Source organism: Myotis nattereri (genome assembly GCF_964212035.1).
Source record: "Myotis nattereri genome assembly, chromosome: 5".
NCBI classification, from domain to species: domain Eukaryota; kingdom Metazoa; phylum Chordata; class Mammalia; order Chiroptera; family Vespertilionidae; genus Myotis; species Myotis nattereri.
In genome coordinates, this window is record NC_138080.1 from 23,199,654 (window position 1) to 23,481,129 (window position 281,476).

The 281,476-nt window shown below is 48.3% G+C and overlaps 13 protein-coding genes across 25 annotated transcripts; 5 read left to right on the forward strand and 8 right to left on the reverse strand.

Moving 5' to 3' along the window:
• Positions 1 to 2,177: 2,177 nt before the first annotated feature.
• On the forward strand, positions 2,178 to 18,203 carry ADGRE5 (adhesion G protein-coupled receptor E5). 2 transcript variants are annotated; one of them, XM_081091462.1, is made up of 18 exons: positions 2,180 to 2,264; positions 5,447 to 5,497; positions 5,671 to 5,796; positions 6,236 to 6,394; positions 11,211 to 11,360; positions 11,924 to 11,967; positions 12,090 to 12,167; positions 13,607 to 13,781; positions 13,863 to 13,970; positions 14,171 to 14,394; positions 14,995 to 15,171; positions 15,922 to 16,113; positions 16,321 to 16,547; positions 16,674 to 16,740; positions 16,867 to 16,958; positions 17,032 to 17,200; positions 17,289 to 17,387; positions 17,485 to 18,203. In XM_081091462.1, exons 1-18 carry the CDS (start codon positions 2,225 to 2,227, stop codon positions 17,512 to 17,514), a joined length of 2,208 nt encoding a protein of 735 aa, XP_080947588.1. In that variant the 5' UTR covers positions 2,180 to 2,224; the 3' UTR covers positions 17,515 to 18,203. The 2 variants fall into 2 exon arrangements, with proteins under 2 accessions (XP_080947589.1, XP_080947588.1); XM_081091463.1 differs by lacking the exon at positions 11,211 to 11,360 and having other exon boundaries at positions 2,178 to 2,264.
• Positions 18,177 to 39,082, reverse strand: DDX39A (DExD-box helicase 39A). Of its 4 annotated transcripts, none has more exons than XM_081091467.1 (11): positions 38,901 to 39,082; positions 21,888 to 22,099; positions 21,648 to 21,775; positions 20,939 to 21,031; positions 20,391 to 20,574; positions 19,596 to 19,714; positions 19,120 to 19,251; positions 18,917 to 19,026; positions 18,687 to 18,831; positions 18,413 to 18,560; positions 18,177 to 18,327 (listed from the first exon to the last, which is right to left on the reverse strand). In XM_081091467.1, the coding sequence occupies exons 2-11, from the start codon at positions 22,093 to 22,095 to the stop codon at positions 18,311 to 18,313; spliced, it is 1,284 nt and encodes a 427-aa protein (XP_080947593.1). In that variant the 5' UTR covers positions 22,096 to 22,099; positions 38,901 to 39,082; the 3' UTR covers positions 18,177 to 18,310. The 4 variants fall into 4 exon arrangements, with proteins under 4 accessions (XP_080947593.1, XP_080947592.1, XP_080947594.1 ...); XM_081091466.1 differs by lacking the exon at positions 38,901 to 39,082 and adding an exon at positions 25,960 to 26,064; XM_081091468.1 differs by lacking the exon at positions 38,901 to 39,082 and having other exon boundaries at positions 21,888 to 23,122.
• Positions 39,083 to 39,254: 172 nt separating this feature from the next.
• Positions 39,255 to 67,009, forward strand: PKN1 (protein kinase N1). 4 transcript variants are annotated; one of them, XM_081092080.1, is made up of 22 exons: positions 39,267 to 39,489; positions 43,813 to 44,116; positions 45,635 to 45,786; positions 47,356 to 47,491; positions 50,458 to 50,603; positions 51,045 to 51,258; positions 52,043 to 52,237; positions 54,435 to 54,544; positions 54,636 to 54,779; positions 56,526 to 56,601; positions 56,681 to 56,822; positions 56,910 to 57,003; positions 62,732 to 62,811; positions 62,888 to 62,963; positions 63,058 to 63,149; positions 64,910 to 65,086; positions 65,285 to 65,347; positions 65,468 to 65,544; positions 65,709 to 65,851; positions 66,127 to 66,234; positions 66,316 to 66,396; positions 66,729 to 67,009. In XM_081092080.1, the coding sequence occupies exons 1-22, from the start codon at positions 39,469 to 39,471 to the stop codon at positions 66,930 to 66,932; spliced, it is 2,835 nt and encodes a 944-aa protein (XP_080948206.1). In that variant the 5' UTR covers positions 39,267 to 39,468; the 3' UTR covers positions 66,933 to 67,009. The 4 variants fall into 4 exon arrangements, 3 of the variants coding, with proteins under 3 accessions (XP_080948206.1, XP_080948207.1, XP_080948208.1); XM_081092082.1 differs by lacking the exon at positions 39,267 to 39,489 and adding an exon at positions 42,931 to 42,984; XR_013996045.1 differs by lacking the exon at positions 65,709 to 65,851 and having other exon boundaries at positions 39,255 to 39,489.
• Positions 67,010 to 67,617: 608 nt separating this feature from the next.
• Positions 67,618 to 69,485, reverse strand: PTGER1 (prostaglandin E receptor 1; the record flags this gene model as incomplete). Its single annotated transcript, XM_081090686.1, has 2 exons — positions 68,486 to 69,485; positions 67,618 to 67,881 (listed from the first exon to the last, which is right to left on the reverse strand). The coding sequence occupies exons 1-2, from the start codon at positions 69,434 to 69,436 to the stop codon at positions 67,618 to 67,620; spliced, it is 1,215 nt and encodes a 404-aa protein (XP_080946812.1). The 5' UTR covers positions 69,437 to 69,485.
• A 3,008-nt stretch (positions 69,486 to 72,493) lies between these two features.
• GIPC1 (GIPC PDZ domain containing family member 1) lies at positions 72,494 to 84,797 on the reverse strand. Of its 3 annotated transcripts, XM_081091367.1 has the most exons (9): positions 84,561 to 84,797; positions 82,290 to 82,341; positions 79,226 to 79,313; positions 75,812 to 76,132; positions 74,959 to 75,144; positions 74,680 to 74,860; positions 73,803 to 73,915; positions 73,389 to 73,470; positions 72,494 to 73,275 (listed from the first exon to the last, which is right to left on the reverse strand). In XM_081091367.1, the coding sequence occupies exons 4-9, from the start codon at positions 76,097 to 76,099 to the stop codon at positions 73,124 to 73,126; spliced, it is 1,002 nt and encodes a 333-aa protein (XP_080947493.1). In that variant the 5' UTR covers positions 76,100 to 76,132; positions 79,226 to 79,313; positions 82,290 to 82,341; positions 84,561 to 84,797; the 3' UTR covers positions 72,494 to 73,123. The 3 variants fall into 3 exon arrangements, with proteins under 3 accessions (XP_080947493.1, XP_080947494.1, XP_080947495.1); XM_081091368.1 differs by lacking the exon at positions 82,290 to 82,341 and having other exon boundaries at positions 84,561 to 84,610; XM_081091369.1 differs by lacking the exons at positions 79,226 to 79,313; positions 82,290 to 82,341 and having other exon boundaries at positions 84,561 to 84,592.
• A 13,251-nt stretch (positions 84,798 to 98,048) lies between these two features.
• DNAJB1 (DnaJ heat shock protein family (Hsp40) member B1) lies at positions 98,049 to 129,552 on the reverse strand. 3 transcript variants are annotated; one of them, XM_081091373.1, is made up of 4 exons: positions 129,203 to 129,552; positions 122,548 to 122,692; positions 99,723 to 100,303; positions 98,049 to 99,407 (listed from the first exon to the last, which is right to left on the reverse strand). In XM_081091373.1, exons 3-4 carry the CDS (start codon positions 100,212 to 100,214, stop codon positions 99,177 to 99,179), a joined length of 723 nt encoding a protein of 240 aa, XP_080947499.1. In that variant the 5' UTR covers positions 100,215 to 100,303; positions 122,548 to 122,692; positions 129,203 to 129,552; the 3' UTR covers positions 98,049 to 99,176. The 3 variants fall into 3 exon arrangements, with proteins under 3 accessions (XP_080947499.1, XP_080947498.1, XP_080947500.1); XM_081091372.1 differs by lacking the exons at positions 122,548 to 122,692; positions 129,203 to 129,552 and adding an exon at positions 101,887 to 103,247; XM_081091374.1 differs by lacking the exons at positions 122,548 to 122,692; positions 129,203 to 129,552 and adding an exon at positions 101,089 to 101,252.
• TECR (trans-2,3-enoyl-CoA reductase) lies at positions 109,217 to 134,618 on the forward strand (the record flags this gene model as incomplete). Of its 2 annotated transcripts, XM_081091371.1 has the most annotated exons (13): positions 109,217 to 109,374; positions 131,519 to 131,569; positions 132,223 to 132,274; positions 132,614 to 132,658; positions 132,750 to 132,853; positions 132,931 to 133,046; positions 133,129 to 133,234; positions 133,389 to 133,461; positions 133,551 to 133,594; positions 133,672 to 133,729; positions 133,808 to 133,896; positions 134,216 to 134,261; positions 134,351 to 134,618. In XM_081091371.1, 13 exons carry the CDS (start codon positions 109,360 to 109,362, stop codon positions 134,476 to 134,478), a joined length of 927 nt encoding a protein of 308 aa, XP_080947497.1. In that variant the 3' UTR covers positions 134,479 to 134,618. The 2 variants fall into 2 exon arrangements, with proteins under 2 accessions (XP_080947497.1, XP_080947496.1); XM_081091370.1 differs by lacking the exon at positions 109,217 to 109,374 and having other exon boundaries at positions 131,378 to 131,569.
• Positions 134,619 to 134,682: 64 nt separating this feature from the next.
• NDUFB7 (NADH:ubiquinone oxidoreductase subunit B7) lies at positions 134,683 to 139,706 on the reverse strand. The gene is made up of 3 exons (XM_081093198.1): positions 139,517 to 139,706; positions 135,279 to 135,447; positions 134,683 to 134,864 (listed from the first exon to the last, which is right to left on the reverse strand). The coding sequence occupies exons 1-3, from the start codon at positions 139,626 to 139,628 to the stop codon at positions 134,744 to 134,746; spliced, it is 402 nt and encodes a 133-aa protein (XP_080949324.1). The 5' UTR covers positions 139,629 to 139,706; the 3' UTR covers positions 134,683 to 134,743.
• A 13,317-nt stretch (positions 139,707 to 153,023) lies between these two features.
• Positions 153,024 to 165,964, forward strand: CLEC17A (C-type lectin domain containing 17A). The gene is made up of 12 exons (XM_081090687.1): positions 153,024 to 153,127; positions 153,270 to 153,350; positions 156,256 to 156,288; positions 156,371 to 156,421; positions 156,504 to 156,542; positions 156,712 to 156,753; positions 157,390 to 157,530; positions 157,616 to 157,678; positions 159,647 to 159,742; positions 159,847 to 159,998; positions 162,179 to 162,288; positions 164,657 to 165,964. Exons 1-12 carry the CDS (start codon positions 153,085 to 153,087, stop codon positions 164,787 to 164,789), a joined length of 984 nt encoding a protein of 327 aa, XP_080946813.1. The 5' UTR covers positions 153,024 to 153,084; the 3' UTR covers positions 164,790 to 165,964.
• A 4,443-nt stretch (positions 165,965 to 170,407) lies between these two features.
• Positions 170,408 to 216,963, reverse strand: ADGRE3 (adhesion G protein-coupled receptor E3). The gene is made up of 16 exons (XM_081091464.1): positions 216,870 to 216,963; positions 213,835 to 213,885; positions 208,745 to 208,867; positions 202,480 to 202,635; positions 199,419 to 199,456; positions 193,408 to 193,591; positions 190,598 to 190,717; positions 185,487 to 185,671; positions 182,512 to 182,679; positions 180,075 to 180,272; positions 179,578 to 179,813; positions 179,032 to 179,098; positions 178,723 to 178,814; positions 176,688 to 176,856; positions 173,347 to 173,442; positions 170,408 to 172,708 (listed from the first exon to the last, which is right to left on the reverse strand). Exons 1-16 carry the CDS (start codon positions 216,892 to 216,894, stop codon positions 172,700 to 172,702), a joined length of 1,917 nt encoding a protein of 638 aa, XP_080947590.1. The 5' UTR covers positions 216,895 to 216,963; the 3' UTR covers positions 170,408 to 172,699.
• Positions 216,964 to 231,352: 14,389 nt separating this feature from the next.
• On the forward strand, positions 231,353 to 236,842 carry ZNF333 (zinc finger protein 333; the record flags this gene model as incomplete). The annotated part of the gene is made up of 7 exons (XM_081091352.1): positions 231,353 to 231,409; positions 232,373 to 232,376; positions 232,711 to 232,799; positions 233,431 to 233,557; positions 235,448 to 235,543; positions 236,086 to 236,162; positions 236,585 to 236,842. The coding sequence occupies 7 exons, from the start codon at positions 231,353 to 231,355 to the stop codon at positions 236,813 to 236,815; spliced, it is 681 nt and encodes a 226-aa protein (XP_080947478.1). The 3' UTR covers positions 236,816 to 236,842.
• An 8,251-nt stretch (positions 236,843 to 245,093) lies between these two features.
• On the reverse strand, positions 245,094 to 260,122 carry LOC308519393 (adhesion G protein-coupled receptor E2-like; the record flags this gene model as incomplete). The annotated part of the gene is made up of 10 exons (XM_081091353.1): positions 245,094 to 246,332; positions 250,764 to 250,874; positions 250,958 to 251,126; positions 252,890 to 252,981; positions 253,375 to 253,441; positions 255,802 to 256,037; positions 256,323 to 256,520; positions 259,309 to 259,488; positions 259,672 to 259,859; positions 260,080 to 260,122. 10 exons carry the CDS (start codon positions 260,120 to 260,122, stop codon positions 246,312 to 246,314), a joined length of 1,305 nt encoding a protein of 434 aa, XP_080947479.1. The 3' UTR covers positions 245,094 to 246,311.
• A 7,359-nt stretch (positions 260,123 to 267,481) lies between these two features.
• Positions 267,482 to 278,516, reverse strand: LOC308520436 (adhesion G protein-coupled receptor E2-like). Its single transcript, XM_081092991.1, has 10 exons — positions 278,441 to 278,516; positions 274,981 to 275,034; positions 274,548 to 274,670; positions 272,209 to 272,358; positions 270,160 to 270,219; positions 269,665 to 269,799; positions 268,801 to 268,917; positions 268,432 to 268,547; positions 268,228 to 268,302; positions 267,482 to 267,835 (listed from the first exon to the last, which is right to left on the reverse strand). The coding sequence occupies exons 1-10, from the start codon at positions 278,469 to 278,471 to the stop codon at positions 267,563 to 267,565; spliced, it is 1,134 nt and encodes a 377-aa protein (XP_080949117.1). The 5' UTR covers positions 278,472 to 278,516; the 3' UTR covers positions 267,482 to 267,562.
• Between the last annotated feature and the right edge of the window lie 2,960 nt (positions 278,517 to 281,476).

Below are 281,476 nucleotides of genomic sequence, written 5' to 3' on the forward strand. Positions count from 1 at the left end.
GGGAACAAGTGTGGGGACAGGAGCCAGGGCACCAACGTGGGCGACGATGGGACTAGACCAGGGAGGGGGCCAGTGAGGAGAAGTGAGAGATTTGGGGTGTGGTGAAGTCAGAGCCATCGGGCTTGCTGACCGGCCAGGTTATAGTGGCGGTGGCGGGATGTTCCTCTTTGGGCCTCCCCCAAGCTTGCAGCAAACATCTCAATGCCTTTGTTTGTATGTTACCCAGTTCTTCCTCACCCTGCTGCGTGAGGCCAGCGGGCAGGCATTTTTTAAAAAATATATTTTATTGATTTTTTACAGAGAGGCAGGGAGAGGGATAGAGTTAGAAACATTGATGAGAGAGAAACATCGATCAGCTGCCTCCTGCACACCCCCTACTGGGGAGGTGCCCGCAACCCAGGTACATGCCCTTGACCGGAATCGAACCTGGGACCCTTCAGTCTGCAGGCCGACGCTCTATCCACTGAGCCAAACCGGTCAGGGCCGGGCAGGCATTTTAATCCCATTCCTCAGATAGGAAGACTGAGCTGCAGACAGGTTAGACCTGCTCCAAGGGCCCAAGGCACATCCCAGGGGAGGAGCAGGCAAAGCAATGGATCATCATGTGGACGGTGTGGGAACAACGCCCTGGGGCCCAGCCTCCCCGCCCCAGGCTGGGACCCCCCCCCCGTCCCACCCCCCCCTCCCCGCCCGCCCCCAGCTTCTCCAGGAATCACACCTTGGCCTATAAGGCAGGATGCCCAGACCTGGGGTTTACAGAATTGGGGGGGCGGGGGGGAGCCAAAAAAGACTGGCCTGGCCCTCTCCCCTCCCAGCCTCCTCCAGTGTCCACTCCCTCCCCCAGGCCCCTCAGGCGCCCTGGTGGTACCCCCCGCCCCCAACCCCCTGTTCAGGTCAAGGGAATGGCAGTGGGTAGGAAGGGGTTAATTCTAGGGATGGGGGTGCTTCTCTGCCCTCAGCCTGGGTGACCTTACTTTTCCAGGACCACAGTCTTCCCCTTTCGAACTATGATGGACTTCATATGTTCTTTAATTTTTCTACACTTTTGCATCCTTGACTCATTCGTTCGTTTCAGAAGGAAACAGCATATTGATGTTATCACTGGCAAACGCTTTGTGTTGCCCTGGGACTCCCTAAACTTAAAATAACAGCACAAGGAACATAGCACCATGGTGGCTAGCGGGGTAAACCTCAGGGCCACTGAGGTGGTAAAGACACATTAGCACCCTAGAGACCTTCTCCTGCCCTGGATCTCTGCTGAGCTACAGGTCAGCTGTGCCTCAGCCTCCCCCCTGTAAATGGGGAGCAGAGACGAACCTGCCTCATTGGGGTTTGGCAGAGTCAACGGGTTGAAATAGGCACAGCACCTACAGTCAGGCCCGGCCCGGATTACGCGCTTTATAAGTAACAGCAAATTTTAAAAATTGCTAGATGGCCCCAGAGACAAGCCAGTCATGTGACTTGTTCAAAAAGGAAACAGCTTTCCTATCATGTGATTCTCTGTGGGTTAACGTGGTGCCCACACTCCCCTGAAATGTAAGTTTCCCACCAGGGGAAACCTCGCCCAGAAAGGCTGTCTCCAGCGTGGTGGCGCCTGGGTGTCTGACATGTCTTTTCTTGGTGCCTGCCTGGCATCCCTGACACCTTCACGCTCCTGCAGCTCCTACTGGACTCTGAACTCTCTGTGCCTCAGTTTCCTCCTCTGAAAAATGGGGGGGGGGGTACTGTTAGCTCAGGGGCTGGCTTTGGAGACTAGGACATGCCAAGGCCGTGAGCACAGGGGAGTCCCCAAAGTGAAAGCCCCGAGGGGTTTCTGACGTGGCGATGGCCCCTCCGGAAGCTAAACAGTCCTGGGGCAAGACTCCCCCAGCCAGCCCTCACGGCCCCCACTTGCCTGGGATACTGGGATGTGTGCCTAGAGCCCCAGGGCTCAGAGTGTTTGTCAGAAATTCAAACGGTGGAGCTGCTGGCCAAGGATCTGAGAGCAGGTGACACCTCTGCGGTGTGTGTTGAGGGAGGGAGGGGGCGGGGAGGGGGGCCAGTGCTTTGCCCCCGGGGCTGTGTTTTTACTGCACTTTCCTGTTGGCTTCCAGCTGCCCCACCAGTTGCGGGCGGGGCCTGGGGCAGTGGGTCCCGCCCACACACTTTATAAAGGCGCGGCTGCCCCGCCGGGGGACTCGGGACTGCCCCACCGCCTCTTCCCCTGCTGGCAGCTCCGGTCACCATGGAAGGTCCCCGCCTCAGCGCCTTTCACATCCTACAGGGTAAGAGTTTGGGGACCCCTCTGGGAGGGGTCAGGGAGCCCCTGGCAGCACCCCTTTGGTGCCTCCATTTTCCAGTCTCCCCACACCACCCGCACTGAGGAGAAACAGGAGGCACCGCTGGCAGCTCTGGGCCTGACATGGAGGAAGCCGCATGGTTAGGCGGGAGCCTCGGCACATGGGAGAGCCGCTGGCAGTGCCCGGGAACCCTCTCTCCCGGGCAGGAACCCCCCGGGTGCTCTAAGGGTCTGTTCCCCACCCCAGAGGGATCTCCACGCTCCTTCCAGATCCACTTTGGAAGCTGCTCCCTAAGAGGGGAAACTGAAGCAGGTGGAAGAGAGGGGGCGAATGAGTGCTGTGGCCCCCTCACGAAGTCACTCCTAACAGATGGCAGAGAGGGGGCTAGGGAGCTAAGGGGGACCCTTCCACAGCAGGGTGACCCCCACACTTCTCCCACTGTGTGGCAGGGGAAGCCCGGAGACCCAGCGGGGACTCAGCTGTGCGTTGAAGGGCTTTGCTGCTGTGGGTTGAACCTGGGCTCTGCTGTGACTTCCCCCTTGCCTCCCTTCCCGCCCCACCCAGGGTGGCTCTAACGGTTATCAGGTTATCAGGGCAGCCCGTTGCCTGGGCAACCAGGCAACAAAGAGAGTTAAGAAATGACATTTGGGTGCCACTCAGAACTTCCCCAGGCCACAGGGATGGGGCTCCCTGTGCTGGCCCAGGGTGCCAGGCGCGAGCTGTTTGTTTTGTTGTTTTTTTATGAAGGTGAGGTGTAATTGACATAGCCTGTTGCATGGTTACAATTAGATGATTTTTAGTGAATTTGCCGAGTCCGTGTGGAGCACAGCTGAAGGCGGCGATGTGTCAGGGGCCAAGTCACAGCGCCCCTGATCCTCACTTTCCACGTCTGAGAAATGGGGCAGAGAAAGGCTGGTCTCCACTTTACAGGCTTGTGTTAAGGGTTGAGTCCTGGTTCACAGTGAGAATTAAGTAACATTATTATTGTTGTTAATGTTACTATTATTATTATTTCACTGGTGGGTCTGGGTGTTGGGGCGGAGGCGGGTGGGGATCCTTAGCAGGAGGAGCAAGGAGAGAATGACTGCCCCACCCCTGCCACAGGGGCCCCAGGCAGGAATCTGACTACTCAGGGCTCAGCTAGGGGAATGCAAACCAGATGGGACTGGGAGTAGGGCCAGGCACCCCTCTCCAGGCTCCTGTTTGGGTGGCTTCCTGGGTCCCAGGTGGAGGTCTGGCCCAGCAGCCTCTGTGGTGGGGCAGGAAAGCCCAGCTCAGCACAGAGAACCCCCTCCCTGCAGGGTCTGGGGAACTTGACCCCTCACTTCTATCTTCCCCAGCCCCCTCTTCGCCAGTTTCTCCATAAGCCTTTTCTGGGCTCTGAGCCTCAGTTTGTCCATCTGCAGAGTGGGCATAAATAGAGCCCTGTCTTCTAGGGTAATTGTGAGCATGGACGGTGCTACAAATCGGCCCAGGGCCCACCCTGCCAGGGAAGGTCATTTGTGGTCTGCCCTACAAAGAGGAAGTGGGTTCCACCAAAGGGAGAACTAACCAAACCCTGTGGCCAGAGAGGAGGAAGACAGGAGTTCTAGCCTGTTCACCGCATCTTCGAGGCCTTGGGGAGGGTGTGGGGGTCTTTGCCCTCTGCTGGCCTGAGGGTATCAAGTTTGGACATTGGGACTGAGTGCTCAGGGGGCCCTCCAGTCTGCACCCTCCACAGCTCCTCAAGTTGTGCTCACAAGGATCCATCCCAAAACTCCCCTGGAAGCCCCTCCATGGGGGACTGGGAGCCCCTCCATGGGGGAATGGGAGCCATGAGTTATCCCTTCATTTGGCCCAGGAAGTGACTCGCTCCTGCCCTGCCTCCCTGGCCCCCATCCCTCCACCCGCTGCCCCCATCTGGCCTCCCTGGATTATCTGGGTCTGGACTGCCTACCCAGCATCTCTAGATCTGCAGGGACTGGATGGATCCCTCAAGCCCTCCCTGCACCCCGCTTGCTGCCCAGGCACCGCACTCACTCCCGCCCTCCTTCTCACCCTTCCCCTCTGTTTCTCTATCTGGCTCTCAATCTCTCTATCTCTCATGTCTCTCCATCTAATCTCTGGCATCTGTGTCTCTCCCTTTCTAGGAGTTTCCTATTTCTCTGTCCATCTCTAGATCACTGTCTTCTTAACTCTGCCTGTTTCTCTCTCCATTTCTCTGTCTTTTGTCTCGCTTTCATCTTTTCATTTTCCTTCCATCTCTATCTCCCTCTTTCTCCTCTAAGTCTCTAATGCTCTCTCTCTCTCTCTCTCTCTCTCTCTCTCTCTCTCTCCCTCCCTCCCTCCCTCCCTCCCTCCTCTTTATTTTCTCTCCATCTGTCCCCTTGTCTGTCTCTCTGGTGAACAGCAAGGAAGTCCTCTTCTCTAGCCCCTGCTGACTTAAGGAGAACCCCCAGGACATGCCCTGGGATGAGGTGCCCCTGAGCAGCAGGAAGAGCAGGATTGGGGAGCCCGTGCAGCACCACCCCTAACATGAGCCCCCAGCATCTTCCTGTGTGCAGGGAGCCAGGGCGTGAAATGTCACCACTGGGTCCCAAGCTGGTCGTTGTGGTGGACAGGTGTGGGTGCAGTGTGCTTGCACCTGTGTCCCTGAGGAAGGGTGTGGGCTGGAGCACCTTAGATTTGGGAGATCTGAGAGGACACCTGGCCCAACCCCTTCATTTTTACATAAAGAAATGACGGCAGTAAGCACTCTGACACACCAGGCAGTACTTGTCTGCTTAACCCTCACACTCTAGGAAATGGGTCTCCTCTTCATCCCCATTCTACAGAAGGGGAAACTGAGGAATGAGGCACCTGACCAAGGTCTGGGAGTCGAACCAAGGCCATCTGGCTCCAGTATGTTTCCCTGAACTGCTGCCCACAGATCAGCAGAAGCCAAGACCCCTGCCAGGCTCGGGCCCCTCCCCATTCTTCAGTTCCTGAAAGCCACCTCAGGCGATGGGTGCAGACCCTCTGGCCATGGGCATTGGAGGCCAGGGAGGTGCCACCTGCCCACTCTCTCCTTGGGTAATGGACAGAGCCTGAGCCTGGGAGGGGTGAGCAGCCGCTTCCCTCAGATGTGTCACCCTCAGGCCTCCCTCCCCCGTTCTGTGTCCTCCTGACCCCCCATCTCTCTGTTCCAGGGCTGTGTGTCCTGCTGATTCTGTTGGAAGATGGACCCCAGAACACCAGGGGTGAGTCTGCTGGGAGTAACTCAGTCCCCAGCCAGAGTCCCAACCCCACCTCACCTCTCAGCCCAGGCAGAGAAAGGCCTGTTGCAGGAGGAAGCTCAGGGTTGCCCCTCCCAACACCCCTACCCAGCCTCTGGCTCAGCCCTCATCTTCTGACCATGGTCTCCGTCCCACAGCCGCTGCCTGTCCCCGGTGGTGCCCTGCAAACTCCTCATGTGTCAATGGCACTGCCTGTCGCTGTGATCAGGGATTCAAATCTTCATCTGGGGAGATCATCCTTCAGCACGGGGAAACTTGTGAAGGTACAGAGGCTTGGGGTGGTGGAGGGCTACATGGAGACGGGATGGTGGTTGGTGGCCTCAGCCTTTGTTCTCAGACCATCATGAAGGACAGAGGAAAGAGAAAGAGAAAGACATGAAGGTGGAAAATGAGAAGTGAATAAACATGGCTTCGTACAGAGGGAAGACTGGGGCGGGGGAGGCAGAGCTTCCACTCACCCACCACTTCACACTTGGTCCTGTATCTAAATCCAGGAGACAGACAGAAAGCTGAGCAGAGCAGAGCTGATTTAGTGGGTTTCAGGAATGGCTTGCTCCAGCCACAGCAATGTTGCCTGAGTTTAATTATTTCCCAAAAGACACTGGTTGAGCATCAGGCTCCATGCTAGGGATGGGACCAGACTCTCTGCCCTGAGAGCACTCATGGCTTTGGGAGGTGACCCTTTATCCTGTTTTGTTGTAGACATTGATGAATGTGAACAAGGCAAGCCAGGGACTCTCTGTGGAAGAGTCGCAGACTGCCATAACACGGTGGGGAGCTACTACTGCACATGCAGCCCAGGATACAGGCTTGTTTCTGGGGCAGCAAAGTTCAGTAATGCGAGAGAGAACACGTGTCAAGGTAAGAATGACCCGCATCTTCCATCTCCCTGTCCATGAGGCAGGAGTCACCAGAGCCACTCCTGCGGCATACAGGGTGCCGGGCCCTGGTGATAGGTGCAGCCCCAGGTCTGAGTGGGACAAGTGTGCCTGTGCCTGTCCCACTAGCACAGGGAGGAGGGTGGCATGAGAGCCAAGGACCCAAGTCCTGGTTTTGCTACCTGACAGCTGTGTATGCAGCGCCAGCCAGGACACTTATTCAGAAATCACTGGTAATGTGCGAGATGTGATAATATTATTGTGATTCTGTGTAAAGAGAGAGAGAGAGAGAGAGAGAGAGAGAGAGAGAGAGAGACTACCTTTTACAGATAAAAACAAAAGAAGCTTTTCCTTTTGTTAAATGTATGACCTTGGACACGTTCTTCACCTCTCTGTGCCTCGGTTTACCCATCTGTAAAAGGGAGTGACAATGGTGCTTACCTCACAGAATCGCTGGGAAAGTATATGAGATCTTAGAGCACAACACAGTGGTGGCTGTTGGGTTTTTAGACTACACTCATTCTGATCTACAACCCTCTCCGGGTTGGACATCCCAGGGGACGTACCCCGGGTGGCTACTCAGAACAGCTGGCCTGGCCCAGCCCCTCACCAGGGACTCAAGAGGAGCCAGGCCTCCATGATCACCAGGATTTGCCCCTTTCCAGGGAGAGCAGGTGGGCAGGGAAGGGGCTTCAGCATCCGCAGGCAGATGGAGCCAGCAGTGGTCAGGCAGAAGCCATGACTCACCCAGAGAGGGGGTTAGTGAAGAACACAGAGAGGGGAGGAGGAGGCCGAGCTGGGGATCCTGGAGGCTCTGAGCCGGATCCGCAGGCCTGCCCTGTGTGCAGAGGGAGGTGGCAGAGCCTCCTGGTGGGAAGGAAGGGGGCACCTGCACCTGCCTGGAGCCCAGCGGGAGGGCTCCATCCACGGCACTGCTGGTCCTCAGGGGCCTCTGTGGGGAGACGTTATGCCCCCGATGTGTAGCCTGCGCACAGGGCACAGCCTTCATGTGAATTGGAAACATGTCCCTTGTCTCCAGGTGAACACGGTGTGTTTGGGGAATGGAGAGCGAGCTGGTGTTTAGCCCCCTGTTGCCTCCTTGGCTGGACCCCCTTGTGCAGTGAGCCACCTGCACAACCGCAGCGGTGGTCATGGGTCCCACTCAGCGTGCCTGCAAGCCCTGCACGCAGGCGGTGCTGTGGGTACTGACGTGTGTGGCTGTGTCAGGAACAGGCCAGGCTGAGAGACAGGGCCAGAGCTGCTGGGCAGAGACATGGCCGAACAAGAGTGAGGTGGCACCTCAGGGAGAGAGCTGCTGCGGGTTTGGATCAGGACCTGCCACCTGAAGACCTAGCTTTGTGACGGGTTCAGCTGGGCCGTCTGCGCACCTGCCCACCTCGGCATTCCAGCCTTTGCCGACCTGAGGACCTGTCTGCTCGCGTCATGGCCCACGAGGTCTGCTTTGAGCAGGAGACCTGGGCCCCTTCCTTGGCCGCTCACCCCTCTTTCTCCAGGCATCAAAGGGCCATCCCAGGTACCTACCTGGTCTCCCACCCTCTCTGAACCGCATGACTCAGAACCCTCTGCAGAGGCCATTCCAGAAGTTCGGAGCCTGCTCACCTGGCGTCTTATTGCATAAAACACACGAGGGCAGCAGTCAAGATACTTCAAGAGCTCATGGCGCAGTGCATTACAGAGCAATACCGTCCTCTTCCCCATCGCCACTGCCTGTTGAGATGAGACCTGATGCCACCGGAGCCCACACAGGGGCAGCCATGCCAGGCCCTCCCAGACCCCCCGGGCTATGATGCCCCAGCGACCCCCTCAAGAAAATTGCCTCTGGTCCACAGCCCCAGCTTGAGAAGCTGCCTCCTGATACCCTGACCCCAATTCTCAGCCACTCAGCCTCCATCTATTCCCCCAAGCAGGCGTCCACCCTGACCCTCCCTGTAACTTCAGTTCTCAGGACGGTGGGCAGCCTGATGACCGGATCCAAATGGGTTACAAATTGGGGGAGGACTGACGTCGACCTCCCCACCCAGCCCCAAGCTCTGAGAGTTGGGTGAAGGAAGAGGCTCCCACCTGGACCAGATGACAAGAGGGGGCGTCATCAGGGACCATTGCCCCAGGCTCAATCCTCTCCCAAGGAGGTCAGCCCAGGTGCCATGGGGGCCCAGACCATGGGGCTACAGAAGACAGAGCTCAGCCCCTCTAGGGAAGGCCCACAGGTCTGTGTCCCTGGTGGGAGAACCAGGAGCCAGATGACAGACACACCTGCCACTCTTCACCCATCAGCCACTGCTCCCCGCTCCAGGCACCCAGCCCTTGGCCACCTCTGGCCAAGCTCACATGTGGATTCTCATCACTCCCTGCCAGTCCAGGGGATGCCATCAGGGGGATCAGAAGGGGCACCTTCACCACAAGACAGCATGGCTGGATGTCAGCCCCATTGCCCTCATGGCCTGGCACCCACTGTCCAGGTGGCCCTGGCCTATCTCGCCTATAAGCCTTGTCCGCAAGGGATCAGGCTCAGGGGAGGTTCTCGATCCATCTCCATGGGCTGGAGTCTCAGAAGTCGTGTGGATGGGAGAGCGCTGTCTCACCAGAGTCCCCAGGATTCCAAGGAGAGCTCAGCCCCACAGCACCACCCGGGGGAGTCAGGACCAAGGCCACCGAAAGGAGCCTGCTCAGGGCCTGCAGCACTTCTCCCGCACTTGGTTCCAGGAAGGCCCAGCCTGGCCTTTGCCCACATCCTCAGGCTGGGACACAGGTGGCAGTGATGTCCCTGCCCTACCTGGGAGCTGCCGGGTGGGAGAGGTGGAGGGAGTAAGACAGAGGAATTGGACCGCTTCTGGCCACATCTGGACAACAGAGCATCTAGGCCACCATGCTTACCCACAGGAAACCTCCATGTGAATTAGAAAAGGCACCACTCACATGGCAGGAGGCAGAGGGGCCTTCAGACGCTTCTATGGCAGGAAACGTGGCTGACTCCCAGCCTTGAAGGCTGCCCACGGCTGCAGGCATCCATCACCCTCTCCTTCCCCTTGCAGACATGGACGAATGTCTGGACCCCAGAATCTGTAAAAGCCACAAGTGTGTCAACACCCATGGCAGCTACACCTGCACGTGCCCGCCAGGATTTGAGCTGAACCCAGAGGACCCAAAGCTGTGCAAAGGTAGAGGCCCCGGGAGGACGCTGTGAGACTGAACTGGATGGAGCTGGGGAAGGAGCCGACGCAGGCCCCGCAGCCCCAGGAGGCAGGAGAAGATTCTCAGGTTCCCTGCCAAGGCCCTGCCTAAGGATTCGCTTCCCCGAAAAGTCCTGCCACAGAGCAGGGCGATGGCAGGGTCTTCTGGGCCTGGGGTTTCCTGTGGAGCCCCTGTGAGCACCCCCGACCCTTCCCTTTCCTCATCTGTCACATGCAGCAGGGGGAGGTGTGACTTCTGGTTCCCAGAAGGGAACCAGGGCCAGGGCCCAGGAGGGTGTAGGCAGGAGGAGTCCTTGGTCAAGAAACCTAGCCCCTGTGACTCAGTTTCCCTCCTGGATTTGCCACCTATAAACTGGAGACCATGGTCCCTGCCATGTCCATCTTGTAGGGAGGCCACTGTAATGTGCTTTGAGGGTGAAGCTGAAGGTCACCAGGTGGTGCCATGTGTACTGATGGTGGGATCCTCAGGCAATGAGAACTGGGGTCAGGGAGGGCCTGACACTCTGGCTTTGTCCCCAGATGTGAATGAATGTACCTCGGGACAAAAACCCTGCCACAAAACCACCCACTGCCTCAACAATGTGGGCAGCTATAAGTGCCGCTGCCGCCCTGGCTGGAAGCCGATTCCTGGGTCCCCCAATGGCCCGAACAACACCATCTGTGAAGGTTTGGAGTTCAGATCTCATAAATGACCCACTTCTTCTTTACTTTGCTGAGCCATCTGAAAGGCAGCTGCCATAAGGCGCTTTGGCAGAGCAGGGGCAGCACATTCAGAAACGGTGTGTGCCCAGTGCAGGCAGTGAGGAGAGGGGGACCTGGGCCAGGCAGGGCTGAGCTTCAGATTCTGTTCTTTTTTTAAAAAATATATTTTTATTGATTTCAGAGAGGAAGGGAGAGGGAGAGAGAGAGAAACATCAATGATGAGAGAGAATCATGGATTGGCTGCCTCCTGCACACCCCCTACTGGGGATCGAGCCCGCAACCCGAGCATGTGCCCTTGACCGGAATCGAACCTGGGACCCTTCAGTCCGCAGAACGACGTTCTATCCACTGAACCAAACCGGCCAGGGCTCGGATTCTGTTCTAATAAGGGCAAGATTGCAGCTCTGGGCGCGTCGGTGCTACAGCCCACAGCCTCAGCGCATGGTAGCTATCAGTGCGGCAGCTTCCCTGGTTAGAAGTCCCCCAGTCCATCCTGCCCTACGGGTGGGGGCACAGGTTTGGGATGACACTTGCACACGCACAGTCCTGCCCTGTCAGCCTTGCAGGGCGCTCTGAGCTTATGGTGCTTTTACAGTGGAAAACGTCACCACAAGTTTGTATCCTGTCAGTCTAGGTGGCTGGTAAGCGGGGCATAGTTGATTATAGTATATCTCATTTTCAAAATTGAGCTACCAGCTGTTAAAGTATGTATACATTTTTGAGGACACCCTGTATATCCCCATCGCACAAACGGATGTACATACACAAACGGATGTACATAGTGGGGTGTCCTCGGGGTGAACTGCTAAGGGATTTGAGAGAAGGGGCAGGAAGGATGCGAGCAAGGAGTAGAGGGAGAGCCTGACGCTCTGGCCTTGTCCTCAGATGTGGATGAATGTACCTCGGGAGAACATTCCTGCCACAATTCAACCCGATGCAACAACACCAAGGGCAGCTATGAGTGCCACTGCCGCCCTGGCTGGAAGCCGGTTTCTGGGTCCCCCAATGGCCCAAACAACACCGTCTGTGAAGAAGGTTCGGAGTTCCGATCCCACAATCCCAAAGACCCACAGCTCAAGCCACCTGATCACATATTCACGGGCACCCACACGAACCCAGCAGAATGAATGCTGGGGGTTCCCTGCTGGGCCAGGCTTCCATTCTTTGAGACTAAAAGGGAAAAGATCTGGGGGTCCTGCGGAAGGAGCTGGGGTACCAAGGGGAAGGCTCCTGGGGGACCCCAGGCAGCAGCTAATTACTAACTGGGACAAAGGTATCTAATATCTCACAACCTGGACCTCTGTGGGGGCTGACCTGCTGTGGGTCAGGCCTCTGCACACTTCCCATAACCCCTGCCTCCACCACTCAGGGATGTGCAGTCAGCAGGTGTCATCACCTCCAGCCAAGGCGTTGGGGGGGGGGGGGGGGCTGGACACGGGAAGTGAGTGGGGCATGGAGAGGGGAGGGGCCCAGATTCCTGAATAAACAAAGGACTACTCAGTGTGAAAGGAGGGCCTGACCCTAGATCCTGCCTCCAACACACACACACACACACACACACACACACCCCTAATGGACAGCTGTTCTGTCCCCTGCAGAGATCTTCCCCACCTGGACCCCGCCCCCTGGAATCAAGAGCCAGGTGAGTGACTCCAGCCGGGACCAGGAGGCAAGGTCCCTCCACTCAGCCCACCGTCCACCCATTTCCCACGCTCCCCCACCCACCTGTGAGGGTTTCTGACCCCTCGTCTCCTCTTTCCCCAGAGTCTCTCCAACTTCTTTGAAAAAGTCCAGGAACTGAGCAGAGACTTCAAGCCTGCCTCGCCCCAGGACACCATCCACGTAAGGACATGACCTGGGGGGAAGCCCAGGACAGTGTGGGGGTGGCTGGGGGATGCTTCAGTGTGCGTGGAGACAGCCCAAGCAGGGGCCTCTAATCAGAGAAACAGCTGTGGCTGTACGCACACTACACACACACCAGATATAGGCTGTCCCCCAAAAGTGTATGGACTCAGCCTGAACAATTATAAAGGCAGTGTTGATTAAAGCATATTTCATTTTCAAAATTGAGCTACCAGCTGTTAAAGTATGTATACATTTTTGAGGACACCCTGTATATCCCCATCGCACAAACGGATGTACATACACAACCACCATTCCTGGGTGGCCCTCGCACACACACTCACACTCGCAAGGGATATAATGGCTACAGAATGGAGCAATTCAGAATTTTGCCTCTGGAGCAGAGTCACAGAGGTTCAAATCCCCCACACACTTACTGCCATGACCTCAGGGTCCCCCTCTCTGGGTCCCAGTCTTCCGCTTTATACAGCGGTTGTGAAGGTTTAAATGAACTAAGAGAATCCTTCTCAAAGAACAGTGCTCGGCCCACAGTAAGCACTGGATGTAAGTTTTAGCATATGCACGTAACCCAGTAGAAATATATGAGCCCCTTATGTCATTTAAATTTTTCCAGTAGCTTTATTTAAGAAAAAAAAAAAAAAAGGTAAAAATAACCCTAGCTGGTTTGGTTCAAAGGATAGAGTGACAGCCTATGGACTGAAGGGCCCCAGGTTTGATTCAGGTCAAGGGCAAGTGCCCAGGTTGCGGGCTCAATCCCCAGTGGAGGGCATGCAGGAGTCAGCCGACCAGTGATTCTCTCTCATCATTGATGTTTCTATCTCTCCCTTCCTCTCTGAAATCGATAAAAATATATTTTTAAAAAATGAAAACTAGCCCTGGCCAGGTGCCTTAATTGGTTGGAGCATTGTTCTCTACACCAAAAGGCTGCGGGTTCAATTCCAGGTTGGGGTGTGTACAGGAGGCAACCAATTGATGTTTCTCTCTCACATAGGTGTTTCTCTCCCTCTCCCCCTTCCTTTCTCTTGCAAATCAATAAAAACATATTCTTGGGTGAGGATTTTTTAAAAAGTAAAAGTAAACAAGTGAAATTAATGTGAAGATTCCATTTAACCCAATAGATTCAAAATATTACCATTTCAATATGGTGCCACGTGTGACTCGTGGTGAGTGTTCTGGACAGTGCAGACTTAGGAGAGAACCTGGCAGAGAGTCAGTGGCTAATCAACGCTATGTGCCATATAGGCATATACTCACATTTGTCTTCTGGCTACTGCAGCATCTAGATGATTCCCCTGTGTCTGTCCCCCAGGCAACCTGGGGGGTTCTCCAGTGTGTTCCCTAGTGAGGGAGTGAGATCAGGGTCCTTTGGGCGGTCCCTGTGGTGCAGGGACCCAGCAGCTGTCACCCATCACCCCCAGAAATTCATCACGTCATTGGATGAGCTGGAAGTCCCTGGGGACCTGGAGGCCCTGGCCCTGTCTGACCGGTACCGCATGGCCACCCACCTGCTCTCATACCTCGAAGAAGTCCTGAGGAACCTGGCCAAGACCTTGCCTGGACCCTCCTTCACCTACCGTTCCCCTTTGAACACAGGTGAGGCCTCTTCCTGCCCTGCCCCAACCCTGGGCCCCATCCTGCATCTGGATCCCACAGTCACTGCCCTTCTCCCCTCAGAGCTGTCCCTGATGATCCAGGAGCAACGGAATGGAACCGCCACCCTGGGCCAGAGCCATGCACGCATGAAGCTGAACTGGACTCAGGCAGCTGGAGTCGGGGACTCAGGTAACAGCAGGTGGCCGGAGGGGGCACCGGTGGGAGAGGGAAGAAAGAGCTGGGATATGGCTAGGCGTGAGGTTCCAAATATGTAACAGTTGGAAACTGAGCCATCGTGAGGGACTCCAGGCATCATGGTGGACTGGCCAAGCCTAATTTGGACATCTTGGGAGGGAGGGAGGAAGGTAGCCAGCATGTCTGTTCCCCAGGCCCCACTGTGGCAGGCATATTCTCCAGCCGAAAAATGGAGACACTGCTGGTCAATGCCTCCGTGGAGCTGGACCCTGAGAAGAAAATTGAGCTGGAAGAGACACATGAAAGTTACGTCAACGATGCTCAGGCCAAGATCCTCTCCACCGTCAACACGGTCTTTCTGAGCAATAAGAACACGGAGAAACTAGACCCTCCTGTCACCTTCTCCTTCTCCTACCATGTGAGTCCTTGGGTGGGGAGGTGGGATCAGCCCCACTGTTCACCCCATAGCCAAGGTCATAATGGCCCCTCTGCAGTCTTCATTTCCCCACCTCCGCCCCTTCTGCTACTTCCTTAAATGTACCTCAGGGCCTTTGCACTTGCTGTGCTCTCTGGCTCAGATACCTTTCCCTCACATGACTCAGTCCTTTACCTGTTTCTAGTCTTTGTTCAAATGCCACCTTCTCTATTGGGCTCTCTCTGACCTCCTTATTTAAAATTACAATCTGTAATCAGTCATGCCCTATCTTTCTCCTATCCTGTTTCTTTTCTTTTCTTTTTTTTTTAAATAGCACCTACCACCTTCTAAAACACTATCGGGTTTACTTATTAGGTTCTATTAGGTTTGTTATTTACTGCCTGTCTCCCCAATGAGCATATCAGCCCCACAAGGGCAGGGATTTGTGTCTGCCCTGTTCACTGCTGTGCCCCGGCCTAGCACACACAGTAGGTGCTCAGTAAATACTTGTCAATGCAAAGCAGCTTCCTCAGACCCAGCCCAAGCTCAGACCCCAAGGGTGGACTCTAGGCTAACATCTCTGAACACCCCACCTGCCCACAGCCGGAGACGCCCAAGTCACGTCAGGAGCTAATCTGTGCCTTCTGGAAGGGTAACGACAGTGGTGGGTCCTGGTCCACCACAGGCTGCAAGAAGCTGGGCAGCAGCAATAACAGCATCACCTGCCAATGCAGCCACCTGAGCAGTTTTGCCATCCTCATGGCCCACTACGACGTGGAGGTGAGCAGCCCCAGGGCTACCCTCAACAGCCCACAGATGGCAAGGTTGGCTTAGGTGAGATGAGCAGCTGGTTCTTGATGGTGTGGCCCAACGCGTTTTTTTGGTTGCACAGCTCAGGTGGTCCCACAGACAAGCCCCCTTGACCCAGCAACTAAATGTGGCCTGACTGGAGGCCCTGCTCCAGCCAGCTTCCCTCTGTCCACCCCGATCCAGTTGACCCAGTTGTTAAATACCGCCAAAAGCTGGAGCACAACTCTGTATGTGGCCTCAGGTGATCCATAGATGAACTGGCCATGTGGATAACTGGAATGGGCTAGGCAGAGTAGGGGAGGGCGGTGGTCCAGGCCAAAGGCCCAGGAAGTGCTAAAATGTAGGATTTGTGAGCTGATAGGTGTGTCCAGGTGTGGGAGGGGCAAGAGATGAGGTCAGAGAAGGGGACCCATCAGTGTTGGAAAAGGATGTGACAGTCAAAGCCTCACTGGGACCTTTTCCAGAGAGCAGTCTGGGATCCTTGCTGCACCCACGGATGTGTATGTGTGTGTGTGTGTGTGGGGGGGGGGCGCATTTAGAATGACAGACACAGCAGGCTTGCTCAGACGTTGAAGGCAGAAGAGGTGGGGGGAGGTGATCGGCCTGATCTGAGTCCTGAGGTCAGGCAAGTACCAGGTGGGTCTGGGCTGTGGGACCCACAAGGAGGGCAGAAGGCCTCAAGGTGCTGATCAAGCCCCTCCCATTCCATCCTGCATCTAGGACCTGAAGCTGGCCCTGATCACCAAAGTGGGCCTGGCACTGTCGCTGGTCTGCCTGCTGCTGTGTATCCTCACCTTCCTGCTAGTGCGGCCCATCCAGGGCTCGCGCACCACCGTGCACCTGCACCTCTGCATATGCCTCTTCCTGGGCTCTGCCATATTTCTGGCCGGCATAGAGAACGAAGGAGGCCAGGTGAGGTCCCTCCCCACAGTGCCCATCTCTCACCTGGGAGCTAGCCTAGCTAGGTCCCAGGTCGGAGAAGCCCCGCCCCTGCACCAGCTTGAGCATCACCTGGCCACGCCCCCTACCCCGCCCACAACCCCGCCCCCGCCGTGACCCCACCCACCACAAGTGCTCCGGCCGGGAATGCGCTGAAGTTGCCCCGCCCCCACCCCGCAGGTGGGGCTGCGCTGCCGCCTGGTGGCCGGGCTGCTGCACTACTGCTTCCTGGCTGCCTTCTGCTGGATGAGCCTAGAAGGCCTGGAGCTCTACTTCCTCGTGGTGCGTGTATTCCAGGGTCAGGGCCTGAGCAAGCGCTGGCTCTACCTGATCGGCTACGGCGTTCCCTTCCTCATTGTGGCCATCTCAGCGGCCGCCAAGCCCGAGGGCTACGGCCGCGATATCTAGTGAGTGGGGAGTCGTGAGGCCATAGGAGGGCTGGGGTCTGGCCAGGGGTGTGGGGCCACAACCTCGGTGCCCCAGTCCCCTCAATCCCCTCAGGCTCCTGACCAGACCCCTCTCTTCTCATCCAGCTGCTGGCTGGACCGCAGGCACGGCTTCCTCTGGAGTTTCCTGGGACCTGTGACATTCATCATTTTGGTAACTAATCCCCCACGCTCCACCCTTAAGGCCTGTGTCATCTGGCTCCTCACTGAGCCCAACAGGCCAGCTCTCCCCGAGTTCCAAGGACAAAACCCTAATCCAAACTCTCTGCTCCCTGCCCAGTGTAACGCTGTCATCTTCGTGATAACTGTCTGGAAGCTCACTCAGAAGTTCTCTGAGATCAACCCAGACATGAAGAAATTAAAGAAGGCCAGGTGAGGGCAGGGGCCGACAGGGAGAGGGGGGATGCGTGAGGTGTCCCCTGCTACAGCTGCCCTTCTCCCCCAGGGTGCTGACCATCACGGCCATCGCACAGCTCCTGGTGTTGGGCTGCACATGGGTCTTCGGCCTGTTCCTCTTCAACCCGAGGAGCCAGGTGCTGGCCTATGCCTTCACCATCCTCAACTGCTTGCAGGGCTTCTTCCTCTTCCTGCTGCACTGCCTGCTCAACAAAAAGGTGGGCCGTGGGGCAGCTGTGGGGGTCCCCTCCCCTTCCCCTGCTTCCTGGGGCTGCCTCCCCTGACCTGGCACCTTGGGCCTTGCAGGTGAGGGAGGAGTACCGGAAGTGGGCCTGCACGGTCACTGGGAATAAGTACTCGGACTTTGGCACGTCGACATCCAGCACCAGCCAAAACCAGACTAGGGTAAGGGCCAACCCTGGTGTGGGGGTGCAGGGCCAGAAGGCAGCCTTGGGCCGGAATCAGTCCAGAATCAGTCCTTACCGGGTTCCTCTCTCTCCAGGCCCTCAGGCCGTCGGAGTCTGGCATGTGACTGCGAGGTTCTGGCCAGGCCAGCAGCTCCTGTGGCCTCAGCAGCTTTTGCACATACTGAAGACTGTCCCCTCCTCTCTCACCACCTTGATCCCTCCACTCTCCTGTCCCCAGAGAAGGGGCATCAACAGTTGTTCTCTGGCGCCAAACCCAGGAACAGAGGGTGGAGTCGGACCTGATGGACCTGCTTCTGGCTGCCTCTGCTGCACCCCAGCTGGCACCCAGGGTGGGCAGGAGCCGGACAGGGCTGCAGCCCCTTGCCCTGGTACCCAACACCCGGACAGACAAGGCTCCTGGCCTCCCACTCATCTGTCTTTGCTACATAACAAGAGGCCAGCGTGCTGGGGTTCTACTTTCCTGTTAAGCTAAGACTAAGCTCAAGGATGGGAGAAGGGCAGGGCCCCTTCAGGCCCTGAGATTCACGGTACAGAGGCCAGTCTGCCTCCCGACAGAGGGTTCTCAATGTTTTGAAGGTCATGGATGTTGTGTAATGTGTTGTTGTTTTTAAAATCTGTATAAAGTTTTCAATGTTGACATTTAAAATTTAATCTCACAGATACTAGTACAGGAGGTGGCTTTGGTGGCTGGGGGCTCACTGACCAGGCCCACTATGTCTGTGAAATGTGAAGAGACCAGTAAGAAACAAATGGGCGGGAGCCAGGCTTCCATAATAAAAATTTATTCTTACACAAATCTACAGTGTTTGAACAGTAAAAAGAAAGCCCCACTGTCGCCTAGAAAGAGGACTTGAAGCAGCACGTGGGAAGCAGGGTGGCTCGGGGATGTCAGGTGTGTGGTTACCGGCTCTGCTCAACTGTAAGACAGAATGTGCGGAGGCCAGTGAGAGAGGAGGAGAGGCCCCCGGGGCCCAGCACAACCCTCTTGCCCGAGCCACTTACTGTATGTGGAGATGTCAATTTCTTCAGGAAGCTCTGCCACGTTTACTTCAAACCTATCCTGAACATCATTGAGGATTTTGGCATCATTCTCATCAGACACAAAAGTGATAGCCAGGCCTTTGGTGCCAAAGCGACCCGCACGGGCCACCTGCAGGGAGATACAGGAACTCAGGTCAGGCAGAGGCACAACCTGGGGATCTGAGGACATGCCAGGCCTGGTCCCCACCCCAGGAAGGGGCCCTCAGGGAGGTGCCACCTCTGCGGGGCCACTCACCCGGTGGAGGTAGGTGTCCGAGTCCTCAGGCATGTCATAATTGAAGACGATGTTGACTCGCTCAATGTCCATCCCTCGGCCAAACAGATTGGTGGCCACCAGGATCCGCCGCTGAAAGTCCTTGAACTGCTGATAGCGTGACAGGCTGGGTGCAGGAGAAGCAAAAGGTTCCTGAGCGGCACTCCCTCTGAGGGCCCCACCCTCAGGCCTTCGTGGTGGTACATACTCACCGCTCCTCCTGGGCCATGCCCCTGTGGATGGCGATGGCCGGGAAGTTCTGTTCCACGAGCAGCTGGGCCAGGGCCATGCAGCGCTGCACCGACTTCACGAAGATCACCACCTGCCGGAGGAAGGCAGCAGAGTCAGGGCCACGGTCCCCGTGCACTGTCCTTCCAAAGGCCCAGAACCCCTCAAAGGGCAACAGCAGTGTCACCTGGTTGAACTCTAGCACGTCCAGGAGGTCGAAGAGTTTACGGTTCTTTTCGCTGTCTTTGAGCTTGACATAGTACTGCTGCAGCCCATGCAGCGTGAGCTTGGTCTCGTCGTCCACAAACACCTCCATAGGCTGAGGGGAGGGGGGCAGGAAGGGGCGGGCAGGGCTTACTTCTGGGCACCCTGCCTGCCCAGAACCTTCCAGGAACGACTCCACGCTGCGATGCTTCCCAGAGAGGCTGCTGTACCCAGTGACCATTTCTCTCCCAACAGCTGGATCTAAGCTCTGGTCTGATTCAGGTGTGGACCCAGCTCAGCTCCCAATCCGACAAGACAGCGAGGAGGGAAGAAGGGCTCCACAAGCCTCCCAGCATTGCTGTGCTGTGAGGGCAGCATGGGCGACGTGCCGCAGCAGCAGCTTGGGCCTCAGGACCCAGGAGGGCCAAAGCTGCTGCACTGAGGTCTTGGCTTACTCACATCTTGCATGAACTTCCTGCAGACGGGCCGGATCTCCTTGCTCAGGGTGGCACTGAACATCATGCACTGCTTCTCGTGTGGCGTCAGGCGAAAGATCTCCTGTACATCCCGCCGCATGTCTGGGTGGGGAGGGCAAGAAACAGGTGGGCATGAGTGCCTGCCAGACCTTGACCCCCAACCGAGACCAGTCCCAGCCCCTCCCAACCTGGCACCAAGATGAGGGTGGTGTGAGCAAGGAGTGGAGGGAGGGGTGAGACCCCAATGCCTGCGGGGCTGGTCTTGGGGTGAGAGCAGGCCCAGGAGGAGCTGCAATCCACTTACACGCTGCCAGAGCGGAGCAGCCGTGCCAGAGCACCTCCAGCCATGCTTCAGGGAAGGGAGCCTGAGGCAGAGACAGCTGCTGGGGTGAGAGCTGCAGCTACCTCCCAGGACACAAGCCCCACCTCTGACTGGCCCTGTCAGGGCTCACTTAGGGCAGGCAGGGGGTCTAGAGCTAACCCGGCAGGAGAGGAGGCTATGGCAAGCGTCAGGCTAACATGTGTCAGACAGTGGCTCATTTAGGCCCTGTGGTCCCACTCAGCTTGGGGTCAGAAGTAGCAGGTCACATTAGGTCAAAGCAAGAACTCGCCCTAAATTGCTACAGGAGACCTGCCGGCCACCCACGTGACCCCACTTTGGGAAATCCCTCACCCTGGCCTGTCAGGGTCCACCTGGCTCTGAAGTCGGAAGGCTGTGAGGGCACAGGTGCGGCTGGCTGGGTCTCTGGCAGCCCCACAGACCCACAAGGACGCTCACCCAGCTGCTCCAGCATCTTGTCACACTCGTCCAGCACGAAGTGCTTCACGTTTCTCAGGTTGAGGCTCCTGTTCCGCACGAGTGCCAAGATGCGGCCTGGCGTCCCCACCACGACGTGGGGACAGTTCTTCTTCAGCACCTCTTCGTCCTTCTTGATGGAGAGACCCCCGAAGAACACGGACACCTATGCGGGGGGGGACAAAGTCACTTTTGCCCATCCAAGGGCTGAAGCCTCGCACCCTACTCCATGCTGACAGCCACCCAGCCCATGGCCCTGCCAACTCAGGCTGCAGCAGACCTCAATTCCCCAAGCCTAGAGAGGCCTGAGAGCCTGGGCACAGCTCCACCGAAAAGCAGCCCAGGGCTGGGACCTGCGCCGGCCTCTGGGGGCCATGCATAATTCATCAGGCTTTTAAGGAGCATAAACCACCGCAAACCTCAAAGGCAGCTGCTGCAGCCAAGCTTGGTAAATGCTGGCTGGGCCAGAGCTGAGGCCAGCCAGGCTGTAGAGGACCATATGGCGCCAGGCCCGGCTCAAGGGGGCTCACCTTGACACTGGGCATGTACTTGGAGAAGCGCTCATACTCCTTGCTGATCTGAAAGGCCAGCTCCCGAGTGTGGCACATGACCAAGACGGTCACCTGTTGGGTACAAGAGAGACTCACGCAAGGCAGCACCCTAAATCCTCCCCAGCCACAGCCCACACTGGCTCTCTAGCCAGTGACGGGCCCCGTGCTGAGTCTACCCTCTAGCTACACTGGGGTCTTCTGCAACCACATCATGACCTCCCACTAAAACTCCCTCCTTCACCATGTACCCCAAGGAAACAAAGGCTCGTGTACCCACATGCAGCAGCACATGGATGTTGCCCCAACATGACAAAAACAGAACACTGGTATTCACCTCAATTATCCCCCAAGAGAGTGGAACACGATTGTCATGGCATAAGACAGCTAAGGCCTGTCGGCAACTACAGCAGTAACAAAGCTGTGTGCAGTGGAACCCCCTTCAGAAATACTGTAGGGACAATTTAGAAAGTACACGCAAAATAACTACCATGTCTCTGGATGGTAAAACTGTGGGCACTTTCCAGCTTTTTTCTTGGCTTATTATTTTTGGGGGGATTTTGTAAAACTAAATACTGTACTTCCTTTTAAAAGCCCACAAAAAGAATGTGGAAACAGGAATTTTTAACACAAGGAATCGTGGTCTATGCTACTTTACATAACTTAAGCCTGGGAGGGAGGACGCACCCACCTGTCCATTGACGGGCTCGATCTGCTGTAGGGTGGCCAGCACGAAGACTGCAGTCTTGCCCATTCCAGACTTGGCCTGGCACAGGACATCCATGCCCAGGATGGCTTGGGGAATACACTCGTGCTGAACTGAAGGAAAAAGGCCCATGAGTGATTGGAAGTTGGATTCTCCCTCTGTGTGGGCGGAGGGGTCAGCGGAGGGGTGTGGTGTGGTGGGGAGCGAAGGAACCGGGAGGCGTACCCTCAGATGGATGCTCAAAGCCACAGTCCACTATGGCCCGCAGGAGCTCAGGCTTCAGCAGAAAGTCCCGGAAGCCAGAGCTGTGGATGGAAACGTAGGACCCCTTGACATCTTTCTTGGGGGGTACTGGGGTGCTCTCTGTAGGAGCCTGGGGCTCTTCATCTTCCTCATAATCCAGAAGCTCGTTTTCCACATCCTGTTCCGCCATAATACTGGAAACAGAAGAGGGAGGAAGGGCCCAGGGAAGCAACTGAGATGCATGGAAAGCCCACCAGCCAGGGAGAAGGCTACACAGCAGCTGCAGGCTGTTAACACAGGTTCGAGAGGGACAATGCACTGGGGTCCTATCACAGTGGCTGGCCTGGAAGGCCACCAGCTGATGAAGCTCAGACAGGACTTCATTTCCCCACATTGACCCCAGCAGCACATCCCATCAGCTCCGTCTGTGCAGCATCGCCCAGCTTCAGCCTGTTGCTGTGGCCACATCTCTAACCACTCTCCTAACCACCTCAGCTCTCCCTGCCGGCGAAACCTCCACAACGGCTTCACCTGCTCAGAGAGGTATTCCAACTCCTCCCCACGACCCTCACAACCCTCCTCCTCGGCCCGTCAACCTCATTCCGTGCCACTCCTTTCAAATCACCCAGCCTTGCTTGGCTGCTCAGACTCGAGTCCCTACCCCAAGCTTTTATAGCCCATCGATGCCCCCAGAATGAGCTCCCAGATCTTTGCACAAATGCCTCCTTCTCAGCACCCTGGTCTCAGGTCTAATGAACTGCCTGAGACTACCTAGCCTAAAGGAACCCTGTCCCTATCAATCGCAATCAAGTCAAAGGGAATCTACCCAGCCTGCAGAGACCTGCGTTTGTGAGAGCAGCATCTGCCCAGCCCCAGCTCCTCCTGCTCTCTGTGGTCTGCACTGGGGAATAATTAAGTGCTCTCATGAAAAGGCCTCCCATTGGGCCTGGGCCAATAAAAATGAAGCTGAGACGGTAAATGGAATTAATACAAAGCTAGCTCACATCCTGGCTTTATTTAATCCAAAACATACAGAGCACCCACTGGGTGCTGAGATGTGCTACAGGGACCCAAACCTGACAACACTGTCTCTTGTCACTCCTGCCCCACCCCAGCCTCCAGTCTACGGAGCAGAAGTACTGAAGGAGCCCCTCTTCCTGAGCTGGGTGCGGAGGGTCCAGGCCCAGTTTATGGCCACCGTGTCACTCATCCTCTCCATGACTCCGGGGCCCGGGGTTTTCACCACCTCTGTGCTGAGGCCTCTCAAACTGTGTCTCTAACAGCAACGACTCTCCTCAGCTCCCTCAGTTACCGCCACCTCTTCATTTCCCTTTGTAAGTTGAACTCAAAATGCCCAGAGTAAAAACCCTCCATTTCTCCCCACAGGTTGCATCCCCATTCTCTCTCACATTCTTGTCCCATCAGCAACAAATCCCACCCTAAGGAACAATCAGGCCAGTTCTCACCCCCGCTACCTTGCAGGTCCCAAGCTGCCGTTACCTTTCTTTTTAAAATTAGAACAGCTTTGAGATATTCACATGCTACAGCCTTTAAAGTGTACAATTCAATGGTTTTTATGTAATCATAGATACATACAATCGTCACCACGGTCAGTTTTAGAACATTGCACCACCTAGATCAGGGGTGGGCAAACTTTTTGACTCGAGGGCCACAATGGGTTCTTAAACTGGACCGGAGGGCCGGAACAAAAGCATGGATGGAGTGTTTGTGTGAACTAATATAAATTCAAAGTAAACATCATTACATAAAAGGGTACGGTCTTTTTTTTCAATAGTTTTATTCATTTCAAACGGGCCGGATCTGGCCCGCGGGCCGTAGTTTGCCCACAGCTGACCTAGAACAAACCCTGTGCCCTTGAGCTATCATCCTATGCCCACAACCCCTTTGGCAACCACTAGTCTTTCTTTTCTATGATTATGCCTTCTTTGGGCATTTCATATAATGGAACCATAGAATGTGATCCTTTTATCTGGCTTCTTTCAACAGCAGGTTTTCAAGACTTATCCATGTTTAACATGTATCAGTATTGCATTCTTTTTCATGTCTGACTATTCCATCGTACAGGTACAGTACCAATTTATCCACTGTCAGTTGATGGGAATCTGGGTATCTAAATTCTGTCAACAGCCCCCTTACTAGTCTCCCTGTTTTCCAACCCCCATGATCCTCCATCCACTCTTCCACAGCAGCCAAAAGGAGCCTATAGAGGCTCAGTCAGAGAATGCCACTCCTGCTCAAAACCCTCCACAGGCTCCCACTGTGCTCACCACCCTCCCAGGCCCTACACCTGATCCCCTCTGTGGTCAGACCTCATCTCGCCCCTTGCCCACCCTCACTGGCCTTAGCTGCTGGGCCTCACACCTTTGCACTTGTTGCTCCTGCTGCCTGGAAAGGCCACGAGTTCCACTTCCTTCAGGCATGTTGCTCCGAAAGACATTTCCTGCTGGCTCCAATCTAAAAAGCACCCTTCAACTCATGCCAGCCCCTCTGCCAAGAGCCTAGGTCAGAACTTGGCATACATCAAGTAAGCACTCAACAGTAATGACTACGTAGATGGAACTAAAACCAAGGCCTCATTTTAGAGGCTAAAATGAACATGTATTTTTATCCGACTCTTGAAAAAAGGTCGTCGTCTGATTGCGACTGGCAGACTTAGGAAGGGGTCATTTCCCAGGTAGCAGGGAGAACAGGAGGAAGGTTCAGTCCCCAAAGCACCAGCCCCTTTAGGGGACTGAAGAGTAGGACTGGCTGGTTGACAAAGAGGCAGAAGACAAAGGTGGACGAGCTGGTCAGGTCCAGGGCGCTTGTACTAGGGAATCTCTGATTAAGTTTTAGATTTGAGTGACCCCGTCAGTCTTTGCCCTTCATTTGCCCAAGAGCGAGTTACTAGGAGTAGGAGTTGGGGATGAGACCAACCTCACCAAGGGAGAGAGGATTAACCAAGGTAGGGAAGAGGCTTAACTAAGGAGGGAAAAGGGTGGACCACGCCTCTACAAGATGGGATCATGCCAGCGTATGCTCTTAGCTGACCAGGAGGTGGTGTATTTAAAAGAAATAGTGTCCCCACCGGCGTGGCTCAGTGGTTGAGCTTCGAACCAGGTCACCCTTCGATTCCCGGTCAGGGCACATGCCTGGGTTGCAGGCTCCATCCACACTGTAGGGCGTGCAGGAGGCAGCCCATCAATGATTTTCTCTCCCGTCACTGATGTTTCTCTCTCTCCCTTCCTCTCTAAAATCAATAAAAATGCATTTTTAAAAAGTAAAGGAATAAAGAGGTTTGGAAGGGTAGACCGATTTGGGAACATACTGAGTTTTAGGTACACGCTTTTCTAGGAAGTGGCTAGCCAGGATCAAAAGCTCAAAACAAATGAGACCCGGAGAGGATCTGGCGAGATCTGTCCCGCCCAGAGGGACTGCCTGCGGCCCCAGGAGCGGAGGAACCTAAAGTCGACCCCACAAGTGACAACTCAGACATGGACGCACACCCTTCCACCCTCAAATCCCAGGAAGGATGTCGACTTCAGTTTGCTCCCTATTTGGACATGGTTTCTGCCCTAAATATCTGAAACCACAGATCCCCCCTAAACGGGGAGCAAGAACAGAGCCGAGTAGGGGAGGGGAAGTTCCTCGAGCTCGGAGAACCCCATCACGTCGACAAACTCCGGTTTCTCCCATCGCGGTTCCAGATCTCGGCGTCGCCCTCCGAACCCTTCCCCAAACAGTCCCGGGACGCCTCGCGGTCTCCTCGAACAAGGAGGCTCGCTCCCCTAATAGGGCTCGTCCCCCGGGGCGCCATGACAGCACCTCCCGGAAACGGGTCCCGCGTCCCGCCAACTGCCGACCCGCCCCTGGCGCATGCGTCCCGGTCTCCAACGGCCGCAACGCGCGCGCGCGGGCGCACCAACCGCCCGCCCCACCTTGTCTCGCGCCCCCTCCTCCTCCTCCGCTCAATCCCCTGCGTCTCCCCTCGCCCACTCGCCCGCAGGCCCGACGTCCCCGAACCGGGGCCCCGCGCCCCGGACCTGACTCTCACCTAGTTCCCCGTTCGCCTCCGCGCGCTCCGAGAGTCGACACACCGCGGATGCCCGTCCCGCGCCCCGACACGAGCTAGAGCGCTTCCTGCCTCCTGCGTTGGACTGAGAATCTGCTCACTGGGCCGTTGGCTTTTCAGTCAAGAGAGGCAGGAGCGGTGATTGGATTCTGCGGAAGATGTCTGAACGCTATTGGTGAAGAGAGGAAGGAGGGCGTGCCTCTTGCCTCGGGTTCATTGGTCGATCTTAAAATAGGTGCCCGAGTGGGTTGGGCCGGTGTCTGCCTGCCTCCTGTCATGTGACGGGGTTTGGCCTGAGGTGGCTTCCGCCACAGTTGGTGCTGGCAATGGAAGCCAGAATGATTGACTTGTACGAGGAATGTTACTCTTTCTTTCTTTTTTTTTATTGACTTCAGAGAGGAAAGGAGAGGGAGAAATAGACATCAATGATGAGAGAGAATCATGGTGGGTTGTTTCCTGTACACCCCCTGCTGGGGATCGAGCAGAGCCTTAGACTGAAGCTCTATCCACTGAGCCAAACCAGCCAGGGCGTGAGTGTGTTACTTTTAAGAAATGTGGCCTCCCAGGGCTCAGTGGTTGATGGCTAACCTAGGAAGTCATGGTTCGATTCAGATCAGGGCACATGCCTGGGCAGCCAATCAGTGATTCTCTCTCATCACTGATGTTTCTCTCTCTCTCTCTCTCTCTCTCTCTCTCTCTCTTCCTCTCTTAAATCAATAAATATACATGAAAGAAAGAAACAAAGAAACAAAGAAAGAAGGAAAGAAAAAAGAAAATGAAATGTGGCCTTGCCCAGCCAGCGTGGCTCAGTGGTGGAGCATCAATGTATGAATCAGGGCACATTCCCCCGGTTGCTGGCTCATCCCCAGTGTGGAGTGTGCAGGAGGCAGCCCATAGATGATTTGCTCTCATCATGGATGTTTCTATATCTGTCCCTCTCTCTTACTCTCTGAAATCAATCAATATATATAATAAAATATATATATATACATACACACATACATACATACACTCTATGCTGGGCACAGAATTTAGGGATTTTGTGGTGGCATTCACCGGAGCTTGGGGTGACCAGTGTGGAGAGGATGGAGGAAGCCAAGGTTCCCCGCCTGCCGCTGCCAGCTTCTGAGCTGCACTCTAAGAAACAATGTTGCAATTACAGAAGCTAAACAAACCCAGAAACCTTGGGGGAAAGGGTCTTTAATGGCGCTGGAGTGAGAGAAATGGTCATGGCAAAACCCCTGTTTGCTGAGAGGCATGTCCTGAGTCAGACACTGTGCTAGTGCAGTTTCAGGTCACAAAACCAAAATTAAGATGTTTTCTCCTAGTACTTTGCTGAAAGGTAATGTTTACGGTAAAGGGAACAGGTTGTCACCCAAGTAACTATTGCCCAGTGAAGATGTGGACTATTTCCAGCAAGTTCCCTTGTGTCTCTCAAGTCAGCCACACGCCTTACCACCCTACCAGCCTCCTCGCCCCCCAGGCACCCACTATGTGGATTTCTATCGCTAGAGCTTTCTCTGTTCTTGAATTTCATAGCAATGGAACAAGATGGACATTTGGTTGTTTCCAGTCTTTGGTCATTGTGAATAAAGTGTAGACAGGTATTTTTCTGAACATGAGTTCACTTATCCATGGTAAGTACCTGGAAATGGATTGGTGGGCCCTAGGTCATGTGTGCAGCTATAGTTGATGCCGAGGTGTTTTGTGTGTTCGCTTGTTTTACAGTTTACATTGAATGTTATTTTGTATCAGTTTCAGGTGGATCCTGAGTTTCCCTAAGCGGTAGTTCCACTTCACACTTCACTAGCACCCTGTGAGAGTTCCAGTGACTCTCAGTCCTTGCCCACACCTGGTGTAGTCAGTCTTTTCTCAGTTATGTTTTGATTTAGGGATTTGAGGGGGGAGGCAGGTCAAAAAGATACGCCTGCTCTAGCATTCCCCCTCCCTAAGCCCCTGACACAGTTAACCCTTCCACCACTGTTTCCAAGGAGATCCTAGCATTTCCATTTCATTTAGTATTGGCTATCTTGGAGTCTATGTTCTAGACAAGGAATATAAAGCTGAAGTCCCTAGAGGTACAATTTCAGCCAAAAAGCCCAATGAAGGGAAATCAGTCAATCCAGAGGGAGGCATTTCATACTATAAGTAGGTATTGTGTGTAATAATCACACCAATTACAGAGCTATGGGCACCTGTGATGTGCCCAGCAGGGCCAAAATGAGGGTGAGGCATGCAAAATTTAAGGGCCACCCAAAACAAAACAAAAAACACTTCAGTCATCAAGGTAAGTACTATTTTGGCGAGGAAGCAGTGGGGAATGGTCAGTGTGTGCAATCCATTGTCCACGGAGCCTTCATCCCAAGACAGTGGGGAATCATCTGTCTGCTCTTCTGTATCCGTTGTGGGGCTGTAAGCAGGGGAGTGACATGATCAGATTTGTGTTTATATAAGGCACTCTGGCAGGAGAGTGGCAAATGGGTTGAAGGAGGCAAGAACAGAAGTGGGGGAATTAATTCTAAGCTGTCCAAGCTTTTATAATAATGAAAAAAGTCAGACAGGACCTCATTCTGTGTTGTGTGTCAATGTAAGAAATTTCCAAACCTGAAGATAATTAAAATATATTTTATCCTATCTAATAATAGACAAACATGGTAATTAACTGTAATTTCGCTACCCTTCCCATTGGCTAATCAGCAAGATATGTAAATTAACTGCCAACCAAGATGGCGGCCAGCAGCCAGGCAGCTGAAGCGAACAGGAGGCTTGCTTGCTCCAGTGATGGAGGAAGCCAAAGTTCCCCACCTGCCCCTGCCGGCCTCAGAGCTGCACTCTAAGAAACAATGTTGCAATTATAGAAGCTAAACAAACCCAGAAACCTGCTTTCAGCCAGCCGGGCCTCAGAGCTAGAGTTGTAACAGGTTTCAATTATAGAAGCCAAACAAACCCAGATACCTGCTTTTAGCAGCCGAGGTCTCAGAGCTGGAGCCGAGCCTCAGAGCTAAAGCCCGCTCTCAGTTCCAGTGATAGCCATAGAAGGTAAATAAATCCCAGAATAAAAAAAAGAAAAGAGGCCTAACTGGTTTGGCTCAGTGGATAGAGCGTTGGCCTGCGGACTCAAGGGTCCCAGGTTCGATTCCGGTCAAGGGCATGTACTTTGGTTGCGGGCACATCTCCAGTAGGGGGTGTGCAGGAGGCAGCTGACCAATGTTTCTAACTCTCTATCCCTCTGCCTTCCTCTCTGTAAAAAATCAATAAAATATATCTTTTAAAAAAAAGAAAAAAAGGCCGAAACCGATTTGGCTCAGTGGATAGAGCGTCGGCCTGCGGACTGAAAGGTCCCGGGTTCGATTCCGGTCAAGGGCATGTACCTGGGTTGTGGGCACTTCCTCAGTGGGGGATGTGCAGGAGGCAGCTGATCGATGTTTCTAACTCTCTCTCTCTCTCTCTTCCTCTCTGTAAAAAATCAATAAAATATATTAAAAAAAAAAATAAAAAAAGGACAGGTTGGGAGCTTCAGTCACCCGCCAGCCTGAAAACGGCCCTCAGCCCCTCACCCAGACTGGCCAGGCACCCCAGTGGGGACCCCCACCCTGAAGGGGGTGTGACCAGTTGCAAACAGCCATCATCCCCTCATCCAGGCTGGCCAGGCACCCAAACGGGACCTCCACCCTGATCTGGGACACCCTTCAGGGCAAACCAGCTGGCCCCCACCCGTGCACCAGGCCTCTATCCTATATAGTAAAAGGGTAACATGCAAACTGACCCTAACAGCAGAAGGACTGGGAATGACTGGTCACTATGACACACACTGACCACCAGGGGGCAGATGCTAAATGCAGGAGCTGCCCTTTGGTGGTCAGGGTGCTCTCACATGGGAGGAGCTCTGCTCAGCCACAAGCCAGGCTGATGGCTGCCAGTACAGCAGCGGTGGTGGGAGCCTCTCCCGCCTCCTCAGCAGTGCTAAGGATGTCCGACTGCAGTTTAGGCCTGTTCCCTGCTGGCAAGTGGACATCCCCCAAGGGCTGCCAGGCTGCCAGAGGGATGTCTGATTGCCATCTTAGGCCCAATCCCCCGGGGAGCTGGCCTAAGCCAGCAGGTGGTCATGCCCTGACGGGTCCCAGACTGCGAGAGGGCACAGGCCAGGCTGAGGGACTCCCCCTTCCCCCCAGAGTGCACAAATTTTAATGCACCGGGCCTCTAGTATATTAATAATAATAATAAGATATATGTAATATATATATATATATATAAATTTGATTTCAGAGAGGAAGGGAGAGGGAAAGAGAGGTAGAAACATCAATGGTGAGAAAGAATCATCTATTGGCTGCCTCCTGTACGCCCTCCACTGGGGATAGAGCTGGCAATCTGGGCATGTGCCCTGACTGGGAATCGAACCGTGACCTCCTGGTTCATAAATCGATGCTCAACTACTGAGCATCTGTAGAGAATTTTTATAAGAGTTTGAGTCAAACTGATGACATATGCTGGAGAGCAGTTGCTGCAGGGAAGAAACATCTGCACAGCATATGTTTCAAGGGACCTGGCGTATATGGCATACTGTTCTTAATATGTTTGCTCCCCTTCTTGGCGCTATGTGTTTTAACCAAGGTCACCTCTCCAAGAAAGGTTGTTTCCCCAGGTAGGGATTTTTCCCTGAAGTTAGGGAGGGAATAAAACCCCTTAACTAAATGCCAGGTGGGTAGTTAATCACTTTAACTACGAACAATCACACTTAAGCTACATAATCTTTACTCCCTGGAATGGAGATAAGAAACACCCTAACCTTTGGAATAGAAATTGATAGGATTAAAATCAACTGGTATAAATACAGATGTAACAAGACAATAAAACACAGAACTTGGCTGGAGAACCTGGCTAGAGAACCTGGCTATGATGATCACCTGAACGCTACCTCCGTGTCATTCCTTCTTTGCCAACTTCATCCACATGTTTGGGAACCCCTGGACCTGCTGGGGCTAGACCCCAACAAGCAAGATCTCAAATGTTCCAGAGATAACAGTTTTTCAGCTTATTTTATGCATTTGGAATTAAGAGGAAATTAAGGAAGATTACCTGGAGGTGGGAGAAATCAAGGAGGGGATTGGATTACAAGATAATTTAGATTATGTGCTCTCACACTTTTTTAAAAAAACAATTTCACTTTACTATTTTTTTTTATTGATTTCAGAAAGAAAGGGAGAGGGAGGGAGAGCTAGAAACATCAACAATGAGAATCATGGATTGGCTGTCTCCTGCATGCCCCCTACTGGGGATTAAGACTGAAAGCCAGCATGTGCCCTTGACTGGAATTGAACCCAGGACCCAGTCCACAGGCCAGCGCTCTATCCACTGAGCCAAACCAGCTAAGGCTGCTCTCATGCTTTAGAAGGTCGGGTCTGAAAGGGTGGTTAGGCATTAGAAGAAGAGATCTGAAAGAGGGCATTTTCAAAGGTGTGTTAACCTAGATGCACAGAAACAGTGGACAGGCTTGCGTCAGGCAAAGAAAAAGCTTTTACTAAAGAAGTTATGGGCCTGGGGCATGTCTACACACCATGACCTGCCCAGTTAGGATTTTATGATCAGATCACCCTATGAGGCTACTTTCCACAGAATCTCCTCTTTTTTTGGTCTGCATATAAATATTTTAAGGCTGTAATATGTGGCAGGATAATGCTTTAGGTGCAGGGGACAACCCTCCAACTAATAGAGTCACACCAGCCAGGGCTTAAAATTTTGATATTTTTTTATCATAGATTTAAAACCATTTTTATTTTGCCCTGGGGAGGTTTCTCTCTCCCGCTCTCTTCCTCTCTAAAATCAATAAAAACAGCCCTAGCCGGTTTGGCTCAGTGGATAGAACATTGGCCTGAGGACAGAAGGGCACATGTAGGAGGCAACCAATTGATGTGTTTCTCTCACATCGATATTTCTCTGTCTTTCCCTCTCTCTTCCACTCTCTCTAAAAATCAGTGGAGAAATATCCTCAGGTGAGGATTTAAGATAAATAAGCAAAATCAATAAAAACATATGTTTTTTAAAAATTGAAATAGACATGCCTGGCCGGTGTGGCTCAGTGGTTGAGCGTTGAACCATGGACCAGGAGGTCATGGTTTGATTCCTGGTCAGGGCACATGCCCGGTTGTGGCCTCGATCCCCAGTGTGGGGCGTACAGGAGACAACCAATCAATGATTCTCTCTCATCACTAATATTTCTATTTCTCTCTCCCTCTCCCTTCCTCTCTGTCAATAAAAATATATTCAAAAATAAAATTTTTAAATGTTTAAAAAACATATATTTAAAAATTTAAGTAGACTGGCATCAATAACAGTGCTGCATGAAGCCAAGCCATGTTAATGCCTGAGGCAGCAAAAAAAAAAAAAAATCAAGATTACTGATGCTGTCTTTATTTGAACACTTTGCATTACTTTTTAAATAATTATTGCATTAAAACATTATGTATCTTGAGTTTTCTCGTATCCCCTTAAATTTTGTACGTAATTGCCTTACTCTCCTCACCCTAGGCCCTGCCCCAGTGCTCAGCCTTGTCCAGAGAAATCTAAATACAGGGTGTCCCTAAAAAAATGTACATACACTTTGGCTGATAGCTCAATTTTGAAAATGAAAAGTACTTTAATAAACATTGACTTTATAAATATTGGAAGTGTGTGTATACATTTTTTGAGGACCCCCTATATATACACAGATTGAATCTGAACCCTACAAAGAGGTGTGCAATTTAGCATATTCATTGTTAGGTGGGTGACCTGAAGTCCAGAGAGAGTTAATCCCAGGCCCAAGATCCCACAGCTACCAGGGATCCAAGCCTAGACCATCTCCCTCCATTACACTTGGCCAGCAGCCTTTGAAGGTAGAGAAGGGAGAGAAAGAGAGAGAGAGGGAGAGAGAGAGAGAGAGAGAGAGAGAGAGAGAGAGAGAGAGAGAGAGAGAGAGAGAGAGAGAGGGAATACCCTGGAGAAAACCATTCCCGGGAGAAAGAGGAGGTGCCCCAGGAAAGCAGGTGGGAGGCGAGCTTGGGAGTAATTAGATCTGAGATGGGTTGTGAAGGAGGCTGCTGAAGCCAGCTGAGTCCTGTTGAGAAGTCTGGGAAAACAGGAAAACACATCCATGCAACCACAAGGAGCTTCTACTATTAAAAAAAGACAAACACCCCCCTCCCAAATAAAAACAACTATATAGCCAGAAAAGGAAAAGATCAGAGCCTCCTAAAGTACACCCACCACCCCACCAAGATTAACAAACATGAACATTTTTCATATTGGCTTGATCAGTTCAGAATTCTTTTAAGATATAAAAGATTTAAAACACACCCGCCCAAATGGCTAGAAGGACTGACAGTGCCAGGGGCTGGACAGGCCCTGGTGGCAGGTAAAACAAGAGTCGCTTTGGAAAATGAGTTGGTAGTTTGTAAGAAGGTGGACCAGACTTCTCAACCTCAGCACTCCTGCTGTTTGGGCCAGATCATTTGTGGTGGTGGGGGGGGTCCCGTTGTAGGGTGTTCAGCAGCGTTCCTGGTCATGACCAGTAGATGCGTAGCAACCACTCCACCTCCAGTGGTTACAACCAAAAATCTCTCATATCTCCTGACATTGCTAATGTTCACCCCAGATGAGACCCATTGGGTTAAACAGGCACCTACCTCATGATTTAGTAATCCTCTTAGGTAGAGACCTAACGGTACATGAAATATTTTTTGCCCACAGAAAGAAAATAAGCAATGAATGTTGTTTATGCATAATAGCCCCAAACTGCACAAAACACAAATGTCCACCAATACGTGAATGAAGAAACTGTGGTCCATCTACACCAGGGGCCATTTTTCCCACCAACGGCCACTTGGATATTTATAACATTATTCTCGGGCCCTACGAAATTCTCAACTTAGAAATTAGCCTGCCTGCCTGGCCAGTGTGCTCAGTGGTTGAGGATCGACCTATGAACCAGGAAGTCATGGTTTGATTCCTGGTCAGAGCACATGCCCAGGTTATGGGCTTGATCCCCAGTGTGGGGTGTGCAGGAGGCAGCCAATGATTCTCATCATTGATGTTTCTTCTCCCTCTCCCTTCCTTTCTGAAGTCAATAAAAGAAATACTTTTTAAAAGTTAACTTGCTATATTTGGTCAAACATTTAAATAACGCATCCCTAATGCCTTGTCAGGGCCAGACCAAATGATTTCTCAGGCCTTACATGGTTGTCGGGCCAGACGTTCCCTACCCCTGATCTACACCATGGAATACCCCTAGAAATAAAAAGGAATGAGCTATTGAGACACATGACACTATGGATAATGCCAAAAACATGTTCGTTGTGAACACGCTAATGGATGGTAAATGGGAACATGGGCCCCTCCCCATGCTACCCTGTGGGAAATATAGTGAAGGCCATCAGTAAGTGGACTGAGACCTTGGGAGCCTAGCCAACTCCTCAGTCAAAACACCTAGTAGCAAAGAAATAATAATAAAATAAAGTAAAAAACAGCCAGCAGTTCTGACCTCACACAGCTTGCTGGAAAACACCCTCCGCGCCCCCCCCCCCCCCCATCCCGCCACATGCCGTTTTTCTGCTTTCTGTACTCTATAAAACCTTGTGCTGGGAAAGCACCGGAGGCCACCGGCGCCCCTCCCCCGCATGTGGCCCTTCCGCAGGCTGGATGGGACTTCGAGGTTCAACTTCACCCGTCAGTCGCCACGGGTGCACATGTGAATCTTAATAATCCCATGTCTTTCACAGCCACTCCTCTGTTATTCTTTTGGGGAATCCAAGAACAATACATCAGGGTTTTCTGGGACCTCAGCACTTTGCATAACAACTAAAAATCACTAGATTGCACACTTAAAAAAGAGTGAATTATATGGTATGTGGATTTTATTTTAATAGAAATAAAACAAAGCATGTTGAAAGAATCCAGACTAAAAAAAAAAGCCAGATGTTACAAAAATCATAACATGATCCCATGCAGTATGAAGTTTAAGAAGAGGTGAAGTTAATCTATGACAGCGGTTCTCAACCTGTGGGTCGCAACCCCTTTGGGGGTCGAACGACCCTTTCACAGGGTCGCCTAAGACCATCGGAAAACACATACATAATTACATATTGTTTTTGTGATTAATCACTATGCTTTCATTATGTTCAATTTGTAACAATGAAAATATATCCTGCATATCAGATATTTACATTACGATTCATAACAGTAGCAAAATTACAGTTATGAAGTAGCAACGAAAATAATTTTATGGTTGGGGGTCACCACAACATGAGGAACTGTATTAAAGGGTTGCAGCATTAGGAAGGTTGAGAACCACTTCCTATAGACTCTATAGGAAGAGTTTGCTTGAGAAAGGACACATGTAAACTTCTGCATCAGGGGAGTGGCCACAGGGGTATATACATATATAAGAATTCACAGTTGTACACCAAAAGATCTGAGTACTTTACCATACGTAAATTGTACATCAATCAGAACAATATTACAAATAAAAGACATAACACATTATAGTTAAAGTGGTAGTCACTTATGGTCACCTCCCCAACCCCATTCCCCTCCCCCCATTGCAGAAACATCCTCAGTAAAAATAATGAGACTGAACAATGACCACACCCCTCTTCTGTGCTTAACAAGAATCAATTCATTTAAGTTTCCCAGCAACCCTATGAGGTAGGCTCTGCTATTATCATCCCCTTTTACAGATGAAGACATTGAGGCACAGAGCAGTGAAGTAACTTGTTCTGGGTCTCACTGTTGGGTGTGTGATGGTTCCAGAATTTGAACCCAGGTAGCCTGACCCTCCTCAGTCAGGATGCAAGGCACCCTACACGCATACTAATCCATACTTACCCACAAACTTCACATATAGCTTCACTTTCTGGTTTTCTTAGTAATGGATATCAACAGTATCAAATGGTATGATTTCTTTTCCTATTTGATTTTTTATCCCCCTCAAGGAGTTGTTTTTGAACTTAGCCTTGTTGATACATTTAGTTCTTCTGCTGTTAGATAAATCCATTCCCATTTCTTTGTCTGGTCCCTACTGGCGGAGACTTGATTAGCAAAGAGCCCTCTTTATCTTTAGAGAAACAAATTTCATTCAGTTCCTCCCCTGCTAAGAATCTATCTGGCTCCCACAGTTCCCAGGGTCAAGTCTGAACTCCACCCCACCATCTGCAACATCTGGAGCCTGCCCCCGCCCTCCTCTGGTTTCATCAGCACTACAAACCCTTGCCATGCCCTATGATGCCATGCTGTTCATCCATCTGTACATCCAGCAGCTACTTATTGAGCTTCTATGTGCTAAACCCCTGTTCTAGGAACCAGGGACTCAGCAATGAACAAGACAGACAACAATTCCTGTCTTGGGGAACTGACATCTTCCTGGTCAAGAAAGACGAGAAAGAAAATAGTAGAGTCAAATTTATTTAAATTTGCAAGAAAGAACAATCAAGCTACGTGAGGGACAGACGTTGGTAGGGAGGGGATGGGGCTTGTTTCAGGTGGAGATGTAGTCAGGGAAGATTTCTCTACGAAAGTGAGCAAAGATGGAAATGAAGTGAGGAAGAGAGAATGCCAAGATGAGAAGAAGCATTGCAAGCAGAGGGGACAGGTAGTGCGAAGGCCCTGATGTGTGAGGAGCAGTAAAGAGCCCAGGAGGCCACAGCAGAATGGGTGAGGGGTGGGGAAGGTCGAGCCATCAGGGCATGCCAGGCTCTTCCTCACCCACCTTTAGGCCATTGCTCCTGCTGTTCCTTCCACCAGATACCCTTCTCCTTTTTACCTACTTTGCAAATTCCTAATTTGTCCTTCACAACTCAACCTCAGTGCCATCCTTCCTGCCTTCTCCATGTGGAGTGACTGCTTCCTCAAGGCCTCCACAGGCCTGGAATACCTTTCTTTTCACACTGTGTCCACTCACTCACTCCACAAAGATTAAGTGAGCTCAGGCCAGATACTGGGCAATTTCAGAAAGGAGTGACATTGAAAGTAAATGAAACAGGGCCATGGGCCAGGTATGACAGGGCATGGAGGTAATCTGGGAAGGTCTCTCAGAGGAGGTGACATTTAAACAGAGACCTAAATGACCAGAAGAGGCCAGCCTTGAGGGCATGTGGTCGAAGGGCACTTCAGGCCAGGGAACAATCGGTGCAAAGGCCCTGAGGTTGGAAGCCAGGTAAGAATACTTGAGGAACAGAGAGAAGGTCAGTGTTGCTGGGTGGGGATAAGGGTTCTGAAGGAAGATGTGCCTGGACAGGTGGTTAGAGGCCTGACAGAACCACCTTGCAGACCAGGTGAGGGGTGGGAAGTTTTCCCTATGAGCTTCGAAGAGATTGGAACAGGTTTTCCAGGAGGCAGAGGTGGGGGTGGTTTTCAAGGCCCCAGGGCAGAATGGAGAGAGGCCAGAGCAGCTGCAGTTATCATATTTGGTTGAAATTGTACAAGAAATCCTTGGTTTTTGAGTTTCAAGCCTGGAGTCTGACTCTGTTTCTAGTGCCACCGAAGTCCCGGGTTGGCATCCATAAATAATCACTGAGTAAAGGAATGCCGGAAGGTTGTAGTGAGAATCTGGCAGGTTTCCCCAGCTCCATCCGGGGAGAGAGCCTAGAACCTGGCAGGCAGCATAAGGCCCATCCCCAGTCAAGGGTGGCCCGTCCCTGGGCTGGCTGGGAGCCTTACTCCGCCACAGCCTCCCCATCTGTAAAATGGGTGGGCTGGAGAATCACAGGAAGGTACCCCGTCCCTGAGGGCAAGGACCATAAACATCCTGGGAACATAATTTGGGTGAGGGGCTTCGGTCTGAGTCTCAGTTTCCTTATCTGTAAATCCGGGACAAAAGAACTAGCTCAAAGGGTTCTTTCATTGGATCCATAAATAGTCGAGGAACAGCCAGGAAGCCAGTGTGGCTGGAGGGAGTGAACAGTGGGAGGCGGGAGGAGAGGAGAGAAGGAAGGTGGGGGGCGGGGGAGGGGGGCGCAGATCGTGCAGGGCCTTTGGGCTCTAAGCAGAAGAGGGACGTGAATTGACACAGTTGCTCAAGGACATCCTTGGTCTGTTAAGGGGAAAACAGACTATGAGGTGGAAGGCGGAGCTGAAAGTCTTGAAAGGAGCAGCCGGCTCTGGGCGGGGAGGGAAGATGGAAAGAGACTGGATCCGGTGGGGACCTTGGGAGGGGAGAAAATGGGCAGATTCTGGATGGGTATCATTTCTCCGCCTCCTCTTTCTTTCCCAAAGAGTTTCGCACAGGAAAAAGAGAAAACATCGCGCCCTGGTCTCTGGGGCGACGCAAACCACGGACAGCCGCGCGTTACCAAGGTGCCCACAACTTTGCAGGATCCCGGGAGGGCGCCACTGTGCAGGCACCGCCGCCAGGGAGCGCTCCCCGCTTCGCGCCCCAGGGACCCGCCGTTTGGCCCGGTCACCAGGTTGTAAAGGGAATGCGGGTGGGCCAGGAGCCAAGCGGCACTCTCCAGAGGCTCTGGGAGACCTTGGAGAAGTTCTGCAGAAGCCTCCACCCTCCGCCTGCATGTGTGGAGCGCCAACTGCATACAGCAGCCTCGAAGAAGAGGCTGGTCCCCATTTTACAGCGCGGAAAACTGGCTGGCTCAGCGGTCACAGGATCCACACGGCCCACAGAGAGGCAGTGATGGCGCTGGGATTCAAACCCCTTTTCATAAAAACGGCAATAATAAAAATGACAGCGGGTAACATTTATGGAGCGCTTACGTGCTCTCAGCATTTGGCCCGCACTATCTCATTTTCTCAACACCCGAGGGATGGGTGGGTAAGTCCCATTTCACAGACGAGGCGCTCTCAGGAGTTTGGAGCTCCGTTCCCGCCGCTCTCCCGCCCCTCCCCACCCCCCCGCCAGGCAGGGGCATTGGGATTTGAACCCAGATCTGCCCAGAACTTGCCTGCAGGCAATGGGGGGGCTCCCGCGCACTTAAACTTCAATTCCCCGTACGCCGAATGGTTCCAGGAGGAGCTTGCACACACAGGGAAGGGAATTGTTTGTGTGTTGGGGGTCCCGGGAGACCCAGAGGCCCCGCCACTCCCCGCTTTGACCGCGCTCACTCTTCCTGGGCTTCCGCGCACCAAATGGAGGACCTCTGAGCAGAGCGGATCCAGAAGGGCGTGGGGAGCAGACGGAGCGCCGCGGAGAGGGGGCGCCCGGCAGGCTGGGCCCCGCAGCCCCAGGGGCCGCCGGGAGCCCCGCCCCTCTGCCCCGCCCCCTCCCCGGGCGCCGACCTCGGCGGTCACGTGACGGCTCCGGCGGCCGCTGGGGCCGGAGGGCGCGGCGCGCGGACGCGGCGGCCTGGTCCAGCGGGGCCGGAGTGGAGCAGGCCGAGCGGGCCGCGCCCCGGGCCTGGGTCCCGCTGTGCCCGCCCCCTGTCCGCCCTTCGCACCCCGCGCGGGGCGCACGCGCGCTTTCCCCGCCACCCCTCCCTCCGCACGGGGACCCCTGGCGGGCGGCGCGAGGACATGGCCAGCGACGCCGTGCAGGTAGGCGCACCTGCATCCGCAGCCGCTCCGCGGCCGCCGGGCACCCCCGCCCGCGCGCTGCCGGGATCCCCGAGACCAGGGCGGCCAGGGCGGGAGCCTCCCGAGTGCCCGGCGTCCCTCCCCTGGGCCCGTCGGGTGGAGCCAGCACTGCCCCCTTCTCGGCAGGTGGAGGTAGGCACCGGGGGGAGCGGGGAGGTCCGGAAGCCCTCTCCGCACCCCCAAGCTCCACCCCTCCCCGATCATTTGAGGGGCGCCGCGGAGGTACGACTTGGGTTGTCTGAGGCTGGCTGTGCTTAGGAATCCCCAGTGCTTGTCGCCCCGTCACTCGCCGCCCCTCCCCCTCGGGGTTTGATTCTCGGCAGGTGCCGCTTTACCTGGGGCAGGTGCTTGGCATGGTGCCTCGGGAGGGGAGGAGGCCACGCGGCCCGGCCCGTGCCCTTCCCCCGCACAACAAAGCTCCCGTGGCCCCGCCTCCGGACTGAGCTTTACGAGGGTCGCGACGCTACTCCGATTGGCACCTGTTGGCAGAAGTGCCCGAGTCACCTCATTAGGTGGGGGGACTGGGAGTCCACAGGGCCACCCTCTGGGCTGCCAGGTGGAACCTCATCCCAGGTGGGAATACCCGGGTCAACAGGCTGGGGATTTTCTCATACCTGGAATCCTACCTGGGCATGGGGAGTAGGGCTGGGTCACCCTCCTCCCCCCTCCCCCCACATACACACACAGAGGCACAGGTGACTGATGCCAATCTGCTGCCCAGCTATGTACTCCCTGTGCCACCTTGTGGACATGGCCTGAACTCACCTCCCCCACCTTTGATAAGCAGGACTGGGTGACTTCTGACCTTTGGTTCAATGACCCAAATCTGAGACATGTCCTGTGCCCCCTTAGTGCCTCACCATCTCAGCGTCGTCTGTGGTGCTGTGTAACCAGGTTCTCGTCTCCTTCTGCACCTGCCCTCCATCCCCTCTGTGTCTCCCCCCTGTCCCCCTGTCCCCCACCCCAGTCCTGCTGATGGCCTGCCAGCCTTGCCGAGGAGCTGGGCGTATATGGTGTTGCAGATCACACAAGGTCAGACCTTGGGGCTGGGGAGGGCCAGGGTCCCTGTCTCTCCCCAGGGCCCTGAGAGGGCTGTTTAGGAATCCCCATTATATGCATGTGCTTGGTATGTACCAAACATGACCGGGATGGAGGCTGTGATTCCTGGAACGAGGCTGGACCTGTGCCGTGGTTCCCCTTCCCATCTCTTGCCTGCTTTCACCCCCTCTCCTGTTCATCCTTTTCTTGTGGCTGCTTGGGCCTGCCACCCTGTCCCTCTGTCTGTCCCAACTTGTGCCTGTCTGTTCTGTGTCCGGCAAACGGATGTCCTGTCCAGATTCCGGAAACGCCCAAAGCATTGAAATCTCCGGACGTGGGGGTCTAGGTCCCTGGTTGCCCTTGGAAGAGGGGAGGATTCTGGGAGATAGGCCTGAGGTCTCCTGCTTTACAGTGAGAGGTGGTGGAGCAGGGATTCTCTCAGCCTGGGCCAGGCCCCTGATTCATGGGTTCACCCTGCTGGCCCTCTGGTGACTCCTGCCTCCTGGGTAGGAGTGAGTCACTCTAGGGAGAGCCCAGGAGGTCAGGCCTCCCTTCCTCCCTGCTCTGCATATTCTCAAGCCTCAGCTGCCGGCGGTCAACTGCTCCTCTCTGCCTGGACCCCCATTTGAGATGGTTCTGCTCCTGGCTGCACCCCTGCTCTGCCTGCTGGGGGCTGGGTGGGGCTGGGCAGTGGGCCCGGCCTGGTTGGGAGTGGGTAGTGTTAGATGACCCTGAGTTTAAATTCCAGCGCTGTCACTTCCCCGCCGTGTGTCCTGGGCCGGGTGCCTTTGTCTCTCCGAGCCCTGGTTCTGCTGTTAGAAAAATGGGACGAAGAGGGTGTGGTGTGTTCATGGTTGGGAGGAAATGTAGACCAGCACCCTGCAGGTGGGGCTGCTGTGAAATCCTTACTGGCAGTCATGGTCAGGAGCGCAGGGTGTCAGTCTGTGTCCTTTAACCCAGGTTTCTCAGCCTCAGCACTATTTTTAAAAAATATATATTTTTTATCGATTTCGGAGAGGGAGAAACATCAATGATGAGAGAGAATCATTGATTGGCTGCCTCCTACAAGCCCCCTACTGGGAATCAAGCCCACAACCTAGGCATGTGCCCTTGTCCGAATTCGAACCCGGTACCCTTTAGCTGGCAGGCCGACACTCTATCCACTGAGCCAAACTGGCTAGGGCAGCCTCAGCACTGTTGACATTCGGGGCTGAATCACACTTAAGGTGGGGACTGCCCTGTGCTGTCTAGGTTATTGAGCAGCATTTCTAGTCTCAACCCACTAGATGCCAGTAGCACCCCCTCCTCAGGCCCAGTTGTGACAACCAAACATGTTTCTGGGTGATGTCAGATCCCTCACAGGTGGGGTGTGCAAAGTCCCCCACCCTCACTGAGAACTGCTCTGTCATCTTACTGAGCCTCGGTTTCCTCACCTGTAAAGTAGGGGGAGAATAATGGCAGCTGCTCAGGATTAATGTGAGTGATTGGTGGGGCTGTGGGGGTGTGGCTTTTGGCCTGCTGTAAACCCTCCCTGGGGGCAGCTGCCCTTGAGGTTGGTCAGGAGCCAAGGAAGACTTTCTCCATCTGTGAAATGGGATCTCTAGGGGCGGGGGTCAGCGCCTGACAGTGGAGCCTGCGCTAGGGTTCTGGGCACTCCTGCTGTAAGTCCTGGTTCTGCCTCGTGCCGGCTGTGAGACCTTGGGACAAGCTATGTCACCATTTAGGGTTCAGTTTCTTCATCTTGAAAATGGGGTGATAACATCTGTAATACTTTCCGCAATAAAGATAAATTTATAAAAGAAAATGGGGTGATAATAGCACCTGCCTCATGGACTTCATTGGTTGCCCTGGGTTATTATTACTATCATTATTACTCAAGTCATACTTGAGCTTCAGAGGGCCACTGGTTTGGGGTACCCTCACCCCTCCAATACTGTTTTCTTAGATCTCAGGGAGGTGCCCTTGGCCAGGCCCTAGGCCCCCGAGGCCTCCAAGCTGTAGTCAGCAGCAGTGGGCACGCAGAGGAAGCAGGAAGTTGTGACTGACTGCCTGCATCTGCAGGCAGGGGGCTGGCTCATGTAAACAACCGTGTACATTTGCATATGGGTGTACACTCGTGTTCTGTGCACATGCCCGTAGGTATATGAGAGTGTGCATACCTCTGAGTCAGCCTCAGGGGCCTGTATACCCTTGGGGGAGCCTGCCTTCGAGTTCATTCAGACGGGTGCTGAGGAGAAAGGTTCCCTAGATGCACAGAGCCCCGGAGCTGGCCCAGCGCAGGGGTTGCTGGGAGCTAGCAGGAAAGAGGAAGTGGCCAGTGAGAGGCCCTGGTAGGGCTGAGGTTCAGGAAGAGGGCAGGGCCCTCAGCCGGGACCCAGGATGGCGGAGGCTGATCCACCTTTGGACCAGGAGCTGGAGGTGGGCCTGGGGTCCCTGTGGGAGGAGGGCAGAAGAGGACCCCAAGCAGCACAGGCCAGAGGCCCTGCTCTTGGTGCCCCTCCGTTTTGGACAGAAGAGAGGAGCTCGGTTGGAGTTTCTGTTTGGAAGATGGAACTATCTGAGGCCCTTGGGGACTCGCACGTCAGGGAGATAGAGGAAGAAAGAGATAGGGCTCTGCTTCTTAGGTCCTGGTTGTAGGGGATAAGAGGAGGGGAGACGGGGACTGTCATTGCGGCCTCCTAGTTTGGGGGTATAGCAGAGGGAAGATGAGGCCAGCCTTGGCACTTGCTAGTTTGAGGCACAGCAAAGGGGAGAAAGAGCCTGTCCTCAGGACCCCAGCCCCATAGTTTTGGGGGGCAGCAGAGGCCTGCCCTTGATATTTCCTTGATTGGGGAGCAGCAGAGGGAAGATGGGGCCTCCTAGTCTGGAGGGACAGCAAAGAGGAGGAGGGGGTCTGCCCGCAGGACCTTGCCATTTGGAGGGGCAACGAAAGGGAGACAAGGCCTGTCCTTGGGGCTCCCTAGTTTGGGAGGACAATGTAAGGGAGGTAGGGCCTGTCCTAGGGGAACCCCCTAGTTTGGGGAGCACAGTGGTGGGGCAATGGGGCCTGTCCTCCAGAATCCCACCACGTAAGAAACAGGTAAAGGGAGGCAGGGCATTGTCTCACCTCCCAGTTTTGGGGCGTCAGAGGATGTGGAGCAGGCCCTGTCACGGGAGCCCCGGGCTGGGAGGAGGCCAGGCTTGGCTGGCTGAGTGGTCTTTACCCCACATCCCCCTGGCCCCACTGACCCTGCTCTGTCCCCGCAGAGTGAGCCCCGCAGCTGGTCCCTGCTGGAGCAGCTGGGTCTGGCAGGTGCTGACCTGGCAGCTCCCGGGGTGCAACAGCAGCTGGAACTAGAGCGGGAGCGGCTGCGGCGAGAGATCCGCAAGGAGCTGAAGCTGAAGGAGGGTGCCGAGAACCTGCGGCGGGCCACCACCGACCTGGGCCGCAGCCTCGGGCCTGTGGAGCTGCTGCTGCGAGGCTCCTCACGCAGGCTTGACCTGCTGCACCAGCAGCTGCAGGAGCTGCACGCCCACGTGGTGCTGCCCGACCCTGCGGCTGCCACCCATGGTGAGCGGGGCCTTCCCAGAGGAGGCGGGATTTCAGGGGCACCACTGCCCCAGGGACTGAGCTGCAGGTTCCCAGAGGGAGGCTAGCCTCATCTCCACGGACCCCCAGGGAGACACACTGGGTTACAGTAGCCTCCACCCTCAAAAACAGTTCGAGCAAACATCAAAACCAACACCCAGAGACTTACAGTGCCACACAAGAACCCCAAACCACACACAGCCACACCAACGCCTGGACAACACCAAAGGACCCACCCAGTGTTACACCAGTATCTGGACTCACAGTCACACCAACACCCAGACAACACCCAAGGACTTAGACACTATCACGTGAATCCCAGGAAGGCTTCAAGTCACCACAGCACGCAGAGACTTCCATACTACCACCCAGCACCCAAACAGATGCACACACAGTCACATCAACACACAAACAATACACACCCAGGGACTCACACACGGTCACACCAACCCCCACAGATTCACATAAACACAGCTGTCTAGCTCTTCCAGACGTACACTGTCCTATCAACAGCCAGAGACTTGTATGCATAACAGGACAGGGCCTAAAGACCCAACACCACTTTCACCAGCACCCAGCCTTTCCATACAATAGGCATATCAATAGCCAGGGGCCCACAGTTATGTCAGTACTATGAGATAGTGCGTTAGGCCAACACCCAGAATCTCATATGGTCACATCTACACTTAGGGTCACTCCCACAGTCACATTACTCTCCACAGAGTCACACAGAGCCATGCCAGCTCCAGAGACATGAGTATCTGGCTGTACACACCCAGACACTCAGACACAGTCATACCATCACCTGAGATCTGAACATGTAGTTGTGCCAACAGAAACATGCTAGGGTTGCCCCAGCACCCAGATTCTCACACAGTCCTTTTTTCTTTTCTTTTTTAAATGTTTTCTTGATTTATAGAGAGTGTCGGGGGGGAAGGTATAGAGAGATAGAAATATTGATGAGAGAGAAACATCATTGATCAGGTGCCTCCTGCACGCCCCTACTGGAGATAGAGCCTGCAACCCGGGCATGTGCCCTGACCCGGAATCAAACCAGCAGCCTCTCGGTCCGTGGGTCGACGCTTAACCTCTGAGCCACACAAGCCGTGCTGACATAGTCCTTCCAGCCTGCTGTCTCACATAGTTACACAAGCGCCTAGGGAGACGCACACTGGCTTCATCATGCCAGTACCCTATGGGTTACAGATAACCACACTCACACCCATGGCCTCCACACAGCTGTGTAAAGAATTAGGGGCCTCTGTTCATAGTCCCACCCACACTGAGGACTCATGCACACCTGGACACTTGCCCATTCATGCTGGTCCCGCCCTGGCACTGAGGGGTTCCTTCCGAGGTCTGGGGTGGTTGGATCCTCAGGGCCCTGGCCTGGGATGGAATCCGGGTTGGACAGAGGGCAGATCCTTTCAGCTGGGCCAAACCTCCTGGGCAGATGGAGGTGAGGGCCCTGGTGACTCCGTCGCACCCACCTCTCTCCAGATGCCCCCCTGTCCCCTGGTGAGGGTGGCCCGGCCTGCTCAGCCGCCAACCTGAGCCGCGTGGCTGGTCTGGAGAAGCAGCTGGCCATCGAGCTGAAGGTGAAGCAGGGAGCAGAAAACATGATCCAGACATACAGCAACGGCAGCACCAAGGTAGGGCACAAGCAGGCACCCCCATGTGCATGCATGCTCTTGAACAGGTCATGGGCAGCGGGTGGGAGAGGTCGGGGGCTAGGGGAGGACAGGGACTGATGGGGGGCGGGAGGCCGGACTGGGGTGCAAGCAGACCCTATGGGAAAGGGGGTGACTGTGTGTGATGTCAGACAGACACATGGCAGAGACTGTCCTCCCACACTTAGTTGTCCCCTAGAGACTTGAGGGTGTCCATGGTCAGGCCCACACAGAGCCACTCACTGCTAGTGACATCTCTCTGACACATGTCAACACCTGGATGCACACATGTCATCAACCTAACATCCAGAGATATACCCATGTCATAACATCTAGAGTCACAGAGTCATAGCAACACCTAGACACCCACACACCATATAACATGTAGAGACATCACTTAGACCCACAGATACACCATTAAATTCACACCCAGAGACCAGAGTTTTCATACAGATATCCCCCCCAGTCATACCAACACGGGGACACTGTCACAGGTCTGTCTGTCCCAACACCCAGAGACACTCACAGAGACAAGCAGTCAGACATGCTGCTAGAGACACTTGTTCACCCATGCTCGTGTGCTCACACACACACACACACACACACACACAAATATTACATGTGAGGGAATAAGCTACACAGATTATTTTTTCTAGCTTTTATTGAGCAATAACATACAGACGTATGGGAAACTTAAGTGTACAACCCAATGAAATTTTACCTGTGTACACACCACCCCATCAAAATCCAGAACATTTCCAGTCACCCAGAAAGTTCCCTCCTTCAGTCAATACCCAGGCTTCTCTCACACAGGTTAGCTTTGCCTGGTTCTGAAACACAGCACAAAGTGGATGGAAAAATACACAACCAGTTTCTTCTTCTTCTTCTTTTTTTTTTTTAATATGGAACGCTTCACGAATTTGCGTGTCATCCTTGCGCAGGGGCCATGCTAATCTTCTCTCTATCGTTCCAATTTTAGTATATGTGCTGCCGAAGCGAGCATGACAACTGTTTCTACTACTTGTGTGTACAGAGGGTCCTGGGCTATGTCCAGTCATTGCAGTACCTTGAACTGCACACAGAAACATCTGGAGCCCCATTATAGCAGACTGTCTCATACACCTACCCAGTCACCCTTGGAGACTCACCCACGTGGCTACAGTCAGGGTTACCCCTGCCATGGGGACGTGCATGCGTGCGAACAGCTGATGCGAATACAGTGCCTGCTGGTGCCAGGCACAGCCCTGAGCTCTTCCTACAGATCAGCCTCTTTAATCTTCAGCCCAGTGGGGATCAGTGCTCTTAGTACTGACCCCATTCCTGCAGATTGAGGAAACAAGCCCAGAGAGGTTAAGTGGCTTGCCTGAAGCCACACAGCTGTGGCAGAGCCAGGATTCAGGCCCCCTGGGCTGCATCACCAGGACATCCAGGAGCACACAGATACAGACACTCTGTCACACCGTCACCCAGGCCTGCACTGTGTGGACAGTAAGGCCGGTGGTTGGACCCCAGCTGTTCGGCAATCCTCTCACTTCCTACCTCTGCCCCCAGGACCGGAAGCTGCTGTTGACGGCCCAGCAGATGCTACAGGACAGTAAGACCAAAATTGACATCATCCGCATGCAGCTCCGCCGGGCGCTGCAGGCCTGCCAGCTGGAGAGCCAGGCAGCCCCAGATGAGGCCCAAGGTGAGCCCCTCGCCTTGAGACAGCCTAGCCTGCATTTAGACTTGCAGCTCAGCTCTCAGCCCTGAGAGGGAGCCCTTTCTGTGGCAGAGAGGTGGGTGCTGTGACTCACTCTGTCACCGGAGCCTGTTCCCCCTCTCTGGGCCTCAGTTTCCCATTTTGTCCCACTTGAAGTTTACCGTAGATCAGATTTTGGCCAACGATAGCCCACAGGCTAAATCTGCTACTGCTTTTTTTTTCTTTCTTTTGTAAGTAAATTTTTATTGGCACACAGCAATGCCCATTATTACTATCATCTAAGGCCAATTTTGCACTGGGACAGCAGAGCTGTGTAGTGACAACAGAGCCTGTGTAGTCTGCAAAGCCAAAAATATTTACTCCCAAATTTTATAGAAAAAATTGCAGACATCTGGACTAAGTGGTTGCCTTGTCATGTTGGTTCATGTTGTGTAAATCTGTGGGTGTCCACCGCATGTGTGTCTGTCAATGAATGCCTGAGGGGTGTCTCAACCTGATTGTCAACCTGAACTTGTGGCAGGGTCTTGATGTATTGTGTGACTGTGTCTGCTACTGATGGGTGTCAGCATTAATGTGCCATAGACTGTGGGGACCATCGGTTGAGTGTATGCCCTGGTAACTATGCTAGTTTGTGTGTCACCATGACAGAGGAGTGTCAGCTGTTGGTGGGTGTTAGGGTGTTTGGGCTGCTATTACAGAACCATAGACTGTGTGGCTGATAAACAGAAATTTATTGCTCACAGTCTGGAGGCTGGAAGTCCAAGATCAAGGTACTCGCAGTTCCAGTGTCCGGTGAGGCCCACTCCTTGGTTCATAGATGGTGTCTTCAAGCTCTCTTCATGTGGTGAAAGGGGTGAAGGAGCTCTCTGGGGTCTCTCTTATTTTTTTATTTAATTTATTTTTAAAAAAAATATTTTTTATTGATTTCAGAGAGGAAGGAAGAGGGAGTGAGAGAGAGAGTAGAAACATCGATGATAAGAGAGAATCCTCGATCAGGCTGCCTCCTGCATGTTCCCCACGGGGATGGAGCCCACAACCTGGGCATGTGCCCTGACCGGGAATCGAACCTCGGCCTCCTGGTTAAATAGGTCAATGCTCAACCACTGAGCACACCGGCCAGGCCTGGGGTCTTTGTTATAAGGGCGCTAATCCCATTCATGAGGGCTCCACCGTCATGATCTAATCACCTCCTAAAGGTCCCACCTCCTAATACTGCCATGTTGGGGCTGGGTTTCAACATAGGAATTTTGGGGAGACACGTACATTCAGACCATAGCAGTAGGGTTTGTAACTCAGATGACAATGCGTGTGTCTTTTGGGGGGGTGGGGCAGAGTGTCAGTATGACTGTCCCTGTGATTGTCTCTCTGTATTGTGAATACCCTTGTGGGTTTCTCAGTAATGGTGTGTGATGGTATGATGATGGCCATGCTTTTCTCGGTGATATCATGAACTTGGGGACAGTATGACTTTGTCCTGTAAGTGTAAGTCTCAGTGATTGTCTGAGTGCCATGAGACAGCAGGCCTAGAAGCAAGAGTGTGACTATGTAAGATGACGTGCCTGTGAATATCAGGGTTCCTGTGGCACTATGTCGTCGGTGTGCAGGTGAGTGCCATACACCTGTGGGTAATGGTATGCCTCTGTGGCTGAGCTCCAGGGTCTGGGTCTGGTGTACAGGACAGCGAGACTGTTGGGCTGTTTCCCGTCTTTTGCTCTTAGAAAGATGGCTGCCATGAACAGTGTACCTGTCAAGACAGCCATGGATAAATGTGACCAAGGCCTTGTGCCTCTGGGTGACAAGTTTCATACACCTGTGTGACAGTGTGTCCCAGTGCCTGTTCCTGTGCCTTTGGGTGACTGGCTGTGTCCTGTGTCAGGGACTTCACACTGGGTGTGACAGCCAGCTTTTCGACATTGGGTCCCCCATGCCTATGGGTATTGGTGGCACTGCCCTACCTGGGTGACAGTGTGATGACATTTCTTTGCCTATCTCTGTGCCTTATCTATGTGGCCGTGTGATTACGTTCTTATGATTTTCCCTGGGCTGGAGTTAGAGTCCTGGGATTTCTGCTGTGGTGTGACCGTGTGTCTTAAGGGTCTTGTGATCATGCCCTTCTGCCCCTGTGACAATGTCCCTTTGCCAAAATTGGGTTTCCAGTCTTTTGCTCTTAGAAAGAAGGCTGCCATGGATAACAATGCACCTCTGTCAAGTGCAGAGGTGTTTCTATGGGACACAGTCCCTGAATTGGGATGTGGATCAAAGAGTAAATACAGCCCTGACCACTTTGACTCAGTGGATAGAGCGTCAACCTGTGGACTGAAGGGTCCCAGGTTCGATTCCGGTCAAGGGCATGTACCTTGGTTGCGGGCACATTCCCAGTAGGGGGTGTGCAAGAGGCAGCTGAATTGATGTTTCTCTCTCATCGATGTTTCTAACTCTCTATCACTCTCCTTCTCCCTTCCTCTCTGTAAAAAATCAATAAAATATATTTTTTTAAAAAAGAGTAAATACATTTGTGATTTTGACAGACATGGCAAAACTGCCTCCATTGAAAGGCAACTTGAATTCCCATCAGCAAGGTATAAAAGTTACTTTTTTAAAAAAATGTCCTGTGTTTGTGTGACTATATTCTTGTGGCTGTCCAGTTGTCCATGGTGTCCCCATGACAGTCCCTGGGGATGCAGTAGGATCCTGACAGTGTTTCTGTCCCTCAGCCTGTGTTGACAGCGTGCCTGTGTGTCTGACTGCCCAGTGTGACAGCCTCTGTCCGAGACCATTCCTGGGAGTGACAGTATTTGGATAAAAGAGCCTGCCCACCCCTTGGGTGAAACTCGATGCGTGTTGGTGGTGATGTCTGTGGCCAGTGCCAGCTCTTATGGAAGGCTGTGTGTCTGGGTTGGTTAGACCTGGATCCCAGGCCCGCCTCACTGCCCTGTGCCCTGTGCCCACAGGGGGTCCAGACCTGGGGGCGGTGGAGCTGCGCATTGAGGAGCTGCGGCACCACTTCCGAGTTGAGCACGCGGTGGCCGAGGGCGCCAAGAATGTGCTGCGCCTGCTCAGCGCCGCCAAGGCCCCTGACCGCAAGGCAGTCAGCGAGGTGAGCGGCAAAGCCTCCGTGTGAGAGGGGCGGGGCCTCCGTGTAGGGGCGGGGCATTTAGTGATGTGGGGTGGGGCCTCCGTGTAGGGGCGGGGCATTTAGTGATGTGGGGTGGGGCCTCCGTGTAGGGGCGGGGCATTTAGTGATGTGGGGTGGGGCCTCCGTGTGGGGGCAGGGCATTTAGTGATATGGGGTGGGGCCTCCGTGTAGGGGCGGGGCATTTAGTGATGTGGGGTGGGGCCTCCGTGTGGGGGCGGGGCCTTGGCTTGGGAGTGCCGCGATGCGGGTGGGGGCTTTAGTCCATGTGATCAGACCTACTTTTCAGGAAGTTAAGGGAGGCTTGGGTTTGGGGCCTCAAGGGAAAAGGGGCCCTAGGTAGGAGTTAGTCGGACACCCCCAGCCCAGCTGTGTCCCCAGCCGGCCCTGCTCCTCCTACTGCAGGCCCAGGAGAAGCTGACCGAGTCCAACCAGAAGCTGGGGCTTCTTCGAGAGGCGCTGGAGCGGCGACTTGGGGAGCTGCCCACTGACCACCCCAAGGGGCAGCTGCTGCGCGAGGAGCTCGTTGCAGCCTCATCCGCAGTCTTCAGTGCCCGCCTGGCTGGGCCCTTCCCTGCCATGCACTATAGCACCTTATGCAAGCCCTCACCGCTCACAGGTGGGTCCCGACCTCCCCTACCTGAACCCACCCCACAGCTCTGAACTCCTGACCCCTCACTGTCCCCAACTCCCCCCTCCCCCCCCCGCCCCCCAAAGATCCAGACTCCCATCCCACTGTTGTCTCACTTTTCCATTCACCCCAACCCTCCAGCCTGGACTCCTGCCCTACCTTGCCCTCTGATTTTGGACTCCTCTCTCACTTTCCCCACCTCCCCATCCAGCTCTGCCTTTCTCCTGCAGCCATAGTCCCTCAGTCCAGCCACTCACGCTCAGAACCTTCGGCGCTGAACCTCTGCCCCTGCCCCTAGCCCCCCCTCCTTAGGCTCCTCACCCACTCCCTCCCCAGACCGACCCTACAGGAGGCCTCTGCCCCTGCCCCTAGCCCCCCCTCCTCAGACTCCTCACCCACTCCCTCCCCAGACCGACCCTACAGCAGGCCTCAGCCCCCACCCTGGACCTCAGACGACCCTCTGAATCATGGCCTGGTTCTGCTCTGCTTCTCCTTGCCTGGACTTCCAGCCTACACGCTTTTCTGTCCTAAACCCCAACACCCGGAGCCCCTCCCCAGCCTGGCCTGCTGCAGCCTCTCCCCTCCCCCTGGTCCCATATTCCTTATTTCTGGGCACAGCCATTCTGTATCAGCTCCCCTGCCCCATTCTGATTGTCCTTCACCTGCTCCCACTTGCGTGCTGGCTGTTTCTGTATATACCTACTTCACCTGGGGCCCCCTCCCTTCGACCTGCCCCAATGGTGGTTCCCCCCTGAGCCTCACCCTCCCTCAGGGACCCTGGAGGTGCGTGTGGTGGGCTGCAGGGACCTTCCAGAGACCATCCCCTGGAACCCTTCACCCTCAACGGGAGGGCCTGGGCCCCCGGACAGCCGCACCCCCTTCCTGAGCCGGCCAGCTCGGGGCCTTTACAGCCGAAGTGGAAGCCTTAGTGGCCGGAGCAGCCTCAAAGCAGAAGCCGAGAACACCAGTGAGTGGGTCTGGAGGGATGAGGTGGGGTGAGGGGTCCTTGGATACCCCACATGTATAACACTCTAACGGCACACTCATTAAGATGGGTACTGTAAGCTAAACTGCAGGTGTCAGGGAGGATGTGGAGAAATTGGAACCCTTGGGCACAGTTGGTGAGAATGTAAAATGGTGCAGCCACTGAACAGCATGACAGATCCTCAAAAAATTAAACATGGAATTACCATTTGACCCAGCAGTCCAGCCTCTGCGTATATGCCCAAAAGACTTGAAAGCAGGTTCTTGAAGAGACGTTTGCACACCTGTGGTCATAGCAGCATGACTCAACCATAGCCAAAAGGTAGAAGCAACCCAAATGCCCATTGAACCACATCGTGCTGAGGGAAATAAGCCAGTCACGAAAAGGCAAATGCTGTGATTCCACTTATGTGCGGTCTCTAGAGCAGTCCAACTCAGAGAGGGGGAAGGAATGGTGGTTCCCAGTGACGGGGGCAGGATGGGGAGTTAATGCTTAATGAGGACAGAGTTTCAGTTTGGGCATATGAACGCGTTCTGCAGGTAGATGGTGGTGATGGTCACATGACAGCGTGAACATACTTAATGTCACGTGGCTCTCCACCTAAAAACGTTTGTGATGGAACTTTTATATGAATTTACCACAATAAAGAAACACTAATATATATAAAGTATGTGTAACGAAAAATAACATTAGGGCAAACATTCATATATCCACCACCCAGGTCAAGAAATAGAACTCTCTGGAAGCTTCCTCAGGTTCCCTCCCCAATTCTAGCCCCTTCCTTTTCTGTCCTAGTGGTAACTGCTCTTCCGACTTCATGGTTGTCTTTTTTTTTTCTTTTTCTTTTTTTGGTTTCCTTTGTAATTTTAGCACTTCATATATGTGGAAGCATACAGATTCCATATCAGTGGCTTCTTTCATTCAACATTGTTTGGAAGATGGATCCATATTGTTGTGTTAAACTATAGTTCATTCATTTTTACTCCTGTTTAATAGTCTATTGTCTTAAACTGAGCCAAATCAAATTGATGTCTTTCAGTTTTTTTGTGTGTTTTTTTTACACAAAGTTTTATATATTTTTTAAAATTTATTTTTAAAAATATTTTGTATTGATTTGAGGGATAGAGAAAGGGAGAGGATTAGAGAGATAGAAACATCGATGAGGGAGAAACATCAATTGGCTGCCTCCTGCACTCCCCTCACTGGGGATTGAGCCCATAATCCAGGCATGTGCCCTGACCGGGAATCAAACTGGTGACCTCTTGGTTCATGGGTCAAAGTTCAACTACTGTGCCACACAGAAGTTGATTTTTTAAAATTTTTTTTAGAGAGAGAGGAAGGGAGAGAGAGAAACACCAATCTGCTGCCTCATGCATGTCGCTTTTGTGTTGTTTTTTGTGTTGTAAAAAATAGTTGAATATCAGCAATTTCATGATTTAGGTAATAAGACTATATTGTCATTTTGAAGGTGTTCCTCAAAAATTTATACACATACTTTGAATAATTATAAAGGCAGTGTTTATTAAAGTACATTTCATTTTCAGAACTGAGCTGTCAGCTGTTAAAGTGTGTATACATTTCTTTGGGACACCCTATGTGTTAATTCCTCTGTTAATGGACAGGGAGATGCTTCCAGTTTGGGGCCATTATATGCCATTATATAAGCATTATATTATGCATCTCCTGGTACATATCTGCATGCATTTTTCTAGGGTAAATATTTAGGAGTACATTGCTGGAATGTGTAATGTGCATATAGAATAAAAGTAAATTTGGATCCCTACCTCACATCATACACAAAAATCAACTGGAGGTGGATTAAAGGCTTTAATATGAAAGGTAGACCTAACTGGTTTGGCTCAGTGGATAGAGTGTTGTCCTGTGGACTGAAGGGTCCCTGGTTCAATTTCGGTCAAGGGCACATGCCCCGGTTGCAGGTTCAATCCCCAGTGCGGGGCGTGCAGGAGGCAGCCAATCAGTGATTCTTATCATTGATGTTTCTCTCTCTCCCTCTCCCTTCCTCTCTGAAATCAATAAAAATATATATTTTTAAAAAGATAGCATAGCAGAATATTATGATAGGAAATATGATAAAAATATTTAATAAGATAAAAGAGCTATATCCCACCCCAGCATTTCCTGACCCTCTCATCCCCCCACCCCTCTTCCCCGGTTGCAGGTGAAGTTAGTACTGTGCTCAAGCTGGATAACACAGTGGTGGGACAGACATCCTGGAAGCCATGTGGTCCCAACGCCTGGGACCAGAGCTTCACCCTGGAGCTAGAGAGGGTGAGCTAGGTTGGGGGACAATGGGGCCTGAAGGAGGAGGGTTCTGGGCCTTGGGCACCCCCAAATCATGGCCCTCTTCCTTTCCCTTGAGGCACGGGAACTGGAATTGGCTGTGTTCTGGCGGGACCAGCGGGGCCTGTGTGCCCTCAAATTCCTGAAGTTGGAGGATTTCTTGGACAACGAGAGGCATGAGGTCCAGCTGGACATGGAACCCCAGGGATGCCTGGTGGCTGAGGTACAGTCATACCCCTAACCCTGAGAAAATACTTCCTGCATCTCCAGGTCCAAATTTGGAAGATGTGTATCAATTGGGCTCAGAACCTTGATAGAAAAGTACATCTAATTAGTTACATCAGTGACATGACTTAAGCTTGGATTGGTTTTGTTTTGAGGCAAGATTTAAAAAAATTTTTTTTAACAGAATTTTGTCAAACCAGAAAAGAAAAACAAAACTTGGCTACATGTCATGGCCCATGGCAACAGGTGCTAGCAGAGCCACAGTCAAGTAGAGAGAGATTCCTGCTGCAGTGGGGCTAGGGTTCAAGTCCGGGATCCCACCCTCAGCACTGTAGACATGGGGGCCGGATCCTTCTCAGTTGCAGGGGCCATTCTGTACATTGTAGGGTACTGAGCAGCATCCCTGGTTTCCACCCCCAGGATGCCAGTTGCAACCCCCTGGTTGTGACAGCCACAGTGTCTCCAGACCTTGTCAATCGTCCCCTGGTCGAGAGGCCATGATCTGAATAACATTCCTATCTGACCCCTTTCGTCTGTCCCCAGTGGCTTGCTGTGGTTCACTTGTTCATCCTCACAACCACCTAACGCACAGCTGACAGTGGAGGAAACGGAGGCCCAGAGAAGAAAAGCCCCCGGCCCTTCATTTGGCCCAAAGTATCCTAAAAATATTTTTAAATTTGCCTCTAACATATCCACGTGCCCTGTTTTATATACATACATCCCTCCCCATACCCATATCCCCCTGTGAAAATTCTTAGGTGATCTCATAATCCAGGAACCGAAGGGAACGAAGAGCTGACTTCCGTGGCAGGCCAGTTTCTTCTGTGAACTGGTGGGGGTGGCCCGGGGGCAGATTCTGAAGCCTTCAGGCTTTCTCTCTGGCATTTGATTTTGTTTTATGCTTCCCCAAAATGTCATCGGTAGAACTTTCTATAGTTGTGTTGTCGATGAGACAACAATAGTTGCGTTCTGCTGTGGGAGGAAATGTTTTCTGTCCGTGTCATCCAGGATAGTAGCCGCCAGCCTAGTAGCCACTTGAAGTGTGGCCAGTGTGACTGGGGAACTGAACCGTTAAAGTTACTTAAGTTTTCTTTCACTTAAATAGCCACATGTGGCCAGTGGCAACTGTATTGGACACACATAAAGTGACACCGTTCTGTGACTTTGGCACTTTCTAGAAGATGTGTTGGAGTTTGGAGAATTCAGCTAGACCAGTGGTGGGCCCACCTGGGTGGGCACCAGTATCTCCTGGAGGGCTTACTGAAACAGACCGCTGGGCCCACCCTGGTGTTTCTGAACCAGTGAGTCCAGGCGGGGGCTCGTGGATCTGCATTCTACCACCTTCCCCGGCAATGCTGATTTGCAGGTCTGGGACCGCTCTCGGGAATCAGGGCACTAAGCGACTAGGACCTCTTTGCTGGAGTTGAATGTGCATCTTGTTGGGTCGGACTCCCTCCCCACCCCTGAGGAAGGCTTGGGTGCCTGCTTCTCGTGGCTCCAAAATGACACACTCTCTCTCCCTTCCTTGCCCTCTCCTTTCCTTGCCTCCCGCACGTGCCCCAACTGGGGCCGAGGAGGTGGCTCTGCCAAGGGGTGGATTGGTTTTGTAACCCCTTAATATGGTGCAATGCCACAGTGATCGGAATCCCCAAAACATGCACGTGCACCCCTCTGCTCCTAAGGGCTTCTCCACTAAGCTGCCTGAAAGTGGGCAAGGATCCTCACCGGTGACCCCTCTCCCCAGGTCACCTTCCGCAACCCTGTCATTGAGAGGATACCCCGGCTTCGACGGCAGAAGAAAATCTTCTCCAAGCAGCAAGGTGAATGGGTGGGTCCGGGCAGGGGAGAGGCCCGGGGTCCCAGGAGCGACTCGGAGGTGACACTGCCCCGTCCCCCCAGGGAAGGCGTTCCAGCGTGCTAGGCAGATGAACATCGACGTCGCCACCTGGGTGCGGCTGCTTCGAAGGTTCATTCCCAGTGCCACGGCCACGGGCACCTTCAGCCCGGGGTCTTCTCCCGCACCCGAGACCCGATCCACAGGGTAAGGAGGACAGGCCCTGGGGTCCCTGCTGCCCCTGTTGCTTCTCAGGGTGCTGGGTCCGATATACCCTCCTTTTTTGTACTACAGCGACATATCCGTGGAGAAGCTTAACCTCGGGGCGGATTTGGACAACTCCCCCCAGAAGAGCCCTCTGGGTTTTCCTTCCAGCCCATCAAGTCTGGTAAGCATCTCTCTCCTCCCCTAAGCCTGGCTAGGCAGCATCAGGGAGCCTCCTTCCCAGCTCAAGGCCCAGAGACCACCAGGAACTTCCCTGGGTCACACAGCACTCCTCTGGCAGAACCCAGGTCCAGTTCTTTTTGTTGTTGTTAATCCTCACCTGAGGATATTTTTTCTATTGATTTTTTTTTTAGAGAGAATGGAGGGAAGGAGGAAGGGGGAGAAAGAGAGAGATTAAGAGAGAAACATCGATGTGAGAGAGACACATCAATTGCTTGCCTCCTGCATGAGCCCCAACTGGGGCAGGGAGTGAACCTGCAACCCAGTGCAAGTTCCTTGACAGGGAATTGAACCCGTGAGCCTTCAGTTCTTGGGCCGATGCTCTAACCACTTAGCAGCACCTGCCAGGGCAGGGTCCAGTTCTTTATCCTGGATAAAAACATGAGCTCCAGAGCCAGGCCTCCTGGTCCCCATTCCTGCTCTGCTACCTCCTAGCTGTGTGACCCATGCCAAACACTGCCCTGTAAAAATGAGCATGTTTAAAACTCATGTCAAAGATAGAAGTCAAGATAGTGGTTTTTCTCTGGGTGGGGTGGGGGTGGTTATTGATAGGAGGGGAACACAGGGGAGCCTGCCAAGTGATAGGAGTCTTCTACATCTTGCTCTAGGTCAGAGGTCAGCATACTTTTTCTGTAAAGGGTGATATAATCAGTATTTTCATCTTTGTGAGCCAGGTAGCCTTGGTCCTAACTATCAACACTGCCATTGTAGAAAGCAGCCACACGTAATACTAACATCCACCAGTGGGTGTGGCGGTGTTCTGGAAAACCTGATGATGGACACTGAAGTGTCAATGATACATCGTTTTCCTAGATCAGGAAGTATTCTTTCGATTTTCCCATCCCTTTAAAAATATAAAGACCATCCTTAGTTTACAAACCATAGAAAAAACAGCATTTACCCACTCCTTGTCTAGGGATGGGGACCCAGGTGGACATGTATATGATAGCTGATCCCTTCACCATCTCCCTGAGTGCATTTTTAAATTATTATCATTTTAAAATATATGTTGATTTCAGAGAGGAAAGGAGAGGGAGAAAGAGATAAAAACATCAATGAGGAGAGAGAATCATTGATTGGCTGCACACCCCCTACTGGGGATCAAGCCTGCAACCCAGGCAGGTGTCCTTGACCAGAATTGAACCCAGGACCCTCCATTCTGCAGGCCAACACCCTATCCAATGAGCCAAACCAGCTAGGGCCTGAGTGCATTTTATATTTTATTTTGTTTGTTGATCCTCACCTGAGGATATTTTTTCCATTGATTTTTTTTAGAGAGAAGGGAAGGGAGAGGGAGAGACACAGAGAGAGAAACATTGATGTGAGAGACACATCAACTAGTTGCATCCCGCACGTGCCCCAACTGGGGCCGGGGATTGAGCCTGCAACCAAGGTACGTGCCCTTGTCTGGAATCAGTCCTCGGGCCAGCACTCTAACTACTGAGCAAACCCTAGGGCTATTTTATTTAAAATAAAAATAGCCTTGGCTAGGTGGCTCAGCTGATTGAAACATTGTTTAACCCCAAAAGGTTGTGGGTTCAATTCCGAGTCAGGGCACATACCTCGGTTGTAGGTTCAATCCTGGGTTGGGGTGGCTATAGGAGGCAGCTAATCAATGTTTCTCTCTCACATCAATGTTTCTCTTTCTCTCTCTCCCTTCCTTGCTTTCTAAAAATCAATTATATATATATATATCCTATATAATAAAAGGGTAACCCAAGAAACCAGAAACACCAATCAGAAAGGATATATGCACCCCTATGTTCATAGCAGCACAATTCACCATAGCTAAGATCTGGAAACAGCCTAAGTGCCCATCAGTAGATGAATGGATTAGAAAACTGTGGTACATCTACACGATGGAATACTATGCTGCTCTAAAAAGGAAGGAACTCTTACCATTTGCAATGTCGTGGATGGAACTGGAGAGCATTATGCTAAGTGAAATAAGTCAGTCAATGAAGGAAAAATACCACATGATCTCACTCATTCATGGATAATAGAGACCATTATAAACTTTTGAACAATAATAGATATAGAGGCAGAGCTGCCTCAAACAGATTGTCAAACTGCAGCGGGAAGGCCGGGGATGGTTGGGGGGCAGGAGGTAGGGGGGTAAGAGATCAACTAAAGGACTTGTATGCATGCATATAAGCATAACCAGTGGACATAAGACATTGGGGGATAGGGGAGGCTAGGGGACTGTCTAGGGCGGGGGGATAAAATGGACACATATGTAATACCCTTTGTAATACTTCAAGCAATAAATAAAAAATAAAAAAAACAAAAAAGAAAAAGAAAAAAGAAAAAAAAACATTATGCCAATAAATTTGATAGTTGAGGAAAAGGAAAAAATCCTCAAAAGATACAGACTACCAAAGTGCATTAAAGAAGTGGAAAATTTGAATACCTTGTACCTACAGTGGGGCCTTGACTTACGAGTTTAATTCATTCCGTGATGGAGCTCATAACTCAAATTATTCGTATGTCAAATCGGTTGTGAATGAGTGAGACACGTGATGCTGGGCTGATGTGGCGTTCACTGTGACGCTCGCTGTGCCAACTAGCGGTTGGGTATCTGAAGCTGGCTCATAACCTCAATTTTATCTCTCAACTCAAAGAAAAAATCGGCCGAGAGACGGTTCGTATCTCAAAAAACTCATTAGTCAGGACACTCATAAGTCAAGGCCCCACTGTAGTCTTAAAATTTTGAATTTTTAAGTTACAAATATTGAAATATTAAATCATTCAGTAACAGATGGCTCACTGTATTAGTTTGCCAGGGCTGTTATTACAAAATAATACAGAAGGGGTGACTTAAACAACAGAAATTTATTATCCCACAGTTCTGGAGGCTAGTAGTATAAAACCAAGGTGTTTGAGTAGATAAATAATGCAATAAAAAATGGGCAAAATACAATAACAGACATTTTTTCAGAAACAATATACAAATGAAAAAATATGTACAAGAAAGTAAGTTGATCATTAATCATTATAGAAATACTAAATAAAACCACAATTTAAAATCACTATATATCTATCAAATGGCTAAAATGAATATAGTTACACCAGTAAGTAGTGGCAAGGATATGAAGAAAGTAGATTACTCATACATTGCTGGTGGACATGTAAAATGGTACAGCCATTCTGGAAGTCAGTTTGGCATTTTCTTAAAAACTAAGTAAGTAAATGTTACATGACCTCACAATTGCACTTTTATGTCTTTATCAGTGACGAGTGAACACATATGCATACAAAAACCTTCATGTGATTGTCTGTAGAAGCTTTATTCATAATAGCCAAAAAATTGAAAGAACTCTCTGTCCTTCATAGGTAAATGGTTAAACAAATTGTGACCCTTCAATAACATAAATTACTACTTGGCTACAAAAAAAGGAACAAAATATTGATACATGCAACAACCTGGATGAATCTGTAAGCAGTTACATTCAATGAAAAAATTAAATCACAAGACATTGCATACAAAAAAAATAATAAATAAAAAAATAAAAAATAAAAGGGTAATATGCAAACTGACCCTAACAGCAGAAAGAGTGGGAATGACTGGTGATTATGACACACACTGACCACCAGGGGGCAGACGCTCAATGCAGGAGCTGCCCCCTGGTGGTCAGTGCGCTCCCACAGGGGGAGCTCTGCTCAGCCACAAGCCAGGCTGATGGCTGCCAGTACAACTGTGGTGGTGGGAGCCTCTCCCGCCTCCTCAGCAGCACTAAGGATGTCAGACTGCAGCATAGGCCTGCTCCCCACTGGCAAGTGGACATCCCCCGAGGGCTCCTGGGCTGCCAGAGGGATGTCTGACTGCCAGCTTAGGCCCAGTCCCCTGGGAAGCGGGCCTAAGCCAGCAGGTGGTCATGCCCCGTGGGGTCCCAGACTGCGAGAGGGCACAGGCCAGGCTGAGGGACCCCCCACCCCGAGTGCACAAATTTTTGTGCACTGGGCCTCATATATATATATATATATATATCCTTGGGTGAGGATTAAAGAGAAAAAGAAAATAATACATGCTTCATGGCATTGAATTAAATGAGATATCTCATTATATGAGATGAGGTGAGTCTGGCAAAAAAGAAACCCAAACCTCCCCAAAATTAGTAACACTGATGGCTGGGAAAGATGCAGGAAAACAGGCAGCCCATGGGCATGCCCACTGTTACATCCACTTGGGGGGCTAGCTGGCTGAGTTAAAAATGGACACTATCTTACCCTGCCCAGAGTGACTCAGCAATTAAAGCACTGGTTCCTGCACCAAAGGGTCTTGGGTTCAATTTCCAGTCAAAGGCACATACCTGGGTTGCAGGTTCGATCCCCATTCCCAGGAGGCACGTGCAGGAGGCAACCAATCAATGTGTCTCTCTCCCATCGATGTTTCTCTCTCCCCCCCCCCCTCCCTCCTTTCCATTCTTTCTGAAAAGCAATGGAAAAAATATCCTTGGGTGAGGATTAACCAAACAAAAAACAAAGAAATGGATACTGTCTTGACCCAGAAATCCCACTCTGGACCTACCCTAGATCTTTACACAGCATCACATCCTGTTCACTGCAGCGGCTTTATGAGGGCAAAAGAGTGGAAACAACTTCAGGGACCCTCCATGGGAACCAGTGCTAAATAAATGACAACGTGGAATAGTATGCAGCTGTGAAAATAAAACAAGTCTGGTGTGCCAGTGTAGACTGATTTCCAAGACAGATTGTCCAGTGGGAGAGCAAGATTAGAGTATTGTCAGTAGGCTATTGTGCAAGGAAAGTGGAGCCTATCCTGGCACTTTTGTTCATGTGGGTATAAACTATATCTAGAAAGATACCAAGGAAATCACTGACAGCAGCTGGCTCTAGGGAGGGCAGCTGAGGCAGGGAGGACTGTGTTTGAGCCTGTTTCTACTGATTGAATTTTTGGAACTGTGTACTTTTTCCCCATAAAAATACTAATTTTGATTCTTTTCAAAGTTACATATAGATGTGGTATAAAGAATTAATGCCTCCTCTAGCCAGTTTGGCTCAGTGGATAGAGCACTGATTGTCCTGCAGACTGAAGGGTCCTGGGTTCCATTCGGTCAAGCGCACATGCCTAGATTTCGGGCTCGATCCCCAGCAGGGGGCGTGCAGAAGGCAGCCGATCAGTGATTCTCTCTCATCATTGATGTTTCTATCTCTTTCTTCCTCTCCCTTCCTCACTGAAATCAATAAAAAATATATTTTATAAAGGTCTTGTTTAAAACAAAAAAGAATTAAGTGGCTCCAAAGGGCTAATACCAATAAAGGGAATAAGTAGATAAATGGTAAATATTTTACAGCATGAAATGTACTGGGGAGAAAAATAAAGCAGAAAAGGGGATGGAGAGGGTTGGTGTTGCGGGTTCTGTTACTTATTTCATAGCGTGGTCCGCTGACCACCTACGAAGGTGACATTTGAATAAAGGCCTGAAGGAGGTGAGGAAGGAACTGCAGAAAAGAGTTCTAGGCGAGGGGACACTCGGTGCAGAGATACGAGGGTGGACGCATGTCTGGTCTGTGCAGGGCACAGTGAGAGGAACTTGTGGTTAGACGGAAGTGACGAGTGGGAGCAGAGGTGAGGTCAGAGAGGTGACAGGAGCCTTGGTGGCTATTGTGGTTATGGGGTGCCTCACTCTGACCCCATCTCTCTGCTACAGAGTTCGCCAGTCCAGGAGACAACCACCACATCTGAGCTGCCTTCAGAGACTCAGGAGACCACAGGCCCCGCCCTATGCAGGTGACACCCCTCCCCTGTCCACCACCCACCACCGCTGCCCACTGTCCCTGTCCCCACCAGTGTCCTCTCTCCACAGCCCTCTCAGGAAGTCACCCCTGACCCTCGAGGACTTCAAGTTCCTGGCAGTGTTGGGCCGGGGTCACTTTGGGAAGGTGAGACGGTGGCAGGAAGTTGAAGAGCTGGGAGTCTACACCCTTGGGTCTCTGGACTGGTTGCTAAGGCCACCCCTGCCCACTGTGGTTACAGGTGCTGCTTTCTGAGTTCCGGCCCAGTGGGGAGCTGTTCGCCATCAAGGCTCTGAAGAAAGGGGACATTGTGGCCCGAGATGAGGTGGAGAGGTGGGGACCCTGCTCAGGCCGTCTGAGAACATCAGTCTTCTCTCCTGGGAAATGGGAGTCAGAGCAGTCCTTCCTCACACTTACTGAGCTAGTACTTAAGAAAATACAAACTCTTTTCTTAACATTTACTTATTTACTTATTTATACTCACTCTTAGAAACATCCACTCTGCGCTTTATATTCACTGACTCATTTGTTCCCCACAGCAGCCCTGTGTGGTAAACACTGTTATTGCTCCCTTCTCCTGATGGCACAGAGAAGTTGAGCAAGTTGCCTGAGGTCACATAGCCAGTAAGCAGCTGGTCCAGGATTTAAACCTAGGGACTCGGGCTCTGAAGCCTGTGCTTTTTTTTTCTTTTAATTGATTTCAGAGAGGAAGGAAGAGGAAGATAGGAACATTAATGATGAGAGAGAATCATTGATCGGCTGCTTCCTGCACACCCCCTACTGGGGATTGAGCCCACAACCCAGGCATGTGCTCTGACTTGGAATCGAACCAGGACCGCCTGGTTCATAGGTCAATGGTCAACCACTGAGCCACACCAGCCGGGCTGAAGCCTATGCTCTTAATGGTGCCATAGCATTGCCTCAGCTTTGGGGTCAGGGCCCTGAGTTCAAATCCCATCTCTGCCACAGACATACTCAGAGATCCTGGGGAGACCCTTCTGAACCTCAGCCTACCCCTCAATAAAAGGGGAGTAATAGTGTCTTTATTGCAGGGTAATCAAGGTGCATTAAACGAGAGACTGAATCTAGAGCATTCTGCATAGTGCCTGGCCTCCTGTAAATTCTCAGTTAGAAACACTGAGACTGTCCCCAATCTTCTTGATATCTTTTTGTTAACCAGGAACCCAATTCGGGCAGACTTAAGCAAATAGAAGAATTTATTGCTCTGGATCAGAAATGTCCAGGGGTGTCTGCCTTCAGGCATGGTTGTATCCAGGTGTTCAGATAATGTCTCTCAGTTCTGCTTTCCTGTGTATGGGCTTTGCAGTCCCCTCATAGCGGCAGGGGTGCCCTCCACCCAGCAGTTTAAGGCTCATCCACTAGATTTAGCCCTTCTTCCTAAAAAATTCCAGGAGATCCCAGTCATATGCCTATGTTGCGGGCTCCATCCCCAGTAGGGGGCGTGCTGGAGGCAGCCCATTGATGTTTCTCTCTCTCTCTTCCTCTCTCTGCAATCAATAAAAACATTTTTTAAAAATATTTTTTTATTTCAGAGAAGAAGGGAGAGGGAAACAGAGAGAAACATTAATGATGTGAGAGAATCATTGATCAGCTGCCTCCTGCACGCCCTCTACTGGGCATTGAGCCCATAACCCAGGCATGTGCCCTTGACCAGAATTGAACCTGAGACCCTTCAATCCGCAGGCTGATACTTTATCCATTGAGCCAAACCAGCTTGGGCAATAAAAACATTTTTTAAAAATTCCAACAGAAATCCTGAGATTGAGCCCCATTGGCTTGGCTTCCTCATTCCTGAATAAATTCCTGGCCAGGGAGATGGGGTACTCCAATAGCCCACCCCTTGCAGCTCCCCAAAGAGAAGTTGGGGGAATGTTACTAGGATGACAGATGGATTCTAGGAGCCTGTTTAGCTGACAAGGCTGCCGAAGTTTAGCGATATGAAGCAATATGCCCAAGGTTGCACAGCCATAAGAGGCCTTCAACAAATATCCAATGTTTGAGGTCTCTAGGAGTGTGAGAGTTGGGGGTAGGGAGCTACTATGCTCTCTGACCCCTGTCCCCACCCTGTCCAGCCTGATGTGTGAGAAGCGGATCTTGGCAGCGGTGACCAGCGCAGGACACCCCTTCCTGGTGAACCTGTTTGGCTGTTTCCAGACACCGGAGCACGTGTGCTTTGTGATGGAATACTCGGCTGGTGGGGACCTGATGCTGCACATCCACAGTGACGTCTTCTCCGAACCCCGAGCTATGTGAGCCTGGCCCCCTGCACCCCATGCCTCAGTCCCTTCTCCATCCTCCCCCTAAAGATCCCACCTTCCTCCCTGCCTCCCCCCGCACCAGCCCTTGGAGTCTGGTCGAATGGGGGGCTTTTGAGGATGTGGCATCCAGGTTTGTATGATCTTCCTTGTGGGGAGGCCTGGCTCCCTCACACCAGCCTCTCTCTGCAGCTTCTATTCAGCCTGCGTGGTGCTGGGGCTGCAGTTTCTCCACGAACACAAGATTGTCTACAGGTGTGTGTGTGTGCGTGTGCATGCTCATGCATGCATGCTCTGCCCACTGGGGGGCCCTCAGGCTTCAGGCAGGGCCCCCATTCCCACTCATTCCTCTTTACATCCCCCAACCCCTCACAGGGACCTGAAGTTGGACAATCTGCTCCTGGACACGGAGGGCTATGTCAAGATCGCAGACTTTGGCCTCTGCAAGGAGGGTGAGGGGCGGGGCAGGGATCTGAGGGTATTAGACAGAATGGGGGGAAGGAATGGAGTCCCCAACCCTACCCAGGTTATCTCACAACCTCACCCTTGATCCTGGGACAGGGCTGGTGGGACCCCCTCCATCCCCCAATAATCTCACATGTCCCTGCTGCCCCAGGGATGGGCTATGGGGACCGGACCAGCACATTCTGTGGAACCCCGGAGTTCCTGGCCCCCGAGGTGCTGACAGACACGTCGTACACGCGGGCGGTGGACTGGTGGGGGCTGGGCGTGCTGCTCTATGAGATGCTGGTTGGTGAGGTGAGGCCACAGGCTGCCCCCACCCTGCTTGTCCCTGGGATGGCACTGGAACCTGCGTGTGCCCAGGGGTGGAATCAGAATCTGCCTCCAACACGTGTTGTGTGACCAGGGGCAGGTGGCTTCTCTCTGGCCTTAGTTTCCAAATTGTAAAGTGGGGTACATACCCTCCGCGTGCAGGTGCAGCCAGAGCAGAGGGCTTTGGGGCTGGGTGTGGCATGGCCAGAGGAGGTGCCTAATTCATCACCCTGTTCTCCCTGCTTTCTCCCTGTTCCCAGTCCCCTTTTCCAGGGGACGACGAGGAAGAAGTATTTGACAGCATCGTCAACGATGAGGTTCGCTACCCCCGATTCCTGTCAGCTGAAGCCATCGGCATCATGCGCAGGGTGAGGACCCCCCAAGCTGGGGTGTACTGGGGAGGGCTCTGGGGTCCGGAGGGAAGGCTGATACAGTGCCCCCACGCGCAGCTTCTGCGGAGGAATCCGGAGCGGAGGCTGGGATCCAGCGAGAGGGATGCGGAGGATGTGAAGAAACAGCCCTTCTTCAGGGTGAGGACCCTCATCCTTCCAAGGGCCTGGCCATTTCCCCCACCTTGTTGCTTCACCTTCAACATCGTCACCCCTGCCTTCCCCCTCCCTCACCCTCACTGACCCTGCTACACCCATACCTCCTCCAGGCTGGCCTTAGGGAGCCGCTGCCTTAGTGTGAGACCAGGCTCCCCTGATCCTTTCCGGCCTCCCAGCCCCGCCCACTCTGCCCCGCTATCTTGTGACTCAGAGGGACCTCCACAGATCCAGAGGTGGAGGGGCGCAAGGGGCTGGCCCCTCATGCCCGCTGTGCCCCAGCCCCCCACACTGACCTCCCCCCACTCTCCCTGTAGACCCTGGGCTGGGACGCCCTGCTGGCCCGGCGCCTGCCGCCGCCCTTCGTGCCCACGCTGTCAGGCCGCACAGATGTCAGCAACTTTGATGAGGAGTTCACCGGGGAGGCCCCCACGCTGAGCCCGGCCCGGGACTCGAGGCCCCTCACGGCCGCGGAGCAGGCGGCCTTCCGGGACTTCGACTTCGTGGCCGGGGGCTGTTAGCCCGCTCCCCTGCCCTTGCTCCCACCCAGCTGTTGTTAGTTTTTAAAAATGCCTTTGGGGTTTGCCCCCTCCATGCATCCCTGGCTCTTTTTGTTCACAGTAATGGGGATGGAGGGGCGTAATGAGAGGTGGGGAGAGGGGGGTGGGAAGATGCCTTGGGTTATGCTGGGGGGTAATTGGAAGGGAGTCGGGAGGATGGCAACTTGGGGCTGTCACTATGGTAGGGAGCATGGACAGGCCTTGGAGGGAGGGGTTCAGGGCTGTGATGGGGCGTGGCTTGGGGGTACAGCCTTGGGGTTGTGTTGGGGGAGCTCAGAGCCCCCGTGGGCGAATGGCTGCGGGAGTCCGTCCTGGCAGCGGCAGGGCCAGAAGCGCTCCACCACCCTCACTGTTCCCACTCGCGCCTGGAGCCCGGGGCTACGGTGGCAGCACTCTGCGCATGCTCCTGCGGCTCCGGCTCCGCGTCAGGCGGCCTGGGCCCCCGCGTGGCCAGCTCCGGAACTGCACCGCCGGAGGAGCGCCCTGGCCTCTGCCACCCCCCAGCGGCCGCACGCGTGCTGTAGCACCAACGGGACACACCGCCCTGGGCTGGTCCGCAAAATGGCTTTATTCCTCGAAGGCTCCGCGCTGCGGACCTTGCCCGGCATGGAGTGGTCTGGCTTAGTTGCTGGGCCTCCGGGTGTGCCTAGAAGTGGCTGAGGCCACTGTGCCGGGAGCTGCGCAGCGAGCTGGCCTCCCAGGTGCTTCTGGTTAGACCCAGCGCGGGGCTGCCCTTGGCGCCGGGCCTCCGGGGCAGGAGGCGAAGCAGTTGGCGCAGCACGGCTTGGCGCAGCAGGATATACACCCAGGGGTCCAGGATCTGGTTCCACGAGGCGAGGCGCACGGCCATAAACAGCGGCCTCTGCAGGGAGCTGGAGCCCCAGCCCCCAACGGCCAGTACCACCAACACCTGCGGGAGAAGCCGCGGTGAGCGGTGGAGTGGTTGTCAGAGAAGGGGCCCAGCGATGGGTGGGGCTGGGATGGATGGGAGCTTGACTGGAAGGTGAAGGGGTTGTGAGCGTCACGGAGGAAAATGGGTGTCTTCGTGAAAAGGAGCTATGGAAAGATCGGCGAAGAAGCGGGGCCTTAAAGGACGCGGAGAAGCGAAGGCCTTCATTGAGTGGGGCTCGGACTAGAAAGAAGAGAAATCCCAGGTGTCCCAAAGGGCAGAGGGCGGAAGGGAAGAAGAAAAACGGTGTATGGGGGTGGTGGGGGGAGGGGGGCGGAGCCAGAGAATGGAGTGTCAGGGCCTAGAGGTGTGCGGCTGGGGAGGAAGCTTGTGGGGTTGGGGTGAACTACGAAGACCCCAAGAAGGAGAAAGATCAGGGGGCTTGGAGGAGGGGTAGACGTCAGGGAGAGGGCAAAGGGCGGGCTTTCTTGACAGGTGGGGCTTGAAGGGGGCGGGACTCTGGCTGGGGAAGAGAGGGGACAGGAATGTCCTCGGATGGAAAAGGTAGTAGCGACCCAGGCGGGAGCAGGAAGAACTTGGCTGAAGGGGCCGGTGCGCCCCTCACCAGCAGCGGGCTCCAGCAGATGCACGACACCACCATGATGCCCACGAGCTGGCCCACCATCTCCACGTCGTGGGCGCGGGCTCTACGCGTTGAGCCACGGCCCAGGATGCCGCTGGGGGCAGCGGAGGCCGAAGCGACGGAGGAGGCGGAGGAGGCGGAGGCCGAGCGGAGTCCGCGCCCACCCCATCGCCTGCGGCTGTCGGGGCCTGAGGTCCGGGATGGCGGTCGCGAGCGGCGTAGCCAGCGGGCGCGCAGCAGGGCCAGGCCGCTGAGCGTGTTGCACACGAGCGCGGCGAGCAGCGCGGCCAGGCCGAGGCCGGCGAAAAGGCCGGCGAGCAGTGCCTGGCCCCAGCCGCCCGCCGGGCCCAGGCCGATGAAGCACCACGTGCCGGGGTACTGCAGCTCGTAGCGGCCCACGCGCACCAGGGGCAGCAGAGCCACGGCCAAGGCCACGGCGGCCAGCGCGGCCAGCACGAGGCGAGCGCGGGCCACCGAGACGTGCGCGGCGTGCAGCAGGGGCCGCGTCACCCCCACACAGCGCTCCACCGCCATGCCACAGCCCAGCAGCAGTGGGCACAGGCCAAAGAAGACCATGCAGCCACCCAGAAAGTGGCAGGCGCCTCCGGCCGGCGGGCGCCCCGCGGCGTACAGGCGCAGCACCAGTGCCCCCGGGATCACATGGCCGGCCAGGTCGGTGGCCAGCAGGCTGGCGACGAACAGCAGGAAGGTGGCCGCCGAGCGGCGGCGTCGCATGCGACCCAAGGCCTGCGCAAGCAGCGCCAGTGCCAGCAAATTGGACACCGCGCCCAGCGTCATGGAGAAGATGGGCAGCGCTGGTGATGCGCCCCCGATGCCCGGCGGTGGCCCAGTGGATGCGTTGGGGGCCACAGGTGCAATACACGTGGTCGCCTCGCCCACCAGGCTCAGGTTGAGGGGCCCGTAGGGGTTCATGTCAGGTGCCGGGGGTGGGGCTGGGGAGAAGAGGAGGGCAAGTTGAGGCTGGCCCAGGGCACAGCGCCCACTGGGACCAGCTGATGGTCCTTTTTTGGGTCATTAGGGCCCAAGTGACCCCATGGCAACGCCAAAGACCCTGGTGCCCAGTTCCTGACTCCTCCTTCGCCTGTTTCCCTCCCAGCTCTTGCTCCCAGCCCCACTCTGCCTCACTGCCTACTTCCCGGTTCACTGTGGCTCCCCTGGCCCCAGCCCCCTGGTCTATCATAGCCTCTGGGTCTCATAGACCCACCTCCCATTTACATCATAGCGAATTCCTGGTCCCCTGCCCCATGTGATACTCACTGACCCATTTCTGATCCTAGGGCTCCACATGACCCACTGCCCCGTCCCGGACAGCCCTACTCCAGTCCCATTCTTGATGCCCACAGCTCCACCTCTGCCACTGTGGGCCCCTCTCTCCCCACTGCACTGTCTGTCGCCATGGCCCCATCTCTGTCCCCCCCATTCCCATCTCAGCTCCATTGCTGTCTCCCTCTCACTCAGGCCCTACCGGACCACAGCTACCTCCCCCAGGATGCCCCAGGGTTCCACTCCCGCCAGCTCCACATCCCTGCCCCAGAGGCCTCAGGCTGACTCAGGACCACCCCTCCCTTGATATCCAGTGGTGAGGGCTGAGAGGGCATTACTGCCCCCTGGGCCAGAAGGGAAAGGAGAAGGGACAGATGGTTAAGAGCAACCAGGACAGATAGGGCTGAGAACACAGGATGAACAGGTAGAGGGAACCATGGCCCCATCCTTCTGTGCCCTCCAGCCCCACCTGAGATCCTTGCACCCCAGTCTTCTTACCTGGTGGTGCCTGGAACACCAGGTCCCCATCGCCTGCTTCTCAGTCCCGGCTGTCCGCTGCGCTCCAGCTCTCCGGCAGGCCGCTCCCTCCCTCCCTTCCTACAGGGGCGGCTCCTCGCTGGGCTCCCTGCCTCCTCCGGCTGCCCACTCAGGCCTCCAGGGGCTGCTCCACCCAGCACCAGCCCATTGAGGGGCCTGGGGAGGGCAGAGACCACCCCTCTCTGCACTTCTGGCAATGGGTAGGGGTCACTCTGGGCCCCAGCTCCCCTTATGAGGAAGGGGGGCTCCCATGGAGCTGTCCTGCCACCCCCCGTGACCCCCTCCTCTTGGTAGGGCAGGAGCACCCCCCTTCCCCCAGGCTTGGGCCTCTCGCCTGCCTCATTAATAAAGTGGATAAAATCTAAACACTGGAAAATGTGAGCGTCGCCAGGGGCCGGCTGGGGCGGCTGCAGGGGGTGCCGCTACGCCCATGGGGGCCGCGAGGTTGGGGGGCTAGCCCTTGTGGGGGCAGCAGCACTCTTTTGCCCTGCCAGAGCCTCCATGGATGTTGGGTGGGTGGTGGTGGGCAGTGCCTTGGGTGGACTAGCTTGGGTCAGGCCCAGCCAGGCCAGGAGATCCGCCCACTATTTACACAGGAGCTTAAAGCCCAGGCCAGGGCAGCAGGGAGTCATATCCCTGGAGGGGAGGAGGACGAGGCCCAGTGACCAGGGGGCTCTCCCACTAGTAGATCCTGCTTCAGGATGTGGTGAGGGACACACCTATGGACACACAGCTGCAGCCTCACCTCCTGCCCTGAGAAGTAGGGACACAGTCTCACACCTGAAGACACACTATCATATCCCGAACACCCTGAGACCAGCCACCATCTTGGCCTGTCCCCAGCCAGCCACATTCCTCAGAGCCTTGGAGTCAGCCATCATCACACCCCTGAACTCACTAAGGCATTTGCACCCCCAGCACCAGAGACATCCCCATAGTAACTGACTCTAACACCCTGAAATACAGCCCCTTCACGGATACAGCCCCCCAGCCATATCCATATCACTCAGAGATACCCCCTAACAGTCCAAGTCACACTCCACACCCGAAGCACAAGGAGTTGCAATGCCCTGGACTCCCCGAGATCTTGCTGGTCACCCCCTACCCTAGAAATAGGAACATCCAGACACACATACGCTCACAGCTCTACAATCACATACCCACACTCTATGTAGACACTGCCATTTATACACACAAACACCTCAATACAGTCACACGTCATCAACACAGATACACAGTCCTACTCTCAACACTGAGACACACCCTTTCAGTAGAAGGCTCCTAGTGGTACGGACACATGAAACACCTCCAGGTGCCCAGGAATGCACGGAGTAACCCCGACAACTGCTACCCCTGCCCCACCAGAGAATATAGCCACGCACCCCCAGCTCGGGGCACTCCCACTTCCCCCACCTTGGAGGCCAATTGCCCACCCAGCGGAAATGGGGAGTGGACTGGGCTCACATTTCCCCCCTCGGCTCACTCCCCCCAACATTCCTGCAGGGACCTCCAGCCTAGCTGGCTCCCCTCCCTTCAATCCTGGCTCTTCCCTCCTGGTCTGGCCAGGGTCCCGCCCCACCCCCTTCCCAGATCCCCCTTAAATCCTTGAGGGTGAAGAGGGTTGTCAAAACAAGCAGGCCGGGTTTCTGTCCAGTGCACAGCATGGCCTGCCATGGACACTGCAGACCCTGCACGTCCAGTCAGGTGGTGTGTGGCGGCATCATGGCTGCTCCCCGAGCTTCAGGGATGGGCTGCTCCCCATAGCACTTGCCCCAGCCCCCAGCGGGCCTGAGGCCGGTTGAGCCCCCTCCCCGCCAGCTTTCTTTTTCCAAGCCAGGCTTCCACACCTCCTGGCCCTGGTGCTTCCCACCACCCTGGGCTGTAGCCAGCAGCCTTGTGCCCACTGTTCACATCAGGCTGGGGTGGCAGGAGGCACTGTTCAAAAGGGAGCAAGACTAGAACCCTCAGTAGGCCAAAAAGCTCAGGCCTTGCCTGGAAGCCTGGTGGCCCACAGCCAGAAGCCCCATCAGGCGGAACGGGTGGGAGGGGGCGGGCAGCCAGGGCCAGCTCCTAATTCAATTTGGAGCCAGGGGAGGATGGATTTCAGCTGCTACATTTTTTCCCAGCCTGGGCCCATCCCACACTCTCACTCCAAGGCCACCAGACAGGTCCAACAGCAGAGTCTTTATGTTCGACAGCAAATTCAGATACAAAAGCCCACCGCCATCATCCCTCATGCCCTGTCTGTCCCGGGCTGGGCTGAGGGAGACATAGGAGTGGGGTGGGAGGTGGGGGGTTCACAGCAGACTTGTGTTTCAAATGCAGAGGTAGGGAGCTCCTCTGGAGGAATGGCGGGAGGGGGGATTATTGCATTTGCTGGTGGGGACGCTCCCCCTTTTGAATTCCTTATGTCAGGAAACCAGGAGGTCAGGACCCCCAAACAGAACCCGAGGCCGCAGGGAGACAGAGGGACCAGTTTGGCCGTTGATGTGGAAAGTGTTGCGGGCGGGGTCTGGCTGCCCAATCTGGCTGGTCCCTCCCAGAGCCTGATCTGGCTGAGGTAGGTGGGGAACAGGGTGGGAGTAGGGGGGCAGCTGGGGACCCCAGCCAGGCTGGGAATCAGGGAGGAGTGGTACCGACTGGAGTGGGGCAGGGGCTCAGCCCCACCTCCACGCCACATCCTGGGACTGCTGGGCCAGGGCCAGGCTGAGCCGGGTGCCGGAGCCTGGGCGGTGGTGCCCCCATCCCTGGGGCTCCCACCAGGCCCGGCTCAGGTCATCGCAAGGTCCAGTGGGAGTCCTAGTATCGGCCGACCTTGGCGTCCCCAATGGCACCCCAGACGTCAAAGACGAACTCATCAGGAAAGGCAAAGTCACCAAGCCGCTCATCCAGGGCCTCGGCCAGCTCGTCTGGATTCCTCTTGTCCTTCCCAAGCTCTACCATGGTGGCCGCTGGGGGTGGGGGAGCAGAATGGAGGTGGTCAGGGCAGACCCAGGCCACAGGGCCTGGAAGCCTCCTCCCCCAGACCCCCCCCCCCCCCCAGATTCAAACGTCAAGCACTCACCCAGCTCTGTGTCCCTGATGCCCATGTAACTCTCCAGCAGGTCATCTACTTTCTCAATTGCCTTCTCCTCAAAGGCCGAGGGCTGGAGGTGGGGTGGGAGGAGGGACAGGGGCATCATAATAATGTAAACATAACTCTAATTGTATTTACTAAGTGCCAGGTCACTTTTTGCCACTTTGTCTATATTAACCCTCAGTTCATTCTCAGGACAACCCCGACATTATCAGTATTATTATCCCCCCCCCCCCCATTTTACAGACAAGGAAACTAATAAGGCCAACAAAAAGGGTCCTAGAGCTGGGAGGAGGCAGAGGTGGGTTTGAATCCAGTGCCTGGAGCCCCTCAGCTAACAGGCGATACTGCACCCTGTGAGTGTGCAGGGAAGGGGGCCCGGGGCCCAGCTGGAACACTCACCAGATCCTCCACAGTGGCAGGGCCCCGGGATCGGAGCCGGAGAGTCCCTCTGCCAGTGCCCAGCTGGGGGCCGGAGCCAGGACGGCCACCCCCTGAACGCATGCTGATCATGTCTGTGGGCGGCAGGGGAGGTGTGAGAGTGGGGGAAGCCCAATTCCAGCATGTTCTGGACAGGAACCAAGACATCCTGGTCTTAGACACTCCCCTCTGCCTTCTCCAAGCTCCTGCAGGCTCCAGGGGCAGCTGGGGGCTGAGGTGATCCCAGGAGGGCAGGATTCCGGACAGACTTGGCATGGGTGGGAGAGGGGCAGCCAGGGGCTGGGAATGGAAAAGGCTAAAAGGGACATTAAAGGGGACCACATCTCTCCCAGGGCCCAAGGGACAGGAAGGGGATGGGGCCCTGATCTCTAGCTGCTCTCCCCAGGGTCATTTGGGGGAGGGAGGGAGGGGCCTAATAGCTGCTGGGCCACGGACCAGCCTAGCTGCTTGGGGAAGTGTTTCAGAGTCCCCCGCCCCCACCTTAGGGGCCTGGAGCCCATTCCTGAGAGTTAGTGAAGCCAAACTGGAAAGTGTGGGGGGGCTGGCACGGGGCAGCCAAGCCTGGCTTCTAGGGGCTGGGGGGGCTGGGGGAGCTGGCCAGGGTTGGGGGCGCTTGGCTGGGCTAATGGCTCCTGGAAGCTGGACGCGGGGGCAACTTCCTCCTCGTCCCCACCCTCCGCCCCGCCCGGGAGGAGGGCCAGCACCCCCCTCCCCAAGGCAAGGCGGAGCTGTCCCTCTTCCAATTAGGCCTGCTGGGCTTGGGCGCCACCTTCTGGTGGCTCGTGGCACTGCAGCCCAGACCCAGGTATATTGGGTGGTCCAAGCAGCAGCTCCTCACCAAAAGCTTTGCGGGGCTCCGTGAGCTTCAGTGTGAAGGTGCGTCCTCGGGGCAGCTCCTTGAGCAGCCGGGCCACCTCGTAGTGCCGACAGCCTAGCAGGCTCTGCCCGTTGATGGCCTCGATCATGTCGCCCACGTTAATGAGCTGGATGTGGTCAATGACGCTGCCCTCCTTGATGCGCTGAGGAGAGAGGAGCTGTCAGCCCTGTGGCTCCGCCCCCAGACCTATGGCCACCCTCCTCCTCCAGCGCCCCCCCACCACACACAACCCTCAGGCACCTTGATGAAGGCGTAGCCAGCCCCGTTGTCCGTGATAGTGAGGCCCAGCGCCTCCTCCGACTTGAACACCTCCACCTCCTTACGCTGCCCCTTGACATGGGCAAAGATGAAGTCCTCCAGCCCAATCTGGCCCCCCAGGAGCTTGTCCATGTCCACTTTGTGGGTGTTGAGGGTGCAGAACATCACCTGAAGAGGTAGGAGACACTTAGCTCTCACCTCCCTCCCTCGTCCTTTGAGGAAGAAGGAAAGAGATTCTGGAAAGGCCTGGGGGTCCCCACCCCAGTGCCTGACCACTCCAGGAGCCAGGGCAGGGCCCCCGCTGGGATGTCAGCTCAGCTAGGGCTGAAATTTCTGTCCTAGCAAAAATCTCCCTGCCGGTTCCAGGGCACGGAGCCTGGCCCACGGTGGGTGCGTAGTACATGCTTGTGGAATGCATGAAGGGCACAGACACCCACCCAGCTACTGAGAACCCTGTGGCTACTTCTTGCTCAATCCCTCCTGTCCTCTCTTTCCTTGTGCCCAAGTCCTTGGGGTCAGGCCTCTCTATGCATCTGGAGAAGTGAATCTTGCACCGGACCTCCAGCCCCCACAATCCACTGGGGTGCAAGCCTCTCAATGCATGATGGGAATGCAGCACCCAGTCCTGGACATCAGTTCCCATACTCCACTCGGGTGTAGGTGTCCCACTACCTGATGAAAACTCAGCATCCAGCCCTGGCCTCCAATTCCCCATAATTCCGTTTGGCATAGGCCTCCCCATCTGCAGCTTTGGCATTGAGCCACAGTTCAGGACCAGAATGCACGTCCAGGCCTCCAGCCCACCGTCAGAACCCCGGGACTCCCTGATGTGTACCTCGGCAGCTGGCAGCCGGAAGGCCTCCGCGATCTTGCCATACAGCTCCTTGACATTGGTAAAGCCCTCGATGCGACCAGTGGGACTGCCGTGGGCCAGCTGGGTGTGGAACACAAGACGGGGCCGCAGGGCCGGGGGAGGGGGAGGCAAGCCCAGCTGGGGCCCCCCTACCCCGCCTCCACCCAGGGGCCCCGGGTCCTCCACACCCAGCCCACCACGGCCTGGCTCAGCTTCTTCATTTTCCACCAGAGGTGGCGCCTTTTTCCGCCGCCCCAGTCCCAGTGGCATGAGCAGCGGGAAGAGGGAGCACGCCCAGGAGATCTGCAGGGTGAGAAAGTGGGTTTGGGGCCTGCGCAGTGGCCCCCAGACATCGTTCCCCACCATTAGCACCTACAGGCCCAATGACAGCGAACAGTTCAAATCCCTGGCCCCAGCACTTTCATACTCATATATAATAATAGCAACTAATATCTGTACAACCCCATGCTAACTGCTCCATGACCTTACTTAATTGTTACACTGCATCGTGATGTAGGGATCATGTTATGTTACTAGAGGCCTGGTGCACGAAATTTGGGTGGGGGCGGGGGGGGGGGTGGTCCCCTCAGCCCGGCCTGCACCCTCTTGCAATCTGGGACCTCTCGGCCAGTCAGACATCACTCTTGCAACCCGGGACCACTGGCTCCTAACTGCTCGCCTGCCTGATCGCCCTTAACAACTCTGTCTGCCTGACTCATCACCCCTAACCACTCTGCCTGCCTGCCCGATGCCCCTAACTGCTCGCCTGCCTGCCTGATCACTCCTAAGCACTCTGCCTGCCTGGTCACCCCTAACCACTCTGTCTGCCTACCTGATCTACCCTAACCACTCGCCTGCCTGCCTGATCACCCCTAACCACTTGCCTGGCTGCCTGATCGCCCCTAACTGCTCACCTGCCTACCTGATCGCCCCTAACTGCTTGCCTGCCAGATCGCTCCTAACTGCCTCTGCCCCTGCCGCTGTGGCTTCGTCTGGAAGGACGTCTGGAAGGTCGTTTGGCTGTCTGGTCTAATTAGCATATTATACTTTTATTATTATAGATTAGTGGTTCTCAACCTTGGCTGCACATTAGAATCACCTGGGAATCTTTTTAAAATCCTGATTTCTGGGCCCCATCCTCTGGAACTTCTGTGTCTTTGTTATGGGGTGGCATCACAACATTAGTAACAAAGAAACAGAATTTCTGGAGGATAAGGCCCAGAAATCAGGATTTTAAAACGATTCCCAGGTGATTCTATTGTGCAGCCAAGGTTGAGAACCACTGTTCTAGATGATTACACCGATTTAACGGATGAGAAAATGGAGGCCCAGAGTGGTTAAATTCCTCTTTTCTACTAGAGGCCCAGTGCACGAAATTCATGCATGGGAGGGAGGGGGAAGGGGTCCCTTAGCCTGGCCTGCACCTTTTCAAAACCTGGGACCCCTCAGGGGATGTCCGACTGTCAGTTTAGGATCCCGCGGATGTGGCCTAAACCGGCAGTCGGACATCCCTCTCACAATCTGGGACTGCTGGACCCTAACCACTCTGCCTGCCTGCCTGATCACTCCTAACCACTCTGCCTGCCTGATCACCCCTAACTGCCTCTGCCTGCCTCCCTGATCCCCCTAATCGCCTCTGCCTCCCTGATCGCTCCTAACTGCTCGCCTGCCTACTTGATTGCCCCTAACCGCTCACTGGGGGGGTGGCTGGCCGGGGGAGGAGGGGCTGTGGTCGTTCTGGTCTCTGGTCGTTCCACAGTTTCAGTTGCTGGGCTTTTATTATATAGGATCAGTCGCAGTCATTAATGCTATACAAAAAATGTCTGGCCCTCCCTTCAAAGCACATAGGCAGAGGCACTTACAGACCTTCTCATTGGGCAGACGTGTCACTAGTTCTGGACAGTGAGTTGTGAGAGGAAGTAACACGTACATTTCTGAACTGAAGCGTTTAATTACCAGAGTGAGAGCCTCCGGAGACCTATCTCTCCTTGGCAGGGTGACCAGCCACAACTGAAATGGTGGCGGCTCCATCAGGCCAGGCCCTACGTGACTACAGTGAGTGGAACTTCCCAACAAGCTGCAATGGACACGGAGCAGGAATGAAAATTAAACCTTTGTGGAGTTTGACCACTAAGATTCTTGTTCAGCCACTAAGTCGTATGTTCCTCAGGCACAACCTGTCAGGACTGATAGAATATTTTTCTTTCTTCTCTCCCCCCACTGTCTCTCTTACTCTGCTCTCCCTCCCGTCAAACAATATTTTGGGGGTATTTACAATAAGCCATACACCCTTTCAGATACTTCCTTCAATAAGCAAGGTCCCTGGCGTGGGCCACCATGTGCAGTTACAGTTATTCACTGGACAAAAGCACCAGACCCTGGTGTGGTGATGTGTGTGCTCGGAGGAAGGGCTGCCTTTTCCTAGTTCACTCCTAGGTGCCATCCTGGCTAACTGGGGCCCTGTTGTGCTGCCCAGAGGCATTCATTCAGAGGAGAGGTGTAGCTAATATAACTTCTAATAATCCCATGAAGACAATCAAACAAGAACAGGTCTATAAACAAGGTCAGGGAGGGCCGCTCTGAGCAGGTGAAGCTGAATCTGAGACTTGACTGATGGGAAGAAGCATCCACACGGGGATGTGAGGCAAGAACGTTCCAGGCAGAGGGAACAGCCAATACAGAGCCCCTGAAGTGCTGGGCGTGTCTGAGTAACAATAAGGAGGCCGGTGTAGTTGGAACAGAGTGAGTAAGGGGGAGAACGGGAGGAGGAGAGGTAAGGAGGTGACAGGCATACATAGCAGGGCCTTGTGGGCTGCAGGAAGGACTTGGGCTTTTGCTCTGAGTAAGGCAGCAGCCATGGCGGGTTCTGAGGAGACTCACAGATTCAGGCTCATAGATCAGCCAGAGACCAGTGGAGATGGAGCGGAGTAAGCAATGGGAGGGTATGAAGAGGGAAGGTAAAAGAGGTGACATTAGCTGACTGTGCAGGGCCTCATAGACTGGGAAAGAATTCAGATTTCATTCTTCAGTCACATGTCCAAAGTCACGGAGGCTGGCTGCATCCTCAGGTCTGACTCCCAAGCCCAAGTTAATAACCACAAAGCTGTCCCCTAAGCGGAGCTATTTTCCTGGGCCTCAGATGCTTGGCCTGCAGATGGGGACATTTTATCCCTGGCCAGGTTATGGTGAGGATGAAATGAAACCAAATTATATTTTTCTGTGTAAAAGACTTCCTTCCCTCCCTTCAGACCGCCTATTCTGGGAGCTGTCCTAGATTCAGTTGAGCCCAGTGGGCTGCACCCATCCTCATGCATCCATTCATTCGCTCGTTCATTCATTCATCTATTCTCCAACCCCTCCTCCAGTATCACCTGGTCCAGCCCCATCATCACTCACCTAGACTAGTGCAGCTGCCTCCTCCAGGTTTTCCAGCTTCTACCCTTGCCCCCCACAGTCTCTTGTCAACACAGTAGCCAGAGTGATCCTGTAAAACATAAGCCATATCATATCTGTCCTCTGCTCTGAACCCTCCCAAGGCACCTAACTCAGAATAAGTCAATGTTCTCCCCTCAGCCCATGAGCCCCCAAATATCTGCCCCTCCCCCCCGTTACCTCCCTGCCCTCACCTTCTCCTACTCTCCCCCTCGCTCACTTCCTCCTGTCACATAGGCCTCGTCCCAACACATTAGGCATAGTCCTGCCTCAGGGCCTTTGCCCTGGCTGTGCTCTCTGGTATCCACATAAATCACTCTCACATCTTTTAGGTAGAAAATATATTTCATCCATTTAGCTTGTTCATTATCTGTGTTCTAAAAGGGCAGGGAATTCTGTCTTATTCATACCGATATTCTCAGTGCAGAGATCAGTGCCTGGCACATACCAGATGCTCAATAAGTATTTGTTGAATGATTTATCCTAATATTCACCAGCCCACCAGATTCTATGCCTGGCTCTGGGGAGACAAAGAGGCACAGGCATAGTCTCTGCCCTCAAGAGGGTCTTGTCCCCCAGCAAAAACACAGGCCCCACCTCTATGGTCCCCTATCCCTTGCTTGTCAGCACCTGCCTGGGCACAGGGCAGGCGCTTCATCTATCCATGGAGACAGGTATTGTATCTCTACCTTTTTGTGTGTTTTTTTCCCCCACTCTCCTCATAATCAATGATGCTGAATACCTTTTAATACATTTATTAACCACTTAGATTTGCCTTTTTGTTACTTGCCTCCTGCACACCCCCTACTGTGGATGTGCCCATAACCAAGGTACATGCCCTTGACTGGAATCGAACCTGGGACCCTTCAGTCCGCAGACCAACGCTCTATCTACTGAGCCAAACCGGTTAGGGCAGTCTTTGCCCATTTAAAAATAATTACACAGCCCGGATGGTATGGCTCAGTGGATTGAGCATCGTCCTATGTACCAACAGGTTATTGGTTCAATTCCTGGTCAGGGCACATGCACAGTCAGGGCACATGCACAGGTTGCAGGCTCGATCTCCAGTCGGGGGCATGCAGGAGGCAGCTGATCAATGGTTTTCTCTCATCATTGATGTTTCTTTTTTTATTTTATTTTTTTTTTTTTGTTTTGTTTTTTTTTATTTTTTATTTTTTTATTGCTTAAAGTATTACAAAGGGTATTACATATGTGTCCATTTTATCCCCCCGCCCTAGACAGTCCCCCAGCCTCCCCTATCCCCCAGTGTCTTATGTCCATTGGTTATGCTTATACGCATGCATACAAGTCCTTTAGTTGATCTCTTACCCCCCTCCCTCCTGCCCCCCAACCCTCCCCGGCCTTGATGTTTCTTTTTTTAAAAAAAATATATTTCTTTATTGATTTCAGAGAGGAAGGGAGGAGAGATAGAAACATCAATGATGAGAGAGAATCATTGGTCGGCTACCTCCTGCATGCCCCCTACTGGGGATTAAGCCTGCAACCCAGGTATGTGTTCTTTGCTGGAATAGAACCTGGGATCCTTCAGTCCGCAGGTCAATGCTCTATCCACTGAGCCAAGCCAGCCAGGGCCATCATTGATGTTTCTATCTCTCTTTCCCTCTCCCTTCCTCTCTGAAATCAATAACAATATATTTTAAAAATAAATAAATAAATAAAATAATAAATAAAAACATATTTTAAAAAGTAAACAAATAAATAAAACTTTCTTCATGAAGCATTAAAATAAATAAATAAATATTATTACACAGCTTGTCTTTTTTTCTTATTGATTTGTGGGAACTCTTTATATATTCTGGATACTAATGCTATATATCCTTAATACTAGTCTTTTTTTAAAATATATTTTATTGATTCTTTACTGAGAGGATGGGAGAGGGATAGTTAGAAACATCTATGAGAGAAACATCGACCAGCTGCCTCCTGCACGCCCCCTACTGGGGATGAGCCCTTCTGGCCAAGGTACATGCCCTTGACCAGAATTGAACCTGGGACCCTTCAGTCCACAGGCCCACGCTCCATCCACTGAGCCAAACGACCAGGGCTTAATACTAATCTTTTATTGGTTACTTCATTGATAGCACCCATCATTGGATCTAGCATACAGTAGGCACTAACTGAATATTTGACAAAAAATAAATTCTGAATGGATAAACCAGTGGTCAGCAAACTCATTAGTCAACAGAGCCAAATATCAACAGTATGACAATTGAAATTTCTTTTGAGAGCCAAATTTTTTAAACTTAAACTGTATAGGTAGGTACATTGTTATTAACTTAATTAGGGTCCTCCTAAGCTGGCCTTTGCTAAAAACGTCCCCAATCTGACTGAGGTACGCATGAATCGCGCGCCTCCCCCGCGTTGCGTATCCCGCAGCCCGCCTGCACCATGTCTCCTGTCGCCCGACCAACCGACACCCCCCATTTTTTCTAACGCCACTTCTTCAAAATACACTCGCCCAGGCCGAAAACCGACTTCTGCGCATGGGCCACGAAGTTTCAATCGCACTGTACGTGCGTGCCCGTTGTGGTATTTTGTGGAAGAGCCACACTCAAGGGGCGAAAGAACGCCATGTGGCTCGCGAGCCGCGGTTTGCCAACCACTGGGATAAACCATTACTGTCTCAAGTTATTTCATTACACTCAATGATTAAAAACAAAAATACTCATTATCACCTCCTCTGATTCCCCTCCATACACTGGAAGGCAGAATGCTAAGGGCTTGAGTCTGAAATCTGGCCTCCCCACTTCATAGCTGTGTGGCCTGGGGCAAGTGTCTCAAGCTCTCTGAGTTCTACGGAAACCCTACATGTGCCAGGAACAGTTCCTGGCACACACTATAAATGCTGGTGAATAGCCTCAACCTCCTTATTCTTTTTGCCCACAGTCACTACCCTGGTTCGGGACGGCTGCGTGTCCTCCCCTGTGCGGTGGTTGGCTAATAACTTTGCCTTCCAAGACAGAAGAGGCAGGGTGGCCTGGGTTCAAATCCCACCTTTGCCACTTACCAGCTATGTAGCCGTAGGCAAGTCACTTCACTTGAAGGGGCCTCAGTTTCATCTGAAAAATGAACGGAATTCCTGTCTCTGAGTGCTTGTGGGGTTCAGAGAGATTACGCATGTAACTTGCTTAGCACTTTCCCTGACATTCAATTTAAGGAAGCTGTTATTATTATTGTCGTTATCATATTGCCTCCTCCCTTGCCTTGCCCAGGAACATTCCAGTCCTCTCTGCCTGCCAGGGCCTACTCTAGGCCACCTCCTCCAGGCAGCCTCCCAAGTTTGCCCCACCATCTTAGAATTGCCCCTGGGGTCCAGACGGCTTAGGCCCATGAACTTAATTACATGTTGCCCTGGCAGAACTCTTGTCTTCCAGTCTTAGGCTGTTATTTAACTCCATGTCTCTATTTTAAAATGTAAACCAGATCGTGTTACCCCCCTGCCTCAAATTTTACAACAGTTTTCTTAATGTGACCCTTGCCTCGCAGAATCGCCACCTTGGCTGCATCCCCTGCCTCAGCCACTCTATGCCAAGCTTGGTCCAGCTGCAGAGCCTTTGCGCTGGTTGTGCCCTCTGCCTGGTCTTTGCAGGGCTGGTTCCCTTTTTGTCATTCAGGCCTCAGCTCTAAAGTCACCTCCTCTGAGAGCCCCCTTTGTCCAGAGTTTCTATCAAGCCACCCCCTCATATTTTATTCATAGCACTTATCATCCTTTGTAGGTGTCTTCTTTACTTGTTAGCTTGTTTGCTGTCTGATTCCCCTGCTAGAATGACAGCTCCCCAAGATTTTTCTCTTGTTATTATTGAATCCTCTGTGCCAGGAACAGTGCCTGGCACAGAGTAGGTGCTCAATAAATATTTGCAGAATGAATGAATATATTTTGTATCTTCATTCTGCGTGCTATCTGAGGCCCCAATCCTCAGAACATGTATGCCGTGGAGGTGGTACCTGCCACCCTCTCCCCTGGTTCTCAGGCCCCCTTCACACCTGAACACAGGGCCAGAGAAGAAGAATTTCAGCCCCAGCACTGAGTGGGTTGGCTGGAATTCCAGCATCCCCATCCTCTCTTCCCTGTGAAAGACCTGAAACTTAGCAACACTACAGCCACACAGAATTATAATGGGGCGGAGGGGGGGAGGGGTGTGTGTGTGTGTGGGGGGGGGAGCAGGAAGCAGGGAAGGGAGCTCACACAAGCTCAGCTGGAGAGGGGGTGCCACGCCCAGGTTCCCCTGTCCAGCAGGGTATTGCTTTGGAGAGGAGGGCGGGAGGCCTCTGATTCAGTCTTGAAAAACCAGCTCCTGGGTGTTTCCGGGGAGAACGCCTACTGCCCTGGCATGGGCCCAGGCTTCCCAGGGGGACCCAGCAGGCATGGGACTCCAGTATCCTGGCCCCCTGCCTTTCTCCCCGGAAGATGTCACTCTATTCTCAGGACCCAGATACTCCGGCCTTGCTTTCCCACTGAGGGAAGAAGAAACATGGGGACAGTTTATTGCTTAAGAGGCTGCTGTCTGCTGAACTCTGGGGGGTGGGTGTGGGGGTGTGGGAAAAGCAAAGACCAGCAGGTGTGGCCCAGATAGTATGTATGGTGTGTGTGTGTGGTGGGGGTGGGGGGAGGGGGGCAGCAGCAGGTGGAGGAGCTGCTCAGGGACATCTGAGCCATGAAGCCACTGGACATGCAGCCATGTAGTCTGGCCTCTGAGGTATGGGTTCGAGTCCCAGATCTGCCGCTTACTAGCTGTGCGACCTTGGGCAAGTCACTCCACCTCTGGGTCTGCCACTTCACTCCTAAGAGAAGTAACAGTACCTCTCATGAGGTGTTTAAATCCAGTGGTCTGCATGGTAGATACCTGACACGTAAGTGTTCACTTAATGCTGGCCGGGTGGTTTTTTTCATTATTATGATCGGGACCCGGTCCTTCCCAAGCCCCGCCTGGGCCCTGGAGGATTGGGACGCGGCCAGCTCCGGGGAGGTGCCTGGGGAGGGCTCGGGAACACCGACCCCCCGTCTGTTCCCGTCGGGACGGGGCTGTCCAGCGGGGCGCAGCGGCAGGGTGCGGCTGGAGACCCATTCCAGCGGCGGGAAGCGCAGGCCCCCTGCCCCGAATGGGGAGGGAGGCGCCCGGCTGGGAAGGGGCCTCAGGCATCCCCCTGCCAGTCCAGCGGACTCCGGCCGCCGCGTCCATCGGGCCGGCCCCACCCCGTACGATCGGCCGATCCCCGCGAGTTCACGACAAGGTCCCCGGAGCCGCAGCGCCGTGACCCGCCTGCGGGGACCACTCACCTGCGCCGCCGCCTCCCTGCGCGCGCCCGGCTCTGCCCTCCACAAACTCCGGCTGGGGCCTCTCCCGCAGCCTCGGACGGGGGGCGGGGCCGGAGACCGCGCCCGACCAATCAAGAGTGGCCTCCTGGAGCTCTTGGCCAATCCACGCCGCGCTTCAACGAGTCGGGTGGAGCCGACGGAAACATTCCAGAGGGAGCCCGCCTCGTCCGGCTCTTCCCGACTCCCCTGCCCTGCAGCGCAGTGGACCTTCCCGCCCCTCCGAAGCCGCGGCGGGCTATACCACCGCAGGGCGGCGGAGGGGGGAGCTGAGGCTGGACCCCAGCGAATCGAGGGGAAGGAAGGAGACGAGTTACCAATGGGAAGCTGGGGCCCTGGGCCACGTGCTGTGGGTTGAGTGTCTCGGGGGGACGGGGTGTAACCAGCGGGGGACTAGCCGTGGGAGCCCGGTGACCGAGGCTGAGTTTGGGGGAGAGAATGCAAACTCTCAACGTCCCGAAAAGCGTACCTTTAGAAGGCCTGGGAAAGGCCGAGGGCAGCCCCCAATCCAGTTCTCCGCCTGGCCTGGCCTGCCCCTGCCCCAGCCCGAACCTCCTCCGAGCAGATAAAAAGATGCATTCATTCCAGGGTGGCGGGCGGGGACTGAAATGAATAGGGAGGGTCCTGAGTGTCCCTGCTTCCTGGGCTGTACAGAGGACAAGGGCATTCATTCATTCATTCATTCACTCATTAAATATTTAATGTACCCCTGGTCGGTGCCAGGCTCTGTCCTATCTCTGCAGACACACCGACTAGTAAGCTGAACGTGCTCCAGGGGGAGGGAAACAGTGCGTGCAAAGGCCTGGAGGCTAGACAGAGAGAGAAAGTCCTTTAGGATAGGAGCTAGCACAGCAAGGTGAAAGGATGCAACGGAATGGAAGACAAGGGCAAGATGTCCTGTTCGCTTGTTGGTTAGACCAGCAAACATTTAGAGAGCACCTATACAAGGTGCTAGATTACCAAGGGAACCCAGGCAACCCAAGCCTCTGCCCTCAAGGAGCTGACCTTTCAATGATTCAGTCTCCTCCATCTGACAGTGAACAACCCGCCACCCCACCCAATACAGAGCATGTGAGAGGACCAGGTAATCTCACCATCTCCAGGTTTGGCTTGTAACCGGGATTGCTCAGGCGGGAGCAGATCCGAGAAACAAAGACACAAACGCATCTCGCAAAAGCCAGGACGCTCAGTTCTCAGGACAGGTAAGAGATTTCCTTGTTCTACTTCAAAGCGGGCCACTTGGGCCGCTGGGGCTAGACCAAGAGCTCGCTGTGTGTTCTGGAAACTGTAGTTGTTGGAGGCCTCTAACTGCTACGACCCTGCTCAAGCCTGGTTAAATGACTGGGTCTTTGCAGTCCCCAGTGTGAGCCACTGTGCATCACAGCCACACCAGGACCCAGCAGAGGGACAAAGTGAAAAGGGAGAGTGGGCCCTGGGCTTAGCTGCGGGCCCCACCCAGCTGGCAAACACCAAGCTCTCCATGGCAACAGGTTCAGCTATTGTCCTCCTCTTCCTGTTCTGCTGACCTCTGCCACTCCCACTGAGCAATAGGTTGCCTTAGCTGGCCCAGTACCTTCTGGGGGACTGTGCCCACTGTCTTGGTTGCCCCTGGCATCCGAGATTCTCCCTAGGGCAGGATGTAGGGCCAAAGGGACAGTAGTGTCCCTAGCCAGAATCCACCTGAATCCATCTGCTGACTGATGAGGAAGTGCCCAGGGAGAGGTAAGGGAATTGCCAAAGGGCATAGAACAGTGCCTGGCACCTCTTACCCTCTTTTTGAGTCCCAGAGGCATGAAAACTGAGTCTGGGAGACCCAGCTGGTGAGGAGCTGAGATCTGAGGGTTGCTTCATCCCCTTTGGGAAAAATAAAATCTGGACCAACTATTACATGCAGACGGAAAGGTTGAATTAGAAAATCACCATTTTTCAGCCAATAGATGAATAAATGATTCATGCCAGGCTCATCACTGAGGAAGTGGACATTCCGCTTCAAAGGACCAGCCTGCAGATTTCTTGTTAAATATATTTCTTTATTGATTTCAGAGAGGAAGGGAAAAGGAGAGAGAGATAGAAACATCAGTGATGAGAGAGAATCATTGATTGACCGTCTCCCGCACACCCCTTACTGGGGAACGAGCCCGCAACCCAGGCATGTGCCCCAGGCTGGAATCGTACCTGGGACCCCTCAGTCCACAGGCTGACGCTCTATCCACTGAGCCAAGCCTGCTAGGGCTGCAGATTGCTTGTTAATTGTAATGGGGAAAAGGTACCAATGGGGAACCTGGAAGGCACCACCTTAACCAAGTGATCAAAGTTAACATCACCAGTGATGGGACTGGCCATGTTCACATGCCCTCTGCTGTGATGTCCTGAGCAGGACACATCACCACCTACAAAATACTTTGCCCTGCCTGAAGTGTTTAACCTGAATCTAATCTTGAGGAGACAATCAGACACACCCCAGTTGAGGTGTGTCTGAAAGGAAGGAAGGATGGGTGGAAGGAAGGGGGAAGGAAAGGAAAGGGAAGGGAAAGAAAAGGAAAGGAAAGGTGAAAAAAATTGACCTGGACTCTTCAAACAGATCTATGTCATGAAAGGCATAATCAGTCCCTAATCAAATGAATGAATAAAAGCCTGGGGACACTTCTAGACTGAAGGAGGCGAAAGAGAGGTGACTACCAAAATCATAGACCCTTGATTGGATCCTCCATAAAAATTTTCAAAAAAAGATAAAACAGCTATGAAGGATATTCTTGGGACAATTGGGGGTATTTGAATGTTGAGTAGATGTTAGGTAATATCATACCCATGTTGAATTTTCTGAGATTAAGCATTGTACTATGGTTACATAAGAGACTGGTCTTCTTTCTAGGTGATACATGCTGAATTATTTAGTGGCCAATTTGTGATGGCTGCAACTTGTCAAATGGTTCAGAAAAAATATGTATATGGTATTTTATATACAGTATAATATGGTATACATTAGTTTTTTTTTTTAATTCTTTATTAGTTAAGGTATTACAAATGTGTCCCCCCCCCCCATTAAACCCCCATACTCCCTCCCCCACATTAGTATTTTTAAATATTTTTTCATTGATTTCAGAGAGAGGAAGGGAGAGGGAGAGATAGAAACATCAATGATGAGAGAGAATCATTGATCAGCTACCTCCTGTACACCCCCTACTGGGGATCGAGCCCGAAACCTGGGCTCGACTGGGAATTAATCGGTGACCTCTTGGTGCATGAGACAATGCTCAACCAACTGAGCCACACTGGCTGGGCATGCATCCTTCATATCTTACTCATTTGTCCCCCACGGTTGGTCACCAGGCAACCTCCAGCTCCCCACACCACAGGGATAGCCATGGACATGGCCCTTTAGGGACCTGGTAAAAATCTGCCCAGGAGAGAGGCCTGGATGCAGTGATGCTGGGTCACCGGGCACACTCAACTGCTGTGGCCCCTCAGACTAGCTGCCCCACTCATACCCACTGGCAGTATGGGAAGGTCCCACGTCCTCACATTTCCACCAGCTGTTGGCATTATCCAGCTCACTAAATTTTGCCACTCTGACTCACTGTAAAATACTATCACCATTGCTTTATTTTATATTGCTGTAATTTCTAACCATTTTGAGCATGTCCTCATTTGCATGTTAGCCTTCAGGTTCTACTTGTATGTAAATTACCTGTTCATAGCTTTTGTCCTGTTCACTCTTGACCTTGCTATCTTTTCTTGTTCGTTTGCATGAGTTCCTCACACAGTTTAAATCTGCATTGTCCAGTCTGAGCTGTCTAACATGAGGACTTGAAATGTGGCTGGTATAAACTGAGATGTGCTGTTAGTGTGAAATACACACCGGATTTCTATGACTTAGTGGAAAGAAAAGAGGATGTAAAATATCATATCTCATTAACTGCTTTTTTAATACTGACTACATATCATAATACTATGGATGTATTGGGCTAAACTAAATGTATTACTCAAGTTAATTTCACTGTTGATTTTATTTTTTACTATTTTAATGTGGATATTAAAAAATTTATAATTGCCCTATTTGGTTTGGCTCAGTGGATAGAGCATCGGCCTGCAGACTGAAGGGTCCAAGGTTCCATTTCTGTCAGGGGCACATGCCTGGGTTGTGGGCTTGATCCCCAGTAGGGAGCGTGCAGGAAGCAGCCAATCAATGATTCCCTCTCCCTTCCTCTCTAAAATCAATAAAAAATAATTTAAAAATAAAAAATTTATAATTACATATGTACTTGCATAGTTCTACAGAATAGAAGTGGGAGAGAGAGCCCTTGTCAGTTTCAACAATTACAGATAATGTTTAGATAGAGGCAGGCACTGTTCTAAGAATTTTATATTTATTAAACCATTGAACTCTGAATGGTCTTGTGAGCTAGCTACACTGTTCAGCTTTGCAAATATATCCTCCCATTCCGTCATGTGATGATTTGCTTATATTCTTGATATTCTTCATTAGAGGGAAATTCTTAATTTCAATGTAATAGAACTTATCCATTTTGTGGTTTGTGCCTGTAAAATTTAATCAAGGAGGCCCTTTCTATTGTTAAATCACAAAGGTATTCTTTTTAAAAAAATATATTTTTATTGATTTCAGAGAGGAAGGGAGAGGGAGAAAGAGAGAAACATCAATGATGAGAAAGAATCATTGATCAGCTGCCTCCTGCACACCCCACACTGGGGATAGAGCCCTCAACCCAGGCATGTACCCTGACTGGGAATTGAACTGTGACCTCCTGGTTCATGGGTTGATGCTCAACCACTGAGCCACACCAGCCGGGCACAAAGGTATTCTACTTCATTTTCTTCTATTCATTTTCTGGTTTTACTTTTCCTGTGTCTTTATTCCATTTCTAATCCCCCTTGGGTTGCGGGGTAGAACACAGTCATATTTCTCCATAACCTGCACTGCTTACCAGCTATGTGACCCTGGGCGAGCCTCTTCCCCCATGTGCTCAGTCTCCTCATCTGTAAAATGAGGGTCATCATCATAGTACATGGGTATAATAATTCTAAAGTTGTTACAATTAATATTAGGATGAAATGAACTACTCTTGTCAAATGCCTACAGTGGCTCCTGGCAGGAAGTAAGTGCTCAGCCCACTGCAATTATTAAACTGCATTGAGGGTACAGAAATGAATAAACCGTATGGCATAATAGAAACATGATAGAAGTAGAAACCATTATTAAGCTCTTACTGTGTGCCAGGTCCCATGCCGACTGCTTATTAGGCGTAATCCCACTGGATACTATCCCCATTCCACAGAGGAGAAGACTGACGCTCAGAGAGGGGGAGCCACTGGCTCAGAGTTGCACGGAGACTCATGGTGTGGCGCCTCAGCTCCAGCCCCAGCACATGGGACATCCCTCTGGGGGTGTGAGTTTCATCTGCCTCATTTGAGCCTGGCTCTGAGATGTGGGGACAGAGCAGACTGAGGAATGATGGTGCTAAAGCACATTGCCCTGGCCGACTGGTCTCAGAGTTTGATTGCCTGGCTATTAGTGGTCGGTAGGTTGGACTCCCCTTATAGCCTGACAGGACTGGACTGAGCGGGACAGGCCTGGAGGGGAAGAAGAGGTGGTCCTGACTAGGCTAGGTCTTGTGGCCTTAGGTCTCAGCCGCAGCTTGGGTACCTACCTACCTTTGGCTACGGGATTTTAGAATGTCGAGATAAAATCTACCAGCAGTGCCTTTTTATGAATGGGCAGAACTCTTTTCAAAATACATCTCCAATCATTTCCTATCACCTTGTCCCCACCTGGTCCAGCCTCATTGTCTCCAGCAGTTGACTTTCTCTCTGCTTTCCTAGCTCTTTCCTAGCTGTACCCCCAAGTCTGTTTCCTCCACGGCAGCCAGAGGGCACCTGTGAGTCAGATTTCCCCCCTCCCTTCTCTGCTAATCACCCCCTCTACCTCCCACACCATGAGGCCATGTGCCCTCAAAACACTCTTCACTGAAGTATTTCATCTGGAGTCAGGCCTGGCCATGTTGATGTCTCGCATAATCATCCCAAAGAAAGTTGGGCCCCTAATGAGACAAACAACCCAAGTCCCAGTGCCAACTTCCCGGCAAAAGGAACTCACACCACGTGCCTCCTGACTCAAACTCTTTCAACTGGCTTCTCTGCCTGGGGCACCCAGGCCTGTCTCAGCAGGGCCCAGACATCTTGCCTGTCTGTCTTAAACCTGGGCATGCCCCACCCTGCTCTCTCCTGCTTTCTCACTTCAGACCACACCAGGCCCTAAGGCCTCCCACTCCCAGGCTTACTGGATCCACATCCCCCGTGTGCCTCGGGGCCTCCTCCATGGGACTTCAGCCCAGTGGCCCACCCCTGAGCCCCAACAAGCTTCTGTCCCCTGGCCTGTGTGCCCAGGGCCTGTCAGACCTCTGCCCTCCAAGCTTTCTGGGCATAGGAAGTGCCTTGCTCAGTGTAAATGGGCTGAATGATGCTCCTTCCCCAAATTATACGTTCTTGTCCCCAAACCTTATTTAGAATGAGGGTTTTTTTTTTTTTTTTAATTGAGCCTGCCCAGTGTGGCTCAGTGGTTGAGCATCGAACCAGGAGGTTGCGTATATTTTAAATATATATTTTTATTGGTTTCAGAGAGGAAGGGAGAGGGAGAGAGAATCATCAATGATGAGAATCATTGATCAGCTGCTCCTGCATTCCCCACACTGGGGATAGAGCCCACAACCCAGGCATGTGTCCTGACCTGGAATTGAACAGTGACCTCCTGGTTCATAGGTCCATGCTCAACCACTGAGCCACACTGGCAGGGCTAGAATAAGGGTCTTTGCAGACATAATTAAGGATCTTGAGATGAGTTTATTCTGGATTAGGGTGGGCCCTGATTCCAGTGACACCTGTCCCCGTAAGACACAGAAAACACAGAGACAAGCAGAGGGGAGGGCCGTGTGAAGACCAAGGCACGGATTAGCGCCACGCAGCTACAAGCCAAGGAGCACCGATGATGGCTATCAGCCACCAAGAGCTGGGAGAGGCCTGACACTGAGTCTCCCTCCCAGGATCCAGAAGGCACTCGGCCTGGCCACACCTTGGGTTTGGACTTCTGGCCTTCAGAACTGTGAGAGAATAAACTCCTCTTGGTGTCAGTCCCCCAGCTTGCGGTGCTTTGCGTGGCAGCCCAGGACACTAAACCCTCTGTGTTTCCCGGAACGCTGTGAGCTTCACCAGGTCTGCATTTCCCAGAAGACTGTGAGCTTCACAAGACTGCTGTGCTTGTTGCTCCCCGGCTCCCCTGGCCCTCAGGAAGGAGCTGCGCCCAAGGATGGACACATGAGTCATGAAGTAGGAGCAGGGCCCAGGAAAGAGGGTCTTTTCCTGGAGCCAAAGAGAACATCCACTCCTCTCAGATGGGCAGGGGCTGAAGGAGCTGGAGGAGGGGGCCCTTCCTGGGGAACCACAGCAGACCCCCGGCCGGGGCTGTCTTTCCTCTGCACACTCCCTGATGTGAACACATGTTGCAGGGCCTCTGGTCTGAGTCACTTTGTCACTCAGTGACTCATTCAACAAACCCTCAGAGGGTCACTTCTGGGCCAGGTGTCACTCTGGGCACTAGGGATGCAAAGACGGTGGTGACCTCAAGGAAACATGGTGCTCTGGGAGGGGACCTTCTTGAGTGTTCCCCAGATTGTCTCTCGTCCCCTCATGACAAAGAGGGAAGATGTCTGCCCGAATAGTCACAGAGTTCCAGTCTCCCTTCCCCATCTCATCTTGGACAAGCGTGGAATCAGCAGACGATGAAAGTGTTGTCAAGTCTGTGGGAGGGAACGGGAGTACCTGTACTTTAAGGACTATGTTTTCATAGATGCTTATTGTTTGTGTTGTGCTATTTTAAGATGAAAGGTTGGTACATTGAAATTTCAAGAGACTGATGATGACATATTTCAGGGACTTGAAGTTCTCTTACAAATTAAATGACACTCCACCTCCTCACTCCCAGCAAAGGAAAATTAAGAGAAAACAAAATCCAAAAACTCTGCAAGCTCAAAACCTTCACACTCAAAGGAAAAGCCAAACTTCTACCTGTAGCTCCCCCAACCCCTGCTCTATACCATTTGCCCCATCACCCCCACTGTCCTCCCTCCTCCCACTCTCTCCTCCCTCACTCTGCTGCGGCCTCACTGGACTCCTGGCTGTTCCTTAAACAACACAGGCATGCTCCTACTTCAGGACCTTTGCACAGGCTGGCCCTCTGCCTGGAATGCTATTCCCTCGCTCTCCACTTGGCTTCCTCCTTACCTCCTTCTTCAAGTCTTTGCTCAAATGTCACCTTCTCAGTGAGGCATTTGCTGACTTTGTTACTTAAAATTGTGCCCAACACTCTACCCACTTGGTTTAATTTTCTTCATCACTCTCAGCACTATCTAACATATTTAATGCTTTATTTACTCTTAATTACCCACCCCCCTTGACTGTTAGCTTTGCCAATATAGGAATTTTGTCCAGTTTTGTCCACTGCTGTGTCCCTAGCATCAAGAACAGGGCTGGGCACACAGTAGGTAATGAATGCATATGAATGAATGAGTACTTATGTGTCAGGCAGGCACAATGCTGTGTGCTTTAATAATTAGTAACTTGCCAAAACCGGTTTGGCTCAGTGGATAGAGCGTCGGCCTGCGGACTGAAAGGTCCCAGGTTCGATTCCGGTCCAGGGCATGTACCTGGGTTGCGGGCACATCCCCAGTAGGAGATGTGCAGGAGGCAGCTGATCAATGTTTCTCTCTCATCGATGTTTCTAACTATCTCTCTCCCTTCCTGTCTGTAAAAAATCAATAAAATATATTTAAAAAAAATAATTAGTAACTATTCAAGGAGACCTGGGGCAGGCTTTCTGCTGAGTGCTTTAGAAAGACTGTCCATGTTAATTACACACTTGCTCTCCGTCAGGCTTGTGGCTAGCTGAGTTCTTGCTCTGGGAAGTGAGAAGGGGTGACTTCTATGATTAGTCCTGTTTCACACGGGAGAAAACCAAGGCTCTGAGAGGTTTTGTCGTTTTTCTTGGGGAATGCAGTGAGCAGAACTTGAACTCAGCACAGCCAACCTCTAGAAACCAAGTTCTTAGCCATGATTTTTGCCCCGATGTAGTGCCTCGCCCAGTTTTCACAACGCCCCTATTGAGTCTGTACTTTCATTGCCCCTGGTTGTCAAAGGAGGCCACTGAGACTCAGAGAAATAAAGTTACTTGCCCAAGGACACACAAGCAGCGGAGTGGCAGAGCCAGGATTTAGAGCCAGGATGGCTCAGCCTAGGAGTAGAGTGAGCATGGTTGTCATAAGATAGCAGCGGAGCCCCAACTGGTTTGGCTCCCAGATTAATGGGTCCCAGGTTTGATTCCAGTCAAGGGCACCTCAGTTTTAGCCTCGATTCCAGGCCCTGGTCGGGGTAGGTGCGGGAGGCAACCAATCAGTGTGTCTCTCACGTCCATGTTTCTTTCTCTGTGTCTCTCCCCTCCCTTCCACTCTCTCTTAAAATCAATGGAAAGATATCCTCAGATGAGGATTAACAAAAAAACAGATTAACCCCCCTCCCCCCCAATGAAAAATAAAAATAAAAACAAGATAACAGGAGAGTGAGCCTACTTTAGATACAGTGTTCTTGGGCTGGGTTGGGGGCCAGGGCTCGAGCTGAGAGTCTCAGCAACTTTCCTGAGAATTTGGTTTTTAAAGCTCAGCCAAGCCCTGGCTGATGTGTCTCAATTGGCTGAATGTCCTCCTATGTGCCAGTTCCACTTCCAGTCTGGGCACATGCTGGGGTTTCAGGCCTGATCCCCAGTAGGGAGCGTGCAGGAGGCAGCCAATGAATGTTTCTCTCTCCTCCCTTCCTCTCTCTCTAAAATCAGTAAAAACAATTTTTGCCCTAGCTGGTTTGGCTCAGTGGATAAAGCACTGGCCTGTGGGCTGAAGGGTCCTGGGTTCGATTCCAGTCAAGGGCACATGCCTGGGTTGCAGGCTCAAACTCCAGTAGGAGGTGTGGAGACAGCCAATCAATGATTCTATTATCATTGATGTTTCTATCTCTCTCCTTCTCCCTCTCTGAAATAAAAATATATTAAAAAACTATTATTATTATTATTATTTTTTAAAAATATATTTTATTGATTTTTTACAGAGAGGAAGGGAGAGAGATAGAGATCTAGAAACATCGATGAGAGAGAAACATCAATCAGCTGCCTCCTGCACACCCCCTACTGGGGATTTGCCTGCAACCAAGGTACATGCCCTTGACCAGAATCGAACCTGGGACCTTTCAGTCCGCAGGCCGACGCTCTATCCACTGAGCCAAACCGGTTATGGCTATTTATTATTATTATTAATTTATTTTTAAAACTCACCCGAGGATATTTTTCCATTGACTTTTAGAGGTGGAAGAGAGGGAAAGACAGAAACATCGATGTGAGAGAAACACATCAATTCGTGGCCTCCTGCATGCGCCCTGACCAGGGCCTGGGCCAGGGAGGAGCCTGCAACCGAGGTACGTGCCCTTGCCGGAATCGAACCCAGGATCCTTAGATCCGCAGGCCAATGCTTTATCCACTGAGCCAAACCGGCTAAAAACATTTTTTTAAAAAAGCTCAGCTAAGCACACTTGACCTAAAAGACCTGGGCCACACCCCAGGCTGTGAGCTAAGAGAGCTTCACATAAGCATGTAGTTATGCTAATAACTGATGCACAGTCCTGGTTCTATGCCAGGCCCTGGGGTGTATCTAGAACTACTTTACAGCCCTAGAAGAGGTACTACAGTAGTCCCAGGACCCCTCATTCACAGAAAACATAGTCCAAGACCCCGTGGATGCCTGAAACCACAGATAGTACTAAACCCTGCATGTACTTTTTTTTTCCTATACATACCTACCTATGGTAAAGTTTAATTTATAAATTAGGCACAGAGATTAACAACTAATAATAAATGAACAATTATAACACTATACTGTAAAAAGAGTTATGTTAATGTGGTCTCTGTTATTGAAAACTTTCACCTTTTCACTTAAAGGAAGCACTTCATGGCTTCTCTTTGGCATATCCAAATAGCCAGCATTGCTACCCTTGTACTTTGGGGCCATTACTAAGTAAAATATTGCTATTTGAACACAAGCACTGAGATACCATGACAGTTGATCTGATAATCAAGATGGCTACTAAGTGACTAATGGTTGGGGGGGGGGGGGAGGAGCATACATCGTGTGGATGTGCTGGACAAAGGGATGATTCAGCTCTGGGCTCGATGGAGCAGGCTGGCACAAGACTTCCTTGAACTACTCAGAATGACATGCAATTTAAAACTTACGAATTATTTCTGGAATTTTCCATTTAATATTTTGGACTGCGGTTGACTGGTGTTAACTGAAACTGTGGGAAGCGTAACCACAGATTGAAGAAACTGAGGCACAGAGAGGTTGTCACTTGCCCAAGGTCACACAGTAGAAAGTGGCTGAGCTGGAACTGAAACCTAGAAGCAGGAACAATGGCTAGGGGAGAGTAAGGGGCCACCAAACACTGACCTGTATCTTCACTCCCATGTAGGTAGGCATGGCAGAATAAAGGAATGAGGAAACTCTTTATTTCCACCATACACTACGCAGAGGAAAAAATTCAGAGTGTACAGTATGCACCATTTGCGTAAAACAGAAAAATGCACTTACACAGCATCTCTGGGAAGGCATACACTCACTGGGAATATTCGATGGGTTGGACTCAAATAGCAGGGTGGGAGGATTCTCACTCTGTGCCCTTGCAAGTTTGGTATTTCAATTACACAGCCAACAACTGAACCCCAAATTTAGAAATTACAGTTATACAAGCACACTCTGAGGATGCACAAAAAAAATGTTTTTAAATAAAATCTCTGATACCTTGGCTTGTCTATACGGGCACAGAGGGAAAGGGACCTGCAGGCCCAGAGGGGGGAGGGGACTCGACTCCTCACCTCCGGCTTGATAAACATTTTGAATTTTGTACTGTTTAAATCATGCAGAAATGTGACACTACTGGTACAATGGACTAAGATGAGGTGGGTAGAGGGGAAGCTCTGCATGTCCTGACAGGCCAGGAACTCCAAAACGTGCCGAGAGGCAGCATGGGAACAGGAAAATGAATCCCTAAAGGGCAGCCCAGGAAGTGGTCTGCTAATGGACCCACCAAACATCTCTGGACACACACATCCAGGTCCAGCATGCGCAAAACAGTGCACACCTGAAAAGCAGGTTTTCTTTCCACTTGAGTCTTTTTTTCACCATGATCACTGCTCTGAAGAATCCCTGCCCCACCCACACCCTCAGTAGGTTGTTTCCGCAAGTTCCCATTACTGTGTGCACATTCATGCTTTGTGCACTTTCGGATATTAAGTTCACAGGGACCTGCTACATGTTGGAGACTGGGGGCAGGGGGTTGGCAGCACTGGGGAAAGTGACCCTGTCTGCAGTCAAGTTCAGTTCTGCATTAAATGTCTTCTTGGTGCCTGAGGCAGTTCAGTAAACATCTCGTGATGAGGTCCTTTTTGGCTCTATCTGGGGTCACTTCCCAACTAGGATGGCTCAATGTGGCTGCTCTTCTAAGAAGAGACCTGTCCTAGATTTGGGTGAAAAGCTCTCAATTCTAGTTCTGTGCTTTCCAATAGTTGCCACTAACCACGTGCAGCTGCTGAGGACTTAAAATGTGGCTGGAGAGACTGAGAAATTGAGTTCTTAATATTATTGAATTTAATTTCCATTTAAACACAGAACATTCCCTTCATTATAAAGTTCTCCTGGACAGTGCTGCTCCCAGACTGTTCTCAGTGGTTAAATTGCTCTAGTGGGAAGGGAAAGCCACTCCTAGGTTGACTTTAATATGGTGTTATTTTTACTGACTTTTTTGTAGCTAAGTAGCAATACATTGTTTCCAGCCTGTATAATTACTTACCTTATAGTAAAACCAGTCCCTTAAAAAAAAAAAAAGTTACAGAGTAAAAGCAGCCTCGGTGGTGTGCAAAAGAAGGGAGAGCAGGAAGCGGTCTTCTCCAGGGCAGGAAGCCAGCACCGGCCTGGAGTCCTAGTCAGGCTTGGCCAGGGCCTGCCCAACAACCCAGCCTGTTCCAGCAAGAAAGGAGTGGAAGAGGATTAAGAGGACAGAACATGCACTGCCCGCCTGGGCCCCAAAAGACAGAAAGGAGAAATGCTTAACTTTGGCCCCAACCTTCACAAAAAAATAAGCTCTGAATCCAGTGGGGTCTTGGATATCTAGATGCAGAGTCTGGGTGGGTTGACACTCCCCAACCGACATGGAGCCCAGGAGGGAACAGTTATCTCTTTGGCAGAGGACTCCTGCCTCTCCTGCAACTCCTCCCTCCTGTTCTGGCTGGAGGGATACCCAGCCCCGCCCCAGTCAGCAGAGCCCTCAAACAGAGTCGCAGGACTGCTCCCCTGAGGTTTAGCATCAGACTTTAATGCTGTCTTTAACGCTGCACATTGACAAGTCACACACTTTGGTCTTGTATTGGCAGTGGCAACTTACAATGAGTCTAAGGGTCTGAGCACCAGACTGGCCTCTAGGGAACAGATACTCATCCCCCCCGTACCCCACCCCCCCTTCCCTTCCCATTATGGGCCTGTACAGAGAGCAGCAGCTGCCATGGACTGGTTTCATTTGAAAGTACAACTTTACATGGAATTATAAAAACATATTTACAGACGTCCCACAGTGCTCCTATAATCAGGAGCAAAGACCCTTTTATCAAAAGGGATTATATCTAGGGCTGTGCAAAATTCAAAAGGATCAGATCCTTTTGAAAGAGTCCAGAGTCCATTAAACAAAGCATGTCCCGGGCCATTGGGAAGGCCCAGTGTGCCAAAGATGGCCTTTAAGGAAAAGACCCTTCAGTGAGCACACTTGGCCTCGGAGCCTGAGGTTGAAAAGGGCTCCTGACACTCCAGGGAGAGGTGGCTGTGCAAGTCACTCTGAGGCTGGCTCCCTTGGTCCTGCTGGAATGAGAGGTATTGCTTGTGGGTGCAGGCCAGGCCTTTCTGCAAAAATAGTCTAGGTTCTCAATTTGAGATGGCAAAAGATGGGATTCTTCAGAGGAAGAGCAAGACATGGGAGACAAATACAGAAGGAAACACAAATTGGTCACACAACAAATTGAAGAGCATACAGGGAAGGTGTGGTGACCAGGATGGCAGGTTGCCATCACCTAATGGCCGCAAGCTAAGGGATGACAGAGGGCTCAAGTCCAGCTGCAGGGCTGCCTCTCGGCCCTGGGCAGGGCCTGGAGGAGGGGTGGGCCCATCCCAGGAGGGCTGCAGAACCCAGTGGGGCAAGCTGGAACGCCTTCTCCTGCTGTCACCACCACCTACCGCCCTATCGGCTCGAAAAACCACTGAAGTCTAGTGCACGACTTTGAAAGATTGTAATATATTCTCTGGAAAACATTCAGCAGTACGAAAGCCCTCCCTGGGCCCTCCCGCCCTCTCACGGGTCCACAACTGGTGGAACGGTCCAGAAATCCTTGAGCTCTGGAAAGGTCCCTGGTCAGTCCTTGGGGAACAAAGGTAGCTATTTTGGAAGAACCTGCTCAAGTATGGTTCTTGACGTCTGGGGAATCCTTTCGGGGAAGATCACTTCAAACTCAATAACGAGGTCCCCGCGTTTCTCGGGTGTTTTGGGGAGAGGGAGGCCTTCTCCAGGAACTTTTCGCCGCATGCCAGGCCTGATGACATCTTTGAACACGATAGGTATGGTCCTGCCGTCCAGAGTGGGGACATTCACAGTACAGCCACACAGAGCCTTAGAAAAGCAAAGTGACAGCATTAGGTAAAGGGTATAACTTAGGAAGCTCCACTCCAGCCCAGAGGCTGTTTGGGGTAGGGTAAGAGCCATTAGGCCTCTGCAACTAAGACTCTCCCCCCAGGTCTACCCAGGTCAGCATCATGGAAGCTCCAGAAAAATGGAGTTTTGATAGGTTGTGTACCTGGTGCCCCCCGCCCCCAACCTTCCCCAAATCTAACAGACACCAAGAGCTCAAAACTATCTGTCAAACAAAGACAAGTATGTGTCAAAAAGCAGCCCTTTCTCCAGACACCACTCTGCCTAGTGCCTTACCTCCCGAAGGGTGACCCTGGCTGGGTAAATGACATCAGAGCCATCTCTCTTAAAGATATTGTGTGGCTTGTCCTTTAAAACAAAGACGATGTCAGCTGGAATGTTGTTAGAGGTCTGGTCTCCCTCCTTGGGGAAGGTGATTTTGGTCCCTTCTTTCCACCCCCGTTTCACTTCAATGGTCAAGATTTTGTCTTCGTTGCGAATGCTCTTCCCATCGGGGTTCAGCCTTTTATGGGAGATCTTCATCTTCTTGGTACAGCCGCTGTAGATCTCTTCAAGGGAGACCCTAAGGTCATGGGTGACAGGGGGGTCTTGCTTCTTTCGGGTGGGCTCTTGGGCAGGGCGAGAGCGGACAAAGTTCATGTTGGTGAAGCCACCCATGCCCATGGGGAAGCCAGAGAACGGGTCATCAATGTCCATGCCTTCTTCCCCGTTCCGCTGTCCAAAAAAGGTGTCAAAGGGATTTCGGCCACCGAAGAACTCAGCAAACATGGCATGAGGGTCTCCATGGAATGTGTAGCTAAAGGAGGTACCGTTAGCACCACCGCCGCTTCCACCACTGGGGCCACTGCCCTTTAGGCCTGAAAGGAGAATCAAAAGAAGTCAGATGGCTGGCCAGGGGCTTTCCTTAAGGGAAAAACCTTGGGAGCCACCAGGAGAGGAATTTTATTTAGCCTGTCAGAGAAGAACAAGTGAACCTGAGTTTTTGTTGTTGTTCATCCTTACCCTAGGATATTTTCCCATTGATTTTTTCCTTTCTTTCTTAGAGAGAGAAGGGGGGAGGGGAGAGGGGAGAAGAGAGAGATCAATGTGACAGAGACACATGGATTGGTTGACTCCGGCACATAACCCGACCAACCAGGGAGAGGGATTGAACCTGCAACCCTTCAGTTCAGGGGCCCATACTCTAACCACTGAGCACACCAGCCACGGCAAGAACCTGAGCCTTTACCTCCATCAAGGCCCTTCAGTGTGGCATGACAGCGGCAAGGAGCTCAGGCTCTGAACTGGGCCTCTCTAGGGGCTACCCCGTTCCTGTCACTTCTTCTCTGACCCACCCTCCCAAAATGATAGAAGGACTTAAAAGAATTCACTAAGAGATCAGAGAAATGCCCAGGGGACTTGGCTCAGTGGTTGAGCATGGACCTATGAACCAGGAGGTCATGGTTCAATTTCCCGTCAGGGCACATGCCCGGGTGGCAGGCTTGATCCCAGTGGGGGTGTGTGCAGGAGACAGCCAATCAGTGATTCTCATCATTGATGATTCTCTCTCCCTCTTCCATCCTCTATAAAATCAATTTAAAAAAGAGAAAGAGATCAGATGAAAAAAAACCTGACCGAGGGTCAGCTTTCAGGAAGTGCTTACTCTCAAGTCCTTTAGGGCTGGAGCCATGTGTGGGGAGAATAAAAAACGTTGGTAAAACAATACTCGGAGGTTTTCAAATTCTCACACCCTGGCACCAACTGCCACCATATAAAAAGCCGGTTAATTTCTTAACACCAAATCCAGAAGCCAGTCTGAGTCAACCATGAGCAACTGGACAAACAAGAAAGCCGCTTTCTCCTCCCCCGAGGAGGGCTACCCGGGGAGGCGGGGCGGAGGCGGGCCCCTGTTCTCTGCCCCTTGCCGGCCGCAGTGGCGCAGGCTGCCATCGCTGGGCCTGGCTCTGGGCTGGGTAAGCCCTTGACTGCGATCAGCTCACCCCGCCCTCCCTGGCCGGGGAGTGAGGTGGAGAGAAGTGGCGCTCCCCGTGCGGGCTCACCCTGCACTCAGGTGGCCCGGCCCCGCACCCCTGGACAGCACGGCACGGCCTCCGCCAGGCCCAGGTCAGCCGGGGCCTGTGGGCCCGCAGCGTCACCGGCCGAAGACACCCCCGTTCCCCTCTGCGTCCGCACCCGCACCCGGGGCCGCGGGCGGAGGCGCCCAGGGAGGGGCAGCCCCAGATGTGTTAGAAGCTTCTGGGCGAGCGACGCGGCCAGCGTTCCTCCTCCCTTCCGGCGGCTGCCAATCCGAGGGCGTAGGCCCGCGCGGCCAGAGGGCGGGGGCTGCTCGCCGCCGGCCCCGGCCTCCACCCCCCGCCCGATGCCGCAGCCCAGCTGCGGTGCCTCGGTTTCCCAGCCTGTCAAACGGCGGGGGCGCGCCCCGGGCCGCGCGCGCACGCACCTTCCTCTCCGTAGCGGTCGAAGATCTCGCGCTTGCGCGGGTCGCTGAGCACGTCGTAGGCCTCGGCGATCTCCTTGAACTTCTCCTCGGCGCCGGGCTCCTTGTTCTTGTCCGGGTGGTAGCGCAGCGCCTGGCGGCGGTAGGCCCGCTTGATCTCCTCGTCCGACGCGCCGCGGGCCAGGCCCAGCGTCTGGTAATAGTCCTTTCCCATGGCCCCGCCTGCGGCCTGCCGCCCAGCTGTCGGTGTCCCCCCCGCTCCGCCGCCCCGTCCCGGACTCTATATACCCGTCCGGCGGAAGCTTCCAGATCCCGCCAGCCCCCTCCAGAACCTTCCGTCCCGCCCCCCGCGACGCGTCGGCCAATCTCCATCGCCCAGTCCGAGACGCGCGACATCCGGGGCGGGGCCGCGCCGCCAACGGCCGCCCGCTCGTGGCCACACCCCTTCCCTCCGCCTTCGGCAACGCCTCCCCGGGCCGCGCGCACCGGGCCGCGGGGGCCTCGCGACCTGTTTCCCTTTCCCGGACGACACGGCCGGCCGCACGGCCCGCCCCGGCCTGGGTGACAGGGTCCCACCAGGGCGGCGGGGCGGGGCGGGGCGGTGACCGTGCGGGTCCGCCACGCCCGGTCGGGTCCTGACGGGAGAGCCTGGGCAAGTGGCTAAACCTCCTCCTGTCTCACCCTCCTTTTCCCGGCGGCGAGGAGCGTGCGGCTCGGAGCCCCAGGACTGCCCCTGTCCGGTCAGAAATGTCCTGGGAAAGCTCACCTCCCGAGAGGTCTTCCCAGTCCCGCTGCTCCCGGGCCTTTCACTTTACCGCTTTCCCAAGAACCCGTGCCACTGAAATCTGAAATCATCTTGGTTTCCACGGCCAATGGCACCCGCTCTCGGCCTGCGACCCCACCAGGGCAGCCCTGGGACCTGTCAGTGCTGGGTCGGCGGTCCCTTGAACAGTGTCTGGCACTCGGTCGCAGTGGACGCTTCATGAATATTTTTGGCTCTTTTGAATGCACCTCCTCTTTTCCTCTCGCCACTACCTTTTGATTTGGGGAACACAGTGTGTCCGACACCTCTCAGGGCCTGTTTCTGCGGGTGCCGTGATTCCTTGAGGCTCTGGGAGCCGGGGGTGCCTGTGGTCCCAGACAGGGCTGATGGGAAAGGAGGTTCAGGAAGGGATAGCCTGGGAAGGGCACCGGGAAGAGGGGGCAGGCAGTGGGGGCCCCCCGAGCGGCCGGTGCCTGGAAGTCCGGCTCGGGAGGTCAGGGAGGTGTGACATCGGCTCCAGAGCCAGACAGCTGGGTTACTTTCTGCTTCCAGCACTTCCTGGCTGCGTGACCCCGGGCTACTTACCGCGCAAGCTATTCTGGGCCTCAGCTTCCTACTCTGTGCAATGGGGATGGATGGTGGTGGTACCTGCCTCACAGAGCTCTGAAGCTGGCATGAGTCGACCTTTGTGAAGTGCCTGGGACAGGCCTGGCACCGAGGAAGTGCTCTCCGCGGGGTAACAAACCCTCTTGTTGAGGGAGGGGCTGCCGAACCACCAGCTTCCTGGGAACACCACAACAAAACGTTCAATGACTGTATCCTTATGCAACCTGGGACTCCTGAAAAGATGGCGCTGGCCTTCCCTGTGGTCTAGCAGGGGGATTCCAGCCCTCCATGGCCACATGGACCCGCCTGGGAGCTGGGTATGGGCTGGTGTCCACTGGCACAGCATAGCGGGGGGCATGAACCAGTCATGGGAGAAAGAGAGTTTGATTTTTAAAGTTACAGAAATAGACAGCAGAAGAGTCACATTATGGGAAAAACCCAGAGTTTCGGGACTTGCTCATACTTATAAGCTAGTATTTACTTTATAGGATAAATTTAGTTTAGAGTTACAAATGTGACAGCTTCCAAAGTTCCTACCCAGTTGTTCAATTAAACACTAATCAAAGTGTTGCTATGAAGGTATTTTGTAGATGTGGTTAATATCACCAATCAGCTGACTTTAAGTGCAGGGGATGACTCTGGATAATGTGGGCGGGCCTCATCCAATCAGTTGCAAGGCTTTAAAAGCAAATACTGAAAGGTCTTAAGACAAATACTGATACACCCCTATGGTCCACTGCAGCATTATTTACATCAGCCAAGCTGTGGAGGCAGCCCAAGTGCCCATCAACTGATGAGTGGACATGTCCTGGCCAGTGAGCTCAGTGGTCAGAGTGTCAGCCTGCACACTGAAAGTCTCAGGTTCAATTTCTGGTCAAGGACACATACCTGGGTTGCAGGTCCAATCCCCGGCCCTGGTTAGGACACGTGCGGGAGGCAACCAATCCTCCCTCTCTCTCTCCCTTCCACTCTTCTCTAAAAATCAATGGGAAAAATGTCCTTGGGTGAGGATTAACAAAAATAAATTAAAAATAGATGCTGTATTAAAAAAGCTGTGTTACATATATACAATGGAATATTAGTCATGAAAAAAGAATGAATCTTATTATTTGCGACAGTGTGGATGAACTTAAAGGGTATTGTGCTAAGTGAAATAAGTCAGTTAAAGAAAGACAAATACCATACGATTTCACTTATATGTGGAATCTAAAGAACAATATAAACAAAACAGAAAAGGACTCAGATACAGAGAACAGACTGATGGTTTTCAGCGGGGAAGGGTGTTGGGGGACTAGGTAAAAAAGGCAGAGGGATTGAGAAGTACAGATTGGTAGTTCCAGAATAATCATGAGGGTGTAAAGTACGGCATAGGAAATATAGTCAATTATATTGTAACTAGAGGCCTGGTGCACAAATTTGTGCACCAGTGGGTTCCCTTGGCCTGGCCTGTGGGATCGGGCCGAAACCGACTCTCTGACATCCCCCTAAGGGTCCCAGATTTCGAGAGGGTGCAGGCCAGGCCGTGGGACTCCCACTGGTGCACAATCGGGGCCAGGGAGGGACATGGGAGGTTGGCCAGCTGGGAAGGGACTGTGGGAGGGCTCCAGGGGTATCCGGCCCATCTTGCTCAGTCCTGGTTGGTTGGACCCCAGCAGCAAGCTAACCCACCAGTCAGAGCATCTGCCCTCTGGTGGTCAGTGCACATCATAGCAAGCGGTTGAACGGTCTTAGCATATCATTAGCATATTACGCTTTGCTTGGTTGAATGGACACTTAGCATATTAGGCTTTTATTATATAGGATAAGTATGTTTGGTGACAGTTTGGTGCTGGCAATATCGGGGAACACTTGTGAAGTATATGATTGTCTATACACTATGCTGTACACCTCAAACTAATACAAAATAATATTAAATGTAAATTGTAATTGAAAAGAATTAAAAAACAAAACAAAAATTAACTATAAATGAAAATACTTAACTTTCCCTGAGGATGAAGTATCAGCTTCTGGCCAAGAGTTTCCAGCCTGCTGGTCTACCCTACAGATTTCAGACTTGCTTGCCACTCCCCATAATCGTGTAAGCCAATGCCTTAAAATAAATCTCTTAATACTCACACCCTGACAAACACATATAGCCCACTGGTTCTGGTTCCTTGGTGGACCCCTGACTGATCTAGGAACTAAGCAGGTGAGTCTGGAGTTAGCCTCAGCTGAAATCTCAGACCCACAATTTACTCATTTACTACCTGTGCCATCTTACATAACTTGCTTGATCTCTCAGAGTGTTAGGTGTGTCCTCCATAAAATGAGGATAAGAGTAGCTCTTACCACCCAAGGTTACTATGTGGAAGGAATTAAGAGGAGCCAGGAAATGAACATTATAATAACAGTTAACTATGTGCCAAGCCATTTTCAAGTGGACAGTGTGTATTAACTCATTTAATCCTCACAATAATCCTAGGAAGTTGGCCTAGTGTTAACCTTCTTTTTACAGTCGGGGCTCTGAGGTCATGTGACTTGCCTGAGGTCACCCAGGGAAGAAGATGCTGAAGTGCAGCATGTTTAGCACTGCGTGCTTTCTGATAAGCACTGAGCTGGTGTAAGATACGATTCAGATGATGATAAAGCCTTAATTATAAAATAAAGTGCATCACCACTCTTTTCAATTCTCTTCATCAAAAAGGCCTTCAAAAGCACAACTGCCATATGAGCCAGCAATCCCACCCTTGGTAGAACACCTGTGTGAAATAAAAACCCACGTTCACATAAAACCCATGAACCAATCATTATCAAGGTTTTACTCATAATTACCGACAGCCATTAAAACCTAAATGTCCTTCAGTGGGTGATTGGATAAACAAACTGGCCTAGCAACACGATGGAATATTATTCAGCCATAAAAAAGAAACAAGCTACTGATACAGGAACTAATGCAGATGCTCTTTAAATACATGGTTAGTGAAAGAAGGCAGACTCAAAAGGCTATTTCCTGTGTAATGCCATATAATAGCACCTTCTGGAAAAGGCAAAAGTATTGGGGCAGAAAGTGGTTGTTGGCGGCTGGGATCTACTACAAGGGGGTACAGGAGAGATTTTTGGGATGCTGAAAATGTTCTATATCTTGACTGTGGTGGTGGTTATACCACTATCTGTATTCAGAACTATAAACTGAAAAAGGTGTATCTATATTATACCATAATAAAAATAAATAAATAAACATCCCATGGGCTTCACAATAAAAAATGCAAATCAGGGCAGGGCTTGGGAAACCTCTCTCTGGGGCTCCTGACACAGCAGAAAGTTGCTAACCAGCCCTAGCTTGTCTTTTCTCTGCTTCACCTTCCCTCACAATTCGAACCAGCTCTATCATGCACTCCCAAACCAGCCAAGCCAGGTTCTGGACAATCAAGATCCTACCTAACTCATGTGTGGGATGCAAACAGAACCTGTGAGCTGGATACAACTGAACACACCAGATCTTTGGTGTCCAAATTATTGTGGGGTCCCCCAGGTCCAAGATCCCAGGAGGCCCCACTTATCTTTCAGCGCTGCTAAATGCAAGATCTGTCTGGAATTTCCTCTTTGGAAATTGCTCCCAGGGGCTTGTGACAGTCAGCTCAGCAACACCAAATGTGTCTACTTGTCACTGTTATTACCCAGTGAGGGTAATAACACAAGCATGATTTAGCTGTCCCCGATGACAGGCACAGCCAGAGCCGCAGTACAGTGTCACGAATGGCTGTACAAAGTGGCCAATTTTCATTCCAAGGGTGGATTTGATTTTTGCTGACAGCCTGGTTACTGGAAGCCATACGAAGCCAACAAGAGGTCCTTACTCCTGCAATACTTGTCAAAAATAAAGAGGAATTTTCTCCTCTGGAGGCTTGGTCCTGCCTTTCTATGAGCTTCTTGTGGGTGAGCAGGGTGGAAATTATTTGTATGCCCCATATGGCACAGAGCATAGTAGGTTCACAAAATGAGTTGGTTCCTGTTGAGTGAGTGCAGGGCTCAGGAAAGCAATCTCAAAAGGGGAACTCCAGAATGTTCCAACTCCCTAGGAATGTGTACAGAATTCCCCCAAGGATGCCATCTATTTGGTCAGGACACCACACGCCTCACCTAGCTGGAACCCAGTGATACGGAAGAGGCGCCGACGCAGACTACACTGGAGAAACTAGAATTTGACAGAACTAGCGAAGTAGCAAAACATGGCTAGATTTTAGGGTTTCAACTCTACCCCCTTAGTACCTCACAATTTGACATCTCAAGTAATTCAACTTGGTAGGATTTTAAGATATGGTCTCGGAGTGAGTACTCCCATTGTTCCCCTCAATGAGGGCAGCAAGTGAGGCCGGTTGGGACACAAAGGTTTCAAGATACTGTGAGCCCCCCAACTACCAACAGAATAAAATCGATGCTTTTGAACGTGCGATTATAAAACACCTTTGTGTTTTCATCTGCTTTGTCCAGATAGGCCGAGTGAAAAAGATAGTTTCTGAAGACCACAGCCTTTGCTGTTACTTAGAAGTCCCCAAAAGTTGTAGCTTCAGAGTGTTTAGAACCAACCTGGATGATTAAGGGCTCAGCAATGACTCACCCTTGCCCCACCCTATGACTCAGAGGTCTACCTTTGAGGACTTCTCACCATGTCCCTGATATCAGATCATCATGGGTTTCCAATGCTGCAAGTTCAGGGCAGGCCTGGAACTGGGAGAAAGAAGAGAAGGTGAGGGAGTGTACCAGGTGCTGCCCGCTCAGCCTGTCCAGAAATGTTGTATGTGTGTGTGTGTGTGTGTGTGTATGCACACGTGCGTGCGAGGCACAACTGCCAGCCATAAATGGGAGCTGTGTCTGTGATTTTCAATGTTCCAATAGGTACGTTAAGAAAGTAAGATGAGTGGCTCAGTGGTTGAGCATGGACCTATGAACCAGGAGGTCATGGATGGATTCTGGGTCAGGGCACATCCTGGGGTTGCGGGCTCTATCTCCAGTGGGGGGCGTGTAGGAAGCAGTCAATGATTTTCTCCTATGGTTGATATTTCTATTTCTCTCACCCTCTACTTTCCTCTTGGAAATTAATAATAATATATCACCAAAAAAAGTACTTTGTTAAAAAAAAAGTAAAATGAAACAGGGGAACTTAATTTTAGAAATATATCTTCTTCCAATATATCCAAAATATTATCATTTCAAGGTGTAATAAACATAAAAGGTTATTATGAGATTTAAAAAAATTATTTCCTTTTCGTACTGTCATTGGAATTGATGTGTCTGACATTTATACAACACATCTCAAATTGGACCAGCGTATTTCAAGGGCTCACCAGCTTCATGTGGTGACCATACCGGACAGCACAGGCGGAAACAAATGTGGGTCCCCTGCCATAGGGAGACGGGAGCTTGCATTAAAAAGGGCAGTGAAGACACCCCCTGGTTACAGATTGGGAGGGTCTCAGGGTGCTTTCCCCCACCCATTTCCCCTTTCCTTCCCTCCCATTCATGACAGATAGGGGTCTCCTCGCCTGAGGCCACTCCATACCAGCGCTGCAGACCACGCCCCCAACCCCTAGACCTCTTCCGTTGCTCCCCAGTACCCCAGGGGCCGCCAACCTCGGAATTCACCTAGCTTCGCCGCCCGCCTTGTGGATGCTGCCCTCCCTGCCACTCAACTTCTTGCTCCCGCCCCCGCCTTGCAGTAACCGTCGCTTCCTCTCGTTTCCACAGCGACGCCATCAAGAGGCGGGGAAAGGGGCGCGCGGCCTCGAGACCCATTTTGATTGGTGGAGGGCCACGCCCCTTCTTTCTCGCCCACTTCGTGCCCGCGTTCCGCCCCCTCGATGGATTCCGCAAGGTGATTGGCTAGCATTATGGTGAGAGCGGCTAGTCTACGCTCAAACCAGCCCCGTGGGGAAGGGACGAAGGTGGGCTCCCTACACGCTGATTGGCTGGGAGGGCACGGGCTGCAGGGAGGGGCGGGGCGGACGCGGAGCCGTGGTTAGTCTCGCGCAGCAGTCGTGAGCGCGTGAGGGACCTGTGCTGCGTTGCGTGCTGGGAGGCAGCAGCAGCAGCAGTAGCAGCAGGAGCAGTAGCCGCCGTGTGAAGAAATCATGAAGCATTACGAGGTAAGAAATGAGGATACGGCCACCGCAAACCCACTCTTTTTTCGCGGGTCCACGAGACCCCCCTTTCCTGTCCTGTGCCCGAAGGACTGCTGGACGGCGCAGGCGCAGTGGGCGCGGTTGTGCCCCGGGACGCTCGCAAATTTCAGTGCGCATGTGCAGAGGAGGTATTTATAATTCTGCAACCCAGGCTGTTTTGGGGATGCCTTTTCTTGGGGGTCTCTGCTGCACCTGAGGAGTTTGCAGTTTCCTGCAGCTCTCCCAGCGGGCAGAGTTGCAGGCTTTAGCAGGGGAGGAACGAGGGTGCGGGACCCTTGCTCCCAATGCGTAGGTGTCTTGCACAACCTGGCACCATGTCGCCACCTCGGGCTTAGGAAGGGGCTTTGCTATCAGCCCTCTCTGGCACGACCTTTGGACCCCTTCCCTCGCCTGGCACGTTTCCGAGAAGCTTAGGAGGTGAGGAAGGTGCTGCCAGGGCTGGTTCCCGCCAAGCAACAAAGCTGATCTGGCTTCCTGGTAATCTAAGAGATCATCTTTGTCACCCCTTGTGTGTCACAGAAGTCTCACGCCCACAGCCACTCTTGAAGCCCGTCTTCTGACTCCTAAGCTGGGCTTCTTTTTTCCCCGTAAAAATCGGGCTCGTAGAGATCTCTCTGATAATATTAGTAATTTTATCACTTAATTATTGCTGACTTTTTAGTGACTCATTTTAGCAAGTGCTCACTCTTGTGCTAATAAAATTCAGTTTCCTTCTTCTCTTATCCTCATAGCCTATGAGGTAGGAGACTGTTATTGTTATTATTTCCATTTTTGTAAACCGAAAAACAGTCTCAGAGATGTCACGTGACTTGCTCAAAGGTTCCCAGCTAGTAAATGCAGAACACAGAGAGAAACTCAGAACTCCAGAGTTCCTTGCCCTGGCGGGTTTGGAACAGTGGATAGAGCGTCAGCCTGCGGACTGAAGGGTCCCAGATTCGATTCAGGCCAAGGGCACATGTCTGGGTTGCGGGCTGGATCCCCAGTAGGGGCTGTGCAGGAGGCAGCCGAACAATGATTCTCTCTCATCATTTATGTTTCTGTCTCTCCTCCCTTCCTCTCTGAAATCAATAAAGAAATATATATTTAAAAAAATAAACAAGAAAAAAAACTCCAGAGTTTCTAGTTATTAGCCACTATGTCATGCTGGTCCCCAAATAAAAATTAGCAGGTTGAGAGATTTCTCCTCCCCTAATTAAAATTTTTTTTTGGTAAAATATGTATGAAATTTATCATCTTTTTTTAAAAAAATATTTCTTTATTGATTTCAGAGAGGAAGGGAGGAGAGAGAGAGAGAAACATCAATGATGAGAGAGAATCACTGATCGGCTGCCTCCTGCACACCCCCCAACTGGGGATTGAGCCCGCAACCCAGGCATGTGCCCTTGGCCGCAATCGAACCCGGGACCCTTCAGTCCACAGGCCGACGCTCCATCCACTGAGCCAAGTCGGTCAGGGCCATCTTTATTCTTTTTAAGTGTACAGGACAGTGGCATTAAGTATGTTCACATTGTTATGCAACCATCATCAGCATCCATTTCCAGAACTTAATTCTTTTCATCTTGCAAAACTGAAGTTCTGTACCCATAAAATACTAACTTCCTATTCCACCCCCCCCCCCCCCCAGCCTCTAGCAACTGCCATTCTACTTCCGTCTCTGTGAGTTGCACTAAGGTTAGGCACCTCATGTAAATGGGAGGAAGGATTCATTGTTTTTATTCATAAGTTGAATACCACTACCTCTGCCTTTTATCCCATAAGTCCTCAGTCATTTTTGGCATGGTACTAAGAATAAGGAGGTACAGTTCAGTAACCTCTCATGCCCCATTTAACTTTGTGATCATAAAATAAAGTTCTCCTAATAGAATTTCCCCTTTTAAATCCTCTGTGTAACCCTGGAGAAAAAGCCACATTCAGTTTGAAAGATGTAGGATGGAAGGTCTGTGTGGCATTTTTATAGTGGAGTTTTAATTCTCCCCCCCCCCATTAAATTTATTGGGGGTGACATTGGTTAATAAAATTACATAGGTTGCAGGTGTACAGTCCTATAATACATCATCTGTATATTGCATTGTGTGTTTACCACTCAAAGTAAAATCTCTTAATTTTACTAGTCAGATCAAGTAGGCCTCTGAGAACCTGTGGGGTGGGCACTTTTGTTCTGAGAAGCTGGGCACAGATTGGAACCCATGGTTGGACTGGAGAACATGTTTTACCTTACTCAAACCTTTCCCTCCCAAAAGGAAGGGGGAACGTCAAACCCACTGTTCAAAATAAAAAAAATAAAAAAAATGAAAAAGAATAGTTATTTTGCTGTGTTCTCTGTTATCATTCTCTGCTAACCTTTGCCAAGTATTCACTGAGATGATAGCTACAGAGTTTCTGAATGGGAGGAGCAGTCACCTCCCTGCCGGGTTTGCACAGCAAGCAGATGAGTCCAGGGGTGTGTGTTTTTACAGATCTATAAAAGTAGCAAGGATGCTTTCACTCACATTTAGCGAAGATTGAGAAAGGTTTCAATTACTGTCCACATCAAAGAATATATTTCTGTTTGGGACAAGTGATCCCCTGTCCACAGAGAGATTGGCCTCCCTCAGAAGGCCTTTTTGGCCCCAGAGGTTTCTCCTAGATGGTAAAATGCAATATACAAGTGCAGTTGATGAGTGATTGAAGTATTTATACAGAAAGGAGCAGAACTCGTGCAGTGTCAACAGCAAGCTAACCAGGATTGACATCTGATGTTATGGCAGTTAGAAGTTCAGCTAAAGGGAAGGTTTGTTGTAGTTCGCTGTCACTGCCTATTTTCCCTCTGTGATCTGAAATGAAAAAGTATCCCTTCAGTGGCCTGAGACAAGCCTGTGGAGCTGGTCTCCCTCTGGCCTTGGCTGAAGCTGGCTTTTGGAAGTTCAGAGCTGACCTTGGGATTATCTTGGGGTCAGAGCAAGTTAAGATAAGAGAACTACTTATCTCAAGCTACAGGTTTTTTTTTTTTTTAATTGCAGTTTTTGCCATTGCTGATTAGAGGTCAAAACAATGATACCAGTAGCAACTGGAAAAACAGCTTATTGCATCTTGTAAATGAAGAGAATCGGCACCTTAGGCCTCCCAAGCCCAAGTCCCTACTCATTTCCTGCAGCTGGGTACCCCGAGGTGAGGAAGCCTCATCCACCTCATCCTCTCGGGGTCCCCACTGCCCTCATACAGGATCTTCCATCACCTCACCTCAAAGGGTAGCTCTGTTGGTGCCCATTTTGCAGATAATTCTAGGCCAATATTGTGCCTTGCCTCAGGCATATTCTTGCTTCAGCTGCCTCTACAGGTGTAAGTATGTGAAAAGTCTGTAACTAGAATACCAGTCATGGGACAGTTTAGAGCCAGAGAACTGAGTAGGAAGGTGAAAATTAAGGAGAAAGTGCAAGTCATGTTTAATGGTGTGTGGGCTTTGACTAGCCCTGGGCTGAGTCCTGGCTCTGCCACTCTAAATAATGGCATGACCCGGAGCAGCTTACTTCACCTCTGTGAACCTGCCTCTGGCTACTCCTTGGAGTGAAGCAAAGTTTTAAAGTTTTAAAGAACATTATGAAGTTGCTGGAAACATACTAGCAAGGGGTATACATAAAAGGGGTGGTGCTACATGCAGATCTGGGTCATCCTTTTTAAATGTTTTGCACAATTCCATTGTATGAAAAGAAATCAGTTTGATTTACCTAGCCATTCAATAAATCTCCAAATATCCTGTTGAGTGGAATAAAGCAAGTTGCAAAAGATTCTGTAAGTTGAAAAAAAGGAAGTACCAAGTGAGACTTACATGTACTGTTGTTTATGGGTATATACCTAATCTAAGGATAAATTGTAATACAAGGTGAGAAATGTGTGGGAATTACACAGTAGTTAGAAGAACCATTGCTTTGGGAGAAAAAGATGGGGAAGAAAAGTTATGGGGAGGCTTTAGCTATGTCTGTTTTATTAAAAAAAGAAAAAGAATCTAATATAACTAGAATAAAATGAAAATTTCACTTCAGAGATGGGATTCTAGGTGTTTCCTGTAATTTTTTCTCCTGAATTCTTGCGTCCTTTTGAAATAGAAGGTGAGGAATAAGTAGGGGTGTTTTTGGCCATCGAACCCTGTTTTAACATGTGGTTCTCTGATCCTTGCAGGTTAAATTTGGTGCCTGTTTGCAGGAAGGTGATGTGTTCTAAGATGGGGACTGCTTGATCTCTTTACTCTCACCTTTTTTTTTTTTTTTTTATTGCTTAAAGTATTACAAAGGGTATTACATATGTCTCCTTTTTTCCTCCTCCCTTGACAATCCCCTGGCCTCCCCTACCCCCAGTGCCTTATGTCCATTGGTTATGCTTATATGCATGACACCTTTTTTTTTTAAATGTTTTTTAAAAAATTGATTTTAGAGAGAACAAGGGAGAGGATAGAGAGATATAAACATAGATGAGAGAGACATCGGTCAGCTGCCTCCTGTACCCCCTTACTGGGCATCGAACCTGCAACCCGGGCATGGGCCCTGACCGAGAACCGAATTGGGGACCTCTTAGTTCCTGCGTCGACACTGAACCACTGAGCTACACTGGCTGGGCTCTCACACCCTTCTACATTGCATTGAACAGGTCTTCAGAAAGTGCTTTTGGGGTTGATGTTGCATTTGCAGACAGGATGGACCTTAGTTGTGACACCCTCATCTGAGCTATCTTTTTGTGGCTAGGTAGTGATAAAAGCAGGGACACTTGGCATTTACGGTGTCCTTCCAAAAACCCTGAGAGGTGGGCACCCTTTGTCCCCCATTTTGTAGACTAGGAACTTGCCCACAGTCAGTCACATCATGATGGAGACAGGATCCAGACCTAGGTCTGTCTGATTCCTCATTGATAGAATAGTGTGATGCTGGTGCTGCTGACAGCTGCCATTGTTTATTAAGTCCTATGAGCGTCTGATCAGGTGGGCAAGAGTATTATTTCTACTTTACAGGCTCAGAGAAGTAATTAAGTTGCTCAAGGTCGTAGACCTAGGAAACAGTGTGCCTGTCCCCTGTTACTGTCCCTGCGGTTGATGCTCTACTGATGCTGCTCCAGGCCGCGGATGGCTGTGTATGTTTCTGAGGACACATCCATGGCTGGAGGGTGGGAGAGGTGCCGTGGGCCAGTGTGGACTGCTGGCAGAGGGTCTACCTCTGCCTTAAAATCGGTGGACTGTAGAGTTCTGCAGCCATGGAAGCTTGGTGAGATTTAAAGGCCTTTCTTGTGATGGCGTGCCTCAGGCTAGGAGCCTGTGAGCTGGTTTTAGGCTTTTGACACCCTGCAGATTTCTTGCTCTGAGCAGGTAGTGATTCACTGTTTCAGATTGTCCTGGTGGGTCCCCTCTTCTGTCCCTTGGTAGCTCTGCATTTCAGCCACTCCCTTCCTGCGAGCCCGAATCTGAGAACCCCGAGCCTGGATGAGCTCTAGAATTCTCGGGTTTGTCGTCTGTACTCTGCAGGCAAGGGATCTGAGGCCCAGAGAGGAGGGCCTCTGCCAGGGCCACAGGGCCAGTCCCTCATTGGGTTTGGCAGTCCTTCCTCGGAAGACAGCAAAGCCTGCAGGCTTTGGATCTGAGTTGGATTCAGATCCTTAACTGCCCCATAAAAAGCTGAAGCCCATGGACAGGTTCTGCAACCTCACAAGCCAGTTTTCTCACTCATACAGTGGGGGTCAAGGGTGTGCCCTGCTGGCCCCTCCCCCTTCAGAGCTCCTTGTTGCACACTGACCATTACCCTGCTGGGCATAATGGTCCCAAACCTCACTGGGTTATGGCTTCAAGGGGCTGTTGCTCTGGTGAACATTAGATGAGCAGATGCCTGGAAGGCACTCAGCTCAGGGCCAGGCAAAGCACAGGACGGCAGCTAACATTTCGCAAGTTCTGTTGATCTACCTGCCTTCAGAGGCCTTGGTGCTGAGTTGGAGGAGGCAGGGTGGGGTGGGCTGAGGTGGAGAAGGGGAGGGTCTAGGCCAGTGGTTCTCAGCCTTCCTAATGCCACGACCCTTTAATACAGTTCCTCGTGTTGTGGTGATCCCCCAACCATAAAATTATTTTCGTTGCTACTTCATAACTGTAATTTTGCTACTGTTATGAATCGTAATGTAAATATCTGATATGCAGGATGTATTTTCATTGTTACAAATTGAACATAATTAAAGCATAATGATTAATCACAAAAACAATATGTAATTATGTATGTGTTTTCCGATCGTCTTAGGCAACCCCTGTGAAAGGGTCGTTTGACCCCCAAAGGGGTCGCGACCCACAGGTTGAGAACCGCTGGTCTAGGTGGAGGAGGCAGGTAGGAGGTGGGTGAGGGTGGGCTCCAGGTGGGGCAACTGAGCCCCACTGGCTGGGACTGGGAGTGATCCTGTGCTTAGCAGAGCCCCTGGAATAATTGGTTCCTGAGGAGAGGGGAGTTGGAGGGTTGATAACTGTGCTTGGAAGGGACCTGCACCTGTTGTGACATGGTTGTTTAGTTGGGAATCTCTGCACTTTCACCGACAGGCTTGGCTGGGTGAGAAAGGCCAGAGAACTCCAGCTGGTGGGTCAAGTTCAGGCTAGGTCTTAATACCCTCTTGCAGACATTGACAGTGACAGCTGAGAAGGTTTGAATACAGGAAACAGCCAGAGCATCATAATCACCACCATCAAGCTACTGCCAGTGTAGTGCTCACTTTAAGTGCTTTTTATCTAGTAACTTGTTTAACCCTTATAATTAATTTGTGAAAGAGATACTGTTTGACAGAGGCACAGAAAAGCAAAGTGACGTGCCCATGGTCACACAGTGAGTGGCAGAGCCCAGTTCTCCCAGACCCACATGGGCTCTGCTGTGTGTGGGCCCAGGTGCTCATACCCTGAGGAAGGGATGCAGGGGGTGGCCTGTGGAGGCCACTGGGTGGATCTTGCCTTCGGATATTTACCCTATCAGTGTTTAAGTTTTCTCACCCGTGAAGTCAGGATGCGGACACCTGACTCAGAGGGCCACTGCGGAGTGGGAAGTGCCCAGCGCATTCCTGGCCTCCAGTCACTGTCCAAAGCATTAGGTGGATCGGAACCAATCGCTGGCAGATAAAGACAGATCTGCATTCGTCAGGCACCTGAGTGCTTTCTGCATGTGGTCTCTTGAACACCTGAAAACTGTCGGTGAGCAGCCAGTGGGGCTCCTGGAGATGACTTCGTGCGAATAACATCCCCAGGAGGTGGAAGAAGCAGCCAGATGCCAGGGATCAGCTTTGATATAATGTCATAGTTACATTTTGGGATGATCCGCTCTTTCCTGCTTTGTGGGACGACCCTCAGTGAAGGCAAAGTGCTCGCAGAAGCATGGCAATGGGAGGGTCTTAGCACTCTGGCTCCCACCTTTTGAGGCTTCTAGTCATTCTCTGTCCCCTGCTTTCCTCACTCAACACTGCACGCTTTCACTCTTCAAACACCCACAGCCATGTCCCTGCTCCAGGAGCACAGGCTGATCCCTCAGTCAGGAATGCGCTTCCCTCTATTCTTCGCTTGCCCGGTCCCTTGTTTTTGAGAGCTCAGCTTCAGTGTCATGCTGAGAGGCCTTCCTGGACCATCCTATCTGGAGTACAACCCTCAACCCTACTCCCCAGCCCCCCCCCCACCCCCCCCCCCCACCCCGCGTAATCCTTTCATGGGCTGTTTCGGCTCTGGTGTTCTCATTTGGTTACTTGATGGTCTTTCTATCCTGGTCAGACTGAGCTCTGTGAGGGCAGGGCGTCTGTCTTGTTCCTACAATCTCCTCAGCATTCGGTCAGTGCTTCTTTGTTGAATGAATGAGTGGATGAATGAATGCGTCTTCTTCTTGGAGTCAGGCTCACAGGGAGCAGAAGGGTGAGAGTGGGGTCCGCTGCAGGGGCCTGGATGAGTCTGGTTTCTCACACGGTGGGCTGAGGGGCCTCGTTAGGGGTCCTGACGTTGGGAAGGCAGCTTCTTATGGCTTCTGGCCACTTGCTCCGGGTTTACCTAATCTCAGCAGGACTATTCCCCGTCATCCCACCCCTTCAATGTGAGCTGCCAACACTGCACCTGGGCCCACCCCTCCCCACACAGGTGGCTGGCAGGATCTGCCGCTCTGGGTGTACTGTGGGGCTTCATTTACCTGTTTCCAATCTATCACTTCATTAGTCCGCTAGTTTCAACATGTTTTTTTTTCTCTTTACCCCTCACATACCAGGAATACTGGAGTGAATGAATCTCAGCCTCTGCCCTCAAGGTCGTGAGCCTAAGTGAGGCCTGAAGGAGGGGGAGGGGACCAGCATGTGCTGAGGCTGGGAGGCCAGACTTCCTTGGGTGTCCCACATCAAGAAATGAGGCCGGCCAGCCAGGGCTTCGTAGCCACCCGGATGCCTGTGCACTTTAACCCGAGGGTGATGGACGTCCCTTTTCCCTGTTGATTTTATCTAAAAGGTTAATTTCCAGGGGGTGGTTTAAGTCCGTGGGGGCTCTCTTGTTATGGTGTTTGTTACATAAATGCTCAGGGTAGTTCCTTATTGACAAATGGTTAGTTAGAGATGGGCCAAGCCTCCCCCAGCCCTTGGAGGGATAAAGGGCCTCTCATTAGCTTGCAGTGAGTGACTGGCAGGCTGGCACAGCCCTGCCCCGTCCCTGCTTGAACCAGGCTCTTATGTAAGCAGAGTCCCCAGGCCATTCAGTCAGCCCAGGGGACTGCAGGGTATGTGTCGTACCCTGGGCCCTTCAGAATTCTTATTTTCTTCCTGTTTAAAGGGAGCGTTGGCCAGGGCCATGCCAGTTGTGTGGTGGGCCCATGGGAACAGTGCCTGTCAGCCGGGTGGGTGTGGGCTGGCCAAGTCTGGGAGAGGGTGGTTTAACATTGGCACTGAGACTTCACGGAGCATTAGGAAGCAGGTTGAAATTTGAGGGTGTCACAAAGGGAGCCTCCAGTCTTATGGGGAGAAGCTGTCTCCCAGGCACCTTAGGAGTCTATCTCGGCAGGGGGTTGCTGCATCAGGCTTGTCAAGAGCTGGGGTTGGGAAAGCGTAGCTCTTGAGGGTGGGTGAGGGTAATATCAGAGTTCTTGGGCGATCTGTAGTCTGAAACAGTATATTACTGGATACTATTTGCTCTAGAGAATCAAGTCGGACAAAATCTCCGGGCTGGGGGTGAGGATCTGCAGAGGACAGGGCTGGAGTTCAGATGGGTAACTCCAGTGCTGGGACGTTTTGGGGAGAGGCTGCTATTCTCATCTTGTCTGGAAATCCTGTCATTCAGGTTTCAGCTCGAATGTCACCCCTCTGAGAGGCTCCCCCTGACCCAGCCAGGCCACCCTATCACCTCTCACCCTATCACCTCTCCTGTTTTAGTTCTCCACACAGACGTAGCACCTCCAGGGAGCATGTCAGTGTGAGTCCCTCGCTTTCCTCTTTAACCGCGGCTCCTGGCGGGGCTCGGGAGACATGTGGAGCGAGTGATTTGGTACGTCTGCTAGAGACACTGTCCTGTAGAGCAAGGTGCAGGGTAGGCCCAGGCAGTCAGCCATGTCCCCCCCCCTCCGAAGGCACTGCAACTCCAGGGGAAGGACCCTTGCCTGCTTGCAGGCTGCTTGTCTGTTTCAAGGCCTGGAGTTTATGGCTTGGAGTGCATGTGGCTTCCCTGTGTTAGCGTTTGCCCCCTGCTGTCGTGAAGCTGGTCTCTGCTCATCTTGAGCTATTTTGGAGCTTGACCATTCTCTTTTTGCCCCTTTTGACCCAAAGTTACCTGAACTCTTGAGTTGTCCTGTAAGGATAAGATGGGGATCCTGTGGGAGGTGCTAAAGCCATGATCAGTCCCCAAAAATACTTCCTGCCAGACTCCTAGGCCAGCTCAGGAACTGCAGTGCCCACCACATTCCAGCTCACCTGGGGCCTCTGGACAGACACCATTTCCAGTCTCCGGCTGGGTCTGGGAACATGTACCATCCAGGGAGAAAGTATGGGGAAGGATGTCCCTGTCAAGACTCTTCGATTCCTTCCCTCTTGCTTCATTTCGCTTTCAACCAGAAGGGCAGAGCAGAGCCAGCAGGCACCTGTGGGGCTTGCAGGTGGGAAGACAGCCGTGGGCGTCTTCCTGAACCTCTCGCAACAGGTAGGGCTGGCATTTTCAGTTTACCTTTCCCTTGGTAGATGTGGCTAAACATTAGAAACATTCCAGAAACCCAGTACCCTCTTGCTCTTGTTACTACTCTATCTTCATCCCAAAATGTACATTTTTCCTCTCAGCATTTTCAGAAGTTCCTTATATATATATATATATATGTATATGTATATGTATATATATATATATGTGTATGTATATGTATATATGTGTGTGTATGTATATATGTGTGTGTATGTATATATGTGTGTGTATGTATATATGTGTGTGTGTATATACAAGATATATAATTTATATCTTGACATAGGAAGTTTATTTTTTCTCTTAAAAGTCGGCGGCTTGTTTTGAATCAGTGACAACTCAGGATTCAGGAACTAAGGTGTCTCTTTCACCACTTGCCACCTCTATGCTCCAATATAAGCCACAGAGTCTCTGGCCTGGGTTGTTTCTGAGACTCTCTGCTGTATCTGCCTGCTTGCGGGCCTTGCCCGCTCCCCCGCACTGGCTGCCCAGCAGGGAGAGGGATCCTTCTAAAAACCAGACGAGTTGTGGCACTCCAGCACCTTTCCAAAGTGCTTATCTTGACCGCCCTTCCAACCTCCTCTGTTGTTTGCTCGCAAGTCCACTCTGCTTCAGCCTTTTGATGTTCTTGAGCCCTGCAAAGCTCTGTGCTGCCACAGGGCCTTTGCACCTCCCCCGGGGAAGCCTCGCGGTTTGGTTCAAATCACACTTCCTTAGAAAGGCCTTCACTGACCACTCCTGTGGCACTCTGGTCTCCTGCCCTTTGTTTTCTTTTTGGCGCCTGGTACAACCTGACCTCGTGTCACATGGTAGATGCTTTGCATGTGTGCCCTTGAGGGTAAGTAGATCCCGTGGAGGGCATGGCCTTCTTGGCTGTGCTCGCTGTTGTATTCCATCACCTGGAACACTGCCCAGCACCCTGCTGTTACAAATAGTTCTTTCTGTTCGTCCTGGAGCCCACACCTAGCACGGGTTGGCACATGGATGGGCTCAGCAAGTGTTTGCTGCGGGGGTGAAGAACACGAACTTCTCTGCCAGCAGAAAAGGCTTGTAGAGGTTCCACATGCCCTCTGCACACTGTTGAGCCCTTTGCAGGTTCTGTGCAGCAAGCATATCCTTGCTCTGTGTGGGCGTCGGCCATGGCTTCTAGTAGGGAGGGGTTCCCTGGTCTGGGCCAGCTGCTCTGGAGGAGCACAGGGACCGGGCTTGCTATGCAGGAGGCAGCCACAACCACCCAGCCGCCCTCGGGCCGAGCCCAGTGGCTCACTCTTACATACTGAGATTTCATAGCCTAGGTTCGAGCTCCTTTAGGCCAGGTAGGGTCCCAGGAGATGGGCAGCCAGGAGAGCTGTGGCCAGACTGGAAGGTGGGGCCCGGATCTCCCACCCTAACCTGGTAACACCTGCCATGCCACTTGCCTCTTGGGGACCTACATGGGGGTGAGAAAATGAGTGATGCCAGTCCCTGGGGACCAGGTCCTATTGCCAGTCCTAGAACTGGGTCCCAGGTCTTTACTTTCAGAAAAACAGGGGAGGGGTGCCTACCTAATGGGTTAGTTATTGTAGCGAAAGCAGCCCTAGACAATACGTCAACCAATGAGCATGGCCAATACAACTTTGTGGATACTGACATCTGAATTTCTTGAAGTAGGTTTCTTTTGATTTTTTCCAACCATTCTTAGCTTGTACACAAAGAGGCAGATAGGGGACCGGAATTGGCCTGTGGGCCATGGTTTGCTGACCCCTTGGTCTAAGCCAGTGGTTGGCAAACTGCAGCTTGGCAAACTGCGGCTCGCGAGCCACATGCAGCTCTTTGGCCCCTTGAGTGTGGCTCTTCCACAAAATACCAGCTCTTCCACAAAATACCGACTTCTGCGCATGGGCCACGAAGTTTCAGTCGCACTGTACGCGCGCGCCCGCACGTGGTATTTTGTGGAAGAGCCACACTCAAGGGGCCAAAGAGCCGCATGTGGCTCGCGCGCCGTGGTTTGCCGACCACGGGTCTAAGCCATCCTTTATTTGTGATAGAATTATTCCAATAGCCTACTGCCACCGTGTTTCTTTACTGCTCCTTTAAGAACCCAAGTCAGGTCATGTTCCTGCTCTGCCCAGAACTCTCTATAGCCCCCACCTCACTCGGAGTAGAAGCCAAAGTCCTCACCCAACCTATGAGACCCTGCACCCCTGGTCAGCACCCTGCACTCATCTCCTCCCAGTCCCACCCTTGCTCCCTCCCTCCAGCCACAGGGGTCTCTGCTCTGTTGCTTGAATGCACCAAGCATGCTGCACAGGCCATTCCTCTGCCTCCATGCAGATCTCTGAACTGCTCTTTCCTTCACTGCTTGGCTCAATGTCCCTTTAGGGAGGCCTTTCTTAACCTATATGTAAAACTGAACACCGCTTTACTGCCACTCCTGTCCCTTTTCCTATGGTACATGTCATCTTCTATATATATAAAAGCCTAATATACAAAGTGTCCCCTTGGGAGTTTGACCGACCGGGAGTTCGATCACTCGCTATGACGTGCGCTGACCACCAGGGGGCAGTGCAGAATGAAGGAAGGCCCTGGCCTGTAGCTGGCAGCCACTAGGGACCCTACTCATGTACAAATTTTGTACACTGGGCCTCTAATCCTCTGATATGTTATGTGTAACTGTCTCCATTCCCAGACTAAAATGTCAGCTCTGCAATGGGCAAGGTTTCCTGTCTTCTTCCACCCCAGAATCCCTAGAGCCCTTAACAGTGCCTGCTTGGCTTGTAGTAGGTGCTCAGTCAGTATTTATGCAGGAAATGAATAAGATTGTCTCCTCATCTGCCAAAGGGGGCTAATAGTAAAGGAGGTAATTCACGTGGAGGACGTGTCTCCGTGTCTGGCACACTGTAAGTGTGCAGGAAGCACCAGCTGCCGCCGCCTGTGTACGGCTGGCAGTGTGGACTCCAGACCGGCTGTTCTGCAAGCTGAGCTCCCCGGGGTGGACTAACCTGCTTGCTGCACTGGGGCTGGGAGAGCTGGGCGCACAGGCTGGGGGCCAGCCTGGATGAGCTCCTCCTGCTGCTCTGGTCAGCCTGTGTCCACAGGGGTCAGCATCTCCGGCCTCTTCCAGTCTTCTGATCCAACAGTGCCTTCCTGCCCAGAGATACGGAGAGACAGGTGGTCACCAACCTCAAACTGGCTATGGGGTACAGGGGTGCAGACCTGGGTCATCTCTGGGGGATGGGCCTGGGACAGCCCTGGAGGAAGAGTATTCAGTTCCTGAGGAGCAGAGACACATGGGGTCCTGCTCTTGGAGCTTGGAGCTTGTGTGCCCTTGAGCGATGACTTGTGCTTCTGAGCTTCGCCCTCCTCCTCTGTGAAATGGTGTAACTGCCAACCTAAAAGGGAGCCAATGGTGGTGGTGGAGGCTGTGTGCTCAAACCCATAGGAGGGGGCAGTGAAGGGGGTGGGTGGGCGGGAGAGCGACCTCAGGGGTTGGCTGAGGCCCCACTGCAAGGGTCTGGGAGGGCCTAGAAGGGCTGCCTCTGCTGTGGTAAGAGTTTTGGGCTTCTTCAGAGGGCAGGGGTTTGAGGAAGGCAACCCAGGTTGAGGGGTCGCCTCAATCTGTCACCTGGGAACTTCCGAAGCTGTGGATTCCGGGCCCCATCAGAGATCCCGATTCCCTTATCCAGGTTGTCTCACAAGCAGGCAGGGTTTAGGACCCCTGGGCAGGGCTTCTGTGTTAGGTCCTTTTACGAACATTCCCACTGACCAGATGGAGAAGCCAAGGCTCAGGCGGGGAAGCTTGGGCAGACTCTGGCCTTTGCCGCACTGCCTCTCGCTCAGTGTTGGCTCGCCTGTGGCACTGCTTTTCTGGGCCTGCTGTTGGCCTTAGCCTGTGACAGGAAAACGTGCGGGAAGGGTTTAGACGGCTGCTGAGCCTGCCTGGGCCCCTCTGTGTGGTGTCAGGAGTTGACAGGCCTTTTGCCCTCCATAAGGCCTGACTTCTGGGGCCAAGGGCGGCTGAGGCCAGGGAGGAGTAAGCTCAGTCCTTGGGCTCCCTGCAGGGCACTCCCTGTGTAGGTGGCATCTTTTGCAGAGTCCAGACCTTCCAGACTGGTGTCCTGAAGTTGGAGTGGCAGCAGGGAGGAGGGTGCCTTCCAGATAATCTGATCCAGGGCTTCCCTGTCTTTTTCTGTTAGCATTTAGTCCTGCTTTTCAGAGTGGAGGCTGTATTGCATCATAGTGACAGGGGCTGTGAGCCTAGCAGTCTGGGTCGGTGTTTGCTCTGGTACTTCCTGGCTACATGTCTTGGGCAAGGGCCCCCTTGTTTTTCTTTTTTAAAATATATTTTTATTGATTTCAGAGAGGTAGAAACATAAATGATGAGAGAGAATCATTGGTCGGCTGCCTCCTGCACGCTCTCTACTGGGGATGGAGCCCGCAACCCGAGCATGTGCCGTTGACCGGAATTGAACCTGGGACCCTTCAGTCCACAGGCCGATGCTCTATCCACCGAGCCAAACCAGCTAGGGCCGTGGTTGGCAAACCGTGGCTTGTGAGCCACATGCGGCTCTTTGGCCCCTTTAGTGTGGCTCTTCCACAAAATACCACATGCGGGCGTGCACGTACGGTGCGACTGAAACTTCATGGCCCATGCGCAGAAGTCGGTATTTTGTGGAAGAGCCACACTCAAGGGGCCAAAGAGCCACATGTGGCTCGCGAGCCGCGGTTTGCCGAGCCGCAGTTTGCCGACCACTGGGCTAGGGCAAGAGCCCCCTTGTTTTTGAACCCTGTTCTGTGAGCCACCCAGCAGGGGTCACAGGCCCAGGTGAGGCTAGGTGAGCTATGTAGATGAAAGTCTTAGCAGAGTCCTAGGAACGAGGTCAGCATCTGATACATGTTACTCGTGGTGGCATTTCCAAAAGGAACAGGTACAGCCTGTAGTCACCCAGAGAGGTGTGTGGGCTGTGGGTGCTGGCGAGCAGCCAGTCAGATCCAGGCCTGAGACCCAGAGTCCCCCACTGTGTTAGTCCAGCGCCCCTTTCATCTTGGGCCTTCTGTGGTCTCAGTGACCAACCTGGGGGCACCCGAGCACCTGAAAAACATCCTCTGAGGCTAGTTGCTACCAGATACGCTGCCAGCTTCTCCTGGCCCTGGGTCCCACAGCCTAGGGACATGGCATCCAGACTTTGTGACCCCTCATCTGGCCAGTGGGCGCAGGGTCTGGGAGCTGGCTGGCTGGGTGCCTGGGAAGAGTGATCAGCCTCTCTCTGTCCTTTCCCGGTCTGGGATAATGACATTCCACCCCCACCTCTGCTGCCCCGGGCTCTTCGGCTGCCCTGGGCTCCTCTGAGAAATGGGGTCACAAGGCGAGGCCACTGGGGAAGGAGGTATTTCTGGCTGAGCAGGTGTGGCCTGTGCTGGCATCCTGGCAGCTGAGCCCAAGGTCTTTTCAGCTGCCCTGGCAGGCGCAGTGTGACTTCGATATTTTGGAAAGTGTAAGGGAAAGCGAACCTAGAGTGCTGAGCTGCTGAGTGTGGCAAGTGCGCTCGAGCCTCCGCATTAGTGAAGTTGGTTAGGTAACCGAGATGGGCCAGGCCGCCATCCTGCTGTGCCCTGTGGTGGCTGTGGGAGCTGAGTGCCTGGGCCGGCTGGCTGAAGGACCTGCTGGGTCATTTTCATTTTTGCCTGGAGTCCTAGGTTGCTCTGAGCAGGGTTTGCACCACAGCAGGCCTCTTGTGCCCCAGCTTGGGGAGAAGATGTTGCCCACCAGAGCACACAGTCCTCTGCAGGTACTGGCTGGGTGCTGCTAGGCTGCCCAGCATGCCACAGCCCAGTTTAAGGGCCTTTTCCTGGCAGACAATCCCCTGTGGCATCCCAGAGAGCCTGCTGGAGGCAGGGTGTGCTGCCCTGTGCCACCTGTGTGTGTAGAGCATGTCCTGGCTGGAGGTGCAGCCCCAGAACCTGTGTGTGGTTGCTGGTCTGGGCTCAGGCATTTGCATGACTTGGGTGCACTCTGCACCCTTTGGAACTTGGCTTCCTCATGGCTCCTGCTCCCTTGGCCACCGTAGGGACGAGGGAGGATGAGGAGAGGGGGCTGGGAAACTTGCCATTCTGGACCAATTGTCCTCATCCATAGCCACTGGGCATTCCCTTCGTAGGACACACAGCAGTTCCTGGTATAAAGGTGGGAGGTGTTAAATTCATGCTGACTCTTTGGCCTCTTCCAGTCCCTCGTCCAAGGCCCTTGAGGCCATGGAGTCTGGTTTACTGGTGGGAGGAGCCTGGGAAGCACCAGGCTGGCTGTGTTTGTAAAGATGGTGAAGCACAGGCTCCTGGCTCCGGTGACCTGGGCACTGGTGCTGGGCCCTGTGTGTTGTGCTTGCCTGGTGGCTCATGCAGAGCGGAGCAGCATCACAAACAGCTCTTCCCTCTTGGGCTCCTCCCACCGGCCTCCTACTTGCTCTTCCTGCTCATGGGGCTCAGATAGAAACCTCAGATTTCTCTCTCCTCTCATCTCCACATGCCAACAAATGATCAGCAGATCCTGTTTCCTCCACCTTCATATCTGTCCAGATTTCCCACTTCACACCCCCATCCTCACCTCCATCCTGGTCTCCCAATTCCCAGGTGGCACCTGTGAACACCTGAGTCAGGTTATGCTCCTCTTCTACTCATGAACCCTCCAGGCTCCTGCCTCACTCAGTAAAAGCGAGAATCCTCTCTGGGGTTCACAAGGCTCTGTAGGAGCTGCCCCTTTTACTCCCCGTCTTCATGTCCTCCCACTCTCCCCTCACTCCCTCTGCTCCGGCCGCGTAGCCTTCTTCCTGCTCCACAAACACGCCTGGCACCATTGCACTTGCCGTTCCCTCTGCTTGGAATACTTCCCCCCGAGATGTGTGCATGTGTTCCCTCATTTCCTCCTGGCCTTGGCTCAGACGCCCACCCTGAGGGGGGCCTTCTCTGATCACTGCCTAAAATGGCCACCCTCCCACTCCTGATGCCCCAGCCTTCCCATTCTGTTTTACTTCGCAGCCCTGGGTGCCACTATTGCCTGCCCCTACCCCCTGCTTGCCGCCCCCCAGCACACAGACTGTAATGCAGGTCCCCTAGAGGCAGGGGCTTGGTTTTGTTCACTGCAGCTCCCAGTCAGGGGCAGAAGGGGTGCAGGAATGAGTGAAGAAGCCTCTTTGCTGGTAGGTGGCAGAGCTGGGGTTAGGGCTCGCTCTCTTGGTCCCTTCCTGGTCCCATCCTATACTGGAATTGGGACGCGGAGTTGGGACCAGGGGACTGTGGAGCAAAGCGGCTGCGAGCACCCTTCCAGGATGTGGGACTGTGGGATGGAGCTGCTGCCACAAGGGGGCAGCAGAGATGTGGCAGCCTCCAGCGCTGTTGAACTGTAGTAAGACCCTAGTAGGGACTGCACGAGGCCCCACCTCTCGTGCCCACCCGAGTCTTACTATTGTTAGGGTTGTGCTCACTGTCAGCAGCTGGATGAAGCATCATCGCACCAACCCCCTGACGCTGATGTCCTGTAGATGGGCCCTTTGATGTCCGTGGTCAGGATTTGGGGACAAGAGGCCTGGCTCCCGGGGCAGCTGGCAGTGCTATTTCACTAGTATTGGTCTGCGTTATATTTATCCTTTATAAAACTTAATTCTAGGCTGGCTGTATTTATGTACTTTTTTTGGTGGTTTTGATCTCTCTAAATCTTGCAGTAATCCTGTGAGATGGCAGGTGGGGGCAGCCTACTTTGTAGATGAGGAAACAGGTAATTTCAGGGCCTCCCAGCCAGGAAGTAGGTGAGTCGTTGCTTAGGAGCCTTACACGGGTGTTTGCAGAGCACAGCTCCATGCTGGGCTATGTTCCGGGTGCTGGGAAACAACTGACAACCCAGTGGGAGGTAGATGGTAAATGTCTGGGGGTTGATATTTTAAGCTGATGGCCAGGAAGGGCCTCCTCACTGCAAAGTCGTCTGAAGGTCTGAGGAGATAGGGGAGGAGCCCTGTGGGGTCTGGGGGAGAGTGTTCTAAGCAGCTGGAACAGCATGTGCAAAGTCCCGAGTCTCTCTTACGGTTGCATAACTATGCTCTTGTTCTGTCATCGCCAGACAGGGCCGACCCCTGGATCCTTGCCTCCCTGGCAGCTCTGGGCACTGGCGCTAGCTTGGAGCAGGTGCTCAGAAACCGCTCCCCTCTTTCTACTACTGCTACCTTGATCAGTAACATTTTTATTTCCACGAAGACAGTGAAGGCCAGGGGCCCTGCTGCTCCACAGTGGCTCTGGGTGCTCCTCTCTGGGTTGGGGAAGACCACAGGGTGGCTTCTGCTCGTCCCCTCCTGCGAGGTGGGCTGTGGTCTTGCCCCTTGTCCTCGCCACCCCCCCACGCCCCTCTGCCACCTTGTGCTGCCACGAGTTGCTGTTGGCTGGGCCCCAGAATCTCAGGCCTCTGGGTGAGAATTCCTCCCAGGCTAGTGGAATGTCATCGTATGCACCCCAGGCCAGGGTGCCTGCCCTGCCCTTGTCCTCTGTCCATTGTAGGCCATGGGGCCACACTCCCTGCCTGCAGCCATTGATGGGCCTTGAGCCAGTGACCTCCTCACAGGCCTCACTTCATCCATCCATAGAGTAGAACATGTTGCCCTTTCCCAGCCCCTTCCCTCTGTGGGGCAGGAAGGGCTGCCCCTGTGTTCCTCAGTAGGGCCCTCCACTCCTTCGCCTTCTCCCCAGGATGGGGCCTGGGCCTGCTGTCTTTTCTGTGCTCAGCAGTTGCCTGTGCCCTCTGACCTCAGTCCTGGGTCCTACCCTGGGCCCCTATCCCACTCTGGCCTCAGGGCCGGGCAGGCATGTGGTACTTGTGTTTCTGAAGCATAGGGCATGGGAGGCATGCTTGGGCACAGAGCAGGGGGTAGGGGTGGCGCTGAGGTGGGGAGGGTTGCAGTTGGGGGGGTGAGCTCAGGGACTGAAGACTGGGAAGCACATGACAGGGCCCCCACCTTTAGGCCGTCAGTGTGGGTGGGGGAGGGGGTGAGGAACCTCTGCTGCTCCCTGCCCAGAGACCTTTGTTTTGATGGGTAATTGGGACTTGTTTGTTAGCCTTCCCACCTAAAAACTTAATTGAGGTGAAAGTCACATAACACAACACCCATTTAAAAGTGAAAAGTTTAGCGGCACTTAGTACATTCACAGTGTTGTACAACCACCGACCTCTTCTAGTTCCACAACTTGCCATCACCTCGAAAGGAGACCAGGTCCCCATTAGCTGATGCTCCCCTTCCTCACTCCCCCAGCCCCTGGCAGCTACCATTCTGCTTTTTGCCTTTGGGATTTAACAGTTCGGGACATTTCATATACAAAGTGACCCCTTTGTGTCTGGCTTCTTTCACTTGGCAAAACTTTTTCCCCAACTAGCATAACTTTTTATTTTGAAATAATTATAGAGACACAAGGAGATGCAAAAACAGTACAGAGAGGTCCTCGGTGTCCCCCCCCCCCCCCCCCAGGGCCTTTCAGACCTCTCTTGGGGTAAAGGCCTCTGGGCCCCAGGATTTGGGGCCAGGAAATGGGAAATGAGGACTGATCCTGTCGGGTGGCCCGAGCTGGAGCAGCCCCCACCCTGGTGGGTCGGGCCCCTCGTGCTGCCCCTTGGGCTGAGCTTACCTCTGTGAGGGCTCAGTCTCTCCTGTCCTTTGGTCTTGGGCTGGCCTGGGCGCAGTGTGGCGGCTGCTGGGAGTCTCGCCCCTCTCCTGGCCGCCCTCTCCTGCTGCCCAGCTTCCTCTCCCAGCAGCCAGTTGGGCCCCCGACGGCTGTCCTCTCCTCCTGGGCCCTGGTCTCATGCCCAGTTGGGGGAGGGTAGAATTTTAGCCCTTCCCCAGCAGCTGGCAGGCAGGGAGCGGGCTGGTTGTATTTTAAGCTGTTGAGTGGTTCAGCAGGAACTCGAGGCCTCTTTCCCCGGAGGCACGGTGTTGCCTTCCTGTGGACCACACCGGCTCTGAAGGCATGTGGGCACTGCCCGCCTGGGACCCAGCAACTATTAATATACCTGCAGCCACGGGGCAGGCACAGGGCCTGCCCAGGGCCCTGCTGTTCTAGCCCTTCCCGTACATTTGTGTGTGCCCCGTCCGTCTCCCATGAGGCCCCTTGGTGGGACTGGTACTCCAGGTGATGAGACCAGCTTTCTGTTTTTGGCCCCTCTGTCTGGCCTTGTTACCCCTGTGGCTCAGAGGGTTCAATCACCTGTGCCCAAGGCCACAGGGCCTGGCCGAGCTCTCTCTAGAGTGTTAACAGTAGGCAGGTTGGCCAAGACTTCTTGGGTGCTGGGCCCTCTCCTACCGCAGGTCCATGGGGTGGGTGCTGCAGCCACCAGCTGGCCAGCAGGGAGCTGGGATCTCACCCCAGGCCACGTCCTTCCCTTCGTGGCAGCTCCACAGGCTTTGGGACACTGCGCGTCTGTCAGGCACCACGCTGCACGTCTCGTGCGTTGTCTCAGGGGACCCTCCCAGCCCTGCTATGTGCTCCCCAGGCCGAGGCCCAGAAGAAGTGATTCTGTGGCAGGGCCAGATGGTCCCATGTGCTGCCCACCACATCCCCTGCTTCTCTCACTGTCGTTGGGTGTGTGTGAGGGAACCCCTTCTTTCAAGGGCCTTGGGTGGGTGGCATGCCCTCAGAAAGCCTTGCGTGGGCCCTGCATGGGGTTTCGAGCCCTGCGCCTCTTCCCCACGCTGCCACTGACTGAGGGCCACCAGGGGTGGGAAGGGTCCTCAGCACGTGTTGCCCAGTGGCCGGCGTGGGGACAGACCCAGCCCTACCTGCCCCTGCTGGGTTTGAGCTCTGTGCACGCAGGCCTTTCAGGACTGGCCTGCCCACCGGGCCAGTGCTGCTCTTCCATGTCCGTGGTGTCTGCTTTGACCCGTGTGGGGTGCTGGGTCAGATCTCCCCTCCCTCCTGGAGCTTCTTCCCTCCCAGCAGCACCCCTCTGCTCTGCACTGTCTGGGGTTCAGGGAGACCGTATGTGAAGTGGACTGTGTCTCTGGGCTTTGGGGATCTCAGGACCTGGGCAAGGCAGCTATGTTGGGCTTACATGATGGGAAGACTGCCCTGAAGGTGACCTTGAACAGGGTCTGGGTGGATCTAGTGAAAATGTGTGGAGAGGGAGGTCAGGGAGGTGGGGCCAAGGCCTCCTCAGCCCAGGCTGGGGTGCTTTCTGGAAACTTCCCGGTTTCTTTACCCTTTCCCCACAGAGGCTCTCTGCACCAATAACTCTGGAATCTGTCACCTCCCTGGGAACACAAATGCACAAGGGAAATAATCCGAGTGTCTCTCACAGCTCAGAAGGGGAAATGGATGATCTAGCTCTCGGATTCTCAAATAGCTGGGATTTCTCCAAGCCCAGTGAACTCTGCCGGCCTGAGCCGGGTGCCGGGGTTGTGGGCTGGCCTCTCACCCTCCTCCTCTCTGGGTATGGGGGCCAGGAGACACCTCCATGCCTTCCTCTGGAGACCTCCCTACCCACCAGTGTTCTTTGGGGGCTATATCCACTTGAAAACCTCACTTTCAGGGTGACCCAGCCCCTGGGGGGCTGTCCCCGATCTGTGCCATGGCTCTTCGGGGGCTCAGTCTGGGAAGTTTTATATTTAGCTGGGCATGGCTGTAGGGCCACTCGGGTTACAGCTGCACAGAAGGTGGCAGTGCCAGGGCAGGCGTGGGCTCCTTTCCAGCGCCGCGGCAGAATTTGATCGCATGGCCTGCCCCAGAGCGCTGTGCGTGGGGAGGTCGGTGGTGGGGCCTGACAGCCGGCAGCTTGGGCCACTGGCCTCGTGGGCAGAGCAGGGTGGCATGGACCTGAGTGTGAGCTTGGTGGCCCGGGAGGCCAGCCAGGGCCAGGGCCCCAGCCCTAGCGTAGGCCTCAATGGCCTGCCCCGGCCTGCACCCCCCAAAGTGGCCAAGAAACCTAAAAAGGGCGTTCTCTTCTTTGAGGTGGAGATTCTGGATGCAAAGACTCGGGAGAAGCTGTGTTTCCTGGACAAGGTAGGACCGTGGTGCCGGCTGCACTGGGTCAGGGTGCTGGGCCCATGCCTCTTCCTTATGGGGCTCCTGACCACAAGGGAGATGGGAGTGCTCCTCCAAACTGCTTGGGAGGTGCACGAGGGGTCCTATCCTCAGGCCTGGGCCTGTCCCTGCCAGCTCGGGGTAGAGCGGGCAGCCCTGGCCGCTGGGTGTGGCCGGGACTTGGCCTCACCGTGCAGGAGGAGGTGAAGCAGCCTCAGTGGAGCCTGCAGGGCTTTGGGCTGGGAGGGGGTAGAATTGTGACCAGGCCAGGGCAAGGGGCTTGTCCCTTCCTAGGGGCGGTCTGGCCTGGACTGTGGGTCTTTACTCTGGGGGAGATGTGGGTAGGGGTGGAGAGGAGAGGCCCAGCTTCTGCTCAAATGTCTCCCAGCTTGGCTGGGGGGCATCCTGGCTGCCTGGTAAATCTGGGCCCTCAGGCCCACTGTTGTCCCCACTCTGACAGGCCCTTGCTGCTCCTCTCGGCCATGTGGGTCTGGGGCTTGGACCCCAACCTTCCCCACTCCCATAGCAGCTACCCAGGCCCCCATCCGCCCCCACCTCAGCAGGAGGGATCCTGGATCAGGGGTCCTGGCTCCCCCCAGGGCTGACTTCCCTCCGGCCCGTGCTTCCCTCAGGTGGAGCCCCATGCCACCATCGCAGAGATCAAGAACCTTTTCACTAAGAGCCGTAAGTCCAGGGCCCAGCCACACTGCCTCCTGCAGCCCCTCTGGGCAGGGGCCTCTGGGTGGGACCCCTCCTGGCAGCCTCTCCCCCCAGGGTCTGCAGAGATGCCCATAGTGGAGCCCAGGACTTTCTGGGCTTGCCCGTTGCAGCGCCCCCGTGTGGCCACTGGTAGGAATGCCCTTGCTTGGTTTTCGGAAGGACAACATCCAGCTTCTGCCAGTGCTCTTCCGGGCTGTGTCCTGGAGCCACACAGGCCACTGGGGCCTTGCTCTCAGCTGGAGGAGCTGTGGGGTCCTTGGGCCGCACCAGGCTGTGTGCTGTGACGCCCTGCTCTCCCCGCAGATCCACAGTGGTACCCTGCCCGTCAGTCCCTCCGCCTGGACCCCAGTGAGTACAGCTGTTGCTTGACCACCCCTGGGCACCCCGGTGGCAGTGGGAGGCCTGGGTAGTTCCTGAGCTGTGGCCTGCCTCTCTGCAGAGGGCAAGTCCCTGAAGGATGAGGACGTTCTGCAAAAGCTGCCTGTGGGCACCACAGCCACACTGTACTTCCGGGACCTGGGGGCGCAGATCAGCTGGGTGACGGTGAGTCCTGACCCTACTACCTACAGCCTCCTCTCCCATCAGCCACATTGGGGTGACTCACCTGCCCGTCTTCCCAGGTCTTCCTGACGGAGTACGCGGGACCCCTTTTTATCTACCTGCTCTTCTATTTCCGGGTGCCCTTCATCTATGGCCACAAATATGACTTCACGTCCAGCCGGCACACGGTGGTGCAGTGAGTGGGTCAGGGTGGAGGGGGTGATGGGGGGTGGGGAAAGGCTCGTGGATTGGCCCCTCTGAGCCAGCTCTCCTCCCAGCCTCGCCTGCATCTGCCACTCATTCCACTATGTCAAGCGCCTACTGGAGACGCTCTTCGTACACCGCTTCTCCCATGGCACCATGCCCTTGCGCAACATCTTCAAGGTAAGGCCCCGGCCTGGTGTCCCAGGCCCACCCACCCTAGCCCCGCCCTCGCAGGACCCAGCTCTCTCTGCCCACACCCTTTAGGGTGGACTCCCCACCCCCGGACCCCGCCCTCCACTGGGCCAGGCCCCATCCTGGCCCTGCTCCCTTTCAGAATTGCACCTACTACTGGGGCTTCGCTGCGTGGATGGCCTATTACATCAACCACCCTCTCTACACGCCCCCCAGTAAGTGGCTTTGGGACCCTGCTCCTCCTGTGAGCCCCCACCCCCCACCAGGCTCCTCTCATCGGCCTCCCCTCTGGCTTTCTTTGCAGCCTACGGAGCTCAGCAGGTTAAACTGGCACTGGCCATCTTTGTGGTAAGCAGGCAGGCTGGTGTGTGTGATGGGGTGGAGGGAGTCTGGGGGGCTCTGGGCTGACCCTGCTCCTCTGACAGATCTGCCAGCTGGGCAACTTCTCCATCCACATGGCCCTGCGGGATCTGCGGCCAGCTGGTGAGTGGTCTCCTCTGGGCAGTGGGTGGGCAGGCTGGGCCAGGGGGTCTCACTCACCCTTCCCATCCTGCCTGTCAGGATCCAAGACCAGGAAGATCCCATACCCCACCAAGAACCCCTTCACGTGGCTCTTCCTACTGGTGTCCTGCCCCAACTACACCTATGAGGTGAGGGCCTGTCCTGCTCCCCTCTCCCTCATGGGGCTTCAGGTTCCATGTGAAGGGGTCAGTCCCTGGAAATAGAGGTCTCGGCCCTGGGGCTCGCCAACATTTACGAGGTGGGGAGTGGGGAAGAATCAGGTTGCCTGGCTCAGCAGTTGCTTTTGCAGTTTGAACCTGAGAGCATCTGGAGATGCAGACTGTGGCCCCGGGGGGTTGGGAGTTGTGTAAGGCTGGGCTTGTGGCTGTTGAGGGCTGAGGGGCATGTGGGCCCCCGCCCCCCACCCCCAATAGCTGGCCTGCCCTCATCTCCACCCTGTGCCCACAGGTGGGGTCCTGGATAGGCTTTGCCATCATGACGCAGTGTCTCCCAGGTGAGCCCGCTTCCCCGCCAGCTGGGCCCTGCCCCACTCGGTGCCATGCACCCACCCTCCCTAACCTCCTGCTCTGCTCTGCTCTGCAGTGGCCCTCTTCTCTCTGGTGGGCTTCATCCAAATGACCATTTGGGCCAAGGGCAAGCACCGCAGCTACCTGAAGGAGTTCCGAGACTACCCACCCCTGCGCATGCCCATCGTCCCCTTCCTGCTCTGAGTCGCCTGCCTCCACCAGCTCCTACAGTCAGGCTCTCGGGAGCCGGGCTCTCGTACCCCACCGTGTCCTCCTCGGGGAGGAATGGGGTACACTGCTCTCCAGCACCTGGAATAAAATCTGCCTGCCCAGCTGGACTCGGACTCAGACTCTGTGTGTTTCTTTGGGGAGTTTGGGGACCAGTATACCACAGGAATAGGCAGGGCATGGGCTGAGGGCCTGGAGGCTTTTATTTCTCCCCTTGTCCAAGGGTGGTGGGTCGGCCCCACTACACGGCCACCTGGCTGGACCCCTGGCTTCTGGCCAGATCTGCCTCCCTCTGCTCCCGCCGCTTCTTCCGCTGGAGCAGCCGCCGCTCGCGCTCAAACTCCTTCATTCGCTTCACGTAGCTATGGGAGAGCATGAGAAAGGGCGTTACAGCTCCCTGGCCTGAGGTGGCCCCCCCTTAGCCCTGGGAAGCCAACAACGGGGCTGGAACTCCACCCCAGAGCACTCTGGGAGGCCTCGGAGACCTGTGCCTCTGGTTTAAGTCTGGGGTCTGCCCCCTCCCTGCCTCTCTGGTGGACCCCAGTGAGCCCTGGGCCTCCTGCCTGGAACCCTGGCGTGGCTGATCCTCCAGGTGGCCTCAGGATGCCTGCCCCACCCACCTGACCCTTCCCCTGCCTCCACCCAGCAGACCCCCTGAGAGCCTTTTTCAACTAAGGCTCGAAACTCAGGTCAGTTCACTGTCCTTTGCCTCAAGATCCTTGGGCTGAGGGCAGGTGGGGGTGGGGAGTGAGGGACAGGGGTGGGTCTGGGCTCACTCGAGGTGCTCGCAGTAGTCCCAGTCGTGCCGCTCGTGTTTGCAGGCCAGGAAGTTGGGGAAGCTGTCGCGCTTGCACTTGAGCAGCCGGATGAGGTAGTGAGCGCAGTAGTCTCGCTGCTGGAGCACCAGCTGTGCATCACTCATCTGCTGCTGCGTGGCCACCATCTCTGTGGGGAGGGGGTGGGAGGGACTCAGCCAGGGTGGGCTTTCGGGCCCCTAACTTCTGGAGGTTCCCATGATGCCCTGAGTCCAGGGAGACCCAGCCACCCACATGCAACCAGGAGTCGCAGCTCAGACCCGTCCCCCACAGGTCAGCTGTGTGGCAGCAGGTGACTGGCGTCCTCTGATGGAGGCAGATGGAGTGTTCTTTTCTCATTTGTTCAAAGGCAACCTGGACACCGAGGCCCAGGCAAGGGGAGTCCCTGTCTCCCCAAGCACCAAGCACCTCAGCATCCACGTGGATCCTCATCTCCCCAGATAGTCCCACCCGGCAGAACCCACTTTCTCCCAGCGCCCCCCTCTGCCGGGCATAACCCAGTGTGGGGGCTGGGTGACCTGGATCCCAGCTGTGCCCTCACCAGAGTGTGGCCTCTCGGAAATTCAGTTTCTTCCCCTCAGGAGTGGACTAATGTCCCCACTCCTAAGTCAACCGAGTGAGCGTGAAGGAACGAATGTAGGTGCTCAGTGCCCCCTTCAGTGAGGCTGAACTAGCCACTGGGCTGCGCCCCATCCACCTGGCAAATCTGACCTGGGACCAAGTCAACCTTCAGGGGGCTGATGGGGGCCCTTAGAAGTAAGTCTGGGCGCACACTCCATGCCGGCAATCTCCCAGCTCCCTGCAATCTTCCCCACTGGCGTCTCTTCCCTCTGCTTCTGAACCCCGTGCCTCTGCCTCCTTCAGGCCCTGGTCCTCATCTCCTGCCCCTGCACAGAACCCCTGGCTTCCACGCTCCGCACAGCCCTGCCCACACAAGGCTCTCACAAGGGCAACTGAGACCCCAGGACACTGCCCTTCCTTAGCTGCTTTCTTGAACATTCTCTTCCCCTGGCTCTCCCCTCCCCAGACTTCCTCCCATCTCTGTGGCTTTGGCTTCCTGAGGTTCTTGCTGAGAGCCTCTGCTCCTTTTAATCCATGGCTTCCATCACCACCCGATAGACCCTTAAGCCCCAACTCGGTACCCCCTCCCTCACCTTGTCTGAGCGCCAGGCCCATAATCCACCTGTAGCCCCCTGCTGGTTTCCATGGCAATGTGACTGCAACTTGCACCTGGCATAACCAGTCAGCAGTTAGGATTTATGGAGTCACTGTTAGGGATCCTGCTCTTGGAGGGAGACATAGTACAAACAGGTGGAGCCAATGCCACAGAATGTCCAGAATGCTAAGCATTGGGAAATAAAGCAAGGGAAATAAAGAGGCAGTGTTGGAGGTGGGTCACAATTTTAGTGAAGGGATCCTTTAGAACAGTGGTTCTCAACCTTCTGGCCCTTTAAATACAGTTCCTCATGTTGTGACCCAACCATAAAATTATTTTCGTTGCTACTTCATAACTGTAATGTTGCTACTGTTATGAATCGTAATGTAAATATCTCATATGCAAGATGGTCTTAGACGACCCCTGTGAAAGGGTCGTTCGACCGCCAAAGGGGTCGCGACCCACAGGTTGAGAACCGCTGCTTTAGAAAGTGGCATCTGAAGGTGAGGGAATGAGACATGAAGACCCCTGGGGGAAGGGCATTCCCAGGAGGGGAACAACAGGTGCAAAGGCCTTAAGGTGAGGGGTCAGCCTCGGGATGCCCCAGGGATTTGGATTGACAATGTGGTCTGAGTGTGGGCTTGCCAGAGTGCGAGATGCTTGTTAACGCTGTGGAGAGATGCCAATCAGGCAGCGGGTCCACGAGCCTGGGGTTCAGGGTCAAGGCCCAGCTGCAAGTAACAACTTGGGAGCACGGGGACACAGAAGGCATTTGAGGCTAGGGAACTAGCAGAGAACCCCAGGGAGTGAGTGGGGACCCCGGGGCTCCCCAACATTTATGATACGGGGAGTGGGGTTGGGTCAGTGAGGAAGCCCACATTGAGGTGGGCAGGAGTGGGGGGATCCTGGCAGCCGGGTGAGGAAGGGCTTCCATGAAGAAGCAGCGATCGACTATGCCTGGCACTGCTGCAGTGGGGTTAGTTGGAACGGGGAATTGAGAGTGGGTATAGCAATAGTGTGCGCGACAAACTTGATCAGAGCTCCTGCAGTGAAGCGGAGAGAGCTGGAGGGGGAGGGGGTCCAGGAGGGGATTGAAAACAGTCAGAGTAACTATTGTATTTGCACGTTGATGGAAAAAACAATGTTGCAACAGAAAGGGAGAATGATAGGGGTGCCCTTGGATAGGTGAGAGGATGGGATGGAGGTCACAAGGGGTTTTCTGGAGCAGGGTCAGATCATCTGAAGTAACAGCAGAGGAGTGCCAGGGAGCCATGAGAGCTCTTTTGACAAGTTTCTATTTTCTTTTAAAAATATGTTTTTGTTGATTTATTTTAGAGAGAGGAAGGGAGAGATAGAAACACCAATGAGAGAGAATCATTGATCAGTGCCTCCTGCACAACCCCAACTGGAGATGGTGCCTGCAAGCCAGGCATGAGCTCCAACCAGGAATCAAACCGTGACCTCCTGGTTCACAGGTGGACATTCAACCACTGAGCCACACTGCCGGACTCCACTGATTTTTAGAGAGTGGAAGGGAGGGGGAGAGACACAGAGAGAAAAACATCGATGTGAGAGGCACACTGATTGGTTGCCTCCTGCACGTGCCCGACCAGGACCAGGATCGAACCTGCAACATGACTGGAATCGAACCCGAGACCCTTCAGTGTGTGGGCCAACGCTCTAACCACTGAGCCAAATAGGGAAACATCTTCTATTTTCTTAATAAGAGAATTCAACGTGACTAGCTGAAAGGAGGTACTGGAGTCAGAGAGAAGGCATGGGACACTCATCTAGGAGGGAGGGGGCGTGGGAAGGGGCAGGGAATGTATCAGGAAAGCCAGCAGCACGAAGGATCAACCAGGGGGTTGGTGGGGCGAACAGTTGTAGAGGCCGAGTGTGCTTCTCCCATGATGTTCAGCTGAATAGGGACAGGAGCCAAGGGGAGCTGGGCTTACCCAGGATTGTGGTTTAGCCAAGCAGGAGGCTGTGGGTGTTTGCAAAACAGCAAAGCAGGTGTAAGAAGGCAGGTGGACCCATGGACAGCAAGTTCATGCAGGGCTGACCAACTACCAGGAATCGGGCCACTGGAGGAGTCCACCTCCCAACGTTCTCTCAAATCCAGACCTCTCTGCACACCCCCACTTGGAGGTCTCCCCTTCTCCAAGTCCTCCTCCACCCGGCAGCCAGCACAGCCTTTTGCCAAAGCAAATCTGATCGTGTCTCCTCTGCTTCCAAACGCTGGCTCTCCCCTCTCCCGGGTCTCCCTGTGGTCAGCTCCCACTCCTTACCCTGAGGTCTGGCTTCCAGCTATTGCCTCCTGGAAGCCCGCCTCCAGACTTCTCCAAGGTGTAGCCCCCCCAGATCTGCCTGGTGCCGCTGTCTCACCCCCAGGGCTGCGAGTTTCCTTTAATCAGTGCCTGCTGTATCCATGGTGCCCAACTTGGGACCCCGGCCCAGGACTGGCGTTTGATGTGCTTGTGATATTACCACATTAAAAAGCAACGTGCAGCCCTGGCCGGCGCGGTTCAGTTGGTTGAGCGTCGTCCCAAGCACCTAGGGGCCGCCGGGCTGGATTCCCGGTCGGGGCACAAGCCCAGGTTGCGGGCTTCTTCCCCGGTGTGTGCAGGAGGCAGCCCATCGATGTTTCTCTCTCTCTAAAATCAATAAAAACATATTTTAAAAAAGGCAACGTGCACGACAGAATGCATGGCGTGAGTCCCCGTGTGTCTCCTTGCGCATACCTAGGAACAGAAGTGACATCGGGACAATGAACACGGCCCTTCGCAACGAGCCCTCCCCTGGGTCCGCGCGGACTCCAGGACAAAGCCCAGCTCCCAGCGCCTGGTTAGCCCCTGTCGCCACCTTCCCCCGGGTTTTTCCTCGAGCCGTGCCGCTGCCCTGAATGCCTCCACACTCAGGCAGGGTGACGCCTGCCCTCCGCACTGCCCCCGGCCAGGTCAGTGCTGGGCCCAGCCCTGCGGACCCCGGCGTTAAGGCGTCCGCACCCCACGCTCGTTGGCCGCGCCTGCGCATTGGATCTCACCGCGCTCCTTGCGCCCGGGGAAGCCGTAGTCGGGCGGAAAGGTGGGCATCCGCAGCGGGTCTGGCTCCACTGAGGAATCGCCCAGGTAGCGCCTGGCCAGGTGCGCTCCCATGGCTGCAGCCGCCACAGATTCCTGTGGCGGTCAGGTCACCTCGTTCCTATCCGGAAGCACTGCCCCTCGCTAGTCTCAGCTTCCGGGTTGCGCTGGCTGTCACGGGGATCATAGAGACGAATGAGTCCGGAGGACTTCCGGTATTTCTGGCGCCACCTGGCGGCCATTCGGAGACATTACAGGCGCGGCGCGCCTCTTCTCGGGATCTTGTAACTGCCAATGAATGCGAGTGTGTGTAGTTTCTTTTTGCCTCTGGATAGAAATCCACTTGGGTTGGGAACTGAAGGGGGGACGATGTGGGTCCGGGGCCTTCCCTTATCCTCACTGGGCACCCCTGATCTCCCCAGGCTACAGCACAAATGAAAATTTTTTTTTCATATTATAATCATATTTTTTTAAAACATGGTTTTTCACAAAAGCATTGGAATTTGTTTTAAAAAGCCTTGCACAGTATCAATGATATATTTAATGAATATCAAAAGTTTAAATAAAATTATTCAAAAAAATATTTTAGTGAATTTAATTTAAATATGCAAATAAAGTTATCTAAAATGTAAAAGGCTAAGCAACCATTCCACCATCTGACCGCCAGTACCTATGATGCACACTGACCACCAGGGGGCAGATGCTCAATGCAGGAGCTGCCGAGCTGGGGTGACTTGGCTGCAGCGGTTCTCAGGTGACGCATCCCAGAACCAGAGAGGAGGGAGCCCGATTCCTCACGGGGCCACGTGATTCCACCTTCGGTTGTGGGTTATATTGTTGCTGGGGCACTGTTGGCCAAGCATCTGGCTTACTGCCGAGCTGCAGTGACGGCAGACACCCTTCGAGCCACCCAAGGTGCGGCCGGCCAGGGAGGGACAGAGGGAGGCTGGCTCCAGGGCGTGTCCGGGCAGTCTTGCCCAGTCCCACCCTGCCGGCCACCTTCTAATTAATTTCCTTTCAATATGCACAAACCTGTGCACTGGGCCATTAGTCTATACCCGTGGTCGGCAAACTGTGGCTTGCAAGCCACATGTGACTCTTTGGCCCCTTGAGTGTGGCTCTTCCTAAGCCTTAGGAGTACCCTAATTAAGTTAATAACAATGTACCTACTTATATAGTTTAAGTTTAAAAAATTTGGCTCTCAAAAGAAATTTCAATAGTTGTATTGTTGATATTTGGCTCTGTTGACTAATGAGTTTGCCCACCACTGGTCTATACTAATAAAAGCCTAGGTGGCCCTAGCGTGACATCATCACAAGATGGCCACCACAAGATGGCCACGTGCAGGCCGGCAGGGGAGGGCAGTTGTGGGAGATCAGGCCAGCAAGGGAGAGGTTAGGGGGCAATCAGGCTGGCAGGCAGAAGCAGTTGGGGGCAATCAGGCAGGCAGGAGAGCGGTTAGGAGCCAGCAGTCCCGGATTGTGAACGGGATGTCCAACTGCTGGATGTCTGTTTAAGTCAGACATCCCCTGAGGGGTCCCAGATTGGAGAGGGTGCAGGCCAGGTTGAGGGACACCCTCCACCCCATGCACAAATTTTGTGCACCGGGCCTCTAGTTTATAAATAAAACTATTGAGAGCCAAAATGTTAAATAAATCCTATTGAATGCTTTTGTGAAAATGAAACAAGTTGCAGTTCTAATATCCCTCTAGTGGCCACTGTAAAGAAGTGGTATTACAACCCAACAATGTGGCTCAGTGAGCATCTACCTATGAACCAGGAGGTCACAGTTTGATTCCCAGTCAAGGACACATGCCCTGGTTGTGGGCTTGATGCCCAGTTCGGGGGGGCATGCAGGAGGCAACAGATCAATGATTCTCTCTCATCACTGATGTTCTATCTCTGTCCCTCTCCCTCTCTGAAATCAATAAAAGCATATATATATATATATATATATATATATATATATATATGAATTGGTATTACATTTCACACCTATTACATTAGGGCTTACATATATGTAAATTTAAGAGTACATTAATACTGCTAAATACTCCTTGGTCTCAATGTGCAACTGCAACAAATGTGCTAATTTGTTACTCTCTCTGGAATCCTTCATTGGAACACACAGAGCAGCCATTCATTGGGAGCTTGGCAGTGTTGGGAAATGATACTTGGTTATGTAAGAATAGATTTCATTAGACAAGGGGTTGTGGGTTGAAGTGTGTCCCCTCACCACAAAATATAGGTTGAAGTGAAGCCCAGCTGGTGTGGCTCAGTGGTTGAGCATTGACCTATGCACCAGGAGGCCACCAGTTTGATTCCCGGTCAGGGCACATGCTTGTGTTGCAGGCTCCATCCCCAGCAGGGGCTGGCAAGAGGCAGCCAATCAATGTTGATGTGCCCTTGACGGGAATTGAACATGGGACCTGTCAGTCCTCAGGCTGACACTCTATCCACTGAGCCCAACAGGCTGGGGCAAGGGGTTTGTGATTTTAAAAAGTCCAGCAGAGGCATGCTCCCTCTGAAGGCTCGAAGGGAGAGTCTGCTCCTGGCCCCTCCTGCCTCTGGTGGCTTATCAACAACAGAAAGTCATTTCTCAGAGTTCTGGGGGCTGCAAGTCCAAGATCAGGGTGCTGGCGTGGTCAGGTTGCAGACGGCCAACTTCTGGCCGTGTTCTCGCATGGGGGAAGGGATGAGTGAGCTCTCCGGAGTCCCTTTTATAAGAGCATGAATCCCAGTCATGAGGGCTCTACCCTCATGACCCAGTCTCCTTCCAGAGGCCTCACATCCTAATACCATCACAGTGGGGGTTAGGATTTCAATATATGAGTTTTTTTGGGGGGAGGGCCACACACATTCAGTCCATAACACACACTCAGACCACACTTGTGATTTCCCTGCTCTCTTTCTCCCAAACCTGCTCCTCTCTCTGTCCTCTAGTTTTGGGCAAATGGCTGCTCATTTTTCCAGGGGCTCAGGGCCCAAACCTTGGGATCACACTTGATTCTTTCCCTTCTCTCACTTCAGGGAGCCAAATCATTGGCCCATTCTTCTGCCTTCACCACTGAAATCTGTCAAGGCACCATCACCTCTCCCCAGTATGACTGCAGAGCCATCTCCTTGTCCTCATCTTCCGGAATCGCATTCTCAGGGTGCACCTGTCAAAAGGGAATCAGAGAAAAGGTGGGGGTGGGGAGGGTGGGTGGGAAGGGATCAATCAAAGAACTTATATGCATACTAGAGGCTCAGTGCACGAATTTGTGCATGGGTGGGGTCTAGCCAGCCCTGCCTCAATCAAGGGCATATCAGGGCTGGGCCTGTAGGGAGGAGGAGATGGCGAGAGGTTAGCTGTGGGGAGGGGCCCCAACCCCGATTGGGCTTGGGGGCCAATTGGGGGCGGGGCTGGCCAGGGGGAGGGACTGTGGGAAGTGGGCCAGCCACCCCACCCACGAATGGGGTGGGGGTGCCGACCAGGGGCCAGGGGCCTGGGGGTGGGGCCATGGGTGGTTGGCCAGCCAGCCCTGCCCCTATTGGGGTGGGGGGTTGATCAGGGGTGGGGCTGGCCAGGGGGAGGGGCTGTGGGCCAATCAGGGTGGTGGGGCACATAGCGGGTGGGGATGGCCAGGGGGAGGGGCTGCGGGATGTTGGCCAGCTGGCCCGGCTCTCTATTGCAGTGGGAGGTACGATCAGGGGCGGGGCTGGCTTTGGGGAGGGGCTTCAGGCCTATTGTGGTGGGCCTGCTGATCAGGGGCGGGTGGCCTCGGGGAGAGCCACAGGAGGTTGGCCTGCTGGTCCCACCCCCTGATCAGGCCAGTTTTCTGGCCACAGTGGGCATCATAGTGACCTCCCATTGATTGTTATGGACGCTGGCTTTAAATATATCTACTAGAGGCCTGGTGCACAAAAATTTGTGCACTCGGGGGTTGGGGTCCCTCAGCCTGGCCTGTGCCCTCTGGCAGTCTGCAACCCCTCTGGGGATGACTACCTGCTGGCTTAGGCCTGCTCCCCGGGGGATTGGGCCTAAGCTGGCAGTCAGACATCCCTCTGGCAGCCCGGCAGCCCTCGGGGATGTCCACTTGCCAGCGGGGAGCAGGTCTAAGCTGCAGTCGGACATCCTTAGCACTGCTGAGGAGGCAGGAGAGGTTCCCACCACCACCGCTGTACTGGCAGCCATCAGCCTGGCTTGTGGCTGAGCAGAGCTCCCCCATGTGAGAGCGCACTGACCACCAGAGGGCAGCTCCTGCATTGAGCATCTGCCCCCTGGTGGTCAGTGTGTGTCATAGTGACCAGTCATTCCCAATCTTTCTGCTGTTAGGGTCAGTTTGCATAATACCCTTTTACTATATAGGATAGAGGCCTGGGGCATAAGTGGGGGCCGGCTGGTTTGCCCTGAAGGGTGTCCTGGACCAGGGTGGGGGTCTGCTTGGGTGCCTGGCCAGCCTGGGTGAGGGGCTGATGGCTGTTTGCAGCTGGTCACACCTCCTTCAGGATGGGGGTCCCCACTGGGGTGCCTGGCTAGCCTGGATGAGGGCCTAGGGCCATTTTCAGCCTGGCCACACCCCCTTTAGGGTGGGGGTCCCCACTGGGGTGCCTGGCCAGTCTGGGTGAAGGGCTGAGGGTCGTTTTCAGGCTGGCCAGCGACTGAAACTCCTAGCCTCTCCTTTTTTTCTTTTATTTTGGGATTTATTGACCTTCTGTAATTGAAACTTTGTTGCTGTCACTGTAGCTTAGAGCTGGCTCCTACTCGCTCCAGTTCTGAGGCCACAGCCTGCTGAAAGCAGGTATCTGGGGTTTGTTTAGCTTCTATAATTGAAACTTTGTTGCTTTCAGAGCTCAGAGCTGGGCCGCGGCAGGTGGGGAACCTTGGCTTCCTCCATCACTGAAGCAAGCAAGCCTCCTGCTCACTTCTGCTGCGTGGCTGCCGGCCGCCATCTTGGTTGGGTTAATTTGCATATCACACTGATTAGCCAATGGGAGGCATAGCAAAGGTACAGTCAATTACGATGTTTGTCTATTATTAGATAGGATATCTCCAATAGTGTGGTGAAGGCCTGGGGCGGGTGTGGGTGGAGGCAGGCAAGAAGGGGTCAATGGGGGGTGGGGACATATTTAATATTTTCAGCAATAAAGACTTAAAAATAAAAGAGAAATCAGATCATGCCATTCCTCTGCTCAAACCCTCCTTTGGCCCCCCCATTTCATGTGGAGGAAAAGCCGAACCCAGCCCCGAAGTGTCTGACTCGGAAGGTCTGGGGTGTAGGGCCCCAGGTTCTGCATTTATAACAGGTTCCCAGGTGATGGTGTTGTTGGTCTGGGGAGCACCCTTGGGAGGACTGCCGAGCTAGACTTTCATGTGTGGAAATGGGGGAGTGGCCACTCTATACTAAGTGGAAAAGGAAGTTTTGGAGAATAGACCAGTGGTGATGGAGACTTCCTTTCCCCAGGCCACAGCCTCCATTTGTGCTCGTCCTGACTCCGGAGCAGACTCACACTGTGGTCTTTGTGAAGGGCACTCCTGGGCTGTGCAGTGCACAACCTGCACAGCTGTACCTGGCAGCCTGCCCGCCCTCCCCGGGTGTCTCTCCTCCCCCTTCCTTTTTCTGTGCTTCAGCTGCTCACCCAGAGGTCAGAGCTGGGAGGAGACTCAGGGAGGCAATTTCAGGTCCTGGACCGCTCACCCTGGATGACCACGGGAAGTCCTCTTTCAGGGTTATTCAGTTTACTCATCGGTGATACCTCGTGCCATGTAGCCTGAGATCCATTTGACTTATTTATCTTGTTTACCGTCTTTTCTCTTCTCAAACGTTAGTTTGGTGGAGCAGGGAATATTGTCTGTCTAGTTCATTGCCATATTCCCCGCACGTAGAATGGAGCTGGCCCATCATAGGTGCTTAGTCAATCTTGTCAAGTCCACAAATGAATAAATGAAAGGGATGATTAGGAGGAGTCAGTTAGATGGTTGGGTGCATGAAAAGCGCTCACTGCCTGGCACCCAGTTGGTGCCCAATACATGCTCTCTCACCAGGCGGCCAACCAGAGGCACTCCCTCCTGGGTCCAGTCATGTCACTGGAGGCTGAAGGGGTCCAAGCCAGGGATGACTCTGGGTGGGGGGCGGGATGGGGCCCATTCTGTCCTGAGGTCCTTGGACTGAGATGCTTCAGTCTGTCTTGTCCATGCTCAGAGTTGGGGACCTGGGGGAGATGATGTTAGGGTGAGGGTGGTGTTAGGCAGCCTGTGCAAGGGTGAGGAGGGAGGGGCTGGGCCTTAGTTACCTGTGCCCACAACCTTCCTGTTTTTTCTCTACCAACCAGCTGACAAGGAGCCCTTCCTGTGTCCCCCGCCCGTGTCCTCCCCCGCCCCAGGTGCCCTGGTTCACTGCCCACAGCTTCTCTGCACCTCCTTCCCCCCTCCCTCGCTCTCCTGGCCTGCCCCAGGCGGGGCTGCTCTGGCATTTTGTGAGCAGAACAGCCTCAGAGGCCCCAAGTGGACCGGGGGTGGAGAAGGAAACTTTGGGCAGCGTCTGTGCCTCGGCATGGTCTGCTGGCTGGGAGATCGGAACCTTTGGGTAATTCAGTTCCGGGGGAGGAGGAAAAACAAGGTCAGTGAGGCCTGGCCAGAAAACCCCGGGGGAGGGAGGGGGAGGAGGGAGGGAGGCCGCCTCCCTGGCCGTGGGGCAAACAGGACGCTAGCCTCTAAGCTGGCCCAGAAGCTGTGCCTTCGTGGAGGGTGGCTGGCTGGTGCTGAGGACGCGTGAGCCTGGAGAGGCCTGGCAGCGCAGTGGCCTTAGTCAGCGCTTTGGTGGGAAGAATGCCACTCATCAATTCAACAAACATTCGTTGGGCACTGACTGCGTGCCAGGCCGTGGAGTTGAGCTTCTAATCGCAGGGAAGACAGGCAGTGGCAAGAGAAAGAAGTGAGATATATGCATGTCAGGTGGTGATAACTTTTAGGGAGAAACATAATGGTGGAACGTACGAGAAGGGGTGGCTTGGGAATTTACATTTTAGAAAGGGTCATTTTATTTTTATTTTATTTATGTTTTTAGAAAGGGTCATTTTAGAAAGTCTCACAGAGAAGGGGACATTGGATTCAAGACTTCCTGTATCTCAAACACACCAGGAGCTTGTTGTCCTCAGGGCCTTTGCACAGCCTGAAATGCTCTTCCTCCAGATATCAAGGCCTTCCCCCACCCTCTTTGGTCTATTTCAATTGTCAGGCCTTTTCCTAATCACCTTCTTCTTCCTTTAAAATTAGGTATAATTGACATATAACATTACATTAGTTTCAGGTGTACAACATAATGATTCAATATTTGTATATCTTACAAAATGATCACCCCAATAAGTCTAGGTCACAACTGTCACCACACATAGTTACAATTTTTTTCTTGTGATGAGAACTTTTAAGATCTACTTACTCTCTGGCCCGGCCAGCATGGCTCAGTGGTTGAGCGTCAACTTATGAACCAGGAATTTCTGGTTCCATTCCCAGTCAGGGCACATGCCCGGGTTGCAGGATCGATCCCCAGTGTGGGGCATGCAGGAGGCAGCCAATCAATGATTTGCTCTCATCATTGATGTTTCTATCTCTCTCTCCCTCTCCCTTCCTCTCTGAAATAAAAAAATATATATATATTAAAAAAACCCTCACAAAAACAAACTACTGATGTTTAAAAAAAAGAAAGAGGATCTATTCTCTGAAAACAGTATTTATTATTTCTGGGTATGGATTAGGTATCCATTCTGGAATGCACATAGAAGTGTGTTTAAGGACACATGTGGCCCAGCCAGTGTGGCTCAGTGGTTGAGCTTTGACGTATAAACTAGGAGGACTATGGTTCAATTGAACTATGGTTCAATTCCTGGTCAGGGCACATGCCCAGGTTGCTGGCTTGATCCCCAGTGGGAGGCATGCAGGAGGCAGGTGATCAATGATTCTCTCTCATCATTGATGTTTCTACCTCTCTCCCTCTCCCTTCCTCTCTGAAATCAATAAAAATATATCCTATCTAATAAAGAGGGAATATGCTAATTGACCCTCATGCTGTCGCAAAAATGATGGCGGCACCCACAGCCAAAAAGGAAGGAATATGCTAATTGACTGCCTCACTCTCAAAAATGGTGGCATCCACACCCAATAAGGAGGGAATATGCTAATTTACTGCCACGCCCTCAAAGATGGCAGCGCCCACAGCCACAAGATGGCGGTGCCCAGTCCCCTCAGTCCCCCAGCCGCCCAGGGCTGCCCAAGGCTCAGGTAACCAGGGCCGGTTGAGGCTTGAGCTGCCAGCAGTGGCAGCAGCAGAGGTGTGATGGGGCATTGCCTTCCCCTGATCGCCAGGTTGCCTTCTGCCCCTGAGGGCTCCCAGACTGTGAGAGGGGGCAGGCCGGGCTGAGGGACGCCCCTCCCCCCCACTCCAGTGCGTGAATTTTCATGCACCGGGTCTCTAGCATTAAAAAAGGACACACGTGAAAGTCATGTTTTTATGAGTGTTCTTTGTTCATGGAGTTCTGAACAGTGGTCAGAGATATAGACAATTCTGTGATGCATGTAGAAAAGTGTCTAGCAGCACATGAGAAAAAGGTATTTCTAGCTCTGGTCTGGTAGCTCAGTTGGAGAAGAGCATCGTTCTGATACACCAAAGTTGTGGGTTTGATCCCTGGTCAGGGCACATAGAAAAATCAACCAATAAATGCATAATTAAATGGAACAGCAAATCGATGTCTATCTCTTTCTCTCTCAAATCAATCAATAAAAATATATTTCTAAGAGTATTATCTAAAAAAAAAGCTAAAATAATTTATTCTCCTAGCATCTTTCAAATATATATCTGATCATCTTCTTAAACAGAAGCATTTAATGTCCCAACTTTCCCTCTTTGCATGTTTTACCTGCACCCCACATGGTCTGATAGGGTACACTTTCACTTTCATTCAGTTAAAAATACTTGTAATTTTTGACTTCCTCTTTGATGCGTGGATGTGACTTGATTTCTGAATATTTGCAGATTTTCCTGATATCAGTCTGTGACTTATAGTTTAATTTGGTTCTGGTCTGAGAACATGCTGTGTATGATTTCCATTTTGTGATCTTCCTTTTTATTGCAAGGGATTTTTTTTTTCCCACCAGTGAATCCCTAGTACCTAGCACAGGGCCTAACACATAGTAGGTGGTCAATGCATATCTGTTGAATGGATGAACGAATGACTAAAACCCTCATCCCTTTGGATGTATCAGGAGATAGTTGCTCAGAGATGTTGTTTTCCCCTGAGGTCACACAGCAAGAATGGGGCAGAGCCGGGGTCAGCCTGGGCCCAGGGTCTTATGTTATACCCAGTGGATGGGACTGGATTCCACTGCCAGTTCCTCAGTGCCTACTGTGAGCCGGGTCCTGAGGGATGGCCTAGCCTAGGCCATGTGGCCATCACTCCCACACAGCGAATCCATCCACTGCACTTACCCTGCTCTAGCGCCACTCACCTCTATGCCCTTGATAGGCAGAGATGCTATTGATCCTCTTGACTGGTGTGCTCCACTCTTATCTCTGTCCACTCTCTCGTCCCTGACCCTCCACATCTACACATATGCTCCCCGTGTGTGCTCCACGGGTGTTTGCTGGGTGAACAGCTCTTTCTTCCTTTCTTCTCAGAATTCCCCAACGGCAGAATGAGACCGTCCCCATCATTCATTGGAACAGGGGACAGCCTGGCCCCAGGTTAGCTTTCTCTGGAAAGGGAGGCTAGTGTGCAGCCCCTACCTGCTCAGCTAGGCCTGGGGCCACCCACCTGTGTTGGGAACACTTTTCCACTCATCTAGACTGCTGATTGCCAATATTGAGGTTGTGAGTTGAGATATAAATTCTGTTTTGAGAAGCCACTCTCGTTCCGAATCTGTTACAGCACCTCAGCCTGCTACTCTAATCTGAACGTGGGCTGCATGGGATTTCCTTGTTGTTGAAGCCAACCTGAGTTGTGTTTCCTTTTATTGGCAGTGGAAAGCCCCTACAAAGGGGAATTGGGGTATTGTCCTTTGGGGTACGTAACAGTTTCCTATGGTTATTATACTAAATTGCCACGAAGTTAGTGACTCAAGACAACAGAACTTAATTCTTTTATAGCTCTGGAGGTCAGAAGTTCCAATTGTTTCATTTGGCTTGAATCAAGTTATCAGCAGGGCTACCTTCCCTCAGAGAGTCTAGTGGGAGAGTCTGTTTTCTTGCCTTCCTGAGAGTCTCCCTTGCAAGGGAGAGCTGCCTTCCTGGTCTCATGGCCTTTTCCTGTGTCTTCAAGGCCACCAGTATAGCATCTAGCTTTGGAGAAAGGAGAGGGAGCCCTGACTGGTGTTGCTCAATGGTTAGAGTGTCGGACCATAAACCAGAGGGTTGGGGTGTGTGCAGGAGGCAACTAATTGATGTATCTCTCTCATGTCGATGTTTCTCTCTCTCTGTCTCTCTCTGTGTTTCTCTGTCTCTTTCTCTCTGTCTCTCTCTCTCCCCTCCTTCCTTTTATTCTCTATAAATCAATGGAAAGAATATCCTCAGGTGAGGATTAAATAAAAAGGGAGGGAGGGAGATTTGAGACACAGAGACACACACAGAGAAGGCCATGTTAAGACAGAGGCAAAGATTGGAGTGATGCGGCCGCAAGCCAAGGGATGCCAGGAGCCCCCAGCAGCTGTCAGGAAGGTTCCCCGCCCAGAGCCTTCAGAGAGAGCAGGACCCTGCTGAAACCTTTATTTCAGACTTCTCCCTGCCTAGATAAATGATATATTAACAAAATATTTAAAAAATTAAAAGGAAATGAAAAAAAAATCCATGATGAACAAAATAGCAAAAGTTTAAATCAAGACAAGCTGTTGTTTGCTTTTCTTCCAGCTTTATTGAGGTTCAAAAACTGTATATATTTAAAGTGCATAATCTGATGACCCAATATACATAGCATTGTAAAATATTCACCACAACCAAGCCAACTAACATATTCATCACCTCACAGCTACCATTTTCCTTTTTCTGTAGTGAGAACACTCAAGATCTACCCTCTTAGCAAATTTCAAGTACACAATCCAATATTGTCAACTAGTCATACTGCTCACACCACAGTTCTCCAGCACCTATTCATCTTGTGTAACTGAAGCTTTGTAACCCTCGTTAAACATCTCCCCATTCCCCCCTCCATCTGGGCCCTGGAAACCACCTCTCTGCTTCTACTTTCTGCTTTTATTAGTTTGACTATCTTGAGGGCAAAGGGGGAAGCAGGTAGACCAAGGTGGAGTTTATGACGGTAATTCAGGTGAAAGATGATGGTGGCTCAGACCAGGAGGTGAGAAAGGCTCAGATGTTGGATATATTGTGAAGGCAGAGCCAACCAGACTTACTAACATTTGACCAGAAGAGAGGAAGACTCATAGGACTGAAAGTGACTCTAATGTCTTGGGGGCTAGAATCTTTGGCACCTGGGTTGAGCTGAGACTTTTGAGTGGAGCACCTCCCTGTGACCTCCATGTGGCTTAGGCTTTCTCACGACATGGCTCTGGGAGCACGTGTTCTGACAGACCCAGGTGGAAGCTGCATGGCAGATGTCACTTCCACAGCATTCTATTGGTTATAAGAGACTAGGGCCAGTCCAGATTTAGTGGGAAGAGAATTAGACTCTATTCCTTCAGTAGCAGCAAGGTCACATTTCATAAGACCATGCAGGCCATGAGATATGCTTTTGAAAATTCCCTTTGCCATAGCCATGGAGTGAGAGAGAAGGGAGGAGCCATCAATTCTAAGGCTCTTGGGCCCGAAGGCCAATGGCAGTCCTTTTGAGAAATACAGGTTGGCTGCTCTCTTGAGCAGGGTTCTCCAAATAGCTTCAGGCTGGTTATTTCAGTTTGATCACAGGAAACTCCCATATCCTTGCTGTCCCCAAAGAGGCAACCACTCCTGTCTATCTTTTCACTTCATGCTGTTTTGGGTGTGAGTCAAAACCTCACCTTTTGGCTTTCCCATGGGGTAGACAGACTGCTTTCTCTCTTCAACTTTTGCTTTTTAAATACCCACCAACGTCAAACTACGTGTGAAAACTTCCTTTGCAAGGTCTGTATATATGATTGTAGTAGCCAGCTTTAAAGATGGTCCTAATGATGCTTACATCTTGGTATTCACACCCTTGTGCAGTCTCCTTCAGAATGACTCACAGGTGACCCATTTGACAAATAGATATGGTGGAGATCATAATTTGGGATTTAGGTTTAGACCAGCCTTGGGCAAACTACGGCCCGCGGGCCGGATCCGGCTCATTTGAAATGAATAAAACTAAAAAAAAAAAAAAAGACCCTACCCTTTTATGTAATGATGTTTACTTTGAATTTATATTAGTTCACACAAACACTCCATCCATGCTTTTGTTCCGGCCCTCCGGTCCAGTTTAAGAACCCATTGTGGCCCTCGAGTCAAAAAATTTGCCCACCCCTGGTTTAGACCATAAAAGGCACTATGGTTTCCATCTTAGCCTCCACTGTGTGGTGAGGACACCCAATCAGCCCTCTGGGGAGGCTCCCATGGTGAGGAACAGTGGGCTTCTCAAGCAGTCATGTGAAAGCACCATCTTGGAAGAGGCTCTTTTAGCCCCAGTTGAGCCTGGCCAACAAATTGACTGCAAACAAGTGAGAGATCCCAAGCCAGAACCACCCAGCTAAGCTGCTCTTGAATCACAGGAAGTATGAGAAAAGTAGTATTGTTTTAAGTCACTAAGTTTTGGGGTAATTTTTTAATGCAGTCATAGCTAACCGATCCAGTGCCCTAGCACTTCACTTTGGAATGTGGGAGTACTTAGCACCTGTCACTTTAACATCTTGTTACAGAAGTTACAACCTCCAGGAGACCTTCCCTGATCACCTCTCTACATTAGCCCCCCTCCTATCCCAGTACCATTTTTTATTAAAAAAAAAATAATGTTTAGTCATGATGGGACATAAAATAAAAACTATAGCATTTATTTCTATGTTTCTTTACTGGTTTATTGTCTCTCCTGTCTTTTTAAAAAATATATTTTATTGATTTTTTTTACAGAGAGGAAGGGAGAGGAATCGAGAGTTAGAAACATTGATCAGCTGCCTCCTGCACACGCCCCACTGGGGATGTGCCCGCAACCAAGGTACATGCCCTTGACTGGAATCGAACCTGGGACCCTTGAGTCCACAGGCCGACGCTCTATCCACTGAGCCAAACCAGTCAGGGCTGTCTCTCCTGTCTTGATGGAAAGTTCCATGGAGGAAAGAGCTTGTCAATCTTTTCCACCCAGGGCTTGGCACTCTAAAGGAACTCAAGAGAGAGGGCTGTTGTTTCTGTCACTTCTATGCATGAATTGATACTGGGGAGAAAGGTGTGTGTATGTGTATGTGGTCTGGGGGTAGTTCCCTTCAAGATAGATTTGCATGTACTTCTCTTAAAAAAGGGAACTGAGAAACCTGAGAAGGAAGGACAGGGGGCAGAGCCTTAAGGCTCTGGATGCACCTTCTCAGTCTCCTGTGTTAGCTACAGCCATGAATATCCTGTACCCTAACTCTGGGTGCCGGAACCTTCCAGGTACAGCCCTGATCAGACTTGGGTTGGAGGCCAGGGGTGGTCAGGACCCAGGTTACAGCATCTCCATCCTGGGGCTGAAAACTTGGGCCTGAGGGACAGAGGTGGAAATGGGTTGGGTGCTCACATACCATTCCTCTGTAAGGGACCAGAGAGGATGATGATGATGATGCTGATGATTATGAGAACATGGCGCCATCCTACAAGGCCCTTCCTCCCAAGCCAGGTAAGAGGACTTCTCAGAGGCTAGGTGAAGAGATGTGTGGTTTGTGGGATGGAGGGGGAGCTAGGTATCCAGGGGACACTAGCTGGGCTCTGTAGACACATGATCAGCTTCCTGTGTATTCGGCCCATGCCGGGCCCTCTGATGGTGGGAGTACTCATGCCTCTGCACTGCACTGCCCTTTGATGATATCTCAGGCTGGTGGGGAAATCTGTTCTGGGAACAACCTCAGGCTAGCAGATCTGAACAGGGATAAATCAGAGGTTGGGGAAATCAGGAGGGAAATGGAGGGTTCGGCCTGCAATGGTAGGAAGATTGGGGGTCAGAAGAGAGGACTTTGGAGTAGGACTTAAGGATGAGTAGGAGTTTGTTACGAAGAGAAGGCCAGAAGAGAACTGGTGGATGCAAAGACCCAAAGATATGAAAGCCAGTGTTTGAGAACTGAGAGTGGACTGTTGGCTCCCCAACCTCCAGCATTCACACCTAGGGTCAGATTTGCCTTCACACTTGGGTGGTCCACACCCGGCTTGGGAATCAATAAGAGTCTGATAAGTGGGTATAAAAGTGGAGGTTTTGGAAGTTTCCCCGAGTCAGCTCCCACCAGGGCCCCTGAGGGCTGACTGTGCTGCCTTGGTGTCCTTGGACAGGGGTCATTCCATGTGGAATGAGGCTCCATATTCTCCACTTCTGAGTCTAGACTGGGGCCAACATGAGAGGTCTCAGGGCTCTGTGGGGCTCAGGATGAGGTGGGAGATAAACTGAACTCTGCTGTTTTGTTTTGTTTTTAACATATTTGCCATTGATAGAATATTTTAAAAAATATTTTTTATTGATCTTTAGAGAGAGCAGAAGGGAGAGGGAGAGAGAAACATTGATGTGAGCAGGAAATATCAACTGACTGCCTCTTGTATACCCTCTACCAGGGATCGAGCCCACAACCTGGGCACATGCCCTGATCAGGAATCAAGTTAGCAAACTTTTTTTTTTTTTGTGGATTGCCTGTTTTTTTTTAAAATATATATATTTTATTGATTTTTTTACAGAGAGGAAGGGAGAGAGATAGAGAGTTAGAAACATCGACGAGAGAGAAACATCGATCAGCTGCCTCCTGCACATCTCCCACTGGGGATGTGCCCGCAACCCAGGTACATGCCCTTGACCGGAATCGAACCTGGGACCTTTCAGTCTGCAGGCCGACGCTCTATCCACTGAACCAAACCGGTTTCGGCCAAATCAGCAAACTTTTGGTGTACAGGACAATGTCCAGCCAACTGAGTCACACCAGCCAGACTTCACTCTGCTGTTTGACTGCTTATCTCCAACTCCAACCAGGTCCCAACATGATTCTCAAACCCAATCCCAAGGCTAATCCCATCTCCATCTTCAGGGCCATCCCTCCCCCCAATTTAGCCCCCTCCCCATCTCCAAGTGCAGCTATATCTCCATCCCCATCTCCATTTCTAAATGCAATGCCATCACCATGCTCCAACACAGCTACAACCCAACCTCAACTTCTTCCCTTTTTCCAAACCCAAGTTCATCCCAGTACAACTTCTTCCCTATCCACCAACACAACTACGACCCCATTCTTCATCGTAATCACATCCTGAATCACAGCCCTACTCCAATGCCCATCAGTATCCCTGACCCATCTTCAACCCAGTCCTCATCTCAATCCAAACCCTCATGCCAACCCTAACCTTAACTTCATCCCCATCCCTAAACTTAACTGTGTCTTTAACTTAGGGTGACCAATTGTCCCAGTTTGCCCAGGGATGAAAGATTTCCCGGGATGTGGGACTTTCAATTTTAAAACTTGGAAAATACTGGGTAATCTAGGATGGTTGGTCATTGTATCTTAATCCTGTCCTTATCTCTAACCTCAATTTTTTTCTTTTAAAGATACAAGGTTTATACTTTTCACCATTTAGAGAAAGCCCACCTCCCAAGAGAAAAGCAGCTCTGGCCAGAGCTCTCTGGAGTAATAATCCCCAGAAATGGTACCAGAGGGAGCAGCTAAAGTGCCTGAGAGTCTGGCTTCTTGAGCCATGGTCTAGTAGACGGTGTTCGAGGACTTCCTGTTCCTAAAATCATGCTTGGGATACGTCCAGTGAGGCTTGAGGTCCCAGGCTGAAGCATCAGATCAGCTCCATTCCCAATGGAAACTTGCAGAAGACGGGCCTTAGTATCCCAGACAGGCATTCGCCGTCTCTACCTTGTGGCTCTTACTGACCCCAGCTCAGCACTGCACTGAGGGCCGCTGCCGCCTTTCTCACACTCACTCCAGGCAGACGCAGCCACGCGGCTCTTCGAGGCCACGTCCACGATGTGCATGAAGTCAGCAGGGTGCCACAACCGCAGAATGAAATGAGGGAAGTGGGACCGAGACGCAAACTTCCTGTCCTCACTACAGAAGTGGCTTCAGCTTGAGCATCAGGGTCACAGAGCTGATTACTTATGTGCGGCAGAGCTGCCCAATGACACAGAAACTCGTCTTCTTGTCGTCACTGCTGGCGAGAGAGCATTTTATCCTGAGTCCGTGGGTTTAAACGGTGCTAGTGTTTGGCTTACGTGGCCGGTGACAGGAGACAATATATTTTACTGATTTTCCACAGACAGGAAGGGAGAGGGATAGAGAGTTAGAAACACTGATCAGCTGCCTCCTGCACACTCTGCACTGGGGATGTGCCCGCAACGAAGGTACACGCCCTTGACCGGAATCGAACCTGGTACCCTTCAGTCCGCAGGCTGACACTCCATCCACTGAGCCAAACCGGCCAGGGCTCTAACCCCAATTTTATTCTCAAGCCCAACCCCATCCATTACAGTCTCAATCTTGTTTTCACCACTGCCTGTGATTTCATTTTCATCCACAGGTCAACTCTAACCCCGAGCTTCTCTTTTTCAGCTTCAGCGGCTCCACCAAGGCCTCCGAGGGCAGGTGAGCTGGGGCTTGGGGTACAGGAGACCCCGTGCTGTCTTTACACTGTTCTGGCCTTGAGCAACATTTCCTTCCTCCTCAGGAATACAAGCAGAAACTCCTCCACTTTCCAGAAAGCCCCTGAAAACCACAGGTGAGAATCTAGGGCTGCCCCTTGTGTTCACCTGGCTGACGTTCTGCTCTACATGAGCATCATCTTTCTGATTTCCCTCCAGGCCTGGACCTCACCCCTGTCACCCGCACATCTCAACTGGGTGAGCCATGGGAAGACCCTTCAAGAAGTCTGAGAGGGGACATGTGGAAGTCCTTCCTCCAGTCCCCCAATTCTGACAGGAAAGCAAATCAGAGGGAGTAAAGGCTTGTTGATCTTGGAAGACAGATTCAGCAACTTCTGAATAAAACTCTCTTCCCCTTTTTTCCCAGGAATTGTTCTCGAGGTTCCTCCATTCCAGCCATCCCAAGCCAGTAAGTCAGTTCTCCATATGTTCTCCTATTTTTCCTCTCACATGGCCAAAGTATTTGAGTCAGACCTATAGTTCTGGAGTGAGACTGTAGGGCACAGAAATGTTTTCTCTCAGAGGATACTTCTCCTTGAGTCTATACTAGACCCCCAGGGGCTCAGGGTGTCTGCTGGGTACTCTTTGGGGTCCACCTCCTGCTTGCATATAAGGTACAGGAAACATTCTCTGCCCCAGATGCAAGGTCCACAGGCTTCCCTGAATGGAGAGCAGCTTGGGAAGGAGCTGCTGGAGAGCAGAAGACAGTGCATTATAGGGGTTAAGGGCAGAGCGGGGCCCAAGTCATGCATGACCTCTCAGTCTACCATGTACAAAATGGGAATAATATATCTATGTCATACGGGTGAGGATCCAGTAAGGTAATAAGGCCGTAACAGGATGCTTGGCATACAATAAGTGTTCCATAAATGCTCTGCGTTTCCTCAGGGTTTGCTCTCCCTAACACTCTCTTGCTGGCCCCATCTGGTGATATAGTCATAACCATAGATCTCTGTCCCCTTGCTTTTGGAGAAAGGTTCAAGGATCCTTTCCTCACACTCTCAAGCACCAGTATTGGTCTCTCAGTCCTCATTCTCACCCCCAGCAACCCCAGTGCCCTGGATCAGTCAGAAATCTGGGGGTCCTGGATGCTTCCAGGAGGAGAGATGGCTGGTTTTCCTGTGTCTTCTGGTGGTGGTGTCACTCTTCTTGGGCTGCACTGGTCTGGCTGTAACCCTGATTAAGTGTGAGTAGGGTGAGAAAGGGGCATGTGGAGAGATTGGGGATGGGGTACAGGTGGACTTGGGCTCAAGCTGGAGTTCTTCTCATAGACCAGGAGGTGGTGGAAGAACTGAAGATGTTAACCATTCAGCAGATGGCGTGGCAAGCAAATGGTGAGTGTTTTCAATCATCCCTTCATGCCATGCATATTGCACATCAACATGATCCTCAACTCCAGCTCCACAACCAATCCCCAGCCCCATCTTTGCCAGGGACTTCCCCAGGTACCAGGGTAGGGGTTGGGTGGGTAGGATGGTGAACTCATTAGACATAGTCCCCATCCCTGTCCCGGTGAAGTGTGTGTGTGTGTGTCTAGACCTCTTACTGCCCAACATGGTGGTCCTGTGTCGCTGTGACTGCTGAGCACTTGAAATGTGCTCATTCTGAACTACGATGTGCTGTAAGTCTAAAACACACACCAATTTCAAAGCCTTGCTACAAAAAAGTAACATATCTTAATAATAATAACCTTTAATATTGATTACACATTGAAATGATAATATTTTGGATAGATTGGGATAAATAAGAATAGCATTGAAAATAATTTTATCTGTTTCTTTTGAGTTTAAAAACGTGGCTCTTAGAAAATTTAAAATTACCCATGTGGCTCACATTTTGTTTCTGTTGTATAGTACAGGCATAAACATCCATTTACCAAATTATCATCTACATGAGCATAAAATTTCAAATTTTGATGCATAGTCTAAAGGAAGAGGAAGTTGATTCTATGAAAAAATCTAACAAGAAGTCTTGACTTTATCTTTGGGAGGATCATACAAGGCTTCCCTAGGGATTGGTATTGCAGCTGAGTGAAAGAGGAGAGGGAATTAACCAGGTGCGGGGCTGAGAGTCTCAGGCATGTGCAAAAGCTCTGTGGTAGAAGGTAACACTGTTTAAATACAAGGGAGGAGGATGGTGCATTTGGAAGGTGAGAGTTGATAATGGCTCGGATGAAGGTTATGGCTGTGGGGATGGAGAGAACTGTGTGAAGTAGAAAGGTTTTGGAGATAAAATTCACCAAATCTGGGGACGGATTGATTTGGAATGATAATGAGAGAGAGGAAAGGGTGTCAAGGATAATATGTGTCATATATCTCTATCCTTATCTCTATCTCTTTATCTTTCTATAGCTATATATATCTTATATTTCTGGCTTGTCTAACTGAAGGACCATCTACTGATGAACCTGGGGAGTGTTGGAAGAGGGCAAGTTTGTGTGGGAGCAGTGGAAATACACACACTAGTTGTAGAAGAATTTTCTGGGCTGGCATGGTCTTCGCTATGATTGCTGAAGTCTGCAAATTGCTGCATTCCACACTCCGTCATCCCACACCTCAGAGCAAGCCACTCTTCCGCTCAAGAACCATCAATGGCTTCTTTTTTTTTTAAAAAATTTAAAAAATATATATTTTATTGATTTTTTACCGAGAGAAAGGGAGAGAGATAGAGAGTCAGAAACATCGATGGGAGAGAAACATCGATCAGCTGCCTCCTGCACACCCCCCACTGGGGATGTGCCCGCAACCAAGGCACATGCCCTTGACTGGAATCGAACCTGGGACCCCTCAGTCCGCAGGCCGACGCTCTATCCACTGAGCCAAACCAGTTTCGGCAATCAATGGCTTCTTACTGCCCAGAATCCAATATGAAACCCTTGACTTGACATTCAATGGATAGGACATTGGCCTTCATCCTACTGTGAGCTCAAGCTCCTATGAGTTTCCCTTGAGTCCTACTGCATCCGCCTTCCCCGACCTACTTGCCTCTCTATCTTTGCTTCCAAGGTGCCTGCTGTGCCCACCCCTCACTGAATTAGTGTCTTCCTTCAAAACTCACCTCTTCCAGGAAACCCACCATCCCCATCTTTCCCGAGCTCCAGAAATTAACCCCTCCTCTGAGCCACCCTAGGACTCCTCCTAGGCACTGAGCATGTTGGTTTTGAATTGTACAACCACCCACAAGAATGTGGGTGCAGTGGGGAGCACAGCTTGTGTGCTCTCTGCCGTGTCTGCAGTCAGGGGTGGGTGAGTGGGTAGATGGGGGTTTGGGTCTCTAACATTCCAGTCCCTCCCTGCTGACAGTGACTGGCATGGCGGGGCTTGCTGGCCTGAAGAAGGACATTGACCGAGTAAGAGCTGACACCAACCAGTCTGTGATGGAACTTCGGGGCTTATTCGGTGAGTGGGACTTGGGGAACTGTCCTGAGATGGGGGCATGGCAGAGCCGGTGTATTGCACCAGTCCATGGGAACGATTCTCATTGCAGTCTACCCTGTTTCCAGACTGTGCCAGGGTCACCTGCCCTGAGGGCTGGCTCCCTTTTAAAGGCAAGTGTTACTACTTCTCCCCCAACACCAAGTCATGGGATGAAGCCCGAAAGTTCTGCCAAGAGAATTACTCTCACTTGGTCATCATCAGCAGCATGGATGAGCAGGTGAGCTACCCCTCCAAGCCCCCGGGAAGCAGCAGGGCCAGCCTGCTCCTCTCCCAGACTTACACATCCTTCCCTGGTCTGGATGGAAAGAAATTGGAATTGCTTTTGAGCCACTGAAACTTTTATTTATGTATTTAAAAAAAATCTTTATTGTTGAAAGTATCACATATGTCCCCCTTTTGAAACTTTTAATAGCAAGCTTTTACCGACATGATACCATGCAGCGGTTAAGAGGGTATGCTCTGCCTGAGTTCATATCCTGGCTGTGTTTACTTATTCTCGAAAGTCTCTGTTTCCTAGCTCTTAGGCAACAACACGTCCTAGTCTCCAGACTGTATCCCAAACAAAATTGATGCCAAAAGAAAAATCTATGGTGAAGGTCTTTTATTTTATTTTTAAAAAGATTTTTAAATTGATTTTTAGAGAAAGAGGAAGGGAGAGGGAGAGAGAAACACTGATCGCTGCCTCCTGCACGGCCCCTCCTGGGAATCAAGCCCACAACCTGGGCTTGTGCCCTGACCAGCAATTGAACAAATGACTTCCTGTGCTTGGGGCGACGCTCAACCAACTGAGCCAGACTGGCCAGGGCGGCACTGTTCTAGTCTGATAGGCCAAGCAACCCTTTTGTCCTTCTGGTTTCCTGACACCTTTCTGGGGCTTTACCTAGGGAAAAGGGTCCAGGTGCCCTCCACTTTTTAGAGTCTCCAAACCCAAGTTTTGGCCATTACTGCAGACTCACTGGGGATGGATGTAGAGTCCCTCTCTCCGGCACCCACCATGTCTATATATTTACAACTATTTTCCCTTTGCATTCTCTGCTCTCCAACTTTTAGGGAACCTTAGCACTGTAATAAGATTGGGTGAGTGAGTATGGGTTGCATATAGTAAAACACACAGATCCTAAATGTACATTCTGTTTTGACATATGCATACACCCAGGTAACTGTCCACCCAGCCAGGATTTAGAACATTTTCACCGCCTCAGTGAGTTTCCACTCATTTCCCCACTCCCACCCAGATAACTACTGATCTGGTTTTTCTCACTATAGATCAGTTTGCCATGAGAGGAGGTTGTTTTTTTTTTTTTTTTTAAATCCTCACAAGGGGATATTTTCCCATTGATTTTTAGAGAGAGTGGAAGGGAGGGGGAGAGAGAGAGAGAGAGAGAGAGAGAGAGAGAGAGAGAGAGAGAGAGACATTGATGTGAACAATGATTGGTTGCCTCAAGTATGCACCCCAATTGAGCCTGCAACCAAGGTACATGCCTTAGACCGGAATCGAACCCAGGACTCTTCAGTCCTCGGGCCAATGCTCTATCCACTAAGTCAAACTGGCTAGGCTGAGAGAAGTTGTTTTTGATCATGATATTTTCTTCCTAATCTTTTGTCTTTGGCCCAAATCCTTTCTTTTCTCCCAAAGGCTTGGGCTTTTGAAATACAGTGGGGCCTTGACTTACGAGTTTAATTCGTTAACTCAAATTACTCTATCAACTCAATGCAAAAAATCTGTGTAGAGACAGCTGGTATCTCAAAAAACTCGTTAGTCGGGACACTCGTAAGTCAAGGCCCCACTGTACAAGAAGGCAGGAAGCCCCATTCCTCTCCTTTCTTTCCCCCTTTGAGTTCTTTTTATTATTATTATTATCTATAATAATAAAGGAATAATGTGCTAATTAGACCGGACGTCCTTCCGGATGACTTTCTAGATGAAAGCCGGGGCTGCGAGGGAAGTCTGGGTCCCGGGTGCCAGAGGGAAGCCCGTGCTGGCAGCTGGGAGAAGGAAGGCCTACTCTTGCACGAATTTCGTTCATCGGGCCTCTAGTATGTTATAATACTAAATGTGAAGATGTCACAGTACTGACTGTGTGTCAGACACAGTTTTGAGCACTTTATGCTATTAACTCGTTTAATTCCCACAACCCTATGAAGCAGTAGCTACTATTATTCCATTTTACAGATGAGGAAACAGACTCAGAGCGGTTCACTGGTCGTGTGAGAAGTAACATAATTATTCCCACCCCTCATGCTCAAGTAGGAGGAAGGTGTTGATCCTGCTCTGGATCCACGGGGTCTGGGAGGGGCTTTGGGGTGGCATTTAAAAGCCCTAAAGGAGGGAGGGAAGACCCTTATCCTGAGGGTCATGTAGAAGAACTGATGGCTGAATGGAGTTTGTACTCGCAGAACTTTGTGGTCAAGGCTCACGGCTCTCCACGGGTGCACTGGCTGGGACTGAGTGACAGGGAACAAGAAGGAGACTGGAAGTGGCTGGATGGGTCACCTGTCACTTTGAGGCAAGTATCTAGGGTTCTTGGGCTCTCTGCTCATGGTGGGCCCTTGTGCAGTCCAAGCCAGCAGATTCTCTAGAATCCCAGGCTGGACTAGACAGGGGAGGTACAGGGTGCTTTTATTTGGATAGGGGCTCTGGTCCTTGTACCTCTTTAATTTTCCTCCATTGCAATAATCTCCACCATTTAACACAACTGCTCAAATATATCCAGTCCCCAGGCTGATGGTTGGGTGGGTGGGTGGTGGGGGAGGGGAAGAAAGATGAAGTGGCTATAGGACAAGAGGAAAAGGATTAGCAGGATCTCATTCTTTTTATACTCTGCAGATACTAACCCATTTATTTAATCTTTGTAAGGAAAGTCGTATTACCATCTTCATTTTAAAGATGAGGAAACTGAGGCACAGAAAGGCTAAGCAACATGCCCAAGGTTAGACAGCGGGCAGGTGGCAGTGCCAACCAACCTGGCTCCAAAGCCTATACTCTTAGCCACTAGACTTTACTTTCTAAAGAGCGTATGTATTTGTGTTTTAAATAAATATTAACAAATTGTCCCCCATACTGATTATACCAATTTATTCTCTCAGCAGTTTGACTATAGTTTTTTGACCCACATGTTCATCAAACTTTTGAAATTTTGTTGGTTTTATTACAGGTGAAATATGGAATCCTAATGTAGTATTAGTTTGCATTTCTCTTATAATGACAGAACACATATGTTCAATAACCACATGTATTAACATTTCTGTGAACAATCTATTCATATCTTTTGTGCGGTTTTTTAATGTTGGGATTTTTTCATTTTCCTATTGATTTCTAGGAGCTCTTTAAATATTATATATATTAGTGTTTTGTCTGTGGATTTCATTTTTTAAAATAAGTTTTTATTGACTTTTAGAGGGAGAGGAAGGGAGAGGGAGATAGAAACATCGACTGTTTGCCTCCTGCATGCCTCCTACTGGGGACTGAGTCTGAAACTTAGGCTTGTGCCCTGACCTATTGATGCATGGGGTCGATGCTCAATCACTGAGCTATGCCGGCTGGGCTGGGAGTCTTATTTTTTATTAAAGATTCTTGGAAGGAGGCACAGCTCTGTAAATAGAGATGGCATGGCATGAGATGGCAATGTGGGTGCCCAGCTTAGATTCCTGTATGCCATCAGGGGGCATTGGTAGCTAAAGGGTCACAGTTATGCTTCCTCCGGATAGTTGTCCTCAGCTGAATGGAAGCCTGCTCACCTATTCCCACTGGGGTCAGTCCACAGCCAATGACTGGCTAAGAGAAGGCTGGACTCCTTGTCTCAAGTTGGGTTAACTCTGTGATGCTATTCACTTTCCAGAGCTCCCTGTGGGACCAGACTGAGGCTAGATTCCCCTGAACTCACATCCTTGCTCACCTCTCTCCCCTACCCCATCCTGCTTCTCTCACTCCCTCTCTCCTGAGTGTCCTTTAACAAGTCACGTGCACCTGAATCACCAAATAAAGATCTGCTGTGACCTAAGACATTACAATACCTGGAAGGTTGGGAGAATTAGGGTGGAAAGGAAGTGTTCTTTGGAAAAGGAGGCAGATACTGACCAGATGCAGGAAACAGATTCAAGAGGGAAGAGATTGGCCTGGTGAACAGGGAGGTGGGGCTGAGCTAGGACAAGCAAGTTGGGGTGAAGGGGATGATGCAGCATCTTTAGGTAATTCTGAGAGGCTGAAGAAGTGATTCAGATAGAATAAAGAACCTTGTACCATGAAGGTCTTTCTCCCCAATATATTTTTAAAAATCAATAGATTTAATTATTTTTTCTTTTCTTTAAAAAAAAAATGCTCACCGAGTATATTTTTTCCATTTATTTATATAGAGAGAGAGAGTGGAAAGGAGGGAGGAGGGGGAGAGAGAAACATTGAAGTGAGAGAGACACATCAATTGGTTGCCTCCCACACGTGCCCCTACGGGGCTGGGGAACCTGCAACCGAGGTATGTGCCCTTGCCTGTGAATTGAATCTGGGTCCCTTTGGTCCGAGGGCTGACACTCTAACCATTGAGAAAAACTGGCCAGGGCTTAATTATTTTTTAATTTACAGAAAAATCGGGCTGAAGGTACAGAAATTTGCTGTATATATTTACTCTCCCACACACACAGTTTCTACTATTATTAACATCTTGCTTTAGTGTTGTACATTCGTTAAAATTGATGAACCAATATGGACACATTATTATTAACTAAAATCCATACTTTACAATTGGGTTCACTTCAAGTGTTGTATGGGTTTTGACAAATGCATAATGTCAATATCATGTAGACTAGTAGTGCCACTGTCCTGAAAAATACCCTGTGCTCCACCTATTCATCCCTCCCACACCCAATTTTTCTTCTCTCCAGCTTCTGGGAGCCAGAGGAACCTAACAACCTGAATGATGAGGACTGTGTCAGCCTGACCCAACAAGGCACCTGGAATGACCTCTCTTGCAACAAAGCTACGTATTGGATTTGTGAGCGGAAATGCTCCTGTTGAACCCCAGGGTTGAGACTGGGTGGGGGTCCATATCCAAGCGCCCCTTGACTCTTGGAGATGAGACATTTCTGCCCTTCCTGCCTCTCTAGGAACTGATTTGGATTTGCCCAAGACAGAATCAGCAGCTTGGATATAGCAAGTTCCCTGGGGTGTAAGTCAGACAATTTCTAGGGTGAGGATTTGGGGGCTTGATCAATTGGATGGAGTCTGAGTGTGTTCAGGCTACTATAACAGAATACCATAGACTAGATGGCTTACAAACAACAGAAATTTATTTTTCAAAATGCTGGAAGTTTGGAAGCCCAAGATCAAGGTGCAGGGAGATTCAGTGTTTGGTGAAGGAAGGCCTGTTTCCTGGTTCATAGATGCCGCCTTCTTGCTCTAGAATGGACAAGGGAATTCTCTGGGGTTTCTTTTATAAGAGCATTAATCACATTCAGGAGGGCTCTGCCCTCATGACCTAAGCACCTCCCAAAGGCCCAACTCTGAATGCCATAAAATTGGGATTGGGTTTCAACATATGATTTTTTTGGGTCACACACATTCAGTTCACAGCTGATGGTGAGCTGGAGTGATGGTCTCCCAGTTCTTGGGTCTGGAGGAAACTCATTAAGTCCTTGATCATGGCACTTAGGAAGTGATGCTTGCCCTTGGGGCTCTGGGCCTGACATTGATTGACTAGAGTTGAAAATACCTTTGGTCCTCTGAACCATGATGCACTGGGGCTGGGCTTCCTTACTGCCTACAAGATGTGGATAAGCTACTGGCAAGCAGATGGGGCAAGATTCTTCTTGACAAGGAACTTTCTCAATGTCCCAGGTGAGGTTTGACCAAGTTAGGTGGTGGACTCAGACCTCTGCTAAGATTTGGCCCATGGAACTGCTGACTAGCTGAAAGGCAAGACTCCTCACTCAGTGTGGCCAAGCCAGGCCATGACTTGGTCAGATCCTCAGGACAGCAATGGAGATACCTACCCACATGTGCCTTTGAACTATTTGTAGTTTGTAAAGGTCTTTGATGAAATATTTCACTTTACTGCCAAGTGGACATTCTGGGTCTATTAGCTCTTGCAATGTTAGAGCTTCTCAAAATGCCAGTTCATTGTGTGGCATTTTGTGTTAATTGTCTATTGTGTTAATTTTCTGGGGCTGCCACAATAAAGTACCACAGGATTTAAACAACAAAAATATATTGTCTCATAGTTCTGGAGAATGGAAGTGCAAAATCAAGATGTTGGTGTAGTTGGTTTTTGGTAAGACTTGTTTCCTTGGCTTATAGATGGCTGTCTTCTCTCTGTGTGTTCACATAGTCTTCCCTTTGTGTATGTCTGTGTCCTAATCTCTTTTAATAAGGATACCAGTCATATCGGATTAGGGCTCACCTTAATGACTTCATTTTCCCTTAATCACCTCTTTAAAGACCATATCTCCAAATACAGTGACATTCTGAGGTACTGGGGGTTAGGACTTCAACATGTGAACTTTTTTGGGTGCAGAATTAAGCCTTTAACACTAAATTCCAGAGTGAACTCCCCCAGTCATTGTGACAATCAAAAACATCCCCTAGAAATCTGGTACTATCCCCAACTGACCACAACTCAACATGGCAATTCATTTGGACAATCCCTGAATTGTATCCAGGGGTGAGTAGATATTCTCCAAATCAATTAATTTATTGATTTACAAATGCCCATGACTAATAGAATTGTTCCTATTTTGACTGAGATCCGGTGACTTTGGAAAGGAGGCTCTGAGCAGGGTGGGTGAGCAGTGGGGGAGGTTGGCATTCACTTCGTTTTCTGTTCCTTCTATACTTGTTTTCCTTCCCCACCTTTCCACCTGTCCCCACCTCACAAGTACTGAAACCAGCCCCCATACAGCCCAGAGATTGCAGAGTGGAACATCTTGGTCCAAGCCCTTCACCGAAGGGACCATTGGTCTAATCGACTGTTCATCTGGGGTCAGAGGAAATTCTCGAATCTCAGAAGAGGAAACTTCAGTTTCCCCCAATATGTGGGTTGAGAAATGGAGAAGCAGGGCTCTGTGGTTATGTCTCCAAGTCATGCTAGGGGGTTCAAGATGGAGTTGGCCAAAAACTATTTCACTTCCCCATCTCTCATGACTGTCTAATTTCAGACACAGAGATGAATCTGAAAGAAGTTCCCTTTATTACATGGGTTATCAAGCATGTATTGTTTGCTAGATAGATGCAGAGCTTTTATTTAATCTTTATGATGACTCTGTGAGGTTGCAATAATGACCAACCCCATTTTATAGCTAGAAATACTGAGCACAGAGGGGTGTCATGGCTTGTCCATTGACGTTTAGTGGGTAAGTGGCAGACTGGTATTTGGACTCAGTCGTTGCTTCCAGTGGTTCATCTTTTTCTGTAGCACCTCTGCTGCTTTCTGAGGGACTGTCTGTAAACTTGAGTTATTTCTGAGGACCCTGACCTTGTAGCTCTTGTTTCAGCTGGCAGTTATGGGAAAGGAACAGCATGGTCTGGAGGAACAGACATCCTGGGCTAAGATAAGAGACCAAGAGCTGACTTCTAGGTCTGATGACAATAACCTGTGGCTCTCCTGGGGCTATTACCATAATGCAGGTGATAGATGATGGGGACCAAAGAGCTAATTTTGAAGGTAGGAAGGATTCTAGTTTTATTTTGAAGCTATAGCTAATTTGTTTGATGGATTGAATATGGGGTGTGAGAGAAAGAGAAGAGTAAAGGATGACCCTCAGGTTTTCAGTTTACGCAATAGAAAAGATGGAGTTATCATTACTTAGAGATAGAGAAGGAAAAAAAGCTTATGAACATAACACGTTGAAATTTAGATGATTCATGAACTCTTGCTGAAATTCTTAGAGCTTCTCTTTTGTCAAGAAAGAAATCTTGCCCGATGGGTGTGACTCAGTGGTTGAGCATCGACCCATGAACCAGGAAGTCATGGTTTGAGTCTGGGTTAGGGCATAGGCCAGGGTTGTGGGCTTGATCCCCAGTAGGGGGTGTGCAGGAGGCAGCTGATCAACGATTCTCTCTTATCATTGATGTTTCTATCTCTCTTTCCCTCTCCCTTCCTCTCTGAAGTTAATAAAAATATTCTTAAAAAGAAAAAAAGAATGAAATCTTGTGTGGAGCAGATGCTGTCATATCCCGCTTATAGCCTTGATTCTTTTAAAAAAAATATTTTATTGATTTTTTACAGAGAGGAAGGGAGAGGGATAGAGAGTTAGAAACATCGATAAGAGAGAAACATCAACCAGTTGCCTCCTGCACACCCCCTACTAGGGATGTGCCCAAAACCAAGGTACATGCCCTTGACCAGAATTAAACCTGGGACCGTTCAGTCCACAGGCCAACACTCTATCCACTGAGCCAAACCGGTTAGGGCTATAGCCTTGATTCTTATGCTTTCAGTGACTTCTAATGGCAGCAGCTGCCACCAGAGTCTACCTGGTTTGGCACATGGCAGGTGAGAAGTGCCAGGTGGAAAATACTTACCAGAACACACCTTACCAAAGCCTTAGTGGGCATATACCCAGCTCCCTCACCCCTCAGGTGAGATGTCTCTGAGATAAGCATCCCATGGACTGCCCAGCGGTCCCTGCTGGTATTAAGCTCCCATCTCCTACAGCAATAGTCCACTCAGTAACACATCCTTGAACTCATCTTGTACTGGCTGCCTTTTCCTTCCTGACTTACTTCTTTACACCCCTGCTGGTGTTTCCTGGGATCACCTCTGAAATAAACTACTTGCACTCAAATCCTTGTCTCAGAGTTTGTTCTTTGGGGAACCCAAATTGAGACACCACAGGACAGGGAAAGATGGGCTTGTGACATGGTTCTGGTTTGCCTGGGATGGAGGGGTTCCTAGAGTGCAGGACTCTCAGTATCAAAGCTGGGAAAGTCCTGGAAAAACTAGGATGAGCTGCCACACTTATAGGAAAAGAGTGTGGTATCAGGGAAGTAAAAAAAAAAAAAAAAAAAGTGAAAACCTCAAGGAGAAAAGTAGACGTAGATAAATCATCATGTTGTACATTTTATTTTTTATTTTATTTTTTTAAAATACTTTTTTATTGATTTCTTACAGAGAAGAAGGGAGAGGGATAGTTAGAAACATCAATCAGCTGCCTCCTACACACCCCCTATTTGGGATGTGCCTGCAACCAAGGTACATGCCCTTGACTGGAATCGAACCTGGGACCTTTCAGTCCGCAGGCCGATGCTCTATCCACTGAGCCAAACCGGTTAGGGCATGTTGTGCATTTTAAATAGACACAATTGTTAGTTAATTATACCTCAATAAAGCTAGACAAACCCAAAAACACTAGATAAAGCTAAAAACCCCCAAAAAGAATAAAAGGGTACCGACAACATCAAGTTCAGTCAAGTTAGAGGAGACTGAGTGCACTTAGCACCGAGGAAGCGTTTGGGACATTGACCGACTCTTGGGCACGTCGGGCAGAAGTCAGACTGCAGCAAGTTGAGCAGTGAGGGGATGGGAGGGAGTTGGGGCAGCAGAATGCAAACTTTTCTAGAATTTTGGCTGTGAAGAGAAAGAGAAGGATAGTGTATTGCAACAGGGAGAATTTTGGGGGGAGGTGGGGGTGGGGTAGAAGGGATCTGAGCATGCTTTCCCTGCTTTTCCAAAACCCCCTGTTATTCCACATTAGATCTCTTGGGTCTCCCAGACTGATTCTTTCCTTCATGATTTTCATCTTTTGGCATTTTGCTCTGTGCTCTGAGATATTTCTTCCACATGGTCTTCCAAGCCACTACTTTGGCCCTTGACAGTGATCATCCTCTTCTTTAATTCATCCAGAAAAACTCCTCTTTTTATTTATTCCCATTTTATTTACATCTTTTTGGTGCTGTACTTTAATCTTTTTACAATCGTATTTTTATTATGCTTGTTTGAAGTGATCTGTCTATTCCAGAAACTCTATTTTGCTGGGTGTCCATTATGTTGGACTATCCTCTTTTCAGAGACCTCAGGGGCCTCTCATGGTTCTCATTTGCCTTTGGTGCTCAGATCTGGGGGTTGAGAACTTTAAGCAGTGCCAGCTTCCCAAGTGATGGAAGGAGACTGATTCTCTACCCCGGGGGGGGGGGGGCATGTGTGCACCAGGCAGGTGCCTTTCTGTTCCCTGCTCTCCTTGCTTCCTACTTGGAGTTCTTGGGGGCCAGAGGGATCAGACACACGCTCATGGGAGTGATGCTGACCTTATCCCACAAGGCCTATGACCCCCTGGGCCAGACTCTTCCTAGGATGAGCTGTGTCCAATCTTTACCTTAGAGCACCCTTCAGCTTCTTTTGGGACTCTGCACCTGGTGCATGGGGAGACCTTTCAACTCCAGATTTTTCTTTGGGGATTTCTACCCATCTGCAAGAGCCCCAGCAGACTTTTGGTTCAAATAAACAGATACATTAGGGAATAGATTGGAGGAAATTGAAACATATATAGGTGGCCATTTTCCTAGAGTCTTCTATTTCTCTTTCTTTAGGACAGGGACAGCAAACTATAGCTTGGTGGTGGTGGTGGGGTGGGATGTCAAATTCTGCCTGCAGTCTTTTTTTTTGTATGGCAAGTAGGTTTTTGTATTTTTTTTTTGAGTTTTTGTATTTCTAAAGGGATATACACATATATTCCTTTACACATATAGCATATACAGGATGTTTCAAGAAATGTATACACACTTTAACAGCTGATAGCTCAATTTTGAAAATGAAATGTATTTTAGTAAACACTGCCTTGATAATTTTAAAGTGTGTGTATACATTTTTGGAACACCCTATATATTATGTGTGTATCTATTGATTTATATCCATATATATCTATCTATCTGTCTATCATCATCATCTCTATCACTATATATGGCCCCAAAAGTCTAAAACATTTATTATCTGGCTCTTTACGAGGAAAGTTTGCTGTGTAAGCTTTAGCATATTTAAATGCCACCGGGGAACTAAGAAAAAAATGGGAGAGAGGTGGAAAACTCAGGAGAGAATCAATGGAGAAAGGTCTGCTCAAGAGACAGGAGGGGCTGAGCTCTAAAGCACAGAGGGATGGGTTAGCTTTAAATAAGATGAGGGATCCCTTTGCTGTTGTGGAAGAATGGAGGGGAAAACAATGGGCATCGATGAGGCAAGGACGGGTATGGATGTGGGCATATTTGTAAGAGATGCCAGAACATTGAGAGACTTTTCATCAGCTGATGTTTATTATCTCTGTTAAGTAGAAGACAAGGTTTTACACCTTATGTAAAGGAAAAAAGTGATGTGAATTGAGAAAGGAAGTGAAAACAGAAACTCCCCATGTGGGAAAGTTGACTAGGGATAGGAAAAGCAAGTGTCAGGTAGCATGGAGGGTCTTGTTTAGATCAGAAAGTACACATTTGTAATGGCTCCAAGCTGAGTGGTCCTGGGATCTCACTGCTTTGTTGGAGAGTGGAGAAGAAACATGGTTGGTTCATAAAGAAGGCTGATTTGGGCTGCAAGTCACAGATTCTCTGGCCCAAAGTGGCTTAACAAAAGGATTTTGTCTTAAATAGGAAAAAGGGTTGGCTCAGCAACTCAACAATGTCATAGCCCAGATTATTCCTATCTTTCCACTGTTTTCTGCAAGCATCCTATTATTAAAGTAGCCAAAAAATAGGAGGTGATGGTCAGGCTCTCCTTAAATTTGTCTTTTTAAAATTTTATTTTATCAAGGAGTAAAAGTATTTTCCAGTAGGTGTTTTTTGTTTTTATTTTTGCTTTTTAAAAAAATGTATTTTTGTTGACTTCAGAGAGTAAAGGAGAGGGAGAGAGAGATAGAAACATCAATAATGAGAGAAAATCATTGATTGGCTGCCTCCTGCACGGCCCCTACTGGGGATGGAGACTGCAACCCAGGCATGTGCCCTTGACTGGAATCAAACTCAGGACCCTTCAGTTCGCAGGCCAATGCTCTATCCACTGAGCCAACCCAGAAAGGGTTCCAGTGGGTGTTTTTTATATCTCATTGGTCACAATTTGTACAAATGCACATCCTGAAACAATCTTTAGCAAATAGGAATACTGTCACTATGGTTAGTTAGGACCAGGGCTCCTCCACCTCAGCCCTTCTGACATTTGGAGAGGAATAATTCTTTGCTGTGTGTGTGTGGTCTGTCTGTAGGGTGTTTTGCAGTACTTCTGGCCTCCACCACTTAGATGCCAGTAGCACCCCACTTTGCCCCAGTCATAAAAACAAAAAATTTTTTTCAGACATTGTCAAATGTTCATTAGGGAGGGAAGTAATCTCCCTTTAACTGATTATCATTCAGCTCAAACCAATCCCAACTGATCCCCTGTGTTCAGGCACATTGCTGTCTCAAATCTTAAAACAGTCAAGTTTCTGTTAATAAGGAACACATGACGTGGTGATGGCTGCTGAATAGACAATGCACAGTGCCTGCCATCTTTGGATCACTCCTGGATTGGGGTCTTCCCCCATAGGTGTGGAATGAGAAGGCAAAGGTGCTAAAAGTATGAGAGAGAATCATTTGATCTGGTTGATCATGAAATCTAGCCTGGATAAGAAAGAAAGCAAAGCTGATGGAGTGGATGAGTTTAAAGAACAAGTTTAACTTGAGACAAGGCCATGAAAGGGACCTCCTCATTTACAAAAAGTATTTGCAACAGTCATGATTTGGGTAACCAGGGACAAGCATTGGTTGAATAAGAGAAATCCAATTCAACACTCATTTATCGAGAGCCCATTATGCAGAACAAACACTTCGGGAAGTACAGGTTAAACATTTCTTCTCTAGGGATGTTGTGTATAATGATTCCTTTTGTCCTCAGCTTCATTCTTCATAATGCCAGCCAGATCCATGGATATGACTTTCCATGTGAAGTTGAAAGTTCTAGTTTTAATATATTCCCTTCACTTGTCCTGAAAAGATATTCCCACCACAAAAGATGTTTAGATTAAAGGTAGAGATAAGGATAAAACAAAACAAAAAGACAAACAACAAGAAAGCAGAGAGGAAGAGTACGAGTGGGTTAAAGCCAGAGAGCTCCATCCAGTAGGCAAGGATGGCATGATCTCCTAGTATTTTAGAACCCTCGGACAGGTGCGGCCTTAGTTTATAGTTGGAGGACTTCTAAAAAATCTCAGATGAGCCCAGTGAGTGTGGCTCAGTGGTTGAGCATCAACATATGAACAAGGAGGCCACTGGTTTGATTCCAGATCAGGGCACATGCTCAGGTTTCAGGCGCCCTAGTGTGGGGCGTGCAGGAGGCAGACAATCTATGATTCTCTCTCATCATTGATGTTTCTCTCTCTCCTTTTCTCTCTGAAATCAATAAAAATATATTAAAAAAAATGATAGATACTAAAGCCAGCTTAAGCACTGTTAGTGAGCAGGGTCACTAGAAACAATATAGTGAGAATAAGGAATGTTAACCAGGTCATCAGAAAAAGTATCTCTTCCCCATACCTTCCAGGAAGGGGAGCTCATATTAAAACAAGGAGAGGAAGTTTGGAGTGTCAAGGGGTGAAACATTAGAATAAGTCACAAGTCTTCTTACCGCACTGTGTTTTGAGTCAGGGCCAAACCTGCTGGAAAGTGTATAAGTCTCAGATTCAGATTTAGGTTTCATGATGTTTCCAAACCACTTTCGAACCTGGAACAAGAAATACCAGGATGGTTTTTGTTAATATTGGAGAAGAGAAAAGGCAGAGTAGGGAAGAGGAAAGTGACATTATGAAAAAAAATCTTTTCCTGCAAAGTGTGTTTTATCCACACAATAAAATGTTACTTAGCCTTAAAAACGAATAAAATTTGAACACATGCTACAACGTGGATGAACCCTGAAGACACTATGCTGGGTAAAATAAGCCAATCACAAAAGGACCAATACACTATGATTCCACATATATAAGATTCTTATAACATTCAAACTAGTTGAGACAGAAAGTAGAATGGTGGTTGCCAGGGGCTAGGCAGGGGAGAATGAGTTGTTATTGTTAATGGGTATGGGGTTTCATTTTGGGATGACAAAGAAGTTCTAGAGAGGGATGGGTGGTAATGGTTGCACACAATGTGAATGTACTTAATGCCACTGACCTGTACACTTAGACATGGTTAAAATGATACATTTTATGTTATATATATTTTACCATAATAATACTTTTCATTATGGAATACATCTTTGTTGTGGAAACATACAAAATATGCTATGCAGAGGAAGAAAATAGAAGCCATACATAACTCCTTAATCTAGTGAAAGACAACTAATGTTTTGGTGACATTCTTCCATGTGTCTTGTTTGGGGTCTCTTGAAGCAGACCCCAAGGCAGGGTTCAAGTGTAAAGAGTTCATTTGAGAGGTGTTCTCAGGAAAACACTAGTATATCAGTGAGGAAGTGAGATAGGGCTGGGAAGGCAGTCAGTAAAAAGTACACAATCCTGCCCTAGTTGGTTTGGCTCAGTGGACAGAGTGTCGGTCTGTGGACTGAAGGGTCCCAGGTTCGATTCCGGTCAAGGGCACATGCCTGGGTTGTGGGTTCAGTCATCTTGCAGGAGGCAGCCAATCAATGATGTTTGTCCTCAGCTTTGATGTTTCTCATCATTGATGCTTCTATCTCTCTCTTCCTCTCCCTTACTCCCTGAAATCAATAAAAATATATTAAATAAAAGGTACCCAATCCTTTCCACTGTGGACAACTGGGGTTCAGTCCCATTGGGAGCTCTGGGAGTTAGCATAAGAAACACTTCAGTGTCATCCCACCTCAGGGACAAGGGATCTGGGACATTTATCCGCCAGCTTGTCCTGTGCACGGGCCAGGCATGTCCTGTGGGCAGTAAGAAGCTCATAGGCATAGAGTCCCAGGTGTTTTCAATAAGCAACCCAAGGCACATAGAGATGAAGGCAAAGGGATATGAGGGGGCCATGAACAGTATGTGCTACACCAAGGATTCCAGCCTTGGCACTATTGACATCTTGGGTTGGATCATCCTTTGTGGTGGAGGTCATCCTATGCACTGTAGGATGTTTAACAACATCTTCGGCCTCTACCCAATAGATGCCAGTAGCACCTTCCCTGGGTGTGACAATCAAAGATGTTCCTAGATATTGCTAACTATTCCCCCTGGGGAGTTGTTTGAGAACCATTGTACTTTGCCATGTACACCTATACCCACACATAAACAAATGCATAATAACATCCTATCTAATAAAAGAGTAATATGCAAATTAACCATCACTTCATGATAAAGATGACAGAGCCCACAGCCTATAAGGAGGGATATGCAAATTGACATGACAAGGCGAGAGGCAGAAGGCAGCTCTGGGCTGGAGCGAAGGCAGAAAGGTGGCTCTGGGCCGGAGCGAAGGTGGTGCTGGCAGCCAGGGGAAGGAAGGCCTATTCTAGCACGAATCTTCATGCATCAGGCCTCTAATAAACAATAAGGGCTTATATATAAACAAAATGCAACATTTCTGGAGCAATATTTTGAAATTTTCTTTTTTTTTGCTAATATATTTTGAATATCCTTCCAGTCCTAAAATATTTTTGTGTCTGGACAAAGATTAACATTTGAATGTTTCAAGCCTATGGTGGTCCTTTGCTCTCCAGGAAGTGTTAGCTTGGTCAGCTCAGTTTCTTCCTCTTCTTCATCCACTGAGGAGATGTTCTTCCTTTCCAAGTTTGGTTTTTTGGGCACCTGAATGCAGAGTGAGGTAAAGAGGAGGAAGGGAGAGAAGGAGGGAAGAAGGGAGAGAAAGAAAGATGGATGGATGGAAGAAAGGGAGAGGGAGAGGGAGAGAGAAGAAGGAGAAGGAGAAGAAGAAGAAGAAGAAGAAGAAGAAGAAGAAGAAGAAGAAGAAGAAGAAGAAGGAGAAGAAGGAGAAGGGGAGGAGGAGGAGGAGGAAGGTGGAGGAAGGAGGAGGGGAAAGTGCAGGAGGAAGATAGTACTAGTAACAGGAGAGCAATTGTGTCAGTCAGGACATATTTTGCTGCAGTAACAAACAATCTCAAAATCTGAGGGATACTTGGACCATGTGTCTTCTTCAAGGTATTTGAGAAGTACAAATAAAGACCTTGCGTGATTTTGTATTTCTTCTGGTTGCTGGACTATGTTTATTTGGCCATTGTACCTCCTGACCTGAACTATGTGGAACCCAGCTTCATTGGGGTTTCAGTCTTCTACATTATATTTCATGGTTGTGTAGTATCCTGTTCTATAGATGTAGTATAATTTAACTAAATCTAGGTAGAAGTATCTCAGCATTGTTTGATAGTATTCAGTAGGGTTTCATTATGTCTGGGGTTCAATTCTAGAGAAAACACACAGTCCAAATTATCCCTGAGTGCCTCTTAGTTAGATAACATCTTAGAGGCTTATTTCAACAGGCCCAAGGCAGCCAGTATTTCCTGAGTGTTGTATACACACCCCTGTTTCTTTTGCTCAACTGCAGACACATGAATTGGCTTGTATTTAGTAGTCATACTGAATATAAAATATATATATGAATTTTATAGCCAAGCCAGGCTAAGGCCAGCCAAGATCATCTGAGCTCTCACCAACCTGCAGACTGAGAATGAGAATAGTACATATTCACATTTAAGCCACTGAGATTTTTGAGGTTGTTTGTTCACACAGAAATAGATGACAATTACAAAAGGGAAAGCTGAAAACAAATATGATATTTCCTTGATAGAGTAATTATTTACCTTGTAAAGCCATTAATAAATGGACATATCTCACAATCAAGAGCATCTCAAAGTAGAGAAAATACAGGTAGCATTTACACACTGCTCACAAATTCATATGAAAATTTAGAGAACGTGTATCTAAATGTTCATTAAACTACATACCCGCAAATTTTTCTTCACTTTAAAACAATAAAGAAAGGGTAAATGTTTACCTGCTGGCTGAGGAGGCAGTAGACCAGGAAAATGAAGACACCCTGAAGGCTATTGATGATGGTGAAGAGGTAGCCCATGACCCGCTGAGCTGGGCCCACCTGCAAGATGCCCAGACACCACGTGCAGCCAAGGATGAGGACCAGGGCTGCTGCTTTCAGTGTCAGCATCCTGAGGGGAGTATAAACGAACATGTACACAAGCTGGTAATGGACATAGACACCCTTGTAGAGTGGTGAGGACTCTGGAGCTAGACTGCTTGGGTTTAAACCCAAGGCAGCACGGTGTGACGTTGGGCAAATTACCTTTCTATAACTCGGGTCCCCCCATCTTTCTAATAGTCCTGTTTCACAGGGTTGCTGAAAAGATTAAATGAGACTTTAACATATGTATTTAGGAAAATATATAGAACAAAATCAGTACCACATATGCATAAAGCATTGTAAAACTAGGGGCTCTTTATTTCTTTCTCTTCTATAGATTGAGGGTCATATAATCTGTTATTCAAACAGGGAGACTTTTGAGATTAAAAAGGGCGTTATTAATAATTACAGTGGATCAACAGGCATAAACTAGGACTGTCCCAGGCAAACTGAGATGTAAGGTCACTATATACCTACATATGCAGTATACATATTTATCCCTAATTTAAACCATAATGTTTTATGTGAGAAAAGCTGGTTGAGGAACGATTTGCGGAGTGTGTTGGCTATTGTATGTGTGCCTGTCTGTTCTATAGAAATCCACAGAAAAAGGTCTGGGGAAAATATCACGCATATTATATCATACCTGTCATAAAGTTTGTTAATTCCAGCTTTCTTGCAAAGTGGAAGTAGTAAGAAAAGAGGGAGTTAACCATTTCACTTTATATACTTTGAAAAAAAAGGTATATGTTGTGTTATTTTTGTGATTAAAATGAAAACAACAAATGATGTGTTCCAAGTAAAATGGATGCTGCCAATTAAAAAAAGCTCATAGCCCCCAATTTTTTGAAATAGTATTATACAAAAAATATTTTAATCTAAATCCTTTCTAAACCCATTACACAAAACTCTTTAGATATATGTTTAAGTTTGTTATAATTAACCAAATCGGTCTCTACCAGTGGGGTGAACCCAGTTTTGCTGGGGCATCCTTCAGAAGCACAACTTTCAGAGTTTCTATAGAATCCAAGCCTTCAGTAACTGATGGATTCACAAACTTAAGTTGGTTGTTTTTGATAAAAAGAGTACTCCTGTGTGCATCTTGTGTTGTGTGGCAGAAACTGCTGTTTTTGTCCGTTCTCCTCCTCTTCCTTTTAGGCTTAGATCCCTCCCCTCTTTGAGTTTTTTCAAGGACACATGGCTACCAAATTAGAGACTATATATTCCCAGCCTCCCCTGAAGCTAGTTGTCACCATGTGACTAAGGTCTAGCCAATAAAATATGAGCAAATGTGGGCCATGCAACTTCCCATGGATGGGAAACTGACAAAGACAACATCTTAGGGAATGGTGGAGAAAAAAATAGGAAGTCCTGAGTCTCTGCATCACTTTGTGGAGCAGAGCTTCCCCACCAACCCTGGACTGCTTGCCTCTGGACTGTGACATGAGAGTAACATAAACTTCTATTTCACTCTTTTTTTTTTAATATATTTTATTGATTTTTTACAGAGAGGAAGGCAGAGAGAGAGTTAGAAACATCGATGAGAGAGAAACATTGATCAGCTGCCCTCTGCACATCTCCCACTGGGGATATGCCCGCAACCCAGGTACATGCCCTTGACCGGAATCGAACCTGGGACCCTTCAGTCCACAGGCCGACGCTCTATCCACTGAGCCAAACCGGTTTCGGCTATTTCACTCTTTTTGATGGGGTGTCTTTTTGTCTCAGTAGCTTAGCCTGTACTCTATCTAATACGGATATTGGGTGATGACAGCAGCCTTGCTAGTCCCTGGAGCCTGGTTGTGGGGTGTATGTGTGTGCAGATATGTAGGAGGGAGAAGAAGTGGGTAAGGAGAGGAAGAGAGCATCAGAAGTACCATGTGCTCCATCTTACCTTGTATTCTGGATGGTTGACACTTCACTGTTGAGGGAGGAGAATTTCTTTTTCAGAAGCCAAAGGACCAAGAGAAAAAATACTAAATTCACCTGCAGGAATGACGCAGACCAGGAATGCAAGTTAAAATAATGCATGGCGTCCTTAATAAATTGCACACAACTCCTACTTTCCTCGCACACAGGACTGAATTGGTAGCAGGTGGAAAAGTGAAACCATACAATAGAGAAAATGCACGCCCCATGTACTGTCTTGCACCCAGTACTTCTGGTGCTTCCTTTATCAGGCCCCCTGGAGCCACATACTTACACAGATAATGACACAGACAGGGCCAAGGAAACCCCAGATGAATCCTTGTTTCAGCTGGAGCCAGCAGCTGGGAATAATGGGGAAAGGGGCACAGAGAGATCAGAGAAAGCTCATGAAACGAACATGAAGTGACACTTTTCCTAACAGAGAATGTTTCCAATGTCTTCTGACAATGCCAGTTGATGGCAATGAAGGTTTTGATTGCTCACTACTGTGTGTTAATGCTACATTACACATTTTATAAGCACAGTTGTGTTGAATGTTCATACCAAGGTCATGATGGTGGGAAAATGGGGATAATACTAAAGAGGAATCTGAGACTTAAAAGCTCCAAATTATGGGAGGGATAAAGCTGGTACCTATCCACGAAACTGCCTCCTTCAGAACCTTCCAAGCTCCTATTGCCATCTTTCCCTGCTTCACTGGAGCAAGGCCAGAGCTCTTACACTCAAGGGAAAAGATATCCATTTGCTATGGACATCTCAATCACCGTCATTAATGCTGCCCCCCAAACTGTCCATGGCCCAGGGTGTGAGTCAAACTCACTGTTCAGGTGTTCCATAAAGGTGAGGTCTGGATGCTGCGGAAATGGCCACGATTACAGCTGGGACTCCATAGCCGACCGGGAACATGACCCACTTCATGAACCTGCTCACACTGGAGTAGTTGACCACTGTCAGGTTGCGCGCGGTGAGGAAGAGGTGCAGGCCCTCCAGCAGCATCCAGGTGAAGGAGGCCAGGTAGAGATAGTGTAAGGCACCCGCGATGATGGCGCACAGCACCTGGGGGAGGGGTGAGAGTCACCAGGTGGGATACTTAGGGTGGTGTGTGAACTGAGGGCCTCTCCTTTATACTGGTGTTAGTTCAGAGCATCTGACATTAGACCAAGTCCATCAGTAATAAAGGTGCTTGGTGATCAATGTCAACACTGGACACCTTGGCATCACCACTCCAACCTCTCCCAGAAACCAAAGCGATTTTATTAAGGTGCCCAGGCAGCATCCCCTGGGGAGGAGAGGGGTCCTTTGGGACAGTGTCAGTACCCTGTTCTTAGTTCTGTCGATGGCCGTGAGGAAGAGCAGGTGGGCCAGGAAGAGGCAAATAGAGAGCTGCAGGTGGAGTGAGGTGCTGGTGTTCTGGATGGCTTTGCACAGCAGGAAGGTGAGGGCCGCCAGGAGGAGGCACAGCAGAGAGAGGCTCAGACCCACATAGGTGATCACAGCCAGGGCGGGATCCTTTTCCTGGGACCCAGCAAAGAGGAGACATCAGCCACACTATCCTGCTCTGGGATTGTGGTTTCCCCCCTTGGAACAGGGCAGTCTAAACACAGGCACATTATGAGTTTCCTCAAAAAAACTAAAAATGGAACTCTCATTTGACCCAGTAATACCACTTCTAGGAATATATCCTAAGAAATGAGAAACACCAATCAGAAAGAATATATGCACCCCTATGTTCATAGCAGCACAATTTACAAATCTTAGCTATTTGGAAACAGCCTAAGTGCCCATCAGCAGATGAGTGGATTAAAAAGCTGTGGTACATCTACACAATGGAATACTATGCTGCGGTAAAAAAGAAGGAACTCTTGCCTTTTGCAACAGCTTGGATGGAACTGGAGAGCATTATGCTAAGTGAAATAAGCCAGTCAGAGAAAGATAAATATCACATGATCTCATTCATTGGTGGAATATAATGAACAACATAAACTGATGAACAAAAACAGATCCAGAGACAGAGAAGCACCGATCAGACCAGTGGTTGGCAAACTGCGGCTCGCGAGCCACATGCGGCTCTTTGGCCCCTTGAGTGTGGCTCTTCCACAAAATACCACATGCAGGCGCGATTGAAACTTCGTGGCCCATGCGTAGAAGTCGGTATTTTAATAGCTCCTGACAGGAAACAACCTCGATACTCAGTAACTGTAGAGTGAATAAGTACATTGTAGTATAGTCATGCAAGGGAATATTATACAGCAATGAAAATGAATAAACTAAGGCTATGCTCAACCCATAGATAAACTTCATGAATGTAACAATGAATGAAAGAAGTATTTTCATGTTTATAAACATACTAGAGGCCCGGGGGTGGGAAGCGGGGTGGTCCCTCAGCCAGGCCTGCGCCCTTTCGTCGTAGTCCGGGAGCCCTCCTTCAGGGGATGTCCGACTAATGGATGTCGGACATCCTTAGCGCTGCCGCAGAGGCAGGCTGCTGTGCTTGCCAGCCATCAGCCCAGCTTGTGACTGAGCAGCGCTCCCCCTGTGGTTGAGCTCAGTGGTTGAGAGTCAAAATTAGATTAATTTTCCAGCTTTACTGAGAGACAATTGACATATAACATGTGTGCGCCATAGCGACCGGTCATTCCACCATTCGGTCGATTTGCATATTACCCTTTTATTATATAGGAGGATGTTAGCTTTCCTACTGCCCTGTGTAATAGGGGAGGTCAGAGATTTCCACTGAGTGTTGTTCTGGGGCACCACCTCCAACCCTGAAAAGAGAGGGATGCAGGACCTCCTGTATTCTGCCACCCAGCCTATGTCATCAGTAAGTTCTCCAACCCCACCTCTAGGATATGTGTCCAGTCTGACCTTCTCCTACCATCTCTACCACCTGAACCCCAGCCACCATCATCTCTTTTCGAGTCTACTCTTGACCACTGCTCATTCTTGACCTGAGAGTCAGAGGGATCTTCTAATGACATAAATATGTAGCATCCATGATGGAAAACCTCCATTGCCTTCCCCTTGCAATTTGGAAGAAAACTGAATTTGGCGTTCAAGATCTGGCACATTTCTCCGGCTTCCATCTCTCCAACCTTGTCCCTTCCCAACCCCTCTCATTCATTCTGCTCCAGCCACACTTCTCTCTGGAACACACCAAATTAGTTCTCTCTTCAAAGTCTTGACCATACTTGTATCTCTTCTTCAGATGCTCTTCTTGAGACCCTTTCCTACTGGCTTTTTAAAAATTGAGGTAAAATCCAAATAATATAAAAGTCACCATTGTACAGAGTACAGTTCAGTAGCATTTAGCACGTTCAGTGTTGTGCAACCACTACCTCTATGTAATTCCAAAATATTTTCATCACCTCCCAAATAAAACCCCATGCCCATAAACAGTTATTCTCATTCAGTCCTCCCCCCAGCCCCTGGCCACTACAAATCTGTTTTCTGTCACTATGAGTTTGCCTATTCTGGACATTTCATATATGTGGAATCCTACAATATATGATCCTTTGTGTCTGGCTTCTCTCAGTCAGCATCATGTTTTCAAGGTTTATCCACATCACAGTTCCACTAATTCTTAATAATCAGATTTCGGCTCTCATATTTAATCCTCGGACCATTCTATCTAAAGTGGCACGCCTCTCCAGTCACTGCGGCCTCTCGCTTGTTTTCATTTTCTTTATAGCACTCATCGCCACCTAGCAGGAGCTCAACAAGGATCAGGTAGAGGAATTAAATGCTTGCATCATACCTGGCTGGTGAAGGCCATGAGGACCGCGAAACTGGACAAGTGAGTGCATCTGCATGTGGTATGACTCTCGTTCACCTGCACCAGGAAGCAGCCGTCCCTGGACCAGTGGCTGTCCTCCCCAGTGCTCTTCCAGAAGACACAGAAGGCCTTCCTGCTCAGGGGTTTCATCTGAAATAGAATGGGCTCGCTGTGTTCTTGCTCAGGAGGAGCAGCTCTTAGAGTGTCGTCTGCGCTGGGGTGGAGAATGAGAAGGTGGCTGAGAGCGACGCAGGTGATTTCTATTTGAAGTGGAGAGAACGGCCACCAGGACAGCAGCCCCCATGGTCCCACCTCTATCAGGGTTTCACAAAACGTGAAACAGGGTCATCTCTCTCTGTGGGAGTTTGAATTTTACAAGATGTCATTGGTTCTATGACTTTGTCCCCTACCAGGGGAATCAGACAAAAAGAGAGTGTAAGGCTCACACGAAGTTTTCTCCCCAAGACTCTCCAAGCCAAATTTCCCTGGTCTCCCCAACTCCTCCAACTCCTCCAAAAACAATAATAAAAAAATTTCTCTGGTCCCTTGACACCAGTTCCTTTCCTGAGAACACAATGATTGCTTAGGCAATGAGAAGGGTGGTATAGGAAAAGAACATCACCAGGAGATAGAGGATAAAATTAGCCCTCAGCCTCTTCTCTTTGTCCCAAGGGCTTCTAGATCAACTGTTCATGGGGGCAAGGAGACCAGTCAGATACTCTTCTCTTTGGGGCCTGTATCTCCTTTGAGATACAAAAAAAATTAATTTTTTTTTCTGACTGAGTTCTGTAGTCTTAACCGTTAATACCAGTCTTCTATGCAAATGTTACAAGTCAATTGAATATTATATCTCAGTTCAAATTTCACAGATATAGGAGGTACCTGCATTTAAAATAATTTCATGCACTAGTATCATGCTGCCCAAGAAAAACAGCACGGATGTAATCTGAAATTTTCTACTAGCCCTATTAAAAAAGGTGAAAAAAACAAGTCAGATTAATTTTAATGATATCTTTCATTTAACTCACTATATTCAAAATAGTTATTTATAGATTTAATTGATTACATAATAGATTTACATTTTAATTCAAATATAGGGTAAAATATTGTAAATATTTTATTGGTGTGCCTATCTAATGTGTTGCATCCCTACAGAGCATCTGGTTATGACATAATTCTGTAGGATGCTGTTCCAGTTCCCTTTGTTTTAATATGTCAATATAAGTCAACATGTGTAATCAATATCGAAATTATTAAGAAGATAGTTTGCATGTTTATTTCTAAGTTTTTGAAATCTAGAGATACTAAGTGTTCAGAATACTAAGTCTTTGAAATCTCAATCCAGACCCACCACATTTGATTTTAATTAATTAATTAACTAAATAATTAAATAAATATTTAATTAACTAATTAATTAAATATTTTTGTGGAATGTGGGGCAAATGGTTAATATTGCAAAGCAAATTGCAAACTATTATCTTCCTTGGTTTTTATTTATTTTATTTTTTAAAATATATTTTTATTGATTTCATAGAGGAAGGGTGAGGGAGAGAGTGATAGAAACATCAATGATGAGAGAGGATCACCAATCAGCTGCCTCCTGCACCCGCCCCCCCCAACCGTCCCCCCCCCCCCCCCCCCGAGGATTGAGACAACAACCTATATACCCTGACTGGGAATCGAACTGTAACCTCCTGGTTCATAGGTCGATGCTCAACCACTGAGCCATGCTGGCTGCACTTCCTTTGGTTTTTAAAAAAACTCTTCTAAGGTCTCTATTATTTCCCTAAAATTCCTCTTAATTTTTCACTCTATCCTAATCTCTTTCTACTATGCTCTCTCAACTCTACTTCTCTTTTTTTATAGAGCAATTTTTCTTGCTCTTGGCACCTCTACTGTGTATACTGATCAGGAGTTAGCAAGCTATGGTACTTTATGACCACGTGGCACTCACCATCCCTCACTTATCTTTCCTCCTTATCCCATCCTTTCTCCTTACTTTTTGTTTCTGTATTCAATCATCAGGATCCATTTCTTTTATCTCCCTCTCATAGGATAATCTGTACCACTTGGACTAGAGGTATCATTGAGTTGATCATTGACCAGTGGTAGTGGCAAATGAAGGGAAAGTGAAAGAAGGTGACAGAATTCTCATCATTCCTTCCCCTTTCACCTACTACTCTTTTATCCCCCTTTCCTCCATCTAGACTCTGATAAATAGAAGCAGTTTCTGCTATAAACTAATTATTCATTAATGAGGTGTGGTGAGAGATTGGGGAAGCAAGGTTTAGGATAGTCTAGATCAGTGGTCGGCAAACTGTGGCTCGGCAAACTGCAGCTCGCAAGCCACATGAGGCTCTTTGGCCCCTTGAGTGTGGCTCTTCCACAAAATACCGACTTCTGCGCATGGGCCATGAAGTTTCAATCGCATTGTACGTGCGTGCCCGCACGTGGTATTTTGTGGAAGAGCCACACTCAAGGGGCCAAAGAGCCACATGTGGTTCATGAGCCGCGGTTTGCCGACCATGGGCTATCAGGGGTGGGCAAACTTTTTGACTCAAGGGCCACAATGGGTTCTTAAACTGGACGGAGGGCTGGAACAAAAGCATGGATGGAGTGTTTGTGTGAACTAATATAAATTCAAAGTAAACATCATTACATAAAAGGGTACGGTCTTTTTTTTCAATAGTTTTATTCATTTCAAAAGGGCTGGATCCAGCCCGCGGGCCGTAGTTTGCCCACGGCTGGAGATGATAAATGCCAACAACAAAGTTCCTGTCTTCAAGGATCACCCAGTATAGTGAAACCCACTACATTTTAAATGCTTAATAGCTACAGGTAGCTCCTGGCTACGAAATGGGGCAGCGCAGGTCCAGAATCACTGACTGGGAGGCTATGCATTTATTCCATCTACATCTGTGAAACCCAAGCAAGTCCAAATAGCAGGCTTGACCCACCTTCACGTGCTGAAAACTCAGAATCACAGGCCTGGAGAGAGATGTGTTCCTTTTGGGTCCAATAGCAGCGCTGACTACCTGGGAGTTCAGGTAAACTTGATCTTCCTCATTTGTCCCAACAAAAAAAGTTGCATTTATGATATTTCCGAGAGAAGAGTATGAAATAAAGACAACTGCACTGGGACCTGAGGAAACAGAAAAATAAAGTGCCACCACCATTCCTTCTGCCCCCTTTCCTGCCCCACTCGTATCACGCTCCCACGATGGTCACACCTGTGCTTGGGTGTGCCTAGTAAGTTCACTCTTCCTCCCATGCTCCTCCTCCCCAAATGCAAGTATTAATAGGATCTGCAGAGGGAGAGGTGGTTCTGATTCCAAGAATTGATTTGTCCCCATCTGACACTGGCCTCCCATTTAAATTGATTCAACGACAGTTTCCCGTGATGCCAGCATTTGTGATGACTATTAATAAATCACAAGGACAAACTCTGGACAGAGTAGGCATATTCCTAACTGAACCCGTTTTTGCACATGGCCAGTTATATGTTGCTTTCTCTAGAGTTCGAAGAGCATGTAACATTCAAGTTAAAGTGGATTGAGCGTCGGCCTGCGGACTGAGGGGTCCCGGGTTCGATTCTGGTCAAGGGCATGTGCCTTGGTTGCAGGCACATCCCCAGTGCGGGGTGTGCAGGAGGCGGCTGATTGATGCTTCTCTCTCATCGATGTTTCTAACTCTCTGTCCCTCTCCCTTCCTCTCTGTAAAAAATCAGTAAAATATATATTTAAAAAAAAGGAGAACTTTCCCACCAAATACAACATTCAAATTTCTCTTAGTAATCTGTCTATGGCCTTTATAGCATGACTGGATGCCATGGTGCATTCATCAATAATGAGAAGTTGGGCCTTTTTAATAGTTTTAGCAACCTCACTGTTTATATTGAGTCTAGAAATTGACATTTCATTTAGTGGAATGGGTAATTTATATTGGGAATGAAAGGTGCTTCCACCGAGAAGTAAATCTGCAGCAATTCCTTTAGACGCTGTTGGTAAAGCAGTACTACCATGACGTCTAATATAATGTATTAAAACTTTATAAAGATATGCCTCCACACACCAAGGGCCGGTTCCTGCCTCAAATCTCGCCCTTACCAGAAACAGCTCGAGGAGGGCACAGCTGTTGCTAAGAGGACCCAGGACTCAGTGCAGCTACACTCCTGAGGGCAGGTTCCTGCCTCAAACCTCGCTGCCCTCTCGGGAAATAGCTCAGGGAGGGTGCAGCCGTTTCCAAGACGACCCCTGCAGGACTGACTTCCTTCTGATTGGTCGAGCCTTGGTCGTGATGTTACACCCAGTGTTTTTATATAAATAGATATTTCCATGTCAATAAGTACTCATTATTCTTTGTGCTGCTGAGAAGTCCATGTGGCAAAGAGGCTGCATATAGCGAGTATTTAAGAGTTGAGAGGAAAGAACTGGGTTTCTGCATTCAAATCCCAGTTTTGCCAGTGACTAGCTGTGCAGTTTTTCTAATCAGATTTCTCTGGCCTCACTCAAGGGATCAGAAGTGGGAGAGCCACTTGTTTCTTAAAGTTAAAGTCAACTTCTGTTGTCAGAATGAAACACTAGTAGGTGGTTAGAAAACGGGCAGGTGATATACTCGCCTGTTTTTATGCTTAGAAATTGCTTATTTTTCATCTGAAATATCTTGGCATAAGAGCAAATCACAAGCAGGAAAGAGAAGAGTGGCTGTAGAGGTTCCCAAGATTGGTCTCCATGGCCTTGTGGGTTTATTCAGTGATATGTTTTATGGGAAGAAGGGTGTGTTACATCTATAATTACCTATAAAGTCCCAGTTCACACCAGGTGTCCTGGTGTAATTAAATAGTACCCACTTCCAATTTTAAAAGTGTCACGGTTTGAAGATAAATTATAAGATTACTGTAGACCAGCAGTTCTCAATTGAGGGTGATTCTGCCCCCTTCCGGGAACACAGGGCACTGTCTGGAAGCATATTTGGTTGTCACAACTGGGGGGTTGCTATTGGCATCCAGTGGGCCAAGGCCAAGGATATAGTGCTCAAAACACTATGGGCCCCACCCCAGAGAATAACCTGGCCCCATATGTTAATAGTGCTGAGGCTGGGAATCCAAGCAGAACCTGAACGACAGAGAAATGTCCCTTATGAGTTTGTCACACATCCATCAATGGGTTCTTTTCTCTCATTAGTAATGTTAAGGCTTCAGCCTAACAGTGGATTTAATTTGACGAGCTTTTGTTATTGTTTGCCAGATACAGTGCCTATAGAGAAAGAATTAATGGTTCCCGCCCTGAAAGGGACCCCAGTACAATGAAGGAGACAGGGCTGTGTCAATCAACAGATACAACACAACATGGTAGATGCCAAGATAAGGTAGGTTCATGCTGGGGAGGGATGGCCTGACTCTGGTGCTGTGATGGAAGTGGGCAGTCCTGGGAGGTGAGAGTTGAGCTGTATTAAAAGAAGAGTCAAAGTTCACCCAACAAAGTGATGGTTGTCATTCCTGGCAGGGAAACAGCCAATGCAAATGCTTGGAGATGAGACCACAGAGCCCATTAGGGGATGACAAATAGTCTCCTGCTGGGCACATCTGTGCCAGGTACTCCTCAAAGCACATGGAATCCCACTGTGATGCATATAATTTATTTAAGCCATCAGCATAGACAGCTGTTCTGGGCTGAGCTGTGTCCTCATGAATCTACATGTTGAAATCCTAAGCTCCAGTACCCCAGGGTGTGACCAAGGAGCAAACTGGGCTGAAGATGTGATTTGGTAGCCTGTACTGTGTGAAGTCTTGCGCTCTCTACAAATTGTGAATTGCAGAGGAATCCCATGATAATGCAAGTGTGAAATTATGTGATTGGAGGTTGGCTCCCCTCCTCTGCCTGGTCCATTCACAAATGGAGGCAGATTCAAGTACTTATCTTCTTGAGGGAGGAAAGTGATAGGAACTGATTGTCTCATGAGATTGTCTCAGATCAGAATGCGGTTTGTTGTCTATGTTTTACTTTGGGAGTTTTGACGGACAGTACAGACAACTGTATCCATATTTACATGATTGGATTTCAAGACCCCATTTATCTTGCTATAGCAGTTTTAGCCAAGTATTCTTGCAAAATTGAAAAATTAAAGGTTTTCATGCCAACAACTCAATTTTTGGTTTCTCTTGGAAAAAAAATCAGAGAGTCTTGGCAGTTAGAAAATAGTCACGGGGATGCAAAGTCCAGCATAGGGAATGTAGTCAATAATGTTATAATAACTAGGTATGGTCAGGTGAATACTAGACTTATCAGGGGGATCACTTTGTAAGTTACGTAAAAGTCTAACCACTATGCTGTACACCTAAAACTAATATAATCCTGAATGTTAACTGTAGTTGAAAAAAAAAAGTACAAAAAAAATGACTAGATAATGTGAATCAAATAAAGCTGAATTCATTTCTAACTGCCCTTCACCCCCCCTCCCCCCCAAAAAAGTCAGAGTCTGATAACACTGGGACAATTAATAGTAACAATCTACTCCTTTGTATGCAGATGCTGTAGGCACCCTGACTTTATTTCTTGGCACTCTTGGTTTCTTTATATGCTGATGGGTTTTACTCAGGCAGCTGAACTCTGCCTGGGAGCTTTCCGTGAGAGAATGTGTTTGGTCTGCACTCAGGGCAGAATGGAAGGGTCTGGAAATGAACTCCCAGGTGGGTCCTCAACCAGTGATGAATCAGCGCAGTTAGATAAATGGCCCAACGCCTTCTCCTTTAGTGGAATAACTCAGTGGGATTGAGCTCCAGTTACCACCAGCAGTAACCTGTTCACTAACATAACAATCCCTGAATTGGCTGCCTTTTCTCCACTCACTTCCTCTCTCCACAACTTGAGTAGTTAATTTTATGTTAACGTGGCAAGTTCATGGTACACAGATATTTGGTCAAACATCAGTCTGCATGTTGCTGTGGAGGTATTTTTTAGATGAGATTAATATCTATCTATCTATCTGCATCCTTTAAAAATTTTTGTTTTTGCTTGAATTCTTATAGTATTCTTATAGTTATTTTATTTTTAAAATTATATTTATTGGGGTGACATTTGTTAATAAGATTATATAGGTTTCAAGTGTACATTTCTATGTTACATGATCTGTATATTGCATTGTGTGCCCACCACCCAAAGTCAAATCATCTTCTGTCACCATATATTTGGCCCCCTTTACCTTTTACTGTCCCCCACCCCCTTTCCCTCTGGTAACCACGGTACTGTTGTCTGTATCTGTGAGTTTCAGTTTTATATCCCACATATTAGTGAAATTATATGGCTCTTACCTTTTTCTGATTGACTTGTTTTGCTTAGCATAATATTCTTAAGGTCCATCCATGGATAAAGATGTGATACATGAGTACAATGGAATACTACTCAGCCATAAGAAGAGTTGAAATACTGCTATTTGTGACAGCATGAATGGATCTTGAGATTAAAGCTTAAATAGTTAGGCTTGAGTAAAGCAGATTATCCTCCATCTTATGGGTGGGCCTCATCCAATCAGTTGAAGGTCTTAAGGAAAAGACTGACCTCCCCTGAGGAAGAGGGAATTGTCTTCAGACTGTCTCTGGACTTGAGCTACAACATCAGCTCTTCCCTGGCTATAATTTAGACTTGCCAGCCTCCACAATAACATGAGGCAGTTCCTTGAAATCTGTCTCTGTCTCTCTTCACACACATTCTATTGGTTTCTCTTGAGAACTCTGATTAATACACTTACTGCTGCTTCCTTGGATCACCCCCTAAATGAACTTCTTACACTGGAACCCCTTACAATTCTTCTAGAAACTGCTTCTGGGTGAACCCAAACTGAGATATGGATGGAGCAGCCCCCAAATTACAAAGAAGTCTATTCCATGCAGAAGAATAAAAAGCTTCCACTTTGGGAAGATGTCTTTTTTTTTAGGATAAGACTCAACTGACACAATTTTAGGGTAACAAACCCATCAAGTCGGAACTTATTGGGGACTGTTTCCTTATGACTCACACAGAGATATTGCTGTGTGTGTCTTAGGGATTCTGAATGCAGCCACCACATGTACCTTGTAGGTTTCCCTGGATGATGTCATTGCAATGGATGTCCAGTGAGTTCATTTGGGCGTTCAAGTTGAAGATGTTTCTTTCCTTGGAGCAATTGTCTGTAACAACTCGAGTTTCAACAGCTGGTAAGAAAAGTGCCAGGCAAGCTTACTGTTATTATAAGTTTTAAAAAATGTGCACAGCAACAAAAACAGGCCACATTTACTGAATGTGTAGGGCAGTGATGGCGAACCTTTTGAGCGCAGCGTGTCAGCATTTTGAAAAACCCTAACTTAACTCTGGTGCCATGTCACATATAGAAATTTTTTGATCTTTGCAACCATAGTAAAACAAAGACTTATATTTTTGATATTTATTTTATATATTTAAATGCCATTTAACAAAGAAAAATCAACCAAAAAAATGAGTTCACGTGTCATAGGTTTGCCATCACTGGTGTAGGGGATGCCAGGCACTGAGCTAAGAGCCTGATACATTGTCATCTTATGACAGCATCATATAACCCCATGAAGGACCATTATTTAGATGAGGAAACTGAGGTTCAGAATTAGGGGTCCTCTCCAAGGCTTAAGGTTATGATGGCGGTGTAGGTAAATGTGGTACTCGAATCCTCCCACAATCACATCAAAAGCACTACTAAACTACTGACAATTATCATTCAGAACCACCTGAAATGTAGCTAAACAGAACTCCTATAACTAAGGATTTAAGGAATAAGCCACATTGAGACTGGTAGGAGGGGTAGAGATGTGGAATGGGCTGGTTCCACACCCACGTGTGGTGGATAAAAATCAGGAGGGGTATCTCGGTTGCAGAGGTCACCCCTGAGAACCCCAAAACAGGCTCCTCATTTCAGGGATCCAGTGCTGTGAAGTTTCCATAACTTCTGGTTGTAAGAATCAGCAGGGATTGTGACTGAGTGAGACCAAGAGCTTCTGGAGTCCCAGGCAGTTCCTCTTAAAGGACCTGTGCATGGACTTACTCAGACTCATTCTGAGCTCCAGAACTGGGGCAGCAGCTTGAAAGGCACCAGGGACATACAAAGAGGAACTGAAGTGTCTGGCATCCGGGTGAGCTGTAGGGGCAGCGTTCTCCCAGACAGAAGTGTTGGCAGAGGCCATGGCTCCTTTTCTGAGCCCTCTCTTCACAGAGCCAGCAGGCAGGCACCATATCTGAGTCTTCATCAACCTGGCTATCACTGTTCACCCTGCCCTGGTGATTCCCTGAGACCCTGCCTCACCACTGTGGGCCCACCCAAGCTGTTTCCAGTGGCTTTTCCATACAAATAGCCTGTCTTGGCTCATGCTTTAGACTTTCCTGAAATCTCCCAAATAAGCAGCATCTGGTCTCAGCATTATATGCATTATTATAATCCCATTTTACAGTTGAAGAGACTGAAGCTCACTGAGATGAGGGCACTGGTTACCTGATTAAACAATTAGAACCTGGCCAAATCAGGACAGATGAGAATTATTTGTAATTTGGAAAATGGTTCAATTGATAATGAAAGTGTCCAGATTCCAGTTTCCCAAGATGGTTAGGTACTAGATTTTCTTTTACCATTTAAATGTATTTTCATTATTATTATTTTTATAGAGCATAAAGTATTTTATCAGCTAAGTTGGTAAAACAAAAATGGTTCGTTAGGCATACACCAATCCTTTGATATCCCTGAGCTGAATAAAACACAACAAATATTTCTGGAGGCCCATATAGTGATATATATCAAAAGTCTAAAATGTTTTCTCCCCTTGACCTAACAACTCCTCCTTTATGAATTCATCCTAAGAAAATATCAAAAAATACAAACAGATAAATTTTTAGTGGTCTTTATCACAGGATTGTTTGGCAAAACCCCACATTTCCCAGAATAGGAAAATAAATTATGGCACACTCATACAATGCAACTCTATAAGTCACTGAAGACAATAATGTAGGTAATGATGCTGTCTGCAGTTTTCATGGAAAGATGTTAGTGAGATAATGAGTGAAGAAAATAGGTTTTGTGGAAGTGTATTGAAAAGATAACATACACAACAGATATGTGTCCTCCTCATCACACATGTACCTAACTAGGTATAGGATTGGAAGACTGGGATATGGGCAGATTTGGCTGGTCTAAATTAGTTTTGTTTATGTATTTTCCTAATTAAAAATTTAATACTTGGTTTTGCTGTGGTATTTTATTTTTAAAAATAAAAATTGTATATATTTAAGGTTTACAGTATGATGATTTTACACAATATATACCTAGTGAAATGACAACCATAGTCAAGCTAATTAACATGTCATGTCACATGGTTGTGTAATATGTATGACAAGTGCAATAAAAGGATTTTCATTTAAAAAATATCTCATAATATGTTTCTTCTACATGTGTTATTAGGTTATGTAGGCACTAGGTTTAAAAAAAAATTTTTTTAAGCCTAAATCCCAGACCCAGGATTGAAAACCACTGAGAATCTTTTTTTTTTTTTTTTAGCAGTTCTATGGAGGTGTAATTGGTTGTACATTAGAGTGTACAATTTGATTAGTTTTATTGGTGTATACACCTGTAAAACCACCACCACAATCAAGGTAGTGAGCATTTCCATGAGCCCCAAGTTTCCCCAAATTTTCTCTTGCCTCCTTTTTATCCCTCCACTCTCCCCTCCCTGTCACAATAGATTAGTTTGCAAATTTACAGCATTTTATATAAATTGGCTCATGCAATGTATTTATTTATTTTCTAACTGCTTAATACAGACCCCAGCTAGTAACCAGAAACCCCACCACCCCACTCCATGAGCATCAGGTCTTATTGTCTCCTTACCCACAGTATTGTTTTGAAGTTTCTGGATTTCTTGGTCTGGGGCATTCAAGGCAGTTTCTAGAACATTGGATTCTATAGTCTGGAGAATAGATGTGGCCTTGGATGCAACTTCTCTCTCCTCTCCTGATTCCCACAGAGTCGTGTTGGTGAGAAGTGACTCAAAATTTTCAACAACTCGTTGTAGCTTTAAATATATAAACAACAACAATAACAATAATAATCCACTCTGATAGGTCCCCACAACCCCAAGGGACAGTAGAAAACATGAGAAAGCAAGTTCTGGAACCAGAGGACCCAGTTAAAATCCTGACTCCACCATTCACTGGCTGTGTGACCTTGGGAAAGTCACTCAATTGCTCTGTGCCTCAGTTTCCCCACTTTAGGATGGGGACAGTAATAGGACCCTATGGAGTTTTTGGCAAAATTAAATGAGTTAGAAGATGCTACATGTCTGTGCCTGGTAAATACAGGACAAGGGTTAATTATCACGAACCTCTCTTACCAATAGGGAAGTGGTGTGTTTGCTCGAAATAGACCAGGTTCTCAACCTGGGCAATTTTGAGCCCCTGGGGCAAGCATGTCAAACTTGCGACCCACAATGAATATTTTTGCGGCTCAGCCAATATAATGGTTTGTTAGAAATGTTTTAATAAAAATTTTGTTACTTAATTTTTACAATATTCTGTTATACATAATTAGTAATAACAAACTACAACACTAATGACCAAGTACTATAATTGTGTTGCATTCATTACCCTTACGTGCCTTATGCACAGGCACACCATTTCTCTACACTAATACTAGCGACTAATATTTTAGCATCTGATTGCCATGTTATTAATCTTATACTGACTTGTTTGGTGTGCGCAACAGTGTAGAGAGTGCCTGGGAAGGCACATTGAACATTTCTTTAATTATTGTCAGCTGAGTCCAGTGGTGTTGGCAGAGCCACATCCTGGAAACGCACCATGCCAGAGGCAGGTACGTTGTCAGCCTGACCCTTAGCTCAGGTGCCAGGGGGTGGGTTTCATTATCTAAGCTCAGCCAGGCCCAAGGAACGAACTCAATTATCCGGGCTTAGTCAGGAGTGACTATTACAAAGAAGCCACAAGAATGAAAAATTACAGCTTGATCTTTAACCATGACTATAGTTTGATCTTTAATCATGATTTCACATAATTTACTTTGTTTTAAAATCTAGTAAAACTTCTTGGAATTATACTGTATATAATAAATACGCTGCACTGGCTCTGGGTCACTGTCTCTCCATCAGAGGGCCAGCTGTCCCACCCGGTCCCAGCTTTCTCTACTGTCTCTGTGTCTGTCTCTTTCATTTTCTCAATACCCCATCGCCCCTACTCAGGACTCCTGTCTGCTCTCTAGCCGCGCTGGACACGGTAAAGAGAGAAATACTTTATACAGCAGGAAATATTTCGCTTTTGGAGAGCAAGAAAAATAGGTTTATTTGCATTATGCTTATTAATTTGTGCAGTTATTCAGTGTCTGGTAAGTTAATGTTCAAGAAAAAATATTAATTTTTATTAAATGTTTTATTATTTTATGTTAAAGATTACTCATTTATTTCAGCCCTTTGTATTCAGCATGTCTCTATTGAAAGAAACCCACGTTTCTATGAAAATTGAAGCTTTTGCTTTTATGTGGCCCACATAAACTTAAACCTTGTTTATTTGGCCCATGTTAGCCTTTGAGTTTCACATGCTTGCCCTGGGGCCATTTGGTAAAATCTGGAGATATTTATGGTTGTCACCACTGAGGGATGCTCCTGATATCCAGCGGGTAGAGGCCAGAGATACTGCTCCACATTCTCTAATGTATGGGAAAACCCCCACAACAAAGAATGTCCCAGGCTCGAATATTATCTACACTATTAAAAGACAAACATGCAAATTGACCATACCTTTGCTATGCCTTAAGCCACAGCCAATCAGAGCGACTATATGCAAATTAAACCAACCAAGATGGCGGCCAGCAGCCACGGAGCTGGAGCAAGCAGGAGGCTTGGTTGCCCCGATGATGGAGGAAGCCAAGCTTCCTGCTTGCCGCGGCGGGCTCTGAGCTCCACTCAAAGCAACAAAGTTTCAATTATAGAAGATAAATAAACCCCAGATACCTGCTTTCAGCTGGCCATGGCCATGGAGCTGGAGCGAGCAGGAGGCTTCCCTCACGCCCACCCTGGCTGGCTCTGAGCTCCTCTCAAGGCTACAAAGTTTCAATTATAGAATGTAAATAAATTCCAGAATAAAAAAAAAAGAAAAAAAGGAGAAGCTGGGAGCTTCCGTCACCCGGGGGCTTGGCCAGCCTGAAAATGGCCCTCAGCCCCTCACCCAGACTGGCCAGGCACCCCAGTGGGGACCCCCACCTTGAAGGGGGTGTGACCAGCCTGCAAACAGCCATCAGCCCCTCACTCAGGCTGGCCAGGCATCCCAGTGGGGAAACCCACCCTGAAGGGGGTGTGACCAGCTGCACACAGCCATCAGCCCCTCACCCAGGCTGTCCAGGCACCCCAGCGGGACCCCACCCTGATCCCGGACACCCTTCAGGGCAAACCAGCTGGCCCCCACCCATGCACTAGGCCTTTATCCTATATAATAAAAGGGTAATATGCAAACTGACCCTAACAACAGAAAGACTGGGAATGACTGGTCACTATGACACACACTGACCACCAGGGGGCAGACGCTCAATGCAGGAGCTGCCCTCTGGTGGTCAGGGCGCTCTCACATGGGAGGAGCTCTGTCAGCCATAAGCCAGGCTGATGGCTGCCAGTACAGCGGTGGTGGTGGGAGCCTCTCCTGCCACAGTCTCCCACCATAAACACATGGGGAAGGGGATATTAATTCAGATGGAGGTTGTTTAGGGAGGCCCTCCAGAAGTATGTGATACCTGAGTGGAGTCTCGGGCAAAGAAGAGTGACAAAAAGCCAGCCAGGTTATGAACTGGGAAAAGAAATTTCAGGTAGAGAGGATAGCATGTACCTGGAGGCCTGGAGATTGGGAGGGCAAGGCATGAACACTCCCTCTGCAGTAGGGCAGGGTGAGGGCAGAAGAAGGAATGAGCCTATTCTACTCAACTGGACATTCTCAGAGACATGAATTATTTAACAAAAATATTAAAATTCAGAGTTGATTTACAGACACTAAATGATTACTACCTAATAGGTACTATCTTGGTATCTCTCTCTTTTTTAGCTATCTTAAAGTATCAATTTTACCTTCTTCCTTTTAGTAACAGAATGAATCCCACAAATCTCATCTGGGTCATGCTGCCCAGCTACAGGCCATATTGTTCCAACCTCCCTTGCAGTTAGGTTTGGACATATGTGCAATTTCTGGGTTGTCACTTTAAGTCATGTCTCTAAGCCCTGGCCGGTGTGACTCAGTTGGTTGGAGTGTCGTCTTGTACACCAAAAGGTGGTAGGTTTGATTCCCGGTCAGGGCATATGCCCAATTTGTGGGTTTGATTCCTGATCGGGGTGCATATGGGACGCAGCCAATGGGTGTTTCTCTTGCACATTGATGTTTCCCTCTTTCTCTCTCTCTCTCCCTAAAATCAATGAAGCAAAAAAAAAGACATGTCTCTAAAAAAAAGGGAACCCTAATGCACTGTTGGTAGGATTGTAAATTGGTGCAGCCACTATGGACTACAGTATGGAGATTTATCAAAAAATTAAAAATAAACTACCATATGACCCAGCAATTCCACTTCTGGTCATTTATCTGATAAAATCCCAAACACTAATTTGAAAAGACATATGTACCCCTATGTTCATTACAGCATTATTTTCAATAGCCAAGATGTGAAAGCAACACAAATACCCATCAATAGATGATTAGGTAAAGAAGATGTAGTACATATATACAATGGAATATAACTCAGCCATATAAAGAATGGAATCTTCCCATTTGCGACAGCATGGATGAACCCACAACGTATTATTATAAGTGAAATAAGCTAGGCAGAGAAAAACGAACATCATATGATTTCACTTATATGTGGAATTTAACGAATAAAATAGCCCTGGCCAGGTAGCTCAGTTGGTTAGAGCATCATCCCAGTACGTCAAGGTTACAGGTTTGATCCTTGGTCAGGGCACATACAAGATCAACCAATGAATGCATAAATAAGTGGAACAAAAAATCTCTCTCTCTCTCAAATCATTTAAAAGTTTAATAAAAAATAAAATAAACAAACAAAACAGAAACAAACTCATAGATACAGAGAACATTTTGATGGTTGACAGATGGGAGGGAGGTTGGGGAATGGGTGAAAAAGGGGAAGGAATTAAGATGTGCAAATTGCCAGTTATAGAAATAATCACAGGTATGTAATGTACAGCAGAGGGAATATAGTCAATAATCTATACTAATAAAAGGGTAATATGCTAATTAGACCAGACATCTTCCAGGCAGCCTTCCAGACGTCCTTCTGGACAAAGCCATGGTGGCGGGAACCGAGGCAGAGGTGGTTAGGGGCGATCAGGCCGGCAGAGGAGAGCAGTTAGGGGTGATCAGGCTGGCAGGGGAGAGCAGTTAGGGACGATCAGGCAGGCAGGCAGAGTGGTTAGGAGCCAGTGGTCCCAGATTGCGAGAGGGATGTCCGGCTGCCATCCATAGGAGGTATCCAGAGCATTCAGAGAGAAATACCACCTATGGATACCATCGAGATCAGGCCTAAACTAGCAGTCAGACATCCCCCAAGGGGTCCTGAATTGGAGAGGGTGCAGGCCGGGCTGAGGGACCCCGTCCACCCCATGCATGAATTTTGTGCATTGGGTCTCTAGTGTTGTACTAACTATGTATGGTGTCAGATGGGTACTAGTCTTATCAGGATGAGTACTTCATAAGTTACATAAATGTCTAATCACTATGTTGTACACCTGAAACTAATATAATACTGTATGTCAACAGTTATTGAAAAATTAGAGAAAGACATGTCTCTAAGATATGATCACATCCTTATTAGCATATCATAGAGTGATCTTATAGATGCATCCCTCCCTCCACTTTCTCCCTTCACTCTGCCCTCCAGACAATGTGCCCTAGACTTCCCCTCCCCTCTCCCTATGAATGCAACATTGCAGGAACCCATGTTTGACCATGCAGTTGAGGACAAGATGCCAGGGGTTGGAAAGAATGTGGGCACTCTTAATGGCCTCACAGAGCGGAATCCCATCGCCAGCCTAGACTGTTCACCTCTGGACTGTTAACTCAGAAAGTAATAAAAATCTCTTTTAAAAGCCATTGAATAATTGGGCCTCTGTTGCTGCAGCTCAGCATACCCTAATACAGTCTGATTTAGTTTGTTTTTCTTGATCTGGGATAAATCCTATCTTTACGGGGCAGTGCACACACACACACACACACATACACATACACACACACTCTATCTATCGCTATAGTGAGATATATAGTGACATACGTATAGTGATAAACATGGTGGTATATAGTTGACTCTCAAACAACATGGTTTGCATTGAATGGGTCTACTTATATGTGAATTTTTTCAATAAATACCATAAATGTATTTTCTCTTCCTTATGATTTTCTTAATAACATTTTCTAGCTTATTTTATTGTAAGAATACAGTGTATGATACATGTAATATATAAAATATGTGTTAATCAACTATGTTATCAGTAAGACTTCTGGTCAACAGTAGGCTATTAGTAGCTAAGTTTTTGGGGGTTTTCAACTGCATGGGGGAGGTCAGTATCCATATTCAAAGGTCAACTATAATATATGTATATCTCATAATTATACATAATATAAATTGTCTAGCGATATTATATTATAATGAACTTACATTATGATTAGCTTACATTAAAATTAACATACATTACATATTAAAATATATATTGCATATGATGCATCAATATATGATCTATAATATGTAGTACACATGTAATATCTAGTACCCATCGTCATTTGCTAATTTTTGGCTTTGTAAGTATTTGTTACCAGGCTAGGTTCCAGGACTCAGCTTCCACTCACCTCTTTATTGCCTTTGGTTGTGTTTGAGGAGGTGATATCTGCAAAAGACATCATGGGAAGTTACTGTGGGGATGAGAGTGAAAGGATGGAGAGGTGGGCAGGTAAGGTGAATAACTTGAATGGAGAATGTCTGAAGTCAAATTAATTATGTTCATTGACAAGCTTCTTTGCTGTTTGGGGGATCAGAGTCCAAGTTCCTTGTTACAGTGTAGAGCAGTGTTTTTCCACTGGGGGTGATTTTGCCCTCAGGGGACACTGATAATGGCTGGAGACATTTTTGGTGGGTACAGTTTGGAACAGGGGATGCTACTGGAATCTGATGATTTGGAGGCCTGGGATGCTGCTCAACACCCTACAATGCACAGGACAGCTCCTGATCTCAAAAAGTATTGGATCTTAAATGCCAAAGTTGCTGTTAATAGAGCTACACTGGCATAGAGGAAGCAGAAAAATGTAAACTCCAAACTCTTTAAGTCAGTCTTGGCTGGACATTAAAACTGAAATGGCTGAGGAAACAGAAAATTAAATAACTCAGGTTTAAAAAAAATTCTTTAGTATTTAAAGTATTACATATGTCTCTTTTTCTCCCCATTGACCTCTCCCTGGCTATGACCCCCCCCCCCCACCACCAGCACATGCCCTCACCCCCCTACTGTCTGTATCCATGGGTTCTGCTTACATGCAAAGGTTTTAAAATTCAGCCTGGCTGGGAATTAGAACGGACACAGGAGTGTCCATTTTTGATTATCAGCTGTTAATGGGACCTTGTTTGTGGTTAATTGCGCATTGTGAGGACACCCATATCTGCTTTAGAAAGATGAGGAAAGGCTATAAAATGTTTAATATCTGTTACCATCAAACTGAGGTTAAATCTATACCTAGTCCATATCTTGGTTTTCAGCTGAGTCTATTTGCTAAAAAGGGCAAAGAGTTTTCTTGTAACATTGAAGGTTTTGACTTAGGAGTGCAAGAACTTGGAATCACTCAGTTATATAAAAGAATAAAATCTTGCCATTTGCAATAACATGGATGGACCTAGACGATATTATGCTGATGAAATAAGTCAGATAAAAAGACAAATACCATATGTGGAATCTGAAAAACAACAACAACAAAATAAATGAACAGACAAAACAAACAAATTCATAGATATGGAGAACAAACTGATGCTTGCCAAATGGGAGGGGGGTTGGAGGGTAGGGTGAAGAAGGTGAAGGCATTAAGAAATACAAATTGGCAGTTACAAAATAGTCACAGGGATGTACAGCATAGGGAATATAGTCAATAATGTAATAACTATGTATGGTATCAGATGGATACGAAGCTTATTGGGGAGATCACTTCATAAGTTACATAGACGTCTAACCACTATGTTGTACACCTGAGACTAATATAATATTGCATGTCAACTGTAATTAAAAAATAAATTTAAAAAAGAGTGCAAGAACTCTGACTTACAACCCTGAGTTCAGAATGTGTCTATTATTGGAAACTACATTCATTGTAAAAAAGTGCTTTTGTCTGAAAGTGGCATACTTTTTCATGGGTGCCTTCTTGGACCTACCAACCTTCATGATAACTAACCCCAGGTGGACTCAGTCCATATAAAAGGACTGTGAAGGCACTGTCCCTCCCAGGAGCATGCCCTCATCTTTCTCTCCCCCTCTTCTTCCCCAACAGGCTAAATAAATAAGTAAATAAATAAATAAGTAAATATAAAAGGACTGTGAAGAGCTCTTAGAATTAGGAAAATAACCAAAGGCATTTCTCGTCCTTGTAAAATAGGGCAAGTTTAACAGATTAACGTCAGAACCCAGGGAGAATCTCAGCCTGCTTGGACTCATTCACTTTTGGTGCAATCCTATTCATTCATTCATTCATTCATTCATTCATTCAACAAATATTTATTGATCATCTGAGCTAGCAGTGGACTTAGGGCACAGCAACTCTTTCCTATCCATCCTGTGTTCTTTCCTCTCACCTTCCCTACTTGGACCCTAGTCTCACATTTGGAGCTCATGCAGCTCCAAGATCTTGGCGTGGACTCCAGCTTGGGACCTGGGGAAATATGGGAATTTGGGCTTGAATCTTGTAGGAGTGCCTCTCATTGGCAGAAAAGATACCCTTGTTATTAAAGAGCTACTTGAAATTTTCTATGACCTTTCTAGCCAGAGCAGGTGTTTAAACCTTTTTTTTTTTTAAAGAATCAGATGAAATGCTAGCAATATTAGCAAACACTTCTAAGTGCTTTCTATGGTACTATCTCATTTAGTGAAGCATAGCCCCTGTGAGGATGCAGATGGTTGGCCCCATTTTACACATAGGGGGGAGAAAAGTTAGTATGTACCCAAGGGCATTCTGTGGGAAATTGGCTCTAGACACCTTACAAAGGGTTCTTAACCACTTGCTCTGTTGTCTCTTGAAGATGTGGATGTAGACGACAGATCTGAGAGTGGGAATATCACTCAAACTGGGCCAATTTGTCTATCTCGAAAGACTTTGCAATTGGGTCCAAGAGAGAGTTAATTGACCTCTCTTTGGGTGGTTGGAGCAATACACTGCTAAGATTTGCAGCTGTTGGCCATTGTTCCTGTCCTGTGGACGAGGAGGCAGAGAAATCCAATTTGCAAGGAAGGAGGACAGGTTCTGTCCCAAAGAGAATCAGAGACTGGGGTACCCTGAGAGTGTTGAGCCTCCAGTTTCTTTTCATTCCAGAAGTCCAGCTCTTTTCCTGTCCTTGAGTTCCAAGATATATCCATGCATCCTTATCATAAACTCATCTTTTCTGCTTAAGTTAACCCAACTGAGTTTCTCTTCTTTGCAATTCAAGGAATCTTGCCTCATTTACCACCTTTTCATCCCCATCTCCAAAGTCTACTTGCCTTCTGAACCCCATTATTCCTCTAACTTCATTCTTTCCTTTTTCTCTCTCCTCTTTTCATTATCCATTTTCTTCCAGGAAATAGAAACATGTCCTGTCCTCACCACAAAAAATATCTTTTCTGGTGTTAGACTCAGTGAAAAATGTGGAAAGATGACAAGATGATAAAAATTTTCTTACTCTGACAAGTGTTCTCATTGGAATTCTTGAACTGTGTATTCCCAGAGAGGAGTTTATATCCAGCTTCACACTGACAGTAGAAACTTCCTGGAACATTCTGGCATTCAGCATTTAGTCCACAATATACACTAATGGGAGGCTTACATTCATCAGTATCTGGAACACAAAGGAGAAATTTGGTCATTCATTTGACAAAGATTTATTGTGCATCTAACATGTGCCAGAGGCTATGCTCTTTCCACCAGAGTCTGTCCTGACTTTCCAAGACAATCAGTTAAGGTAATGGTTGTCCTTGCTCTTGCCTTTCCTCATTGACTTTGGCTGAGTTCTCCAAGAAGCAGACATTGAGACACGGATCCAAGTGCAAGTACTTTATTTGGGAGGTGATCCCAGAAAACACTGGAGGGGAAGTGGTGAAATGAGACAGGGATGGCAGAAAATAAAGAGGATCAAGCAAGTTTCCACTGGGGATAACAGAGTCCCAATTCCTCTGGGACCTCTGGGAGGCAGTGTAGAGCACACACTTCAGAGTGACCCCAGGCAAAGAGTGAGGGCGCCAGGCTATTTACCCAGGAGATCTCATCATTTACCCATGGGGGAATGCTCCCAGGGAGTGTTAAGCCCCCTTTCCACCTGTTCCCAATGTGGGCTGAGTAGTCCTCAGTAGCCAGAGAAAGTCTCAGAATTGGTGTGTAAAGGAATGGCAAATGCCCAGGGCATTTAAGTGGGACATTGCCCATGTCTACTGTTATGGACTAAGTGTTTGTATGCCCCTCTGTTCATATGTTGAAGCTCTAACCCCCATTGTGGCTGTAGATGGGGCCTCCAAGGAGGTAACTGAAATTAAATGCGGTCATAAGAATGGGGTCCTGATTTCACTCATATGTGGAATTTAATGAACAAACAACTATGAAGCAAAATAAAGACAGACTCAGATAAAGAGCAGGCAGACATGTGGAGGCAGGGTGGGAAGGTGAAGGGATTGAACAACAACAAAAAAAGAGAGAGAACTCATGGACATGGGCAGAGTGTGGCGATTGTAAGGGTGAAAGGGGATGGGTGTAGGTGGAAGAAGGCATAGAAGGGATAAAAGGTGACAGAAAAAAAGAATGGGGTTCTGATGTGATAGCATTAGTGTCCTTATAATAAGAGACGAAAGCCCCCCCTGCCCCCCCCCCCCCATTCTACCACTTGCAATAATCAAGGAAATTCCATATGAAGCTATAACAAGAAGGCAGAAAATTACAAGTCAGGAAGATAAGCCTAACCAGGAATTGAATCTGCCAGAACCTTGATCATGGACTTCCCAACCTCCAGAATTGTGAGAAAATAAATTTCTGTTGTTTAAGCCATCCAGCCTGTGGTATTTTGTTATTGCAGCTTTTTAAAATTGTCAAGTGGGTAGTGAAACTGTGTGATTTCCCTGTCTGGTTCAGAAAACTTGAAATTTGGGGTTTCAGAATGTGACATAGTGCCAACTCAATAGTAATTCTTTGCTTGGGAGCCCAGACATGGCAATATTGTTTCTATTTTGGTGTAAACCCTGCCTTTTTTAAAATGCAAAGACCTAACTTAAGCTTTGATTGCTGAGGCATCCATTTCAAAGAAGCATCTACTTCAAAGTGGATTTCCAATAAGCATACCGCCAGTCACTGGATATATAAACCTGTATCTTTTCACAATTTTCTAATGGTTATTGCTGAAGGACATCTTGCAATCATAATAAGAACCACAAGGTCAGTCCAGTTGTAACATTAATTTAGAAAGGGTACATGTCTCACCTGGGTCCAGGTGAGACCCCTCCCCCCAAGCATTTTCAGTGCATTACTATCCATAGACTGAGACCAGCACAAAACATCATTTCTCAGGCCAGAAATGGCAGTCTTGTTCCCATTTCTCAGGTACTCTCTTTCTCAGCCTCCCTTTCACCTAGGGTGGTCATGTGACACACTTCTATCCAATGAAAAGTAAGAATGGGCTTTTGGGGGCTTCTGGGAAAAACCTTAAAAAGTGTGAGACAAGTTACAAGTTACCACAAAGGAATGAGACTCAAGGCAATATTAGAATTCCTATCTGCAACCCTGCAAGCTTGAAGACAGTTTCTGTGATTACTGCACCAATGAATAACTGAGATAAGAGGACTGATTCTCTACCAAGAACAGATAGAATCTACTTATTAGAGTGAAAGAAAATGAGATTATGCAATACTTGAGAGAGATATTACCCATGTACCCAATTTGAAGAAAACATTCAAGAAAGTGCTCTAAGCAAAAACAAATTAACAAGTGTGAAATTAGTAAATTCAGAAACCTTAACCTGGGGGAAGATGAAGGGAAGAGGAAGCAAGGGTGAGCAATGAACCTTGCTGTTTTCAGAAGACTGATAAAGAATGTTAAGCCCTAGCTGGTTTGGCTCAGTGGATAGAGCGTTGGCCTATGGACTGAAAGGTCCTGGGTTCGATTCCAGTCAAAGGCACATGCCAAGTTGTGGGCTTGATCCTCAGTAGGAGGCGTGCAGAAGGCAGCCAGTCAATGATTCGCTCTCATCATTGATGTTTCTATCTCTCTCTCGCTTTTCCTTCCTCTCTAAAAATCAATAAAAATATACTTAAAAAAGAATGTTAGTAATAAAGGGGTATACAAAGAGATGCTAGGAAAATTAAAACAGAAATAAAACAGAACATGTAATATTAATATCAGATTCAGTGGAATTTAAGGTTCAAAGCTCTAAATCAGGTAAGTGGGACACTACGTATTGATGTTTAATAGAAAATTTTATTTCAGTCATAATTATGTATCCACCAAACAACATAGCGGATCAATACAAAAAGCAAAAACAAGTGAAAATGCAAGAAACAAGAACAAATCAAAATACAATTGCACTGGTATATTCAATTTAGTTCTCTCAGAACTAGTAGATAAAAAATAAATACAGAGTGAAATTGAATATCACAATCAATAAGCATACACAAACAGAGGAAAGATCTAATAAAAATAAATAAGGATATGGAGAAACTGATGAATAAATAAAATTAATAAACACACACAGTCAGAGAGACAAAGACAGATGGACAGACAGACACACACACACAAAGGTAGAAAGAAACAGAAATAGAGAAAGACTGAAAGAGACAGAGACCTATGCACTGGGAGAATCTCACATTCCTTGAACAGAAAATATACATTTTAATAAACTCAATCATATGCTCAAGCAAAGAAATTTCTAATAAAAAATTAAAAAGTAGAAAATCTTAGCCATTAGTTTAAAATCCTTAATAAATTTTTAAAAATTAAAAGTGATTTCTTCATTTTATAATACAACAAGGAACATATTCTACAAAAATGAATGATTGTGAGAAACAATTGTTTCTTAGATATGACATCAAAAGTGCAAGCTACAAAAGAGAAAATAGATACATTGGGCTTCATAAAAAAACTTTTGTGCTTCAAAGGGCACTATCAAGAAAGTGAGAAGAAAACCCATAGATGGGAGGAAATTTGCCAATCAGCTATCTGGTAAGGGACTAGCATTTGGAATATATAAAGAACCACTGCTCAGCAACAAGAAAAAGATACAAATAACCCAATTAAAAATGGGTAAATGGGTGAATAATTTGATAGACATTTCTTTTTTTAAACATGGAAGGTTATTTGTTTGTTTTTTAATTGATTTTCAGAGAGAGAGAAAGGGAGAGGGAGAGAGAGAAACAGCAATGTGACAGCAAAACATTGATTTGATTGGCTGCCTCCTGCATGCCCCCCACTGGGGATTGAATGAGCAACCATTTGGTGTATGGGAAGACACTCAACCAACTGAGTCACATTGGCCAGGTCTGATAGATATTTCTTCAAAGAAGATAGAAAGCACATGAAAAGATGCTGAACATCATCAGTCACTAGGGAAATGCAAATCAAAACTACAGTGTAATATCACTTCATACCCACGATATAGACTACAATAAAAAAAACAGACCATAAGTGTTGGGAAGGATGTGGAGAACTTGGAACTCTCAGACATTGCTGGTGGAAATGTAAAATGGCACAACCACTTTTGGAAAACAGTTCACAAGTTCTCAAAAAGTCAAGCACAGTTATCATACGACTCATTGATTCCAATCCTAAGTATATATCCCCCAAAGGATTGAAAACAGATGTTCAAACAAATACTTGTAAATGATGTTCACAGCAGCATTATTCATAAGAGTCCTAAACTGGAAACAATGCAAATGCCTATCAATTGAAGAATAGATAAATAAAATGTGATATATTTATATAATGGCTATTATTCAGCCATAAAAAGGAATGAATTACTGATCCATACTGCAACAAGGATGAATTTGGAAAACATTATGCTGAGTGCAAGAAGCCAGACACAAATTACCACATATTATGTGGTTCCATTTATATAAAATGTCCAGAATAGGCAAATCCATGGAGACAAAAGCAGATTAGTGTTTTTCCAAGGGCTGGGGGGAGGGGTAAATGAAAAGTCACTGTTAATGAGTTTGGGGTTTTTTTTTAGGTGGTGAAATGTTCTGGAATTAGTAGTAATGGTACACCATTTTGGAATATCTTAAAACCAAATAAATTATATATTTTAAAAGTATGGATTTTATGGCATATGAATTAAATCCCAATTAAAAGATGATCATAGCTTTATAAGACTGGTCCCCAACTATGTCTCCAACTCAATGTCCCTATCGCTTACCAGGCTATGGATACAGAGACTTCATTTTCTTTTTATGGAATCAGTTAGACATATTTCAATCCAAAGATCTTTGTACTTGTGATTGCCTTTGCCAAGTTTTCTTTAATATCATTTCCATTCTCTACAATGCACATAGTGAGATAATACTTTGATGTTAACTTATTATCATCACAGTTATTAAAGCAGAAGTTTCAGCATTGTCACCAACTGGAGTAGACGCCATATTGCTAAGTGAGGAAATGGCCCAGATGCAACATGTACAAAGGAGAAGGTGTCTAGAATCTGGCCGTATGATTTTTTAAGGATCACATGGCCAGATTCTATTAAGTGTTTGAAGAATCAGGAGTTGATGAGTAAGAGAGGGAGGCTTTATTTGGAGAGAGCTGATGCTGTGCTGTGAGCCCCTCCACTCCTACCCAAGAAGAGAAATATGTGTGGGTTCTTTCCTCTGAGAGAGAGAGAGAGAGAGAGAGAGAGAGAGAGAGAGAGAGATTTTAAGGAGTTCACTCAGTTAATTACATACATTGTCTGTATTTTGTGGGGACCCAGCTGATTTTTTCCTAATCGAAAGGGTGAGCCATTGCCTTGCATTGGGCAAAGAAGACATATCTACTTCACCTGCACATTTGGGCAAAGGTGGGTGACTATTTCCAAAGAACTAGAGCTGGGTCAGATGTGAGTGATTTCTGGTGTGGGGTTGCTTAGGTTCTGTTCAAGAGGGTCACCTGGAGTGGCAAATGGACTTCAGCTGGAGGAAGCACAAGATTCCTCCAGGATGAGGAAGGTGTAGGAAGAAACTTACTGTTATCAGGGGAATTTCAGGGCAGTGACTGGGTAAGAGGGGCATTATCTTCATACAACCCACAAAGGCTATCATAGAGAAAGGCTCTGACTTGGGAACATAGAGTCTAAATGGCAACAATAGCATCAGCCAAGTAGAGACTTTCCTACTTCCTTTTCCTCTTTCTTCTGGGTTCCAACTGTAGCAAGATGAGGCAAAGAAGAGTAGAAGTGTTAAGTGGGAAAGAGGACTGACTGCAGGCTTCCAACCAGGAGGGTGCTTGAACTAGGGAGGGAAACAAGCCACTATTAACTCAAGTCTGGAGTGTTCATTATCCCGTAGGATTGGTCCTTTTAATTATTGAGCTGAGACTGCATTTTGCATCTTAGGGGACCAGAGGAACTTATATTAGAAAATTTTCTGCCCAAGCTTTTATTCTCTCTTTGCTATGACTTCATGCATATTCTATTTTTTGAACTTAAAGAGCACCATTTATATGATGTTTTATAATCCACAAAGTACTGTCAGATTCATTACCTTATTCCACCCCCTACCATCCTCATAAAGTCAGCATTATCACTCCCATGTTATAGAGGAGAATATTGAGACCTAGCTAGGTTCTGGAAGAGCTCCCCCTTTGCGAACTTCATGAAAGTGTTTCTTGGTGAAGGTTGAGTGGTAGTTTTCAGCCTTGTGCATTACTGTTACCTCCCCATAGCCCTTACGCTGCCTACCTTCCAGTTCCAACTCTGGGAAATTTGAAAATTACCCCTTTACCTTGACATATCTCCAAGGGGTATGTGAAGAATTTCTTCCCAGATTGGGAGGTGTATCCAGAGTTGCAGGTACAGTTCGTGCCATCGACACAAACAGCATTTTGGGGGCACGGAGGACAGGCACCTGCAGGGAGAAGAGAGGCAGGTCAGATCCACCTGGGTTAAAAACTCTTGAGTTATTATTTGGCTTTGCTTCTGAACAAGGCCCCTCAAGACTAAGAGGACTTGTACATTTTCCCTTTTGTGAGGTCTCAGTGCAGTAAAAAAAAAAAAAAAAATTAGAGATACTATTTATATACCTTACAAAGTCATCAATCTGATAAGTCTAGTACCCACCTGACACCATACATAGTTCCTAAAATATTGTTGACTATATTCCTTATGCTGTACTTTACATCCCTGAGACTATTTTTTTATTTAAAAAATTATTATTATTTTAAAATTTATTTTGTATAGTTGATAGTATTACAGATGTCCCTCATTTCCAACCCCCACCCTTTGCTGGCTTCCACTCAGCCCCCACCCCATGCCAGGCCTTCACTGAACTATTGTCTATGCATATCCTAATATATAAAAAGCCAGGGGCCATCACGACTGAAACAACTGGACAGACGACCAAACAGCAGGCTGGGTGGGGCAACAAGGCCGGTAGGGGGGTTAGTGAGGGATGACCAAACAACTGAATAGCAGGCTGCGTGGGGTGAACAAGCCTGCATGAGGGGCAGTTGGGGGCGACCAGGCTGGTGGGGGGGCACTTAGGGGCCCCATGATTGATTGCCCCAAAGAGGGAGACCCAGGCTACCTGACCAGAGGTGCTGCAGCAGGTAGGCAGAGCCTCTCTTGTGCAGTGATTGATTGTGGAGCCCCGGCTAAGTAGGTGGGGCCTCCCGCTGCTGGGCAATTGATCACAGGGTTCCATGATCAATTGCCCAGCAGAGGCAGGCCCCAGCCACCCAGCCAGCAGCCACAGAGGGAGGCCCAGGCCACTGGCCAGTGACACTGTGGCGGGTGTGCAGGGCCGGCCAGCAATTGCCCCGCAGAGGCGATCATCGCAGCACCCCTGGTCAGGTAGCCTGGGCCTCCCTCTTTGGGGCAATCAATCATGGGGCTCTGCAATCAATCACTGCACAGAGGATGGCCTGGGCCTCCTTCTGTGGGGCGATGGTGGGGCCCTCCCCAACCAATCGCATTGCACCCACCTTGGCTGGTCTGGCGCCAGTGCATGTCATAGCATGGTCATCCAGGCAGTTGTTCTGCTGTTTGGTTGATTTGCATATTATGCTTCTATTATTATAGATATCCTAAGAATCCAGAAACACCAACCATGTTCATAGCAGTGTTATTTACAATAGCCAGGCCAGCTAAGCGATCACACCCCATGCCTGTTGCCTGTTGCCTGTTGCCTGCAGAGGGAGGCAGCTGGTGGTGTGGTGGGGGAGAGGAGGGGCACTGCCACACAGATGGCAAGCAGTAGCAGTGGTGGAGGTGGGGTCAGCTGCTGGCAGCCGGGGGAAGGAAAGCTCCGATAGGCCCTGATCACTGGTCAGGCCTAGGGACCCTATCTGAGGGGTCCTGGATTGAGAGAGGATGCAGGCCGGGCTGAGGGACAACCCCCCCCCCCCGCCCCTGCATAAATTTTGTGCACCGGGCCTCTAGTGTTCTTAGAAGTGGGATTACTGGGTCAAATGGCGGTTCCATTTTTAAATTTTTGAGAAAACTTCACACTGTTTTCCATAGTGGCTGCATCAGTCAGCATTTCTACCAGCAGTGTACTAGGGTTCCTTTTTCTTCACATCCTCACCAACACTTGTCATTTGTTGATTTGTTGATGGTAGTCATTCTGATAGGTGTGAGGTGATACCTCATTGTTGTTTTAATTTGCATCTCTCTGATGATCAGAGACTTTGAGCATTTTTTTCATATGTCTTTTGGCTATCTGTATGTCCACTTTGGAGAAGTGTCTATTTAGATCCTGTGCCCATTTTTTTTTATTGGATTGTTTGTTTTTCTTTTGTTAAGTTGTATGAGTTCCTTATATATTTTGGATATTAACCTTTTATTAGATGTATCATTACCAAATATGTTCTCCCATACACTGGGCTACCTTTTCATTTTGTTGATGGTTTCTTTTGCTGTGAAGAAGCTTTTTATTTTGATGTAGTCCCATTTGTTTATTTTATCCTTAGTTTCCTTTGCCCTAGGACTGTGGTCGGCAAACTGAGGCTCGTGAGCCACATGCGGCTCTTTGGCCCCTTCAGTGTGGCTTTTCCTAAGCCTTAGGAGTACCCTAATTAAGTTAATAGCAATGTACCTACCTATATAGTTTAAGTTTAAAAAATTTGGCTCTCAAAAGAAATTTGAAATGTTGTACTGTTGATATTTGGCTCTGTTGACTAATGAGTTTGCCGACCACTGCCCTAGGAGATGTATCTGCAAACATTTTACTACAAGAGATGTCTGAGATTTTGTTGCCTATGGTTTCTTCGAGGAACATTTGCCTTTTTAATTATAATGTGTCTTGAGTCTCTTTTTTTGTTGTTGTTAATCCTCAAACAAGAATATTTTTTCCACTACTTTTTAGAAAGAGTGGAAGGGAGGTGGAGAGATGGATAGAGAAACATTAATGTGAGAGACACATTGATTGGTTTCCTCCTGCACTCACCCAGGAGGAATATTTGGGCCCAGATTCGAACCTGCAACCAAAGTATGTTGCTCTTGATGGGAATCGAACCTGGGACTTTTCAGTCCTAGGGCTGACTTTCTAATCGCTTAACTAAACTGGCGAGGGCTCTTTGAGTTCATCTTGATTGGCACTCTCTGTACTTCCTGAACTTTTTCTTCACCAGGTTAGGGAAGTTTTCTGTCATTATTTCTTCAAATGGGTTCTCTAGCCCTTGCTCACTTTCTTCTCCTTTTGGGACCCCTATAATTCAGATGTTGTTCTGATTCATGTTGTCTCAAAGTCCCCTCAAACTATCCTCATGCTTTCTAAGTGTTTTTCCTTTTAGTTGCTCTAATTGAGTGTTTTTTCCTACATTGTCTCACAAATCACTGATTTGATTCTCTGCTTCATCCAGCCTACTTTTAATTCTTTCCAGTGTATTCTTGATGTCAGTATAGTATTCTTCATTTCAGACTAGTTCTTATTCATGGTTTCCATGCCCCTTTCATGCTGATGTAGTTTCCTCTAAGTTCCTTGCAGATCCCATTAAGTTCTTTGTAGTTCCTTGAGCATCCTTATAAGCATTACTCTGAACTCTATGTCTGATAATTTTCTTACCTCCATTTCATTTATTTATTTTTCTGAAGATTCATCCCCTTTTTCTTTGTCTCCCCATTTTAGTTGTCTCTTTGTGTTTGTTTCTATGTATTAGATAGAACTGTTTGACTCTCAGTTTTCATGGGGTGGCCTTTTGTAGTAAATGTCCTGTGGGACCCAGTGGTGTAGTCACCTTGAACTCCTGGGTTGGATGCTCTAGGAGTGTCCCTTTTGTGGGTTATTTGGGCTCTCCTGTTGTAATTGGGTCTTGATTGCTGTTGTTCTGTTCATGGATGGGATTTTCTCTCAGGCTGGCTGACTGTGAAGCTCAACCCTGAACATGTCATGAGCTGTTGTACAGTGTGACTGCCAGATGAAGAGACATAGGGCAACATTCTGAACAGAGGAATGCTTGTCTTCATGGAGTTTGGGGTCTGTTCCTGTATACAGCGTAGAAGATCTATAAGTTTGTGGCCAAATCCAAGAGAAATGTCCTTGGGTCAGTCACATCATTAGGTGCTGACTGCCATCGGTGCTGACCTTTGCCTTTGGAGCCATGGCTGAGGTTGAGGCCTCCATGTTTCCATGTTTTCAGTATGAGCAGAGGCAGTAGAATATCAAGTAGATACCCTGGCTCCAGAGTCACGCTCCCTGTGACTTTTTATAACTGGCAATTTGTACTTCTTAACCCTGTTCCTTTTTCACCTATTCCTACCACTCCCCAGCCCTCTTCTATATGGCAACCATCAGTTTGTTCTCTATATCTAAGAATTTGTTTCTCTTTTGTTTGTTCACTATTTTGTTTTATAGATTCCACATATAAGTGAGATCATATGACATTTGCCTTTCTCCATCTGAATTATTTCACTTAGCATAATACCCTCTAGATCTATCCAGGTTATCGCAAATGGCAAGATTTCATAAATGTGTAATGATTAAGTTGTACACCTGTAACTAATATATTGTATGTCAACTATACCTCAAAAATAAATTTTAAAAAAATCTAAAAAATATTAGAAACACCGAACCCAAGTTGTAGAGACTGTGCATGATGTAGGACTGGGGTTGGCATTAAACAAATTAATGTTAACAGAAAAATTTCAATTAATCATAACTGTGTCATTCTCAAGATCATTGCAGAATTTATAAAAGGAGAAAGAGTTAGTCAAGACTTGGGACCCTGGGTTCAATTCTGGCTTCACTACTTAATAGCTGTGTGTTTTTGCACAAGTATCTTAAACTCTCTGTGCCTCAATTTCCTCATTTGTAAAATGGGTTATTGTGAGGAATGAATTAATACATCGTGCTGGGAATATGATGGGGTCCCACTATGTAGAGCTTGGCTACTCAGAATGCATCCCCTGGATAAAAATGCAGAATCTCAGACCCCACCCTAGACCTTCTGAGCCATAATCTAGTGAGATCTCCAAGGATTTAAAGCTAACCTGAAATGATCTTGTTCATTTTGTGTTGATGTGCTTATAATCAGAATGAAATGGTGACCATCATGCTGTTTTTCCCCACGTGAGTGTTTACTTCAAGAGACTTCTTTTTATTCATTGTTCTGTCTCCACATTGGATACATTGTGGGTACTAAAAGCAAACAAATAGACTAATAAAAGTAACATAAAAAGATAAATTAAAATATATCCAAATTTGATAAAATGATCAATTAAAAAAGAAACAACACAGGAGCAAGCCTGCTCAAGCTCTGTTCCCCTTACAAGCCTCTTTTTTCTAGATTGTCAGAGGATGTGGGTGTCCCCAGTTCATCTTTAGTCTACCCCCTCTCTGGTCTCTGATGATGGAAGGGGCAGGCTTTTTGCACTCACAGTTGGCCTTCTGAATCATGACTCCTGACAAACTCAGCAGAATGCAGAGTCCTGGAACAGGGAAAAGGGAGAGACATGAAACTATTGAGAAAAGATCTCAGGAAATTCTTCAAGGACTGTGTATCAGTTATCTATTACTGTAAAACAAACCATCACAAAATGTAGCAGCTTAAAATAACCACTTTCATTTTATTATGATACCTGTGGGCCAGAGATTTGGGAAGAGCCTAACTGGGTGATTCTGACTCAGGGTTTCTTAAATTGTTGCAGTTTCATAGTGGTTGGGGTTGGAGTGGCTGGAAACTATTTGGGCATTACTGTCCCTTCATGTGGTCTCACGGCCTGGGGTAGTTTGGGCTTCCTCCCAACATGTCCTCCTTGGTCAGGCTGCACAGGAATCAAAGTTTATCTCATGTCCACCAAGCTAGTCCATACTCATTTACATCCATCACCCGCAAACCCTTCCATTACTGGGAACCGCTTTTTAAAACCTTTATCAATGTATAATTGATATACAAAAATCACACACATTTAATGTCTTCATCTTCATGAGTATGGACATATGCATACACCATATACCCATGATACCATCACTACAATCAAGGTACTAAAACATATCCATCATCTCCAAAAATTTCCTTGTGTTCTTTTGTATTTTTCTTTTTTCTTTGGTAAGAACACTCACCATGAAATCTACCCTTTTAACATATTTTGAAGTGCACAACACTGCATTGTTAACTCTAGGTACTATGTTTTACAGTGGATTTCTATACCTTATTCGTCTTGTATAACAAAAACTTTTAACCATGGAAAAACAACTCCTCATTTAACCCATCCCTCTAGCGTCTGGAAACAACCATTTTATTTTCTGCTTCTATGAGTTTGACTAAATTAGATACTTCCTATAAGTAGAATCATGCAGTATTTTTTCTTCAGTGTCTGGCTTATTTCACTTGGCATAATGTCCGCAAGGTTCATTCATATTGTCACAAATGGCAGGACTTCCTTCTTTTTAAAGGCTGAATGTTATTTAATTGTATGCTAAGTTTTCTTTATTTACTCATCAGCAGGACCCACTTTCTTAGGGGGTAATCAAAGTTGCAAGTAAGGTTACTAGTCACCAGAGCTAAATTTCAGCCAGGGCACACTAAAAGAGCTACGCTGGTGGTTCATATTGAAACATTTACACCTTATTTGTCAATAATCATGGCCAGAGCCAACTAGTAAAACATATGACTGCAAAGTGTTTCCTAAAACTCAGGCAATCTGGGCCCTGTCACATTTCCTCAAGGCTAGTCTTTAGGGTTTTCTTTCTGCCCCACCAGCACCACCACTCTCCATAATATGTGCATGCATCTTAAATCAGAGTTTCTGGAAAGTCATCAGCATGCCGGAATGCCAGAGCTCTAAGAGACTTTTGAAATCATCCATTGATTGTTTGGTCCTCAGTTTCAATTTGCTCAGACACCAGCTGGGCAAACTTGGGTATTGCCATTTCCTGGCATTGGGACAATAACATAAATGAGGAAATACATAAAGTCTGGCAGAAATCCTCCATAAATGCTAGCTGTCTTAAGAAAAAAAAAAAAAGGGAAAAAATGCTGGCTGCCTCTATTATCATTTTATTTGCATGAGAATCCTTTTCTAATTCTTGACCTGATGCTCATTTTATTCCACTACCTGTTACATCCAGTGATGAGGGCAGAGAGTTCATGGATAACCAAAAGTCACAAATAATCCATCTCCGAAGTGTCTAGGACTCTGCCTCCAGTTGCCCCCAAAGCAGGAAATATCTTGCTTGGGCTTCTCGCATTTAAATAGCATACTCTCTCACTTAAACTTAATTCCACAGATATATAATGGACATCTCTTCTATGTGAGACTGGAGGCCCAATGCATGAAATTCATGCAAGAGTAGGCCTTCCTTTCCTCTGCTGCTGGCACCGGCTTCCCTCTGGCACTCAACTTTGTACAGAAGGTCGTCTGGAAGGACGTCTGGCCTAATTAGCATATTACACTTTTATTATTATAGATGTCATGGGAGGGAACATGGCATTTGCTTTTAAGTAGTCTATATTATTTTGATAGAATTTATGATGTGTCTCTCCCTCTGCAAATAAATAACTGTGAGGTTTTAAGCAACTCTATAACCTTTCCATAATGCCACTTCACATCTGTAATGTGAAGATGCTGTGTCATAATGAGTGGAAAACATTTTAGCTTGATGCCAGGCTAAAGCAGGTGCTTGATAAATGTAAACTATGATTGATTTTGTGGCTGTTGACGGTTCTTTGACCTGGAGCCCGAAGGATGCACTGGATTTCAGAGTTGGGGAACTATCTACAAAGAAGTTGTGGTTGAAGCCACAGGATTATGGGATTCCTTCAGGGAGAGGGAATAGACAAAGAGATGAAGACCCCAAACAGAATCCTGTGGAAAGAGTATTATAGCAAAGATCTGGAGCCAGGTGGCTTGGGTAGAACCCTGGCTCTGCCATTTATAAAGTGTGTGACTTTTGACAAGCAACATAACCTCTTTGTACCCCTGTTTTCTCATCTGTATGATGGGGATAATAATAGTATCTGCCTCATGGGCCTGTTGAGAGGATTAAATGGGTTAATATATATAAGGTGCAGGGTGAGTGTTCAAAAATATTGGTTGTTATTAATAACAGTCTTGGTACAGGAAAAGGAAAAGGGTTGGGGGAGAAAGAATAGCAAGAGAGGCAAAGAACGAGTTAGGGCAGTGCTAGGTCAAAGAAGTTGTCAGGAACGAGAGGATATCAATTAAAAACCAAAACCTGTATAGAAGAAGGTGAACAACTCACTGGATTAGACCATAAGAAAAATTTTAGGGCTATTTGGGAGCATAGTTTAAATAGGGTGGTGAAGTAAGAAACCATAATTTAAGAGAAAAGGAGAGTGTTCAAAGCAAAACAGAGAAAAGAGAAGAAGGAAAAGACAGTTAATTGTTAAACTGAGTAGCTCCTGAAAGGGGGTAGGTTAAGATACAGTCATGGTCAAGGTTACACATACCTTGAAGAAGTGATGGCCCTCTCATTCCTGCATGCAGGTAATCCTCGCCAGCCAGCTCTGAAAGCTCTGTACTGCGCTTTAAGCCAACCACTTTCCCTGTGTCAAGGTGAACTCATGAGACATGACTAAGGAAATTGTTGTCAGAAAAGTGAACTTCTCATTTTCCACCATCAGACCATGGTTCTGTTTTTTATGTTTATTTTCTATGCACTGACTTGGGAAATTATTCTCAGAAAAGTGAACTTCTCTTCTTTCACCATCAGACCCACAGTTCTGCTTTTTATTTTTAAAATTTCCACCGAAGGATATGTTTTTATTGATTCTAGAGAGAGACAAAGGGAGAGGGAGAAAGGGAGAGAGAAACATTGATGTGAGAAACATCGATAGGTTGCTTCCCATATGCGCCCCGACCAGGGATCAAACACACAACCTAGGTATGTGCCCTGTCTGGGAATCTAACCCGTAGCCTTTTGGTGTATGGGACAATGCTCCAACCAACTGAGCCACACAGCCAGGGCACGTGGATCTGCTTTTTATTTGTTTATTTTCTATGTCTTTCTACACTTGTTTTCTTTTTTTAAAATTGAATTTATTGAGTGACATTGGTTCACAAAACCATAAGGTTTCAAGTGTACAATTCAATAAAACATCATCTCCACAGTGTCTCTTGCACCCATTGCCCCAAGCAAAGCTGCTCTCTATACCCATTTTCTCCCTTTGCCCACCTCCAACTACCTCTCACCCTCCTTTTCTTCTGGCTACCACCATATTGTTGTTTGTGTCTTTGTGTTACGTATATGTTTTTTTGCTTAATCCCTTCACATTCTTTCATCCAGTACCACCCTCCCCCCCACTCTGCCCTCTAACAGCTGTCTGTTCCATGCTTCTGTTTCTATTTATTTCATTAATTTATTTATTAGATTTAACATATAAGTGAGATTATGGTATTTGTCTTTTTCTGGCTTACTTACTTTACTTAACTTAATGTTCTCCAGACCCATCCATGCTGTGGCAAAAAGTAAGATTTCCATCTTTTTTATGGCCAAGTAGTATTCCATTGTGTAAATGTACCACTGCTTTTTTATCCACTCATCTACTGATGGGTACTTGGGGTGTTTCTAGATCTTGGCTATTGTAAATAATGCTGCAATGAATATAAGAGTGCATGTATTCTTTTGAATTAGTGTTTTCAATTTCTTAGGATATATTCCCAGAAGTGGGATTGCTGGGTCAAATGGACTTTGGTTCTTGTGTTCTTGAGGGAAATATTTCAATCAAGAGACAAAGTGTAGAAAAGCAAGGAGGAATTTATTGACTGCAGCAAAAACATTCTAGGACCGTGAAATAAGGAAGGTCATACAAGAGCAACAGGAGAACTGAGGCTGGGCTACTTTGGCTCATTGGGAAATCAAAGAAAAGGGGCCTTGAAGACAAGTTCAGGAGGTTAGCCTGGGATGAGATGCTGCTGCCCATTGCTTCCTCGGTTGCAAGTCTCATGAGGTCCCTTAGAGGTTAGGGGACATGTACCTGTGGGGGAAGGAGAGGAGTAGGGGGAAGGGAATGGCATGGGCACTGGGACTTTCATTTTCAGGGGTTTCAAAGGCTGGGTGTTTATGGGAGTTCTTAGGGGTGGATCAATAGAATAGTCACCAGTTTTATGCTGATATACCAAAAATGAGCTTTATTTTCTTAATTTGTCTGTACTTGGGTGTGGTTGGCAAATGGCACTTAATTGGATTTCTATTATTTGTCTCCCTGAATAGGGTGATTTAATCTATCAACCCTCTGGTTGGGGAGAAGTGCAAACCATTTACTCTTAAGTGTCCTTGGTTTAGGGAAGATAGAATTTACTAGGTGGCTGAAAACTGCTGTTTAACTATCTGTCTTAGTGTCCCTATTCCACTTCTCCTGGAATTTTCCTAGCTGCCTACTGTATCATTATCTAAACTACATAACAAATGCATATTTATTTATTCATTTTTCTGAAATTTAATAAGAGTTTATTTGAGCCAAACTAACAAAATATGCCAGGAAGCAAGATCTCAAATGTTCTGGAGAATAACATTTTTTTAAATACATATTTTTTAAAAAATAATTTTTTTCAATTAGTTGACATACATTATATTAGTTTCAGATGTACAACATAGTGATTAGACATTTATATAATTTATGAAGTGATCACCCCCAAAAATGTACCCATATGACAGCATATATAGTTATTACAATATTATTGACAATATTGCCATACTTCACATCCCCATGACTATTTTGTAATTACCAATTTGCACTTCTTATAATTCTTCCTCCTTAACAAATACATAATTTTAAGAAAGAAGAGACAGATTTCCTATCTATTGTCTTGAACAGATTTTCATATCTTATTTTAGAGAGAAAGGCAAGTTGTAGAAGAAATAAGATACAGTTATGGGCCTCTTAATGATGGGAATGCATTCTGAGAAATACATCATAAGTGACATCATAGAGTTCACTTTAACAACCTACATCAGTGATGGCGAACCTATGACACCTCATTTTTTTGGTTGATTTTTCTTTGTTAAATGGCATTTAAATATATAAAATAAATATCAAAAATATAAGTCTTTGTTTTACTATGGTTGCAAATATCAAAAGTTTCTACATGTGACACAGCACCAGAGTTAAGTTAGGGTTTTTCAAAATGCTGACACGCTGAGCTCAAAAGGTTCGCCATCACTGACCTACATGGTATAGCCTACTACACACCTAGGCTATATGATGTAGCCTATTGCTCTGTAGAGAAGAAAAACATAATTTCCTCTCTATCCTGCTGGGTTCTTGACAAGACATCTCTGTATTAGAAGATTAACAGGAGAAAAAGAAACAAAAGTTTAATAACATGTATACCTCCTATATACATGGGAGAGACTGTAAAACGGAATAACTCACCAAAATGGCTGAAGCCACCACCTTAAATACCACTGTTAGCTAAAGACAAAATAAGATATTGGGGTGGAAGGAGTCAGTTATGGGAGGTTACCAGGAAAAGCGTAATAAACAGAAAAGTAAGGTTGTTATGTAGATTTTATATCTTGGTCTTCTGCATTGATAAGAGTCTCTTGAGATAAGGAGGGAAACACCCTTACAAACGGAAGTTTCCCTTTCTAGTGTAAGTGTCTCTTACAATGAGTAACTTCTACTTGGTTTTCAAAGACATTATTTTTGTATTACAAATTCTGTTCCCCTAAGCTACAAACCTGCACAGCATATTACTGTACTGAATATTGGAGGCAATCTATAATAATAAAAGGGTAATATGCTAATTAGACCAGTTGTCCTTCCAGGCATCATTCTGGATGTCCTTCTGGACGAAAATGGGGCCTGGGTCTCGGGTACCTGCCGGTGGTTGGAGGTAAGCAGCCTGGGTCCTGGGTGCCTGGGTCCTGGGTGCCGGAGGGAAGCTGGTGCTGTCGGAGTGGGAATGGGAGGGGGGGGGGGAGGGAAGAAGGCCTACTCTTGTACAAATTTTCGTGCATCAGCCCTCTAGTTGTAACATAAAATAGTATTTGAGGATTGCATTGTGATAAAACATGAAGCCAGCTTGTAAGTCACAAGGGATAGGAATTTTTCAGCTCCATTAAAATCTTAAGGAACCACCATGGTATATGAGGTTATTAGTTGGCTGAAATATCTTTATGCAGCTCATGACTATATTTGATGCTATTTTTAAGAAAAATTTTTGAGACTGAAAAGTAAATTTTACCTAGGATATATTTTTTGTAGGGGGTTGGATTAAGCCAAAGGAGTAAGGTAGAGGCCAGAGAAGGGGAGAGGAAAAGTTAAACATTGAGCATTCACCCCGCCAGCGAGACCCCGCCCACTAAGCCCAGGTCCCGCCCCTACCCCCGCCCATTGGACGTAAACCCGTCCCCAGCTCTGTCCATTCCCCCAACTCCACTCGCCGATCCTTCTGGTCCTTCTGACCCAACCCCATAGCCTTACCTCACCCCCTCAGGCAATTAAACTAGAATTTCTCCTCTCCTCCGAGGTTGGACATTTAAGTCAACCTCCCAGCACTGTCTGAACCTTCTCTGGACCTGAGAACCAAAGCCCCGGCTACTTCCGTTCCCGGGGCCCCAAGACCGGAAGCGGAAGTGCGCTGGGGCAACGGCGGCGGCGGCGGCGGTGGCGGCGTCTAGCTGCTCTGCAGGGACCCCGCGGCGTGCTGCGGTGGGGCGTGTGCCCTCCTTTTTGCTGGTGCTGTCCGGCGGCTCGGAAGGGCGGGGAGGGCCCCCAGGGGCCGCGCGGCCTGGGACAGCTGTCCTGGCTGAGGTGCTTCCTCCCGTGGTTGCCCTGGGGTCGGGATGGATTGAGTACAGTTCGGACTTGCAGCCGCGTCCCCAACTTCTCCGGCCGGGTACCTCGTCCCCAGGTAACCCCCTTCCGGCAGATGGGACTCATCCATCTCCCAAAAGGGAAATCGCGAAGTACAGTGCAGGCTCTGCAGCTCAGGAATGGTGACACCGGCCAGCCCCAGTTCACCGGGCTCCCCGAGTTTATAGGGCCCTACCTGTCGCCCTTATGCAAGATAACTGTGCATAAGCAATTCCCATTTCATTTAATGTGACATTTCATATTACTATCCAGCTCGGCAATGGGAAAGTTCGGTCTAAGTCTACATGTACAAATTGGGTTGAATGACTTGTCAAGTAAATTTTTAAAAATGGAATGCATCCTCTATCAAGGGATGAGCTAGATGACGATTTTTTTTTTTTTTGTGACTGACGATTTGCAGTTCCTAAATTTAGGACCTGTTAATGTAGCTTTTGTTGCCTTTTCCTTTCATATCTCTTCCTTCTTTTATTTTTAAAATGGATTTTTATTGATTTCAGAGAGGAAGGGAGAGGGGGAAAGAGAGATAGAAACATCAATGATGAGAGAGAATCATGGATCGGCTGCCTCCTGCACACCCCACACTGGGGATGGAGCCCGCAACCCCGGGCACGTGCCCTGACCGGGAATGAACCCTGACCTCCTAGTTCATGAGTCCATGCTCAACCACTAGCCATGTCAGCTGGGCTTTTAATTTGTGACTTTGTGAATATCAGTTTTTTTTTCACTGCGAGGTGAGGGTGTCTTCAGAAAAGCTATTTTTCAGTTATGTCACAAATCTTATCAAGGAAAAGTAAACAATTCAGTTCTCTTCACTTTGGCACAGTTACCCGAAGTCTGTAACTACCACAAGCTTCAAAACATGGGACTCCAGGAAAAAGATGACATAGTTTTGTTAGTAATGGGAATTGAAATTGAGTTGGTCATAAATGGGATGTCTTCTTTTAAATTTTTATTTTAAATAATAGGGTTAAAGTTCACTCTACTCAGAAATGAGGAAAAAAATAATTCTGGAGGAAAACTAAACATAAGATTTCAATTTTATGAGTGAGATGTTTGTTTTCAGAAAGAATACATGTTTCACCTTGCCTTTTTAGAAAGAATCAACATTACTTAAAGACATCTGAAGTCTCTTGTGGATTGTATTATGTGAACAAGCATTTGAAAAAAACTTTATTGTTGAGAGTATTACAGATGTCTCCCTTTCTTCCCCCATAGCTCCCCTCCACCTGGTTTCCACCCCACCCCAGGCCTTCACCACCATACAGTCTGTGTCCATAGGTAAGATCTTTGGTTAATCTCTTCCTGTCCCTTTTATTAGGGGAGAGGCAATAGTAGAAATGGTCATCTGCCATGGTCTGAAAGGTGGCGTGGGGCTCAATATGTTGCTTATTGGGTTTTTCACTTGGTCACCCCGATGGTGGCCCACAAAAATGGGATTACCTGAGTCAAACCCCTGTTTGGTGTTCTACTTCCAGCCTCACCTCTTCTTATACTCGGTCTCCTTGAATTGCAGGGAGGATGCCTACTGAGACCTTAAACCCTGGGGCTGGTGTCACGGTGAGGGGTTGGGGATTCGGGTTGGTGGGAGTAGATAATTAGGGGTCCTGAGCTCTGTCCCCTCTTTCCTCACCATCAGCTAAGGAAGAAAAGGGAGGGGAAGTGTGGAGCGTCTTCTGCCCTGCTCCAGGGGACCTGGCGACCTCCTTCAGTGCATGACCTCTGGTGGGAGGTGGCTTTGGAGGAGGGGCTCTGCCTAATTCTGGAGTCTGAGTGCAGAGTGGGGCTCATTTAGAGCTGGCCGCTGAGCTCCTCTAGGGTAGTGATTCTCAACCTTGGCTGCACATTAGAATCACCTGGGAATCTTTTTAAAATCCTTGAGTATATCTTTAGGAATGAAGTTGCTGGGCATATGGTAACCCTATGTTTAACTTTCTGAGGAACTACCAAACTGTTGTCTAAAAATCCTGATTTTAAAAAGATTCCCAGGTGATTCTAATGTGCAGCCAAGGTTGAGAATCACTGCTCTAGGGCCATCCCTGCTCTCCCTTGTGAGACCTACCATAAACACATGGCTGTAGTAATTTAAGTTTAAATGAATGAAAATCCAATAAAATTTAAAAAGTCCCTTTCTTAGTCTCCTGAGCCACATTTCTCAAGCACTCGGTAGCCACTTGGGCTGGTGGCTGCCCTTTTGGCAAGTGCAGACATTGAACATTCCCATCATCCCAGAGAGCTCTCCTAGACAGTGCTGCCCTAGAGAATTCTGAACTTACAGGCTATAAAACTTTTCAGTTGCAACGGAAGTCCTATTTTAACGGGCATAAAAGATTACTAAATGCGTATATAAGTCTTGGGAGGGGACCTAGGGACTGAAGCAATCAAACCCAAACTTCTGATGCCTTAAATAAGGAGTTTAGGAAAAACTCTCTAAGCTCAGAAGTACAGGCTCTGCTATCACTGGTCAGTGAATGACAAAGAGCCAAAATCTATACTTTTGGATTTGTCAAAATGTTAAAGTAAATATTTTTAGCTTGGTGGGCCATGTGATCTCTGTTGAAGCAACTGCTCAATTCTGCCTTTGTAGCAAAAAATAGCCATGGAGATAGGTAAATGAATGGCATGGCTGTGTGCCAATAAAACTTTATTTACAAAAACAAGTGGCAGGTGGGCTTTGCTGAACACTGGAATGGAGAGAACTCCCTGTCTGAATGTTCTTGCGCTGGGTTTCCCTCCCCCAGTGATAATCAGTTGTCCTGCAGAATGGAGAGGGTGGTCCTTGCTGAGCCAGAATATCTGTGCTGTCTTATGAATCAGTCATCTTCCAGGACGTGGCAGTGGGTCTCATCTGGGAGTGGGCATTGCTGGGCGGTGCTTGGGGGAACCTGTGCAGATTTGGAATACTGGACAACTGTAGGACACTGGCTCCTAAGGGTAAGGCTGGCATCAAATTGCATAAGTGCCTGCCACAGGACCACAAAGATGTGGTACGGACTTCGTGGTGTTTACCGTTCACTAGTTTCCACAGGCTAACAGAGCATTGGCTTAATTTTTTCCATGGTCAGGACTTGTGCTAGTCTCAGTGACTTTGGGCTTGAGCTTCAGGGCTTAGAGAACCTCAGCCCCAGAGAGGAGTGTGTTTGTGGTTTGGGCCCTGGGTTCGGTGATCATTTTGCTACCTTTGTACTCATTCACTGTCTTGAGCTGAAGTCCATGTGGAAGCTGGGAGGCTGGTAGGGAAGCATTTTTTTCCTCTGCAAGCCCTCCGTCAGCATGTGCGTCTTTCTCCATGAGCAGGGGCACCACCATGCAAACCCAGGCTTGCCTCCCAGGTGGGGCCAAGGGAAGAGCTGAGGGCAGCAGACCGAGGCGTTCTCTGTGTCGTGGGTGTGGGTCAGTACCAGGGGACACAGAGATCTTGTGACCAACCCTATTATGGGTTGGTACCTGGAAAGTATCAGTCTTAGAGCATTTTAAAGGCCCTCTATTTTTAGGGGAAATAGGCTATTTGGTATGAGGTTTCTCAAGTAAGTTGCGTGAGCTTTTTTCTGTTTTCACATTATAGCTCTTTGGTTTCAGAAAAAGATATGTTCCCTTTTTTTTTTTTTTAAGAAAATTTGCGATATTCACAAACCACAAGATGCAACCTTTTAAACCACATAATTCAGTGTTTTGTTTTAGCATATTTACAAAATTGTGTTATCACCACTACTGAACTCCAGAATATTTCCATCATCTCGAAATTAAACCTATGCCTGTTATCAGTCACTCCCCACTCACCTCCCTCCAGCCCTTGGCATCCATTGATCTGCTTTCTATTTATATTGATTTTCCTGTTCTGGACATTTCATATAAATAATCATATGACATGTGACCTTTGTTATGTCATCTTTCACTCAGTATAACATTTTTGAGATTCATCCATGTTGTAGCATGCATCATTCTTTCCATTGTATGGATGGACCACATTTTGTTTACCCAGTCAGTTATTGATGGACATTATACTTTTTGGCAATGTGAATATGTTGTTGTGAACATTCATGTACAAGATTTCATGAGGACATGTTTTTAGTTTTCTTGAGTATATCCTTAGGAATGAAGTTGCTGGGCATATGGTAACCCTGTGTTTAACTTTTTGAGGAACTACCAAACTGTTGTCTAAAAACAGGTGCACCATTCTCTGTTCCCACAGCGGTGGATGAAGGTTTTGATTTCTCTACATCTCTACCCACATTGATTGTCCAATTCCTCTTTAAGTTAAACATTTCTATGTGTGTTGTCTAATTGCTTCTTACTTGTTTGCCTGATAACATTCTTTCTGGCAACGTCATTCTCATTCTCCATGGAATCTTTTGCTTGGAAAAATAGCCTCTCATTTCCTCCTTGTTCCTGTCGCTTCCAAATTCCATACAGAGCTCTACTCGCTTTGCTTTCCTTTCAGTATCTCCCCAAGTTTAGGATCAATATTAAAAAAAAACCACATTTTTTTCTGTGTCAGTTTCATATCACCATTTCTTTCTGAACAAAGTGTCTTTTTTTTTTTTGGTTACATTTCATTTTAGATTGGGAATTTCAACCTAAAGCCAAAGAGTCTACTCCTATGCAGGATATTTTGGAGGAAAATTCATCTCATGATTTGCAAATGGTAAGATTCACGGCAGGTGATCCTTTATTTCCTCTCATTGGAGAAGTTGATGATACGAGGACACTGTGACTATGACTGTTCACACAGTCCATGAACTCCACCTGTTAGTTGCTCAAGACTCTTTCTTCATATACAGTTCCTCCAAGTAAACATTCCCATTGGTGTGAGTCAGACATTGATTGTGTGAAATGTGATTTATCTGCAGCAATGATGAGAGACATGATGTCTGTTAGGGCAGCCCCAGGACAGTTATGAATGTGAGAGAGCCTGGTGGTGGAGCCTGCAGTGTCTTTGAAGAACTCAACCTGTGTAAACAAGGTGCACCTCTTCAAAATGCTGAAAACGTACCTCTGTTGGGAGCATCCCTGGGTGCGGCACAGATGCCGGAGAGCTTTTCATCATCATCCACCCCTTGTCAGGAGCAAACTTTGCCTGGAGAGAAGACATCTCCAGGATTTAACTGTGGTGCGAAAGGCTTCTGGAGGAACCATACCTGGACATGAACAAGAGAACCCACAGCAGAGAGGGCCACACTGATTATAAAGAGTGTGGGAAAGTTGTCAGGGATCCCTTCCTGCTTCAGAGACAAGTTGAGACCCCAGACTGCAAGGAAGCCCTTTTCAAAGTGGAGAAGAACCTTCAGAACCAGCTTGTACATTATAGTGTATGAGAAGATACACATGGAGCCCCTCCATCCCCACTTTGGCTCTGAGTTCCTGCTTTCTCAAACTGCAGGAGCTTCCGAAACGTGGGTTCCCATTGTTGGGAATTTTGAGGGTTAGGGTTTAGGTAGAGGGACACACAAAGCCCAGCTTCAACCCTGGACTGGGCCTCCTTGTCCCAGAGTCAGTGAGACCTCTGGGTTCCCTCAGTCTGCACACCTTTCCTTCTGTTATGGATGGTGTTGACCTCTGTGCATCATAGATGCTGGCCCAGGGGAAGGGGTGGCATGGCCTGGGTTGTAGAGACCTCTGTCCTGTTCCTGTGCCCTAGGCATGGGGAGCCTCACCCTGCATAGTCTCGTATGGGCTGCCGGGCAGCCAAAATCCTTACCCTGCACAGCTTGCCCCAGGGCAGCTGAGACCCCCTCCTCCCCAGGTCCTCGATGTCCTTGTCTTACATTCTTGTTTAGGTAGAGGATGTCTTCCAATAGCTGCTTGGAAAAGGGCATGTGCTTTTTGAGAACTTGAGATCTGCAGATGTGTTATTGGAGCGGCTGGATTGCAGAGGCCTCCTCTGCCAGGATCGGTGCAGTAACCCCTTACCGAGCATTCCTGGAGCTCTCGATGTTGGCTGAATGTAGGAATGAACAGATAGGTGCTGCTGAAGGCATCTCCAGGCCCTCACCGTCTCCATGTTTTGACTGGCAGGTGGACTGTGGGAGGGGGAAGGATGCCACAATGGGCAGGTCCTCTCTGGTTTCTGTGGCTCTTTCCTCTCAGCATGGGGCTCCAGCACCTTCCGCAGAACTCCAGTCCCGCTCAGTAGTGAGCACAGGAGGGATCTCCTGCTGCATCTGAGCCCCAGGAAATAGGCAGTCACAGAATGTCCTGAGTGGGCAGAGGAGATCCACTTCCAGACACATGTGGAGAAGTTGAGCAGTTCATCCCTAAGACACATCAGCCACAAGTGGTAGAGCTGGATTTGGAGCTGGGAGTTGAATCCAGGCCTAACTCCTTAGGCCACCCTCTCCAGAGGCAGAAGGGAGAGAGGGAAGAGTGTAGGTCAGAGCCTTTATTGGGGTTTCCACAGGGCTGGCGAGTTTGAATAATTCTGGGGGGCCTGGTTGTCTGGCACCTGGTCTGGGTGCTTTAGGATGGGGGAGTATTGGTTATATGAGAAGTGGCCAGGGAGGTGGTTCTCGGTGGCATGGGAGACGTAAACACCTGGCCGGTAATTTGGCCCTATGATTGGTGGATGCCGAATATACAAACACAGAATCTAAGAAAACACAGACCATGGTTCATACTCAGAACCGAGGGCTTCCAACCTTTCTGTGATCAAACATCCTGTAGTGCCTCTGAGAGCTTGTGGCCTCACCTCCAGCCAGAGCCCCTCAAAACCAGAAGGGGTCAGGTCTGTCGTGATCTGCCCTTGGAGACCCTTCGTGGTGGCTGGTGCCTTCAGTGGAGTAAAAGAGTCATCAGGTCTGAAACTGCCAGACCCATGTGCCCCAATTTCTGACTTCACTATTTCTAAACCAAGGGTCTCTGAGGCCAAGAAAAACCTCAGCTACCTTTGTCCTGATCAGCATTCTCCACATCTTTTCTTAGGGGCCAGGGCTTGATTTGAGAATGCAGATCCGGCCCAGGATGGGAGAGAGGGAGATACTTTCACCTCCAGAGGACCGGCCACCTCTCTGGGAGTCACCTTGGCCTTCTGGATACACAGTAAGTTTGGGAAGGGGTTTGCTGCGGGGGCCTCAGCCCGTAAGGCCAGGGTTTAGGCTTTCTGTAAGTGAGGAGGCCAGAGGGGAAGAAGCATCTAGGGCCCACTGTTGGAAACTTGAACATGCTGGAGGCCTTGGCTTAATTCCTAGTAAGAACTGAACAGGCCCTCGCATTTCTTCATAGAAGGCAAACCTCGAAGGTGGCAGATGGCAGGGATTAGCACTCTGACCTTGCCTTTTTTGGTCCAGCCTTTCTTCCTTCCAGTCTTTCCACCCTCACAAACATCAGGAAACTTATAGGAATGAGCAGGTCCGGTGATCTAAGGGCTGGGTTAGGAGTGTCCAGGCTGATGACTGAGAGTATCAGAAAGGGACACTTCCCCGAGGAGAAGGGGCCTCCCACCAGCCCCTGCCCATCACCTGCCCTCAGAGACCTGTGCATTTACTTCCCATCCACCACCAAGTCCTGCGAGCTTTTCTGCCAAGCCATAACCTGCTTTTGACTGCTCTCCTGTCCCCCCTGCGACCACCCTTCCTGGAGTCACCAGGAACTGCTTTTAACAGACTCCTGCTTCCACTGGTCCCACTCGGCATGGAGGCCAGCAGCATCCCTTAGAAGTGCAGGTCAGGTTAGATACCTTTCCAGAGAGAGCAGCTACCAGTAGAGAACCATTCAAATCCTTTCTTCCACCACAGGGCTTCCTTCCTAACTCCCCTCATTTCCATGGATTCATGCTTTCTACTCCTACCCCTCAACCTGCTGGCACCCACTGCTAGCTTTGCTCCAGCGTTTCCCTCACAGCTGGAGGCTGCTCAGAGGAGGCCTCCTCCACGGGGGCCCCTTTTCTCTATCCTTGGAGTTGCAGTTCTAACACAGTGGTTAGCCTTGTCCTGAAGGATTGGGTAACTCTGGGCAGGTAATCAGGGCATGTCCTCGTATCACATGTTCTCCAAATCAGGACCAGTCATGAGTTCAGTCAGTGAGCAGGTGTGAATGGATCCCTGCCATCACCATGTGGCTCTAATCTGTCCCTGTCACTCTGTCCAGGGACTGAAGGCGGCTGTGCAGATTCAGGGGGTTGCCACGCCGGAGCCTGCACTGGGCCTTCCCAACCCCTGGGCCAAGGGTTCTGGTGAGTGAGTCCTGGTGGAATCAGTCAGAGGGCCTGGCTGTCCTGTGGGAACTTGCATCTCCAGCCTTCATTTCCTCTGATGGCAGTAAGAATACTTAAAGGCCTCTCTCATTATCTGTGTGTTCAAGGGGAAAGACATTTCACAGTTGTCAGGTTTTTGTTTTTTTGGGTTTCAGATCTTTGTGTTTTGAAAAAGTAGGTCCTAGTGTCAACAACAAACATGCTCTTTAACCAAAGGAGCTATTGTCATAAAACAATTGCTATAGCCCTGGCCAAGTGGCTCAGTTGATTGGAGCATTGTCCTGTATGTCAAAAATTGCAGGTTTGATCCCCAGTCTGGTCATCTATGGGAGGCAACCAATTGATGTTTCTGTCTCTCTCTTTCCCCCTCTCTCTTTCTTTTTTTTTCCTCTCTCTCAAATATATCCTCAGGTGAGGATTAAGATAATTGATATTAAAAAATTGATATATTAAAAAAAAGAGCAGGCCCCACTCAGCTGTGGCAAAAGGCCAGACCTCTCTTTAGGAGAGATTACATTGTTTACTACACAATTATGTAAAAGGCACATTTCCTGAGAAGTAGGGGAAAAATTCTGGAGGACAGACAGCATCTTAACTTTAATTGCAGGCACTGGATTACATCATAATTACTGTATCAAGTAGTTTGGCCAGATATTGTGCCGTTTGGAGAGAGTTTGGAGAGAGGATTTCAGGCCTAGGAACAGCTTCTGTAAAACCTCTCAGGGCCTGATATGCCCAGGGGCGGGCCCATGGGAGGCTGTGGAAGGGGCAGAGGGAAGTGGAGAGTGTTTCGAGCTGATGAGAGTGAATGGGCTCCAGATCATTTAGCGCATGGAAGCGTGGGGACAGAACCCTGGCTCATGTCCTAAGGCTACTGAGAGTAGGGGCGCATTTAAGTGAGTGGTACCATGCACCTAACAGAACTCACAGCACCTGGGAGGATGATGGGCTTCAGGGAAGATGTGAGTGGTGGATGAAGGCAGTTAGGAATGGTGGCGACCTAGAGTTGGGGTGAGTGTCCCAAAGACCACTCCCAAGTTTGGTGACTTACTAGAAGGTCTCATAGGGCACAGCATATAGTTGTATGCATGGCTATGGTTTATCACAGTGAAAGGATACCAAGCAAAATCAGCCAAGGGAAAAGGTGCATGGGGGTGAAGTCTGGAGGGAACCAGGCACAGCTTCCAGACTCCTCTCCCAGCAGAATTACATGGGAAGCACTTAATTCCCCTCAGTGGGCTGGGACAACACATGCAAAGTGTTGTCTGCCAGGGAGGCTCATTAGAGACTCAGCACCCAGGGTTTTCACTAGTGGCTGGGCACGTAGGCACCCTCTGCCCAGAACATACCTACGTTCCAGACTCCTAGAAGGGAAGCAGGCATTCAGCACAAACTACACTGTAGAAACTGTTTAAGCAGAGTGAACTCCTCTTATCAGGTAGGGTGGTAGGATCCCTCTTGAAATCCAAGTTTCCAGACCCCAGCCAAGGTCCAACTTTGCCATCAGGCCTTGATAAGGAGCACCGTCAAGCCTTCTGTGTTAACTTTTATCTGCACGGTAGGTAAGCATGGAACATTCATTCTAAGACATGTAGGAGGTCAAATTGAGACAATTTGATGAGTAGTATGTACATTTCATTTATCAGATGATCCAGAGCATTTATGTGGCAAATGCCGTGCGGGGAGCAGGGTTGTGACATCTAAGTCATGAGGGAGTGACATTTAAGTGGATCCAGGAGGGAGAAAGGTATGATGTGGCATTAGCCATGGTGAGGACAGGGTTAGGAGGAAAGGAAGTGGGTGGGTGGAGTTGGGGAGAGGTGGGTGCTTCAAGTAGAGATGTCACTACTGATTTATTTTTTGGGGGATTAATTTTTGGGGTCTGTAGAGTGTCAGAGAGGGGAGAGATTTCACATCTGAGGCAGGGATGTCACTTCCTGAGATTGGGAACACTGGAAGAGGAATAGCCTTTGAGAAGAAGGTGGTGAGCGCATTTTGTGTGTGTGTGTGTTGGGGGGGGGGGTAGGGGGGTGGGGGGCGGGAATGAAACAAATTTATATCTCATAGTTCTAAAGGCACAGAAGTGTGAAATCAAGATGTTTGCAGGGTGATACTTCTATGAAATTTGGAGGGGAGGGTTCTTCTTTGCCTCTCTCCTGGCTTCTGGTGGTTGTTGGCATCCTTGGTGTTCCTTGGCTTGTAGATGCATCAATCCAATCTCTGCCTGCATTGTCACATGGTCTTCTCCCCTCATCTGTCGCTGTTTCTGTATCTCTTTTCCTCTTATAAGGACACCAGTCATTGGATTAAGGGCCCACTCTGCTCCACTGTAACTTCATTTAACTAATTATATCTGCAAACACCCTATTTTCAAATAAGGTCACATTCTGAGGTACCATGAGTTAGAACAGTGATGGCAAACCTATGACACACCTGTCAGAGGTGACACGCGAACTCATTTTTTTGGTTGATTTTTCTTTGTTAAATGGCATTTAAATATATAAAATAAATATCAGAAATATAAATTTTTGTTTTACTATGGTTGCAAATATCAAAAAATTTCTATATGTGACATGGCACCAGAGTTAAGTTAGGGTTTTTCAAAATGCTGACACGCTGAGCTCAAAAGGTTCGTCATCACTGAGTTAGAACTTCCTCTTTTATTTGGGAACACAATCCAACCCATAACAGTCTGCCCTCTGGCTCCTACAAATTGGTGCCGTCCCCACATGCAACTATGGTCCCAACGTTCCTCCAGGGGCCTGCTTAGGACAGGCATTTCCATTCCCAACAGGAGAGAAAAAAGGGGTCACGGGTCCCAAGCAAGTTCATAGCCCAGCAGGGCAAAATCAAGGCCTGAAAATAATCCTTGTTTCTTAGAGCTGCCTGCTGGGGCAACAGCCTTGCTTTCTAGCTCATTCTGGATATTCCATTCTTGTTTCCCCAGATAGGTAAGTGGAGAGATTGGAGCCGATGGTTGGGTGTCTGGTCTGGAATTCAGATTTGAGTCAGCATTGTCAAGTAGAGTTGGCCAAGTAGAGGGGCAGGTTGCCAGCTGAGGCAGAGAGTACTGAGGGAGATGAGAAGAGGAAGGTCTGCATCATGGGGAGAAGAAGGAGGAGCTTATACAAAAAACGGAAGGAGGCTGGGAGTGTGGGCACTGCATGTCCCTATGAGTGTGTGCATGGGTGTGTGTACACATGTGATCACTAACAATAAGGGTGGGCAGCCCTTGGTCCTGTGAGTATGTTCACTGGGCTCCACAGCTCTCCCCTTCTCCTCTAGCTCTGCTTGCTCAAGAGCCTGTGTGGCTACAGGAGGAAAGTGTAGAGAAAGAAGCTGTGGTTCCTGGCATGCTGTCTACCTGTGTACAGGTAAGTAAGAAGTGCTCCTTGCTCTTCTTTCTTGCTTTTCCCCCTGTCCCCTTCTCATTACCTGGAGCTTTTAGACCCCACAGGGCTGGCCTCCAGGCATCTAGGAATGGGGCTTCTCTCAGTGGGTGGAGGATAGCCCTGGCAACAAACACGCCTCCCTCGGTCAGACCTTCCCCAGGTTGTTAAGTGCCATGTTCTGCTGAGCATCAGGAGGGAAAATAAAGCCAGGATGTGAGCTGTCCTTGTCTCCTAACCGTCATGGTCCCCTGGAGCAAATATTTCTCTCTTGCCTTTTTCTTGCTTGCCACATGCTTAGGTCTGCTGGACCCTGGGACTGAAGGGGAATAAAACTGAAAGTGCTTCCTAGCTAATTGTCAATAGCTAAGTCCTGTCATGAAGTTGAGGTCCTTTGGCACTACGCCTCTGGGTGCTGTTCCTCAGGAAGGGAAGAGTAGAGAGAGAATTCTAGTTTTGAGGCCTAAGCCCAAGGGCAGATTCTGAGGTACCTCAGAGCCCCATCTGAAAATCCTCCACACAGTGTCTCTGTTCCCAGGCTTGCCAACTCCCCACCATCCTCTTAAGTGTTGGCAGAAGTGGCCCCTGACTGAGCCTGAATGGGTGTGCATTTTAGGAACCAGTCACCTTTGCAGATGTGACTGTGCTCTTCACCCCAGAAGAATGGATGTTTCTAGACTCTGCCCAGAGAAGCCTGTATAGAGATGTGATGCTAGAGAACTACAGGAACCTGGCCTCTGTGGGTAAGACTGCTCTCATCACTTCATCCATACGCTCATGCAGCAAGTATGGGGGTTCCTGGAACTGTGCTGGTTTGGAAACTGAGAGATGAAAAGGCAGACAAGGCCAGGCTGAGGGACCCCACTGGTGCACAAATCCGTGCTTTGGGCCTCTAATATGCATATAAGATCTTTGGTACATCTCTTCCCCCCTGCCCCCCTGCCCTCTGAGATTTATCAGTCCCATGTTTCCATGCCTGTGGTTTCTGCTCCTGTGTTGAGTGTCTGCCACCTGGTGGTCAGTGCGCATCATAGCTACCGGACGGTTGGACGGTTGCTTAGGCTTTTATATATATACTAGGGGCCCGGTGCACGAAATTCGTGCACTGGGTGTGTGTGGGGGGGAGTGTCCCTCAGCCCAGCCTGCCCCCTCTCACATACTGGGAGCCCTCAGGCGTTGACCGCCATCACCCTCCAATCGCAGGATCGGCCCCTTGCCCAGGCCGGACGCCTCTGTCAGAGGCGTCCGGCCTGGGCAGGGGACCCTCATTTCCCCCCATCACTGGTTCTGCCCCCAGCCCAGGCCTGATGCCTCTGGCCCAGGCATCAGGCCTGGGCAGGGGACCCCCAGACCCCTCCGATTGCTGGCTCTGCCCCTTGCCCAGGCCTGATGCCTCGGCCAGAGGCGTAGACCCCCATCACCCTCTGATCACCTGATCGGCCCCTTGCCCAGGCCTGATGCCTCCGCCAGAGGTGTCAGGCTTGGACAGGGGACCCCCACCTCCCCCCGATCACTGGCTCTGGCCCCCGCCCAGGCCTGAGGCCTCTGGCCCAGGAATCATGCCTGGGCAGGGGACCCCCATCTCCCTCTGATCGCTTGCTCCACCCCCCGCCCAAGCCTGACGCCTCTGACCCAGGCTTCAGGCCTGGGCAAGGGGACCATCATATCCCCCCAATCCCCGGCTCAGCCCCCCACCCAGGCCTGATGCCTTGGCCAGAGGAGTTGACCCTCATCACCCTCCGATCACCAATCACCGGATCATCCCCTTGACCAGGCCTGAGGCCTCCGGCAGAGGTGTCAGGCCTGGGCAGGGGCCAGAGCCAGTGATCGGGGGGAGATGGGGGCTCTGCCCCTGCCCAGGCCTAACGCCTCTGGCTGAGGCGTCCGGCTCGGGCAGCGGGGACCTGCAGTGGCAGCGGGGGGCGCCGCGATTGTGGGCTCCGCTTTAGGCCCAGGCAAGGGACCCCTAGCTCCCGGGACTGCCAGCTTCGACTGTGTCCAGCTCCCATCACTGGCTCCACCCCTACTTCCTGCTATCACTGGCCAGGGCAGCAAAGGTGCCTGATTCTCCGATCATGGCTGGGGGGCCGCCTTTGCCCTGCCCCCCAGCTCTTAGCTCCCCCCTGGGTTTCCGATCACTGTCAGTGGCAGGGGGCTTCTTCCTGCTTTCCCTTTCGCCTCCCTACATTGTGCCTACATATGCAAATTAGCCTCCATCTTGTTGGCATTTAACTGCCAATCTTAGTTGGCAGTTAATTTGCATATAGCCCTGATTAGCCAATGAAAAGGGTATCGTCGTACGCCAATTGCCATTTTGCTCTTTTATTAGTGTAGATAGATAGTCTAGTGGCCTCCCCATGGAAATGAATATCTATCTGCGGTTTCTGGGCTTCTCAAATACGTACATCCCTGAGCTAGGCCCTAGGTTTTGGGGACTGGAATGTCCCCGTGTCCTTGGGGACCCAGCGAAGGAGGTTGTTCCTTAGTGAAAAGAGCTCTGCTGTGCCCATCCACATTTAGGCATGTGCATTTCACTGCTCCCATCTCCAGCGCTCCTAATGACTTCAGAATATCAGCCCTGGCTTCATGGCAGGCATAGTCTGCCCACACCATGTGTCTTTCCCCACGAGCAGGAGATCAACTATGCAAACTCAGCACCTTTTCCTATTTGGAGCAAAGAGAAGAGCTGTGGATCACTGATAGAGGGATGTTCCCAGGAGTCCGAACAGGTGAGTGCCAGGCATATCAGGGGAGCGCTAGCTCTGATTGGTAAGATGAATGCTCAATTTGGAAAGTGTCAGTAAGGGGCATACTTTCAACGCCTTTGACAGAGAAGGCTATTGGTTGAGCTCCCTTAGTGAGTTTCACCTTTTTTCCTTTCTCTTTTTATCTCAAATACCTTACTCTGGTTTCATAGAACAATTTATCCCTCCTTCCCTTCACATTTAGCATTTTCATGTGTGTATTTCATCCAGTTCCTCCCTCCTGTAGATTGTTAATACTTTCTCTCAATATCATAGAATACTTCCTTAGTAAATTATCTACTATTTCTATCCTTTGTCTCTGTGATTTCTTGACTCCTCACATAGCCAAATGCCTTAAAATTTTCCTTTGCTCTCTGATACATTCTCCTTTTCACCCTTTCGTCCCATATTTAAGATCAGTATTTAAAAAATAATCTACTTGTCCTAGCTTACTTTTTTGGTCATCTTGATCCTAGTTTCCTTCTCTGAACATTTAATTTCTCCCCCTCACCTTTAATTCATTTCAGAACCTCAACCTCAATCCCAAGAGTCAATTCTTAACCAAGATACTTTTGCGAAGATTGCATCCATTGGCATAGAAAGGGTAAGGTACACAACAGTTATTCTTGGTCCTCTATAATAGGAAGTCTGGAGTTGCTGCTGGTTAGAAAAACAGCACATGTGGCTTGAGAAAGATTTAAGGCAAGGGATGCTCATGCAAGAGAAAGCATTTTCTTGGTAGAGAGTCTGAATGTCATGATGAAGTGGGAGAAAACTTGAAATGTAGATTAAGACGCATCTTCATAGAATTCCCACAACTCACCATGTTCCTAAATGGGACACAGACATAGTGTAGTCTTAAACAACTCAGAAAAAGTCTACATCTAAGAAGCCCCATGCAAGTAATGAAAATGATAGCTCTTTGTGGCATTGCATCCACTTGATAGAACTTAGAGTAAGAAATAGTACGGACACATGAAAATGGTAAAAGCTTCAGCTATAGAAATGTCTTGATTCTGCACACAGTTTACTTGGGGGAGAAGGTGGATGATTATAATGAAATATTTGGTCTTCATATTTTCCTCAATTGACAGGAGCAACCCCTGCCTGGAGAAAAACTCTATAAGTATAATGAATTTGGGGAACCCTTTAACAGTATCAAACAACTTTTTCAGTGTGAGAGAATTTATGCTGGAGGCAACCCCTATGAATGCCCAGAGAGTGGGAAATCCTTCTTCCAGACCACTCACCAAATAGTGCATGAGAAAACCCATAGTAGGCATAGTGGAGATAAAACCTATGCATGTAACAAATGTGAAAAGTCCTTCAGATACAGCTCTGACCTTATCAGGCACGAGAAGACCCATACCTCAGAGAAGTACTTTGAATGTCAGGAATGTAGGCACGCCTTCAAGTACTCCTCGAATCTGCGACGCCACATGAGGACACACACGGGAGAGAAACCTTTTGAATGTAGTCAGTGTGGGAAAACCTTCACAAGGAACTTCAACCTGATTTTGCACCAGAGAAACCACACGGGTGAGAAGCCCTATGAATGTAAGGACTGTGGGAAAGCTTTTAATCAGCCATCTTCTCTGAGGAGCCACATGAGAACTCACACTGGAGAGAAGCCCTTTGGATGCAGTCAGTGTGGGAAAGCTTTCAGGGAACATTCGTCACTGAAGACTCATCTGCGAACTCACACCAGAGAGAAACCGTATGAGTGTAACCAGTGTGGAAAGCCCTTCCGAACGAGCACCCATCTGAACGTTCACAAGAGGATCCACACGGGGGAGAAACTTTATGAGTGTACTACTTGTGGTCAGGTGTTGAGTCGTCTATCAACCCTCAAGAGTCACATGCGAACCCACACTGGAGAGAGGCCCTACGCGTGCCAGGAATGTGGGCGAGCATTTAGTGAGCCCTCATCCCTCAGGAAACATGCAAGGACCCACACCGGCAAGAAGCCCTATGCCTGTCAGGAATGCGGGCGAGCCTTTGGTCAGTCCTCACACCTTATTGTGCACGTGAGAACACACACTACAGGAAAACCCTATGAATGTAATCAGTGTGAGAAAGCGTTCAGGCACAGCTCTTCACTTACTGTGCATAAAAGGATTCATACCAGCTTGCCTTTATCAGTGTCTCATTCATTTGGTAGGCCCCTTGCTAATTAACTTCCAATTTGTAAAAATATAAACATTTGGGCCTATAATAATCTCTTATAGTACTTGTTTAGCTTCATAACATGTTTTGATGTCTAATTTAATTTTTGGTTGATTTTAAATATTGTTTTAGTTTCCATTATTAAATCTTTGACACATTACTTATTTGTAATTAGATTTTTAAATAACTGCATGGTTATATTTTTGTAGAGGTATAATTATTTATAGTGGAATGCATAAATATTATGAGTTAGATGAGTTGGACAGATGTATATATACATGTAACCAACAACCCATTCAAGATATAGAACATTTCTGTCATTCTGGAAAGTTCCTGCATATATCTGGCTGTTTCTTAGTTGCCTTTCTGTTGTTGGTTTCTAATTTAATTACATTGAGCAGAGTGTGTGGTCTTTGGGTTTTTGTTGAGATTTCTTTTTGGTCTAGTATGGCACATCCTACTAGTTGCCTACCAAAACTGCCCTTTCTTCTTTACAACAGAACCTACGTTTTTTTGTTCACATTGGTAATGTGCACTATTAAAAAACCTCCATCTCCCAGTCCTTCTTGTAGTTAGAGGCCACATCGCCCAGTTCTGGTCAGTATGAGAAGTCGCTGGGTGTGACTCCTGGGAAAGAGATTGGAAAGGAGTGGTTTCATTTAGCCGGGTCCCTCTAGTTGCCTTTTGCACAAGCAGACATGGCGTCCAGTGCTAGAGGAGCCATCTGTGACCATGAGGATTAAAGGCACGGGCTAAAGAGAGTGTGGCCAGAAGTTATAAACATTCTGATTCCCCAATTGGTATCTTTATGTGTCTGCACCAGCCCCGAACTATTTATTTCTGAATATCTTGTTAGATGCACTTCTTACTGTACATGACATTGGCTTTTTTGAGGAGAGAATTGGGGAAGGGAAGGCAGAGATGGGCTTGTTACAGTCGAATACAATTTCTAACAGATGCACTTCTTATATGGTCAGTTTTTGTAAGTGCTTCATGGGTGGTTGAAATCAATATATTCTACATATGTCTACTAGGTTCAGCCTATTATTTGTGTTTCAAAATCTGCATGTTTATAATAAATATTGGTCTCTGTCATAATCAGTTCAGGCTGCTATAACAAAAATACTATAGGCTGGGTGGCTTATAAACAACAGAAATTTATTTCTCACAGTTCTGGAGCCTGGAAATCTAAGATCGAGGCACCAGCAAATTTGACGTATGCTTCCTGGTTCACAGATGGCCAGCTTCTCTCTCTGTACTCACATGACAGAAGGATTGAGGGAGCTTTCTGGTGTCCCTTTTATAAGGGCACTAATCCCATCCAAGAGGGGTCTACTCCCATAATCTAATCACCTCCCAAAGGCCCCATCTCCAGCTACCATTGCACCGGGGAAGGCATTAACATATGAATGTTGGTGGACACAAACATTTGGTCCATAGCAGTTTCTGATCTATAATGTACTAAAAGAGCTACATTTAACTCTTCCACCATGGTTTTGGATTGCTGAATAAATCTTGTAATTCTATCAATTTTTAATTTATATATTTTGAAGCAATTAAATAAACTTTTTTGATATTTTTTTTCTGGTATCTGCAAAGTGTTTCATTTTTTTTAATTAAAAAATTGTTATTGTTGGACATATTACAGACTGTATTTTTCCATGTAGAAGACACACCCATATATAAGATGCCCCCCACTTTTCCAACCCCAAATTAAGAAATCAATATTTTAAACATTTTGCTGGTTTTCCTCTTAAGGCCTTTTTTTTTGGCATCTAAAGGAGTTGTTCTTCCTGTTTTCTCCATTGTCTGACCATACACTCAGTGGGAGGAGGTCCAAATTGTCTCTCTGCAGCTCTGTTTCCAGGCTCTTTTGCATAGCTGATTACATTCAGTTTGAATTTTGCAGAATAAGACAGTCGCTTACTGGTATTTATCTTTTTATTTTTTGACATCTTTATGGGCTCAGAACACTCTGGTCCCCATTGCACCTCGCACTCTCCACCTCCTCCTCTAATTACAGCATCAGCTGACATCAGTAACAATAACGCTTGTGATTGGAGGAAGCCTGTTGAACAAGTGGGCAACTATACACCTCGAGGCTCCCTCTTCGGCTGACTTCCATGTTAAGACCCTTGTTTTTAGTCTAATGATTTTATTTTATTTATTTATTTATTTTTTTAGTCTAATGATTTTAGAAAAAAATAGTGCCTTATACACGGGAAAATAAAATATGGTATGTCCCGTTTCCCCCCATTGACCCCTTCTAGCCCTCCCCCACCACCCACCCCAGGCCTTCACCACCCTATTGTCTGCGTCCAGGGGTTATGCATATATGCATACAAGTTCTTTGGTTGATCTCTTCCCACCTACCCACCCCTGCCTTCCCTCTGAGATTCAACAGTCTGTTCCATGCTTCTATGTCTCTGGATCTATTTTGTTTGTCAGTTTATTTTGTTAATTAGATTCCACATATGAGTGAGATCATGTGTTACTTGTCTTTCTCTGACTGGCTTATTTCACTTAGCATAATACTCTCCAGGTTACTCCATGCTGCATAGTATTCCATGTTGTAAATGTACTACAGCTTTTTAGTCCACTTGTCTACTGATGGGCACTGGGGCTGTTTCCAGATCTTAGCTATTGTAAATTGTGCTGCTATGAACATAGGGGTGCATACATTCTTTCTGATTGGTGTTTCATGTTTCTTAGGATATCCAGTGGAAAGTTGGTTCTCAAACCCAAGGCTGTTTGAGAAGTGATTTGTTCGAAAACCGAATTGAATTAATATGTTCCAGACCCCCAAATGATTTCCTGTTTTAAACTTTCTTACATATAGTACATGTTTAATGTACTGCTTAATCTATAAACTCTTCTTTTCTTAAATTTATCAACCCACACCCTACTAGCCTCAAACAAATTTTTCATATATCACTGCTTCTGAAATCTATCACTGGCTAGTTACTTTTCCTTTATCCAGTAAACAACAGTTTTTCTACCTATTCAATTGTCTGTGATTGTTGTTTTGTGAGTACTTTCACACCCTTACCAACATTAGCACTCTTGTTTTTTTTTTTAACAGCACTCTTGATAGCCTCTTTAGTTTTTTTTTTTTTTAATTTTTTTTTATGTATTTTGTTGATTTTTTACAGAGAGGAAGGGAGAGAGATAGAGAGTTAGAAACATTGATGAGAGAGAAACATTGATCAGCTGCCTCCTGCACATCTCCTACTGGGGATGTGCCCACAACCCAGGTACATGCCCTTGACTGGAACAGAACCTGGGACCTTTCAGTCCGTAGGCCGACGCTCTATCCACTGAGCCAAACCGGTTTCGGCACCTCTTTAGGTTTTTAAAGTTGTGCTAAGCTTTCATTTCTCCAGCAGCAAATGCATTCTCTTTTTTGTTTGTTGCTTGAGAGACACTTTTGTTATGCTGAGGTAGAAAACTGAAGTTTTGGTCGGTGACTGAGACATTTTTTTCTGTGAACAACTTGGTCAAGAACTGAATTGTTTGAGATGGGAGACTTTCAAGAAACAGGTTTAACTGTGTTCCTAGAAGTGGGATCACTAGGTCATATGGCAGTTCCATTTTGAGGAAATTTCACACTATTTTCCATAGTGGTTATATCAGTCTGCATAGCCACCAGCAGTGTACCAGGGTTCCTTTTTCTCCACACCCTCTCCAGCACTTGTTGATTTATTGATGGTAGCCATTCTGGAAGGTGTGAGGTGGTATCTTATTGTCATTTTAATCTGCATCTCTCTGATGATTAGTGACATTGAGCTTTTTTTCATATGTCACTTGGCCATTTGTATGTCCTCTTTGGAGAAGTTTCTGTTCAGGCCCTCTGCCCATTTTTTAATTAGATTACTTATTTTCCTTTTGTTGAGTTGCATGAGTACTTTATAAATTTTGGAAATTAACCCCTCTATTTAAAAAAAAACCTGCCGAAACCGGTTTGGCTCAGTGGATAGAGCGTTGGCCTGTGGACTGAGGGGTCCCAGGTTCGATTCCGGTCAAGGGCATATACCTGGGTTGCGGGCACATCCCCAGTGGGAGATGTGCAGGAGGTGGCTGATCGATGTTTCTCTCCCATCGATGTTTCTAACTCTCTATCTCTCTCCCTTCCTCTCTGTAAAAAATCAATAAAATATATTAAAAAAAAATAAAAAAAACCTAATTTTTTTAGAGAAGTTTTAGGTTTACAGAAATGTTAAGAGGAAGGTTTACCAATTTTCCTGTTTACCCTTGCCCCCACACATGTATAGCCTCCCTCATTATCAACATCACTCACTGGTATGGTGCATTTGTTACAATTGATGAACCTACATTGATACTCACCAAAAGTCCATAGTTTGCATTAGGGTTCACTCTTGGTGTTGTACATTCTATTGCTTGCATACTTTTCAATTGATCATTCTTGTAAAATTTACTTAAAACACCTTCTAATAAATACCTTCCTATGAATACGAGAGCATTTCTCTAAGGTAGACGAAAAGAAGTGGGATTTGTGGGCCCTTGGATATGTGCATCTTAAACTTTCATAGCTAGTAACAAATTGCTGAATAAAGTAAGTGTGTATATTAATTTATCCTGGTACTTAATGACAATATCCATTTCACTCTGGTCTAACCAATGTTGAATGTTATCCAACTCTATATTTTTCTAATTTCTGCAATATTAGCTTCTTGTATTAATTTCAGTATTCTTGATTACTATGTCTTAGCATTTTTCTTTTTCTGTTAATGACCTATAATTTTCTAATATATTTATAGCATTTTATCATTGCAATTTAAAAATTACTTTAGATTATGGATTAATCTCTTATTAACATTAAAATATTTTATATAGTCTTCAGGCTTTATTAATGGTGATCTTTATCATCCAGAAACTTTAAGTAGTAAAGCTTGTTAGTTTTTTCTATGCCTTTGGATTTTGATTAAAGGTATGTTGTTAATGAAATATTAAATTGTGGCCTCTATTTTCTTTTGAAATGTCCCATATGTTCATACATATTGCCCCTTTTCCAAGAGAATGGGGTTTCTCAACTTTGGGGTAACAGAAGAGAACATGACATTTCCTGTTAAAAGTTATTCTCTTTACACCTTATATGTTTTTGTAGACATTTTCTAGTTTTTAATAGTGAAAAGGTAGACATCTGTTTTTAGCATCTGTATAATATAAGGGAGTTTAGAACAGAACTCAACCTCAGCATTATTGACATTTGGGGGGCTGGATACATTTTTGTGGCTGGGGCTGTCCTGTACATTGTACAATGCTGAGCAGAATCTCTTGCCTGCACTTACTATAGTAGGTACCCCTCCAGCTGTGAAACTAAAGATGTCTCCAGAAATTGCCAAATGTTCCCTAGGACAAAATGCCCCCCAGGTGATAACTACTACTTTAGAGCCTTTCACATATTATTCATAATTATTAAAATTCTGTGTCTGTTAGTTTATTCCTCAGTCTGATTGTGTTGAACTCTTCATGGACTGTTTTTGCTGATGTATTTCATAATTTTTGGTTGAATGCTGGACAATGTGTGAAGAACAGTGGACACTGAGGTTTATATTATTAGTTTTTGGCAATAGGCACACCTATATTTTTACTAGAATATTTTTGAGAGAGCTATCTAGTGGTAGTCATTGCATCTGGGCTTCATTATATTCTAGTGCTACCTTGTTATCTTGTGCTTATGGTGGGGCTGTTTTGACAGAGGGTTTTCATCATTTGCTTCACTGTCAGCTGTAGACCTTTCCTGTGAAGCTGCATCTCAGAGAGGGTCTCTCCACATTCCTGCCACTCAGTGCCTCAGAGATTCTTTACTATCATGATTACTCACACTTGGCTCTTAGCAATTCATTAAATATTTAGGTCAATTATTTTTATTCGTTTTGCATCCAAATCACTTCCTTTGTGCTCTGCCATAAATGAACCAGTTCTCCTGATGGTCCCTCCTTGGATGATCTTGTCTTTCCTTAGATTTTAGGTTACTTTGTTGCCCTTTACCTCAATTGTCTTATGGGTTCAAGAAAATTAATGACTTTGTAGTTTACATGGATTTTTTTTTTATTGTTAGGTTGGGAACAATACTCATTTCCATTTTTTGTTTGCTAGGCAGAGAAGTTCAGATTCTCTCAATTTTCTCCTAATATTTTAATAATATTTTTAAAATCATTTTTGGATTTTAAATCCATTACCATATAGCCATGCAAATTTATAGTTTTATAAGATATCTATTTACAAAATTACTTTTGTGCAGAGGAAAAGACATTTTCTGCACACCTAGGAATTTATATTAATAATAACTAATATGTTTACTTTTATGATACCTTTATTTACAATTTTTAAATTGAATTTGGAATGGTACAAGAAACACTCATATACCCTTTAGAGTCAACAATTATATAGTGTCACATTAGAAGTCTTAATGTATATACATACATATACATTTTCTTGCTAAAACCTTTGATAGTGGCAGATATCATGACACTTCATTCTTTAATATTTACCAATATCTGGTAAATATTAAAGAATCTAAAGACTATTCTCCTCATAACTAGAATACTATTATTACAAACACCAAAGAATATTAGCAATTTAATAACTTTAATTTTAATAATTGATACATATTTAAATTATTTCAATTGCTCCCAAAATATTGTTATAGCTGCATATTTGAATCAGAATACCACTTACTGGTAGACTGACATTGAATTTGATTGTATGTTGCTTTTATCTGTTTTCTAGAATAGACTTAGTCACTTTTTAAAATGATATCATCTTTTTAAATGATACTGACTTTAGAAGAGTCCAGATCACCTGGCTTGTTGAATGCTCTATGTTCTTGATTTGCCTGATTGTTTCCTCATGATGCTATTTTTTTTTATTTATTGCTTAAAGTATTACAAAGGGTATTACATATGTGTCCATTTTATCCCCCTGCCCTAGACAGTCCCCTAGCCTCCCCTATCCCCCAGTGTCTTATGTCCATTGGTTATGCTTATATGCATGCATACAAGTCCTTTAGTTGATCTCTTACCCCCCTACCTCCTGCCCCCCAACCCTCCCCGGCCTTCCCGCTGCAGTTTGACAATCTGTTTGAGGCAGCTCTGCCTCTGTATCTATTATTGTTCAAAAGTTTATGGATAATAGAGACCATGATGCTATTTAACTTGTTATTCTGTTCCATGTATTTTGTGTATACTAATACTCAGGTCTGAAAGAACAGGTCCCAGCAAGCTCTTTCTGTCATTGGCCAGTGAGTAAATATTTTGGCTTTGGGATTTTGCAGTGTCTTTCACAACAGCTTAACTCTGACATTGTAGTATGAAAGGAGGCATAGAAAATCCATCAACACATGACTGTGGATGTGTTCCAATAAAAGTTTATTTATAAAAGCAGGCAGATGTCTGGATTTAGCCTGCATGTTATAGTTTCCCAACCCTTGATTGATACACTGGATTAGATTTTGGTTAGACTGATTTGTTAATAATTCTTTATTTACACACATAGGATGTTGTAAAGTCATGTCTTATCAGGAGTTAATGTTAGGTTACCCACTATTGACAATGTTAAGCTGATCATTAAGGTCATATGGTGACTGTCAGATTTCCCTATTGTAAATTTGGTCCTTGTAATTAATCAGTAATCTGTGAGGGTTTTTTTTTTTGTCAGTGTCGGAGTAGTCTGTCCCCCAACAGCCTTTTACATTTTGTTTTAGTGGCCATTTACTTGATATTGAAAAATCATGATTTTCTAATTTTATCTCATCTTTTACAATTATTAGCTGATATTTTTAGGTATCACTATGGACTCATGGATGTTTTTAATGTTATACCCATTTACAGGCATTTCCCATATGTTCAAATTATACAAATGTGGTCCATGGAAACCCATAGGGAAATTCTTCCAGGTGAAATTGCTTTGGATTGGGTTTTGCCTAGATGAAATAATACATATATATTGCACACAACTCAAATTTATAAAATGTAAGGATGTAGAAACTCTATTGATTTTACTCTAACATTTTTTTTTACATATAAGCTTTGTGAAATCAGGAACTGGATCTGTCTTGATCTGTGTACAGCACTTGGTGAGTAAGAGAAATATTTTTAAATTAAAAATTAGTAAGTCTTTAGAAATGAAGAGTGAAGAAGTCAAGGCATGTAGGTAGGGAGGCCAAATACAGGTATTTAACTGAACATTACTTTACTCTTTTATGTTGTTATAAGGTAGACCTTTGATGATGGTTTTCCTTGTTATATATATTTAACTTGAGGAACACTTTTGAAGAAAAACAGGTTGGAGTGGAGAGCTTAACAGTTAAGCCTTAACCCAAGACAATTGAGGAATTGGGTCATAGCTCCTTGACTGTGCTGGGATTGAGCTAAGCATGCTGTGTGGACCAGAAGGCCCCAATTCTCTAGCAACTGAATGTCAAACATTTCCTATATACTTTTCTCCCACAATGGTGCCAAGAAGAGTTACTTATAGCAGATACAAAAAGTATTTTCTATATTCTTTGCCCAAAGGATGACAGTTCAGTGTTTTCTTCATTTTCCAGTAGACAGGATCATCTGGTTTAGTTGTTAATTTCATCCTCCTGAGATGGAAGGGATAAAAAATGATACTGTATTAAAAAGTGTTAAGACGTGTACTCTGAAAACTATGAAAGATTGTCAAAAGAAGTCAAACAACCTAAAGAAATGGAAAAGTATTGAATGTTCATGGATTAGAAGACTTACTAGTTAAGATTGCAGGCCCTCCACATTGATCTATAGATTCAACACAATGCTTACCAATATCTCAGTTAATTTTTTCTCAGAAATTGACAAGCACATCTTAAAATTTATATGGGACTTAGAAAGGTCCAGAACAGCTGAAACAGTCTTGATAAAAAAGAAAAAATTTGTGGAGTCAATTCCCCAATTTCAAACTTGCTACAAATTATAGTAATCAAGATAGATGATGGAAGAGAGTTAAGTGCCCCAAAATAAAACCTTATATTTATCATGAATTGCTTTTGACAAGGATGTCAGGATAATTCACCAATGGAAAGAACAATCTTTTCAATAAATGATGTTGGGAAAACTGGATAGCCACATGTAAAAGAACATGTACGTCACACTGTAAAAACCTCAAACCATTAAAAATTCTAAATCATATACCTAAATGTAATAACTAAAGCTATAAATATTTTGAAAGAAAACATATAAATCTTATGGGCGTTAGTCAATTCTTCTTTAAATATGATATCTAAAGCACAAGTAAACAAAAAAATAGATAATTTTCACTCTTACAAAGTAAAAAAAAAATTATGCACCAATTGGATCAAGAGTGTGAAAAACCAATGAAAAGAATGGGAGAAAAAAATTGCAAATCATCTCTGCCAAGGGACTTGTGTCCAGAACCTATGTGGAATTTTTACAACTTATCAATAAAAGATAAATGACTGAATTAAAAATGGCAAGAGGATTTGAATAGCTATTTCTTCAAAGAAGATATGCAAAAGGCTAATAACCACGTGAAAAGATGTTTAATATCATTAGACATTAGGGAAACAAACCAAAAGCCTAATGCACTGTACACCAACTAAGGTATAAAAAACTAGCCCTAGACAGTGTGGTTCAGTTGCTTGACTCTTCGCCCTGTGCACTGAAGGGTCTTGAGTTTGATTCCCAGTCAGGGCTCATACCCAGGTTGCAGGTTCCATCCCTGGTCGGGGCACATATGGTAGACAACAGCTCGATGTTTCTCTCTCACATTGATGTTTTTCTCTCTTTCTCTCTCTCTCAAATCTATTTTAGGATGAGGATTTAAAAAAGCAAAAGCAAAAAACTAAACCACCACAAGTTTTTGTGAGGATGTGGAGGAAATTGGAACCCTTGTATATTTGGTCTTGATCCTCGTGGAATTGGGGAACCATTTTGGGGATTTTTATGCAACGTGGTAGAATATCACATTTTTGTTTTGAGAATGTAACACCGAGTTTTATGTGAACAACTGTTGCAGGAGATAATAGATAAGAAAAGCCAGTTAGGAGGATTTTGCAATACAGCCAAGGAAAGATGACAGCTGCATTTAGGGAGGAGGTGATGGAGCCAGTATTAACAAGACAGATCTATGAGTACTGAGGAGGAAATATTAACATGATTTAGCAATGGACTGGTTTGGGGTGGAACAGGGTAGGAAAGAGAATAAAATTAATGATTTTTCCAGGTCCTGACTAGTGCAATGAGATGAATGGAAATGCCACTGAAAGAGATGAGAAACCCTGAAGAGGATTAAATTGGTGAAAAAATGATAAATTCTTTTATGGCCATGTTGGATTGCTTCTGAGATATTTAAGTAAAGGTATTAAGTAAGCAATTGGAAATTGTGGTCTGGGCTCAAAGGTAATTCAGGACTAGAGAAACTATTTGGCTATTATTTCCTTCTGCATAACTCATTGAGTCCCTGTAGACAGGATTGTCTATCAGGAGAGTATAGTATAACTAGAGGCCCGGTGCATGAAATTCATGCATAGGTAGGGTCCCTAGGCCTGGCCAGCAATCAGGGCCAATTGGGGCCTTCTGGCTGGGCCCTTCCTTTGTTCTGTGCTGCCCCCTAATGCCTAATGATCAGCACACGTCATAGCGAGTGATCGAACTCCCAGTCTCCCTGTCGAACTTGTGAGGGGGCACTGCATATTAGCCATATATATATATATATATATATATATATATATATATATATATAATGGGAGTGTTTCTAGGACAAAGCTGGGTAGAGTAAATGAAATCTAAAGAAGATGAAGACAGTTCAGCCAGAAAGTTAGGAAGAATGCCAGGGATGTTGAGATCTAGGAACCAGGAACAAAAGAGAGGTTTCATGATGGAGGCAGTAACCACAACACCCGATAGTACTAAGAGGACCAACAAATATTTATTTCATCCAGTGATATGAAGGTCATTAGAGGCTTAAGAGAGAGCTGTTTGGTGGAATGATGGAGGCACATACCAGTTTTTGAGTGTTTGAGGAAGAAGAGGGAGGGATTAAATGTATAACTTTAATAATTTTTAGTAAGAGAGATTTAGCATGTTGCAATGAAGGTGGTTGCAATGATGCTGTTGAGTAGGTGAGACAGTGCAAGGTTCAGAGAGAGAATGCATGAACAGTAATGTAAAGTTATGGAGCAGTCAAGAGTGTTGGGAACCAAAATGCAATAGAAGGACTAGCCTTAAAAAAGTCAGAAGCACATTTGATGGGATGAGGAGAAAATGAACCAGATGTCCAATGCCTTGTGTTTTTGAGAGCACAAAGTTGACCTTATTTCATCCTGCTTACTTGATTTGCTATGAAAGAAACTGGTAGAAACACCTGCTGGAAAGGAAAGAATTAGAAGAATGATATTCTTGATGAATGGAGAATTTGGATGGCTTAGTTGTAGAGGGTTGGACAAACAAGTGGATGATAAATATGCATAAGGCTTAGCAAGCAGCATGGTGGGTCCATGGAAGTTGGGAGAAAAAGTGAATTGTCTGAAAACCTTGCACAATTCATGTAGAACCTATGAGTCTCATTTTCTTTACCTACCAAATGGGAACATAATAATACTTATCTTCAAGAGCTGATGTGAAGAACATGTGAACAAAACTCATGAGACAAGATTTTATAAACCAGAATATACATATGTTCATTGCTATTGTTGGGATCCCTCCTCAGCCCTTTGTGAATCTCCTTCCTGGCTTTGCATTATTTGTATGTGCTGAAAATTCCAGGAACAATTGTAGATTCTTAAGTAAAGTCTCAAACCCAACCTAACACTTATTTTACTAACTTTTATGACTATATATGCCATGTATTTATTGTTCTTTATATAGAGGGTAGCATGGAATGAGTTGGGATAAAGGATGGTGCTGTGACTGTGCGGTTTGAGCATCACAGCTTCAGATCATTAGTTTCTGCTTGTTGAGCTGACCAACCGTAGCTTCTCTCTCTGCTTATGAGGAAATGTTTTGTATCTTTTCACTAAGTAAAATTAAAAACCACATGTGCCGGGAGCCGGTCCATCCTTGCTGTTTCAAAGGACCTGGCATATATGGCATACTGTTCTTAATATGTTTGCTCACCTTCTTGGCACTATGTGTTTTAACCAAGGTCTCCTCTCTGAGAAAGGTTGTTTCCCCACGTAGGGATTTTCCCCTGAAGTTAGGGAGGGAATAAAACTCCTTAACTAAGTGCCAGGCGGGTAGTTAATCACTTTAACTACAAACAATCATGCTTAAGCTACATAATCTTTACTCCCTGGAATGGAGATAAGAAACGCCCTAACCTTTGTAATAGAGATTGATAGGATTGAATCAACTGGTATAAATACAGTTGTAACAAGACAACAAGACACAGAACTTAGGAGACAGAAAGAAGACAGAACCTACACAGAACCTAGAGACAGAAGAACTTCGCTGGAGAGAACATGGCAAAAGATCCTGGACTGAACCTGACTACAGAAATTGGCAAGAGAACCTGACAAGAACCTGGTGACTGAACCTGGCTGGAGAACCTGGACTGAACCTGGCTGGAGAACCTAGCGAGGGAACATGGACACAGAACCTGGCTGGAGATCCTAAGCAGAACCTCTCTGGAGATCGAGACCAGAACTTGGCTGGAGATCCTGGCTAGGCTGCTGATCAACTGAACGCTGTCCCCATGTCCTTCCTCCTTCGCCGACTCCGTCTACGCCTTTGGGGACCCCTGGACCTGCTGGGGTTGGACCCCGGCACACATGCACCATGTCTCACAAAGTGAGTGCTCTACACAGGTGAGAAGGTAATCATGGGCAAGGGTCAAGGTGAGTACATCAACACAGCAAGTGGAAGTACAGGAAGACCTCCATTGTTGACATGGAAATGCCTTGGGGTGGGTCTACAAGTAAACTCAGTGGGAGCCATCCTAGGGCATCACTGGCTATATGTCAGGTTGTCCAGTGTGATGGGCATGAGCTACTAAAGTGGATCAGCTAGTGAAGTGCTCTGGGAGCAATATGTGATCTTACCACATTGTGTTTGGAGACTTCAGACGTAGCCCTGCTGGAGAGTGTGTACTTCTCAGAGATGGCTTTGGTTTCCTTGATCCCTTTCAACCATTTCCGGTATTGCTCCTGGACCTACAGAAGCAAAGCATGCTCTGAGTCAGCTCACTGAGAGGGGTGAGAGTGGAAAATCCTGGGTGGAAGCCGGACAATAGTACCTGCTGGCTGAGGAGACAGTACACCAGGAAGATGAAGACGCCCTGCAGGCTGTTGATGATGGTGAAGAGATAGGCCATGGCGTGAGCAGCTGGGCCCACCTGCAAGATCCCCAGACACCACGTGCAGCCCAAGATGAAGAGCTGAGCTGTCGCTTTAAATGTCAACATCCTGGGTAGAAGGAAAAGAGAGGTCCGTGGTGCATCCAGAACAACAGAATCAAGGTCACCCTTATCTGTACCCCAGGGATGCATGACTGAGTTGTGATCAACTTTGATGACTACTCTCAATGATCCTCTGAACAGAAATGCTATCAGAGTTTATCATGCCATTTTGACTTTGACTGAAGTACAAACTTCAGTTCTTGAACATCTCCCATCTTGAATAATTTAGTCCTCAACCAAGTTGTTAATGGAAAAAATGTCTTGGTTAACTTCAGTTCTCGACCTAATAACCATTTTCATGCTGATACATGATTATGACAAAAAGTGTCTCTCAGGCCACAAACAAAGGAGAAAACGTGCCAACTCGAGTCGGTTTACAGCTAAACCGTGCCTTGCTAACATCTCAGGAAATTGTGCTGTGAATATTTTATTTATTTATGATTTATTTATTTACGTTTGTTGCTGGTGAAATGGACGACTAACACACTTTTAAAACATGAAGAGGCCATCAAGAGAGCTGATGTTGGTAAGGGTGTGAAAGTGCTCATGAAACAATAAAGGCAATTGAAGAGGCAGAAAAATTGTTATTGAGTTGGATAAGTGAAAAGCAGTTAGCCAGTGACAGCATTTCAGAGGCAGTGATACGTGAAAAAGTGAAGATGCTGCATACTGACCTCTGGAAAGATACCCTTGAACGGGTGCTGAAAATGTTTAGTTTAAGGCTAGCAGGGAGTGGTTCGATGAATTTAAGAAAAGAAGTGTTTGTTCGTAGATTAAGCAGTACATTAGACATATACTGTATACAGGAAAGGTTAAAACAGAACAATTTGGGGGGTCTGGAACAAATTTACATTATTTACATTAGTTTACATTATTTCTAATGGGAAAAAACGACTTTGTTTTCCAACACCACTTCTCGAACAGCCTTTCAGAATGAATTAAGTTCAAGAACCAAGGTTCCGCTGTAGTGATAATTCATAATGTGGGTTTCAAAAAGATCATGATGTTTCATGAATGTCCCTAATTTCCTTCAACTGGCATTACTGGAGACGTTCTGTGTACTTGATTCTCTGTGCTGGGTCTTGGGTATTAAAAATAACAAAGATAATTTCTGTTTTCACAAACCTTATAGTCTCATGGAAAGATGAAAACAGTCACATAATATTTATTATGTGTGAGGTACCTCTGCCCAGGTTCCATCAACACTATTCCTGTTTTTTCACTCTCCATGAACTGAGTGTGAGCATGATTTGCCTAGAATAGAGGCCATTCATTCTGTGCTAAGTTCAGGAAAGCAAAGGATGCCCCAACCTTTAACAAGATGTGATATGTGGAGAAAGAACTTGATTTTTTTCCAGGTGTAGGAGTGGAGAGGACAGAGGGAAGAGCATCCATGACGGTGTGGGCATGAATATGCTTGCTGGGTTCTGGGAACAGTTATGTGATTTCCTAAGTGTTCTATAAAGATAAAAATGTTCTGAGACCTTTTTCATAGGACCATGGAAGTAATTCATGTTTAAGAGAACAAAGTCAATTTTCTCTGTAGCTGAGATAATTTCATGCTCGAGTTATGGAGAAACAAAATATTTTTGACTTGGGTTTCAGCAGCAAACCACACTTCCTGAGCTGGTTTCCAGAGAGGGTGGCTGCACCTCTCTCCTGACCCCTCAAAATCCCCGTGAAAGGACACCAGGAGCTTGGAACCATAGGGTTTTGCTCCTGGACCAATACCCTTTGTATGGGGCGGTGTGCACCTCTGACCCCTCTCACCTCGTGTTCTGGAGGGTGGACACATCCCTGTTGAGTGAGGAGAGCTTGGTTTTCAGAATCCAGAAGGTCATCAGAAAGAAAGCCAAGTTAACCTGCAGAAACCCCATAAGGCATATTGAATATATTCCATCTGTACACCTTCTTCCTGGCTCATCCAACTCCTAACTCAGCAGGTAAGACACGTTTATATTTCATAGCAGTCATAGAAAAAGGGACCATCTAGTAACACAGGCTTATGCTTGTCCTGTAACTGGGGTGATCAACTTGTCCCAGTTTTCACGGCAATCTCCACATTTTAGCACTGAAAGTGAGAGGAAATCCCTTTATCCTGGTTTTAAAAGAGAAATTTAGCCTCTTGTAAGCCTCCTCAGTCCTGGGCAAACTTTAAGGATTTCTCATCCTGCCTGTAACCCTCCTTATACACCTGCTCTTCGATAGACCCTCAGCTGGGCAGGAAGCATGCTCTCATGTCATCCTTTACTCACAGAGAAGATGATGCAGACGGGGCCAAGGAAGGTCCATATAAATCCCTTTTGGGTGCTGAGCCAGCATCTAAAAGAGAGATGGAAAGAGACTGAAGAATCTATTTGCCTTTGTGCATAAAGACTTGGTAGACAGATCCTTCACCACCCATAGTTTCTTCTTCCTCCTATTGCTAATATTGTTTCTTTTTGATAAGAACCTTTAAGCTTAGATCTATCCTCTTACTAAGTTTTAAGTATACAATACAATATGGTTAATTATTCCCTATACTCTAATAGATCTTATCTTATTACTCTTTCATAACTGAAACTTTGTGTATGCCCTTGATGGTGGTGCTGGACCTGGTTCTATACTTAAATTCAAACTCATCAGGTTACATACCTTCACTATGTAGAGCATTGTATAAATCAATCATGCCATAATAATGTTTTTGAAAAGATAAATTTATTTTAAAATGTCTGTCAGGTATGCTGGCAGAAGAAAATATACATTTTTAAATGAAAAATATCAATAAGTAAATTAAGTTATGGTTTATTGGACAAATATTGTGTTGCCTCTGTATCAGGACCTCTGCTTGACCCGAGACCCAGCTGCAATGGAGGCAGTCTGGTCTCAGTCCTCAGGGAAGGTCACTAATTAGACCAGGGGTCCTCAAACTTTTTAAACAGGGGGCCAGTTCACTGTCCCTCAGACCGTTGGAGGGCTGGACTATAGTTTAAAAAAAACTGTGAACAAATTCCTATGCACACTGCACATATCTTATTTTGAAGTAAAAAAACAAAACGGGAACAAATACAATATTTGTATTTGCATGTGGCCCGCGGGCCGTAGTTTGAGGACCCCTGAGTTAGACAATAGAAACAATCAAGATGATGAGTTTTATGGTCAAGTGTGAGGAGCCATGAAAACACATAGTGGACAGCTTGCCTAGTCGGTGGTATAGGAGATTCAGGTAGTTGGGAAGGGTCCCCTGAGGGAACTGATTGTGTTTATTCCAAGATATGAATGGATGAGCAGGTGTATAGAAGGTGAAAAAATTGGGGACATGCAAGATGGTAGTAAAAAAAGATGATGACAGTAACCTGATAACAGTACTAAGGTAGGGCTCATGTGCATTACATAATTTATTCCTCATGACAACACTGAGACTCCAGTGACCACAGGTTGGCATCTAATGCTTAAGGAAACATAGCACATCAAGGCCACACTGATAGAAATGATAGAACTGGAAATGACCCCATGTGAGATACTTGTGAATGAGTTGGGAGGTGTGAGTACCATGAAATTAGCTGGACCCACCAGAAGACTCAAAGCCAACACTACTAAGACAATGCTGGTAAACTGCACCCTGTGGGTCAAATGGGGTCACCACTTGATTTTGTGAATGTGCTTTACGGGAAAAAAATTGCACTCATTCTCTTGCATATTGTCTATGGCAGCTCTTGTGCTACAAGGACAGAGGTGAGTCGTTGCAACAGAGAGTACATGGTCGGCAAAGTTGCAGCCCTTTACAGTTTGCTGACTTTTATGCAAGCTATATAGGAAGGCCATCTGACCAGGGCTACTCCGATGTTGGTGGACATTAATTATTTCAAAGTAGGAGTATGTTGTAAATGCCAGATGGCCTCTATTTGATCCCAGTTCTGCCACCAACCATCTGTGTGATTTGGACCATGTCAGAAATCTCTGTACCTCAATTTCCTTACCTGCAAAATTCATATAATACCATTCTACCTCAGCAGGTTGTTGGGAGGATGACTTGAGCTGATACATGAAAAATATTTGGAATATAGATTTCATGTCCAAAATGACTTCTAAATCTTAGCTCTGGTCATCACAATTTCATCATCTAAATAATTTTCCCTCCCCATTTTTTTCTCTCCCTCTTTTTTTTTAATTAAGGAGAGAAGTAGGTTACACCAACCAATGCCATCCCTTCATTTTCATTTTGCTTCCTAGAATATTTAAAACAGTCCCCTCAATTAATGCAATGAGTATTTTTTAATATACATTTACTGATTAAATTTATGTACAATAGTTTTAAATGTAACATAGTCTTTAATATAATTATAATTAATATTTAAAATAATTAAATTGAAAAGATAAAAATCAGCTTATTTATTTTAACCATGTATTAATTTATGATTGTTAATGTTTATTATAAAAGTATAGGTAATGAATGTAATGCACAATTAATATTATATAAACATATAATTATTAACATACTATATAATTAACATTTGAAACAATGAAATTTTAAGTTCCTAATAACAGTCACTTCAAGGAATATAATCATGGAAACAGGAATATGTCTTTGGGTCATTATTACTGTTTTCCTATACCTATCATATTCTAGTGAAATTAAAGTGCTACATTGGCTCTCTGCTGACCATGTGGAGAAGATGAGGACAGTGGGAACTTTTATTTACCGGGTAGGTGTTCCATAAAGGTGAGGCTTGGAAGCTGCGGAAATGAACACCTTCACAGCTGGGGCTCCATAGCCCACAGGGAGCATGAACTTCTTAATGAACCTGCTCACACTGGAGTAGTTGACCACCGTCAGGTTGCGCGCGGTGAGGAAGAGGTGCAGGCCCTCCAGCAGCATCCAGGTGAAGGAGGCCAGGTAGAGATAGTGTAAGGCGCCCGCGATGATGGCGCACAGCAACTGGGGAGGAGTGAGTTACCAGGTGGGATTGTCAGGGTAGAGCATGGATCTGGGACCTCTCCTATACTTTTTTGGGGAACTCTGATGTATATGAAGGAAATGTCAAAAAAGGGGGTGTCTTCTAGTTGGGTCAGTCATTGTGAAATTGGCTACTCACTCCTGTGACATTCCTAAAACACAAGGCCATTAAGATGTTCAAGGCCATTAAGATGTTCAATGCAGCATGGCGCCATGAACTCCACATCCCACAGGGAGGACAGATGTCCTTTGAGACAGTGTCAGTACCTTGTTCTCAGTGCTGTCGATGGCTGTGAGGAAGAGCAGGTGGGCCAAGAAGAGGCAGAGTGAGAGATGCAGGTGGAGTGAGGTGCAGGTGTTCTGGATGGCTTTGCACAGCCGGAAGGTGAGGGCCGCCAGGAGAAGGCACAGCAGAGAGAGGCTCAGCCCCAGGTAGGTGATCACAGCCAGGGCGGGATCATCATCCTGGAACCCAGCAAAGAGGAGATATCAGTTATACTTTCCTGGCCTGGGTTAATGACTCTTCCACCATATTTAGTTTCATTTTTTAGTGTAACAAAATCAGGAATGGAGGAGCCACCTAATTTGTGATTTTGGTGGGTAATCTAGAGTTAATGGGTTCTAAATGGATTAATTCAGACCCTGGAAGAATTGAGGGATAGAAGAGACCTTACTCAAGATCAAGTCCTGGAATTCAAAGAGTTGATTTATTTTAAAATATTTTTGCCCTAGTCAGTTTGGCTCAGTGGAAAGAGTATTTGGCCTGTGAACTGAAGGGTCCCAGGTTTGATTCTGGTCAAGGGCATGTACCTCAGTTGCAGGCTCGATTCCTACCCCTGGTCGGGTGTGCAAAGGCAGCCAGTCAATGTGTCTCTCTCACATCGATGTTTCTTTCTCTCTCTCTGTCTCTCTCTCCCTTCCACCCTCTCTTAAAATGGAAAAATAGCTTCAGGTGAGGATTAACAACAACAAAAAAAGAATGTCACTGAAGAAAAATTTCCTAGCTGGTGTGGCTCAGTGGTTGAGTGTTGACCCATGAACCAGGAGGTCACAGTTCGATTCCCGGTCAGGGCACATGTCTGGGTTGTGGGCTCAATCCCCAGTAGGGAGGTGTGCAGGAGGCAGGTGATTGATGATTCTCTCTCATCATTGATGTTTCTATCTCCCTCTCCTTTCCTCTCTGAAATCAATAAAAACATAAAAATAAAGTATATTTATTGATTTTTAGAGAGAGAGGAAGGGAGTGGGTGATAAAGAGAGAAACATTGATATGAGAGGAAACATCAGTTGCCTCTTGCACAACCCCCATGGGAATAGAGCCTGCATCCCAGGCATGTGCCCTGATTGGGAATTCAACCAGCAACCTTGTGGTGCACTGGACAACGCCCAAACAACTGAGCCACACGGGCCAGGCATAGGGTTTATTTTTCTTTAGACTTTTGGGCATGACTAAGCTTATAGATGATCATGTGAGAAGAAGGAAGTGTGTGTAAACAATTGCAACATTATTTATTAGCAAATGATCAAAAGAAAACCCCCAAGAGGGGGTCTTGATGTGTAATTTACAAAGCATTCACAAAATGAAATGCTTTGTGGCAATAAAAATAATGAAGTGTCTCTTTGTAGGCTGGAATAGAAAATTCTCTTAGATGCAATAAATAAAACACAATTTGCACAACAGTGAAAAACACACACACACTCCACCAAGTCTTTGAGAAGAGAAAAACCAAAGAACTAATACATGCATTATTTTTATACAGGGTGAGGCAAAATTAGGTTTACAGTTGTGAGTATGTGAAAAACAGAGTTTATTCTTGTACTATTATTTGCTAACTATTGTATTATTTTCCATACAAACAACTGTAGACCTACTTTTGCCTGACCCTATATGTATAAAATATTCAAAGAAAAATGCAGGAGAAACTAACAACTTTAACTGGTTGCGGCAAGAGGAACTAAGTGTCTGGGTTCTCTCTCATTCTGTTTGAATTTGAAATGTAAATATTTTAAGTCTTCAATAAATGTAAAACAGTATGTAAATAAAAGTATGAATATCATGATACCTAGCGATGTGGCCGGAGGAAACATGGTCTTGGAGTGTTGTTCACACTTCTGGAGGCTTCTATGAGATCTGGCCACTTGGCTATTATCCTTTTCATGTGGGTGCCACATTTATTTCAGTCAATGCCCCATTACCTGAAGTTACCTGAGCAAGTTTCTGGTTTTGGTGAACCAGAGAAGTAACCAGGTCAACTGGACAGGAGAGGAGGCACACATGGCTACTGACTCACCTGTACTCACTGGATCCCCCGTTACCTCTGAACTTTGTCATCACCAAATCTTCCTTTCTGAAGCCCCTGATAACCCCTGTCCTGAAAACCCCCCATGGTGGCAGAATTTTAATTTGGCAATCATAACCCCACCAGCATGTGTACCTATAAATGCCTCCAGGTTTTCAGTCAAATGCCATCTAGGTGCTCCTGTGAAGGCATTTTGCAGGTCCACAATCAACTAACTTAAAAGAGAGGGATTTATCATGTGTGGGCCAGATCTAATCAAATGAGCCCTTACCTGATTCAAAGTTTGAGGGTGCTTTAATGGAAGGGCAATTCTCCTGCTGGCTTCCAGTGAGCAATACTAATACCCTGTGAGTGGTCTTGGGAGGGGTACACAAGAAAGAATGCAGGGAGCCCCTAGGACAGTGATGGCGAACCTATGACACGTGTGTCAGGTGACACGCGAACTCATTTTTTTGGTTGATATTTCTTTGTTAAATGGCATTTAAATATATAAGATAAATATCAAAAATATAAATCTTTGTTTTACTATGGTTTCAAATAACAAAAAATTTCTATATGTGACATGGCACCAGAGTTAAGTTAGGGTTTTTCTAAAATGCTGACACGCTGAGCTCAAAAGGTTCCCCATCACGGCCCAAGAGCTGAGTGTGCTCCTCTACTGCTAGCAGGTAAGAAAGTGAGAAATCAGTCCTACACTGCAAGGAACTGAATTCTGCCAGCAACCAGGGAGCTTAGAGAACTGCACAACTCAGATGAGATTACAGGCGTGGCTGACATGATCATTTTAGTCTTGTGAGGCCCTGAGTAGACAACCCAGGTATGCTGTGCCAGATTGTTGACCTGAGGATTCTGCAGGATAATGAATCCATGTGTGTCTTTTTAAAGACACTACATTTGTGGGAATTTATTACATAGCAATGGATATTAAATTCATCCCCTTTTAGGGCTCTCACCTGCACATCATAGTGGGCCATGAGGACGGCAAAGCTGCTGAGGTGGCTGCATTGGCAGGTGGTGCTGGTGTCTATAGTACCCACCCTCCAGCAGCCTTTGGTGGACCAATGACCACTTCCATTCTGGCCAGGCTCCCAGAAGACACAGAACACCTTCTGCTTTGGCCTCGGGGTCACTGACTGTAGGAACAGGGCAAGGTGTGAGCTGGTATTTCTGGTGCTCAGAAATGCTGACCCAAATCCTGCTTGTGATGGGCTCTCCTGGGGAGATGATGCACCCATGGGAAAGCCCCCAGAGCCTGAAGTCTATTCCCAGCAATCAGGCTCATTTTATATCTATAGCCCCACCCCCCCAGGACTCACATGCTTGAAGATGAAGGTGACTGGGGAGCTTAGGTTCTGGGTGTTATTATTGCTCACAAAGACGGAGATGACATCTGACAGCAGGACAGGGGAGACTTCCTGCAGCATGCCCTTGTGTGTCTCATTCAGAACTGACTGCTCCTCAGTTTCTAGAACTAGGGGGGCTTTAGCCATAAACTTGCCCATTCCTGGTGTGGAGAAAAGGCCCACCGTAGACGGACCTGTAGGAAAAGACCATGGTTGACCTCTTGTGGTGCCCACAGGACCCCTTCTTCAGGTAGACTCTTTTCTTGTGGCCCCCACAATAGCCCACACTTTCCTTTAAACTTTAATTCTCCATTTGTCCCACCCTTGGGTATCTTGTCCCGCTGTGAAACCTCAGTGAACTTCTCCCCATCTCAGCCTTACCTGAGTCACCAGATTCCTGTACTATATCCCAGTCCAGCACCATCTTTGCCTGATTAACACTCAAGGTGGCCTTCCTGTCTCCTTGCTTCTTTATCTTCAGAGACAGTTCTATGAATTGTGGGAGTTACATTGTGGGGTTGTTAGATTAGTAATTGAACCTGCAATGATTGCTATAATACCCTGTTATATATAATTAATATATTATATAAATGTATTATATATTTATATATTACATAATATATATTATCTATATATATGAAAGTCTAAGCTACCGGACAACCAGATGACCGAATGACTGGTTGACTGGTCACTATGACGTGCACTGACAACCGGGGGGCAGACACTCAATGCAGGTCAGTGTGCTCCCACAACGGGAGTGGCAGCTCAGCTGACTGATGGGCACCAGACACAGGGCTCACCGCTGTGGTGGCACAAGCCTCTCCTGATTGGGACTGCCTGACTGGAACTGACTGGGCCCGAGCCCGCAGCTGGTGCAGTGGGGCTGGGATGAGCAGGAGCCACAGGCAGGAGCTGCAGGCCACACTGAGGGACCCCACCTGTGCACAAATCTGTGCACCAGACCTCTAGTTTATATATAATGTTATTATTTAGTAAACATGATAATACTATAACACATAATATTTGGTGTACATAATAATGGCATATATATCATGTGGATTTACAAAGGATTATAAGAGAATATCATGAACAATTATTCAACAAGTTAGATAACCTGGATGAAATGAAAAAATTCCTAGAGACATACAAACTATCCAAATGGAATTAATAAGATATAGAAAATTGGGACATACCTATAACAGTTAAATAGATTGAACCATTAATTAAAGTTTCCCCAAGTAAAAAGCCTATAACTTATGGCTTCATTGGTAAAGTCTACCAGCTATTTATAGAAAAATTCACCCTAATTCTTTGTAAAATTCTCCATAAAATAGAAGAGGAAGGAAGATTATGTAAATAATTCTATGAGGCCACCATCATCCTGAAAACAAAATAAGATAAAGACATCACAAGAAAATAAAACTGCAGACCAATATCTAATTTACATAAATGCAAAATTATTCAACAAAGTATTAGGAATAATCCTATATAATAAAAGGCTAACATGCAAATTGACTGAATTGCAAAATAACTGGTTTCTATGATGTGTACTGACCACCATGGGGCAAGCACTTAATGCAGAAGCTGGGCTCAAGCTGGAGAACGCAGTGGCGGTGGCGGGAGAGGCCAATGCAGTAGTGCTAAGGATGTCAGACACCCCCAGAGGGCTCCTGGACTGTGAGAAGGCACAGGCTGGGCTGAGGGACACCCCCCACCAAGTGCACAAATTTCATGCACTAGGCCTCTAGTTTTATATAAGGAAGTTCAAAATATGTACACAGAAAAGTACAAATATTTTTGAAAAAAATTAAAAAACCTAAACAAATGGAAAGACACCCCATATTAATGGATTGGAAGACTTAATATTGTTAAGATGGCAATGGTCCCCAAAATGATCTACAGATTCAATGCAATCCATATCAATAGTGTAATATCATTTTACTTACTTATTTTTACAGAAATTCAAAAGCTCATTTAAAAATTCATAGGGCATTGCCTCAAATACTCAAAACTATCTTAAAAATAAAAAACAAATCTGGAGAACTCACACTTCCTGCTTTCAAACTTACTGCTAACCTACAGTAATCAAAACAGTATGCCCTAGCCAGTTTGGATTAGTGGATAGATAGAGCATCGGCCTGCAGACAGAAGGGTCCCAGGCTTGATTCCGGTCAAGAGCACATGCCTGGTTTGCAGGCTTGGTCTCTAGTGGGGGTGTGCAGGAGGCAGCATATCAATGATTCTCTCTCATCATTGATGTTTCTATCTCTCTGTCCCTCTCCCTTTCTCTCTGAAATCAATACAAATATATTTTAACAACAACAAAAAAACCAACACCGCACAAACAGACAAAAACACACACAACAGTATGGTACTGAGTTCTGGTCAAAATGACAAGGTCGGTAACACTGTGCTCATCTACTCCCATGACCACACCAAAATAATTTCTAAATTATAGAACAATCAACTTGGAGAACCATTGGAAGACTAACTGTAGAGAGGTCCTATAACTAAGGATATAAAGAAGAAGCTACATAGAGACTGGTAGGGGGGCAGAGATGAGCTGGCTCAGTCGTCAAGTGCAGCAGTTGAGCATTGAGAGAGATATCTTAGCTGCAGAGGTCCCTTCTTAAAAGTGAGGAGTCCCACCTCCACACTGAGCTCTCAAGCCCAGAGTACCAGTGCTGGGAAAGGAGCCCTCACAACTCGTAGATGTGAAAATCAGTAGGGATTCTGTCCACCCAGGTGAGATGAAAGGCTGTTGGAAACCCAGGTGTCCTCTTTAAAGGGTCTGCACACATGTTTTCAGGCACTCACGCTGGGCTCTGGGCAGAGGGAGAGCGGTGCAGGGGGCACACATCTAGGGAGAAACTGAGTTGTGTGGCTTCAGGGTGTGGGGTGGAGGGACAGCTGCCATTGTCCTTGTGTTGAATCCTTCCATGCAGCTGGCAAGCAGACACAACCTTTTCTGTGTTGAGCCCTTCCCCCACGTGGCTAAATCTGAATCTGCATTGGCCTGGTGAATATCACTGGCCCCACCTGGATGAGTCCTGGAGACTCTACCCCACCCTGCTGGAGGCTCCTCTGAGTCAGGCAGCCAGCCTTGACCCATGCTGCAGTCCTTAAAAACTCTCTTATCGTTTTTCTTGAAATTTTAATTGCATATAAATGGATAATTACCTTGTATGTACAATCTGGTAATAGATTTATTTTGTATATTGTAAAAATAAAAAATAAAAAAAATGTATTTAAAAGAATTTTAAAAAATGGTAGAGAGGCACACTATGCTCATGGATTATAATATTCAACATAATAAAGATGTCAATTCTCTCCCCCCCAAAACAAACAAACAAACAAACTAACTAATGAACAAAAACAAATACCTTAGGCCTCAGAAGGTGGGGGCAGGGTGTTGGGATAGGGTAGCTGCCGTGATCAAATAGTAACAACAACAATTAGAGCAATAAAGGTACAACAATTAGAGCAATAAAGGTACAATAAAGGAATCATGTGATTGATTCATGAGGGACTTTAAATGATGAAACACCAGAGAAATAATACTAACAAAGGAATTTAGGAATGATCAAGGCTTTGATATTCAGAAGGAAGAGAATGAATGAGAGAAAATTCCCTTTCCCAGCCGCTTATGTGCTGGGATCTGGTTTACTGGTAACTCCCTGGTGCAGGTTCATCCCTGCTCTGGTCAGGGCATATTTGGGAGGCAACCAATCCATGCGTGTCTCTCACATTGATGTTTCTCTCTCTCTTCCCCCTCCTCCCTCCCTCCTTTCACTCTCTTTAAAAAGCAGTGGGTGGGGGTTAATGGGAAATGAAGACACATTTGTAATACTTTAACCAATAAAGAAATTAAAAAAAAAAGCAATGGGAAAAATATCCTTTGGTGAGGATTAACAAAAGAACAACTCTCCTACCCCTCCCACAAAAACACAATGACACAAAATCTATAAGAAAAATCTCAAATATACAATTTAACCTTACACCTAAAGGAAATAGTAAAAAAAATTAAACAAAGCCCAAAGTAAATAGAAGGAAGAAAATAATAAAAGTTAGAGTAGAAATAAGTGAAATAGAATCTAAAAAACAAACAAAAACCAAAAATTAATACAAAGGTCAATGAAGCCAAGGGCTGTGTTTTTTTTTTTCCAAAGAGAAACAAAATTGAAAAACTTTAACCAGACTCATCAAGAAAAAAAGAGAGAACCCAAATAAATAAAATCAGAAATGAAAGAGAAGTAGTAACAACTAACACCACAGAAATATAAGACATTATAAGAAAATAGTACAAAGAATTACATGCCAACAAATTGGACAATCTACAAGAATGGATAAATTCCTAGAAACATATAATTTTCCAAGACTAACTCAAGAATAAACAGAAAATCTGAACACATTGATGACTACTAATGAAATTGAAGCAGTATTAAAAAAAAACTTCCAACAAACAAAAGTCCTAGATTGGATGACTTTACAGGTTAATTTTTCCACACTCAAATAAGAATTAACACCTATCATTCTCAAACTATTCTAGAAAATTTAATAAGAGGGAAGTCTCTCAGGCTCATTTTATGAGGCCACCATTACCCTAATTAAAAAGATACTCTAAAAATAATTATAGGCTAATATTTCTCATGAACATAGATGCAAACATCCCCCCAAAAACATGAACAAACTGAATTAAACAATGCATTAAAAAGATTATACACCATGCTTAACTGTGGTTTATTCCTGGTATGCAAGGTTGGTTCAATATCTGCAAATCAATTAATGTGATACACCACAAACAAAACGAAGGCTAAAAATCATATGATCATATCCATAGATTAAAAAAAAAGCATTTGACAAAATCCAGCATCCATATATGATTAAAATTCTCAGCAAAGTGAGAATAGAGGGAACGTACCTCTACTTAATAAAGGCCACATATGACAAGCTCACAGTTATCATTATACTCAGTGGATAAAGGATAAAAGTACTTTCCTGAAGATCAGAAACCAGACAAGGATGCACACTTTCACCACATTTTACCCAACGTAGTATTGGAAGTCTTAGCCACAGCAATCAGGGAATAAAAAGAAATAAAAAGCACCCAAACTGCAAAAAAGTAAAACTGTTATTATTTGTAGATGGCATTATACTACGTAGAAAGAACCCTAAAAATCTGATCAAAACCCTACTAGAACTAATAAATAAATTCAGTAAAATAGCAGGATGCAAAATTAATAATGAGAATTCAGTTGCATTTTTACATACCAGTAATGAACTGCTAGAAAGGGAAACCAAGAAATCAATCCCATTTAAATTGCATAAAAATATGAGTAGGAATAAATTTAACTAAGGAGGTAAAACACCTGTACTCAGAAAATTACAAAGGCTTCCCCTCAGAGATCTGAAAAACCAGAGCAATTCAGGAGAACGAAAAAACTTGTGATTCAGCACCACCTATTGGAAAACGATTGAGAGAATTAAGCAAACAGAACACCTAATTATCTCAATTCAAAAAGGCCTTTTCCAAAGCACATTGTATTAAAACTGTCAAAAATTAGTGACAGGAGATTAGATGCATTTAAAAAAAGAGAAAAGACTGCTGTATATATGAACATTTCTTTTATGTAAACTTAATGGCAACTACATATAAAAACCCAAAACTGAGACACATAACTTAGAAGAAAGAGGAAACAGAGGGAAAAATTATGAAATACCACCAAACAAAAACAACAGACAGAAACACAAGGAAAAAACAAACAGTGGAGGCACAGAGCTACCAGAAAACAAAAGATAAAATGGCTATAGGAAGTCCTCATACACCAAGAATCACCCTAAATGTACATGAAGTGAATTCACCAATAAAAAGGTACAGAGTGGCAGATTGGATCAAAAACAAAATCCAGTTACCTCAAAACATTAAAAGTGGAACTGCTTTATAACCCAGCAATTCCACTTCTAGAAATTTATCTGAAGAAACTGAAATGCTAATTTGAAAGAATATATGCACCCCCATATTCAGTGCAGCATTTTTTTACAATAGCCAAGATTTGTAAGCAGTTCCATCAGTAGATGACTGAGGAAAAAAGCTGTGGTACATTTACAGAATGAAATACTACTCTATCATAAAAAGGAAAAAAATTTTACCTTTTGCAACAGCATGGATGGACCTGGAGAACATTATGCTAAGTGAAACAAACCAGTCAGAGAAAAAAAAGAACCATATGATTTCACTCAGATGTAGAATTTAATAATCAAACTGAACTATTAAGCAAAACAGAGACTAATAGAGGGCAGGCAGATAGTTGTGGTGGAAATGTTAGGAGGGTTGGAGGGATTGAGCAAAAAAGAAAAAAAAAGAGAACTCATGAGCATGGCTGACAGTGTGATGACTGTGGGGGGTGGGGTGGGTAGAAGTGGAAGAGGGCATAGGAGGGATAAATGATGATGGAAAAAATAAAATAATATTTAAAAAAACCAACCATAGCCCCAGCTGGTTTGGCTCAGTGGATAGAGTGTCAGTCTGAGGACTGAAAGGTCTCAGGTTCAATTCTTGTCAAGGGCACATGCCTGTGTTGCCAGCTGAATCCCCAGTAAGGGGCGTGCAGGAGGCAGCCAGTCAATGATTTTCATCACTGATGTTTCTATCTCTCTCTCCCCTTCCCTTTTTCTGTGAAATCAATAAAAATATATTAAAAAATCCAATCATATGCTGCCTTCAGGAGACACATCTAATTTGCAAAGACAAAAATAAACTCCAAGTGAAAGGATGGAAAATGATTCTCTAAGCAAATGGCATCCACAGAAAAGCAGACGTAGCCAATGCTTATATCAGACAAAATAGATTCCAGGATAAAAAAGTAATAAGGGCCCAGCTGCAGTGGCTCAGTGGTTGAATGTTGACCTATGAACCAGGAGTTCACGGTTCGATTCCCGGTCAGGGCATATACCCGGGTTGGGGCAGTGTGGGGTGTGCAGGAGGCAGCTGAGCAATGATTCTCTCTCACCATTGATGTTTCTCTCTCTCTTCCTCTCCTTTTCTTCTGAAATCAATCAATATACTATATATATATATATATGTATATATATATCTATGTATGTATAATAGTAAAGTGATAGATACAAAATAATCATGGGAATGTAAAGTACAGCATAGACAATATAGTCAATAATATTTTATAATTATATATATGGTTCCTGGTGTGTACTAGACTTCTTAGGGGATCACTTCATAAATTATATGTATCTAACCGCTATGCTGTACACCTAAACTAATAAAAATATTAAATGTCCACTGTAATTGAAAAGTTAAAAAAGTAATAAATAAATGAATAAAATTTATGTTTACACTAAAAAGAAAGAACCAGTATGGTTCTTATTATGACCGGCCAGATTATTATGACCACCCCATCAATACTTCATTGACACTTCCAAAAATACTGAATATTGAAAACTTCCTAAGCAAATACTCTCAAGGTTTTATTATTATTATTATTTGCATAACTAATTCACTACTTTGTACTAATGGGATGGTCATAATTATCTGGCCGGTCATAATAATCTGGCCACTCAGTGTATGTCCCCATGACTTATTTATATTATAAGTAGAAGTTTGTACCTTTTGACTCCCTTCACCCATTTCAACCACCCTTCACCCCCTGCCTTTGGCAACTACCAATCTCTTCTCTGTATCTATGAGTTTGTTTTTTAGATTCTACATATAAGTGATAGCATTCAGTATTTGTCTGTCTGATTTATTAAAATTTATTCATTTCTTTTTAAGCTTTTACATTAATTTTTTATTTTTAAATTTCTTTATTGATTAAGATATTACATATGTGTCCTTATCCCCCCATTTAATTTATGAGTGGTCCCTCAGCTCCAGTGAGGTTGGGAGAGGAATGAGGTGCAGAATGGGCAGAGCTGAGCCTGGGGGCAGACCCAGGTACTTACCTGAGCCTCCAGGTGCATTAAAGGTCAGTGACCCATTGGGTGGGGCCTTGCTCAGCTTTTTGAAGACGACATGTTCCATTTTGTGGAGCAGGGTAGTGGCCACAGAGTTCTGCTCTGAGTGGGACAAGGTCTCCAGGTCCCCAGGGTTCTTCAGCAGGTCATCCACCCCCTGTATGAGGTCCTGGGGGTGTGGACACAGAGTCATTGGCCCATGCACTAGAGGGGCTACAGGAAGACTTTGCCCACTCAGCTCCAGTAAACGGATTCTAGATGCTGTGTATTTGGGGATAAAGGTGGTACCGGATTGTCCCTGCAACCCAGCCATTTAGAGGTCAGTCCTGTTCCTGAATGCCAAGGGTGACGTAAACTGACTGGGCAGGAACAGCAAGAAAGGTGTTAGTCAGCGTGTGAGGATCTAACAGTGAGTACAAGTACCTGCATGTCTGCTTTCCCCACCCGCCCTCTGAGAAGTGGGGACTCAGAGCAGGGCAGCATTGTGTCTCTTCCCAAACCAAGGCTTCCCCAGTCCTCTATGGGATGCCTCCACGTGCCTCCCCCAGGTGCTGTCCTTACCTGGATCTTGTCCGGTTCTGAGGCTGACTTGAAGTCTCTGTCGAAATCATCAAATTTTTGTAACAAACTGGAGACCTTTGAGGAGAAGGGAGATGTGATGGTCAGAGAGCCTCACAGGTAGATGGGGAAACTTGGAGAAAATAGGTGGGTGCTGCAGGTGGCACGGAGGTATTTCCTGCCTCTGTCCCTGTGGGAGTCACTCACCTTGCTGTTGTTGATTCCAGGGTGTGCAGTCCCGGTGCCAGTGCCAGTGCCGGTGCCGGTGCCAGTGCTTGTGCCGGTGCCGGTGCTGGAGCCGGTGCCGGTGCCGGAGGGGATCCCTGGTGCAGACAGAAGGGCAATTCATTAGGTGTATGTGAGTGTATGTGTGTGTGTGTGTGTGTGTGTGTGTGTGTGTATGTGTTGGGATATTCTGAGTTGACTGAACTGAAATTTTTGGGAGGATTAGGGAGGTCCCTCGTGTAGGAAAATTGATGGAGGCTGAGTAGCTGAGAATTGTGGTCAGGGTGCCAGGGTTGTTGGTCAGAGACAGGGCTGGCTAGGGAAGACGGACCCACGCTTGAATCTTCTTACCCCCATGTTTCTGGACAGGACCCCTGAATCCATCATTGTCTGGGAGGTCCGAGAGTCTATCTGGAATGTTTGTGATCACAGGGGCTCTGGTGGGAGAAGTACTCGTTCTGGAAGTCACTGGTGATGACAAAGAAGACAGATATTGCATTGGAACACAAAACACTGTGAGTTCCTGAAGCAACTTAAATGTCATCACTTTCTCAAAAATAAGATATCAGGTGGGTGGGGGTGAGGGTTCCAAACGTCCAGAAGTGACACTCTGAGGAGGGTTCTCAGCCTTGAGGTTTGGAGAGGGTGGGTGTCCAGGACAGCTTTTTAATATTTTTGTTGTTGCTTTTTATGCCTGAGAAAGTGGGCCAAATGACCTCAAATCTCATGGGCAGGAACAGATTATATATTTATAGGTACACACACACACACACACACACACACACACACACACACACACACACATATATATATATATATAATGTCTATAGACTATTACATTTTGAAAATGAAATATATTTTAATAAGCACTGCCTTTATAATTATAAAAAAATTAAAAGGCAACCTACAATTTGGGAGAAAATGTTTGCAAATCATGTATCTTACAAACAGTTAACATCCAAAATACTATATAGAGAACTCTTTTAATTCACTAGACAAAACACACAAAACTACACCATCGAATTTAAGAATGGGTAGTGGATCTGATAGACTAATCACGGAAACCTGATTGCCCACCTCCCTCTTAGCGCCCTGCCCTAGCTCCTCTCTCTCATCCTTGACAAAATGCTTCTGTGCTGCTCTCAGTGGTGAGGGTTCTGGATGCCCTATAAGCTCCCCCAACAATCTCTGTATGCCCACTCCAAGCCCCTGTACCATCACATCTCTTGAAGCGGCTAGTAAGGATCTCTCCAGATGAAGAATTGAATCCGTGAGCACAGCGACAGGCAGTGGCATTGACACATTTAGAGTTCCGAGGACACCACCAAGCACAGTCTTCCGGGGTAGAGGCTGTGGGTATGGAGAGCATGGTGAGAAGGCCCATGAAATGGAAGAAGTCAGCTATCAGCTGGGGATCCAAGGGCTTGTAGGAGGGGGTGAGGAGAATGAAGATGATGCCAGACAAGCAAGAGCCACCCAGATAGTGGATGCCAGAGTGGGGGAGAGGGAGTTATGGCTGATACTGGACTTAGCAGAGCTCAGAAAATTCTGGACATTTAGGGAGGAAGTAATAGCTTCTCTTATTTTCAGAAGACCCTCTCTGGGCCTCTTCAGAGTAAGCCTCCTTCTCTCCTTGTTAATGAGAGGACCTGGACCCCAGCAAGCACTACCCAGCTTATGCCACTAATTGCCCTGGCTGGGCAGACTCACCTTTAACGGTTTCTTCTGCAGCATCCAATGTGGAAAAGAGCTGCAAATAGAGTCCTGATACTGAAAGACAGAGAGATGATCAAGATAGGAAAGTGGAGCTCTAATTTCAACCCCTGTCCACATGGCCACTCCACCTGGGAGGTGGCTCTGGCCCTGCAGCCCACAGCTTTCTGGCAGCTTCTTTGAGGTTTCTATACTTGAAATCAAGGACTCTGTCTTTCCCCTCCATTTCCTGGGACTCCCCAAGGAGTCAGTCACTGAGAGTCGGGGAACCTCAGGTGCTACAGGTAAGGGGACAGAACATACAACAGCTGATGACAGGGACACATCTTAGAAACTCCAGCCTTTTCCAATGGAGAGTATATCTTAAAGGAGAAAGTAGTCAGGCTGGCTTGCCTTTTCCCATGTCCACATTCTTTGTTCTTTGGCAATGGCAGAAATCTGCTTTGAAAAGGCCCCACTCTCTCCTCCTAGTGAGTAGCTGCCAGTTCTTATTCACATGGGGGCATCCTATAGGTGAATGTTGTGGCTTCAATGCTCTGTTGTCCAGATGTGGATGTACTAGTAAGTGTCCTGAGTTCTCCCTGTCTTTTAGCCCCTGTGCACTTGCTTCCCTGGCAGCTCCCAGGTGGGGCGGCTCCCAGGTGGGGACATCATGATTACCTGTGTCCCAGCCTGAGGATTTGGACAAAGGCCAGGGTGGGCCTTCCTGGGAGCCAAATGCAGGAGAAATGTGTTCCCTGAGCAGTACCCAGCTTGGCTCCCATTGATGGCCTTTGTCCTGCCTCCTCCAGGACAGCTGCTCTCTGCCTTAATTCTCCTTGCTGGCAGGACAGATTTCTCCCTTCCATGCTAACTCTGAGACTCAAGCTGGCTCAAGACCCACCCATGAACCTGACTCCTCAAGGGGCTTGGAGGAAGGGGTGAGGAGAATGAAGATGATGCCAGACAAGCAAGAGCCACCCAGACAGTGGATGCCAGACCATGGTAGACAATGGGGGTTGATGTCCAGCCATGCAGGCTTGGGGTGGTGAGGGTGCCTCTTATGATCCCCACAAAGGCATCCCCTGAACTGACAGGAAATAGTGAGAATTCACTTCTGAGTAAGGCCAGCAGTAGGTAAGGGCTGGGTGGCTGAAGAAGGGAGCAGATGCTGATGGATGAGGGGTGGCAGCTATTTCTGTTATCTGGTTTCTTGGTCTCCACCAGGGACACAGACCTATAGGTCTTATTGAGGTGGGGACTCACCCTCTATCATCTCTGCCCCAGTGGTTTGGGCCCCCATGTGGCTTGAGTTGACCTCTACCAGAGAGGGTCAGGCCTGAGGCAATGGTGTCCAATTACATCCTCTCTTTCAATCTTATCCAGATAGGAGCCTCTTCCATTTATCCAACTTTCTGAGTATGTGTGGGGTGGTCTATGTCACCCTGCCCACATCCAACACAACATCCTCCTGGGTGCTATTCATCTGAGTTGCCCACAGGCCCATGAACTGAACTTATTGGATTGGATCAGGGTGGAGCCTTGCTTGGGAAAATAGATGTGGCTGAGAGGCTGAGAAGTGGGGTCAGGGTGCAAGTAGGGGTTTCACCAGGTGTGGTTGTTGGCCAGGGTAGGGCCAGCTGGGCCACATGGACCAACCCTTGACTCTTCTCACATGTCTGAGCAGGGTTCTTCAAGGCCTGAGGGATATGAAATTGCTCCTAGGTGACCAAACCTATGTAGACTCTAGTGAGGGAAGATCTCATCCTGGCAATTACTGATGAAGAAGAAAAGGATGGATATTGCACTGGAATGCAGTACTCTGTGAGCTCTTGAAGTATCTTGAATTCCACCCCTTTCTTTGTTTTATGAAATTAAGATGCCAAGTAGTAAGAGGATGTTCCAAAATTGCATAAGTGGCACTTAGTGGGGGCATTCAGAGCCTTGGGGTTCTGAGAGGGTGGGAGACCTGGTTAGTGCCCAAGCTACAATCTGATGAGCTAGAGAAAGGATTGAGAATTCCAAACCTAAAGAATGAGAAGGTGGAAGACATGGGATTTTTCTTACAATCACAGGGTTTATCAGGATCAATGCCGAACATTGCCTCAGAAGCAGGCCTGTAGCCTTGGCCGCAATGGCAGTAGGACTCCATGAAGTCTTGGCAGTCTAAATATACTCCACAGGACACTATTGAGTTTGGTCCACAATCCTTGATGTCTGGAACACAATAGGACAAAATGTCACCTCTCAAAGGCACAAATGTTCTCATTGGGCAGAGACCCTGCCCTCCAGTCTGACCCTGTCATGGGGGCTGGACAGAACACAGGTCTAGGGTTGCACTCCAGGATGGAGCTGGGCAGAATCGGCTGCTCCAGTGCCTACTGACTCCTCTGCCCAACTTTACTTTCTGAGGCACCTGCATTCAGACACTCTGCTGTGTCATGATGGGGTTGAAAGGAGGTCTGCATCCCTCTCTTCAGGCCTTGAGAGGTAGATGGAGACACTGATTCAGGCTCCAAACCCTCCTTTGTGATTCTATTTGCATCATTGAGACTTGGGGGTGGCCTCCAGTTAGGGTGACAGTGGATTTGATGGCCATCCTCAATGCTGAGGTTGTGGAGGGAGTCATGGATGGGGACTGTACAGGGTGACGTGGCACTCATCACACACCTGGAGATAGAACCAGGTGTCAGCCCCTGTCATTGACAGCTTCCACTTCTCTTTAATCACAGTGGGCCAAGTACACCCCACCCTCCTTGATAAGTCTTCTTATCTCCATCCTGGGTAAGATCCCCTGTCATCAGAGGCAGTAGGGGAAGAAGCAGCATGGAGGTGCTCACAGCTGTCATGGGGGTGTTCTCTGGCATCTTATCCCTCCATGTTCTCTAAACCTGAGAGAAAGATGCCCGTGAGCCAGGTCTCGTTTGAGTAGCTCAGGGATCTATCGAGCAGTGGCTAGACACCACTGGGTAAGAACAGCAACTTAATAAATAACCAAATGAATAAAAATGTAGGGTCAGAAAGTTTGACCCTGTACATTCCAATCAAGGGACCAAAGACTTTAGGGCTTGAAAGGACTCATTGGGATCATGATGAGGCAATTAAGTCTCCTCCCAGGTCAGAGTTTCTTTTCTAAATTCATGAATTTCCCTTTTAAGGCCTAGGCTGTGGAGTCAGACAAGAACAGGAGAGGAACTGGAAGGGACCCACATCTGTGGGATTCATGTTTAGCCCCCACCTGGGCAATGGGTCTTTTCTTTTCAGATGATAGTGATGGCTGGAGACCTGCCATCAAGTGTGATGACATGGGGTGGAGTAGAGTTGAGGAAAAGTGGGAATAAGGTGTGGAATGGAAATACATGATAGTGGGAAATTCCTCAACCTGAAAAGTGCTCTCAAGAAGGGAGCTGGGATCCAGGTCCCTTAGTAGCATCTTCTCTCCATGTCTACCCAGTCTACAATTTCCCATGAGACACACACATGTAAATGCACAAAGAAACTGTTAGGGATACCACTAGTGTCATGGATGGGCTGGGTACTAGTGACAACAACATCTTTTTCTTTTCCTGATAAAATTTACCTTTCCACAAATATTAAATAACATTTGGGTACTGAGAAAACAAAGAAAATCAAATAATGACAAAAATAATCACCCATAAGTCCCCAGGCCTGCAGGGGAGGGCAGTTGGGGGTGACCAGACCTGCAGGGGAGGGAGTTGGGGGCAATCAGGGGAACATTTAGGCATTGATCAGGCTGGCAGGGGAGTGGTTAGGGGGCAACAGGCAGGCAGGCAGGCAAGCAGCTGGGAGCCAGCAGTCCCGGATTGTGAGAGGGATGTCCACAGGGATCGGGCCTAAACTGGCAGTTGGACATCCCCCGAGGGGTCCCAGATTGGAGAGGGTGAAGGCTGGGCGGAGGGACATCCCCCCCACCCCCAGTGCAAGAATTTCGTGTACCAGGCCTCTAATGAAAATAATAATTACAGTAACAGCAGTAACAATGGTAATAGCTCACATTTGTTGACAATTTCTCTGCACTCATCTTAAAATTTTTTTTCATGCTGGTAACTATGAAGTCTTACACCATCCATGTAGGGTAGGTACAATAATTATCCCCAATATACAGACCAGAAAACTGAGGGAGAGGAGAAATAATTTCCTGAAGGTCAGAGAGCCACTTAGTGGCAAAGCTAGAGTTAGAACCCACACAGCCCAGATCCATTGTGTAAGCTCTAAACACCCTTCCTACTAATTATAAAAACCTAACTGCCCACTTCCCTCATACTACCCTGCCCTGTCTCCTCTCTCTAATCCTTGACAAAATGCTTGTGCTGCTCTGGATGCACCACAATCTACCCCAATAATCTCTTTATGTCCCTCCACCCCTTTCCCCAAAACCTCTGTACCATTGCAACTCTTCAAGTGGCCACTGGTGAAGACACTACTTGATGCAGCACTGAATCCTGGTGCGCAGTGACAGGAGCGGGCATTGACACATGGAGGGTTCGGAGGGCACCATCGAATACAGGCTGTGGGGTGGAACAGTGAGGATGGAGGCCATGGTCAGAAGGCTCAAGGAATGAATAAAGCCATGGACAACTGTGAGTTCAAGACTAGAGGAGGGGAGATAAGGGAGGGATGGCTGCTATTGGAAGAGGAATAGACAAAAAAATCTGGGCATTTAGGGAGGTAAAACAGCTTTTCTTATCTCCAGAAGACCATCTCTGAGCCTCACTTGCAGAATAAGCCTTCTTCCCTCCCAACTGGTGAGAGGACCCAGACCATAGCCTGCACCCCCAGCTTAATATCACTAATGGGCATCTGTGTGGGCAGACTTACCCCTATCCTTCTGGGCTGCAGAAACCAATGGCAACAACAGCAGCACTGACAGTTCTGGGACAGAAAAACATGAAGAGAAGACAAAGAAAAGAGAGTCAATCTCCAATTTCAAAACCTGGCTGCATGGCCATTGCTTCCTTTGGAAGTGGTTCTTACCCTGCAGCCCATGGCCTTCCAGCAGGTTCTTCGTGTACTTGACTGGGAATTGAGGACTCAATCTTTCCCCTCCACCTCCCAGAAAAACCTGAGAAATCAGTCACCAACAGATACAGTCCTCATGGATCCTCAGGTGCCACAGGTAAGGGCACAGAACATACATGACGGATGCTGATAGGGACACGTCTTAGAAACCCCAACCTGTCCCAGAGGAGGGGATAGATCTTCAAGATCCCTTTGCCCAGATCCAGTTTCTTGTTCTCTGGCAATTGTAGAAATCTGAGGATTTCTCTTCCAGGATCATTTCCCTTGTTAAATGTACATTTTCTGGGTATACAGAAGGAGCTGGGTATTAGAATTAGACTCCAAAGTGTGAGCCCTAGCTCACAGTGTCAGCAGGGGTAAGAACCATGGAGTGGAGAGATGGGGGCTAATGAGAGGTGAGGAGTGAGGACGAAGGCAGCCGCAGGGTAGAGTCACTATCTCCTGGCTAAGTGGCCTCTCCAGGTATAGCACCCATGGCTTCTTTGGCTCCTTCCACATGAGCTCCTGGCCCTCAGACAGAGCTCTGAGGGCACAGCCTTTGCCCTTTTTCTTCCAGTTCGGCCCTACGGAATAAGTCACTGAACAGGCTTTGTGGTCTGAAAACAACTACAGGTGCAAACGGATGAAACCTACCCTCCAGGCGATAACTGGATCACATATGTAGAGTCCATCCTTTCATGCATATGAGCCAGTGAACCCTATGCAAATTCAGCTCTGTGGGCTTTTACAAGAAGTTTCTAAAATGTGTCCATTCTTTAAAAACGCCATGTACCACAAATCAGATAATGATAAAATGTGGCTATGTTTCATAAAAACCAGGAAGCAAATTACAACCAATGGGGAAAACCTAATGGAAACACTGAACGTACTAGGTAACAGTTGCTATCCTAAGCATTGAAGGAAATAAAGACTAACCAGACTTTGGCTGACCTCGTTAATATTGATTTTTACTAATTCACTATCCTTTAAATCATGCCATGATACACACACAAAGATGATGTATTTCTTAGCATAATAGAGTTTTCAGATAGTTTGATTATGTAACCTTCTGAAAAAAAAAATGACATGTGCTAGTTAATCTTATGTATCAATTTGGTTAGACTACAGTACCCAGACATCTAGTCAACATTAGTTTACTAGAGGCCCGGTGCACGGAATTTGTACACAGGTGGGGTCCATAGGCCTGGCCAGCGAACAGGGCCAATCGGGGCCAAGCCAGAGAGGAGGCAATGGTTGCCAGGCTGGGCCCGGAAGGAACGGACACCAGATGCTGATTCGGCCATCATCAGCGTCCCGTGACCTTGTGGTTCCCCGCCTCCCTCCCTCCTCCTTCCTCACTGCTGCTACCGCGGCAGTTGGGTGGCAGGTCGATTTGGGCCTGCCAGCTGGGGGGGAGGGACAGGGCATGGGAGGTTGGCCACTGGCCCAGAGGAGGGAGCCGGCCCTCAGCCCCCCTGGGAAAGGGGCAGTGTCTACTGCCACCCACCCCTGGTTCCCAGTCCCAGCCTGGAGGCTGGCCCCAATCAGGTGATCAGGGCCTACCAGCCAGGAGGAGAGATTGGTGGAAGTTGGCCAGCCTTGGGAGGTTGGCTGTGGGAGCACACTGACCACCAGGGGGCAGCTCCTGCATTGAGTGTCTGCCTCCTGGTGGCCAGTGCGTGTCATAGTGACCAGTCATTCTGGTCGTTCTGGTAGCTTAAGCTTTTATATACAGTATATAAAGACTAGAGGCTCAGTGCACAAAATTCGTGCTGGGGATGGGGGGAAGTCCTCTCAGCTCAGCCTGCATCCTCTCCAATCCCGGACCCCTTGGGGGATGTCCGACTGCTGGGAATCAGGCCTAAACCAGCAGTCGGACATCCCTCTTACAATCCTGGGCTGCTGGCTCCTAATCGCTCACCTGCCAGCCTCCTTGGTTGCCCCTAACTGCCGGACTCCTTGGTCACCCCTCACGGCCCCACCACTGGCCTGGTCATCCCACGAAGACTGCTTGTTCAGTCGTTTGGTAGTCCCTCACTAACCACCCTGCCGACCTGGTTGTAGGCAGCCATCCTGTGAGGGTGTGAAGGTTAATTTGCATATTACCTCTTTATTACATAGGGTGTTGCTGTGAATGTGTGTTTTTAAAAAATCTTTATTGTTGAAAGTATTACATATGTCCCTCTTTTACCCCATTGACCTCTCCCAGCCTACCCCTACTCCCCACCGCAAGCCTTTACCACCCTATTGTCTGTGTTCCTGAGTCATGCATATATGCATACAAGATCATAAGTTGATCTTTTCCCACTCACCCACACTCCCTTGCTTTCCCTCTTAGGGTTGACAGTCTGTTCTGTGCTTCTATGACTTTGAATCTATTTTAGATGAGATTAACATTTAAGTCAGTAGACTGTGAGTAAATCAGGTTGCCCTCCATAATTTGGGTGGGCCACATCCATTCAGTTAAAGACCTTAAAAGAAAAAAGACTGACTTCTTCTTCTGTGGAAGAGGGAATTCTGCTTCCAAACTGCCTTTTTAAATTTTATTTTATTTTTAGCGAGAGCGGAAGAGAGAGGGAAAGACAGAGAGAAACACATTGATTGGTTGCCTCCTGTATGCTCCCTGACCATGGCCCAGGCCGGGGAGGAGCCTGTAACCAAGATACGTGCCCTTGACCGAAATCAAACCGGGACCCTTTGGTCTGAAGGCTGATGCTCTATCCACTGAACCAAACTGGCTAGTGCCTAAACTGCCTTTAGACTTGGACTTCAGATGCAACATCAATTCTTCCCTGGGTTTTCAGCCCACTGGCCTGCTTGGTGGATTTTGAACTTTCCAGCCTCCACTAATCTCATGAGCTCATGCCTTATAATAATGCGTTTCTCTCCCCCCTTTCTGCCTTTCTCTCTCTCTCCCTCCTGCCCTCTCTCCTTCTCTCCTCCCCTCTCTCCTTCCCTCTCTCCCTCCTTTTCTCCCTCTCTGCTTTCCTCCCTCCCTCCTATTGATTCTGCTTCTTTGAAGAAACTGGACTAAAACTAGTGGTTAATGGAAATGTCTGTTAAGTCCTTGAGTATGCCCTAGGAATAAGTTTCACTAACTTTCTCCTTTGAGATTTAATATAAATCAGTTAATGTCCTTAAATTTTCTTCCATTTGTACCTTATAGAGATACTGGGAAAACAAGTCAGGTATCAAGCAAAAACAGACAATATTTTCACACTGGGTAGAGAGTTCCCAGATAGCTTTGATTGTCTATGGTCATTGTTATAATTTTACCTACCTGGCAGCACTCTTAGACATCTGTTTCTCATGGTGCAGATGCAAGTCCAGCCACTAAGGATTTCTGATCTCGGTCTGTGTGTGTTAAAAAAACCCTTTCTGTTTGAAGTATATATTGTGTCCTAGAGGAAGTGACTTAAGAAACTATTGATTTGCATTTTTTCTTACCCATAATCTGCCCAATAATTAACTTCTCAGGAACTCCAGTTCTTCTTTTTAAAAATTTACACAGTATTTTAAGTCTGTACAAGAGGCCTCTTTGAGGGTGATTTTTAAGTGTTTTTACAGAGGAAAATGTGATACTGTGCATTCAAAGACCTCCCCAAATGAAAAATCACTCTAGTGGTCTTTTTGCCCCTATAGGACCTTAGGTCAGAGTGAACAGAATTATCTCTTTATTATCTATTAATAGATATTTTATTGAGGTATAATTAACCTACATTATATTTAGATGTACAACATCATAATTCAATAACTGTATACACTGGGAAATGATCACCAGAATGTCTAGTTAGCATTCATCACCATGTATAATTATAATTTTTTTGTGATAAGAACTTTTAAGTTCTACTTTTTTAGCAACTTTTAAATATGCAATACTTTATTATTGACTATAGTCACAATGCTGTACATTACATGCCCTGGCTTATTTATTTTGTAACTGGAAGTTTATATCTTTTTACTCCATTTAACCATTACCCCCATTCACCCCCCCAACTCTGGCAGTAACTAATCTGTGCTCTGTATCTATGAACTATTTTTTTATTTTTATTTCACATATAAGTGAGATCACATGATATTTGACTTTCTCTGTCTGATTTATTTTTCTAGGCATAGTGACCCCCATCTCCATCCATGTTGTCATTAATAGCAACACTTCATTCTTTTTTTTAATGGCGAAATCAGACAGTCAAACCTCAGACGGAAGGTAGGGGAGGGTAGAGGTAAGGGGGAGAGATCAACCAAAGGACTTATATTCAAGCATATAGGCCTAACCAATGGACACAGACAACAGGAGGGTGAGGGCATGAGTGGGGTGGATGGGGGGTAACATGGGGATAAAGACACATATGTAATTACTTAATCAATAAAAAAATTAAAAAAATATTCTCATTCATAAATAGGCAATTAGACTGTTTCCATATCTTGGCTGTTGTAAATAATGTTGCAATTAACATTAGGATATATATTTCTTTTTGAGTTCGTATTTTCTTCAGAAAAATACCCAGAGATTAAACTGCTAGATTATATGGTAATTTTATTGTAATTTTTTAAGGGACCTTCAAAAGTTACTGTCTTGTTGCTATTTTAAAATACATATAGGTTCACAGGAAGTTGGAGAAACAATGCTGAGGTTCTGTGTACCCTTCACCCAGGTTCTTGGCAAGATGACACTTTTATGTAATGGTAGTCATATACTTAAGCCAAGAAATTGGGATTGGTATATTGTATAGTTCTGTGACTTTTTTTTAAAGTTTATTTTATTTTTTTTTATTCCTTAAAGTATTACAAAGGGTATTACATATGTGTCCTTTTTTTCCCCCCTGCCCTTGACAATCCCCTGGCCTCCCCTACCCCCCAGTGTCTTATGTCCATTGGTTATGCTTATATGCATGCATACAAGTCCTTCGGTTGATCTCTTACCCCCCTCCCTACTGCCCCCCAACCCTCCATGGCCTTCCCACTGCAGTTTGACAGTCTGTTTGAGGCAGCTCTGCCTCCGTATCTATTATTGTTCAAAAGTTTATAACGGTGTTTATTATCCATGAATGAGTGAGATCATGTGGTATTTTTCCTTCATTGACTGGATTATTTCACTTAGCATAATGCTCTCCAGTTCCATCCATGCTGTTGCAAATGGTAAGAGTTCCTTCTTTTTTACAGCAGCATAGTATTCCATTGTGTAGATGTACCACTGTTTTATAATCCATTTATCTACTGATGGGCACTTAGGCTGTTTCCAGATCTTAGCTATGGTGAATTGTGCTGCTATGAACATATGGGTGCATATATCCTTTCTGATTGGAATTTCTGGTTTCTTGGGATATATTCCTAGAAGAGGGATCACAGGGTCAAATGGGAGTTCCATTTTTAGTTTTATTGAGGAAACTGCATACTGTCTTCCATAGTGGCTACACCAGTCTGCATTCCCACCAGCAGTGCACGAGTGTTCCTTTTTCTCCACATCCTCTCCAGCACTTGTTGTTTGTTGATTTGTTGATGATAGCCATTCTGACAGGTGTGAGATGGTACCTCATTGTTGTTTTGATTTGCATCTCTCAGATGATTAGTGACTTTGAGCATGTTTTCATATGTCTCTTGGCTTTCTGAATGTCCTCTTTTGAAAGGTGTCTATTTAGATCCTTTGCCCATTTTTTGATTGGATTGTTTTTCTTCCTTTTGTTAAGTTGTATGAGTTTCCTATAAATGTTGGAGATTAGGCCATTATCAGATATGACATTGGCAAATATGTTTTCCCACGCAGTGGGTTTTCTTATTGTTTTGTTGATGGTTTCTTTTGCTGCGCAGAAGCTTTTTATTTTGATGTAGTCCCATTTGTTCATTTTCTCTTTAGTTTCAAGTGCCCTAGGAGCTGTATCAGTGAAGAAATTGCTTCGGCATATGTCTGAGATTTTGTTGCCTTTGGATTCTTCTAGAATTTTTATGGTTTCCTGTCGTACATTTAAGTCCTTTGTCCATTTTGAGTTTATTTTTGTGTACGGTGTAAGTTTGTGGTCTAGTTTCATTTTCTTGCATGTATCTGTCCAATTTTCACAACACCATTTATTGAAGAGACTGTTTTGACTCCATTGTATGTTCTTGCCTCCTTTGTCAAATATTAATTGAGCATATTGGTTCGGGCCAATTTCTGGGCTCTCTATTCTATTCCATTGATCTATATGTCTGTTCTTGTGCCAGTACCAGGCAGTTTTGAGAACAGTGGCTTTGTAATACAGCTTGATATCTGGTATTGAGATCCCACCTACTTTCTTCTTTCTCAAGATCACTGCAGCTATTTGGGGTCGTTTTTTATTCC

Excerpts from the sequence above, each read along its gene's own strand:
- ADGRE5 (XM_081091462.1), top strand. The coding sequence starts at position 2,225 with ATGGAAGGTCCCCGCCTCAGCGCCTTTCACATCCTACAGG. Across the intron at positions 16,959-17,031 it reads AAGAAATTAAAGAAGGCCAG|GGTGCTGACCATCACGGCCA; the intron begins GTGAGGGCAGGG and ends CTTCTCCCCCAG. Across the intron at positions 17,201-17,288 it reads ACTGCCTGCTCAACAAAAAG|GTGAGGGAGGAGTACCGGAA; the intron begins GTGGGCCGTGGG and ends TGGGCCTTGCAG.
- DDX39A (XM_081091468.1), bottom strand. The coding sequence starts at position 22,299 with ATGTGGGGAAATGAAGTCCTGTCTGAGCTTCATCAGCTGGTGGCCTTC. Across the intron at positions 19,252-19,595 it reads GCAGGAAGTTCATGCAAGAT|CCTATGGAGGTGTTTGTGGA; the intron begins GTGAGTAAGCCA and ends CCCTCCCCTCAG. Across the intron at positions 18,832-18,916 it reads GGCATGGCCCAGGAGGAGCG|CCTGTCACGCTATCAGCAGT; the intron begins GTGAGTATGTAC and ends TCCTGCACCCAG.
- PKN1 (XM_081092082.1), top strand. The coding sequence starts at position 42,946 with ATGGCGGAGGCTGATCCACCTTTGGACCAGGAGCTGGAG. Across the intron at positions 42,985-43,812 it reads CTTTGGACCAGGAGCTGGAG|AGTGAGCCCCGCAGCTGGTC; the intron begins GTGGGCCTGGGG and ends CTGTCCCCGCAG. Across the intron at positions 47,492-50,457 it reads AGCCCCAGATGAGGCCCAAG|GGGGTCCAGACCTGGGGGCG; the intron begins GTGAGCCCCTCG and ends CTGTGCCCACAG.
- GIPC1 (XM_081091367.1), bottom strand. The coding sequence starts at position 76,099 with ATGCCACTGGGACTGGGGCGGCGGAAAAAGGCGCCACCTCTGGTGGAA. Across the intron at positions 73,916-74,679 it reads GGAGCCCCGCAAAGCTTTTG|ACATGATCAGCATGCGTTCA; the intron begins GTGAGGAGCTGC and ends TGCCGCCCACAG. Across the intron at positions 73,276-73,388 it reads CATCAGGGACACAGAGCTGG|CGGCCACCATGGTAGAGCTT; the intron begins GTGAGTGCTTGA and ends CCCCACCCCCAG.
- DNAJB1 (XM_081091372.1), bottom strand. The coding sequence starts at position 102,097 with ATGGGAAAGGACTATTACCAGACGCTGGGCCTGGCCCGCGGCGCGTCG. Across the intron at positions 100,304-101,886 it reads CGACCGCTACGGAGAGGAAG|GCCTAAAGGGCAGTGGCCCC; the intron begins GTGCGTGCGCGC and ends TTCTCCTTTCAG. Across the intron at positions 99,408-99,722 it reads CCAGGGTCACCCTTCGGGAG|GCTCTGTGTGGCTGTACTGT; the intron begins GTAAGGCACTAG and ends TGCTTTTCTAAG.
- NDUFB7 (XM_081093198.1), bottom strand. The coding sequence starts at position 139,628 with ATGGGAGCGCACCTGGCCAGGCGCTACCTGGGCGATTCCTCAGTGGAG. Across the intron at positions 135,448-139,516 it reads CCCCGGGCGCAAGGAGCGCG|AGATGGTGGCCACGCAGCAG; the intron begins GTGAGATCCAAT and ends CCCTCCCCACAG. Across the intron at positions 134,865-135,278 it reads GACTACTGCGAGCACCTCGA|CTACGTGAAGCGAATGAAGG; the intron begins GTGAGCCCAGAC and ends GCTCTCCCATAG.
- CLEC17A (XM_081090687.1), top strand. The coding sequence starts at position 153,085 with ATGAATATCCTGTACCCTAACTCTGGGTGCCGGAACCTTCCAG. Across the intron at positions 156,754-157,389 it reads ATTCCAGCCATCCCAAGCCA|CAACCCCAGTGCCCTGGATC; the intron begins GTAAGTCAGTTC and ends TCTCACCCCCAG. Across the intron at positions 162,289-164,656 it reads GGGTCACCTGTCACTTTGAG|CTTCTGGGAGCCAGAGGAAC; the intron begins GCAAGTATCTAG and ends TCTTCTCTCCAG.
- ADGRE3 (XM_081091464.1), bottom strand. The coding sequence starts at position 216,894 with ATGAGAGGGCCATCACTTCTTCAAG. Across the intron at positions 182,680-185,486 it reads TGAGTTTTCAGCACGTGAAG|ATGAAACCCCTGAGCAGGAA; the intron begins GTGGGTCAAGCC and ends ATTCTATTTCAG. Across the intron at positions 178,815-179,031 it reads CTGTCTGTGTCATTATCTGT|GTGAATTTAGTATTTTTTCT; the intron begins GTAAGTATGTGG and ends TCATTCCTGCAG.
- LOC308520436 (XM_081092991.1), bottom strand. The coding sequence starts at position 278,471 with ATGAGAAACAGATGTCTAAGAGTGCTGCCAG. Across the intron at positions 270,220-272,208 it reads TCCTGATAAACCCTGTGATT|TATCAGGACTCTATTTGCAG; the intron begins GTAAGAAAAATC and ends TCTGTCTTTCAG. Across the intron at positions 269,800-270,159 it reads TGCAGAAGAAACCGTTAAAG|CCTCTACCCCGGAAGACTGT; the intron begins GTGAGTCTGCCC and ends CCATACCCACAG.